Source organism: Pseudophryne corroboree, chromosome 1 (genome assembly GCF_028390025.1).
Source record: "Pseudophryne corroboree isolate aPseCor3 chromosome 1, aPseCor3.hap2, whole genome shotgun sequence".
Lineage (NCBI taxonomy): Eukaryota > Metazoa > Chordata > Amphibia > Anura > Myobatrachidae > Pseudophryne > Pseudophryne corroboree.
In genome coordinates this window covers 453,458,674-453,678,132 of record NC_086444.1, presented here as the reverse complement: position 1 = coordinate 453,678,132, position 219,459 = coordinate 453,458,674, and the positions used below count along the sequence as shown (strand labels likewise).

General features: G+C 48.1%; 2 protein-coding genes across 5 annotated transcripts; both read right to left on the bottom strand.

Moving 5' to 3' along the window:
- Window positions 1–21,960: 21,960 nt before the first annotated feature.
- On the bottom strand, window positions 21,961–55,236 carry FITM1 (fat storage inducing transmembrane protein 1). Its single transcript, XM_063913638.1, has 2 exons — window positions 54,290–55,236; window positions 21,961–22,842 (listed from the first exon to the last, which is right to left on the bottom strand). Exons 1-2 carry the CDS (start codon window positions 54,481–54,483, stop codon window positions 22,224–22,226), a joined length of 813 nt encoding a protein of 270 aa, XP_063769708.1. The 5' UTR covers window positions 54,484–55,236; the 3' UTR covers window positions 21,961–22,223.
- An 87-nt stretch (window positions 55,237–55,323) lies between these two features.
- On the bottom strand, window positions 55,324–198,540 carry DCAF11 (DDB1 and CUL4 associated factor 11). 4 transcript variants are annotated; one of them, XM_063913636.1, is made up of 15 exons: window positions 198,419–198,540; window positions 167,937–168,079; window positions 166,235–166,362; window positions 164,591–164,736; window positions 134,725–134,780; window positions 134,483–134,583; window positions 119,182–119,328; window positions 97,456–97,510; window positions 90,663–90,731; window positions 88,487–88,544; window positions 85,440–85,625; window positions 79,335–79,488; window positions 79,086–79,238; window positions 77,122–77,228; window positions 55,324–55,776 (listed from the first exon to the last, which is right to left on the bottom strand). In XM_063913636.1, exons 2-15 carry the CDS (start codon window positions 167,972–167,974, stop codon window positions 55,660–55,662), a joined length of 1,515 nt encoding a protein of 504 aa, XP_063769706.1. In that variant the 5' UTR covers window positions 167,975–168,079; window positions 198,419–198,540; the 3' UTR covers window positions 55,324–55,659. The 4 variants fall into 4 exon arrangements, with proteins under 4 accessions (XP_063769706.1, XP_063769704.1, XP_063769705.1 ...); XM_063913634.1 differs by having other exon boundaries at window positions 167,914–168,079; window positions 198,419–198,537; XM_063913635.1 differs by having other exon boundaries at window positions 164,591–164,709; window positions 167,914–168,079; window positions 198,419–198,535.
- Window positions 198,541–219,459: the final 20,919 nt, after the last annotated feature.

The following is a 219,459-nucleotide window of genomic DNA, read 5'->3' as shown; positions in this document are numbered from 1 at the left end:
AGGACTGCGGAAAAATGTTGCGGCGGACATTTTTCGTAGTCCTGCGCATGCGCTGTAGACTCTGGCACTGTGCCAGAGTCTAGAGCGCTAGCAGTGGCATGACGGCTACGGGAGAGGAGGGGGCCCACACACGGAGTCTGACACGGGTTCCCTCCTCTCTAGAGACGCCCCTGGTGGGTACGCATGGCAGCTGATCAGGAAAACTCTCCCAATCATTCATCTTGTGTGTCCTCAGCGTAACCCCCCTTTCAGCTCCTGTGAGCACTGTACAAACGGTGCAGACTATAGCACAGTGTGCACGGCGCTCCTACGTGCTTTTATGGAATCGGTTGGTCGAAGCTTTAATTAAACACACATAAGATTCGGCCATCTGATCCTGGGAAAAGTTTGTCGGCGGTAACGGGGTGGCTAATAAAAGCCAGATGTGTAGCAACCGTTTTGGAGAAGTGTAACCGAATGTGACTTCAATCCCATGCAGTCAAAATGGCTCTGGTCATCAGTTCCATCAGCCGGCCTGAGCAGCAGTAGGGTTACTCACAAGGTCGATTAAGAACCGATGTGTGTCCAATAGTTGTGTCTTAGTACTCATGCAGCGGGTCTGAGATGCATCCATTGTCCATCTCAATAAAAACCGGACAGATGCGACATTTGCATATTTTCGCACAGCTGCTGCATAAAAATTTGCAGCTGAATGCATGTCTGTACATCTCAGAATATGCCCTTAACATGGATGGATGGTTTTGCGTGAATTTAGAGTGGATGTGGCTTTTAGTGTGGGTCCTGCTTTGTATGTGAATTGGTATCCAGATGGGTCACACTTTTTGTATGATTTAGTGTGGATACAGTAAGATCTGGGTGTGTTTCTGTGAATTTAGGATGGATCCAGATAGGTGTGTGTGTGTCATTTCATTGTGGTTCCATCTATATATTTTTGTGTGTGGATTTAGGGTCTGATTCAGACCTGATCGGTGCTACACATATTTGCACAGCAGCGATAAGGTCTGAACTGCGCATGTGCATGCGCCGGCGCATGGCAGACAGCCGACGGCTGTTGTAGCCCTTTGATCGGCTCTGCCTGAGTGACAGGCAGAGGCGGTCGCTGGGCGGGAGGTGACGGGCTGGCGGTGTTTAGCCGCCGTTTAGAGGCGCGGTCTGGGCAATGCAGGCGTGCCCAGACCGTAGGGGGGCGTGCCGCGGCAGCTGCGTGACGTAACACGCAGTCGCTGCAACCCGGGCAACGACGAGTAGCTTCCTGCCAGCACGCAGGAGCTGCACTGGCTGGGAGCTTCTCCTGAAGTACAAAAGCATTGCTGCTGTGCGATGCTTTTCTACTTGTGCGACGGGGCAGGGACTGACATGCGGGGCGGGCTAGCCCTGTGCTGGGTGTCCCCCCACATGTCAGTGTGACTGATCGTAGATGTGCTAAATTTAGTACATCTACGATCAGGTCTGAATTAGCCCCTTAGTGCATTATACCTCCCAACTTAGGTGGGACGAGAGACCCATCCACATCTCAGATGCGGATGGGATGTGATCAATTTTCCCCAATTCGCATTGCGGTAATTGAATATATCACAAGGATGTATCAATGATCGCATGCACAGACAGAGCTTGTGAGAAAGCTCTGACCCTGCAAATCCCTACAGTACAATTATCACTGAATTTTTGGAAAAAATACAGTGATAATGTGTCTGCACATGCAGCGCCGTGCTCCTCCTGCCTGTCTTACCCAGCCCCCGTCTACTGCCCAAGTGCCCCTGGACGGGATGCATTATACCTGTAAAGATAACTTACATGCACCAAAGCGATGCTGATCGGTGTATTCCTCAATGACCGGCGAATCAGCTTATGTGTGTAGTCAGGTGGGATGTAGTAAAAGTCCTGGCCGCCACATTACTGCATCTCAGCTGACTGCATACATCCGCTGCTCACACTGTGAGGAGGTCATCAATAATCCCCCTCTAGTGCACGTAAGTTATCTTTTATTTATTTCTCTTACGTCCTAGAGAATGCTGGGGACTCCAAAAGGACCATGGGGTATAGACGGGATCCGCAGGAGACATGGGCACACTATAAGACTTTGAATGGGTGTGAACTGGCTCCTCCCTCTATGCCCCTCCTCCAGACTTCAGTTAGATTCTGTGCCCAGAGAGACTGGACACACACTAGGGGAGCTCTCCTGAGTTTCTCTGAAAAGACTTAGGTTTTTTATTTTCAGAGAGACCTGCTGGCTGCAGGCTCCCTGCTTCGTGGGAGTGAGGAGAGGGAAGTCAGACCTACTTCTTCTGAGTTAAAGGCTCTGCTTCTTAGGCTACTGGACACCATTAGCTCCAGAGGGTTCGATCACTTGGTGCGCCTAGCTGCTTGTTCCCGGAGCCGCGCCGTCATCCCCCTCACAGAAGCCAGAAGAAAGAAGCCGGGTGAGTATAAAGAAGAAAGAAGACTTCAGTGACGGCAGAAGACTTCAGTAACGGAGGTACAGCGCAGCCGTCACGCTGCGCCCATGCTCCCACTCATACACCAACGGCACTCACAGGGTGCAGGGCGCAGGGGGGGCGCCCTGGGCAGCAGGTTACTGAGGTTTTTAAAACTGTCAAAAGAGCATATTTTCAGTGCCTAGGCACTAAATATAAGACCCCCGCCAGTATAAATATTTGAATTTGAGCGGGACTACAGCGCGCCGGGAGGGGGTGTGGCTTAGCCCTCACAGCTTACCAGTGCCATTTTTTCTCTTCACAGAGAGGGGGGGGGGGGGGGCACAGTCATTTGGTGCTATTTAAACAGCGCAGTGATCATATATTATTTTTTCAGTAGTATATGGGCGCTGGGGTGTGAGCTGGTATACTCCCTCTGTGTTCTCTCTAACAGGCTTCCCTGTGGGTCTGTCCCCTATTGCCAGTGTGAGAGTGTGTGTGTCGGTACGGTGTGTCGACATGTCTGAGGCTGAGTGCTCCTCCCCGGAGGAAGTTACTGGGGGCGCAGAGAAGGATTTGGGAGTAACTCTGTCGGCACCGCCGACTGCTGATTGGGTGAATATGTTGAGTACATTGAATGCAAATGTGGCGTTATTGTCTAAGAGGCTGGATAAATCTGATTCTCAGACACAAACGTGGAGAAAATCCATGGAGGACGCCTTATCCCAGGTACAGGCCCCCTCAGGGTCACAAAAACGTTAATTTACCCAAATAGCTGATACGGATACCGACACGGACTCTGACTCCAGTGTCGACTATAGTGAGGCCAGTTTACATCCAAAATTGGTTAAGAGTATTCAGTACATGATTGTGGCTATTAAAGATGTTTTACATATTTCTGAAGTACCTGCTGTTCCTGATACAAGGGTATGTTTGTATAAGGGAAAGAAACCTGAGGTGACGTTTCCCCCCTCTCATGAACTGAACGCTCTTTGTGAAAAGGCCTGGGAATCGCCTGATAAAAGGTGGCAGATTCCCAAGAGAATTCTTATGGCATATCCTTTCCCCTCTGACGACAGGGAAAAGTGGGAGTCATCTCCCAATGTGGACAAGGCTCTGTCCCGGCTGTCCAAGAAGGTGGCGCTTCCGTCTTCCGACACTGCTGCCCTCAAGGATCCTGCGGATCGTAAGCAGGAACGACATTAAAGGCCATTTATGACACTACGGGTGCACTCCTCAAACCTGCCGTGGCGTCGGCTTGGGTGAGTAGTGCTATTGCTAAGTGGGCTGATAATTTGGCATCTGACATGGATACCCTGGATAAGGATAACATTCTTTTGACTCTCGGTTATATCAGGGACGCTGCAGCTTACCTAAAGGATGCGGCGAGGGATATTGGCCTCTTGGGATCAAGGGCCAATGCCATGGCAGTCTCTGCCAGGAGATCGCTGTGGATTCATCAATGGAATGCTGATGCCGACTCCAAGAAAGCTATGGAAGCTCTCCCTTATAAAGGTAGTGTCTTGTTTGGTGACGGCCTCGCTGACCTGGTGTCCTACCGCTACAGCGGGTAAGTCATCTTTTCTTCCTTATGTTCCGGCACAACAGAAAAAGGCCCCCTATTATCAGATGCAGTCCTTTCGGCCTAATAAATACAAAAAAGTAAGAGGCTCGTCCTTCCTTGCTACAAAAGACAGAGGAAGGGGAAAAAGGTTGCCTGCTGTGTCAGGCTCCCAGGACCAAAAGTCCTCCCCAGCCTCTGCCAAGTCCACCGCATGACGTTGGGGCTCCCCTACGGGAGTCCATGCCGGTGGGGGCGCGTCTCCGACTCTTCAGTCAGGTCTGGTTTCACTCGGGCCTAGATCCTTGGGTGTTAGACATAGTGTCCCAAGGGTACAAACTGGAGTTTCAGGAGGTGTCCCCCCCCCCCCCCCCCCCCCCACCGATTTTTCAAATCAGCCTTGCCAGTTTCTATCCCAGAAAGGGAAGTAGTGAGTGCTGCGATACAAAAGCTGTGTCAACAGAGTGTCATTGTCCCGGTACCCCCGTCTCAACGGGGAGAAGGGTTTTATTCGAGCCTCTTTGTCGTACCAAAGCCGGACGGCTCGGTCAGGGTGGTCTTCAGTATGCCGGCGGTCGGGCTCCCGGCGACCAGCATTCTGGCGCCGGGAGCCCGACAGCCGGCATACCGACACTTATTCTCCCTCGTGGGGGTCCACGACCCCCCTGGAGGGAGAATAAAATAGTGTGGCGCGCCACCGTGCCCGTAGCGTGGCGAGCGCAGCGAGCCCGCAAGGGGCTCATTTGCGCTCGCCACACTGTCGGTAAGCCGGCGGTCGGGCTCCCGGCGCCGGTATGCTGGTCGCCGGGAGCCCGACCGCCGGCATATCGTAGTGAACCCCTCGGTCAGACCGATCCTGAACCTAAATTCCCTCAATCTGTATTTGAAAACTTTCAAGTTCAAGATGGAATCTCTTCGAGCGGTGATCTCCAGTCTTTAAAGGGGGGATTTTATGGCGTCAGTCGACATAAAAGATGCCTACTTACACATCCCGATATATCCTCCACATCAGGCTTTCCTGAGATTTGCGGTGCAGAATTCTCATTACCAATTTCAAACGTTGCCGTTTGGGCTTTCCACGGCCCGAGGGTCTTCACCAAGGTGATGGCGGAAATGATGGTACTCCTACGCAAGCAGGGTGTCACAATTATCCCGTACTTGGACGATCTCCTGATAAAGGGGAGATCGAAGGAGCAGTTGCTAAGAAATGTGGAACTCTCCCTGACGGTTCTGCAACATCATGGTTGGATTCTAAATTTGCCAAAGTCTCAGTTGATTCAGAAAACTCGGCTGCCATTCTTGGGCATGATCCTGGACACGGAACTGTCCGGCGGAAAAAGCTCTGGTAATCCAATGCATGGCCAAGGAGATTCTGAAACCGGCAAGAGTGTCGATTCATAAATGCACTCGAGTGCTAGGGAAGATGGTTGCGGCTTTCGAAGCTATTCCGTTTGGCAGGTTTCATGCCCGGGTGTTTCAGTGGGACCTGCTGGACAAATGGTTCGGGTCTCACCTGCACATGCACCGGAAAATAAGTCTATATTCCAGGACCAGAATTTCTCTCCTGTGGTGGCTGCAAAGTTCTCACCTTCTAGAGGGACGCAGGTTCGGGATCCAGGATTGGGTCCTGCTGACCACGGATGCAAGTCTCCGAGGCTGAGGAGCAGTCACGCAAGGAAGAAGTTTCCAGGGAAAATGGTCAATCCAGGAAACTTGTCTCCACATAAACGTTCTGGAGTTAAGAGCCATTTACAACGGCCTTCTGCAAGCGGAACACCTTCTTCGAGGTCTACCTGTCCGGATTCAGTTAGACAACGTAACCGCGGTGGCGTACGTAAACCGCCAGGGCGGAACAAAGAGCAGAGCGGCGATGGCGGAGGCTACAAGAGTTCTCCGCTGTGCGGAAAAACACGTGAGCGCTCTGTCAGCAGTCTTCCTTCCGGGCGTGGACAACTGGGAAGCACACTTCCTCAGCAGACACGATCTCCATCCAGGAGAGTGGGCTCTTCGTCAAGAGGTATTTGCAGAAGTGACAAGGCATTGGGGAATTCCTCAAATAGACATGATGGCGTCTCGCCTCAACAAGAAGCTTCCGAGGTATTGTTCCAGGTCAAGGGACCCCCAAGCCAGTGCAGTGGACGCCCTGGTAACTCCGTGGGTGTTTCAGTCGGTATATGTGTTCCCTCCACTTCCTCTCATTCCAAAAGTGTTGAGGATCATAAGAAGAACGCGGATTCCGGCAGTACTCGTCGTTCCAGATTGGCCACGGAGGGCCTGGTATCCGGATCTTCAGGAATTGCTCATAGAAGATCTGTGGCCGCTTCCTCTCAGTGAGGACCTGTTACTGCAGGGGCCGTGCGTATTTCAAGACTTACCGCGGCTGCGTTTTACGGCGTGGAGGTTGAACGCCAAATCCTAGCTCGAAAGGGTATTCCCGGGGAAGACATCCCCACTCTCCTTAAGGTTAGAAAGGAGGTCACGGCGAAGCATTATCACCGTATTTGGAGAAAATATGTGTCGTGGTGTGAAGCCAAGAAAGCTCCTACGGAGGAGTTTCAGCTGGGTCTTTTCCTCCATTTTTTGCAGGCAGGCGTGGATGCAGGCCTGAAATTGGGTTCCATCAAAGTGCAGATTTCGGCTTTATCTATTTTCTTTCAAAAAGAATTGGCCGCCCTTCCTGATGTTCAGACTTTCGTGAAGGGAGTGCTGCATATCCATCTTCCGTTTGTGCCACCCGTGGCACTGTGGGATCTTGACGTGGTGTTACAATTTCTTATGACTCATTGGTTTGAACCTTTGAGAAAGGTTGAGTTGAAATTTCGCACTTGGAAGGTGGTCATACTTTTGGCCTTGGCGTCCGCAAGATGGGTGTCGGAATTGGCGGCTTTGTCTCACAAGAGCCCATATTTGATTTTCCATGAGGCTAGAGCGGGATTGGGGACTCGTCAACAATTTCTGCCGAAGGTGGTGTCTTCATTTCACATAAATCAACCTATTGTGGTGCCGTGACGGTGCCAAAGTCTCTCGATGTCGTAAGAGCTTTGAAAATTTATGTCGCCAGAACGGCTCTTATTAGGAAAACGGAGGCTCTGTTTGTCCTGTACGCTTCCAACAAGATTGGAAATCCTGCTTCCAAGCAGACTATTGCATGCTGGATTTGTAATACGATTCGGCACGCTCATTCTACGGCTGGATTACCGTTGCCGAAGTCAGAGAAGGCCCATTCTACTAGGAAGGTGGCCTCATCTTGGGCGGCTGTCCGAGGGGTCTCGGCACTTCAACTTTGCCGAGCAGCTACGTGGTCGGGTTCAAACTCTTTTGTTAAGTTCTATAAGTTTGATACCCTGGCTGATGAGGACCTCATGTTTGCTCAATCGGTGCTGCAGAGTCGTCCGCACTCTCCCGCCTGGTCTGGAGCTTTGGTATAGACCCCATGGTCCTTTTGGAGTCCCCAGCATCCTCTAGGACGTAAGAGAAAATAGGATTTTAATACCTACCGGTAAATCCTTTTCTCCTAGTCTGTAGAGGATGCTGGGTGCCCATCCCAGTGCGGACTGTTACTTGCAGTTGTATTGTTAGTTGTTGTTTCGGTTACACAAAGTTTGTGTATCAGTTATGTTCAGCTTGTTGCTGTTTTTCGTTCATACTGTTATCTGGTATTCTTGCTGATCCAGTTGTACGGTGTGTTTTGTGGTGTGAGCTGGTATGTGTCTCACCCTTAGTGTAACAAAAATGCTTTTCCTAGAAATGTCCATCTCCCTGGGCACAGTTCCTATAACTGAGGTCTGGAGGAGGGGCATAGAGGGAGGAGCCAGTTCACACCCATTCAAAGTCTTATAATCCTTTTGGAGTCCCCAGCATCCGGACTAGGAGAAAAGGATTTACCGGTAGGTATTAAAATCCTATTTTTCTATTATACACCTATGTGGTCAGCCTGTGGTCTATTTAGATACACAGGGCCTAATTCAGATTTGAGCATAGATGTGCTAAATGTATTTAGCACATCTACGATCATTAGCCCTCATTCCGAGTTGTTCGCTCGCTAGCCGCTTTTCGCAGCAGCGCACACGCTAAGCCGCCGCCCTCTGGGAGTGAATCTTAGCTTAGCTGAATTGCGAACGAAGTATTCGCAATATTGCGAAAATATTTTTCTTTGCAGTTTCTGAGTAGCTCGAGACTTACTCTTCCAGTGCGATCAGTTCAGTCAGTTTCGTTCCTGGTTTGACGTCACAAACACACCCAGCGTTCGCCCAGACACTCCCCCGTTTTCTCCAGCCACTCCCGCGTTTTTCCCAGAAACGGCAGCGTTTTTTCACACACACCCATAAAACGGTCAGTTTCCGCCCAGAAACACCCACTTCCTGTCAATCACACTCCGATCACCAGAACGAAGAAAAAACCTCGTAATGCCGTGAGTAAAATACCAAACTTCTTAGCAAATTTACTTGACGCAGCCGCAGTGCGAACATTGCGCATGCGCAGTTAGCGGAAAATCGCACCGATGCAAAGAAAAGTAACGAGCGAACAACTCGGAATGAGGGACATTTTCTCAGACATGTGGGAGGACGCCCAGCACAGGGCTAGTCCGCCCCGCATGTCTGGCTCTGCCTCCCCCCCTCCCCCCCAAACTGGTGCAAAAGCATCGCTTGGTGGAGATGCTTTTACACCCGGCGAGTAGCTACCTTCCTGCGCAGCTCCTGCGCTCTGGCAGGGAGTTACCCGCCGCATCCCGGGTCGCAGCGTCTGCGTGTGATGTCATGCAGCCACCGTGGTCCGCCCCCACATCAGTCCGGACATGCCTGCGTGTCCGGACCACGTTTCGACAACGGCGTTCTAACGATGTTGGCACGCCCCCTCCCACCGTGCGACCGCCTCTGCCTATCAATCAGGCAGAGGCAATCGCAGCCCAGAGTAGCTTTCAGCATGCGCGAGTGCACTCCACAAAGGAATTCAGACTGCGATCGCTGCCACTGCAGCAATCCAGTCTGAATTACCCCCACAGGCTGATCACAGACACCAGCTCTATGCGTCTGCTCTGACTGTCAGATGAGAGGCAGGGTAGAACAGCAATCAGGAAACCGGAGGGGATCCTGCATAAAGCAATCTCAAGTTAGCATTATTATAACTAGATTTTTTTTTTTATTGTAGATTTGTCCAGATCACATTTCCCATTACAAGTATGGCAAATGCGATCTGATTACTAAAAAAAAAAACATATGATAAGGACTTGATAGAGAATTTTAGGAATTCTCCACTAATTGCCCTTTAGTACATTTAGGTGATACTAAAATAATGTTAAAAGGGTATAAGAGCACCCTTTTCCACATTATATTAGTAAAAATAATGTTGAAAAAAATGTGCCTACCATCACATGGGGTTTTTAGCTTGATTAATATGGTGCACAAAGTAACAACAGATTACTGTTCAGTTACTCACTAAAAACAATTAAAATGAGAAAATGATGTTTACCTGCCATCCTCAGGTACAGTTATGTGGCTTTGGACACGGTTGTACCCCCATTTGACCATGTTGCTTCTGATTAGCGGCCAGCAGGACTCCATTGACGTCAGCAGAAGAGGAGAAAGGTGAGGGACAGGGGTATAGACAGAACTTTGTGGATCCCATAGCAACATTTGAAGGGGCCCCTTTCCCAATGCTTTTAGCGAGACACCTCTCCACAGCAGTTGTTAACGTTATGCCCCATAGTAGTGCCCTATTTCATTTTCTGAACTATAGTAGTGTCACCTAGTTCACGTTATGTCAGATTGTAGTGCTGCCAGTACACATTATGCAACACAGTACTCTCACATTATGACAAACAATGTCCCAAGTTCATGTTATGCTACATTATAATGCCCCCAGTTCACATTATGCCACACCATAGTGCCTCCACTCAGGGCCGGACTGGCCATCTGGCACTTCTGGCACATGCCAGAAGGGCCGATGGCCAGGTGGGCCGGTCTGGCAGCTGCAACCCCTCCCTCTTGACACTCCCACCTCCTCGCTGCGGCCACTGTGCTCCGCGGAAAAGTCCTCTCCGCTCTCGTCCCACCTTCCCAGAATGCCGATGGGGGTGCGACGTCATCGCGCACAGCATTCTGGGAGCAGCCGCGGTGATGGGAAAAGGCCGGGGAGCAGCAGCAGCAGCCGCCCCAGCATGGCGTGTACTACACGCAAGGACCATGTCTGCTGCCTGCCTGAGCCCCTGAGGAGGAGTCCCGCCACCATGCAGATCCCGGCCCCAGCAGCAGCACACACATAGCCAGCTGCAGCATCAGCACTGCAGGGAGAGTGCTGTCCCCTGGCCAAGGTGAGTGCGAGTGTATACATGCACTGGCTGATTCCTCCCTCTGTCTCTCTATCTCTCTGTCCTCACACCCCCCCCCCCCCCAACCTCTCTCTCTCTCTCTCTCTCTCTCTCTCTCTCTTGTCCTCACCTCTCTCTTTTTTGTTCTCACCCCCCTCTCTCTCTTGTCCTCACCTCACTCTTTTGATCTCACCCCCCTCTCTTGTTCTCACTTCTATCTCTTTTGTCCTAACCCTCTCTCTGTCTCTTCACCTCTCTTTTCCTCACCCCTCTCTCCCATCCACATCCCTCTCTCCCATCCACATCCCTCTCTTTTTTGTCCTCACCCCCTCTCTTTCTTTTGTCCACACCCCCTCTCTCTTTCTTTTGTCCTCACCCCCTCTTTTTTGTCCTCACCCCCTCTCTTTCTTTTGTCCACACCCCCTCTCTCTTTCTTTTGTCCACACCCCCTCTCTCTTTCTTTTGTCCTCACCCCCTCTTTTTTGTCCCCACCCCCTCTCTTTTTGTACACCCCCCCACTCTCTTTGTTTTGGCCTCACCCCCTCTTTTTTGTCCACACCCCCTCTCTTTCTTTTGACCTCACTCCCTCTTTTGCCCTCACTTCTCTATCTCTTGTTTTCACCCCCCTTTTGCCTCACCCCTCTCTCTTTCTATCGTCATAGCACAGAGCATTCTGGGAGCGGCTATGGGGGAGAGAAGTCCTAGGAGCAGCAGCACGGCGTCCGCCCACAATCACCCAGTTTACAGCCTGCCTGAGCCCCTGGCCCTGAGGAGGAGACACGCCACCCATGCAGTCCTGGAACCCGGCCACAGCAGCACCACAGCACATGGTCAGCTGCAACATCAGCACTACAGGGAGAGCGCTGCCTCCCACCAAGGTGAGTTACCCATGCCATGGCTGTCTGTCTCTCATTCTCTCTCTATTGTTCTCACCCTCTCTCTCTCTCTCTCTGTCTTGTCCCCACCTCTCACCCCATCCCTCTCTCTTGTCCTCACCTCTCTATCCCGTCCTTTGTCTCCTGCCCTCACCTCTCACTTTCATCCTCACCTGTCTTTCTCTTGCCCTCACCCCTCACTCTCTCTCAAGTCCCGACCTCTCTCTCTGTCTGCACCTTTCTCACACTGTCTTTTGTCATCACCTTTCTCTCTCTATCTCGTCTTCACCTCCCTCCCTCTCTTTCTTGTCCTTGCCTCTCTCTCTTTCTTGTCCACACCTCTCTCACGCGCTCTCTCTCGTTCTCACCTCTTTGACTCTCTTCTGTCCTCACCTCTCTCTCTCTCGTCCCCACCTCTCTTTTGCACTCCCCTCTCCCTCTCTCTCATGCCCTCACCTCTCTCTCAGGCCTTGACCTCTCTCCTACTTGTCCTCACCTCTCTCTCTCGTCCTCACCTCTCGCTCTCTCTCTTGTCCTCACCCCTCTCTCTCTCGTCCTCTTGTTCCCACCTATCTCTCTCTTGTCCCCACCTCTCTCTCTCTTGTCCTCACCTCTCTCTCTCTCGTTCTCTGTTTGGCTTTAAAATATAGATTGCCTTGCTCTAGATGGGCGTACAGTGAGGAGCTAAACTGGACAGACCTGTGCGCTCAGTCCTTCTCTGCAGCTCCCACAGCCTTCTCCTCCGCACCACCTTTGAGGCCCAAATCCTCCTCCGCCCCGCGCCGACCACAGCCTCCTCATCCACCACAGCATCCTCTGCTAAATAGGTAATCTTACCCTGCTGCCTTTCTCTCTCTCTAGTCCCTACTGTATGCCCTTGCTGTCCCTCTCTCTATCACTCTCCCTGTCCCTATGTCCTTGCTATCACTCTCCCTGTCCCTCCGTCACTCTCCCTGTCCCTATGTCCTTGCTGTCACTTTCCCTGTCCCTCTGTCACTCTCCCTGTCCCTATGTCCTTGCTGTCACTTTCCCTGTCCCTCTGTCACTCTCCCTGTCCCTATGTCCTTGCTGTCACTTTCCCTGTCCCTCTGTCACTCTCCCTGTCCCTATGTTCTTGCTGTCACTTTCCCTGTCCCTCTGTCACTCTCCCTGTCCCTATGTCCCTGCTGTCACTTTCCCTGTCCCTCTGTCACTCTCCCTGTCCCTATGTCCCTGCTGTCACTTTCCCTGTCCCTCTGTCACTCTCCCTGTCCCTATGTCCCTGCTGTCACTTTCCCTGTCACTCTCCATGTCCCTGCTGTTACTCTTCCTGAATTTTGTCTCATTCCATGTGGCATAATGTGAATTTCGGCTCATTCTGTGTGCTACAATGTGAATTTCAGCTCAATCTGTGTGCTATAATGCAAATTTCGGCTCATTCCGTGTGCTGTAATTTGAATTTCTCTTACGTCCTAGAGGAATGCTGGGGACTCTGTAAGGACCATGGGGATAGACGGGCTCCACAGGAGACATGGGCACTTTAAGAAAGAACTTTAGGTATGGGTGTGCACTGGCTCCTCCCTCAATGCCCCTCCTCCAGACCTCAGTTTACTACTGTGCCCAGAGGAGACTGGGTGCATTACAGGGTGCTCTCCTGAGTTTCCTGAAAGAAAGTATATTTGTTAGTTTTTTTTATTTTCAGGGAGCCTGCTGGCAACAGACTCCCTGCATCGAGGGACTGAGGAGAGAGAAACAGACCTGCTTTAATGTTAGGCTCTGTTTCTTAGGCTACTGGACACCATTAGCTCCAGAGGGATCGGTACGCAGGTCTCACCCTCGCCGTCCGTCCCAGAGCTGCACCGCCGTCCTCCTCGCAGAGCCGGAATATAGAAGCCGGGTGAGTATGAGAAGAAAGAAGACTTCAGAGGCGGCAGAAGACTTCAGATCTTCACTGAGGTAACGCACAGCAATAAAGCTGTGCGCCATTGCTCCCACACAGCACACACAAACGGCAGTCACTGTAAGGGTGCAGGGAGCAGGGGGGGCACCCTGGGCAGCAATAAAACCTCTTTTTCTGGCAAATGTGTATATATACAGCTGGGCACTGTAAATATATAAAGAGCCCCAGCCAGGTTTTTCGATATTTGAGCGGGACAGAAGCCCGCCGCCGAGGGGGTGGGGCTTCTTCCTCAGCACTCACCAGCGCCATTTTCTCCACAGCACAGCGCTGAGAGAAAGCTCCCCGGACTCTCCCCTGCTTATCCACGGTGAAAGAGGGTTTTAAAGAGGACAGGGGGGGCACATAATTGGCGCAAAATACAGATTACAGCGCTATCTGGGTAAACATATTGTGTGTTTTTTCCTGGGTCATTGGCGCTGGGTGTGTGCTGGCATACTCTCTCTCTGTCTCTCCAAAGGGCCTTGTGGGGGAACTGTCTTCAGATAAGAGGATTCCCTGTGTGTGTGGTGTGTCGGTACGCATGTGTCGACATGTCTGAGGTAGAAGGCTCTCCTAGGGAGGAGGTGGAGCAAATGAATGTGGTGTCTCCGTCGACAATGCCGACACCTGACTGGATGGATATGTGGAATGTTTTAAGTGCTAATGTGAATTTATTGCACAAAAGATTAGACAAAGCTGAGGCTAGGGAACAGCCAGTGAGTCAACCCATGTCTCCTGTGGAGCCCGTCTATCCCCATGGTCCTTACAGAGTCCCCAGCATCCTCTAGGACGTAAGAGAAATTCAAATTACAGCACACGGAATGAGCCGAAATTTGCATTATAGCACACAGATTGAGCTGAAATTCACATTGTAGCACACAGAATGAGCCGAAATTCACATTATGCCACATGGGACCTTCGCGGTCTCAAAAGCGCCCACTATCCCAAATAGTAGACACTGATACCGACACGGATTCTGACTCCAGTGTCGACTACGATGATGCAAAGTTACAGCCAAAATTGGCTAAATGTATTCGATATATGATTATTGCAATAAAAGATGTTTTGCATATCACAGAGGAAGCCCCTGTCCCTGACACGAGGGTACACATGTATAAGGGAAAGAAACCTGAGGTAACCTTTCCCCCTTCTCATGAGCTGAACGAGTTGTGTGAAAAAGCGTGGGAATCTCCAGACAAAAAACTGCAGATTCCTAAAAGGATTCTTATGGCGTATCCTTTCCCGGCAAAGGACAGGATACGGTGGGAATCTTCCCCTAGGGTGGACAAAGCTTTGACACGCTTATCCAAAAAGGTAGCGCTGCCATCCCAAGATACGGCTACCCTAAGGGATCCTGCGGATCGCAAGCAGGAGGTTATTTTGAAGTCCATTTACACACATTCTGGTATAAAAGATGCTGTCTTATATATGAGAGAAGCTCAAAGAGACATTGGTTTACTCAGTTCTAGAGTCAACGCTATGTCGATTTCTGCTAGACGAGTCCTATGGGCCCGGCAATGGACAGGTGATGCCGACTCAAAGCGGCATATGGAGGTTTTACCTTACAAGGGTGAGGAATTGTTTGGGGAAGGTCTCTCGGACCTGGTCTCCACAGCTACAGCTGGTAAATCCAATTTTTTGCCTTATATTCCCTCACAGCCTAAGAAAGCGCCACATTATCAAATGCAGTCCTTTCGGTCACAGAGAAACAAGAAAGTACGAGGTGCGTCCTTTCTTGCCAGAGGTAAGGGCAGAGGGAAAAAGCTGCACAACACAGCTAGTTCCCAGGAACAGAAGTCCTCCCCGGCCTCTACAAAATCCACCGCATGACGCTGGGGCTCCGCTAAGGGAGTCCGCCCCAGTGGGGGGCATGTCTTCGACTTTTCAGCCACATCTGGGTTCACTCACAGGTGGATCCCTGGGCAATAGAAATTGTTTCTCAGGGTTAAAAGCTGGAATTCGAAGAGATGCCTCCTCGCCGGTTTTTCAAATCGGCCCTGCCGGCTTCTCCCCCAGAAAGGGAGTTAGTGTTAAATGCAATTCACAAATTGTATCTTCAACAGGTGGTGGTCAAGGTACCCCTACTTCAACAAGAGAGGGGATATTCCTCAACCCTGTTTGTAGTCCCGAAACTGGATGGTTCGCTCAGACCCATTTTAAATTTAAAATCCCTGAACCTATACTTGAAAAGGTTCAAGTTCAAAATGGAATCGCTCAGTGCGGTCATCGCCAGCCTGGAGGGGGGGGGGATTTTATGGTATCCCTGGACATAAAGGATGCATACCTTCATGTTCCCATATATCCACCTCATCAGGCGTTACTGAGATTTGCGGTACAGGATTGTCATTACCAATTTCAGACGTTGCCGTTTGGGCTTTCCACGGCCCCGAGGATTTTCACCAAGGTAATGGCGGAAATGATGGTGCTCCTGCGCAAGCAGGGGGTCACAATTATCCCATACTTGGACGATCTCCTCATAAAAGCGAGATCAAGAGAGCAGTTGCTGAGCAGCGTGTCACTTTCACTGAAAGTGTTACAGCAACACGGCTGGATTCTCAATATCTCGAAGTCGCAGTTGGTTCCTACGACTCGTCTGACCTTCTTGGGCATGATTCTGGATACGGACCAGAAAAGGGTTTATCTTCCGATAGAAAAGGCTCAGAAACTCATGACCCTGGTCAGGAACCTATTGAAGCCAAAACAGGTGTCAGTGCATTACTGCACTCGAGTCCTGGGAAAGATGGTGGCATCGTACAAGGCCATTCCCTTCGGCAAATTCCATGCGAGGACCTTCCAATGGGACCTACTGGACAAGTGGTCCGGGTCACATCATCTACAGATTCATCAGTTGATCGCCCTGTCCCCCAGGGCCAGGGTATCTCTCCTGTGGTGGCTACAGAGTGCTTACCTTCTATAGGGCCGCAGATTCGGCATTCAGGACTGGGTTCTGGTGACCACGGACGCGAGCCTCCGAGGTTGGGGAGCAGTCACACAGGGAAGAAACTTCCAAGGACTTTGGACAAGTGAAGAGACTTGTCTTCACATCAACGTCCTGGAGCTGTGGGCCATATACAACGCCCTTCGTCAAGCGGAGACCTTACTTCGCGACCTACCGGTTCTGATTCAGTCAGACAACATCACCGCAGTGGCTCATGTAAACCGCCAAGGCGGCACAAGGAGCAGAGTGGCAATGGCGGAAGCCACCAGGATTCTTCGCTGGGTGAAAAATCATGTAAGCGCACTGTCAGCAGTGTTCATTCCGGGAGTGGACAACTGGGAAGCAGACTTCCTCAGCAGGCACGACCTGCATCCAGGAGAGTGGGGACTTCATCAGGAAGTCTTCGCACAGATTGCAAGTCAGTGGGGACTACCCCAGATAGACATGATGGCGTCCCGCCTCAACAAAAAGCTACAGAGGTATTGTGCCAGGTCAAGAGACCCTCAGGCGGTAGCGGTGGACGCCCTAGTGACACCGTGGGTGTTCCAGTCGGTTTATGTGTTTCCTCCTCTTCCTCTCATCCCAAAGGTGTTGAGAATAATAAGAAAAAGAGGAGTACAGACAATTCTCATTGTTCCAGATTGGCCGCGAAGGGCCTGGTATCCGGATCTGCAGGAGATGCTCACAGAAGATCCGTGGCCTCTTCCTCAAGGGCAGGACCAGTTGCAACAGGGGCCCTGTCTGTTCCAAGACTTACCATGGCTGCGTTTGACGGCATGGCGGTTGAACGCCGGATCCTAGCGGAAAAGGGCATTCCGGATTAGGTCATTCCTACTCTGATAAAGGCTAGGAAGGACGTGACGGCTAAACATTATCACCGTATATGGCGAAAGTATGTTTCTTGGTGTGAGGCCAGGAATGCTCCTACGGAAGAATTCCATCTGGGCCGTTTCCATCACTTCCTACAGACTGGAGTGAATTTGGGCCTAAAATTAGGCTCCATTAAGGTTCGGATTTCGGCCTTATCCATTTTCTTTCAAAAGGAATTAGCTTCTCTCCCAGAAGTACAGACTTTTGTGAAGGGAGTGCTGCATATTCAGCCTCCTTTTGTACCTCCGGTAGCGCCTTGGGACCTTAATGTGGTGTTGAGTTTCCTTAAGTCGCACTGGTTTGAACCACTTGAAACGGTGGAGTTAAAATATCTCACTTGGAAGGTGGTCATATTTGTTAGCCTTGGCTTCGGCTAGGCGAGTGTCGGAATTGGCGGCTTTGTCTCATAAAAGCCCCTATCTTGTTTTCCATATGGATAGAGCGGAATTGCGGACCCGTCCTCAATTTTTGCCTAAGGCGGTGTCATCTTTTCATATGTACCAACCTATTGTGGTGCCTGTGGCTACGCGAGACTTGGAGGATTCCGAGTCCCTTGATGTGGTCAGGGCTTTGAAAATTTACGTGGCCAGAACGGCTAGAGTCAGAAAAACAGAAGCACTGTTTGTCCTGTATGCAGCCAACAAGGTTGGCGCTCCTGCTTCAAAGCAGACTATTGCTCGCTGGATCTGTAACTCGATTCAGCAGGCTCATTCTACGGCTGGATTGCCGTTACCAAAATCGGTCAAGGCCCATTCCACTAGGAAGGTGGGCTCTTCTTAGGCGGCTGCCCGAGGGGTCTCGGCACTACAGCTGTGCCGAGCGGCTACTTGGTCGGGTTCAAACACCTTTGCAAAATTCTATAAGTTTGATACCCTGGCTGAGGAGGACCTCCTGTTTGCTCAATCCGTGCTGCAGAGTCATCCGCACTCTCCCGCCCGTTTGGGAGCTTTGGTATAATCCCCATGGTCCTTACGGAGTCCCCAGCATCCTCTAGGACGTAAGAGAAAATAAGATTTTAAACCTACCGGTAAATCTTTTTCTCGTAGTCCGTAGAGGATGCTGGGCGCCCGTCCCAAGTGCGGACTACTTCTGCAAGACTTGTATATAGTTTTGCTTAATAAAGGGTTATGTTATAGTTTCATCGGTCTCGGACTGATGCTATGTTGTTTTCATACTGTTGACTGGTTAGTATATCACAAGTTATACGGTGTGAATGGTGTGGGCTGGTGTGAATCTTGCCCTTGGATTAACAAAAATCCTTTCCTCGTACTGTCCGTCTCCTCTGGGCACAGTTTCTCTAGCTGAGGTCTGGAGGAGGGGCATAGAGGCAGGAGCCAGTGCACACCCATACCTAAAGTTCTTTCTTAAAGTGCCCATGTCTCCTGCGGAGCCCGTCTATCCCCATGGTCCTTACGGAGTCCCCAGCATCCTCTACGGACTACGAGAAAAAGATTTACCGGTAGGTTTAAAATCTTATTTTTGGCTCGCACTGTGTGCTATAATGTGAATTTCGGCTCATTCTGTGTGCTATAATGTGAATTTCGGCTCATACCGGGTGCTATAATGTGAATTTTGGTTCATAACGGGTGCTATAATGTGAATTTCGTCTCATACCTTGTGGTATAATGTGAATATTGGCTCATACTGTGTGGTATAATGTGAAAGAGGCACCAGTACTAGATAGTATAAGGGTCCTACTATTGTGGTGCATAATTTGAATAGGGGGTATATGGTGTGGTAAACTACACTGAAGGACACGCCCCTTTTGAGTGACCACGCCCCCTTTTCCGGAGCACGAGCGCCCTTAATTACAACCTTCACTTTTCCATACCCCCACTTAAAAATTTCCACTTCAACCACTGGTTGTGTGTATTTTAATAGAGAATGATGTACCCTTGTATGTTGTTATAATATTAATTATATTTGTAAGAGCATAGACTAAGAAGTAGGAGGAGTCAGGAATAGTAAGGGGAGGAGTCGCCAAGGTGGGCCTGTGTGCTTCAAAAATGCCATGGCCCATTTTTAGTCCTAGTCCGCCCCTGCCTCCACTTATATTGTAGGCCCCAAGGCAAAGGTTTGAAAGGACCCCTATGTATCTACTACTGGTGAAAAATGAACATGTAACTGTGGCAGGGAAGGTGGGCCCCTCTCAGCTCTGTGCCACGTAGCAGCTGCTCTCCCTGCACCTATGGTAGCTATGCCATTGGGGAGGGGTGAAAAGGTAAGAAGCGGAAAAAGGTAGAATCAGGAGAAGGGGCAGGACGAGAGGAGAATTGTGAGAAGCATATGAAAAAGTCGGTAGTGGGGGCAAATGGTAGAAGACTGTCGGGAATACATACAGTATAATAAATACTGAAATACATGCATCATTTTTAAATCTATCTCTTTCTATCTCTTTTTTTTTCCAGTTTAAGGTAACATGCTGTCACAGAGATGGACCAGACAAGGACCATAGATGGTCACGGTTTGTGGTGAAACACCTACCAGTGAAAAAGTTGGTAGTAGGGGCAAATGGTAGAAGACTGTCGGGAATACATATAATAAGAGACAGACTGGGACAGATAGGAAAGAGATAGACACCAACACAGATGGGAGAGCTTAGAGGCTGGCACAGAAGAGGGAAGGAGAGAGACTGCACAGTTGAAGGTCAGGGAGGCTTGCACAGATGGGAAAGTGTAGAGTCTGGTGCAGGCCGGGAATGTTGGAGAAATTGGTGCAGGAGGGAGAGGCATACCCCGACAGAGTAAGGGCAGAAGCTTGCACAAATAAGGGATGGGCAGAGATGTTGGCACAGACAGGGGAAGCGCAGAAAGGTTGGCAGGTGCAGTTTAAGAGAGGAGAGGACCCGTGTGCAGGCTGTTTATGGACCCCCTCCTCTCTGGCAGTGCTATAGACTGGCTTTGTGCCAGAGTCTACTGCACATGCGCAAGTCTTTGGTACCAACTTGTTCCAGGGGGGCATCTCTACTGCACCGGCCGCATTTTTCTTTATCTTGTACAGTCCGAGGAAGGACGGACAAATTGGCACAGATGGCGAAGTGGACAAAGAATGCCACTGTCATGAGAAAGTAGTAGAAAAATGACAGGAAGATGTAGACATACTTACCATACTTACTTTGTCTTGATTGAATTATATTACTGAAATACATGCATCATTTTTAAATCTATACTTACAAGTGAATTAAAGCCTATGGAATCTTTGTGGTAGGTTTTTTTTTTTTTATCAGCCAAAGTTAACATGATTGCTGTCACAGAGATGGATCAGAGAAGGACCATAGCTTGTCACTGTTTGTGGTGAAACACCTCAAAACAAAAACACCATTAAAGCAGCATTCAATTTCCACAGTCTCATAATGTACAGTATTACGCAGAGGCTTTGCAAAGTCTCTCTCAGCTATAATTTCACTGTAATATCCCCCCTCCCCCTACTTTTCCTGCTTCTGCCATCATATGAAAGCATCCAAGAGCCTGTATCTGAGTACTAGACTGAATATGGGCCTGATTCAGAGATAGATGCAGCTGCTGTATGAAAATATGCTAATGCTGCATGAGGCGTCTTCTGTTAATAGATGCTGCTTGTGTGTTCTGCTGCTGCGTCCGGAGATCGGATCACCACTTCTCTGGAATTCCCTAACTCTCCCCCTCAGACTCTCCACAAAACTTCAAACGGGCTCTCAAGACCCACTTCTTCACCAAACCCAGCCAAATCTCATCCTAACCTCTGTTCCACGATCTCTATGTACCCCGTCTGTGTCACCCCTGTCTGTCTACCCCTCCCCTTTAGAATGTAAGCTCTCACGAGCAGGGCCCTCTTCCCTCATGTGCTTATCATTTGTCTTACTTTAATAATCTTCAACTCCACCAAATCCAGCAGTCTTCTGCCACCTGATACTTATTCCAGTGTCATCTGCTGATGTAACTATGTTTATTTACCCTGTACTTGTCCTATACTGTCATCAACTGTAAGTTGCTGTTTTCCTGTTTGATTATTTATGTACTCTGTAATTGGGCGCTGCGGAACCCTTGTGGCGCCATATAAATAAAGGATAATAATAATAATCACTCTGTGTGAACGTCGGCCATCTGAGTAACCGTCAGGTTACATAGGAGGGCCAGGGGAATTTACGCTGCAGAGGCCAGTAAATCGGAGTCAGAAGACGCAGACACTGTCCTCAGCACTCCCACAAAATGTTTTGGGAAAAGCTTCCTGTCGGCGCCCCCTCCCCAACGTCAGATGGCAGCAGTCTGCCAATCAGGCTGCAGTGTTCGGGGCACTTAATCTGACGTCACAGGACTTATTCTGCATAGGCACAGTACAGGTTCAGCTATCATCGGACATGTACGTCAACTATCGGTTTGCATACATCTTTGAATTAGCCCCTTTGACTGGCAACCATAATTATATTCCCACCAGAGATATTTTGTAAAGGAGATAATGACTCGTATGAGCATAGCTAAGAAACAATGGAGGTTATTCAGTACGTATTGCAGAAAAAAGCAGAATCTGCAATCCTTTCTTTCGCATGCTGGGGGCCGCTCATCGCAGGGCAAGGCCGCCCAGCATGCAGATTGGCCTGCCCAGAGGCTGTGACCTCAACCGCAGTATAATTGCGGTCGCAGCAACCGTGGAAGACCCCCTGCAGCTAGGCTGCATATACAGCAGGGCCGGGGCCATTTTTTACATCGGAGCAGCTGCATGCCCCCGTAATGCTCCATCGCCACCCCGCCCACCTCTGCCTGTCATTCAGGCAGAGGTGTTCGCAGCCAATGCATTCAGATTGCATTGGCTGGTCGCGCACAAGCAGGACGGGACCTACGCGTGCGCATTGGCACCGAGAACGGGGTTATTACGGTCGTAGTGATGCGACCAGAATAACCCCCAATATCTGCAGATTTTGCTATTAAAAGAAAAACATCCATGTGGGATTGCTGTTTTCAACATTTCTGTGATCTTTTCCTGCCATGTACAGTACTCGTAATTTCTTTGTTTTGTTATTAAGAATATCTCGTCAACCACTATGACTCGTGGGATGAACTCTTGTCTTGATGTGGTTAACTATATATCAAAGTGACACTGGTTTTTGCATAAAATTATTTATTATGAATACAGATATAGATATATAGATACAGATACCAGGTGGGGATGCGATACCATTATTTGTGGGAATGGAGAAGATAATTGCATTATTTTGAATTTGGTTAGCATGTGTATATGATAGAGTCCAGGTACTGCTTAAAAATGAATAGTAAATATTGCATTTGTCATTAGTTTTCATGAGGAAAATCTCAGCTGGTCATGGACCAGGAGTGGGGAAATGCCATGTAAAATGTCAGTTCTTTCTCAATCCAGCTTATTTCTGGTTGCTGTCACTCTAGGAAACATTCCATAACCAGGTGGTCCAGGTGAATAGCATTTACGGTACCAGCCGCGATAGGTAAGGTGCCAGCACAGGGTCCCCGTTGCTGCACCAATCACACTCTGTGTATAGCTAGGGGCATAAAGTGCGGTGCACAACAAAAGCATATTGTACAGTCCCAGAAGACTGGCATTCAGCAAGAATACTAAATGCAGGGCAGTGCCAGCTGGGTAGCCCCTTCGCAGATAGCGTACAAACACAGATAGCTCTTCTGCCAGAGATAAGCTGCATAAGGTGAGGGTAAAAGTTTGGGGAGAAATATGATAACCCTGCCATTGGTGCCCTTCTGCTTGACAGCTTTGTCTATTTTCCAGACGAGGTAGAAGCAGTGTGCCCGGTGGCATTGGCTGGTGACAGGAACCAGTAAGATCCTCCAATAGCTTGAAAAGGTAGGGAAAACCTTGGCACAGAGCTGTACTTACTCCCAGCCTTGTCAGATGCATAAGACAGAGTAGTGGACGACCAGTAGGTACCAAAGACACCAGCAAAACAAATCCACAGAGGAGCAGAAACGTCCAACCGCAGGAGCAATGCACGAACTTCCTGTGGAGAGAAGGGAGTTAGAGTGTATGCTGCTTGGGATAAGAGGGACAGATATGTACAAGCTCTTGGAGGGATGAAAGTGCAAACATGCAGGGACCTAGAGGATAGAATTGCTTGATCTATGCAAGAAACATTCTTTCCTAAATATCTTGAAAGGGACAGTAGCCTGTGACAAAACAACTGTAAAGTGTCTTTATCTTAAAAGGGAGCTGCAGAGTTTAATATGATACACAAAAGTTCATTCCTGATTTGGATATATAGCATTGTGGGGCCTATTTGTCAATTAATATTTTCTGAGTATATCCATACCTCTCAACATGACCCTCTCCAGGAGGGACAGAATGCTCTGCTCCTGGACTTCCCTCTTAATTTATGATTGCCATCACCTGTGCTGAAACACCTTTCTTATCCATTCACCTGTTCAAAACAGGTGATGGCAATCATAAATGAAGAGAAAAGTCCAGAATTAGAACATTCTGTCCCTCCTGGAGAGGGTCATGTTGGGAGGTATGGTATATTCCGTAAATATTCATTGATAAATAGGCCCCCTTAAGTAAATAATAAGTATTCCCTAAATGTATCCCCCATTTTTCATCTCAAAAGCAGCACTTACAAGCAAATTAGTAGAATTTTTTTTAAATCTTGCCTAAAGTTATATAACATTAACATCTAACCATCAGCGTGACCTTTCACCTGGAACAAACTCCAAACTTAACTTTTCTATTGCCATCACCTGGGCTAAGTTAAATAATTGGTGCTTAAAAACACCAACGTTGTCAATGGATTAATTAACCCCAGGTACTATTTGCTGTTTTCACCACTGTGCTGGTTTGCTCCTTTACGATGTACTGTGTTTTTTGTTTTGTTTTTGGGGGGAAGGGGGGTGTTTGTTGCTACAGTTCACTTTTTTAAACTATAAATTAAAAATTAAGTCCAGGTAAGCAGAAAGTTGAGTAGCATGCTGTACAATATAGGGGCTGTAATGTTAGTCTTAATAGTTCTGTCCCTCCTGGAGAGGGTCATGTTGGGAGGCATGGACTGTTTATTTTTTAGCATTACTATAATTTCTCTACATCTACCAAATGAAAACAGTTGAAGGTTAACCCAGAGTTTCCCAAACTCTGCCATTACAGTCCGGTTTTAAAGTTGGGTACACACTAGACCAGGCCTGGCCATCCTGTGGCTCTCCAGCTGTTGTGAAACTACAAGTCCCAACATGCCTTGCCACAGTTTTGCTATGAGGTAATGCTAAAACTGTGGCAGGGTATGCTGGGATGTGTAGTTTTACAGCAGCTGGAGAGCCACAGGTTGGCCAGGCCTGCACTAGACGATGTGCAAATGACACAATGTTCATCCCAATTTCCCTTCATCCCCAGAACAAACTATATAGGGGCTAATTCAGATGTGGTTGGAGTAGCTATCACTGCTGCTTCCTGTATGGTAAAGCAGTAGGAGGCATCTATTACAAGCAGACGCCTCCTGCTGCAGTAGTGATCCAACCTGAATCTTAGGACACAGGCATCGGATCATTCACTCACCATGGGGAGGCGTACAACACCCTTGGGAATGCGCAAGCCACTCATTGCAGAGACCAAGAAATCTCAGTGAATCCACAGAGTTCCTTGGCTTCCTCCCTCCCCTTAAATGGCAGAGACACACCTCTGTTTTGGGAAACGGAGATGGTCGCCGTCCCCTCCCAGCCACCCAAATGGCAGCAAACTGGCAATCACTGATAATCAGTACTTTGCGACACACACAAAAAACTTCAACCACATCTGAATAACCCCTGCATACACACTGTGCCCTAATCTATTCCCTACCACATGTATTTGCAACAAATTAACATATATTCATGACCTTTAAAAAAAAAAACTCAATATGCTAGCTATAAACATTACAGAAACATGGCTCACACAATCAGACAATGCCTCCCCTTCAGCACTGTCACATGGTGGGCTCCACTTCACACCAAACACACTGGCCTGGTAACAGTGAAGGAGGTGGGGTTGGAATATTACTGTCTAAATCTTACACACACACAGGTTTACCACCTGTTCCTTCGCTCGCATTTACATCATTTGAAGTACATTCTGTTAGGACTTTCACCATTTCTATCGCCCACCTGGGCAACCTACAAAGGTTCTGGAAGATTTTTCTGCTTGGCTCGCTCGATTTTTATCCTCTGACATCTCCACCATCATTATGGGCGATTTCAATATCTCTATTGACAGTCCACAGTCTCTCTATGCCTCCAAACTAACCTCCTCTCCTGGCCTCTCCCAATCAACTGACTCCCCTACTCATCAGGAGAGCCATTGCCTTGATCTTGTATTCACCAGACTATGCTCTGTTTATGAACTCACTAATACCCCTTTTACACTCACAAAAATATCCTGGGATATTGCACATGAACACGCATCATCCCGGGATTTTGCTCAGTGTGAAAGGGTACAGGGACAATTTCCCGGGACGAGCATCCCGGGATTTCATCCCAGGTCTCGACCAGGGTTGAATCCGGGACCGTCCCGGGAAGCTGTGTAGTGTGAAAGGGCCCATCCCGGGATTCACTACCCGGGACTGTTAAAAGGCCTCGGATTGGAGCTTTCTTGGGCTCAGAAAAGATGATGTCATCTTTCAGAGCCCAGGGGAGCGTCCTGGAAGCGTGGGAGCAAGGCAGCATGGCGACCTGGACAGACCAGGAGTTGAGAGAGCTGCTCAGCATTAGGGGAGAGGAGGAAATAATGAGGCAGATCACAGGCACAGTGAAAGATGCAGTCATTTATAAAAACATATCCAAGATGCTTAAAGCCAGAGGAATTATCCGTACACAACAGCAAGTTTTAAACACAATGAAGACTCTGAAAAAGCAGTTCTTGAAGGTGCATAACAACAACCGTAAAAAGTGCGGGGTTGGCCATTTCTAATGACATACACATGCATTTGCAGGGATATACCGGGATCAGTGTAAATGGGGCTGTCCCGGGTCGATCCCAGGTCTTAGTGTCCCGGGAGTGACCTGGCTGTGTGAGTGTAAAAGGGGTATAACACATCTTTCCCTGCTCTCCTCCATTACTTCAAACTCAATGTCCCTGAAGTCTGCCAAGCCTCCTCTAACCCGCAGAAATATTAACACTATTGATTTTCAACAACTATCTACCTCACTGCAACCACTGCTCTCACCGATTTCTACATTCACCTCTCCTGAGACTGTTGTATCACACCTTAACCAAACTCTAGAAACAGCACTCGATGAAGTGGCTCTGGCTGCCCATCACATTCCACATAGACTTAGATGTCAAATGTGGCACTCTAAATACACAAGACACCTACAAAAATGCTCACGTAAAGTAGAACGCCAATAGCGTCTCGTAGTTCATGTGACTTCCTCACCTATAAGACCATGTACCACTCTTATCGTAATGCTCTGCACAGTGCCAAAGAAACATATTTCGAGTCTCTCATCTCTGCTCAAGCCTCTAACCCCAAGCGACTTTTTAATACATTTAAATCACTTCTTGTCCCTCCCTCACCCAATCCACCAGCCACACAGTGCGCAAGATCTTGCTTCCTATTTCAAGGACAAGATTGATAAGATCCAAAATGAAATGGTATGCTCTTCCACAGCCACTGACCTACTCAATTCTCTTCCTGAACCCTCTAACACCTTCTCTTCCTTTGATCCCACAAATGAAGATGAAGTATCTGCACTCTTCTCATCTACCTACTCTACCTATCCCCTTGACTCTATTCCCTCACAAATTAGTAAAGCTCTGTCTGTTGTGCTCATCCCAACCTTAACTAAAATCTGTAATCTCTCTCTGTCTACTGGTATCTTTCCTTCTCTGTACAAGCATGCAGTGATTACTCCCATTCTGAAAAACAAAATTCTGACCCTAACGCTCTCTCAAACTACCGTCCCATCTCTCAGCTCCCATGTCTCTCCAAGCTACTTGAGAGACTTGCCTACACTCGCCTCACACACTTTCTTAACTCACACAGCTTTCTGGACCCATTTAAGTCAGGATTTCGTGCCCAACACTCCACAGAGACAGCATTGACTAAGGTAGTGAATGATTTGGTCACTGTTAAATCTAAAGGACATTACTCACTACTTATTCTCCTTGACCTCTCTGCTGCTTTTGACACTGTTGACCACTCTCTTCTCATACAAACACTACAATCCCTAGGTCTTCAGGACACAGCCCTTTCTTGGTTCTTATCCTACTTATCTAATCGCTCCTTCAGTGTTCGTTTCTCTGATTCCACCTCCTCTTCGCTACCTCTCTCAGTTGGAGTACCACAAGGCTCAGTCTTAGGTCCTCTGCTTTTCTCTATCTATACTACATCTTTTGGCAAACTAATCAACTCTTTCGGATTTCAGTATCATCCGTATGCAGATGATACTATGCAGATGATACTCAAATCTACCTTTCCTCCCCAGATTTGTCACCATCTGTATTGGGCCGTGTCACTGAATGCCTTTCTGCCATTTCATCTTAGATGACATCTCGCCACCTTAAACTTAATATTTCCAAAACAGAATTAATTATATTTCCACCGGCCAATAGTAGTTACCAACCTGATATCTCTATCACTGTTGATAACTCAGCAATCATCCGTACCCCACAAGATCGCTGCCTAGGTGTCATTCTTGACTCTGAACTGTCCTTTGTTCCCCACATTCAATCTGTCTCAAGATCATGTTACATACATCTAAGAAACATATCCAAAATATGACCATATCTTACACAAGACACAGCATAAACTCTCATTATCGCATTGATTATTGTAATAGCCTCCTGACTGGTCTTCCCAAACATAGGTTCTCACCACTACAATCCATTTTGAATGCAGCTGCAAGGCTACAATAATCTTCCTCGCTAGACGTTCATCGTCTGCAGATCCGCTCTGTCCCTCCATTGGTTACCGGTATTCTACCGTATTAAATATAAAATACTTTTACTTACATACAAGGTTATTAACCAAACTACACCAACATACATCTCTTCACTCATCTCAAAATATCTCCCTACCCAACCTCTCCGCTCTGCACAAGATCTGCGTCTCTCATCCACACATATTTCTTGTTCACACTCAAAATTACAGGACTTTATCCAGGCTTCAACCACTCTGTGGAATGCCCTCCCACACACAAAAAGACTCACCTCTAGTCTCCAAACCTTTAAACGTTCCCTGAAAACTCAGCTCTTCAGACAAGCCTATAAAATTCCAGACCCACCCACATAACCTTCAGTGCTTCCCTATCTAATAACATCCTCTCTGTACAGTACATAAAAACTCACATATCTGGTCTTTCTTTACTCTCACACCCTCCTGACACTTAGCCAACCTTGCTGGGTGATCATATCATACAACCCATTAAGGACCTAGCAATCTGGTGGACCATTATGCAATAGGTAGCATCTATCCTTGTGTATCAATGCCTACTTCCCTATAGATTGTAAACTTGAGAGCAGGGCCCTCCTACCTCTATGTCTGTTTGGTTTTACCCAGTTTTGTTCTATTACTGTTGTTCTAATTGTAAAGCGCAACGGAATATGCTGCACTATATAAGAAACTGTTAATAAATAAATGTATACGCACAGACTTTCACCCTAGGAATCATTTTTGTTGGGAGCCAATTAACCTACCAGTAAATTTTTGGATTGGTGGAGGAGACTGGAGTACCCAGAGGAAATCCCAGGCAAGCACAGGAAGAATATTCAAACTCCACACAGTTAAGACCATGGTGGGAATCTAACCCATGACCTCAGTGCTGCGAGGCATTAATGCTAACCATTACACCGATGCCCGATTGGGTGTAATCACTTGACAATTTGAACAAAATCTTTAAGGATATCTTCAGAAAGATGTAATGAATGACGCATGGGACCACACGATACAGTGTACACACTAGATCACAGGTTCTCAAACTCGGTCCTCAGGACCCCACACAGTGCATGTTTTGCAGGTCTCCTCACAGAATCACAAGTGAAATCATTTGCTCCACCTGTGGACCTTTTAAAATGTGTCAGTGAATAATTAATACACCTGTGCACTTGCTGGGTTACCTGCAAAACATGCACTGTGTGGGGTCCTGAGGACCAAGTTTGAGAACCACTGCACTAGATGATGTGAACTGATTGTCGTTCCAATTTGTCTCAAAATGACAAATCGTCCAATATATCGTCTAGTGTCCAAAGCTTAAGGATATCCATGTTTGAGTCCAGGTGCTTAAATTAACTTGACTGAGGTACTAATTAAGTCATCTGTGCTCAAGTCTAGATATCCTTAAAACCTGGACTGTAATGTCAGAGTTTAGGACACTGTACCCCAAATGGTGCATTGAGGACCTGCTATTCTCTTGTAGTGCTCTATCACACAAGCAATTTATAGTGCCCAGGTTTCCACCCAACACACAATGATTTCTGAAGTAATGAAATGCTTATATATTGTGTCATTAAAGTGAATGGAGAAAATTGTTCTCCTGTCACTCTAGAAAAGTGGTATTTTGGCCATATTCTGCATGCCGTCATTCAACAGCTGACACACTTCTCCATTCATAGCTGTATCACAATTTTCTGGACAGAAAACAGCAGAATTATTAAATGCCCATATGATATTGGATTAGCTCTGAAATTGTTTATTAAAAAGTTCAGTTTTTAACATCTGTTTCCACAGTGTACAACCTAGAGGACATATTGTTAGAGCATACACTATGAGGAGATGCTGTCAAAAAGTCACTATGAAACGGCAATATTGTGGATGCTGGGGGTTATTCAGAGTTGGTCGCAGATTTTGCTATTTTAGCAAAATCTGCGACCACTAAAATCACATGGTGGGGGCCGCCCAGCACATGGCAAGGCTGCCCAGCATGGGTTGTGCCGGCCCATGATGTGATCACAATTCAATTGTGATCACATTGCAAAAACCTCAAATAGAGGTTGACGCCTGCCTACGCCGCATGGCTGTGTCGGCAGGGGCACTGCCACCATGTTTCCGATCACAGGAAACGTAGGCAATGTCATCCGCCGGCCCCGAAAACTGCCATGACATGCCTGCATTTCCCGCTACATTCCCCGCAAAGCCGGGTAGCCGCCCATCGCCTGTAAATGATTCAAACGCATCCTTCTGGGATCATGCTAGCACGCTCAATGTGGCCATTTCACGAGTGCAGATTGCTGAAAAACATCTGTTTGCGATTTTCGCCTGTCAGCGACATGGTCTGAATAAGGCCCACTATTCAGAAATGCTTTCGTTTCTATGGCAGGCATTCCCAATGTCGGTTCTCAAGGCACACTTCAGTTATTTTGGATTTAATCATATGTGCTGAAACCCTGATATCACTCTACCCGGCAGACTTAGTGTGCCTTGAGGACTGAGGGGCAGATGTATGAACTGTTTTACTGGGTAAAAACGGTAACTGCGCACGCTAATTGCTGCAGTTACCGTACCTCCTGATGTATGATTGTGGATTGTGGTATTTTTTTCGTGCTGTGCTATGGGCCCTTCCCCTTTTTGCCATCGCCACCCTCTTGCCGCCGCCGGCGGGACTTACCTAATGTATGAATGGCTTTTCTGGATCTGCGCTTCGTCTTCTGCAGTCTTCGACTTCGCCGTTTGTTTGCATGCGGTGCGGCTCCCTAATCTCGGTTTTTCTTCCGGCGGCCATGTTTTTTTGTAATCTTTTTAATAAAGTTATTTGTATCACGTGACCGCTGTGGGAAATATAATGTGTAGATGGCATCCCTGCACTCAATACGCATGAGCCAGGACAGAGACGCGAGAAGAGCTGGGACACACCACCGGTGCATGCACATGAGATCTGTGGGGTGGAGAAAAAAACGGAGCTCCTAGATCACCAGAGGGCTGCAACATCGAACGCCGTTAACGGGTGGTCTTCAGTATGCCGAATGTCGCCCGTTAACGGCTCAAGGTAGCATAATACATTTGGACGATACTGGTGCCGGGTTCACAGCGATAATGCGGTGAAGCGGGACCTAGGATTTAACCATCGAAAAGGGAACTTTAATACATCTACCCCTTAGTTTGGGAATGTGTGTTGCATGGTGACATGAGCACATATTTGCATCTCACATGTAAAGCCATGGTGCCCATATGGCAGTGTTCCTTCTGGAGGGAAAAATTGGATGGATTTAAACCACCAGCTTTAAATGTGTCCTTGAAATGGGGATGGTATCAGGACCCCGGCACTTGGGATGCCAGTGGTCAGAATACCAACGGCGGCATCCCGACACATACTAGGTAACTACGCTGGTGCTTTACCCTAATCTTCCCCGGCAGCACACAAAATGGAAAGCTGCTCAATCAGATTGTAATGTCACTCAGGTGCTAAAAGGGAGGGGTAATTCTGTGTAGGAAAAAACTGTGTTCCCTAATGCACACCGAGTGAGCCAAATCTTAACCCCCCTTCTTAGTGCCTAACCCTCCCTCTTCACAGCCTAACCCTAACCTTCCCCCCGCCGCCTAAACCGAACCTCTCTGTCCCCCACCCACAGCCTAATCCTTTGAAGATCTACTATGTGACCTGAAAAACATGAACTGTTGGAGGTCCTTAAGGAACGAGTTTGGTAACCACTGCTCTAGAAAGACAACACTGTGATATGGTAATCACCCAGTAATTTGATTTTACCTATATTTTCACCCAAATAGTATAAATCTATTATTTAATAATCAATTGAGCTAATGAGAAGCTGTACTAAAAATACAATTAAGTGATTATACAAACCCACACTAGTGGTATCCACCACAAATATACACAGAAGCCGACAGGCTATATAGGAAACTTTTTATTAATCTTCCGTAATCTCCTATTTTTTTTATTTACTATTCCTACATATTTTAGATTAGATTATTATAAAAAGGAGAGTTATGGTAGACTTACCATTGTTAACTCTTTCTGCGAGGTACATTGAGTTCCACAGGGCAACATCGGGGTGTAGAGTGGATCTGGATCCAGAGGCACCAACAGGCAAAGCTTAAGCTGTACCAGGATGCATAGGGGCCTCCTCTATAACCCCACCTCCAGGCACTGAGAGCTCAGTTTTGATAACCAGTCCAATGCAGGAGCAGGCAAGAGAGAAGGCAGATGTTAGTCACATAAGAACACATTCTCACGACAGGAGAAGGTAACCAGTGGCTAATGCCATACAAACCCAAAGAAGCTAGGTGTGTCAGGGTTGGCGCCCTGTGGAACCCAACGTACCTCGCAGAAAGAGAGTTCACAATGGTAAGTCTACCATAACTCTCCTTTTCTGCAGCAGGTTACATTGTTTTCCACAGAGAAACATCAGAAATTTCCTAAAGCAGTTCCTCAAGTGAGGGGATGCGCCTTAGCGGATGTGAGAATCCGGCGTCCAAAGAAAGCATCCTGGGAGGCAAAGGTATCAAAGGCACAGAACCTAAGAAACGTGATCACAGAGGACCACGTAGCTGCCATGCACAATTGTTCTGCCGATGCGCGACGGCGGACTGCCCAAGAAGGTCCAACAGACTGGGTAGAATGGGCCGTAATCGAAGCTGGAGCTAGAAGACCAGCTTGTTCGTAAGCATGTGCAATCACCTTTCTAATCCATCTGGCCAACGCTTGCTTATTTGCAGGCCAGCCACATTTGTGGAATCCAAACAGGACAAAGAGGGCATCAAACCATCTAATGCCCACATAGACACAGAGAGACCTAACCACATCCAAAGACTGTATTTTAGCCAAGTCCGAAGAGATAAAGGCCAGGACCACAATCTCTTGGTTCAGGTGAAAAGATGCACTGTAGCGGGTATAAGAACTCGGCATCCAAAGGAAGCATATTGGGAGGCAGAAGTATCAAAGGCATAGATCCTGATGAACTTACACCCTGAGTGAAAGTATGAACGTCAGGAATAGACATAATTTTTCTCTGAAACCACACCAACAAGGCAGATATATGCACCTTGAGGGGAGGCCAGACGAAGGCCCGAAATCTAGGCCTTGTTGCAGAAAAGCCAAAAGCCTAGAAGTACTGAACGAATAGGCATCAATTCTTAGCAGCACACCATGTGAAGTAAGAGTTCCAGACGCTGTAATAAATCCATGCAGAAGCCGGTGTGTGGGCCTTCATCATAGTTTGAATAACTGCCTCGGAGAATCCCTTGGCCCTCAGGAGTGAAGCTTGCAAGAGCCACGCCGTCCAAGCCAGTCTGGCCAGGTCTGGATAGACATAAGGGTCCTGAACGAGGCGGTCTGGGCGTTGAGGAAGTAGAAGATGACGTAGTCGTCACCTTGGTCATCAATACTCCCGCCTCAGAGTACGCTTCTTGAATGTAATAAGAAGTGGTGGTAATATGAGACAGGTATTGTCTGGCAATTTCAGAGATATCCTCGGGCAGCTCTTCCTCTAACGCCTGAACCCACGCCTCAATACTTTTTGCAGCCCTAGAGGCAGCTATAGTGGGTCTATAAATAGCCCCTGTGAGGGAATATACAGATTTCAGGCATCCCTCAACACGCTTATCTGTCGGCTCCCTCAGTGAGGGGACAGTGATGACAGGCAGAGTTGATGACACCACTAGGTGGGTGACATGAGAATCCACCGGTGGCAGAGTTTCCCATTTGTTACACAATTCTGCAGGGAGAGGGTAGCGAGCCAAGGCCCGTTTAGGAATAGGGAAATTCTGCCCTGGATTAGACCAGGGTTCCCGTCTGATGTCCACTAGATGATCAGAATGGGGTAATACAGTTTTAACCACCTTCTGCTTTTTAAACTTATCAGTTTTGTTTGCGACAGTAGTGAAATCCTCCTCATCTGTGATTTGCAAGATATGTTTAAGAGCAACCACCAGGGCAGGGACATCTCTCAATAAGGGAGATTCCTCATCAGTAACACAAGATTCTGTGTCCGACAGGACCGTATGCTCCCTCTCCTCTTTAGATGAGACATCAGAGAAGTTTGTAGACTGCAAGGAGGAAGCAGCCCGCTTAGAGGGACCAGGGGCACGGGAGTGACCTGAGGTAGATTTCTGTCTAACCAGGGACTGGTTTAGTTGTTGCAGTTGGTTAGACAAATTTTCCACCAAGGCGGATTAACCATGGGCACAATTTGTGGGGGTAATGGCAATGGCAGTCCCATAGGGGGCGCCAAGCACTCCACTAGAGTGCCCAGCAGGGTAGTGAATGCTGCCCATGGAGGCTCCTGACTAATGGCAGAGGCTGCGGACTGACTGGGAGGTGCATGACACGCAGTACAGAGACCTTCATGCAATAATTCCCCCTCTGATAAATCCGCGGAGCATGCTCTACATGATGCAGGAGTCATTGCACAATGTAAACAATTGGACTTACACAGTACGATTATATAGCCGGACAAATACAATAACCTGTGAAAAAAAAAAACAGCAGGGTATAATGTGACTGTAACAAAGGAGTAATATACTTATATATGTATATAGATAAACTCTATTGTTTGACCCAAAAGCACCTAGCCCAGGGTACAGAATATAGTGACAGTTATATCTGGGAAACACTGAAAAGTGAAACCACACAGCAGATACAGGCACACAGTCACAAGCAATGCAGAAAGTATTGTAACAATAAAGCTGCACTGGACTTATATATATATATATATATATATATATATATATCACAGCGCGGTCTCAGACCGGAGGATATAGCAGAATACTCGTACAATGGGGGTCATTCTGACCCAATCACATTTCATGTGCGCGATCCGGCCAACGCAGATGTGGCCGGACCGAACAGGGGCGGGCCGCAGTAGCTGCGTGACATCACACGCAGCCGCTGCGGGACGAGGAGTGAATAGCGGGGCGGGATAGCACTGTGCTGGGCGTCCCCCCGCATGTCACTGTGAATGATCGTAGCTGTGCTAAATTTAGCACAGCTACGATCATCTCGGAATAACCCCCAATATACTCTGCAATGTACACCTTTTCTCAACTAACGTCTCTAAGACATGTAGGATACTCAAGTGAATGTAAAGGCTCTGCGCTGTACACAGGCGGCTTTACATGGGAGACCTTGCCCAGCAATCCCAGAGACCTGCTGCTGCTATGCTGTTAAAATGGTGCCCAGAGTCTCTGTGAGGGAATGAGGGAGAGTGAGGCAGCTCCACGGCAGGAAATCTGTAAGGAGACGGTGCCCTGGGCCGGGGCTACAGGTAAAGCGCCACCTCCCTAGGTACTACAGAACCCCATTAAACTGGTGTTAATACACCTGACCTGTGTTCCTGTGCCCTGGTCTAGTGGGGTCCCTGCCCAGTGACGGTGTCCACGCCAGTGCCACATTCCATCTCCCCAGACCGCGGACGGATCATGGTTTAATGGTGGGTCCCGCCTAGGAGACCCTCTTACCTCCTCCCGTAGCAGCCACACGATCCGGGAGAGCAGTCTGCGACCGTGCCTAAATCGGGACGCCTCCGCCGCAGGTACCCGGGAACCAGGCCAACGGGAGTGTGCAGCGCCGCTTGGGAGGTGATGGAGATGCAGCACTGAATGTCACACTGACATACAGTGCTGCCAGCTCAAATAGCAAAGTCAATTTCTTGCAGATGAAAAGCTTTCAGGGCTGCACAACGCAGCCCCCCTGTTCAGTGATCTGCCACTGCAGGCACCAACTCAAAAACTGAGCTCTCAGTGCCTGCAGGCAGGGTTATAGAGGAGGTCCCTATGCATCCTGGGACAGCTAAAACTTTGCCTGTTGGTGCATATGGATCCAGATCCACTCTACACCCCGATGTTTTCCTGTGGAACCAATGTAACCTGCTGCAGAAAAGGAGATTTATGGTAGACTTACCATAGTTAAATCTCTTTCTGCGAGGTACACTGGATTCCACAGAGAATAACATCGGGGTGTAGAGTTGGATCTTGATCCGAGGCACCAACAGGCTAAAGCTTTGACTGTTCCCAGGATTCATTGCACCGCCTCCTCTATATCCCCGCCTCCAGGCACTGGAGCTCAGTTTCGTTAACCAGTCCAATACAGTAGCAGGCAAAAGAGACGGTAGATGTTAGTCACATAGACTAATGCCGTACAAACCCAAAGAAACTAAGTGCGTCAGGGTGGGCGCCCTGTGGAATCCAGTGTACCTCACAGAAAGAGATTTAACTATGGTAAGTCTACCATAAATCTCCTTTTCTGCAGCGGGGTACACTGGTATTCCACAGGGAATAACATCGGGATGTCCTAAAGCAGTTCCTGCACTGTAGCGGGTACAAGAACTCGGCATCCAAAGGACGCATCTTGGGAGAAGAAGTATCAAAGGCATAGAACCTGATGAACTTGTTCACCGAGGGTGGTCCTCGGTGAACAAGTTCATCAGGTTCTATGCCTTTGATACTTCTGCCTCCCAAGATGCGCCATGCACAATTGTTCAGCGGCAAAATGCTCTGAGTGAAAGTATGAACGTCAGGAACAGACGTAGGAATAGTTTGAATAACCGCCTCGGAGAATACCTTGGCCCTCAGGTGTGAAGCTTCAAGAGCCACACCGTCCAAGCCAGTCTGGCCAGGTCCGAATAGACACAAGGGCCCTGAACGAGGAGGTCTGGGTGTTGATGAAGTAGAAGATGGCGCTCTATCGACAAACCCTGCAGGTCTGGGAACCAATGCCGTCTGGGCCATGCTTGAGCAACTAGAAGTAGTATTCCTCTTTCTTGCTTGAACTTCCGTAGAACCCTGGGCAGGAGTGACACTGGAGGGAACACGTAGGGCAGCCGAAAGTTCCATGGAATTCCCAGTGCGTCCACGAATGCTGCTTGAGGATCCCTTGATCCGAAGACCGGAACCTTGTGATTGTATGGAGATGCCATCAGGTCTACATCTGGTAGGCTCCACTTGTCCACTAGGAGTTGAAAGACTTCCGGATGAAGACTCCACTCTCTGGCGTGAATGTCCTGACGACTGAGGAAATACGCTTCCCGGTTGAGGACTCCGGGGATAAACAATACCGATATTACTGGCAGATGGCGTTCCGCCCAACGTAGGATTTTTGATACTTCCAGCATTGCCATGCAGCTTTGAGTGCCGCCTTGATGATTTATGTACGCCACTGTGGTGACGTTGTCTGATTGTACTTGAACAGGCCTGTTCTGTACTAGAAGCAGGGCCAGTGTCAACGCATTGAACACTGCCTGCAATTCCAGAATGTTTAATCGGGAGGAAAGATTCCTCCCTGGTCCACCGACCCTAGAGAGAGTGTTGCTCCAACACCGCACCCCAACCCCGCAGACTGGCATCCGTTGTCAGGAGGACCCAGTTGGAGATCCAGAAGGGACGGCCCCTGCTCAACTGTTGGTCCTGTAGCCACAAGCTCAGTGACAGACGAACCTCCGTAGTCAAGGAGATCATTTGAGACCTGATCCGATGAGGCAGTTCGTCCCACTTGGAAAGGATTAACCTCTGCAGAGGGCAGGAATTAAATTGAGCGTACTCTACCATGTCGAAAGCCGACACCATGAGGCGTAGTACTCGCATCGCCGAGTGTACTGACACCCTTGGGCGAGAGAGGAAATATCTGATCCTGTCCTGAAGTTTCAGGACTTTCTCTGGAGACAGAAACAATCGTTGGCTGTATGTGTCCAGTAGTGTACCCAGGTGCACCATGCTCCGAGCAGGGACCAGCAAGAACTTTTTTCCAGTTGATGAGCCACCCGTGCGCTAGTAGAAATTGGACCGTCAATTCCAGATGACTGAGGAGAACCTCTTGGGAGTTAGCCAGGATCAGCAAGTCGTCCACATACGGCAATGCGCAGGCACGTCGTACGGGTACAAAGCAGATCGTTGCTGGGCGATGGATTTATCCATTCGCACAGCCGATCACAAGAAGATTGACAGGAAGAAGGTGTTTATGGGTGTCAACTGACCGTTTTCATGGAGTGGTTGGAAAAATGCAGGCATGTCCAAGCGTTTGCAGGGCGGGTGTCTGATGTCAGTTCCAGGAACAGACAGGCTGAAGTGATCGCAGCGGCTAAGTTCAGACCTACTCAGAAACTGCACAAACTATTTTTGTAGTGCTCGGCTGCACAGGCGTTCGCACACTTGCAAAGCTAAAATACACTCCTCAGTGGGCAGCGACTATGCGTTTGCACGGCTACAAAATGTAGCTAGCGAGCGATCAACTCGGAATTACCCCGTGTTAGTTAAGAACAAGTGTACTGCTATCTGAATATTTGGTACAAGTATTCTGTGATATACATCCAGTATCTACTGTGCATTGTTATATCTATACTTATACATAGTAATATGTAAATTACTAGTCCAGTGCAGTCTTATTGATTATATGTAATAACATCTGCATTGTACATGTGACTGAGTGTGCCTGTAGCTGTTGTGTGGGATTCCATTCTCCTGTTTCACATATCGCTATCACTATATTCTGTACCATGAGGGGCTAGGTGCGTCAGGGTCCCACATATATAATAAGAATTTACTCACCGGTAATTCTATTTCTCGTAGTCCGTAGTGGATGCTGGGAACTCCGTAAGGACCATGGGGAATAGCGGGCTCCGAAGGAGGCTGGGCACTCTAGAAAGATTTATGACTACCTGGTGTGCACTGGCTCCTCCCACTATGACCCTCCTCCAAGCCTCAGTTAGGACACTGTGCCCGGACGAGCAGACATAATAAGGAAGGATTTAGAATCCCGGGTAAGACTCTTACCAGCCACACCAATCACACCGTACAACTCGTGATACTATATCCAGTTTGACAGTATGAAAACAACTGAGCCTCTCAACAGATGGCTCAACCATAACCCTTTAGTTAACAATAACTATTTACAAGTATTGCAGACAATCCGCACTTGGGATGGGCGCCCAGCATCCACTACGGACTACGAGAAATAGAATTACCGGTGAGTAAATTCTTATTTTCTCTAACGTCCTAGTGGATGCTGGGAACTCCGTAAGGACCATGGGGATTATACCAAAGCTCCCAAACGGGCGGGAGAGTGCGGATGACTCTGTAGCACCGAATGAGAGAACTCCAGGTCCTCCTCAGCCAGGGTATCAAATTTGTAGAATTTTGCAAACGTGTTTGCCCCTGACCAAGTAGCTGCTCGGCAAAGTTGTAAAGCCGAGACCCCTCGGGCAGCCGCCCAAGATGAGCCCACCTTCCTTGTGGAATGGGCATTTACAGATTTTGGCTGTGGTATGCCTGCCACAGAATGTGCAAGCTGAATTGTACTACAAATCCAGCGAGCAATAGACTGCTTAGAAGCAGGAGTACCCAGCTTGTTGGGTGCATACAGGATAAACAGGGAGTCAGATTTTCTGACTCCAGCCGTCCTGGAAACATATATTTTCAGGGCCCTGACAACGTCTAGCAACTTGGAGTCCTCCAATTCACTAGTAGCCGCCGGCACCACAATAGGCTGGTTCAGGTGAAACGCTGACACCACCTTAGGGAGAAATTGGGGACGAGTCCTCAACTCTGCCCTATCCATATGGAAAATCAGATAAGGGCTTTTACATGATAAAGCCGCCAATTCTGACACTCGCCTGGCTGAAGCCAAGGCTAATAACATGACCACTTTCCACGTGAGATATTTCAGATCCACGGTTTTTAGTGGCTCAAACCAATGTGATTTTAAGAAACTCAACATCACGTTGAGATCCCAAGGTGCCACTGGAGGCACAAACGGGGGCTGAATATGCAGCACTCCTTTTACAAACGTCTGAACTTCAGGTACTGAAGCTAGTTCTTTTTGAAAGAAAATCGACAGAGCCGAGATCTGTACTTTAATGGAGCCTAGTTTTAGGCCCATATCCAGTCCTGCTTGCAGGAAATGCAGAAATCGACCTAGTTGAAATTCCTCTGTTGGGGCCTTATTGGCCTCGCACAATGCAACATATTTTCGCCATATGCGGTGATAATGCGTTGCCGTAACATCTTTCCTGGCCTTAATAAGCGTAGGAATGACTTCTTCCGGAATACCCTTTTCCTTTAGGATCCGGTGTTCAACCGCCATGCCGTCAAACGCAGCCGCGGTAAGTCTTGGAACAGACAGGGCCCCTGCAGTATCAGGTCCTGTCTGAGCGGTAGAGGCCACGGGTCCTCTGAGAGCATCTCTTGAAGTTCCGGGTACCACGCTCGTCTTGGCCAATCCGGAACCACGAGAATTGTGCTTACTCCTCGCTTTCTTATTATTCTCAATACCTTTGGAATGAGAGGCAGAGGAGGGAACACATAAACCGACTGGTACACCCACGGTGTCACTAGAGCGTCCACAGCTATCGCCTGAGGGTCCCTTGACCTGGCGCAATATCTTTTTAACTTTTTGTTGAGACGGGACGCCATCATGTCCACCTGTGGTTTTTCCCAACGGTTTACCAGCATCTGGAAGACTTCTGGGTGAAGTCCCCACTCCCCCGGGTGGAGGTCGTGTCTGCTGAGGAAGTCTGCTTCCCAGTTGTCCACTCCCGGAATGAACACTGCTGACAGTGCTAGTACATGATTCTCCGCCCATCGGAGAATTTTTGTGGCTTCTGCCATCGCCATCCTGCTTCTTGTGCCGCCCTGTCGATTTACATGGGCGACTGCCGTGATGTTGTCTGACTGGATCAGCACCGGCTGGTGTAGGAGCAGGGCTTTTGCTCGACTTAGGGCATTGTAGATGGCCCTTAGTTCCAGAATATTTATGTGAAGGGAAGTCTCCTGACTCGACCATAGTCCTTGGAAGTTTCTTCCCTGTATGACTGCCCCCCAGCCTCGAAGGCTGGCATCCGTGGTCACCAGGACCCAGTCCTGTATTCCGAACCTGCGGCCCTCTAGAAGATGGGCACTCTGCAGCCACCACAGTAGAGACACCCTGGTTCTTGGAGACAGGGTTATTAAGCGATGCATCTGAAGATGCGATCTGGACCACTGGTCCAACAGGTCCCACTGAAAGATTCTGGCATGGAACCTGCCGAAGGGAATTGCTTCGTAAGAAGCTACCATCTTTCCCAGGACCCTTGTGCAGCGATGCACTGATACCTGTTTTGGTTTCAGGTTGTCTCTGACTAGAGATGACAACTCCCTGGCTTTCTCCTCCGGGAGAAACACTTTCTTCTGGACTGTATCCAGAATCATACCCAGGAACAGTAGCCGTGTCGTCGGAACCAGCTGTGACTTTGGGATATTCAGAATCCAGCCGTGCTGGTGCAGCACCTCCTGAGATAGTGCTACTCCCACCAACAACTGTTCCTTGGACCTCGCTTTTATTAGGAGATCGTCCAAGTACGGGATAATTAAAACTCCCTTTCTTCGAAGGAGTATCATCATTTCTGCCATAACCTTGGTAAATACCCTCGGTGCCGTGGACAGTCCAAATGGCAGCGTCTGGAATTGGTAATGGCAATCCTGTACCACAAATCTGAGGTACTCCTGGTGAGGATGGTAAATGGGGACATGCAAGTAAGCATCCTTGATGTCCAGGGATACCATGTAATCTCCCTCGTCCAGGCTTGCAATAACCGCCCTGAGCGATTCCATCTTGAACTTGAATTTCTTTATGTACGTGTTCAAGGATTTCAAATTTAGAATGGGTCTCACCGAACCGTCCGGTTTCGGTACCACAAATAGTGTGGAATAATAACCCCGGCCTTGTTGAAGTGGGGGTACCTTGATTATCACCTGCTGGGAATACAGCTTGTGAATTGCCGCTAGCACCGCCTCCCTGTCTGAGGGAGCAATCGGCAAGGCAGATTTTAGGAACCGGTGGGGTGGGGACGCCTCGAATTCCAGCTTGTACCCCTGAGATACTATTTGCAGAATCCAGGGATCCACCTGTGAGCGAACCCACTGATCGCTGAAATTTTTGAGGCGACCCCCCACCGTACCTGGCTCCGCCTGTGGAGCCCCACCGTCATGCGGCGGACTTGGAAGAAGAAGCGGGGGAGGACTTTTGCTCCTGGGAACCTGCTGTTTGTTGCAGCCTTTTTCCCCTACCTCTGCCTCTGGACAGAAAGGACCCGCCTTTTCCACGCCTGTTTTTCTGGGTCCGAAAGGATTGAACCTGATAAAACGGCGCCTTCTTAGGCTGTGAGGGGACATGGGGTAAAAATGCTGACTTCCCAGACGTTGCTGTGGAAACTAGGTCCGAGAGACCATCCCCAAATAATTCCTCACCCTTATATGGTAACACTTCCATGTGCTTTTTTGAATCTGCATCTCCTGTCCACTGGCGAGTCCATAAGCCTCTCCTAGCTGAAATGGACAATGCACTTACTTTAGATGCCAGTCGGCAGATTTCCCTTTGTGCATCTCTCATATATAAGACTGAGTCTTTTATATGGTCTATGGTTAACAGGATCGTGTCTCTGTCTAATGTGTCAATATTTTCTGACAGTTTATCTGACCACGCAGCGGCAGCACTGCACATCCAAGCTGACGCAATAGCTGGCCTAAGTATAATGCCTGTGTGTTTATATACAGACTTCAGGATCGCCTCCTGCTTTCTATCAGCAGGTTCCTTGAGGGCGGCCGTATCCGGAGACGGTAGTGCCACCTTTTTAGACAAACGTGTGAGCGCTTTATCCACTCTAGGGGGTGTTTCCCAACGTGACCTATCCTCTGGCGGGAAAGGGAACGCCATTAGTACCTTCTTAGGAATTACCAATTTTTTATCAGGGAAAGCACACGCTTCTTCACACCCTTCATTTAATTCATCTGATGGGGGAAAAACTACGGGTAGTTTTTTCTCTCCAAACATAATACCCTTTTTAGTGGTACCTGTAGTTATATCAGAAATGTGTAACATCTCTTTCATTGCCTCAATCATGCAGTGAATGGCCTTAGTGGGCATCAGGTTAGACTCATCGTCGTCGACACTGGTGTCAGTATCAGTGTCGACATCTGGGTCTGCTTGAGGTAGCGGGCGTTTTAGAGCCCCCGACGACCCATGCGACGCCTGGGCAGGCACGAGCTGAGAAGTCGGCTGTCCCACATTTGGCATGTCGTCGATTTTCTTATATAAGGAGTCTATACGTGCACTCATTACTTTCCATAAGCCCATCCACTCAGGTGTCTGCCCCGCAGGGGGTGACATCCCTTCTAAAGGCATCTGCTCCGCCTCCACATCATTATCCTCATCAAACATGTCGACACAGCCGTACCGACACACCGCACACACACAAGGAATGCTCCGAATGAGGACAGGACCCACAAAAGCCCTTTGGGGGGACAGAGTGAGAGTATGCCAGCACACACCAGAGCGCTATATAATGCAGGGACTAACTGAGTTATGTCCCCTATAGCTGCTTTTTATATTATATATATATATATATTGCGCCTAAATTTAGTGCCCCCCCTCTCTGTTTTTACCCTGTTCTGTAGTGTAGACTGCAGGGGAGAGCCAGGGAGCTTCCTTCCAGCGGATCTGTGAAGGAGAAATGGCGCCAGTGTGTCTGATGGAGATAGCTCCGCCCCTTTTCCGTGGCCTATTCTCCCGCTTTTTTCTGGATTCTGGCAGGGGTATTTACCACATATATAGCCTCTGGGGCTATATATTGTGGTATTTTTGCCAGCCAAGGTGTTTTTATTGCTGCTCAGGGCGCCCCCCCCAAGCGCCCTGCACCCTCAGTGACCGGAGTGTGAAGTGTGCATGAGGAGCAATGGCGCACAGCTGCAGTGCTGTGCGCTACCTTGGTGAAGACTGATGTCTTCTGCCGCCGATTTTCCGGACCTCTTCTTGCTTCTGGCTCTGTAAGGGGGGCGGCGGCGCGGCTCCGGGACCGAACACCAAGGACTGGGCCTGCGGTCGATCCCTCTGGAGCTAATGGTGTCCAGTAGCCTAAGAAGCCCAATCCGGCTGCAAGCAGGCGAGTTCGCTTCTTCTCCCCTTAGTCCCTCGCTGCAGTGAGCCTGTTGCCAGCAGGTCTCACTGTAAAATAAAAAACCTAAACTATACTTTCTTTCTAAGGGCTCAGGAGAGCCCCTAGTGTGCATCCAACCTCGGCCGGGCACGAAATCTAACTGAGGCTTGGAGGAGGGTCATAGTGGGAGGAGCCAGTGCACACCAGGTAGTCATAAATCTTTCTAGAGTGCCCAGCCTCCTTCGGAGCCCGCTATTCCCCATGGTCCTTACGGAGTTCCCAGCATCCACTAGGACGTTAGAGAAATACGGCTTTACAGAGGAGACAGAGCCCTGCAGATACGGAGATCAGCCCAGCTAGTAGTCAAGATGGCGCCAAAATCTCAGTCAAGGAGTGTGAAATGCAGCTCCAGGGCGGGAACACCAGCAGTAGATGGCACCCGGAGCTGGGGGAGGGGTTACAGGTCAGCGTCTTATCCCCTATGCTGGGGAAAGGGGGGGGGGGGGGGGTGCTTTCTCCTGGTTCACTACCCGCCCCTCTTGGCCCCCCAAAGGCTTTCTCTCTCCTCTTGCTCTTACACAGATACGCTGGGCAGCCATCTTCTAAGGCAGGCATTCACAATCTCGGTCCTTAAGGCACACAAACAATCCAGGTTTTAGTGATATCCATGCTTGAACACAGGTTGACTTAAGTAAGTTATATTCATTTACCCATCTGTGCTGAAGCTTGGATATCACTAGAACCCACACTGTTTGTGTGCTTTGAGGACCAAGGTTGGGAATGTCTGCTCTAAGGCCCTCATTCCGAGTTGATCGCTCACTAGATGTTTTTAGCAGCCATGCAAACGCATAGTCGCCACCCACGGGGGAGTGTATTTTCGCTTTGCAAGTGTGCGAACGCCTGTGCAGCCGAGCTCTGCAAAAACATTTTGTGCAGTTTCAGAGTAGGACTGAACTTACTCAGCCCTTGCAATCACTTCAGTCTTTTTGGTGCCAGAATTGACGTCACACACCCACCCTCCAAACACCCGGACACGCCTGCGTTTTCCCTACCACTCCCAGAAAACGATCAGTTGACACCCATAAACGCCCTTTTTCTGTCAATCTTCTTGCGATCGGCATAGCTCAGCAATAATCCGCATTGTAGTCGTACGACGCGCATGCGCATTGCGGTGCATACGCATGCGCAGTAGAGACCTGATCGCAGCGAAAATCGGCAGCGTGCAATCAATTTGGAATGACCCCCTAAGGAAAAGGCTGCTAGCACAGAGAAACACCACTCCTGCCTCCCCTATACCTCTCACCTCCTGGCGCAAGGCTTTAAAGTCTGTCCTCCTGTCTCACCAACCTAGTGCTGACACGCTTTTTAAATAAAAATTTTTCTCTTAATCACTTTTTTGTTTTTACTCTTTGTGACTGCTGCTGTTCCTACATTAGCTCTTTCTGTGCCACCTAGGTACTTATTTCCTGATATTTTTGTTTAGTGATGTGCTATTGTTAATATTGTTATATAGATTAGACTGTTCTGAGACATTAGTGTTTGTGATAGGTGACACATTGTTTATAGTTGTGAAGTTATTATTAAAGTGATACAATGCTTGCAGCAGTTTCAGTCTACCAGGCCTCAGACCACCACCAAAGCCAATAGCTGCTTTCATGGTACTACTCACCAATCGAATGCTGTATTCCACAATACCCAAAAGAAAGTTGAAAAGTTGCAGTAACAATAGCTCCAAATCTGCTGTTAGAACTCCAATTCCAGATTTATGTTACTATGGCACGGGTACCCAAGCTCAGTCCTCAAAGTTTTAAGGCTATCCATGCTTGAGCACAGGAGAATTATTTGGTTCCTCAGTCATCTTGATTTAAACATCTGTGCTCAGCCATGGCTTATAACCTGGACTGTTAGGGTGCCTTGAGGACCATGTTTGTGAACCACTGTACTATGGTGTTTTTGTGTGTTCTGATAGAAAGAAAACGTACATACTGTATACATAAAATACTGGACACAGAATACAGGTAGCAGTTATAGCAAAAGGCCCCAGCTTATACAGTAACTTATGCTGTAGAAAACTTTGTGGTCTATTTACTAAGCCTTGGATGGAGATAACGTGGATGAGGATAAAGTACCAGCTAATCACTAACTCACTTTTCAAACACAGCATGTAACATGGCAGTTAGGAGCTGATTGGTTGCCACTTTTATCTCTATCCAACGCTTAAGCTTGGCATACACTATACCAGTGGTTCTGGTGCCCTAATTGGGGTTCCCGGTCACTTTACTAAGAAAACAACAACAAAAAAACTCCAAAAACTCATTACAACCTTTTTCCATGTCTAAATCTCTCTGCACATGTTACATCTGCCTCACCTGCAGTGCAACATGATTTTGCCCATTAGTGTGCGGTTTTGGTTTGCTAACAAACCTGAATAACCCCCTAATCCACAAATTAACCTTGCATGTAGAAGTTACCGATTGCAGTGTAAAATTCATTGCTTTCTATGATCTAACGGGATGCAGTTAAGTTACTGTCAGTCGGGATCCCGGCGGTCAGGAGATCGAAGCTGGAGTCCCGACAGCCAGTGAAATGCCGCTGGTCGGAATCTCAACCAAAGCCCCAAATTCCCACTCTGGTAGTGGTCCACGCCACCACTCAAGGGGTAATATAATAGTGTGGCAAGTGGACACGATGCAACGGTATAGCAGTCTTTGTACCATCTTTATACTGCATGATGTTAATACTAACCTTCAGGTTACTCAGGATGTCTGGTGAAATGACGCTGCTGGGGCAAGTTAGGCTGTGTCAGAAGATGCAGCCACTGGCCTTGGCATACTCAGAAACTGGTGCCAATATGCCCCCGTTTTGTGAAACGATCCCCACGTCAATAATGTTGCAGAGTTTGGGGCACCATGAGTGACATTGCATCCTCAGATCTGCACATGCGCAGTGCGCCTTCTACGCAGATCAAATCCCATCAGAGATTTACATCAACATCTAATGTTAGAGGATCTATAACATGGGTCTTCAACCTCGGCCCCCCAGCTGCTGTGAAACTACACATCCCAGCATGCCCTTCCTCAGTTTTGGCATGCCTTAATAGCAAAACTGTGGCAGGGCATGCTGGGATGTGTAGTTCAACCTCGGCCCTCCAGCTGCTGTGAAACTACACATCCCAGCATGCCCTTCCTCAGTTTTGGCATGCCTTAATAGCAAAACTATGGCAGGGCATGCTGGGATGTGTAGTTCCACAGCAGCTGGAGGGCTGAGGTTGAAGACCCATGATATATAAAGTAAGATCATGGAAGCCAGCTCATACATTGTTCTGTAAAACATTGGTAAAATGCTAATTGTATTGAAGAATTTGGTGATGACTGCAAACTCCTTGGAAGAATGAGGGACAAGGCAATCTTATTGCTGAACATTTTCATATGTATAAAAAAATAAGAATTTACTCACCGGTAATTCTATTTCTCGTAGTCCGTAGTGGATGCTGGGAACTCCGTAAGGACCATGGGGAATAGCGGGCTCCGAAGGAGGCTGGGCACTCTAGAAAGATCTTAGACTACCTGGTGTGCACTGGCTCCTCCCACTATGACCCTCCTCCAAGCCTCAGTTAGGTACTGTGCCCGGACGAGCGTACACAATAAGGAAGGATTTTGAATCCCGGGTAAGACTCATACCAGCCACACCAATCACACCGTACAACTCGTGATATGAAACACAGTTAACAGTATGAAACAATAGAGCCTCTCAACAGATGGCTCAACAATAACCCGATTTAGTTAACAATAACTATGTACAAGTATTGCAGATAAACCGCACTTGGGATGGGCGCCCAGCATCCACTACGGACTACGAGAAATAGAATTACCGGTAAGTAAATTCTTATTTTCTCTGACGTCCTAGTGGATGCTGGGAACTCCGTAAGGACCATGGGGATTATACCAAAGCTCCCAAACGGGCGGGAGAGTGCGGATGACTCTGCAGCACCGAATGAGAGAACTCCAGGTCCTCCTCAGCCAGGGTATCAAATTTATAGAATTTTGCAAAGGTGTTTGCCCCTGACCAAGTAGCAGCTCGGCAAAGTTGTAAAGCCGAGACCCCTCGGGCAGCCGCCCAAGATGAGCCCACCTTCCTTGTGGAATGGGCATTGACAGATTTTGGCTGTGGCAGGCCTGCCACAGTATGTGCAAGCTGAATTGTACTACAAATCCAACGAGCAATAGTCTGCTTAGAAGCAGGAGCACCCAGCTTGTTGGGTGCATACAGGATAAACAGCGAGTCAGATTTTCTGACTCCAGCCGTCCTGGAAACATATATTTTCAGGGCCCTGACAACGTCTAGCAACTTGGAGTCCTCCAAATCCTTAGTAGCCGCAGGCACCACAATAGGCTGGTTCAGGTGAAACGCTGACACCACCTTAGGGAGAAACTGGGGACGAGTCCTCAATTCTGCCCTATCCATATGGAAAATCAGATAAGGGCTTTTACATGATAAAGCCGCCAACTCTGACACTCGCCTGGCTGAAGCCAAGGCCAATAACATGACCACTTTCCACGTGAGATATTTCAGATCCACGGTTTTTAGTGGCTCAAACCAATGTGATTTTAAGAAACTCAACATCACGTTGAGATCCCAAGGTGCCACAGGAGGCACAAATGGGGGCTGAATATGCAGCACTCCTTTCACAAATGTCTGAACTTCAGGTACTGAAGCTAGTTCTTTTTGAAAGAAAATTGACAGAGCCGAGATCTGTACCTTAATGGAGCCCAGTTTTAGGCCCATATTCACTCCTGCTTGCAGGAAATGCAGAAATCGACCTAGTTGAAATTCCTCTGTTGGGGCCTTTTTGGCCTCGCACCATGCAACATATTTCCGCCATATGCGGTGATAATGCTTTGCCGTAACATCTTTCCTGGCTTTAATAAGCGTAGGAATGACTTCCTCCGGAATGCCCTTTTCCTTCAGGATCCGGCGTTCAACCGCCATGCCGTCAAACGCAGCCGCGGTAAGTCTTGGAACAGACAGGGGCCCTGCTGCAGCAGGTCTTGTCTGAGCGGCAGAGACCACGGGTCCTCTGAGATCATCTCTTGAAGTTCCGGGTACCACGCTCTTCTCGGCCAATCCGGAACCACGAGAATTGTGCTTACTCCTCGCTTTCTTATTATTCTCAATACCTTTGGTATGAGAGGTAGAGGAGGGAACACATAAACTGACCGGTACACCCACGGTGTCACTAGAGCGTCCACAGCTATCGCCTGAGGGTCTCTTGACCTGGCGCAATACTTCTCTAGTTTTTTGTTTAGGCGGGACGCCATCATGTCCACCTGTGGACGACCCCATTGATTTACAATCATTTGGAAGACTTCTGGATGAAGTCCCCACTCTCCCGGGTGGAGGTCGTGCCTGCTGAGAAAGTCTGCTTCCCAGTTGTCCACTCCCGGGATGAACACTGCTGACAGTGCTAGTACATGATTCTCCGCCCATCAGAGAATTTTTGTGGCTTCTGCCATCGCCGTCCTGCTTCTTGTGCCGCCCTGTCGATTCACATGGGCGACTGCCGTGATGTTGTCTGACTGGATCAGCACCGGCTGGTGTAGGAGCAGGGATTTTGCTTGACTTAGGGCATTGTAAATGGCCCTTAGTTCCAGAATATTTATGTGGAGGGCAGTCTCCTGACTTGACCATAGTCCTTGGAAATTTCTTCCCTTTGTGACTGCCCCCCAGCCTCGTAGGCTGGCATCCGTGGTCACCAGGACCCAGTCCTGTATGCCGAATCTGCGGCCCTCCAGAAGATGAGCACTGTGCAGCCACCACAGAAGAGACACCCTGGTTCGTGGAGACAGGGTTATTAAACGATGCATCTGAAGATGCGATCCGGACCACGTGTCCAACAGGTCCCACTGAAAAATTCTGGCATGGAACCTGCCGAGTGGAATTGCTTCGTAAGAAGCTACCATCTTTCCCAGGACCCGCGTGCAGTGATGCACCGATACCTGTTTTGGTTTTAGGAGGTCTCTGACTAGAGAAGACAACTCCCTGGCTTTCTCCTCCGGGAGAAACACTTTTTTCTGGGCCGTGTCCAGAATCACTCCCAGGAACATTAGACGTGTCGTGGGGACCAGCTGTGACTTTGGGATATTCAGAATCCAACCGTGCTGGCTCAGCACTTCCTGAGATAGTGCTACTCCCACTAACAACTGTTCCTTGGATCGTGCCTTTATTAGGAGATCGTCCAAGTATGGGATAATTAAAACTCCCTTTTTTCGAAGGAGTATCATCATTTCCGCCATAACCTTGGTAAATACCCTCGGTGCCGTGGAGAGTCCAAACGGCAGCGTCTGGAATTGGTAATGGCAATCCTGTACCACAAATCTGAGGTACTCCTGGTGAGAATTGTAAATGGGGACATGCAGGTAAGCATCCTTGATGTCCAGGGATACCATGTAATCCCCCTCGTCCAGGCTTGCAATAACCGCCCTGAGCGATTCCATCTTGAACTTGAATTTTTTTATGTATGTGTTCAAGGATTTCAAATTTAAAATGGGTCTCACCGAACCGTCCGGTTTCGGCACCACAAAAAGTGTGGAATAGTAACCCAGGCCTTGTTGAAGTAGGGGTACCTTGATTATCACTTGCTGGGAATACAGCTTGTGAATCGCTGCTAGCAACGCCTCCCTGTCTGAGGGAGCAATCGGCAAGGCGGATTTTAGGAAACGGCGGGGTGGAGTCACCTCGAATTCCAGCCTGTATCCCTGAGATACTATTTGAAGGATCCAGGAATCCACCTGTGAGCGAGCCCACTGATTGCTGAAATTCCTGAGGCGGGCCCCCACCGTACCTGGCTCCGCCTGTGAAGCCCCACCGTCATGCGGCGGACTTGGAAGAGGAAGTGGGGGAGGACTTTTGTTCCTGGGAACCTGCTGTTTGCTGCAGCCTTTTTCCCCTGCCTCTGCCTCTTGACAGAAAAGACCCTCCTTTTCCCCGCTTGTTTTTCTGGGACCGAAAGGACTGAACCTGATAAAATGGCGCCTTCTTAGGCTGTGAGGGGACATGGGGTAAAAATGCTGACTTCCCAGACGTTGCTGTGGAAACTAGGTCGGAGAGACCATCCCCAAATAATTACTCCCCCTTATAAGGCAAAACTTCCATGTGCCTTTTGGAATCTGCATCTCCAGTCCACTGGCGAGTCAATAAGCATCTCCTAGCAGAGATGGATAATGCACTTACTTTAGATGCCAGCCGGCAGATTTCCCTCTGTGCATCTCTCATGTATAAGACTGAGTCTTTGATATGGTCAATTGTTAGCAGGATCGTGTCTCTGTCTAACGTGTCAATATTTTCTGACAGTTTATCTGACCACGCAGCGGCAGCACTGCACATCCATGCTGACGCAATAGCTGGTCTGAGTATAATGCCTGAGTGTGTATATACAGACTTCAGGATCGCCTCCTGCTTTCTATCAGCAGGTTCCTTAAGGGCGGCCGTATCCTGGGACGGTAAGGCCACCTTTTTAGACAAACGTGTGAGCGCTTTATCCACCCTCGGGGGTGTTTCCCAACGTAACCTATCCTCTGGCGGGAAAGGGAACGCCATTAGTAGCTTCTTAGGAATTACCAATTTCTTATCAGGGGAAGCCCACGCTTCTTCACACACTTCATTTAATTCATCTGACGGGGGAAAAACTACAGGTAGTTTTTTCTCCCCAAACATAATACCCTTTTTTATGGTACCTGGATGTAAATCAGAAATATTTAACACCTCTTTCATTGCCTCAATCATGCAGTGAATGGCCTTAACGGGCATTAAATTTGACTCATCGTCGTCGACACTGGTGTCAGTATCCGTGTCGACATCTACTTGTGCGCCCTGAGATAGCGGGCGTTTCAGAGCCCCTGATGACTTTTGAGACACCTGGACAGGCACGAGCTGAAGACTCGGCTGTCCCACAGTCGGCATGTCGTCAAATTTTTTATGTAAGGAGTCTATACGTGCACTCATTTCCTGCCATAATACCATCCACTCAGGTGTCTGACCCCCAGGGGGTGACATCCCTGCTAAAGGCATCTGCTCCTCCTCCACATCATTATCCTCCTCAAACATGTGGACACAGCCGTACCGACACACTCCACACACACAGGGAATGCTCAAACAGAGGACAGGACCCACAAAAGCCCTTTGGGGGGACAGAGTAAGAGTATGCCAGCACACACCAGAGCGCTATATATATATATACAGGGACTAACTGAGTTATGTCCCTAATAGCTGCTTTTCAATATAATATACTGTATACAGTGCCAATTTTAATGCCCCCCCTCTCTTTTCCCTCTTACTGTACTGTAGAATTGCAGGGAAGAGCCAGGGAGCTTCCTTCCAGCCGAGCTGTGAGGGAAAAATGGCGCCAGTGTGCTGAGGAGATAGGCTCCGCCCCTTTTTCGTGGCGTATTCTCCCGCTTTTTATGGGATTCTGGCAGGGGTATTTACCTCATATATAGCCCCAGGGGCTATATATTGAGGTATTTTAGCCAGCCAAGGTGTTTTTATTGCTGCCTCAGGGCGCCCCCCCCCAGCGCCCTGCACCCTCAGTGACCGGAGTGTGAAGTGTGTATGAGGAGCAATGGCGCACAGCTGCAGTGCTGTGCGCTACCTTGGTGAAGACAGGATGTCTTCATGCCGCCGATTTTCCGGACCATCTTCTTGCTTCTGGCTCTGTAAGGGGGACGGCGGCGCGGCTCCGGGACCGAACATCAAGGCTGGGCCTGCGGTCGATCCCTCTGGAGCTAATGGTGTCCAGTAGCCTAAGAAGCCCAATCCGGCTGCAAGCAGGCGAGTTCGCTTCTTCTCCCCTTAGTCCCTCGCTGCAGTGAGCCTGTTGCCAGCAGGTCTCACTGAAAATAACAAATTCTAAGACTATAACTTTCTAAGAGCTCAGGAGAGCCCCTAGTGTGCATCCAACCTCGGCCGGGCACGAAATCTAACTGAGGCTTGGAGGAGGGTCATAGTGGGAGGAGCCAGTGCACACCAGGTAGTCTAAGATCTTTCTAGAGTGCCCAGCCTCCTTCGGAGCCCGCTATTCCCCATGGTCCTTACGGAGTTCCCAGCATCCACTAGGACGTCAGAGAAAAATCTCTTAGAAAGTAACGATGCATCCAGACCTGATCACCGTGATCAGCTCTGGTAGGATCCTTGTAGTAGTATGCATCCTGTGCCTATCAATTGCACTCAGGCAGAGAAGGACATTTCTACCTTGCCGATGTAAAACACACAAGTGCAGCTTGTAATAAAGGCAATCCTGATTTTCCCTCATTCTCGTGAATAACGAGACAAACATGTTTAATGAAAGGACTGACTTTAAAGTAGTATGACTGTTACTTTTGCGGTGCAGATAACAATTTTGCAGATTTCCCGCCTTCCCACACAGGTGGGTGCACTTTGTGGTGAAATGTTCTGAGAGCGGACAAGACAAGCATCTGGATTTGTGCTGCTTGTGAAATATGCTTCAGAAATTTGTGCACAGCAGAACACAGTTCAAACCAAGTACCTAAAATATAACCTAAAGATAGCCTATCTTCTATAGCCAGTAACAGGATACACAGGAAGCATGAATAACTGTACATTGGATGAGAGGATATAGCTGGGGTAACTAGGTTACCATTACACTAGCAAATATAGAAAAGTGCTTAGCATATTTACACAGTAGTAGTAAGGAAAATGTATCAATAGGGTTACTCCAAGCAACAATATACAATCTGGCAGGACGAGAGGAGCTCCGGAATAGTACAGAGGTAAAGGTGCTGTGGTCCGTAGAATATTGATCACCTAGTTTAGGAATGAAGAAAATATCTGTTTGCTATGAGCTACAGCACCTTGTACCAGTTTCATGAATGTCCCTGTCTACGTTTCTGTGGAATATGCCTAGAGACAGTGTTTGGCAAGAAAATCCAGAATGCCAGCTGATAGTATAAATAACATGGCATGTTCTGAAGCAGACAACCAGGTCAGAGTGTTGCCAGACAAAAAAACATAAATACATTGAACTAAAAATCAGCAGATAGGTAAAATATTGATGGCATCATCAGAAATGTACTGTATCAACTAGCAGAATATGGAACAATTAAAGGAAAACCACACCATTCAAAAAGTGAGCTCCAGTATAAGGTAGTTACCATAAGAAACACAAGAGACAATTGTAATTGCATGTTTTTACAAGTGCAGATTTCAGAGAGTTAGCCGATACATTTAAAGCAGTAAATGTTTATTAAGGCAAAAGCAGGTTGGTTTGCCTTAGTAAAAGTTGCCGATTTAAAGCTTACTGCCAACTCGTTAAAATCTAGAAAACTTTAAAACACCTGCTACCTATTACATTTGGCCCATAGGATGACATACATGTAATGTAGAGTAAGAAACAAATGCATGCTGGGTAACAGAATATGAAATAATAGCTATCCTGGCGGTCATAATGTGCTATCACATTTCATGGATCAGAATCAATATACTAGTTACAATTTACTTAGCTATATATTATAAACAGGCACAATCCAATTCAACCTTGGTTCTGCGCCCACTGTTACATAATGTTCCATACCAAAACAAAGTCTACTATTGCCAGCCCAGCTCACATCTTTCTGTGTTCCTAATATACTTACACGTTGAAGAAGTTATTGGCGTTGGAGAAAATGCTCTGGGGGTTATTTAGTCCCTGCAGGAAGGGGGTCAGACTGACCATGGCTGCCAGCCACAAGTGATATCCTCGTCTCATACACATACTGCCTACTATACGGGCACAGATCTCCGAGCAGGCACACACTGGGGCAGACACACAGTTGCTGAGAGTATCCATGTCAGGATGGGGACAGAAAGTTTGATAGATGAGGATGATGATGAACTCAGGGTAAGATCGACAGATTAGATCAGGAGAAATGTAAGGTGCAATAATAAAGAGTTATAAGAAAAAGAAATATGTGAAATATGAGAGAGGAGAGTGAGATTGTAGCATAGAACCGACGGGCTGAAAAGACTTGTAAGACAGATTCATAGCACAGCTCACTCACAGGAGACATGAAGCAACAGGCACATAGCACACAATCAGAGAAACTGCTCCACAACAGCTGTTATCCTGCCCTTCACCCCCTCCCCAGGAAGGACGGCTCAGGTCCCATCCCCCTATCAGCTGCTGAGTGCCTCACATATGACACTGGGACCCTGTCCATGTTCCTCTGTGTGGGACCATGTGCAGGTATGATGACACTTTTTGGAAAGTACCCATTGTGCCACTTGCTGCAATTAAGTTTTCATGATCCCTGTCACACATACGGTCATGACAACATCCTCTCGCGAGAGCCCATGACAAGTGAACACTATATAAGCCCCCCCCCGACACACACACACAAGTGTATGTTACAACAAACATATATGCTAACTATAGGACAGTAACATATTTTGTAACTGGTTGTGGACAGTGATTGGATATTGGCGTTCTGAAGACACAACTCAAAATCTCATGTAACCAAAAAGAGCAACAAATGTTATTTAAAGGGATACAGGCTGTGCGGGAATTCCAGCGAGTATGCCAGTATTTGGAAAGTGGCAATCATTTACGAGGCAAAACCATGACAAGCTAAAGACACTGCACACAGAGATTGTAGTCAGAAAAAAAAAAAAAAAAGAGAAAAACACAAAATATTTGAGACATGTTTATTATAGAAGTGGGAATCAGGAACACAACACCACCACCATGGAAGTGTCCTCTGTTCAGCATATGTCAAAACAGGTGTCGCTGCTGTGTTCCAAACGAACCCTACACCAAAACTGTGACATCCGTTATAAAGAGCTCGCCCACTTGGCCAACTAACCTCAGTAGGGTCAGTAGTCCACTCATTGTTTTACCAGTCCCTAAATAAAAATTCTCCCATACAATCACATTTATCCGGCCACACATATAAAGCATATATAATTTTATGAGCTGTCCGTCTGCCTTCAGTCTCATAGCAAGCCAGTCAGTGGTCAGTGCAAGAGTCTACCAGGAACATGAACTGCTAGCAGGGCTGCCTTCAGACTCTAGGGGTGCTTTATGCAGATCCTCTTCATAAATCTCTGACTGACGGTGTTCCCAGACACGAACAGTTCCATCCCACTAAAGTAATAGTAAAACAAGAACAGAGGAGAGAATAAGGTGTAGGTACATGAAATATATAATAATGACCCAAAATAGGTCAGTCTTAATATACAAACGGTAACATACTGCAGTATTTGGCTAGAGAATACTTCCGTGCTCCTGACAAATGGCTATTTGTAGCATAATGTAGCCAATCCCTGCATCCACAGTAAAATGAATGGTGCAGGTCTCACAGTAATAAGTGGATGCGGTATGAGAACAGCACCAATACAACTGTCTTCACACAAATAGGGCTGACATACAATATAAATGTACAAGTTACATAGCTTAGTTATTATACCGCTACAAAAATATCACTTTTATAATAGTGCTAGTAGATGGCATCTACTGGGTCAGCAACGCCGCCCCCTCCCCATCCCAGTCCATTTCTGCGAGTGCCGGTCTGTCCCGTCCCACTACACGCACAAACGTGGTGATGTAACGTCTATAACCCTTCAGTTTTATATAATAGACTAGGCTAACTGAAATGTAATGTGAACTGTTGTTAAGTTGTTACTATACAGTGGGGTAAATTTACTAAGATGGAGTTCTATTTACGATGGGATGTTCCCCATAGCAACCAATCAGATTCTACTTCTGATTTATCTAGCCCCTTTTAGAAGAAAATACCTGGAAACTGATTGGGTGCTATGGGCAATATCCCATCTAAAATAGAACTTCCATCTTAGTAAATTTACCACAGAGTGTGTGGCTGCCCTGCCTGTCGTCCTCAATCACAAGGTAAAGGTCGTTAAATTGCATAATTACTTGTGGTCATATTATACTTATACAGGTTGAGTATTCCTTATCCAAAATGCTTGGGACCAGAAGTATTTTGGCTATTGTATTTTTCCATATTTTGGAATAATTGCATACCATAATGAGATATCATAGCGATGGGACCCAGGTCTAAGCACAGAATGCATTTATGTTTGATATACACCTTATACACACAGACTGAAGGTCATTTAATACAATATTTTTAATAACTTTGTGCATTAAACAAAGTTTGTGTACATTGAGCCATCAGAAAACAAAGGTTTCACTATCTCACTCTCACTCAAAAAAGTCTGTATTTCGGAATATTTGGATATGGGATACTTAACCTGTACAGACATAGTAACATAGTTTATGAGGTTGAAAAAATAAGAATTTACTTACCGATAATTCTATTTCTCGTAGTCCGTAGTGGATGCTGGGGACTCCGTCAGGACCATGGGGAATAGCGGCTCCGCAGGAGACAGGGCACAAAAATAAAGCTTTAGGATTAGGTGGTGTGTACTGGCTCCTCCCCCTATGACCCTCCTCCAAGCCTCAGTTAGGATACTGTGCCCGGACGAGCGTACACAATAAGGAAGGATATTGAATCCCGGGTAAGACTCATACCAGCCACACCAATCACACCATATAACTTGTGATCTGAACCCAGTTAACAGTATGACAAACGTAGGAGCCTCTGAACAGACGGCTCACAACAATAACAACCCAAATTTGTTTGTAACAATAACTATGTACAAGTATTGCAGACAATCCGCACTTGGGATGGGCGCCAGCATCCACTACGGACTACGAGAAATAGAATTATCGGTAAGTAAATTCTTATTTTCTCTAACGTCCTAAGTGGATGCTGGGGACTCCGTCAGGACCATGGGGATTATACCAAAGCTCCCAAACGGGCGGGAGAGTGCGGATGACTCTGCAGCACCGAATGAGAGAACTCCAGGTCCTCCTCAGCCAGGGTATCAAATTTGTAGAATTTTGCAAACGTGTTTGCCCCTGACCAAGTAGCAGCTCGGCAGAGTTGTAATGCCGAGACCCCCCGGGCAGCCGCCCAGGATGAGCCCACTTTCCTTGTGGAATGGGCCTTGACAGATTTAGGTTGTGGCAAGCCTGCCACAGAATGTGCAAGTTGAATTGTGCTATTTTCAAATCCAACGAGCAATCGTCTGCTTAGAAGCAGGAGCACCCATCTTGTTGGGTGCATACAATATAAACAGTGAGTCAGACTTTCTGACTCCCGCCGTTCTTGAAATATATATTTTCAATGCCCGGACCACGTCCAACAACTTGGAATCCTCCAAATCGTTAGTAGCCGCAGGCACCACAATAGGCTGGTTCAGGTGAAACGCTGACACCACCTTAGGCAGAAAATGAGGACGCGTCCGCAGTTCTGCCCTGTCCGTATGGAAAATCAGATATGGGCTCTTATATGATAAAGCCGCCAATTCTGATACTCTCCTGGCTGAAGCCAGGGCCAGTAGCATGGTTACTTTCCATGTAAGATACTTCAACTCCACCGATTTGAGCGGCTCAAACCAATGGGATTTGAGAAAATCCAAGACTACATTAAGATCCCACGGTGCCACTGGGGGCACAACCGGGGGCTGTATATGTAGTACTCCTTTTACAAAAGTCTGGACTTCAGGAACTGAAGCCAATTCTTTCTGGAAGAAAATCGACAGGGCCGAAATTTGAACCTTAATGGACCCCAATTTGAGGCCCATAGACAATCCTGTTTGCAGGAAATGTAGGAATCGACCCAGTTGAAATTCCTCCGTGGGGGCCTTCCTGGCCTCACACCACGCAACATATTTCCTCCAAATGCGGTGATAATGTTGTGCAGTCACCTCCTTCCTGGCTTTTACCAGTGTAGGAATGACCTCTTCCGGAATGCCTTTTTCCCTTAGAATTCGGCGTTCAACCGCCATGCCGTCAAACGCAGCCGCGGTAAGTCTTGGAATAGACACGGTCCCTGCTGAAGCAGGTCCCGTCTTAGAGGTAGAGGCCACGGATCCTCCGTGAGCATCTCTTGAAGTTCCGGGTACCAAGTTCTTCTTGGCCAATCCGGAGCCACTAGTATCGTTCTTACTCCCTTTTGCCGTATAATTCTCAGTACTTTTGGTATGAGAGGCAGAGGAGGGAACACATACACTGACTGGAACACCCACGGTGTTACCAGAGCGTCCACAGCTATTGCCTGAGGGTCTCTTGACCTGGCGCAATACCTGTCCAGTTTTTTGTTGAGGCGGGACGCCATCATATCCACCATTGGTTTTTCCCAACGGTTCACAATCATGTGGAAGACTTCTGGATGAAGTCCCCACTCTCCCGGGTGTAGATCGTGTCTGCTGAGGAAGTCTGCTTCCCAGTTGTCCACTCCCGGAATGAATACTGCTGACAGTGCTATCACATGATCTTCCGCCCAGCGAAGAATCCTTGCAGCTTCTGCCATTGCTGTCCTGCTTCTTGTGCCGCCCTGTCTGTTTACGTGGGCGACTGCCGTGATGTTGTCCGACTGGATCAACACCGGCTGACCCTGAAGCAGGGGTTTTGCCAGACTTAGAGCATTGTAAATCGCTCTTAGCTCCAGTATATTTATGTGAAGAGACATCTCCAGGCTTGACCATACTCCCTGGAAGTTTCTTCCCTGTGTGACCGCTCCCCAGCCTCTCAGACTGGCATCCGTGGTCACCAGGACCCAGTCCTGTATGCCGAATCTGCGGCCCTCTAACAGATGAGCACTCTGCAACCACCACAGAAGAGACACCCTTGTCCGTGGCGATAAGGTTATCCGCTGATGCATCTGCAGATGCGATCCGGACCATTTGTCCAGCAGATCCCACTGAAAAGTTCGTGCGTGGAATCTGCCGAATGGAATCGCTTCGTAAGAAGCCACCATCTTTCCCAGGACTCTTGTGCATTGATGCACAGACACTTTCCCTGGTTTTAGGAGGTTCCTGACAAGTTCGGATAACTCCCTGGCTTTCTCCTCCGGAAGAAACACCTTTTTCTGAACCGTGTCCAGAATCATTCCCAGGAACAGCAGACGTGTCGTCGGGGTCAACTGAGATTTTGGAAAATTCAGAATCCACCCGTGTTGTTGCAGCACTAGTCGGGTTAGTGCTACTCCGTCCTCCAGCTGTTCTCTGGACCTTGCCCTTATCAGGAGATCGTCCAAGTAAGGGATAATTAATACGCCTCTTCTTCGCAGAAGAATCATCATTTCGGCCATTACCTTGGTAAAGACCCGAGGTGCCGTGGACAATCCAAACAGCAGCGTCTGAAACTGATAATGACAGTTTTGCACCACGAACCTGAGGTACCCTTGATGTGAAGGGCAAATTGGGACATGCAGGTAAGCATCCTTTATGTCCAGGGACACCATAAAGTCCCCTTCTTCCAGATTCGCTATCACTGCTCTGAGTGACTCCATCTTGAACTTGAATTTTTGTATGTACAGGTTCAAAGATTTCAGATTTAGAATAGGTCTTACCGAGCCGTCCGGCTTCGGTACCACAAATAGCGTGGAGTAATACCCCTTTCCCTGTTGTAGGAGGGGTACCTTGACTATCACCTGCTGAGAAAACAGCTTGTGAATGGCTTCCAATACCGTCGCCCTGTCTGAGGGAGACGTTGGCAAAGCAGACTTTAGGAACCTGCGAGGGGGAGACTTCTCGAATTCCAACCTGTAACCCTGAGATACTACCTGCAGGATCCAGGGGTCCACCTGTGAGCAAGCCCACTGTGCGCTGAAATTCTTGAGTCGACCCCCCACCGCTCCTGAGTCCGCTTGTAAGGCCCCAGCGTCATGCTGAGGGCTTTGCAGAACCCGCGGAGGGCTTCTGTTCCTGGGCAGGGGCTGCTTGCTGCCCTCTCTTACCCCTTCCTCTGCCCCGAGGCAGATATGACTGTCCTTTTGACCGCTTGTTCTTATAGGACCGAAAGGACTGCGGCTGAAAAGACGGTGTCTTTTTCTGTTGGGAGGGGGTCTGAGGTAAAAAGGTGGATTTTCCGGCCGTTGCCGTGGCCACCAGATCCGATAGACCGACGCCAAATAATTCCTCCCCTTTATACGGCAATACTTCCATATGTCGTTTGGAATCCGCATCACCTGACCACTGTCGTGTCCATAAACTCCTTCTGGCAGATATGGACATCGCATTTACTCTCGATGCCAGAGTGCAAATATCTCTCTGAGCATCTCGCATATAAAGGAAAGCATCCTTTAATTGCTCTATAGTCAATAAAATACTGTCCCTATCCAGGGTATCAATATTTTCAGTCAGGGAATCCAACCAGACGACCCCAGCACTGCACATCCAGGCTGAGGCGATGGCTGGTCGCAGTATAACACCAGTATGTGTGTATATACTTTTTAGGGTAGTTTCCAGTCTCCTATCAGCTGGATCCCTGAGGGCGGCCGTATCAGGAGACGGTAACGCCACTTGTTTTGATAAGCGTGTGAGCGCCTTATCCACCCTAGGGGGTGTTTCCCAGCGCGCCCTAACCTCTGGCGGGAAAGGGTATAATGCTAATAACTTTTTTGAAATTAGCACTTTTCTATCTGGGTTAACCCACGCTTCATCACATACATCATTTAATTCCTCTGATTCAGGAAAAACTACAGGTAGTTTTTTCACCCCCCACATAATACCCCTTTTTGTGGTACTTGCAGTATCAGAGATATGCAAAGCCTCCTTCATTGCCGTGATCATATAACGTGTGGCCCTACTTGAAAATACGTTTGTTTCATCACCGTCGACACTAGATTCAGTGTCTGTGTCTGGGTCTGTGTCGACCGACTGAGGTAAAGGGCGCTTTACAGCCCCTGACGGTGTCTGAGACGCCTGGGCAGGTACTAACTGGTTTGCCGGCCGTCTCATGTCGTCAACTGATTTTTGTAATGTGCTGACATTATCACGTAATTCCATAAACAAAGCCATCCATTCCGGTGTCGACTCCCTGGGGGGTGACATCACCATTATCGGCAATTGCTCTGCCTCCACACCAACATCGTCCTCATACATGTCGACACACACGTACCGACACACAGCAGACACACAGGGAATGCTCTTATCGAAGACAGGACCCCATTAGCCCTTTGGGGAGACAGAGGGAGAGTTTGCCAGCACACACCCAAGCGCTATAATATATAAGGGAACAACCTTATATAAGTGTTGTTCCTTATAGCAGCTTAAATATATCAAAATATCGCCAAAAAATGCCCCCCCTCTCTGTTTTACCCTGTTTCTGTAGTGCAGTGCAGGGGAGAGTCCTGGGAGCCTTCCTCACAGCGGAGCTGAGCAGGAAAATGGCGCTGTGTGCTGAGGAGAATAAGCCCCGCCCCCTATTTCGGCGGGCTTTTCTCCCGGAGTTTTAGATATCTGGCATGGGTTAAATACATACATATAGCCTCAATGGCTATATGTGATGTATTCTTTTGCCATAAAGGTATTAAATATTGCTGCCCAGGGCGCCCCCAGCAGCGCCCTGCACCCTCCGTGACCGCTTGGTGTGAAGTGTGTGACAACAATGGCGCACAGCTGCAGTGCTGTGCGCTACCTTCATGAAGACTGAAGAGCCTTCTGCCGCCTGTTTCCGGACCTTCAATCTTCAGCATCTGTAAGGGGGGTCGGCGGCGCGGCTCCGGGACGAACCCCAGGGTGAGACCTGTGTTCCGACTCCCTCTGGAGCTAATGGTGTCCAGTAGCCTAAGAATCCAATCCATCCTGCACGCAAGTGAGTTGAAATTCTCTCCCCTAAGTCCCTCGATGCAGTGAGCCTGTTGCCAGCAGGACTCACTGAAAATAAAAAACCTAAAAACTTTTTCTAAGCAGCTCTTTAGGAGAGCCACCTAGATTGCACCCTGCTCAGACGGGCACAAAAACCTAACTCAGGCTTGGAGGAGGGTCATAGGGGGAGGAGCCAGTACACACCACCTAATCCTAAAGCTTTATTTTTGTGCCCTGTCTCCTGCGGAGCCGCTATTCCCCATGGTCCTGACGGAGTCCCCAGCATCCACTTAGGAAGTTAGAGAAAAGACCATTAGTCCATCGAGTTCAACCTACCTGTCTTAGTACTCCCCTACTCTGTATTATTTTCATGACTAGTTTTAACTGTTTGATAAAGTCTGCCGTTGTGTTGTATTTCCTCATTTTATTATAACTATGGTACGTGATCTATCCACCATAACCCTGTATATATCCCTATCCATTAGGAATTTATCTAGCCCATTCTTAAAAGTATTGACCGAGTCTGCCATTACTATTGCCATCACTACCTCTCTCAGGCAGGGAATTCCAAACCCGTATTGTCCTTACTGTGAAAAAACCTTTCCGCCTCTGTGTGGAATCTCCTCTCTTCTAACCTAAGTGGGTGTCCACGTGTATTCTGTGCTGGTCTTACCAAAAACAGATCCCCCGCAAGCTCTGTGTATTGTCCCCTTAAATATTTATAAATAATGTTGATCATGTCCCCTCTCAATCTCCTCTTTTTCAGTGTGAACATGTCAAGCCTTGCAAGTCTTTCCTGGTATTCCAGCATCTCCATCCCGTTAAATTGTGCGCAGTATTCCAGAATGGGCCTCACTAGGGCTTTATATAATGGGAGTACAACACTCTCATCCCTTGCATCAATACCCCTCTTTATGCATGCTAGTACCTTGTTTGCCTTTTTTGGTGCGATCCTACATTGGGTGCTGCTGCTAAGTTTGTTAGATATGTGAACACCTAAATCTTTTTCCAGTAAGGAGTCCCCTAACACCACCCCATTTAGTATGTAGGTGTTATTTTTGTTCTTGCTACCAAGATGCAACCAACAGTAATATATATACTTGGAGATGTCACTTTTCAATTCAGACTATACCAATGAGGCTATTAGCCTCTGTTTGCTTTGGACGTGTAGCTGATCTAGTGACTACACATTCCACATTCCATCCTTGTGTTGCCTGTCATTTTGGGCAAATGGACTCAAGAGAAGTAAATTATATTTTATTTTAAAAAAATTATGCAAAAAACATGATTAATTTCCTTTCACTGCCACTTCACCTATCCTCTTTGTGGATAAAATATTGACACATTGCCCCAATAAATAACTTCAGTTTAATGCAATATGTGGAAATAATTCAATTATACATACTGTGGCAAAAAAAAGGATTTTGGTACTTACCAGGTAAATCCTTTTCTTTGAATCCATAGGGGGCACTGGAGTACTCTTGGGATATGGACGGCCTCCGCAGGAACAGGGCACGGAATATTCAAATTCAGTAACACTCCTCCCCTCCATACTCCCAGAGTACCTCAGTGTTTTTTACTGAGTCGAGCAGGAGCGAGAGAGGTTGACAATGGAGAATTACCTATAACATAACGGACAACCATAAAGTTGACACATAACGTAACGGACAACGAAACAGTTGACACCATAACCGATAGAACTAGAAAATTTGAACCAGTCGGTGAAAATGGGTTACCAAAAGATCCCCTGAGCTTACTACAAACCAGGTAAAACTGCTCTGGGTGGGCGTCCAGTGCCCCCTATGGATTCAAAGAAAAGGATTTACCTGGTAAGTACCAAAATCCTATTTTCTTTTTCATCTACGAAGGGTTACTGGAGTACTCTTGGGACGTACCAAAGCTTCCCCCGTGGGCGGGAGAGCTGTTTGACACCTGTAACACCAGGCGGCCAAAGCTAGATGCTGATGCCGCAAAACGTATCAAACTTGTAAAAGCGCACAAACGTGTGCACTGAAGATCATGTAGCCGCACGGCAAAACTGCGTCGTAGAAGCTCCACGACCAGCTGCCCATGAAGTTCCCACAGAACGCGTGGAATGAGCTGTTACTGATGTATGCAGCTGTAACCTAGCATTAAGGTAAGCCTGACGTATAGTCAGTGTTATCCATCTGGATAAGGTCTGCTTAAAAGCTGGCCAACCCATCTTGGCAGCATCACAGAGAACAAACAACGTATCAGGCTGTAGACGTGCGGGATACATAAACGCGTAATGCGCGTACCACATCCAGAGTTCCAGAATGTGCTGTTAACACAGGAACTACTATTGGTTGATTGATGTGAAAAGATGACACTACCGGTGGTAAGAAAGCGGGATTCGTCCGAAGTTCCGCTCCGTCATCATGAAACACCAAAGACGGTGGCTTGCATGACAAGGAACCCAAATCTGAAACACGCCTTGCCGAAGCTAAGGCTAGAAGAAAAATAGTTTTCCAAGTGAGAAACTTTATATCCACTTGCTGTAAGGGTTCAAAATATGAAGACTGGAAGAAATCTAAAACCAGATTCAAGTCCCATGGCGCCGCAGGTGGAATGAATGGAGGCTGTACTCTGAGGACATCTTGTAGAAAAGAGTGTACCGACGGCAAAAGAGCCAATCGTCTTTGAAAATAAATTGACAACGCAGATACCTGCACCGTCAGTGTAGATAAACGCAGTCCTCCATCTAACCCCGTCCGTAGAAATAACAAAAGACGGGATAACTTGAATGTTGATGTCGGAAACTTCCGAGCTTCACACCAACCTATATAGGTACGCCAAATTCTGTAATAATGAGCTGCCGTAACCGGCTTCCTAGCTCGTAACCTGGTTGGTATAACAGATACTGTAACGCCCTCTCTTCTGAAGAGGGCGGTCTCAACAGCCACCCTGTCAAACGCAGCCGCGCTAAATCGGGGTAAAAGAACGGACCCTGTTGGAACAGGTCTGGACGTAGTAGGAGCGGCCAAGAATAGACCGCGGAGATCCGAGAACCAAGCTCTCCGAGACCAATGAGGCACCACTAGTATGACTGTGACGGACTCTCTTTTGATCCGTTTTAGCAACCGAGAGAGCAGCGGAAACGGTGGAACCAGATACACGAGGCTGTACGGCCATGCATTGTGAGAGCATCCACCGCCACTGCCCTTGGATCTCTCGTTCTGGACACATACTGGGGCGTTTGGTAATTGTGGCGAGATGCCATCAGGTCCACCTGAGGGTAACCCCACCTGTGGACCAACATTTGAAACACCTCTGGATTTAATGCCCATTCTCCCGGATGAAAATCCCGACGGGTGAGATAATCCGCCTCCCAGTTGTCCACTCCCGGAATGAACCCTGCCGACAATATCACCTGGTGGTATTCTGGCCAATTGAGGATTCGAGCTACTTCCCGCAGTGCCATGCGGCTTCTTGTTCCTCCTTGGTTGTTGATGTATGCGACTGCCGTCGCGTTGTCTGACTGCACTTGGACAGTCCGAGAGGGAAGCATGTGTACTCGTAGTGCATTGTAAATTGCGCAGAGTTCCAGGACCTTTATAGACAGCAATCTGTCGTGATCCACCCAGAGACCCTGTCGTTGAACCACAGCTCCCCAACCTCTGAGACTCACGTTCGCCGTTAGAATTATTCAATTCCAGCCGCCGCCTGCGGGTATTGTGTACCTTGAGCCCCAGAGTAGAGACACCCTCGCCCTTGGCGACAACCGCACCCTGTGGTGAATCTGCAGATGCGAGGCCGACCACTGTGCGAGCACATGCTGTTGAAATGGACGCGAGTGAAATCTTCCGAACTGAAGCGCTTCGAAAGCCACCACCATTGCTCCTAATAGGCGAATGCACAAATGTACCGAGACTGTGCGTGGCTTGAGCACTAATTGTACCAGATGTGAAGAATCTGTACTTTCTGATGTAGTAGGTAAAGTCTTGATTTACCGTATCGAGAATCATACCTAGGAATTGAAGTCGTTGAGACGGAATTAGATGCGATTTCTTGAATTGACACTCCAACCGTGGTGTACGTTAGCAGCGCAAGTTGGAGGAGCATCTGTGGAGACGGAGCTTTTATGAGCAGATCGTCTAAGTACGGAACGATTGTCACTGCCCGGAATCTGAGATGGGCTATCAGCCCAGACATCACTTTGGTGAATACCCGAGGCGCTGACGAGAGGCCAAACGGTAGAGCCTGTTAATGGTTGAGGCGTATTGAAAAACGCAAGAACCTCTGATGAGGCGCCAATCGAAACGTGTAAGTACGCAACCGTGAGATCAAGCGCAATCATGCAATCTTATTGCTACAAATCTGCAATTACTGACCGCAGAAATTCCATCTTCAATCAGTAGAAAGTGACTTACTGATTGAGACTGTGACGGAGCCCTCCGGCTTCGGTACCCCAAACAGACGGGAATAATAACCCTGACCTTGTTGGTGTACCAGGGCCGGAATTAAAAACTGCTGAATCCAGCAGAGACTAAATGGCAATCTGCCAAAACGCCTTCTTGTCGTCCGACAGAGGCAGTCCTGTCTTGAAAAAGCGCAGTGGCGGGAGACAGCTTTCTTTTAACACTAAATTGCGGATACCTCCATCAGTGGATGCCTGGAATCCCGGCAATTGTAACGTCTGAAGGCGCGCTCCCACAATTGGTGACTTTAGCGCCCTGGCGTTACAAGGCGTGGCTGTTTCTCTACCACAGCCTTGAAAGGACTGAAGTCGAAAGGCTTTGAACGCCGGACCAGAGTATTACCGTCTTGGTACCGGTGGAGGCAATGGCAGGAAACTAGACTTTCCCCCCCCGCCTTGGCCTGAGAAATGCATTTGTCCAATTTAGGACCAAACAACATCTGTGCCACCGGTCTTTGACCTCTGACTCCGCTGGCCAAGAACGCAGCTAGAGTACTTGTCGCGCTGTAACGAGCGACGATGAAAAGCGAGAAGCGAGCTAACAGCCGGCAGCCGAAGCTGTACATAGACACTCAGCAACTTCTCAGATTTGATTAACGATAAGTATAACGTGATCGTCATTGTTCCCATACAAAGAGCGCCTTAGTGACCCAAATCTATCTTACGTCCGAAGGGTCTTTATAAGGTTTGACACAGACGAATCCACCAATTGCGGATTCTCAAATGTAGATGTCACTGTGTGGAAACGGGTAAGTAGAAGGTAGAGAACCGGTTATTCGGTTAGTTTGCGTTTCTACTAACATCTTATTAAGATATCCTAAATAAGAACTCCATTGGAGATCTGTCGTTTAGTAAATACGACTTATTATATGTTAGAGGCTCCTTAGTCTCTGTAAACTTCAGAGACTGACGCACTGGTCATTATCAATGTGTCAAAAACTGCACTATATGACTGCTGATCTAATTTGCCCTCCTCACCCGTATTTAGCGCCGTGAGGTTTGGCATAGAATTGTCAGACTGCAACATAGCAGAAACTGTTAAATTATAAGACCAATTAAATTAATACCCGTTACCTAAAGTGAAGTTGGACCTTTGCAACGGCTGAGACTCCTCCGTTAGATTTGGCGGTCTCATCCGAGACTCCGATCTTGCCGCTCGTGTCGAGCGGCGGCCACGTAACAGAGGAATGACACCGGGTTCCGGAGTGGAAACCTACAAAACATACTGAACATGTGGTAGATTCATGTACAGACATTGCAGTAAAACATCATTTTAGCCTTTGCTGGTGCCGTACTCATTAAGCAAACAGACAACACAATAAACAAAGACAGACACTTCCACGACTCAGTAAAATCGTTACTAAGGTGTGTAATATATATATATATATATATATATATATATATATATATATGGCCACAGTGCAGTGCACGTGGCCAGTACTATATGAAACCTGATAGGCAATTCCCCCTTACACCCCTGCGCCTCCGGTGGAGTAGAGATGTAGTACAGGAACGTTCTGGAATCATAGGAAACACAGGAAACATGTTAAAAAAGGCCCACATTCCATGCTTACAGTTAGAATCACAGGGCAGGTTACAATACATGACTTTATAACCTGTACCTGACATTGCCTTTAATATAGGCTTAACAGCCTATTAATATACCCCATGCAGCATAATATACCCCATGCAGCACCCTATACCCCATGCAGCATAGCATTATGTAATATGCAGGCAGCCATGCAGCCTATGCTTTCTCCTTGTTTTTCAGCTGCGCTGCCTGTGTGCAGACCTCTCCCCCTCCCCCTGTGCTCCGTGTAGTGCTGTGTCCTGTCCGGAGGAAGTGCAGGGAGCGCGATATAAGGAGAGCGGCCGTGGAAGTGCGACCGGCGGGTGTGCACGGAGTGCGGCAGGCCGGCGCGGCTCTTGGCGGCGCTAGGCGGAGCGGGTGTGCACGGAGTGCGGCGGCCCGGAGCGGCTCTTGGCGGCGGGGCTGAGCAGCGGCGGGCGCTGAGCCTGGACAGCGCGGCTGGCGCGGGCGGCCGGGAGTAGCGGCGGGTGCGGGCGGTACAACACGGACCCCACACAGCGGGGCGGCAGCGTGCGCTGACCGCCCAGTCCCCCCAGCATACCTTGTCCTCAGAATCTGAAGTGTAGGGAGGGCTGCGACGGGGCTTCTTCCTGCAAGCTCCGTCCAGCTCTTGCAGCAGTTCATGGCTGTGACGGGGCTTCTATCTGTAAGCTCCGTCCTGCAGCAGGTAGTGAGCTGCGTGTGGCTGTGAGGGTGCTCTTTGTGAGGACCGACACACCATGCGCTGCTCCGTGCAGCGGCACAATCCCGGACCCATGTTTTTAGTAGAAACTGGGAAGGGATGTGTCTTAAGTTGTAAAAATAAAAATAAAATAAAAAAAATATTCACTAAGTGTGGCAGCGCCACACCAGCCCTGTTGCTCCGACGAGCACAGAAAAAACACTGAGGTACTCTGGGAGTATGGAGGGGAGGAGTGTTACTGAATTTGAATATTCAGTGCCCTGTTCCTGCGGAGGCCGTCCATATCCCAAGAGTACTCCAGTGACCCCTAGTGGATAAAAAAGAAATAAAGGTTATGAAAAATATGCCCTTAAACTGTTGAGCTTTCTGATTGGTCAAATAACAGTTGGTTCCACCCTACTTCGTACTATACAGTATAATTGTGTCTGTTTGTTCATTATGCAACTATGAAATATTGTAGTTTCTTCAAACCCCAATGTACAGCGCTGCAGACCCTTTTTGCCAATTTAGAAATACTCTAATCACACGGCTACATGCCAAAATAGCTGCAGCAACATTGATTTGCACAGTTAAAAACAGTGATAATTAACAATATGGATTAAAAGTGGTTCTCGAACATAATTAAATATTTGCCACAGATCCGAGTGCCAACATGAAAGCGATTTATTGTTTATTGGCCAGGGATCTTAATTTCATACACTGCACATTGGGCCTGATACAGGTACTTTGCGCCGGACATGTGGGTCTGCAAAGTTGGTCGCACTACAGCATCAGAATGCCAGTGATTGACAGTCTGATGCAGTTTGGTGGCGGGGAGGAGGCGGTGATGGCCTAGGTTTCTCAAAAATAAGATTTTACTCACCGGTAAATCTATTTCTCGTAGTCCGTAGTGGATGCTGGGCCTCCGTAAGGACCATGGGGAATAGCGGCTCCGCAGGAGATTGGGCACAACTAAAGAAAGCTTTAGGACTACCTGGTGTGCACTGGCTCCTCCCCCTATGACCCTCCTCCAGACGTCAGTTAGGATACTGTGCCTGGAAGAGCTGACACAATAAGGAAGGATTTTGAATCCCGGGTAAGACTCATACCAGCCACACCAATCACACCGTACAACTCGTGATATTATACCCAGTTAACAGTATGACAACAACGGAGCCTCTGCACAGATGGCTCTCAATAATAACCCTTTAGTTAACAATAACTATGTACAAGTATTGCAGACAATCCGCACTTGGGATGGGCGCCCAGCATCCACTACGGACTACGAGAAATAGATTTACCGGTGAGTAAAATCTTATTTTCTCTGACGTCCTAAGTGGATGCTGGGACTCCGTAAGGACCATGGGGATTATACCAAAGCTCCCAAACGGGCGGGAGAGTGCGGATGACTCTGCAGCACCGAATGAGCGAACTCCAGGTCCTCCTCAGCCAGGGTGTCAAACTTGTAAAATCTTGCAAATGTGTTTGACCCCGACCAAGTAGCAGCTCGGCAAAGTTGTAAAGCCGAGACCCCTCGGGCAGCCGCCCAAGAAGAGCCCACCTTCCTCGTGGAATGGGCTTTTACTGATCTAGGATGCGGCAGTCCCGCCGCAGAATGTGCAAGCTGAATTGTGCTACATATCCAGCGAGCAATAGTCTGCTTTGAATCAGGAGCACCCATCTTGTTTGGTGCGTAGAGGATAAACAGCGAGTCAGTTTTCCTGACTCCAGCCGTTCTGGAAACATAAATTTTCAGGGCCCTGACTACATCCAGCAACTTGGAATCCTCCAAGTCCCGAGTAGCCGCAGGCACCACAATAGGTTGGTTCAAACGAAACGCTGAAACCACCTTAGGCAGAAATTGGGGACGAGTCCTCAATTCCGCCCTATCCATATGGAAAATCAGATAAGGGCTTTTACATGACAAAGCCGCCAACTCTGACACACGCCTGGCCGAAGCCAGGGCCAATAGCATGACCACTTTCCACGTGAGATATTTTAACTCCACGTTGAGATCCCAAGGTGCCACTGGAGGCACAAAAGGAGGCTGAATATGCAGCACTCCTTTAACAAAAGTCTGAACTTCCGGCAGGGAAGCCAGTTCTTTTTGGAAGAAAATCGACAGAGCCGAAATCTGGACCTTAATGGACCCCAATTTGAGGCCCATACCCCTGACTGTAGGAAGTGCAGGAATCGATCCAGTTGAAATTCCTCCGTTGGGGCCTTCCTGGCCTCACACCAAGCAACATATTTTCGCCATATGCGGTGATAATGTTTTGCGGTCACGTCCTTCCTGGCTTTGATCAGCGTAGGAATGACTTCCTCCGGAATGCCCTTTTCCTTCAGGATCCGGTGTTCAACCGCCATGCCGTCAAACGCAGCCGCGGTAAGTCTTGGAACAGACAAGGCCCCTGCTGCAGCAGGTCTTGTCTGAGCGGTAGAGGCCATGGGTCCTCTGAGATAATTTCTTGAAGTTCTGGGTACCAAGCTCTTCTTGGCCAATCCGGAACAATGAGTATAGTTCTTACTCTTCTCCTTCTTATTATCCTCAGCACCCTTGGTATGAGAGGAAGAGGAGGAAACACATAAACCGACCGGTACAACCACGGTGTCACTAGAGCGTCCACCGCTATCGCCTGAGGGTCCCTTGACCTGGCGCAATAGTTTTCTAGCTTTTTGTTGAGGCGGGACGCCATCATGCCCACCTGTGGCCATTCCCATCGGTTTGTAATCAGCCGGAAGACTTCTGGATGAAGTCCCCACTCTCCCGGGTGGAGGTCATGTCTGCCGAGGAAGTCTGCTTCCCAGTTGTCCACTCCCGGAATAAACACTGCCGACAGTGCTAACAAGTGATTTCCCATCGGAGAATCCTCGTGGCTTCTGCCATCGCCATCCTGCTTCTCGTGCCGCCCTGTCGGTTTACATGGGCAACCGCCGTGATGTTGTCTGACTGAATCAGTACTGGCTGACTTTGAAGCAGGGGTCTTGCCTGACTTAGGGCATTGTAATTGGCTCTTAGTTCCAGAATATTTGTGTAGGGACATTTCCTGGCTTGACCATAGTCCCTGGAAATTTCTTCCCTGTGTGACTGCTCCCCAGCCTCGAAGGCTGGCGTCCGTGGTTACCAGGACCTAGTCCTGTATGCCGAATCTGCGGCCCTCCAGAAGATGAGCACTCTGCAGCCACCACAGTAGAGACACCCTGGTCCTTGCAGACAGGGTTATCCTCTGATGCATCTGAAGATGCGATCCGGACCACTTGTCCAACAGATCCCACTGAAAGATTAATGCATGGAACCTTCCGAACGGAATTGCTTCGTAAGAAGCTACCATCTTTCACAGGACTCGCGTGCAGTGGTGCACAGACACCTGTTTTGGTCTTAGGAGGTCTCTGACTAGCGATGACAACTCCTTGTCCTTCTCCTCCGGGAGAAACACCCTTTTCTGTTCCGTGTCCAGAACCATCCCCAGGAACAATAGACGTGTTGCAGGAACCAGCTGCGACCTTGGAATATTCAGGATCCAGCCGTGCTGTTGTAGCACCTGCCGAGCAAGTGCTACTCCGATCAACAACTGTTCCTTGGACCTCGCCTTTATCAGGAGATCGTCCAAGTACGGAATAATTATAACTCCCTTTTTTCGCAGGAGTATCATCATCTCGGCCATTACCTTGGTAAACACCCTCGGTGCCGTGGATAGACCAAACGGCAGCGTCTGGAATTGGTAATGACAGTCCTGTACCACAAATCTGAGGTACTCCTGGTGAGGAGAGTAAATGGGGACATGCAGGTAAGCATCCTTGATGTCCAGTGATACCATGTAATCCCCTTCCTCCAGGCTTGATATAACCGCCCTGAGCGATTCCATCTTGAACTTGAACCGTTTTATATACGTGTTCAAAGATTTTAAATTAAAAATGGGTCTCACCGAACCGTACGGTTTCGGTACCACAAACATTGTGGAATAGTAACCCCTCCCTTGTTGAAGGAGGGGTACCTTGACTATCACCTGCTGCGAATACAGCTTGTGAATTGCCTCTATCACAGCCTCCCTGTCCAAGGGAGACGTTGGCAAGGCAGATTTTAGGAAACGGCGAGGGGGAGACGTCTCGAATTCCAGCTTGTATCCCTGAGACACTACTTGTAGAATCCAGGGATCCACCTGTGAGCAAGCCCACTGATCGCTGAAGCACTTGAGACGGGCCCCCACCGCACCTGGCTCCGCCAGTGGAGCCCCAGCGTCATGCTGTGGACTTAGCGGAAGCGAGGGAGGACTTTTGTTCCTGGGAACTGGCTGTATTTTGCAGCTTTTTCCCTCTACCTCTGGGCAGAAAGGACGCGCCTTTAACCCGCTTGCCTTTCTGGGGCCGAAAGGACTGTACCTGATAATACGGTGCTTTCTTTTGCTGTGAGGGGACATGGGGTAAAAATGCTGATTTTCCAGCTGTCGCTGTGGAAACTAGGTCCGAGAGACCATCCCCAAATAACTCCTCACCCTTGTAAGGCAAAACTTCCATGTGCCTTTTAGAATCTGCATCCCCTGTCCACTGCCGGGTCCATAAACCCCTTCTGGCAGAAATGGACAGTGCATTTATTCTAGATGCCAGCCGGCAAATATCCCTCTGTGCATCTCTCATATACAGAACCGCGTCTTTTATATGCTCTATGGTTAGCAATATAGTGTCCCTGTCTAAGGTATCAATATTTTCTGACAGGGAATCTGACCACGCAGCTGCAGCACTGCACATCCATGCTGAAGCAATAGCTGGTCGCAGTATAATGCCTGAGTGTGTATAAACAGACTTCAGGATAGCCTCCTGCTTTCTATTGGCAGGTTCCTTGAGGGCGGCCGTGTCCGGAGACGGCAGTGCCACCTTCTTTGATAGTCGTGTGAGCGCTTTATCCACCGTAGGGGGTGTCTCCCAGCGTAACCTGTCCTCTGGCGGGAAAGGGTACGCTATTAGTAACTTTTTAGAAATTACCAGTTTCTTATCAGGGGAAGCCCACGCTTCTTCACACACTTCATTTAATTTATCAGATGGGGGAATAACCACTGGTAGGTTTTTCTCCCCAAACATTATACCCTTTTTTGTGGTACCTGGGGTAACATCAGAAATGTGCAAGACATTTTTCATTGCCGCAATCATATAACGGGTGGCTCTATTGGAATGTACAGTAGTCTTCTCGTCGTCGACACTGGAGTCGGTATCCGTGTCGACGTCTGTGTCTGCCATCTGAGGTAGCGGGCGTTTTAGAGCCCCTGATGGCTTTTGAGACGCATGGGCAGGCACGAGCTGAGAAGCCGGCTGTCCCACATCTGTTATGTCGTCAAATCTCTTATGTAAAGAGTCGACACTGTCACGTAATTCCTTCCACATTACCATCCATTCAGGTGTCGGCCCCACAGGGGGTGACATCACATTTATCGGCACCGGCTCCGCCTCCACATAAGCCTCCTCATCAAACATGTCGACACAGCCGTACCGACACACCGCACACACACAGGAAATGCTCTGACTGAGGACAGGACCCCACAAAAGCCCTTTGGGGAGACAGAGGGAGAGTATGCCAGCACACACCAGAGCGCTATATAACACAGGGATTAACACTATAACTGAGTGATATTTCCCCTATAGCTGCTTATATATATGTAATACTGCGCCTAAATTTAGTGCCCCCCCTCTCTTTTTAACCCTTTGAGCCTGAAAACTACAGGGGAGAGCCTGGGGAGCTGTCTTCCAGCTGCACTGTGAAGAGAAAATGGCGCCAGTGTGCTAAGGGAGATAGCCCCGCCCCTATTTCAACTGACTTTCTCCCGCTTTTACTGGATCTCTGGCAGGGGTATTTTTACACCTATATAGCCTTCCTGACTATATATGGTGTAGATTTGCCAGCCAAGGTATATTATATTGCTGCTCAGGGCGCCCCCCCCTCCCCCCCCCCCCCAGCACCCATCAGTGACCGGAGTGTGTGGTGTGCATGAGGAGCAATGGCGCACAGCTGCAGTGCTGTGCGCTACCTTGTTGAAGACCGAAGTCTACTGCCGCCGATTTTCCGGACCAACTTCTTGCTTCTGGCTCTGTAAGGGGGACGGCGGCGCGGCTCCGGGACCGGACGATCGAGGTCGGGCCCTGTGTTCGATCCCTCTGGAGCTAATGGTGTCCAGTAGCCTAAGAAGCCCAAGCTAGCTGCAAGCAGGTAGGTTTGCTTCTTCTCCCCTTAGTCCCTCGTAGCAGTGAGCCTGTTGCCAGCAGATCTCACTGAAAATAAAAAACCTAAACTATTACTTTCTTTCTAGGAGCTCAGGAGAGCCTCCTAGTGTGCATCCAGCTCGGCCGCGCACAAGATTCTAACTGACGTCTGGAGGAGGGTCATAGGGGGAGGAGCCAGTGCACACCAGGTAGTCCTAAAGCTTTCTTTAGTTGTGCCCAGTCTCCTGCGGAGCCGCTATTCCCCATGGTCCTTACGGAGTCCCAGCATCCACTTAGGACGTCAGAGAAATGGAGGCGAGTAGTCGCTGTGGCAGGGAGGAACGATGCCAGGATCTCCGTCCAAGGACTTAGATTTCCTGGCCCCTTTGTTGTTGCTGCGGTGTTCGGCTTGAATTAACCCATGTGGGGTCGATGGTGTCACAGGTGATCTGATACTGCATCCTAGGATGCTCCCTGCTGCATTACTAGATTAGTGCTTTTACTGCTGCTTCCATGTAAGCAGCAGTAATAACAGATCCAACCACATCTGAATCAGGCCCATTGAGCAGCTCATTGCTTTTACTATGTATGGAAGGGTTGGGTTTGATATGCCAGCGCTCAGGATGCCAGTGGTGAAAATACCAACTGTGGCATCGCGATGTTGAGAATCCTAACAGGGACAAAGTTTACCTTTCCCCAATGCCACCCCTATCCCTAACCCCGCCTCCCAAACCTAACCCTCCGCGGGGGTGCCTAACCCCCCTCCCCTTCCCCGCAGCCTAAACCTAACCCCCTCCCCACAGCCTAGCCCTAATACTCCCCCACCAGCATAAACCTAACTTCCCAAGGCGCGGCTTACCTGTCCGGCGGGCCAGCAAATACTAGATCGGGATTCTGCCGGTCGGTATTCCGAGTTCCTAGTCGGGATGCCGGCGCTCTGAGCAGTGTCCTGACCAGATCTCGTATGGAAATAATGTCACAGTACTAGAATTTTGTGGGCCTCTTGCTAAATTTTGACGGGCCTCTCCCAAAGCTTCTAGGGAATCCTCTCTGCAGCGTTCCCCCAGAGTGGGCATGTCTAGTGCTGCCCATGGGGCATGCTCTTACTGCCGCCTAACATTTTTAATACAAGCATTGAATCTGAATAATGCTTTTAGTTGATTCATATAGTTTATTATACCCCGAAGGGACTAACTAACTCACGGGCCCCCTTCCCAGCACGCACCAACCTCCCCCTCAGCATTAACTATCCCCTTCACCATAAAACAATGGACCATTTTGGCACCCAGTGGCCTCTCCGAGCAGGCAATGTCCCCCTCCGTACTCACCTCTCCCCACCCAGCATCACTGACCCCCTCGCAGCGTCAGCACCAGCACACTTACCTTCTTTTGTTTGGTCTTGTCTCCAGTTGCACACACAATCTAATGGTCAGTGACAATGTCCTGTTTGTGGTATGTGGATGAAGGGGAACCGAGCTCAACTAAGCAAAGTATTCTTCACACTGTAGTGGCGCGGAGTGTGTAATGGCGTAATGACGTCACAATTGCTTGCCGAGACAGGGAGGCAAAACTGCTCAGTTCCCACATTGGCCCCCTTACCCTGATGCTGTCACTGATCACACAGTCCCAGCAGGCAGATGTGTTCTATTTCGGCAGTGTGACTGGGTGCAGGGTAGGTGCACCCCAGAGGTGGTATAGGTTGCACAGCAACCGCACCTCCTGCACCCACAGATAGATACGCCTTTGACAGTACTGCAGACCTATGCAGTCAGCACTAAAATGAATGGCCACATTTCCACTATGAGGGACACATAAAGGGATGGGGATGAGAATTTTTAATTTGGCTGGCAAACACCTTTAATAAAGGTTTTGGGCCTTTTCAGTTATATTTTCTACATCAAGTATATTTCCTAACACTTTGCGGATCACTCACAGAGCTGCTCACAAGCCTGTTATCACATGGGTGCCAGTTCACGTCCCGTACACATGCTTTGTGGTTTGTCAGTTTCTTCACTATCTCACCAGTTAGCAAGTCATATACTGAGAAATAAAAAAAAAGAAAGACAAGTTATTGTCACCATAATATCTATTGAATTGTATAATTACATTTTATCTGGTTTCCTCATACAAACATAGAAATAATAATAATATTAAATTTATGTTCCTAAAAACATTCATATAAATTCACTTAGAGGAGGTGGTCTTTTTTATTATATATATATATATATATATATTCAAGTGTTAGGAGTCATGTGGCATATAAGTAAAGGAACACCTGATCCCAAATAATGTGATATCAGTTAGTACCTGGAAACAAATAGGTGTTCACTGTGAATGTGTGTGTAAGCTTAGGGGTGTATTCAATACCTGTCGGATCCTTTCCGACGGAAAGGATCTGACAGGTCAGCATTCAATGAGCGGACAAATCCGACTGTCGGATTTGTCCGCTCCCGACAGCTGCTCATCACCCGTTCACGCTCCGTCCCCACTCATCTCCTCAACCGTCCATGCTCCGTCCCGACAGCCGGTCCTAGCCCGTCCACGCTCCGTCCCCGCACATGGTCCCTGTCTCCTCCTACCTGTCCCTTCTCCCCCGTCTTATCTCCCCGGTTCCGAAAATCTCAATCCGACTTTAAAAAAAGTCGGACTGACATCGTCGGAACCGGGACCAAAACCTGTAGGTTTGGCTGTGTCCCTGACAATACACACGTGGATTACGACAATCCATGTAGTTCCCGACAAGATGGCGGTTTACGACAGGTATTGAATACACCCCTTAGTGTCATTTGTGTATTAGTAAATAGGTCACTACTGTAACTAAAAAATGCGCCCTGTTACTGAACTACCCAGTTAAGGCTCTCAGCAGACCGCTTGATGAACTGTTGCTGCGTGTCTGTACTGCGGTATGCTTTCAGACCGAAAGAGATTGGAAATTACCAGACTCCATCAATTATGATGCTATGCTTGCTCAAGTTTGGCACATTGCATTGATGGAATATACTAGCAGAATGGTAACAGAATTCCAATTCGGTCAGCAAAGCATGATACGCCTTTCATCCAAGATCCATGGTACTTCTTAATGCTGTTGGTTTTGTTTGCTTTGTACTTTAGCTTCTTTTTGGGCTCCTGTCTAACAGGCCCCTTTGAGCCCTAGTGAACATTTCCCCCTCTTTTCTTCCACCTCCACCCACCTCCATTTAAATGTTATTAGAAAACCCCAAAACACTGTTTTATTGCAGATACTTTCTAACATGATGTTATTTTATTTTATTTATTTTTTACTGATGTGTGTTTTTGTGACTACTATTCTAAGAGTCTTGATGTATTGATTTCAAACCTGTGATTTGTTTTTACTTTCTAGAATGTGTTGGATTTTTTTTTTGTTCTCTTGTTTTTGTTATAAAATTAAGAGATTCCCAAAAAATAAAAAGCAACCTGTTTCCTTCCTCCGTACTGGAAACTCGATGAGAGTAACAGCTGACTTCTCAGTGTGTATACCAGAAACATAGATCCTGATCATTACAGATCAAATGCACTGCATGGTTACTGTATGGAGACTTTAAGAGAACAATGTGAGCTGTAATCACTGAGAGTAGACTACATGCCGCAGAGGGAAGGGAGCCACACCACGATGCAGATTGAGGTTGCAGGCTGGTGATGGGTACTCAAGCTGGCACTAGAAGTTTTATTATGTTTACAATTTGGGGCAAATTTATGCTGGTCATTAGCAAAGATGGTGCTTGTGCTCCTACCTGCCATCATAAATCACCATTCCCCTAAAAGCATTTGCTTGAAGCAAAAACTATTATAAAATTATTGGCTCCTAAGTTCTGGCCTTGGCTTCCACCTTTTTGAGAAAGTTTTCTATGCCTGATACAACATAGCCAGTTTACTTACTTACGACTCGACCAGTGGAGCAGCCACTGTACACATACTGCTGGCCAGTGCTGTACGCAGGGGAAAAACGACTCCTGATCAAAGTGTGCAGCACTCCGTGGCCACGGTAAGTCATCAGAGACGTGTCTCCAGGAAGGCATTTTTTCCTGAGAGCTGTGAAGTGTATAAGGAAATAAAAGTTTGGTCTTAAAACAAAGGAGAGTTTTTCAGTTCAAGGAGGTCGTCAGCTTTAAAAGGGTGTTGTCTGACCTTTCTTGGGCACCTGTTGCCATCGGTAATCCCAGTTCTGTTGGGTCACAGCTCTGCGAGAGGCTTCAAGGCCCTCTGGTCCTGAAAATCTCCTAATATCCCAGAGTTTAATACTCTGATCTTTAGAGTTAGAAATCAGATATCTGGCATCTCCCTGGGAAAGAAGGAAAGAAAGAAAAAAATTGTCAGAAAAAAAGAAAATAATCTGGCAGAAGGAGGGCAATTGGATTAAAAGAAAAAGACAGCTGGCAAAGGATATGGAAAGAGTACAGGTGATGCTGGCAGAGGAAGACAGGCGCATGGATAAACAAAGAAAATGTGTCAATGGCATCAAAATTGTTGAAAATGAAATAAAGATCAAAATAAATATTTATCAAAAATAAGATTTTACTCACCGGTAAATCTATTTCTCGTAGTCCGTAGTGGATGCTGGGAACTCCGTAAGGACCATGGGGAATAGCGGGCTCCGAAGGAGGCTGGGCACTCTAGAAAGATTTATGACTACCTGGTGTGCACTGGCTCCTCCCACTATGACCCTCCTCCAAGCCTCAGTTAGGACACTGTGCCCGGACGAGCTGACATAATAAGGAAGGATTTTGAATCCCGGGTAAGACTCATACCAGCCACACCAATCACACCGTACAACTCGTGATACTATATCCAGTTTGACAGTATGAAAACAACTGAGCCTCTCAACAGATGGCTCAACAATAACCCTTTAGTTAGCAATAACTATTTACAAGTATTGCAGACAATCCGCACTTGGGATGGGCGCCCAGCATCCACTACGGACTACGAGAAATAGATTTACCGGTGAGTAAAATCTTATTTTCTCTGACGTCCTAGTGGATGCTGGGAACTCCGTAAGGACCATGGGGATTATACCAAAGCTCCCAAACGGGCGGGAGTGCGCGGATGACTCTGCAGCACCGAATGAGAGAACTCAAGGTCCTCCTCAGCCAGGGTATCAAATTTGTAGAATTTTGCAAACGTGTTTGCCCCTGACCAAGTAACAGCTCGGCAAAGTTGTAAAGCCGAGACCCCTCGGGCAGCCGCCCAAGATGAGCCCACCTTCCCTGTGGAATGGGCTTTCACTGATTTAGGATGCGGCAGTCCAGCCGCAGAATGCTCCTGCTGAATCGTGTCACAGATCCAGCGAGCGATAGTCTGCTTAGAAGCAGGAGCACCCAGCCTGTTGGGTGCATACAGGATAAATAGCGAGTCAATTTTCCTGACTCTAGCCGTCCTGGAAACATAATTTTTCAAGGCCCTGACTACGTCCAGTAACTTGGAATCCTCCAAGTCCCTAGCAGCCGCAGGCACCACAATAGGTTGGTTCTAGTGAAAAACTGATCCCACCTTAAGGAGAAACTGGGGACGAGTCCTCAATTCTGCCCTATCCATATGGAAAATCAGATAAGGACTTTTATATGACAAAGCCGCCAATTCTGATACACGCCTGGCCGAAACCAAGGCCAATAACATGACCACTTTCAACGTGAGATATTTTAGATCCACGGTTTTTAGTGGTTCAAACCAATGTGATTTTAAGAAACTCAACACCACGTTGAGATCCCAAGGTGCCACTGGAGGCACAACTGGGGGCTGAATATGCAGCACTCCTTTTACAATGTCTGAACTTCAGGTACTGAAGCTAATTTTTTCTGGAAGAAAATCGACAGAGCCGAGATCTGTATCTTAATGGAGCCTAATTTTAGGCCCATAGACACTCCTGCTTGTAGGAAATGCAGAAATTGACCTAGTTGAAATTCCTCTGTTGGGGCCTTTTTGGCCTCACACCAAGCAACATATTTCCGCCATATGCGGTGATAATGTTTTACAGTAACATCTTTCCTGGCTTGAATCAGCGTAGGAATGACTTCCTCCGGAATGCCCTTTTCCTTTAGGATCCGGCGTTCAACCGCCATGCCATCAAAACGTAGCCGCGGTAAGTCTTGGAACAGACAGGGCCCCTGCTGCAGCAGGTCCTGTCTGAGCGGCAGAGGCCATGGGTCCTCTGATATATAGTTTTTTGAAGTTCTGGGTACCAAGCTCTTCTTGGCCAATCCGGAACCACGAGTATCGTTCTTACTCCTCGCCTTCTTATTATTCTCAGTACCTTTGGTATGAGAGGCAGAGGGGGGAACACATAAACCGACTGGTACACCCACGGTGTTACCAGAGCGTCCACAGCTATCGCCTGAAGGTCCCTTGACCTGGCGCAATATCTTTTATAGCTTTTTGTTGAGGCGGGACGCCTTCATGTCCACCTGTGGCCTTTCCCAATGGTGTACAATCCTTTGGAAGACTTCTGGATGAAGTCCCCACACTCTCGGGTGGAAGTCGTGTCTGCTGAGAAGATCTGCTTCCCAGTTGTCCACTCCGGGAATGAACACTGCTGACAGTGCTAACACATGATTTTCCGCCCATCGGAGAATCCTTGTGGCTTCTGCCATCGCCATCCTGCTTCTTGTGCCGCCCTGTTGGTTTACATGGGCGACTGCCGTGATGTTGCCTGATTGGATCAGGACCGGCTGGTATTGAAGCAGAGGCCTTGCCTGACTCAGGGCATTGTAAATGGCCCTCTGTTCCAGAATATTTATGTAGGGAAGTCACCTGACTTGACCAAAGTCCCTGGAAGGTTCTTCCCTGTGTGACTGCCCCCCAGCCTCAAAGGCTGGCATCCATGGTCACTAGCACCTAGTCCTGTATGTCGAACCTGCGGCCCTCTTGAAGATGGGCACTCTGCAGCCACTACAGTAGAGATACCCTGGTCCTTGGAGACAGGGTTATCAGCCTAATGCATCTGAAGATGCGACCCGGACCACTTGTCTAACAGGTCCCCCTGAAAAGTTCTTGCATGGAACCTGCCGAATGGGATTGCTTCGTAGGAAGCTATCATTTTTCCCAGGACTCGCGTGCAATGATGCACCGATAACTGTTATGGCTTCAGGAGGTCTCTGACTAGAGATGACAGCTCCTTGGCTTTCTCCTCCTGGAGAAACACTTATTTCTGGTCTGTGTCCAGAACTATCCCCAGGAACAGTAGACGCGTCGTAGGAACCAGCTGTGACTCTGGACTGTTTAGAATCCAACCGTGCTGTTGTAGCACTTTCCAAAATAGTGCTACCCCGACTAGCAACTGCTCCTTGGACCTCGCCCTTATAAGGAGATTGTCCAAGTACGGGATAATTAAAAACTCCCCTTTTCGAAGGAGTAACCTCATTCCGGCCATTACCATGGTAACACCCTCGGTGCCATGTACAGTCCAAACGGCAGAGTCTGGACTTGGTAATGGTAATTCTGTACCACAATCTGAGGTACTCCTGGCGAGGATAGTAAATAGGGACATGCAGGTAAGCATCCTTGATGTCCCGGGATACCATGTAATCCCCCTCGTCCAGGCTTGCAATAACCGCCCTGAGCGATTCCATCTTGAACTTGAATTTTTTATGTATGTGTTCAAGGATTTTAAATATAAAAAAGGGTCACACCGAACCATGCGGTTTCGGTACCCCAAAACCGTGTGGAATAGTAACCCCGTCCTTGTTGGAGTAGGGGCACCTTAAGTATTACCTGCTGGGAATACAGCTTATTAATTGCCTCCAGCACAGCCTCCCTGCCTGAGGGAGTTGTCGGCAAGGCATATTTGAGGAAACGGCGGGGGGAAGACATATCGAATTCCAGCTTGTACCCCTGACATACTACTTGAATGAAACAGGGATCCACCTGTGAGCGAGCCCACTGATCGCTGAAATTTTTGAGACGGTCCCCCACCGTACCTGGCTACACCTGTGGAGCCCCCGCGTCATGCTGTGGACTCAGAGGAAGCGAGAGAAGAATTATGATTCTGGGAACAGGCTGACTGGTGCAGCTTTTTCCCTCTTCCCTTGTCTCTGTACAGAAAGGAAGCGCCTTTGACCCGCTTGCTTTTCTGAAGCCGAAAGGACTGTACCTGATAATACAGTGCTTTCTTAGTCTGTGAGGAAAATTGAGGTAAAAATATTTCTTCCCAGCTGTTGCTGCGGATACGAGGTCCCAGAGACCATCCCCAAATAATTCCTCACCCTTATAAGGCAGAATCTCTATGCGCCTTTTAAGGGCAGCATCACCTGTCCAGTGACAGGTCTCTAATACCCTCCTGACAGAATGGACATTACATTCATTTTGGATGCCAGCCGGCAAAATATCCCTCTGTGCATCCCTCATATATAAGACGACGTCTTTAATATGTTCTCATGTTAGCAAACTAGTATGTTTGACAGAGTCACCGACCACGCTGCAGCAGCACGCTCTGCAGGTTTCAGTCTAGTACCTGAGTGTGTAAATACAGACTTCAGGATAGCCTCCTGTTTTTTATCAACAGGTACCTTCAAAGTGGCCGTTCCTAAAACGGCAGTGCCAAACCTATTTTGACAACCGTGTGAGCGCCTTATCCACCCTAGGGGATATCTCCCAGCGTAACTTATCCTCTGGCGGGAAAAGGTACGCCATCAGTAACTTTTTAGAAATTACCAGTTTCTTATCAGGGGGAACCCACGCTTTTCACACACTTCATTCATTCATCTGATGGGGGAACAAAACACTGCCTGCTTTTTCTCCCCAACGTAAAAACCCATTTTTAGAGGTTAATGTCAGAAATGTGTAACACATTTTTTATTGCCGGGATCAAGTCATGGATGTTCCTAGTGGATTGTGTATATGTCTCAACCTTGTCGACACTGAAGTCAGACTCCGTGTCGTCATCTGTGACTGCCATCTGAATGAGCGGGCGTTTTTGAGCCCCTGATGGCATTTGAGACGCCTGGGCAGGCACGGGCTGAGAAGCCGGCTGTCCCACAGCTGTTACGTCATCCACCCTTTTATGTAAGGAGTTGACACTGTCGGTTAATACCTTTTACCTAACCATCCACTCTGGTGTCGGCCCCACAGGGGGCGACATCACATTTATCGGCATCTGCTCCGTCACTATATAAGCCTCCTCCTCAAACATGTCGACACACCGCACACACACAGGGAATGCTCTGACTGAGGACAGGACCCACAAAGCCCTTTGGGGAGACAGAGAGAGAGTATGCCAGCACACACCAGAGCGCTATATAATGTGGGGATTAACACTATAACTGAGTGAATTTTCCCCCATAGCTGCTTGTATATACAATATTGCGCCTAAATTTAGTGCCCCCCCCTCTCTTTTTAACCATTTGAGCCTGAAACTACAGGGGAGAGCCTGGGGAGCTTTCTTCCAGTTGCACTGTGAAGAGAAAATGGCGCCAGTGTGTCTGAGGGAGATAGCTCCGCCCCTTTTTCGCGGCCTATTCTCCCGCTTTTTCCAGGATTCTGGCAGGGGTATTTACCACATATATAGCCTCTGGGGCTATATATTGTGGTATTTTTGCCAGCCAAGGTGTTTTTATTGCAGCTCAGGGCACCCCCCCCCCAGCGCCCTGCACCCTCAGTGACCGGAGTGTGAAGTGTGCATGAGGAGCAATGGCGCACAGCTGCAGTGCTGTGCACTACCTTGGTGAAGACTGATGTCTTCTGCCGCCGTTTTTCCGGACCTCTTCTTGCTTCTGACTCTGTAAGGGAGACGGCGGCGCGGCTCCGGGACCGAACACCAAGGACTGGGCCTGCGGTCGATCCCTCTGGAGCTAATGGTGTCCAGTAGCCTAAGAAGCCCAATCCGGCTGCAAGCAGGCGAGTTCGCTTCTTCTCCCCTTAGTCCCTCGCTGCAGTGAGCCTGTTGCCAGCAGGTCTCACTGAAAATAAAAAACCTAATTCTATACTTTCTTTCTAGAGGCTCAGGAGAGCCCCTAGTGTGCATCCAACCTCGGCCGGGCACAAGATCTAACTGAGGCTTGGAGGAGGGTCATAGTGGGAGGAGCCAGTGCACACCAGGTAGTCATAAATCTTTCTAGAGTGCCCAGCCTCCTTCGGAGCCCGCTATTCCCCATGGTCCTTACGGAGTTCCCAGCATCCACTAGGACGTCAGAGAAATAAAGGATATATAGAATATGAAATCAGACAGACAGATCATATTAAATGTGATAACCAGGGTAGAAAAGCAATACATGGCAACATAACAATTTAGTGCCTTGTTTTCACCTTGCTGTCAATGAATGTGATACCATCTTGATGACCAGCTAACAATCCCACTGGTTTAGGATCATCCTCGCGCATTGTACGACGGTCCCACACTTTACACAGAGCATCATCGCCACCAGAATACAAGATGTGGCAGCTGTCATCAGCAAATGAGACGGCATTCACATCATCCTCATGAGAGGAAATCTGAGAGAGAGGAGAGATGGGTGAAATGACACAAAAAAAAAACAAAAAACAGTTTTACAATATAATGGTTTAGTGCAAACATAAATTATAATTAATGCAGTTTATTTTCAGCTTATTTTGTCTGAAAGACAAGGGAAAGTTACCAATACAATGAGAGTCTTGCAGATCTGCCATTGGTGTGACAGGAGGGTTATGATGGAAAAAGGAGATTTATGTTCTTATCTGGTTAACTCCTTTTCTTTGAGTTTCATAAGGGACACAGGGATTAAGCTGGGAATAGGCTGTGCAGAAGCACCAAACAGTTATGACTTCCCAGCAGCCCATGCTCCTTCTCTCCTATACCCAGCCAGGCCAGTTAAGTTACACGAAACAAATTTTCCCCAGCACCACAAGAGGCATTAGCAATAAGGTTTGAAAAACTACATGGTAGTAGATAATTCAGAGACCTTAGTTACATATATTTGCAAAGATATGGTAAGCCTCCAGGTCAAACGTCAAGGCTTCTCTGAATACTGGAGGTCCCTACACTGCATGATAATTGTCTACTGTAAGGCTACATGATAATAGCACATACAAAAATATATCTAAATTGAGAGCTATCTTGCCAGGAGTCACCCCTAGGTCCTCCTGATGGAACTATAGGAACCAGTATGCTTTCCAAATGCATGTCCCATCTATGCCTGTCTAAACTGAAGTTAAAAAGCTACTCAGCCAAATTAGTAATGCCTTTCAGGTGCTGAAAGGGAGGGGTTGTTCTAATCTAGAAGGATACACAAAACAGATTTTCCCCAGCACACCAAGAGGCATTAGCAATAACATTTGAAAAACTACATGGTAGTAGATAATTCCAAGACCTCAGATACATATATTTGCAAAGATATGGTAAGCCTCCAGGCCAAACGTCAAGGTAATGGTCCACTCAGACTGCAAACCACTGGTGACTGAGCTGGAGAGGAACATGTTCAGCCTCTGAACCAAAAAGCGGTTGGCATCTTGGAGGACGCTCTTGCCGAGGAAGAACTCTGGAACCTGGAGAAAGACTGGCCCTTGGCATTTCCTTGCAGATGAAAGGAGTGAAAGGGGCCGCCGCCGAAGGAATAAATACTGTTTTGTACGTTGCCACCATGGCTATTATCTTGTCCACTTCAGGATCAAAGATAATGTTCCCAGAATAAGGAATAGCCTCAAGGGCCTTCTTAGAGTCTGTGTTGGCATGCCAGAAATGAAGCCAGAGTGCACTCCTAGCCGTGACAAAGGAAGCGGACACCTTGGAGATAGGAGGACGCCTCCTCGATATGCGCCACTAGGGATAACTGGTTCCTGTGGGTACCAGAGGAGAGGCTCGCTTCGAGCACGTCCGCCCAATTGCCAATGGCCTTAGCCACCCAAGCAGATGCCAGAGACAGTCATGTGACAGCATCTGCATGGAAATAAATAACTTAAAAAGAAGGCTTCCAACTGTCGGATCCTTAAGAGAAGCCGAATTACGGATAGGAAGGGTAACTAGGTAGGCAATATATGCGTGTAAACCGGGGAGGAGACTCCCATATGGTACATTCATTGGCAGGTAATGGATAAAAAGCTGCAATGCGCTTGGAGACCTGAAAGCACCAGTTAGGAATGGCCCAAGCCTCTGCTTAAGGTTCTGCAAGATGTGCAGACTTAAGGAATTCCACCAAAATCCATTTCTGATGTTTGAAAATCGGAGCTTTGGACTTAGGGACTTGCTCTACATCCTCAAAGTATCAATTAACCACTACATCAACCGGAGACAGGGATTCCTCCTAGACAGAGGAGCTTTCAATATCAGAAGTAATCGGATACAGTCTCCTCATGGTCTGGGGAAACTTCTGAGTCTGTTGCATAACCAGGTAGAGCTTTCCCTTCTGGATGTTTTGGGCCTGTAAACACGAGGCGGACACTGCGCTAAACCGTGGGAGAAGGAACTCATCCATGGTATTTCCAAAGTGGTTGGTTGCAGATTAAACTGCATAATAAATGGGTGCGGGGTTGTCAGATGATCAACCAACTTCAACATTACCTGTGACAGAGAGGCAGTCCAAGCTGGCTCCAGGTTGGAACCTGTGGATGGGACCTCTCACTGTGTATCTTTGCAGCATTGGATACAGAGACCATCCTGGACCGGATCCTGGGGGGAAAGACCAGCAGAACAAGTTCTGCATGTACGCAATGTACTCTGGAGACTAGCTGCAGCAATGGCTGTGCAATAAAATTACTGCTCAGCATCTCTGTGAGGGAGGGGAGAGGAGGAGGAAAAACCCGGTGGCCGTTACCTGTGTGCCTTGGTGGCCTTGCATGGGTGCGGAAGAGCCGGATGCCCGCTGTCAGCGCTGCTGTTGGTCTCCTGCAACGGAGGTAGAAGACGCCTTACCTGTCCCCCGTGGTGTCCAGCTGCGGTCCTCAGGTCGCTGTGGGCCCGGCCAAAATCACTGACCCGCTCACTAGCAATGCGCCCACCGATGCCTTGGGTTGGTGGAGCAGCAGTGCAGACGTCCAATAGTGCTGCCCACTCAAAACTAAAAGCAAAAGAAATAACGAATGTGGCTGCTTAACAGCAGCCTGTTATAACGATGCCCGCTCCAAACAAAAAACTGGCCTGCTGGTGGGCAGGGTATAAGGGAGAAAGAGCATGGGCTGCTGGGTAGTCAAAACTTTAACTGTTTAGTGCCCAGTCTCTGCACAGCCTATACTAAGTGTAATCCCTATGTTCCCTAAGGAGAGAAGGAGAAATGCTATTTAAGTTTAGTTGTCCTTTATCAGACAATGCAGCAAAACAGGAGAAGAGTGATGTTAAGTGTCAAGAAGAATTCGTAGAAAAGGGGACACAAGGGTGACTTTACCTTCAGTGTTCGACGGTTTTGTTCTCTGTCGTACACATACACACACCCATCATTGGCTCTGTAAAAATAATGACCGTGATCAGAACTGCTTAACACTGAATACACCACCACTCAATTTTGGAACCTTCAACCCATACTTAGAAATGAACATTATCAAATAATAATCCTGAAAACAGGAAGCATACTGTGCATTTGAAACATAAAAACTTCCATTATTAGCACTTTAGGTTAATAATCTGAGTACTTTACATAGGCTAATACAATGAAATGCCGAAAGTCATGAGACAGGTGCCTAGTATCATGTAGGACCCCCTCTAGCCTGGTGAAATGCAGCAACTTGGCGTGGTATCGATTCCACAAGTGAACGGAAGACTACTGGAGAGATGCTGACATAAGCCATCTGGATAGCTTCCCAAAGATCTCTGATATTTGTAGGTGTAGGATATTTGGTACAAATGGACCTCTCCACCACAATCCATAAATGCTCGATTTAGTACATGTCGGGCAAACATGGAGGCCACACCATTCGCTGGAACGCTCCTCAAACCAATTCTAGACAACATGGGACTGATGACACACTGCACTATTATGCTAGGATATTCCATCTTCGTGGGGTATATGAAGTCTCTGAAGGGCTGCCAATGGTCACCAAGCACTGCAATGTAGCAGTTACCAGTCAATGATGTGTTCAGGCGGACCAGTGGACCCAACCCATGCCACGTGAACATACCCCACATCATTATGGAACCACTGCAATCCTGCAATTTTGACAACTGGGGTCCATGCGCCTCACCCAAACCCCACCATCAGCCTGAAACTGGAAATGTGACTCTTCGGACAGTGCCACGTTGCCAGACCTTCAGGTCCAATTAGCGATGCCCTTGCCCAGGTGAGGCGCTGTGTCTGGTGTCATAGTGTTAACAGGGACACTCTGGTGAGTCTTCTGCTCCTATATCCCATGGAAGCTAAAGACGCTGCACTGATCTGTTGGATATGTGTCTGGTACCTCCTGCATTGAATGTGGATGAGATTTGAGCCAGTGTAGCTCGTCTGTTACCATGGACAATTATGGCCAGCTGCCGCTGGTCACGATCATTAAGCACCCGTGGCCAGCAATGCCCTCCATGAGGTATTCCTGGTACACATGTGACACCGTAGATTGAAGTACATTGGATGTCCACACAACTTTGTAAATTAAATGTCCCATTCGCCAGGCATGTCTTGCCATGAACAGCCTAGCTGGTATTTAAACGGACTCATAAGATGTCATTACAACTGATGCAGGTCTGGCGCCACCTACCATTACCTTTATATACTGCTATTCCATGGCTTTTGGCACTTCTGTGTAATTGTAGTAATGAGGCAATTTAAAGATTTAGGCCATTATAAAACCATGCATGTTTCTTTTTAATTAGCTTCTTGTCACATTCTGGCTGTTTTCTGTGCTACAATCAAGAGTGCCCAAAAATATGAAATAGTTCTGGAAATCCCGTTTGCAGCAAAACTTTTCCAAGGTGTGTGCTTAAAGCACCAAATCACTGATAGTGCCCGTATTTGAAGCAGAAATACTGTAATGTCACTGCGCTTGGATCTGATGCAGGGCAGAAACCTGAGCCTAATACAAGCGTTGGAGTTCATGTGACACCTCCAAACAGCACAGCACGTTTGCCCGACTGCCAGTTAGCATGATGGACATATTTCATTAGGATCACGTATGTAACTTTTGTTCCATTTGCCATATAATATGCATAGGAATACATCCTCTTCACGTTTTTATATGAAATACTATTTTCTTTAAAATAATAGCAACATCTACTTCAGTATGCTACCAAAAGAAGCTTGTACAACACTATGGGGGAGATTCAGAATCAGCTTCGGTCATATTGCAGGCTGTGTTTGATAAGTGACAGGAGCTGATTGGTTAGTACTACATCTCTCTCTCCAAGCTTTGATGAATTTCCCCCTCCATAAAATTGTGTACAATAGATTATTCACATGACATCATAGATAACTTTTGACAAACAGCATTTTTATATACAGCCCCACAAAGTGTGATTGTAACAAGTGGAGTGCGATTGCTTTTTGTAATTAGTGTTATTGCTACAGAATTTTGTGTGACTTTAATTCAACATAATAAATCTCCTGTGTGCCTCTATAATGTCAAATATTTACTTACCCACCGAGCACCTCCCGACCATCACACGAGACAGTGAGAGAGAAAACAGCAAATCGTCGGTCTGAAGGACTGTGGAAATTAGATAAACAGAGCGGGAAGATACACGGATATGCAAAAAGGAGCAGATAAATACAAACTGTTGTAATGTGGTGAGAAACGGAAAACTAAATATCTCACACTATGAAAACGTGCATGCAAAAAATAAGAATTTACTTACCGATAATTCTATTTCTCGTAGTCCGTAGTGGATGCTGGGGACTCCGTAAGGACCATGGGGAATAGCGGCTCCGCAGGAGACTGGGCACAAAAGTAAAGCTTTAGAACTACCTGGTGTGCAATGGCTCCTCCCCCTATGACCCTCCTCCAAGCCTCAGTTAGGATACTGTGCCCGGACGAGCGTACACAATAAGGAAGGATTTTGAATCCCGGGTAAGACTCATACCAGCCACACCAATCACACCATATAACTTGTGATCTAAACCCAGTTAACAGCATGATAACAGAGGAGCCTCTAGAAAAGATGGCTCACTACAGCAATAACCCGATTTTTTTGGTAACAATAACTATGTACCAGTATTGCAGACAATCCGCACTTGGGATGGGCGCCCAGCATCCACTACGGACTACGAGAAATAGAATTATCGGTAAGTAAATTCTTATTTTCTCTGACGTCCTAGTGGATGCTGGGGACTCCGTAAGGACCATGGGGATTATACCAAAGCTCCCAAACGGGCGGGAGAGTGCGGATGACTCTGCAGCACCAAATGAGAGAACTCCAGGTCCTCCTCAGCCAGGGTATCAAATTTGTAGAGTTTTACAAACGTATTTGCTCCTGACCAAGTAGCTGCTCGGCAAAGTTGTAAAGCCGAGACCCCTCGGGCAGCCGCCCAAGATGAGCCCACCTTCCTTGTGGAATGGGCTTTTACAGATTTTGTCTGTGGCAGGCCTGCCACAGAATGTGCAAGCTGAATTGTACTACAAATCCAACGAGCAATAGTCTGCTTAGAAGCAGGAGCATCCAGCTTGTTGGGTGCATACAGAATAAACAACGAGTCAGATTTTCTGACTCCAGCCGTCCTGGAAACCTATATTTCCAGGGCCCTGACAACGTCTAGCAACTTGGAGTCCTCCAAGTCCCTAGTAGCCGCAGGCACCACAATAGGTTGATTCAGGTGAAACGCTGAAACCACCTTAGGGAGAAACTGAGGACAAGTCCTCAATTCCGCCCTGTCCGAATGGAAAATCAGATGAGGGCTTTTACAGGATAAAACCGCCAATTCTGACACGCACCTGGCCCAGGCCAGGGCCAACAGCATGACCACTTTCCATGTGAGATATTTTAACTCCACATATTTAAGTGGTTCAAACCAATGTGACTTTTGGAACCCAAAAACTACATTTAGATCCCAAGGTGCCACTGGAGGCACAAAAGGAGGCTGTATATACAGTACCCCTTTCACAAACGTCTGAACTTCAGGGACTGAAGCTAGTTCTTTTTGGAAGAAAATTGACAGGGCCGAAATTTGAACCTTAATGGACCCCCATTTCAGGCCCATAGACACTCCTGTTTGCAGGAAATGTAGGAATCGACCTAGTTGAAAATTCCTCCGTCGGGGCCTTACTGGCCGCGCACCACGCAACATATTTTCGCCAAATGCGGTGATAATGTTTTGCGGTTATATCTTTCCTGGCTTTGATCAGGATAGGAATGACTTCATCCGGAATGCCTTTCTCCTTCAGGATCCGGCGTTCAACCGCCATGCCGTCAAACGCAGTCGCGGTAAGTCTTGGAACAGACAGGGTCCTTGCTGGAGCAGGTCCCTTCTTAGAGGTAGAGGCCACGGATCCTCCGTGAGCATCTCTTGAAGTTCCGGTTACCAAGTCCTTCTTGGCCAATCCGGAGCCCGAATATAGTGCTTACTCCTCTCCATCTTATAATTCTCAGTACCTTGGGTATGAGAGGCAGAGGAGGGAACACATACACTGACTGGTACACCCACTGTGTTACCAGAGCGTCTACAGCTATTGCCGGAGGGTCCCTTGACCCGGCGCAATACTTGTCGAGTTTTATAAACATGTGGAAGACTTCTGGGTGAAGTCCCCACTTGCTGACAGTGCTATCACATGATTTTTCGCCCAGCGAAGAATCCTTGCAGCTTCTGCCATTGCCCTCCTGCTTCTTGTGTCACCCTGTCTGTTTACGTGGGTGACTGCCGTGATGTTGTCCGAATGGATCAACTCCGGGTGACCTTGAAGCAGAGGTCTTGCTGAGCTTAGAGCATTGTAAATGGCCCTTAGCTTCAGGATATTTATGTGAAGTGATGTCTCCAGGCTTGACCATAAGCTCTGGAAATTCCTTCCCTGTGTGACTGCTCCCCAGCCTCGCAGGCTGGCATCCGTGGTCACCAGGACCCAGTCCTGAATGTCGAATCTGCGGCCCTCTAGAAGATGAGCACTCTGCAACCACCACAGGAGAGACACCCTTGTGCTTGGTGACAGGGTTATCCGCTGATGCATCTGAAGATGCGACCCGGACCATTTGTCCAGCAGGTCCCACTGGAAAGTTCTTGCGTGGAATCTGCCGAATGGGATTGCTTCGTAGGAAGCCACCATTTTTCCCAGAACCCTTTCATTGATGTACTGAGACTTGGCTCGGTTATAGGAGGTTCCCGACTAGCTCGGATAACTCCCTGACCTTCTCCTCCGGGAGAAACCTTTTTCTGGACTGTGTCCAGGATCATCCCTAGGAACAGACGACGAGTCGTCGGAATCAGCTGCGATTTTGGAATATTGAGAATCCAATCGTGCTGCCGCAACACTACCTGAGATAGTGCTACACCGACCTCCAACTGTTCCCTGGATCTTACCCTTATCAGGGAATCGTCCAAGTAAGGGATAACTAAAATTCCCTTCCTTCGAAGGAGTATCATCATTTCGGCCATTACCTTGGTAAAGACCCGGGGTGCCGTGGACCATCCATACGGCAGCGTCTGAAACTGATAGTGACAGTTCTGTACCATAAACCTGAGGTACCCTTGGTGAGAAGGGTAAATTGGGACATGAAGGTAAGCATCCTTGATGTCCCGAGACATCATGTAGTCCCCTTCTTCCAGGTTCGCAATCACTGCTCTGAGTGACTCAATCTTGAATTTGAACCTCCGTATGTAAGTGTTCAAGATTTTAGATTTAGAATCGGTCTCACCGAGCCGTCCGGCTTCGGTACCACAACAGTGTGGAATAATACCCCGTTCCCTGTTGCAGGAGGGGTACCTTGATTATCACCTGCTGGGAATACAGCTTGTGAATGGCTTCCAAAACTGCCTCCCTGTCAGAAGGAGACATCGGTAAAGCCGACTTTAGGAAACGGCGAGGGGGAGACGTCTCGAATTCCAATTTGTACCCCTGAGATATCACCTGAAGGATCCAGGGGTCTACTTGCGAGTGAGCCCACTGCGCGCTGAAATTCATTGAGACGGGCCCCCACCGTGCCTGATTCTGCTTGTAAAGCCCCAGCGTCATACTGAGGGCTTGGCAGAGGCGGGAGAGGGCTTCTGTTCCTGGGAACTGGCTGATTTCTGCAGCCTTTTTCCTCTCCCTCTGTCACGGGGCAGAAATGAGGAACCTTTTGCCCGCTTGCCCCGAAAAGACTGCGCCTGATAATACGGCGTCTTCTTATGTTGAGAGGCGACCTGGGGTACAAACGTGGATTTCCCAGCTGTTGCCGTGGCCACCAGGTCTGAAAGACCGACCCCAAATAACTCCTCCCCTTAATAAGGCAATACTTCCAAATGCCGTTTGGAATCCGCATCACCTGACCACTGTCGTGTCCATAACCCTCTACTGGCAGAAATGGACAACGCACTTAGACTTGATGCCAGTCGGCAAATATTCCGCTGTGCATCACGCCTATATAGAAATGCATCTTTTAAATGCTCTATAGGCAATAATATACTGTCCCTATCTAGGGTATCAATATTTTCAGTCAGGGAATCCGACCACGCCAACCCAGCACTGCACATCCAGGCTGAGGCGATTGCTGGTCGCAGTATAACACCAGTATGTGTGTAAATACATTTTAGGATACCCTCCTGCTTTCTATCAGCAGGATCCTTAAGGGCGGCCATCTCAGGAGAGGGTAGAGCCCTTGTTCTTACAAGCGTGTGAGCGCTTTACCCACCCTAGGGGGTGTTTCCCAACGCACCCTAACCTCTGGCGGGAAAGGATATAATGCTAATAACATTTTAGAAATTATCAGTTGTTATCGGGGGAAACCCATGTATCATCACACACCTCATTTAATTTCTCAGATTCAGGAAAACTACAGGTAGTTTTTCCTCACCGAACATAATACCCCTTTTTGGTGGTACTCGTATTATCAGAAATGTGTAAAACATTTTTCATTGCCTCAATCATGTAACGTGTGGCCCTACTGGAAGTCACATTTGTCTCTTCACCGTCGACACTGGAGTCAGTATCCGTGTCGGCGTCTATATCTGCCATCTGAGGTAACGGGCGCTTTAGAGCCCCTGAAGGCCTATGAGACGTCTGGACAGGCACAAGCTGAGTAGCCGGCTGTCTCATGTCAACCACTGTCTTTTATACAGAGCTGACACTGTCACGTAATTCCTTCCAACAGTTCATCCACTCAGGTGTCGACCCCCTAGGGGGTGACATCACTATTACAGGCAATCTGCTCCGTCTCCACATCATTTTTCTCCTCATACATGTCGACACAAACGTACCGACACACAGCACACACACAGGGAATGCTCTGATAGAGGACAGGACCCCACTAGCCCTTTGGGGAGACAGAGGGAGAGTTTGCCAGCACACACCAGAGCGCTATATATATACAGGGATAACCTTATATAAGTGTTTTTCCCCTTATAGCTGCTGTATTTTTAATACTGCGCGTAATTAGTGCCCCCCTCTCTTTTTTAACCCTTTCTGTAGTGTAGTGACTGCAGGGGAGAGCCAGGGAGCTTCCCTCCAACGGAGCTGTGAGGGAAAATGGCGCCAGTGTGCTGAGGAGATAAGGCCGCCGAGAAGGGGGCGGAGCCTATCTCCCGTTTTTCTGTGTATTCTGGCAGGGGTTAAATTCATCCATATAGCCCAGGAGCTATATGTGATGCATTTTTTGCCATCCAAGGTGTTTTTATTGCGTCTCAGGGCGCCCCCCCCCAGCGCCCTGCACCCTCAGTGACCGGAGTGTGAAGTGTGCTGAGAGCAATGGCGCACAGCTGCAGTGCTGTGCGGTGCGCTACCTTGTTGAAGACAGGACGTCTTCTGCCGCCGATTTTCCGGACCTCTTCTGTCTTCTGGCTCTGTAAGGGGGCCGGCGGCGCGGCTCTGGGACCTATCCATAACTGGGCCTGTGATCGGTCCCTCTGGAGCTAATGTCCAGTAGCCTAAGAAGCCCAATCCACTCTGCACGCAGGTGAGTTCGCTTCTTCTCCCCTTAGTCCCTCGATGCAGTGAGCCTGTTGCCAGCAGGTCTCACTGAACATAAAAAAACTAAAACTAAACTTTTCACTAAGCAGCTCAGGAGAGCAACCTAGTGTGCACCCTTCTCGTTCGGGCACAAAAATCTAACTGAGGCTTGGAGGAGGGTCATAGGGGGAGGAGCCAGTGCACACCAGGTAGTTCTAAAGCTTTACTTTTGTGCCCAGTCTCCTGCGGAGCCGCTATTCCCCATGGTCCTTACGGAGTCCCCAGCATCCACTAGGACGTCAGAGAAATATACAAGATAGATGAAAAGAATGTAAAACTATTAAAGATAAAGGGTTCGGTATGATTTACCGACGGGTGGGATGCCGGCTGTCAGTACACCGACAACGGCATCCTGGCCACCAATATGCCTGAAGCGGGGCGAGCACAAATAGTCCCTTTGCGGGCTCAGTGGCTCACTGAAGTTTCTATTCCCACTCTATGGGTGTCGTGGACACCCACGAGTGGGAATAGCCCCTGTGCACTGGAATTCTGGCAAAATAGCTGCATCCCAAGATAAACAATAGCTGTGATGGTGCAGCATGGTCAACCAGAAGATATCGTAAACGACCTGCGGCAGCATGCAAATGGGGCGTACACACTGGATCTGTGTGCCTTCCTACCTCTATGTCTGTCCGTTTTCACCCAGTTTTGTTCTATTACTGTTGTTCTAATTGTAAAGCGCAACGGAATATGCTGAGCTATATAAGAAACTTAATAAATAAATAAATCTGGACAATATATTGTTTCGATTTGGCCAGAAAGGATATATCGTACTGAGATCATTCAGGTGTGTATCCGGGCTAATAACAAGAGAAAATGATACATCATAAAAAGTGGCAGAAAAAACAAAAACACAGAACACTTTATTGTGATTAACTGGTTAAAATGATGGCATACCTGACACACCTCACATCATTATCAAATACACCCTTTGCGTCTATTGTTTAGAAATAGTGGCAAAATATATTTTTATGGCAAAACAAACAGGGGTGGATGCAGAGTTGGAATTAGTTTGTGTATGGTAAAATCTGTAATATGTTTTGTACACACCTTGGAAAAGGACCACACTCTTAGGGGTTAGGGCTTAGGAGGGTTAGGCTGCGGCAAGGGAGGGTCAAGGGGCCATTGGGATGCTGGGGTCGATAGTCTGACTACCGACATCCTGACTACCGTCACTTCCAACCCAACCTGTTTTATTAACCTTTGCTATGTTATAGCGCAAACTACATGAAATATGCGTTCACCTCAGCTCTATAGACGGATTCAATAAATACACTGTTATAAAAGAGTCTGAAAACAGTACCTGAGGTCCAGTGCGGTGTGCGATTCTGCATCACCATATATGTTGCAAACGTGAACTGCAATGACATGAAAAGTTGCATCATGACATACCATTCCAAGCAAGTAACAAACATATAAAGTAAAACACAACCAATGTACTAAGCAAAATTAAGTGATATGTAAGTTGTACACCAGGGTTACTGTGCCACGGCCTTGTGTGCATAATGGTGAAATGCTTTGTAGGGGTGGTACTGAGGGTTACGCAGTTACGGTACCTCTTTTGGTCTAATGTTTAATTCTCATAACAAGTTCTAGAAACAGGAAGACATCAATAAAACCGTTTCAGAAAAGAATAAAAAAAAGTATCTGCACATTTATCCAGGGCGTGGAACTTCATATAAATCTCTTATCAGCATGTAACTTTAGGAGAGTACCAGCAATTATTATTTTTTTAATATTAAAAAAAGCACTTTAAAAAGTGTTCTATAGCACAACACCCAGCTAGCTACTTCTCATGGTAATAGATACAGCTTATTCATATATCCTTTACTAGGGTTTTCCCTTCAGCGCTGTAGAATTTAAATGTGTTAATTATTTTTAAAGAGACTCTAAACCTTTACCTGAGTAAGAGTTATACTTACAGATGTAATGCTTTACAGATGATCAGCAATTACAGCTCTACCAATATGAATAACAATCAGCTCCTAACTGCCATGTCACAGGCTGGGTTTGAAAAATGACAGATAGGAGCTGGTTGGTTGGTACTATAGCACCGTGAAATTTATCACTTTTCAAGCTTAGTACATCTTACCCGCTATCGCTAAACTGAGTGTAGATTAATTGATCGACAATGTTTAGGTCCACAGTCATTAGGTGAATGGTTGACATGCATTAGGTCGACAGATAAAAAAAGGTTGACCGATGAAATGTCAGCAGTACAAAAGGTTGACAGGCTCAAATGGTCGACATGGAAATGGTCGACAAACATTGTCGATGCATAATTTTTGGGTTATTTTATGCGGAATCTTGGATTTTTACTGTTATCTGACCAACATCAGTAGAAACTTTGGCCCTCATTCAGAGTTGATCGCTAGCTGCCGTTGTTCGCAGCACAGCGATCAGGCTAAAAATCTGCATTTCTGTGCATGCGTACGGGCCGCAGTACGCACGCGCAAAGTACTTTCACACAAAACTATGCAGTTTTACACAAGGGCGAGCGACGCTTTTCTGTCGCTCTGTTGATCGGTGAGTGTTTGACAGGAAGTGGGTGTTTCTGGGTGGTAACTGACCGTTTTCCGGGAGTGTGCTAAAAAACGCAGGCGTGTCAGGTAAAAACGCAGGCATGCCTGGGGAAACGGGGGAGTGGCTGCCCGAATGCAGGGCGTGTTTGTGACGTCAAAGCAGGAACTAAACTGACTGAAGTGATCGCAAGGTAGGAGTAGGTCTGCAGCTATTCTGAAACTGCTTGAAAACGTTCACGAGCAGTTCTGCTAACCTTTCGTTTGCACTTCTGCTAAGCTACGATACACTCCCAGAGGGCGGCGGCCTAGCGTTTGCACTGCTGCTAAAAGCAGCTAGCGAGCGATCAACTCGGAATGATGGCCTTTGGGGGTAATTCTGAGTTGATCGCAGCAGCAAGTTTGTTAGCAATTGGGCAAAACCATGTGCACTGCAGGGGGGGGGCAGATATAACATGTGCAGAGAGAGTTAGATTTGGGTGGGTTATTTTGTTTCTATGCAGGGTAAATACTGGCTGCTTTATTTTTACACTGCAATTTAGATTTCAGTTTGAACACACTCCTCCCAAATCTAACTCTCTCTGCACGTTATATCTGCCCCCCCCCCCCCCCCCCATGTAGTGCACATGGTTTTGCCCAACTGTTAACAAATGTGCTGCTGCGATCAACTCAGAATTGGGCCCTTTGTCCCTCGCAGGCTCGCTTCACTCGCCACAGGCTACTAGTCCCAAAAGATGTTCACATGGATAGTAAATCAACCAGATGCTGAAAAAACATGTGTAAACGATTTAAAACATATGTCAACCATTTTCATGTTGGCCTAATGCATGTCTACTACAGGTTGAGTATCCCATATCCAAATATTCTGAAATACGGAATTTTCCGAAATACGGACTTTTTTGAGTGAGCGTGAAATAGTGAAACCTTTGTTTTTTGATGGCTCAATGTACACAAACTTTGTTTAATACACAAAGTTATTAAAAATATTGTATTAAATGACCTTCAGGCTGTGTGTATAAGGTGTATATGAAACATAAATGAATTGTGTGAATATACACACACTTTGTTTAATGCACAACGTTATAAAAAATATTGGCTAAAATGACCTTCAGGCTATGTGTATAAGGTGTATATGTAATATAAATGCATTCTGTGCTTATATTTAGGTCCCATCACCATGATTTCTCCTTCATCCACTAGGGGCCACTGGAGCGTAGTTACAATGGGGAATAGTAGGCAGTAATTGGGAGCTGGCACTTTAAAAAAAAATTCTAACCCTGTGGCTAGCTCCTCCCCTACTATCTCCCCTCCAAGCCAGTCTTAGTTTAGTGCCCAAGGGAGCTGGTTCACTTGGGTTTAGCTGAAGAAATTTTTTCTTTTTTCTTTATTATTTTATTTTTCTTCACACACACGCACAGACTGGCAGCTCTGCCACTGCCAGTCTGCACCGTGGGAGCTGCCGGCGGGGTCCCATCGCAGCTGCGTGCGGCTCGGGATGGGCCCCGGCTGAGGGAGACACTGAGCTCTCCTGAGTTGGCGGACACCGCTGCGTGCGGCGCGTGTCGGGACCACTCCATCCAGCAGAAGATTCCGGCAGCACGGCAGCGGTGAGTATCTGACGGCCGGACACCGCTGCGTGCGGCGTGTGTCGGGGCCACCCTCCACCACTGAAAGGTGTGTATATCCCCCCCACCCAGACTGTTGGGATGAAGGGGTGACAAGGGGGTTCTGAAGAATTGATTTTATCATTGGTGACTACAACAGTGACTGAGCACCCTTACAGCACCCTAACAACCCCCCCCCCCCCCCCTCGGATTATTATTATTCATTTTTTATTTAATAAAAAAAAAAAAGTAACAGCGCTGTGCCGCGCTCCCGCCCGCCAGCCGCCCGCTCTCCTCACTGCTCGGATCCCCGCCAGCGCGGCTCACAGAGCCGCTACAGGGATCCGACATAAGCATTGCAGTTTTAAATTTGGCGCCGTCAAGGAGGGGGGCGGGGCTTAATCCCGCTCTGCGCGCCCGGAAGTACAGCGCGCCGGGGACCCGTTCTTTTCCTGTCAGCAGCGCGGGACGGAGGCCACGCGACCACAGCAAAAGTAGTTACAGTGGGGAAGGGGGGCACTCGGGGGCACTACAGGTACAATATTTGTTTATTGCAGCCTGTCACTGCACACAGTATCGTGCAGGACAGATCGGCTGCTGTGGCTGAATTCTTTTCCCTGCTTCCCTCCCCTCCCTCCCATTCTGCCTATTGCTGTCTTCCTGTGGGGGAAGGGTATCAAGTTTAGGTGCTGCCATGGCCACTAAAGGCTCCAAGGCAGCTCAAAAGCAGGGTCAGGTTTTAGGTGAGGAGTCACAGCAATCAGCTCAGCCCTCCTCAGAACCCCAGAGCGCCCCGACATGGACGACACAACTCACAGAGGTGATGTCCCTGCTGACTGGGGAACTTAAAGCCTCTCGGAAAGATAGAGAGGCGGCCCAGTTCCGACAGCTTGTCCCGGTACCGGCGCCAGAACCTGCATGGGCAGTCTCATTGGCAAAGTCAGTGGAAGGGCTTTCCAGGGCTGTAATACCTTCCCAAGCCCCGTCCTTTAGTCCCCCCCAACAGGCTGCAAAAAAGAGATTGCTAGCCTCGGTGTTACAGGACTTTGACGATGATATGCCTCAATTAGATGAGGCGGGGGTAGATGTACAGGATATACAGGATGTGGATATCCAGGATACTGACGATCAGGTATATGGGGACTCTGAACCAGTAGCTCAGGGTATAGAGGCTCTTATTACTGCTATTCGCTCAGTGTTACAGGTGGAGGAGACGGAAGACATCTTACGCCCTTCAAGGTTTGGCACCGACCAATACCTGCCGGTGACTTTTCCAGTTTCGGAGGAGCTGGATGCTCTTATAACAACAGCCTGGAAGCATCCAGACGCGAAATTTCAGGTATCAAGAAAAATGTTGTCTTCCTATCCTTTTCCCGCAGATAGCAGAACGCGCTATGAGAACTCTCCGATCGTGGATCCTTCGGTGTCTCATCTGTCCAAAAAGACGGTCCTGCCTGTTCCGGGGGCAACTTCTCTTAAGGAGGCGTCAGATAGGAAGTTGGAGTCTACCTTAAAGAATATTTACTCTGCGGCAGGGGTTTTGCAGCGCCCGGCGCAGGTAGGTTGTTGGGTCAACAAGGCAATCGAAGCTTGGGCGGAACAATTGTCCTCTGGAATTCGTGACGAATTACCGGCGGATCAATTGATAGACTTGGCAGAACACATCCGTGAATCAGCCCTTTATCTTTGCGAAGCGTCCAAGGACATAGGTGTTCTTGGAGCTAGAATTTCCGCTTTAACAATTGCGGCCCGCAGAGCGCTATGGCTCCGGCATTGGCATGCGGATACGGAATCCAAAAGGGCGGCAGAGGCGTTACCCTTTACGGGTGAGGTTCTGTTTGGTAAGGATCTGGATGCCTGGATCTCTACGGCCACGGGGGGTAGGTCGTCTTATCTTCCTTCTGCTGCTCCAGCCGCTCACAGACCATATAGGGGTCCCTCTTTTCGATCCTTTCGTGCCCCTTCCAGGTTTCGAGGACAGGCCAGGGGTGGAGCTTCTACCTTCCGTGGCCATAGAGGTAGAGGCGGCGGCAGGGGTAGAGGTTCCGCAGCCTCAGCCCAGTCAGACGTTAAGTCTTCTGGCACTGCCACCGCATGACGGGCCTTCCTCCCACCTGGGAGATCACAGGGTGGGAGCTCGTTTGTGGGATTTCAAGGAGGTCTGGATACAGTCCTGCCCAGATGCTTGGGTCCGGGATCTCATCACTTGCGGTTACAAGCTCGTATTTCAGGAACAACCACCCCAGCGGTTCTTTACCACGGGTTTGCCAGTTTCCGACAACCGGGGAGTTGCCTTACAGACCGCGGTCCAGAAGCTTCTGTCTGCAAGGGTTGTGATCCCTGTTCCCTCGCATCATCGAAAACAGGGCTATTACTCAAGCCTGTTTCTAGTACCGAAGCCGGACGGCTCAGTCAGACCAATCCTGAACTTGAAAGATCTCAATCCGTATTTGAAGGTGTTCAAGTTCAAGATGGAGTCCCTCCAGTCTGTTATTGCGGGGTTGGAAAAAGACGAGTTTCTGGCATCCTTAGACATCAAGGACGCATACTTACATGTTCCCATTTGGCCTCCTCACCAGGCCTTTCTCCGGTTCGCAATACAGGACGCTCATTTACAGTTCCAGGCCCTTCCTTTCGGTCTCTCTTCTGCCCCCAGAGTGTTCACAAAGATCATGGCGGTCATGATGGCCCTGCTTCGGAAGCAGGGTGTGACAATTGTTCCCTATCTGGACGATCTGCTAATAAAAGCAAGCTCAGCAGAACGGTTACTTCAGAATATCCGGATGACACAGGACCTTCTGATCCGACACGGGTGGGTCCTGAATTTTCCGAAGTCTCACTTATGCCCCGCACAACGGCTGTTGTTTCTGGGAATGATTCTCGACACAGTCCATCAGAGGGTTTTCCTTCCGCGGGACAAGATACTTTCTCTGCAGACACTGGTAAGACTGGTCCTTCAACACCGTCGGGTGTCAGTATATCTGTGCATTCGCCTGCTGGGAAAGATGGTAGCAGCGTTCGAGGCTCTTCCGTACGGTCGCTTCCACTCTCGACCGTTTCAGCTATGTCTTCTAAATCAATGGTCAGGATCTCATCTGTTCCTTCATCAGCGGGTGACGCTATCTCCAAAGGCACGGTCATCACTGCTCTGGTGGCTCCAATCGACCCATCTGTTGGAAGGAAGACGGTTCGGCATATGGGATTGGACTCTCCTCACCACGGACGCCAGTCTGCGAGGCTGGGGAGCAGTGACCCTGGGACATCAGTTTCAGGGGCGCTGGTCAATCCTCGAATCCGCTCTCCACATAAACATCCTCGAACTAAGGGCGGTGTACAACGCCCTGCTGCAGGCACATCACCTCCTGCGAGGTCGAGCGGTCAGAGTTCAGTCCGACAACGCCACGACGGTAGCATACATCAACCGTCAGGGCGGCACTCGCAGCCGCGCAGCGATGAGGGAAGTCACCAACATCCTTCTCTGGGCGGAGAAGTATGCCCTGTCCTTCTCGGCAATATTCATTCCGGGAGTGGACAATTGGGAAGCCGACTATCTAAGCCGGCAGGACATGCACCCGGGAGAATGGTCACTACATCCCCAGGTGTTTTGGCAACTGGTCCGCCGGTGGGGAAAACCACAGATCGATCTCATGGCGTCCCGCCTGAACCATCAGTTGCCTCTTTACTACTGCCTCTTTACTACTCTCGGACGAGGGACCCGGCGGCGGCGGGCGTGGATGCTCTCACGGCTCCTTGGAATTTCCAGTTTGTTTACCTCTTTCCTCCGTTCCCGCTGTTGCCGAAGGTTCTGCAACGCATCAAGAGAGAAGACGCTCTGGTTCTCCTAGTGGCTCCAGATTGGCCACGCAGGGTTTGGTACTCCGCTCTACATCTGTTGTCGGTGGCCGAGCCTTGGACCCTACCACTACGAGACGACCTTCTACAACAGGGTCCTTTTTGTTATCCAGACTTACGCAGGCTACGTTTGACGGCGTGGCTGTTGAGAAAGCCATCTTGACAAGGAAGGGGATTCCTCGTACAGTTATACCTACTATGCTTCGGGCTAGAAAGTCGGTTACATCTTCTCACTACTACCGCATTTGGAAGGCTTATGTAGCATGGTGTGAACGTCGAGAATATTCTCCTTCCGTGTATAGCTTAGCCCGTCTTCTCCGTTTTTTGCAGGCGGGTTTTTCAGCAGGCCTAAGACTGGGCTCACTAAAAGTGCAGGTCTCTGCTCTTTCGGTTTACTTCCAGAAACGGTTAGCCTTGCTGCCTGAGGTTCAGACCTTCTTTCAGGGGGTTCTTCGAATACAGCCTCCCTTCCGTCCTCCGACAGCGCCATGGGACCTCAGTCTGGTCCTGTCCTTTCTGCAGTCTTCATTGTTTGAGCCCCTGGAATCAGTAGAGATAAAATATCTCACCTGGAAGGTGGTTCTGCTCCTGGCGCTGGCTTCAGCTAGACGAGTGTCAGAACTAGGGGCTCTCTCTTGCAGGTCTCCTTACCTGGTGTTTCATGCGGATAGGGCCGAGCTTCGTACTCGTATGTCCTTTCTACCAAAAGTGGTGTCTGATTTTCACATCAATCAGCCGCTTGTAGTACCGGCCCTTTCAGGGGACTCTCCGGATGTGAGATCATTGGACGTTGTAAGAGCGCTCAAGATCTATGTGGATAGGACTTCGGCTATTCGGAAGTCTGATTCCTTATTTGTGCTGTACGACGCTGCCCGCCGTGGTTGGCCGGCCTCTAAGCAGACCTTGTCTCGATGGATTCGACTGACCATCAGTGGCGGCTTCTCGGGAACCTCCATCTTCCATTTCAGCACACTCCACACGCTCTGTGGGACCTTCTTGGGCGGCTGCCCGGGGGGTCTCTATGACTACTTTATGTCGGGCGGCTACTTGGTCCGGCCGTCATACGTTTGTCAAATTCTACAAGTTTGACACTTTTGCGGCCTCTGCATCTCACTTTGGCCGAGCGGTTTTACAGGACTCTCAGCGCTCTCCCACCCGTTCTGGGAGCTCTGGGACGTCCCCATTGTAACTACGCTCCAGTGGCCCCTAGTGGATGAAGGAGAAATCAGGATTTTGGTACTTACCGATAAATCCCTTTCTCCGATTCCACAGGGGCCACTGGACGCCCGCCCAGCGCTGTTCCTCCTTGTTGTTTTTTGCTTAACGGTTTGCGGTTCAATTAATGACCGCTTGTTGAGTTCAGGTTATCCTGTTTATTATTAGGTTCGATTCCAGGGTTAGTTTGGGTTATCCTGGTTGACTAGACGTCAATAACCTCCTCTACCTTATGGTTTTCTCTATTACAGCTCTCCTTGGGCACAGTTTTACGTAGACTGGCTTGGAGGGGAGATAGTAGGGGAGGAGCTAGCCACAGGGTTAGAATTTTTTTTTAAAGTGCCAGCTCCCAATTACTGCCTACTATTCCCCATTGTAACTACGCTCCAGTGGCCCCTGTGGAATCGGAGAAAGGGATTTATCGGTAAGTACCTAAATCCTGATATCTCATTATGGTATGCAATTATTCCAAAATACGGAAAAATCCCATATCCAAAATACCTCTGGTCCCAAGCATTTTGGATAAGGGATACTCAATCTGTATATGGTTTCGACCTATACATTGTCGCTCTATCATGCGGATACTCACTAAACTAACAAAACTACACTTTTCTTATGTAACTAGCCATTAACTATTACTTTTTTCATTGCTGCTCCTTCAGTCACATTTTCTTTCTTTTTGTCATGTTTCATGGGGAAGGGCACGTGTGGGTTTTTCATGGGCTGTTTCCTTTCTCCTTGGGATTGGGTGGGTAACAGAGCACAGCTGAGACTGTGCTAGGTCTTCTTATGGGCAGAAGACGTTTCTCTGCTATAGTAATAATCAGCCCACGATGGCTAGCTCTGGGTAGGGTGGGGTGTGAATGATCATGCTATAAAATGGGAGCGCAAATTGGTGATCACAGACTTAAAAAATCTATCCGTTAAGCCTAAACAGAAAAAAAAATAAGCACCCTGCCCACTAATACCTTTTATCATGATCCAAAGAAAACAAACGGTGAAACATTGTACAGAACAAAAGCAAATGCTGTCTCTTTGGTATGCAGTCATTATGTTGATATTCAAAGTGTCTGACAACAGCGGTAATGCTGACATTCACAATGTGAATATGAATGTAATGTCAACATTGGGAAAGTCAACAGGCCCAATGTCACCAGTCCATGTTAGTGTTAGGGTTCAAATATGCTAGAAATGCTATATTCGGACAATGTCGTCATTGTGAATGATGACATTTACATCGATATAACGTCAATCTCGACATTCTAAACTGCTCATGCTCTGTGGCCAAGCATATACATCTCAGTCACATTTTTTTGATTATTAACGAAGGAGAGAGAGACGACACATACACACTGGGGACAATGCAATTGTTTCTACCACCTGATTTCTGCTTGCAGCCTCCTGAGGTGGTGAGCAGATATGGGTAAAACGTTCTGGTTTTGGGTGCCCAAACTGTTCGTGAGTGCAAACCAAAACTTTAGAAGGGTTAGCCTCTTTATGGGGCTAAACCCGTATTATTTGGGTGCGACAAGCATGAAAAACACAAGTAATTAAATATCGCCCTGTCTGTTTAGAGGATATGGCGCAATCATGAGCGCAGAAACAATTGAATCACACCCATTATGCATCTCCATTGGGAGATGTTCTGAAGCAATGCCAATTTTTTTTTTATAATAACAATACTACTACTACTACTACTACTAAAAATAATAAAAATGTAGTTGTGTAGAATTAAAAGAGAACTGTAGTTGAACAGTAAATATGAATCAACAGCTCAGCTCCCCTTACCAAAACTAACATCGACAAGGTGCATTGGTTTGATGGAAATATTGGTATTATGAGCCAGAGCCTTCAAAGCCCATCTGGTGACTGCGAGACTGGAATACAATAATAAAGTCTCCTCCAATGGTATCGAGATGGAATATAGACCGTGTATAGACAACAGGGGTCAAAAGGCCGACATGGATAAAAAGGGTGTAAAAATAAGAATTTACTCACCGGTAATTCTATTTCTCGTAGTCCGTAGTGGATGCTGGGAACTCCGTAAGGACCATTTGGAATAGCGGGCTCCGAAGGAGGCTGGGCACTCTAGAAAGATTTATGACTACCTGGTGTGCACTGGCTCCTCCCACTATGACCCTCCTCCAAGCCTCAGTTAGGACACTGTGCCCGGACGAGCTGACATAATAAGGAAGGATTTAGAATCCCGGGTAAGACTCTTACCAGCCACACCAATCACACCGTACAACTCGTGATACTATATCCAGTTTGACAGTATGAAAACAACTGAGCCTCTCAACAGATGGCTCAACAATAACCCTTTAGTTAACAATAACTATTTACAAGTATTGCAGACAATCCGCACTTGGGATGGGCGCCCAGCATCCACTACGGACTACGAGAAATAGAATTACCGGTGAGTAAATTCTTATTTTCTCTGACGTCCTAGTGGATGCTGGGAACTCCGTAAGGACCATGGGGATTATACCAAAGCTCCCAAACGGGCGGGAGAGTGCGGATGACTCTGTAGCACCGAATGAGAGAACTCCAGGTCCTCCTCAGCCAGGGTATCAAATTTGTAGAATTTTGCAAACGTGTTTGCCCCTGACCAAGTAGCTGCTCGGCAAAGTTGCAAAGCCGAGACCCCTCGGGCAGCCGCCCAAGATGAGCCCACCTTCCTTGTGGAATGGGCATTTACAGATTTTGGCTGTGGTATGCCTGCCACAGAATGTGCAAGCTGAATTGCACTACAAATCCAGCGAGCAATAGACTGCTTAGAAGCAGGAGCACCCAGCTTGTTGGGTGCATACAGGATAAACAGCGAGTCAGAGTTTCTGACTCCAGCCGTCCTGGAAACATATATTTTCAGGGCCCTGACAACGTCTAGCAACTTGGAGTCCTCCAATTCACTAGTAGCCGCCGGCATCACAATAGGCTGGTTCAGGTGAAACGCTGACACCACCTTAGGGAGAAATTGGGGACGAGTCCTCAATTCTGCCCTATCCATATGGAAGATCAGATAAGGGCTTTTACATGATAAAGCCGCCAATTCTGACACTCGCCTGGCTGAAGCCAAGGCCAATAACATGACCACTTTCCACGTGAGATATTTTAGATCCACGGTTTTTAGTGGCTCAAACCAATGTGATTTTAAGAAAACTCAACACCACGTTGAGATCCCAAGGTGCCACAGGGGGCACAAACGGGGGCTGAATATGCAGCACTCCTTTCACAATGTCTGAACTTCAGGTACTGAAGCTAGTTCTTTTTGAAAGAAAATCGACAGAGCCGAGATCTGTACTTTAATGGAGCCTAGATTTAGGCCCATATTCACTCCTGCTTGCAGGAAATGTAGAAATCGACCTAGTGGAAATTCCTCTGTTGGGGCCTTTTTGGCCTCACACCATGCAACATATTTCCGCCATATGCGGTGATAATGCTTTGCCGTAACATCTTTCCTGGCTTTAATAAGCGTAGGAATGACTTCTTCCGGAATACCCTTTTCCTTCAGGATCCGGCGTTCAATCGCCATGCCGTCAAACGCAGCCGCGGTAAGTCTTGGAACAGACAGGGCCCCTGCTGAAGCAGGTCCTGTCTGAGCGGCAGAGGCCATGGGTCCTCTGATATCATTTTCTGAAGTTCCGGGTACCAAGCCCTTCTTGGCCAATCCGGAACCACGAGTATCGTTCTTACTCCTCGCCATCTTATTATTCTCAGTACCTTTGGTATGAGAGGCAGAGGAGGGAACACATAAACCGACTGGTACACCCACGGTGTCACTAGAGCGTCCACAGCTATCGCCTGAGGGTCCCTTGACCTGGCGCAATATCTCTTTAGCTTTTTGTTGAGGCGGGACGCCATCATGTCCACCTGTGGCCTTTCCCAACGGTTTACCAACAGCAGGAAGACTTCTGGATGAAGTCCCCACTCTCCCGGGTGTAGGTCGTGTCTGCTGAGGAAGTCTGCTTCCCAGTTGTCCACTCCCGGAATGAACACTGCTGACAGTGCTAGTACGTGATTTTCCACCCATCGGAGAATCCTTGTGGCTTCTGCCATTGCCATCCTGCTTCTTGTGCCGCCCTGTCGGGTCACATGGGCGACTGCCGTGATGTTGTCTGACTGTATCAGTACCGGCTGGTTTTGAAGCAGGGGTCTTGCCTGACTTAGGGCATTGTAAATGGCCCTCAGTTCCAGAATTTATATGTAGGGAAGTCTCCTGACTTGACCATAGGCCCTGGAAGTTTCTTCCCTGTGTGACTGCTCCCCAGCCTCGAAGGCTGGCATCCGTGGTCACCAGGACCCAGTCCTGTATGCCGAAACTGCGGCCCTCTAGAAGATGAGCACCCTGCAGCCACCACAGTAGAGACACCCTGGTCCTTGGAGACAGGGTTATCATTTGATGCATTTGAAGATGCGATCCTGACCACTTATCTAAGAGGTCCCACTGGAAGGTCCTCGCATGGAACCTGCCGAATGGAATTGCTTCGTATGAAGCCACCATTTTTCCCAGGACTCGTGTGCAACGATGCACCGATACCCTTTTTGGTTTTAGGAGGTCTCTGACTAGAGATGACAGCTCCTTGGCTTTCTCCTGCGGGAGAAACACTTTTTTCTGTTCTGTGTCCAAAATCATCCCCAGGAACAGTAAGCGAGTGGAAGGAACCAGCTGTGACTTTGGAATGTTCAGAATCCAGCCATGCTGTTGTAGCACCTCCTGAGATAGTGCTACTCCGACCAGTAACTGCTCCCTGGACCTTGCCTTTATAAGGAGATCGTCCAAGTATGGGATAAATAAAAACTCCCTTTTTTTTTGAAGGAGTATCATCATTTCTGCCATTACCTTGGTAAACACCCTCGGTGCCGTGGACAGTCCAAACGGTAGTGTCTGGAATTGGTAATGGCAATCCTGTACCACAATCTGAGGTACTCCTGGTGAGGAAGGTAAATAGGGACATGCAGGTAAGCATCCTTGATGTCCAGGGATACCATGTAATCCCCCTCGTCCAGGCTTGCAATAACCGCCCTGAGCGATTCCATCTTGAACTTTGTTATGTAAGTGTTCAAGGATTTCCATTTTAAAATGGGTCTCATCGAACCGGCTGGTTTCGGTACCACAAACAGTGTGGAATAGTAACCCCGTCCTTGTTGAAGTAGGGGCACCTTGACTATCACCTGCTGGGAATACAGCTTGTGAATTGCCTCTAGCACAGCCTCCCTGCCTGAGGGAGTTGTCGGCAAGGCAGATTTGAGTAAACGGCGGGGGGGAGACGCCTCGACTTCCAGCTTGTACCCCTGAGATACTACTTGAAGGATCCAGGGATCCACCTGTGAGCGAGCCCACTGATCGCTGAAATTTTTGAGGCGGCCCCCCACCGTACCTGGCTACGCCTGTGGAGCCCCCGCGTCATGCGGTGGACTCAGAGGAAGCAGGGGAAGAATTTTGATTCTGGGAACTGGCTGCTGGTGCAGCTTTTTCCCTCTTCCCTCGTTTGACCCGCCTGCTTTTTTGAAGCCGAAAGGACTGTACCTGATAATACAGTGCTTTTCTTAGGCTGTGAGGAAACCTGAGGTAAAATATTTTCATCCCAGCTGTTGCTGTGGATACGAGGTCCCAGAGACCATCCCCAACCAATTCCTCACCCTTATAAGGCTCCATGTGCCTTTTAAAGTCAGCATCACCTGTCCAGTGTCGGGTCTCCAATACCCTCCTGACAGAATGGACATTGCAATAATTCAGGATGCCAGCCGGCAAAATATTCCTCTGTGCATCCCTCATATATAAGACGACGTCTTATGTTCGCAAAATAGTATCCCTGTTTGAAAGGGGTACAGACCACGCTGCAGCAGTCTGCAGGTCTCAGTCTAGTACCTGAGTGTGTAAATACAGACTTCAGGATAGCCTCCTGCTATTTATCAGCAGGTACCTTCAAAGTGGCCGTATCCTAAGACGGCAGTGCCACCTTGACAAACGTGTGAGCGCCTTATCCACCCTAGGGGATATCTCCCAGCGTAACTTATCCTCTGGCGGGAAAGGGTACTCCATCAGTAACTTGTTAGAAATTACCAGTTTCTTATCGGGGAAACCCACGCTTTTTCACACTTCATTCACTCATTTGATGGGGGAACAAAACACTGCCTGCTTTTTCTCCCCACACATAAAACCCTTTGTTTTTAGTGGTACTTGGGTTAATGTCAGAAATGTGTAACACATTTTATATTGCCGGGATCATGTAACGGATGTTCCTAGTGGATTGTGTATATGTCTCAACCTCGTCGACACTGGAGTCAGACTCCGTGTCGACATCTGTGTCTGCCATCTGAGGGAGCGTTGATGGCCTTTGAGACGTCTGGGCAGGCGCGGGCTGAGAAGCCGGCTGTCCCATAGCTGTTAAGTCATCCAGCCTTTTATGTAAGGAGTTGACACTGTCGGTTAATACCTTCCACCTATCCATCCACTCTGGTGTCGGCCCACAGGGGCGACATCTCATTTATCGGCATCTGCTCCGCCTCCACATAAGTCTCCTCATCAAACATGTCGACACAGCCGTACCGACACACCGCACACACACAAGGAATGCTCCAATGAGGACAGGACCCACAAAAGCCTTTTGGGGGGACAGAGTGAGAGTATGCCAGCACACACCAGAGCGCTATATAAAGCAGGGACTAACTGAGTTATGTCCCCTATAGCTGCTTTTATATAATTTATACTGCGCCTAAATTTAGTGCCCCCCTCTCTGTTTTTACCCTGTTCTGTAGTGTAGACTGCAGGGGAGCCAGGGAGCTTCCTTCCAGCGGATCTGTGAAGGAGAAATGGCGCCAGTGTGCTGAGGAAGATAGCTCCGCCCCTTTTCCGCTGACTATTCTCCCGCTTTTTTCTGGATTCTGGCAGGGGTATTTTCCACATATATAGCCTCTGGGGCTATATATTGTGGTATTTTTGCCAGCCAAGGTGTTATTATTGCTTCTCAGGGCGCCCCCCCCCCAGCGCCCTGCACCCTCAGTGACCGGAGTGTGAAGTGTGTATGAGGAGCAATGGCGCACAGCTGCAGTGCTGTGCGCTACCTTGGTGAAGACTGATGTCTTCTGCCGCCGATTTTCCGGACCTCTTCTTGCTTCTGGCTCTGTAAGGGGGACGGCGGCGCGGCTCCGGGACCGAACACCAAGGACTGGGCCTGCGGTCGATCCCTCTGGAGCTAATGGTGTCCAGTAGCCTAAGAAGCCCAATCCGGCTGCAAGCAGGCGAGTTCGCTTCTTCTCCCCTTAGTCCCTCGCTGCAGTGAGCCTGTTGCCAGCAGGTCTCACTGAAAATAAAAAACCTAAATCTATACTTTCTTTCTAAGGGCTCAGGAGAGCCCCTAGTGTGCATCCAACCTCGGCCGGGCACAAGATCTAACTGAGGCTTGGAGGAGGGTCATAGTGGGAGGAGCCAGTGCACACCAGGTAGTCATAAATCTTTCTAGAGTGCCCAGCCTCCTTCGGAGCCCGCTATTCCCCATGGTCCTTACGGAGTTCCCAGCATCCACTAGGACGTCAGAGAAATATTTTTTCAAGATTTTTAGGGTTAGGTTAAAAATAAGATTTTACTCACCGGTAAATCTATTTCTCGTAGTCCGTAGTGGATGCTGGGACTCCGTAAGGACCATGGGGATTAGCGGCTCCGCAGGAGACTGGGCACAACTAAAGAAAGCTTTAGGACTACCTGGTGTGCACTGGCTCCTCCCACTAAGACCCTCCTCCAGACCTCAGTTAGGATACTGTGCCCGGAAGAGCTGACACAATAAGGAAGGATTTTGAATCCCGGGTAAGACTCATACCAGCCACACCAATCACACCGTATAACTCGTGATACTATTAACAGTATGAAATATAACTGAGCCTCTCAACAGATGGCTCAACAATAACCCTTTAGTTAGGCAATAACTATAAACAAGTATTGCAGACAATCCGCACTTGGGATGGGCGCCCAGCATCCACTACGGACTACGAGAAATAGATTTACCGGTGAGTAAAATCTTATTTTCTCTGACGTCCTAAGTGGATGCTGGGACTCCGTAAGGACCATGGGGATTATACCAAAGCTCCCAAACGGGCGGGAGAGTGCGGATGACTCTGCAGCACCGAATGAGCAAACTCTAGGTCCTCCTCAGCCAGGGTATCAAACTTGTAGACTGTTGCAAAAATGTTTGAACCCGACCCAAGTAACAGCTCGGCAAAGTTGTAAAGCCGAGACCCCTCGGGCAGCCGCCCAAGAAGAGCCCACTTTCCTCGTGGAATGGGCTTTTACAGCTTTAGGGTGCGGCAGTCCAGCCGCAGCATGTGCAAGTTGAATCGTGCTACAGATCCAGCGAGCAATAGTCTGCTTAGAAGCAGGAGCACCCAGCTTGTTGGGTGCATACAGGATAAATAGCGAGTCAGTTTTCCTGACTCCAGCCGTCCTGGAAACATATACTTTTCAGGGCCCTGACTACGTCCAGTAACTTGGAATCCTCCAAGACCCAAGTAGCCGCAGGCACCACAATAGGTTGGTTCACATGAAAAACTGATACCACCTTAGGAAGGAATTGGGAACGAGTCCTCAATTCCGCCTTATCCATATAAAATACAGATAAGGGCTTTTGTATGACCAAGCCGCCAATTCTGATACACGCCTGGCCGACGCCAAGGCCCACAGCATGACCACTTTCCACGTGAGGTATTGTAGCTCCACAGATTTAAGTGGCTCAACCCAATGCGACTTCAGGAAATCCAACACCACGTTGAGATCCCACGGTGCCACTTGAGGCACAAACGGGGGCTGACTATGCAGCACTCCCTTAACAAAAGTCCGGACTTCAGGCAGTGAAGCCAGTTCTATTTTGGAAGAAAATCGATAGAGCCGAAATCTGGACCTTCATGGAACCCAATTTTAGGCCCATAGTCACCTCTGACTGTAGGAAGTGCAGAAATCGACCTAGCTGAAATTTCTCCTTTGGGGCCTTCCTGGCCTCACAGCACGCAACATATTTCCGCCATATGCGGTGATAATGGTTTGCGTTCACTTCTTTTCTAGCTTTAAATAGCGTAGGGATAACTTCCTCCGGAATGCCCTTTTCCTTCAGGATCCGGCGTTCAACCGCCATGCCGTCAAACGCAGCCGCGGTACGTCTTGGAACAGACAGGCCCCCTGCTGCAGCAGGTCCTGTCTGAGCGGCAGAGGCCATGGGTCCTCTGAGATCATTTCTTGGAGTTCTGGTTACCAAGCTCTTCTTGGCCAACCCGGAACAATGAGTATAGTTCTTACTCCTCTCCTTCTTATTATTCTCATTACCCTGGGTAAGAGAGGCAGAGAAGGGAACACATACACCGACTGGTACACCCACGGTGTTACCAGAGCGTCCACAGCTATCGCCTGAGGGTCCCTTGACCTGGCGCAATATCTTTGTAGCTTTTTGTTGAGGCGGGACGCCATCATGTCCACCTGTGGCCTTTCCCAACGGTGTACAATCATTTGGAAGACTTCTGGATGAAGTCCCCACTCTCCCGGGTGGAGGTCGTGTCTTCTGAGAAAGTCTGCTTCTCAGTTGTCCACTCCGGGAATGAACACTGCTGACAGTGCTAACACATGATTTTCCGCCCATCGGAGAATCCCCATGGCTTCTGCCATCGCCATCCTGCTTCTTGTGCCGCCCTGTCGGTTTACATGAGCGACCGCCGTGATGTTGTCTGACTGGATCAGCACCGGCCGGTGTTGAAGCAGGGGTCTAGCCTGACTTAGGGCATTGTAAATGGCCCTTAGTTCCAGAATATTTATGTGTAGGGAAGTCTCCTGACTTTTCCATAGCCTTGGAAGTTTCTTCCCTGTGTGACTGCCCCCCAGCCTCGAAGGCTGGCATCCGTGGTCACCAGGACCCAGTCCTGTATGCCGAATCTGCGGCCCCCTAGAAGATGAGCACTCTGCAGCCACCACAACAGCGACACCCTGGCCCTTGGAGACAGGGTTATCCGCCGATGCATCTGAAGATGCGACCCGGACCACTTGTCCAACAGATCCCACTGGAAAATCCCTGCATGGGACCTGGCGAATGGAATTTCTTCGTAAGAAGCTACCATTTTTCCCAGGGCTCGCGTGCATTGATGCACCGACACCTGTATTTGTATTAGGAGGTCTCTGTCTAGAGACGACAACTCCTTGGACTTCTCCCCCGGGAGAAACCCTTTTTATCCTGTTCTGTGTCCAGAACCATACCCAGGAACAGTAGACGCGTCGTAGGAACCAGCTGCGACTTTGGAATATTCAGAATCCAGCCGTGCTGTTGTAGCACTTCCCGAGATAGTGCTACTCCGATGAACAGCTGCTCCCTGGACCTCACCTTTATAAGGAGATCGTCCCAGTACGGGATATTTCGGCCATTACCTTGGTAAATACCTCGGTGCCGGGGACAGACCAACGGCAACGTCTAGAATTGGTAATGACAATCCTGTACCACAATTTTGAGGTACTCCTGGTGAAGAGGGTAAATAGGGACATGCAGGTAAGCATCCTTGATGTCCAGTGATACCATGAAATTCTCCAGGCTTGCAATAATCGCCCTGAGCGATTCCATTTTGAACTTGAACCTTCGTATATAAGTGTTCAAGGCTTTCAATTTTAGAATGGGTCTCACCGAACCGTCTGGTTTTGGTACCACAACATTTTGGAATAGTAACCCCGGCCTTGTTGAAGGAGGGGTACCTTGATTTCACCTGCTGGAAGTACAGCTTGTGAATTGCCGCCAGTACTACCTTTCTCCGAGGGCAGCAGGCAAGGCTGATGTGAGGTAACGGCGAGGGGGAGTCGCCTCGAACTCCAGCCTGTATCCCTGTGATACTATTTGCAGAACCTAGGGATCCACCTGTGGGCAAGCCCACTGGTCCCTGAAGTTCCCGAGACGCGCCCCTACCGCACCTGTCTCCACCTGTGGAGCCCCAGCGTCATGCGGTGGACTCAGAGGAAGCGGGGGAAGATTTTTGATCCTGGGAACTGGCTGCTGGTGCAGCTTTTTCCTTCTTCCCTTGTCTCTGTGCAGAAAGGAAGCGCCTTTGACCCGCTTGCTTTTCTGAAGCCGAAAGGACTGTACCTGAAAATACGGTGCTTTCTTAGACTGTTAGGAAACCTGGAGGTAAACATTTTTCTTCCCAGCTGTTGCTGTGGATACGGGGTCCCAGAGACCATCCCCAAACAATTACTCACCCTTATAAGGCAGAATCTCCATGTGCCTTTTACAGGCAGCATCACCTGTCCACTGCCGGGTTTCTAATACCCTCCTGGCAGAATGGACATTGCATTAATTCTGGATGCCAGCCAGCAAATATCCCTCTGTGCATCCTTCATATATAAGACAACGTCTTTAATATGCTCTATGTTAGCAATATATTATCCCTGTCTAGGGTATTAATATTATCTGACAGGGTATCAGACCACGCTGCAGCAGCACTATTTATGCTGAGGCAATTGCAGGTCTCAGTATAGAACCTGAGTGTGTATATACAGACTTCAGGATAGCCTCCTGCTTTTTATCAGCAGGCTCCTTCAAGGTGGCCGTATCCTAAGACGGCAGTGCCACCTTTTTTGACAAACGTGTGAGCGCCTTATCCACCCTAGGGGATATCTCCCAACGTGACCTATCCTCTGGCGGGAAAGGGTACGCCATCAGTAACTTTTTAGAAATTACCAGTTTCTTATCGGGGGAACCCACGCTTCTTTACACACTTCATTCATTCATCTGATGGGGGAACAAAACACTGGCTGCTTTTTCTCCCCAAAAATAAAACCCCTTTTATGTGGTACTTGGGTTCATGTCAGAAATGCGTAACACATTTTTCATTGCCGAGATCATGTAACGGATGTTCCTAGTGGATTGTGTATATGTCTCAACCTCGTCGACACTGGAGTCAGACTCTGTGTCGACATCTGTGTCTGCCATCTGAGGTAACGGGCGTTTTTTTGAGCCCCTGATGGCCTTTGAGACGCCTGGGCAGGCGCGGGCTGAGAAGCCGGCTGTCCCACAGCTGTTAAGTCATCCAGCCTTTTATGTAAGGAGTTGACATTGTCGGTTAATACCTTCCACCTTATCCATCCACTCTGGTGTCGGCCCCACAGGGGGCGACATCCCATTTATCGGCCTCTGCTCCGCCTCCACGTAACCTTCCTCATCCAACATGTCGACACAGCCGTACCGACACACCACACACACACAGGGAATGCTCTGACTGAGGACAGGACCCCACAAAGTCCTTTGGGGAGACAGAGAGAGAGTATGCCAGCACACACCAGAGCGCTATATAATGCAGGGATTAACACTATAACTGAGTGTTTGTATACATATATTGCGCCTAAATTTAGTGCCCCCCCTCTCTTTTTAACCCTTTGAGCCTGAAAACTACAGGGGAGAGCCTGGGGAGCTGTCTTCCAGCTGCACTGTGAAGAGAAAATGGCGCCAGTGTGCTGAGGGAGAAGCCCCGCCCCTTTTTCGGCTGACTTTTCTCCCGCTTTTTTATGGATTCTGGCAGGGGTAATTTATCACATATATAGCCCTGGGACTATATATCGTGATGATTTGCCAGCCAAGGTGTCTTATATTGCCCTCAGGGCGCCCCCCCCCCCAGCGCCCTGCACCCATCAGTGACCGGAGTGTGAGGTGTACATGAGGAGCAATGGCGCACAGCTGCAGTGCTGTGCGCTACCTTGGTGAAGACCGAAGTCTTCTGCCGCCGATTTTCCGGACTCTTCATGCTTCTGGCTCTGTAAGGGGGATGGCGGCGCGGCTCCGGGAACGAACACCAAGGTCGGGTCCTGTGGTCGATCCCTCTGGAGCTAATGGTGTCCAGTAGCCTAAGAAGCCCAAGCTACCACCAGTTAGGTAGGTTCGCTTCTTCTCCCCTTAGTCCCTCGCTGCAGTGAGTCTGTTGCCAGCAGATCTCACTGTAAAATAAAAAAACTAAATATACTTTCTTTCTAGGAGCTCAGGAGAGCCCCTAGTGTGCATCCAGCTCAGCCGGGCACAAGAATCTAACTGAGGTCTGGAGGAGGGTCTTAGTGGGAGGAGCCAGTGCACACCAGGTAGTCCTAAAGCTTTCTTTAGTTGTGCCCAGTCTCCTGCGGAGCCGCTAATCCCCATGGTCCTTACGGAGTCCCAGCATCCATTTAGGACGTCAGAGAAATTAGGATTAGGGTTAAAATATCAAAAACATGTGTCAACTGTTGACCATTTGCCAGTTGACCTATTGACTGTCAACCGTATGGTGTCTATTTAGTCACTGTCAATCTATTAATCCGCATCCCCTCCAATGTCCCCTTGATGAAAAATGGAGCCAGGAATGCAAATATTACGAATATTTAGATACTCCTCTAGTATCTGATCATATTAAAGGACCAGCCAATCAACTGGACAGGATGGAAGGAAGGAAAGGATGGAATCAGAAGAAGGATGGAATTATTTTAAAGCTGTACCTACATCTCTGACTTTTGCAGACAGGCTCTGCTACTCCCTTCTGAGATTCCAGTTAGTGAGCTTCATATATTAAGTGCTGAAGAACTACGCAGGATAACTACAGATAAAAAGACTGATGCATGTAAGTACTCCATTTAGGTAGAGATCGGTTCTTGTGCCTGCAAAATGCTAGGACTCAGCCAAGAAAGGTGTCAGTGCACTAGTAAAGGTAGTGTAGGGTCTGGTGATCCCGACTGCTCTACTGATTGCTGTGAATCTGGGTGACAATGTGTCTGTTACTACACAGAGAAAGGTAAAGGAGTAAAAATTATTAAATAATCAGATCCATCATTTTAGAAGAAAAAGGAAACGTAGCGTGTATACTGACTGTAGTCAGACCAGCTAGAGTACAAGAAGTGCCCCCCATCTGGAGTAAATGCAACATCTAGGACACTCCAGCCCACATCTCGAGCCTTCACGGTCCGGAACTTCTTGAAGGATCCATGTCGGCAGTCATAGAGACGAATATTTTGATCTGTGGTGAAAACGGAAAGAGAAAAATATAATGAGTGAGAGACAAGAATATATGCGGAAGTGGTGAGAAGAAAAAAAAAAAAGTGTACAGACAGGGCTGGTGCTAGGGTGTTCCCCACCCCCCTGCAAACTATAGTTTGCACCCTCCTATAAATATGTCCTTTTAAATATTTTGTAATGTAACGTACAATATGTTGTAATATAAGTGATAAGGGGTAGAGTAGTGTGTGCAGGGTTACGTTATAAGAACACAGTATTGGCTGCAGAGCGATGGGGGTAAGGAAACAGTAGTGAGTGCAGGCAGGGTTAGGGGGGTAAGGGCACAGTAGTGAGTGCAGGGTTAGGGGAGTAAGGGTACAGTGGTGTGTGCAGGATTAGGGGTGGTAAGAGTACAGTAGTCAGTGCAGGTTTGCGGGGAGGGGTAAGGATACAGTAGTGTGTGTAGGGTTACGTTATAAGAACACAGTATTGGGTGCAGGGCTAGGGGGTAAGGATACAGTAGCGAGTGCAGGCAGGGTTAGGGGGGTAAGGGCACAGTAGTGAGTGCAGGGTTAGGGGAGTAAGGGTACAGTGGTGTGTGCAGGATTAGGGGTAGTAAGAGTACAGTAGTTAGTGCAGGGTTGGGGGGGGGGTAAGGGTACAGTAGTGTGTGTAGGGTTAGGTTATAAGGGTGTAGGATTTGGGGGCAAGTATTGGGTGTAGGATTTGGGGGCAAGCATACAGTAGTAGGTTTACGGTTAGGGTCAATGGGTACAGTATATAGTTCAGGGTTCGAGGTAAGGGCACAATAGTGGGAGTAGTGGGTGCAAGATTAGTAAGAACATAGTATTGGGTTGTAAGGCTAGTTATGTGACAATAGTATGTATATGCAATTCTGAGGCGTTCACAGGACCTGGCAAGAATGCACAGGACATGGCAGAATATTGGGGTGCGGTGTAGAGAAGGCAGCTGTAGGGCATTATTGGCTGATAATGTAGACAGGCAGGGCATCCATCAGTAATTGTGCAGCCGAGTACAGACAATACTCTGCACCAATCATATAACCTACAGTATCTACTATACTCTTGCAAACAATGAACACATTTGCCACAACACTAGGTTCTTCTTTCTTATTAAGTATAGCACATTACAAATACCATGCGGAAACAAAAACATAAGTAAAAATATACTCAAAATCATAAACAGGCAAAATAGAACAAACAATGCTTCTAATACTAAAAACATACACAAAGAATTATAATCATTATTATTATTAAAAATAATAAAAATAAAAATAACAACAATAGCTATTTGCGCTGTCCTACGGCTCCTTGCACGGCACTATAGGAGACATCTCTCCACACAGAGTGGGAATCAGTGGAGAACAGGAGCTGGGCGCACTGCCAGACGCTACTGCATGTCTATCAGGGTCGGTTCTAGACCAAGCAGAGCCCAAGATGAAAAATCTCTTTGGCGGCCCCCTTAAAAAAAAAAAAAGTTTATACTGTTTTTTTAGTATACTAAATTCAAATACCAGACTGGATTGATGCCCCTCTGTGTGTCGTAAATAGACCACCAAAGGCTGCATCTCCACGTCACTTCCAAGAGACTCCGCTTGACAATCCAATATAACACACACAACACAGACGTGGGATGCCACTAATATTACCAATTACCAGTTACAATGCTGCACCAATTGCAGAGGCATTCCAAAATGTAACTTACAAAAAACAAAACCAAGACTGACAATCAATCTGCAGAGATATGTACACTCTACATTTCTTTTTCATCCACTAGGGATCACTGGAGTACTCTTGGGATATGGACGGCTTCCGCAGGAACAAGGCACGGAATATTCAAATTTAGAACTCTCCTCCCCTCCATATCCCAGAGTACCTCAGTGTTTTTTCTGTGCTCATAGTAGCAACAAGGCTGGTGTGGAGTTATCCACACTTCTTTTGAATATTTTTATTTTTGAATTTTTTTTCTTCTTCTCATTTTTACCTTTTTTACAAACAGCACATCCCTTCCCAGTTTCTGTAAAAACGTGGGTCCGGGATAGTGCCGCTGCACGGAGCAGCGCATGGCGTGTCGGTCCTCACAAAGAGCACCCTCACAGCCATACGCAGCTCACTCACTGACTGCTGCTACAGCTGGACGGAGCTTACAGATAGAAGCCCCGTCACAGCCATCGCTTCTGGAGTCAGGTATGCTGGGGGGACGGGGCGGTCAGCGCACGCTGCCGCCCCGCTGTGTGGGGACAAGGTTCAGAGCCGGCGCCGCTGCGCCCGCCTCTCCTAACTGGCCGCCCCGGCAACCGCTTCTATCAGCGCCGCGCTCCTCCGCCGCTAAGACCCGCCGGCCGCCGCACACACCCGCCGGCCGCCGCTGCAGGACCGCTCTCCATTACAGCGCTCCCCGGCTCCCTGTACCCGATCGCGGATACCCGCTCCCCGGTAACTTCCGCTCAGACAGCGGTACACGGGCCACAGGGGAGGGAGCAGAAGGGGGGGAAGGGTACATGACATTAGCGGAGGGCTGCAAAAGGGGGGGTGACAGCATTAATGACATAGGCTGTTAAGCCTATATTAACGGGTTTGCTGCACTTACATATATCCTGCGCTGTGAGGCATGGTGGCCATTTTTACCATGCTACCTGTCTTCCTGTTGTGATTCCAGAACGTTCCTGTACTACATCTCTACTCCACCGGAAGGCGCAGGGGTGTTAGTGGGAATTTGGGATCAGGTTTCATGTAGTAGTGGCCACGTGCACTGCTCTTGGCCAGATTATATATATATATATATATATATATATATATATATATATATATATATATATATATAGAGAGAGACACCTTAGTACTATTTTACTGAGTCGTGCAGGTGTCTGTCTTTGTATCTTGTGTTGTCTGTCTGCATAATGAGCAAGGCACCAGCAAAACCAAAAAAGCAGTTTCCCTGCCATGTCTGTAAGAGTGTGTTACCGGATGGATCTACCACTTGTACAGTATGTTTTGTGGATTCAGCTACGAATACAATTTCTGCTCCGGTTTCAAAGCCGGTTTCATCCCCGGACCCGCCATGGGCTATGCTAGCGGATGTCATGGCAGGATTGCAATCAGAATTGGCCGCCGCTCGACAGGAGCGGGAAGCGGCAAGATCTGAGTCTAGGGTGAGACCGCTAGAACTACCGGAGGGGTCTCAGCCTTGCCAAAAGTCCAAGTCCATTTTGGGTAGTAGGGATACATTTAATTTGTCTTATGATTTACCAGTTTCTGCTATGTTGAATTCTGACGATTCTATGCCAGACCTCAGTGCGCCGGATGAAGGTGAGGAGGGCGAAGTAGACCAGCAGTCAGATAGTGAAGATTTTGACAGCCCAGGCATTGATAATCTCATCAGAGCGGTGCGTCAGTCTCTGAAGTTTACAGAAACTGAGGAGCCTCTGACAAATGATTACGTCGTCTTTGCTAAACGACAGAGGACTCCGATGTGTTTTCCTGTTTCGGAATCTCTTAATAAGATATTGCTGGAAACACGAAAGAATCCGGATAAACGGTTTTCTATACCTCGCAGATTTAAGTCTAGTTACCCGTTTCCAGAGTCTGTGACAGCTACATGGGAGAATCCGCCATTGGTGGATTCGTCTGTGTCTAAACTTACGAAGAAATTAACCATACCAGTACCAACGGCTACTACGCTTAAAGACCCTTCAGAACGTAAAATAGAAGCTATGCTAAAATCCATGTATATAGCAGCAGGAGTGTTGCTTAGACCTGGGTTGGTTGGCATTTGGGTAACTAAGGCGCTGATGGTATGGATAACAGAACTCAAGTCTGCCCTACATGACGATCACCTTATACGTCTCGCTGATCAAATCTGGGAAGCTGCTGATTATCTATGTACAGCTTCTACTGACGTCTGTCAGCTCACTTCTCGCCTTTCATCGTTGCTAGTTACAGCACGACGAGCACTCTGGCTGCGCTCTTGGCAAGCGGAGGCGTTGGTCAAAAGAGGTATAGAGGCGTTACCTTACGGTGGCGAGAAGTTGTTTGGTCCTGAATTGGACAAATGGATTGCTGAGGCCACGGGGAGTAAGTCTGTTTTCTTACCATTGCCTCCAACGGTACCTAGACGGAAATACTCGGGCCCGGCGTTCAAATCCTTTCGGCCTCAGCCCTTTCGAGGCCGTGGTAGAGGACCAGCCACGCCCGGTAGACAAAGTCGAGGGCGTGGTTTCCAACAAACCAACGCCAGTCGTCAAGACGCTAAGGTCACCGACAAGCCAGTGGCATAACGGACTCCCAGCCCATCTTGGATCTCCAATTGTGGGAGCACGCCTTCAGACGTTCCATTTGGTGTGGTTCCAGACGTCCACAGATGGGTGGATCCGCAATTTAGTGTTAAAAGGTTACAAAATAGAGTTCGACTGTCTCCCGCCACTGCGGTTTTTCAAGACAGGACTGCCTGTGTCGGACGACAAGAGGGCGGTTCTGCAAATTGCCATTCAGTCTCTGCTGGAGTCAGCAGTTGTGATTCCGGTCCCTGTACACCAATAAGGTCAGAGTTATTATTCCAGTCTGTTTGTGGTACCAAAGCCGGATGGCTCCGTCAGGCCAATATTGAACTTGAAGGGCCTCAATCAGTACGTCAATTACTACAGATTCAAGATGGAATCTCTGCGGTCAGTAATTGCAGGTTTAGAGCCACATGAATTCATGATTGCGCTGGATCTCAAGGATGCGTACTTACACATTCCGATTTGGCCACCTCATCAGAGGTTCTTGCGGTTTGCAATATGGCAGAACCATTACCAGTTTCAGGCTCTACCGTTTGGCCTCTCGTCAGCGCCTCGGGTATTCACCAAAGTGATGTCTGTGATGATAGCTCATCTCAAATCCCTGGGAGTGATAATAGTTCCGTACTTGGACGATCTGCTCATCAAAGCTCCGTCTCAACAGATGCTCCTCCAACATGCGTTGCTAACGTACGATGTACTAGTTCAGCACGGTTGGATTGTCAACTTCAAGAAATCACATCTGATTCCGTCTCAACGACTGCAATTCCTAGGTATGATCCTCGATACGGTAAATCAAAGAATTTACCTACCAGAACAGAAAGTACAGATCATTCGTCATCTGGTACAATTAGTGCTCAAGCCACGCACAGTCTCGGTACATTTGTGCATTCGCCTCTTAGGCACCATGGTGGCGGCTTTCGAATCGCTTCAGTTCGGAAGATTTCACTCACGTCCTTTTCAACTGGATGTGCTCGCACAGTGGTCGGGCTCGCATCTGCAGATTCACCACAGGGTGAGGTTGTCGCCACGGGCCAGAGTCTCTCTACTCTGGTGGCTCAAAGTACACAATCTAACCGCAGGGAAACGGTTCGGCGCCTGGAATTGGATAATTCTAACGACGGACGCGAGTCTCAGGGGTTGGGGAGCTGTAGTTCAAAATTGTCAGCTCCAGGGTCTCTGGGCGGATCACGAAAGATTGCTGTCTATAAATGTCCTGGAACTCCGCGCAATTTACAATGCGCTACGACAAGCAGTGCACATGCTTCGGTCTCAGACTGTCCAGGTGCAGTCGGACAATGCGACGGTGGTCGCATACATCAACAAACAAGGAGGAACGAGAAGCCGCATGGCAATGCGGAAAGTAGCTCGAATCCTCAATTGGGCCGAGCATCACCAAGTGATATTGTCGGCAGTGTTCATTCCGGGAGTGGACAACTGGGAGGCGGATTATCTCAGCCGTCGGGATTTTCATCCAGGAGAATGGGCATTAAATCCAGAAGTGTTTCACATGTTGGTCCAGAGGTGGGGTTACCCTCAAGTGGACCTGATGGCATCTCGCCACAATCACCAAACGCCCCAGTATGTGTCCAGAACGAGAGATCCAAAGGCAGTGGCGGTGGATGCTCTCACAATCGCGTGGCCGTACAGCCTCGTGTACCTGTTTCCACCGTTTCCGCTGCTCCCTCTGTTGCTAAAACGTATCAAAAGAGAGTCCGCCACAGTCATACTAGTGGCGCCTCATTGGCCTCGGAGAGCTTGGTTCTCGGATCTCCGCGGTCTATTCGCAGACGATCCTTGGCCGCTCCCACTACGTCCGGACCTGTTACAACAGGGTCCATTCCTTTACCCCGATTTAGCGCGGCTGCGTTTGACGGGGTGGCTGTTGAGACCGCCCTCTTAAGAAGAGAGGGCATTCCAGAATCGGTTATACCAACCATGTTACGTGCTAGGAAGCCAGTTATGGCAGCTCATTATTACAGAATTTGGCGGGCCTATATAGATTGGTGTGAAGATCGGAGGTTTCCGACATCATCTTTCAAGTTATCCCGTCTTTTGTTATTTCTACAGACGGGGTTAGATGGAGGACTGCGTTTATCTACACTAAAGGTGCAGGTATCTGCTTTGTCAATTTACTTTCAAAGACGATTAGCTCTATTGCCGTCTGTACACACTTTTCTGCAATGTGTCCTCAGAGTACAGCCTCCATTCATTCCACCTACAGCGCCATGGGACTTGAATCTAGTTTTAGATTTCTTACAGTCTTCATATTTTGAACCCTTGCAACAAGTGGATATTAAGTTTCTCACTTGGAAAAAAAATTTCTACTAGCCTTAGCTTCGGCAAGGCGTGTTTCAGATTTGGGTGCCTTGTCATGCAAGCCACCGTATTTGGTGTTTCATGATGACAGAGTGGAACTTCGGACGAATCCCGCTTTCCTACCAAAGGTAGTGTCATCTTTTCACATCAATCAACCAATAGTAGTTCCTGTGTTGACAGGAAATTCTGGAACCTTGGATGTGGTACGCGCATTACGCTTTTATGTATCCCGAACGTCTACAGTTCGTAAGACGGATACGTTGTTTGTTCTCTATGATGCTGCCAAGATGGGTTGGCCAGCTTCTAAGCAGACCTTATCCAGATGGATTAAACTGACCATACGTCAGGCTTACCTTCATGCTAGGTTACAGCAGCCTACATCAGTAACAGCTCATTTGACACGTTCTGTGGGAACTTCGTGGGCAGCTGGTCGTGGGGCTTCTACGACGCAGCTTTGCCGTGCGGCTACATGGTCATCAGTGCACACGTTTGTGCGCTTTTACAAGTTTGATACGTTTGCGGCATCAGCATCTAGCTTTGGCCGCCTAGTGTTACAGGTGCCAAACTGCTCTCCCGCCCACGGGAGAAGCTTTGGTACGTCCCAAGAATACTCCAGTGACCCCTAGTGGATGAAAAAGAAAATAGGATTTTGGTACTTACCAGGTAAATCCTTTTCTTTGAATCCATAGGGGGCACTGGACGCCCACCCAGAGCAGTTTTACCTGGTTTGTGGTAAGTTCAGGGGATCTTCTGGTAACACATTCTCACAGACTGGTTCAAGTTTCAAGTTCTATCAGTTATAGTGCCAACTGTTTAGTTGTCAGTCACGTTATGTGTCAACTTTATTGTTGTCCGTTATGTTATATGTAATTCTCCATTGTCAACATCTCTATCGCTCCTGTTCGGCTCAGTAAAAAACACTTAGGTACACTGGGATATGGAGGGGAGGAGAGTTCTAAATTTGAATATTCAGTGCCTTGTTCCTGTGGAAGCCATCCATATCCCAAGAGTACTCCAGTGCCCCCTATGGATTCAAAGAAAAGGATTTACCTGGTGAGTACCAAAATCCTATTTTTACTATGTTACAGAATGAAAATAATTTTACTTCATGTTTTGTCCCCCCACCCCACATAATACTTTTGCTATTTTCTAATAGAAAACTTATTAGGAAAAATAAGAATTTACTTACCGATAATTCTATTTCTCGTAGTCCGTAGTGGATGCTGGGGACTCCGTAAGGACCATGGGGAATAGCGGCTCCGCAGGAGACTGGGCACAAAAGTAAAGCTTTAGAACTACCTGGTGTGCACTGGCTCCTCCCCCTATGACCCTCCTCCAAGCCTCAGTTAGGATACTGTGCCCGGACGAGCGTACACAATAAGGAAGGATTTTGAATCCCGGGTAAGACTCATACCAGCCACACCAATCACACCGTACAACTCGTGATCTAAACCCAGTTAACAGCATGATAACAGAGGAGCCTCTAGAAAAGATGGCTCACTACAGCAATAACCCGATTTTTTTGGTAACAATAACTATGTACCAGTATTGCAGACAATCCGCACTTGGGATGGGCGCCCAGCATCCACTACGGACTACGAGAAATAGAATTATCGGTAAGTAAATTCTTATTTTCTCTAACGACCTAAGTGGATGCCGGGGACTCCGTAAGGACCATGGGGATTATACCAAAGCTCCCAAACGGGCGGGAGAGTGCGGATGACTCTGCAGCACCAAATGAGAGAACTCCAGGTCCTCCTCAGCCAGGGTATCAATTTTGTAGAATTTTACAAACGTATTTGCTCCTGACCAAGTAGCTGCTCGGCAAAGTTGTAAAGCCGAGACCCCTCGGGCAGCCGCCCAAGATGAGCCCATCTTCCTTGTGGAGTGGGCATTTACAGATTTTTGGCTGTGGCAGGCCTGCCACAGAATGTGCAAGCTGAATTGTACTACAAATCCAACGAGCAATAGTCTGCTTAGAAGCAGGAGCACCCAGCTTGTTGGGTGCATACAGGATAAACAGCGAGTCAGATTTTCTGACTCCAGCCGTCCTGGAAACATATATTTTCAGGGCCCTGACAACGTCTAGCAACTTGGGAGTCCTCCAAGTCCCTAGTAGCCGCAGGCACCACAATAGGTTGGTTCAGGTGAAACGCTGAAACCACCTTAGGGAGAAACTGAGGACGAGTCCTCAATTCCGCCCTGTCCGAATGGAAAATCAGATAAGGGCTTTTACAGGATAAAGCCGCCAATTCTGACACGCGCCTGGCCCAGGCCAGGGCCAACAGCATGACCACTTTCCATGTGAGATATTTTAACTCCACAGATTTAAGTGGTTCAAACCAATGTGACTTTTGGAACCCAAAAACTACATTGAGATCCCAAGGTGCCACTGGAGGCACAAAAGGAGGCTGTATATGCAGTACCCCTTTTACAACGTCTGAACTTCAGGGACTGAAGCTAGTTCTTTTTGGAAGAAAATTGACAGGGCCGAAATTTGAACCTTAATGGACCCCAATTTCAGGCCCACAGACACTCCTGTTTGCAGGAAATGTAGGAATCGACCCAGTTGAATTTCCTCCGTCGGGCCTTACTGGCCTCGCACCACGCAACATATTTTCGCCAAATGCGGTGATAATGTTTTGCAGTTACATCCTTCCTGGCTTTGATCAGGATAGGGATGACTTCATCCGGAATGCCTTTTTTCCTTCAGGATCCGGCGTTCAACCGCCATGCCGTCAAACGCAGCCGCGGTAAGTCTTGGAACAGACAGGGTCCTTGCTGGAGCAGGTCCCTTCTTAGAGGTAGAGGCCACGGATCCTCCGTGAGCATCTCTTGAAGTTCCGGTTACCAAGTCCTTCTTGGCCAATCCGGAGCCACGAATATAGTGCTTACTCCTCTCCATCTTATCAATCTCAGTACCTTGGGTATGAGAGGCAGATGAGGGAACACATACACTGACTGGTACACCCACGGTGTTACCAGAGCGTCTACAGCTATTGCCTGAGGGTCCCTTGACCTGGCGCAATACCTGTCGAGTTTTTCCCAACGGTTTATAATCATGTGGACGACTTCTGGGTGAAGTCCCCACTCTCCCGGGTGGAGGTCGTGTCTGCTGAGGAAGTCTGCTTCCCAGTTGTCCACTCCCGGAATTGCTGACAGTGCTATCACATGATTTTCCGCCCAGCGAAGAATCCTTGCAGCTTCTGCCATTGCCCTCCTGCTTCTTGTGCCACCCTGTCTGTTTACGTGGGTGACTGCCGTGATGTTGTCTGACTGGATCAACACCGGCTGACCTTGAAGCAGAGGACTTGCTAAGCTTAGAGCATTGTAAATGGCCCTTAGCTTCAGGATATTTATGTGAAGTGATGTCTCCAGGCTTGACCATAAGCCCTGGAAATTCCTTCCCTGTGTGACTGCTCCCCAGCCTCGCAGGCTGGCATCCGTGGTCACCAGGACCCAGTCCTGAATGCCGAATCTGCGGCCCTCTAGAAGATGAGCACTCTGCAACCAACACAGGAGGGACACCCTTGTTCTTGGTGACAGGGTTATCCGCTGATGCATCTGAAGATGCGACCCGGACCATTTGTCCAGCAGGTCCCACTGGAAAGTTCTTGCGTGGAATCTGCCGAATGGGATTGCTTCGTAGGAAGCCACCATTTTACCCAGAACCCTTGTGCATTGATGCACTGAGACTTGGCTCGGTTTTAGGAGGTTCCTGACTAGCTCGGATAACTCCCTGGTTTTCTACTCCGGGAGAAACACCTTTTTCTGGACTGTGTTCAGGATCATCCCTAGGAACAGAAGACGAGTCGTCGGAACCAGCTGCGATTTTGGAATATTGAGAATCCAATCGTGCTGCCGCAACACTACCTGAGATAGTGCTACACCGACCTCCAACTGTTCCCTGGATCTTACCCTTATCAGGGAATCGTCCAAGTAAGGGATAACTAAAATTCCCTTCCTTCGAAGGAATATCATCATTTCGGCCATTACCTTGGTAAAGACCCGGGGTGCCGTGGACCATCCATACGGCAGCGTCTGAACTGATAGTGACAGTTCTGTACCATAAACCTGAGGTACCCTTGGTGAGAAGGGTAAATTTGGACATGAAGGTAAGCATCCTTGATGTCCAGAGACATCATGTAGTCCCCTTCTTCCAGGTTCGCAATCACTGCTCTGAGTGACTCAATCTTGAATTTGAACCTCTGTATGTAAGTGTTCAAAGATTTTAGATTTAGAATCGGTCTCACCGAGCCGTCCGGCTTCGGTACCACAACAGTGTGGAATAATACCCCGTTCCCTGTTGCAGGAGGGGTACCTTGATTATCACCTGCTGGGAATACAGCTTGTGAATGGCTTCCAAAACTGTCTCCCTGTCAGAAGGAGACATCGGTAAAGCCGACTTTAGGAAACGGCGAGGGGGAGACGTCTCGAATTCCAATTTGTACCCCTGAGATATCACCTGAAGGATCCAGGGGTCTACTTGCGAGTGAGCCCACTGCGCGCTGAAATTCATTGAGACGGGCCCCCCACCGTGCCTGATTCTGCTTGTAAAGCCCCAGCGTCATACTGAGGGCTTGGCAGAGGCGGGAGAGGGTTTCTGTTCCTGGGAACTGGCTGATTTCTGCAGCCTTTTTCCTCTCCCTCTGTCACGGGGCAGAAATGAGGAACCTTTTTGCCCGCTTGTCCACGAAAAGACTGCGCCTGATAATACGGCGTCTTCTCATGTTGAGAGGCGACCTGGGGTACAAACGTGGATTTCCCAGCTGTTGCCGTGGCCACCAGGTCTGAAAGACCGACCCCAAATAACTCCTCCCCTTAATAAGGCAATACTTCCAAATGCCGTTTGAAATCCGCATCACCTGACCACTGTCGTGTCCATAACCCTCTACTGGTAGAAATGGACAACGCACTTAGACTTGATGCCAGTCGGCAAATATTCCGCTGTGCATCACGCATATATAGAAATGCATCTTTTAAATGCTCTATAGGCAATAATATACTGTCCCTATCTAGGGTATCAATATTTTCAGTCAGGGAATCCGACCACGCCAACCCAGCACTGCACATCCAGGCTGAGGCGATTGCTGGTCGCAGTATAACACCAGTATGTGTGTAAATACCTTTTAGGATGCCCTCCTGCTTTCTATCAGCAGGATCCTTAAGGGCGGCCATCTCAGGAGAGGGTAGAGCCCTTGTTCTTACAAGCGTGTGAGCGCTTTATCCACCCTAGGGGGTGTTTCCCAACGCACCCTAACCTCTGGCGGGAAAGGATATAATGCCAATAACATTTTAGAAATTATCAGTTGTTATCGGGGGAAAACCACGCATCATCACACACCTCATTTAATTTCTCAGATTCAGGAAAACTACAGGTAGTTTTTCCTCACCGAACATAATACCCCTTTTTGGTGGTACTCGTATTATCAGAAATGTGTAAAACATTTTTCATTGCCTCAATCATGTAACGTGTGGCCCTACTGGAAGTCACATTTGTCTCTTCACCGTCGACACTGGAGTCAGTATCCGTGTCGGCGTCTATATCTGCCATCTGAGGTAACGGGCGCTTTAGAGCCCCTGACGGCCTATGAGACGTCTGGACAGGCACAAGCTGAGTAGCCAGCTGTCTCATGTCAACCACTGTCTTTTATACAGAGCTGACACTGTCACGTAATTCCTTCCAACAGTTCATCCACTCAGGTGTCGACCCCCTAGGGGGTGACATCACTATTACAGGCAATCTGCTCCGTCTCCACATCATTTTTCTCCTCATACATGTCGACACAAACGTACCGACATACAGCACACACACAGGGAATGCTCTGATAGAGGACAGGACCCCACTAGCCCTTTGGGGAGACAGAGGGAGAGTTTGCCAGCACACACCAGAGCGCTATATATATACAGGGATAACCTTATATAAGTGTTTTTCCCCTTATAGCTGCTGTATCTTTAATACTGCGCGTAATTAGTGCCCCCCCTCTCTTTTTTAACCCTTTCTGTAGTGTAGTGACTGCAGGGGAGAGCCAGGGAGCTTCCCTCCAACGGAGCTGTGAGGGAAAATGGCGCCAGTGTGCTGAGGAGATAGGCTCCGCCACCTTATCGGCGGCCTTATCTCCCGTTTTTCGATGTATTCTGGCAGGGGTTAAATGCATCCATATAGCCCAGGAGCTATATGTGATGCATTTTTTGCCATCCAAGGTGTTTTTATTGCGTCTCAGGGCGCCCCCCCCCAGCGCCCTGCACCCTCAGTGACCGGAGTGTGAAGTGTGCTGAGAGCAATGGCGCACAGCTGCAGTGCTGTGCGCTACCTTGTTGAAGACAGGACGTCTTCTGCCGCCGATTTTCCGGACCTCTTCTGTCTTCTGGCTCTGTAAGGGGGCCGGCGGCGCGGCTCTGGGACCCATCCATGGCTGGGCCTGTGATCGTCCCTCTGGAGCTAATGTCCAGTAGCCTAAGAAGCCCAATCCACTCTGCACGCAGGTGAGTTCGCTTCTTCTCCCCTTAGTCCCTCGATGCAGTGAGCCTGTTGCCAGCAGGTCTCACTGAAAATAAAAAACCTAAAACTAAACTTTTCACTAAGCAGCTCAGGAGAGCCACCTAGTGTGCACCCTTCTCGTTCGGGCACAAAAATCTAACTGAGGCTTGGAGGAGGGTCATAGGGGGAGGAGCCAGTGCACACCAGGTAGTTCTAAAGCTTTACTTTTGTGCCCAGTCTCCTGCGGAGCCGCTATTCCCCATGGTCCTTACGGAGTCCCCAGCATCCACTTAGGACGTTAGAGAAAAAGCTGTAGTGAAATAATGCATGTACTCAGTCACAGTCCTGCACACAGGCCTGGTACTGGTGGGAAGCTGGATGTAGAGGTGGAATACATATGAAATGCCGGCTGTCGGTATGCCAGCAGTCACATGACCAACCGCGGCATCCCCACAGTGATGACCCCGACATCGGAGGGGGAAAGTATTTCTATCCACCCCCACCCTTACCCTCGGGAGGTGGCAGCTAAGGCTAACGCCCCCCCCCCCCCCCCCCCTAGTGTCTAACCCTAACCCCCCAAAGTGCCTAGAACTAACACCCCCCTCATCCTGTCCCTAACTTTCGGGATGTCGGCTGTCTGTCATAAGGCGCCGGTCTCCTGGGTGGTGTCGGGATTCCGGCGTTGGTCACATCTGTGATGAGGTGTGTGCAGGTCACTCTGTCCAGTGGTTCTGATGCACATTGTACACGGTGGGCACTACAGTCTTGATCCAGCCAGTAGGAAAGTGCTAATATTATCCTAGCGCTCTCTAATGTAACCAGCCCAGGTAATGTAACCAGCTCAGGATAATCAGTGCGGGTAGATACCCAGTCTACGACTTAAGCGCCGATGTCCGATACATAAAGCTCCATCCAGGCTCACAAGAAGCCTGTCTTACAGAGCTCAGCCTGGCACAGCGGAGCAGGGATGGTGCCTCTCCAACCTGATGCCATCCTGCATTGCCTACCCCGCTTACCACATTGCGCAAGCCCTGCGTACAAAAGTTAGTAAATTACAGGAACAGCTAAAGGGGTTTTGTGCCAATATTTATTTTTATATAGGGAGTGTGGGACATTTCTGAAAACAACAAAGAAGAACCATATAATGACGGTCTATGCATATATTTACAGCAATATTTCAGCTGTTGTCCTCTGCACTTTCCACCTGTCCTGCCGAAGAGTTACTGGGCTTACTATTCATGAATTCCTACATGGCTACCCGACAGTAACGACAAATCACCTGCGTCATGTTCCTGCACTGATCATGGTGGTAGCAGTTTGAATACAAGGACAACCTACAAGTAATTCGGTCTGGCTGGTAAGAGAATGAGAAAAGATCAGCTAAAACTGCTAAAGATAGTCTTTAAGAAGTAAGAGTAGTTATGGAATGTTATATATAAAAGCCACACACTTTACACATAAAAATATATCATGGGTGAGTGGAGTGCACCAGTCTACTTCGGGTCGATTTAACATTATTAACCACTTGCCTGGCATGGTCGCATCAGATGAGACCATGTCTGCAAGTGCTTTATCTGACCTGGTCGCACAGCATCATTAACAATCCCCTTCCTCATCTGAACGTGTACAGACGACGGAGGGCCTCGTTAATGACAGCCATGCTGCCATCATTCCCCTCGCCATCGCTGCCTGTCCCGGCCGCATCGGCAAGTGTGCATGAACTTGCCGATGCCGGCCCCTCCGCCGGGTCCATGCCGCCGCCAATATCGGCATTGGCGGGGATCGGGTAGTGTGTATGGGGCTTAATGCATATCGGCCAACACAATGATGATCTATCATCTGGATACATGACAATTCATGACAGATACCCATATGCCAGTTGTAGTGGGTAGGCTGTATCTGCATGACTATTGTTTTGCCCTCTAAGAAACAGCCTGCGCTCTCCATAGACTATATGTGGAGAAGAATTATTTGCAGCAATATGAAATACTGAAGGGGTAAAAGACAGCATTCATTGGCAGATGATCACACATTTGAGAATAGATACATTTATTAATAGAGAAGAAAACCCGGGCTAACCCTGGCAGGCAGACATGAAGGTGGATCCATCTGGTGAATACACTCCACAGAAAGCCTTCTGAGAGTATGAATCTGTGGCAAACACATGGTTTGGCAGAAAGCTGCAACATAACAAACACAAAATATTAGTCATCACCCCCAAGTCTTTTTGAAACACAAAAAAATCATGGCCATTTACTGTATTCTAAGAGGACGCAATACCTATTATACAAACTATGTAATAGTGATTTAATAATACTCACTGAGATGTCACACGGCAGCGTTCTCCATGGGAGAAACCGCACCCTCCTCGCTCTCTCTGTATCCAACAAAATCAATGAGAGAGAGAGCAACAGTCAAAAATCAAGAATGAAAACTAAGTACTATGCTGGGAAGTCAATTAGATGTGAAGGGGCGAATCAGCCGTTGATGCGGTGTGTCAACGCTTGCAACGGCAGCCCGATCCGCTGCCTTCGCCTGGCTGGCCAAATTCCGGATTCGCCTAAAAAAGTTTGCTGCCTATGGGGCAGTGAGTACTTTTTAGCGCGATCCCCGCACTGTAAAGTGCAGCATTGTTGGGCGGATTCGCCAGGCGAATCCTCCCGAAACTTAAACTGAATTCCCCCCTGTATGTTCTTCTACTGTTAACTTAATAATGGGACATATGCTCAGATGTTGAGGTATATTTACTAAAGTGCGGGTTTACAGAAGTGAAGAAGTTGCCCATAGCAAGCAATCAGATTGTATATATCATTTATCTAGCACCTTCTAGAACAGGGGTGGGGAATCTCCGGTCTGTGGACCTTTTACGGCCCAGAAAAGCATTTGGTCTGGCCCGGGGGCCCCGCCAGGGCAGCCACAGAGTGCAAAGCTATCCGCCACATGCAACTTTATTTGAGATGTAGTTTTCTCACACTGCACTGTATACAGAGTACAGTGTGAGAAAACAACATCTTCTATGATGCAGTGCACGGCAGACTGCTCCGGGCAGTGATGTTAGACAGCTTTGGAGAGAGATCTCAGTGGGGTCTGCTCTGCTGGCTGCGGGTGGGAGAAACAGCTGCACTGCGGTGTGGAGTGGACCTAGGGGCTGGACCAGTGGTGTGCACTGCAGGAATCTGGATGGGACCTGTCCTGCAGTGGTGGTGGTATGTATATTTGGAGCATTATTGTAACTGGCACTATACTGGGGCATTATGTGTAACTGGCACTACTGCGGACTTTATGTGTAACTGGCACTATACTGGGGAATTGTGTATCTGGCACTACTGGAAACATGTGTAACAGGTACTACTGTGGGCATTGCTGGGGGCAGTATGTGTAAGCAGTTATTACTGTGGGCATTATGTGTAAGGAGCATCAATGTGGGCATTATGTGTAAGGCCACGCCTACTTTCCTAGGAGAACGCTGCACATTGGGGGGGGAGTTGCACTTTAAAAATGGCCCGCGAGTGATGTAGAAAAAAATCCAAATGGCCCTTGGCAGAAGAAAAGCTCCTCACTCCTATTCTAGAAGATGATAGCTATAATCTGAAACACTGGGTCATGTCCATATATGAAGCGATAATGATAGCAAAAGTGTTTGAAATGTCATAACTTTATTTAAAAAGGACAACAATGTCGTGGAACAAACCTATTTCATGAATGTGTTTTGATGTGGCTGTATCTTAATAGAGAGTATTGAATTTGTACACTGGCTTGTTGATCAAGATTCCTCTTGCAAAAAATAAGAATTTACTTACCGATAATTCTATTTCTCGGAGTCCGTAGTGGATGCTGGGGTTCCTGAAAGGACCATGGGGAATAGCGGCTCCGCAGGAGACAGGGCACAAAAAAGTAAAGCTTTACTAGGTCAGGTGGTGTGCACTGGCTCCTCCCCCTATGACCCTCCTCCAGACTCCAGTCAGGTACTGTGCCCGGACGAGCATACACAATAAGGGAGGCATTTTGAATCCCGGGTAAGACTCATACCAGCCACACCAATCACACCGTACAACTTGTGATCTAAACCCAGTTAACAGTATGACAACAGAAAGGGCCTCTTAAAGATGGCTCCTTAACAATAACCCGAATTAGTTAACAATAACTATGTACAAGTATTGCAGATAATCCGCACTTGGGATGGGCGCCCAGCATCCACTACGGACTCCGAGAAATAGAATTATCGGTAAGTAAATTCTTATTTTCTCTATCGTCCTAAGTGGATGCTGGGGTTCCTGAAAGGACCATGGGGATTATACCAAAGCTCCCAAACGGGCGGGAGAGTGCGGATGACTCTGCAGCACCGAATGAGAGAACTCCAGGTCCTCCTTTGCCAGGGTATCAAATTTGTAAAATTTTACAAACGTGTTCTCCCCCGACCACGTAGCTGCTCGGCAGAGTTGTAATGCCGAGACCCCTCGGGCAGCCGCCCAAGATGAGCCCACCTTCCTTGTGGAGTGGGCTTTTACAGTTTTAGGCTGTGGCAGGCCTGCCACAGAATGTGCAAGTTGAATTGTGTTACAAATCCAACGAGCAATCGACTGCTTAGAAGCAGGTGCGCCCAACTTGTTGGGTGCATACAATATAAACAGCGAGTCAGATTTTCTGACTCCAGCCGTCCTTGCAATGTATATTTTTAAGGCTCTGACAACGTCCAACAACTTGGAGTCCTCCAAGTCGCTAGTGGCCGCAGGCACCACAATAGGTTGGTTCAGATGAAATGCTGATACCACTTTAGGGAGAAAATGCGGACGAGTCCGCAGTTCTGCCCTATCCGAATGGAAGATTAGATAAGGACTTTTATAAGATAAAGCCGCCAATTCAGATACTCTCCTGGCAGAGGCCAGGGCTAGTAACCTAGTCACTTTCAATGTGAGATATTTCAAATCCACCTTTTTCAATGGTTCAAACCAATGGGATTTGAGGAAATCTAAAACTACATTTAGATCCCACGGTGCCACCGGAGGCACCACAGGAGGCTGTATATGCAGTACTCCCTTGACAAAAGTCTGGACCTCAGGGACAGAGGCCAATTCTTTTTGGAAGAATATTGACAGGGCCGAAATTTGAACCTTAATGGATCCCAATTTGAGACCCATAGATAATCCTGATTGCAGGAAATGTAGGAAACGACCCAGTTGGAATTCCTCCGTCGGAACCCTCCGATCCTCGCACCACGCTACATATTTTCGCCAAATGCGGTGATAATGTTTCACGGTGACTTCCTTCCGTGCCTTAATCAAGGTAGGAATGACTTCTTCTGGAATGCCTTTCCCTTTTAGGATCTGGCGTTCAACCGCCATGCCGTCAAACGCAGCCGCGGTAAGTCTTGAAAAAGACAGGGACCCTGCTGTAGCAGGTCCCTTCTCAGAGGTAGAGGCCACGGTTCGTCCGTGAGCATCTCTTGAAGTTCCGGATACCAAGTCCTTCTCGGCCAATCCGGAACCACTAGTATTGTTCTTACTCTTCTTTGCCGTATGATCTTCAATACCTTTGGTATGAGCGGCAGAGGAGGAAACACATACACTGACTGGTACACCCAAGGAGTTACCAGTGCGTCCACAGCTATTGCCTGTGGATCTCTTGACCTGGCGCAATATTTGTCCAGTTTCTTGTTGAGGCGAGACGCCATCATGTCTACAATTGGTCTTTCCCAACGGTCTATTAACATGTTGAAGACTTCTGGATGTAGACCCCACTCTCCCGGATGAAGATCGTGTCTGCTGAGGAAGTCTGCTTCCCAGTTGTCCACGCCCGGGATGAACACTGCTGACAGTGCTATCACGTGATTCTCCGCCCAGCGAAGAATCTTGGCAGCTTCTGCCATTGCACTCCTGCTTCTTGTGCCGCCCTGCCTGTTTACATGGGCGACCGCCGTGATGTTGTCCGACTGAATCAACACCGGCTTTCCTTGCAGGAGAAGTTCCGCCTGGCTTAGAGCATTGTAGATTGCTCTTAGTTCCAGAATGTTTATGTGAAGAGACTTTTCCAGACTCGTCCATACTCCCTGGAAGTTTCTTCCTTGTGTGACTGCTCCCCAGCCTCTCAGGCTGGCGTCCGTGGTCACCAGGATCCAATCCTGAATGCCGAATCTGCGGCCTTCTAATAGGTGAGCCTTCTGCAACCACCACAGAAGTGACACCCTTGTCTTTGGTGACAGGGTTATTCGCAGGTGCATCTGCAGATGCGACCCTGACCATTTGCTTTTCCTGGTTTTAGGAGGTTCCTGACCAGATCGGATAACTCCTTGGCTTTTTCCTCTGGAAGGAAAACCTTTTTCTGAACCGTGTCCAGAATCATTCCTAGGAACAGCAGACGAGTTGTCGGGATTAAATGGGATTTTGGAATATTCAGAATCCACCCGTGTTGTCTTAGCACCTCTTGAGATAGTGCTAAAGCTGTCTCCAGCTGTTCTCTGGACCTTGCCCTTATTAGGAGATCGTCCAAGTATGGGATAACTAATACGCCTTTTCTTCGAAGAAGAATCATCATCTCGGCCATTACCTTGGTAAAGACCCGAGGCGCCGTGGACAATCCGAACGGCAGCGTCTGAAACTGATAGTGACAGTTTTGAACAATGAACCTGAGGTACCCCTGGTGTGCGGGGTAAATCGGAACGTGTAGATACGCATCCTTGATGTCCAAGGATACCATAAAGTCCCCTTCTTCCAGGTTCGCTATCACTGCTCTGAGTGACTCCATCTTGAACTTGAACTTTTTTATGTAGAGGTTCAAGGACTTCAGATTTAGAATAGGCCTTACCGAGCCATCCGGCTTCGGTACCACAAATAGAGTGGAATAATACCCCTTTCCTTGTTGTAATAGGGGTACTTTGACTATCACCTGCTGAGCGTACAGCTTGTGAATGGCTTCCAACACCCTCTCCCTTTCGGAAGAGACGGTTGGTAAGGCAGACTTCAGGAAACGATGAGGAGGATCCGTCTCTAATTCCAACCTGTACCCCTGAGATATTATCTGCAGGATCCAGGGGTCTACCTGCGAGTGAGCCCACTGCGCGCTGTAATTTTTGAGACGGCCCCCCACTGTCCCCGAGTCCGCTTGAGAGGCCCCAGCGTCATGCTGAGGTTTTTGCAGGAGCCGGGGAGGGCTTCTGTTCCTGGGAAGGAGCTGCCTGTTGGTGTCTCTTCCCTCTTCCTCTGCCTCGTGGCAGGTACGACAAGCCCTTTGCTCTCTTATTTTTGTAGGAGCGAAAAGGCTGCGGTTGAAAGGTCGGTGCCTTTCTCTGTTGGGGAGTGACTTGAGGTAAAAAAGTGGATTTCCCGGCAGTAGCCGTGGCCACCAAGTCTGATAGACCAACTCCAAATAACTCCTCCCCTTTATACGGCAAAACCTCCATGTGACGTTTTGAATCCGCATCGCCTGTCCACTGTCGTGTCCATAAGGCTCTTCTGGCTGAAATGGACATAGCACTCACCCGAGATGCCAGTGTGCAAATATCCCTCTGTGCATCACGCATATAGATAAATGCATCCTTTATTTGTTCTAACGACAGTAAAACATTGTCCCTATCTAGGGTATCAATATTTTCAATCAGGGATTCTGACCAAACTACTCCAGCACTGCACATCCAGGCAGTTGCTATAGCTGGTCGTAGTATAACACCTGCATGTGTGTATATATTCTTTTGAATAACTTCCATCTTTCTATCTGATGGATCCTTAAGTGCGGCCGTCTCAGGAGAGGGTAACGCCACTTGTTTGGATAAGCGTGTGAGCGCCTTGTCCACCTTAGGGGGTGTTTCCCAGCGCGCCCTAACCTCTGGCGGGAAAGGGTATAATGCCAATAACTTTTTTGAAATTATCAACTTTTTATCAGGAGCAACCCACGCTTCATCACACACGTCATTTAATTCTTCTGATTCAGGAAAAACTGTTTGTAGTTTTTTCACACCATACATAATACCCTGTTTTACGGTATCTGTAGTATCAGCTAAATGTAACGTCTCCTTCATTGCCAAAATCATATAACGTGTGGCCCTACTGGAAAATACGTTTGAATTTCTACCGTCGTCACTGGAATCAGTGCCCGTGTCTGGGTCTGTGTCGACCGACTGAGGCAAAGGGCGTTTTACAGCCCCTGACGGTGTTTGAGGCGCCTGGACAGGCATTAATTGATTGTCCGGCCGCCTCATGTCCTCAACTGACTGTTTAAGGGAAGATAAACCATCACGTAATTCCACAAATAAAGGCATCCATTCTGGTGTCGACCCCCTGGGGGGTGACATCTGCATATTTGGCAATTGCTCCGCCTCCACACCAATATCGTCCTCATACATGTCGACACCACGTACCGACACACACCGCAAACTCACAGGGAATGCTCTAATGAAGACAGGACCCACTAGCCCTTTTGGGGAGACAGAGGGAGAGTCTGCCAGCACACACCACAAAGCGCTATATATACAAGGGATATCCTTATATTAAGTGCTCCCTTATAGCTGCTTTAATATATATATATATAGCCATTAATGTGCCCCCCCTCTCTGTTTTACCCTGTTTCTGTAGTGCAGTGCAGGGGAGAGACCTGGGAGCCGTTCTGACCAGCGGAGCTGTGACAGAAAATGGCGCCGTGTGCTGAGGAGATAGGCCCCGCCCCTTTTTCGGCGGGTTCTTCTCCCGCTATTTTTCCAGTCAGGCAGGGGTTAAATATCTCCATATAGCCCCTATGGGCTATATGTGAGGTATTTTTAGCCTTGTATAAGGTTTATATTTGCCTCTCAGAGCGCCCCCCCCCAGCGCTCTGCACCCTCAGTGACTGCCCAGTGAAGTGTGCTGAGAGGAAAATGGCGCACAGCTGCAGTGCTGTGCGCTACCTTATGAAGACTGAGGAGTCTTCAGCCGCCGGTTTCCGGACCTCTTCACGCTTCAGCATCTGCAAGGGGGTCGGCGGCGCGGCTCCGGGACCGGACTCCACGGCTGGGCCTGTGTTCGATCCCTCTGGAGCTAATGGTGTCCAGTAGCCAAGCAGCAAATCCACTCTGCATGCAGGTGAGTTTACTACTTTCCCCCTAAGTCCCACGTTGCAGTGATCCTGTTGCCAGCAGGACTCACTGTAAAGAAAAAAACCTAAACTAAACTTTCTCTAAGCAGCTCTTTAGGAGAGCCACCTAGATTGCACCCTTCTCGTTCGGGCACAAAATCTAACTGGAGTCTGGAGGAGGGTCATAGGGGGAGGAGCCAGTGCACACCACCTGACCTAGTAAAGCTTTACTTTTTTGTGCCCTGTCTCCTGCGGAGCCGCTATTCCCCATGGTCCTTTCAGGAACCCCAGCATCCACTTAGGACGATAGAGAAATTAATTTCTATCCTAAAATACCATTTGACCATTGTATTAACAGGTAAATGTAAAACATCCATAGAAGGCATTTTGCATTTTAAAAATATACATACATTCTCTATAGTAGAGTACATACAATATAATTTATGTGAAAAATTGAATTTTGGTTACCTACCGGTAAATCCTTTTCTCGTAGTCCGTAAAGGATGCTGGGTTCCACATTAGTACCATGGGGTATAGACGGTTCCACCAGGAGCCACTGGCACTTTAAGAGTTTGAGAGTGTGGGCTGGCTCTTCCCTCTATGCCCCTCCTACCAGACTCGGTCTAGAAACTGTGCCCGAGGAGACGGACATCTTTGACAGAAGGATTTAACACAGATAGTGGCGAGATTCATACCAGCTCACACATACAAGGCACATCAAGGTAACTTAGCTTGAACACTCAGCAACCGCTGAAATATTACTTACCAAGTAACAATGCAGTACTCCACTAAAACGAAGTTGTACAGAGCCAAATAACGATAGCAGGAAAACGAAGCGCCGGGCGGGCGCCCAGCATCCTCTACGGACTACAAGAAAAGAATTTATCGGTAGGTAACCAAAATCCTATTTTCTCTTACGTCCTAGAGGATGCTGGGGTCCACATTAGTACCACGGGGATGTACCAAAGCTCCCAGAATGGGAAGGAGAGCGCGGAGGCTCCTGCAGAACTGACTGACTGTACTTCAGATCATCAGAGGCCAAAGTATCGAACTTGTAGAACTTTGCAAACGTGTTCGACCCAGACCAAGTTGCAGCTCGGCAAAGTTGTAAAGCAGACACCCCCCCAGGAAGACCCCACCTTACGAGTAGAGTGGGCCTTGACAGTCGTAGGACACGGCAATCCTGCCATAGAATACGCATGCTGGATAGTGAACCTGATCCAGCGAGAGATCGTCTGCTTAGAAGCAGGACACCCAATTTTCTTGGGATCATACAGGACAAACAGAGAGTACGATTTACTGTAACGAGCAGTCCTCTTCACACAGATTTTCAGAGCCCTTACAACATCCAAGGACTTTGATGAAATTGAGGAGACAGTAGCCACTGGCACCACAATAGGTTGGTTGATATGAAATGCCGACACAACCTTCGGAAGAAACTGCTGACGTGTCTGGAGCTCAGATCTATCTTCGTGGAATATCAAGTATGGGCTTTTACAGGACAAAGCCCCCAACTCCGACACACGTCTAGCAGAAGCTAAGGCCAACAACGTGACAGCCTTCCATGTAATAAATTTGACCTCAACCTCCTGTAGAGGCTCGAACCAGTCCGATTGGAGGAACTGCAACACCACGTTAAGGTCCCAAGGCGCCGTAGGCAGTACAAAGAGAGGTTGGATGTGCAGAACTCCCTTCAAAAAGGTCTGAACCTCAGGGAGGGCAGCCAACTGTTTCTGGAAGAAAATGGATAGGGCCGAAATCTGAACCTTCACAGATCCCAACCTCAGGCCCATATCCACACCTGCTTGTAGGAAGAGGAGAAACCGTCTAAGTTGAAACTCCACCGCAGGAAATGTCTTGGACTCACACCAAGATACATATTTTTTCCAAATTCTATAGTAATGTTTAGACGTTACTCCTTTCTTAGCCTGTATCAAGGTAGTAATAACCTTGTTCGTAATGCCCTTTCGAGCTAGTATCAGGCGTTCAACCTCCATGCCGTCAAACGTAGGCGCGGTAAGTCTTGATAGGCGAACGGCCCCTGCTGCAGCAGGTCTTCCCGAAGAGGAAGAGGCCTCGGCTCTTCTTGCAGTAGATCCAGAAGATCCGCGTACCAAGCCCTTCTTGGCCAGTCTGGAGCAATGAGGATCGCTTGAACCCTTGTTCTCCTTATGAGCTTTAGAACTCTTGGGATGAGTGGAAGTGGAGGAAATACGTAAACCGACTGGAACACCCACGGAGTCACTAGGGCGTCCACCGCCACTGCTTGCGGGTTCCTCGACCTGGAACAATACCGCCAAAGCTTCTTGTTGAGATGAGAGGCCATCATGTCGATTTGGGGTATGCCCCAAAGATCTGTTATCTCCTTGAACACCTCCAGATGGAGACCCCACTCCCCTGGATGGAGATCGTGTCTGCTGAGGAAGTCCGCGTCCCAGTTGTCTACTCCCGGAATGAAGATTGCTGACAGCGCCAACGCTTGTTTTTCTGCTCAGAGGATGATTCTTGTTACCTCTGACATTGCAGCTCCGCTCTTCGTTCCGCCCTGTCGGTTTATGTAAGACACCGTTGTCACATTGTCCGACTGCACTTGAACGGCCCGATTTCTCAGAAGATGGGCCGCTTGAAGTTCCAGAATGTTTATCGGCAGGCCGGCTTCCAGATTTGACCACCTTCCTTGGAAGGTTTTCCCTTGGGTGACTGCGCCCCAGCCCCGGAGACTTGCATCCGTGGTTAGAAAGATCCAGTCCTGAATCCCGAACCTGCGGCCCTCCAGAAGGTGAGGCAGTTACAGCCACCAGAGGAGTGAAATCCTGGCCTTTGGTGACAGACGTATTCTCTGGTGTATGTGCAGATGGGATCCCGACCACTTGTCCAGGAGATCCAGTTGGAATGACCGAGCGTGAAAACTCCCTGACTGTAGGGCCTCGTAAGAGGCCACCATCTTTCCCAGAAGGCGAATGCACTGATGAACAGACACCGGGGTTGGCTTCAGGACATCCCGGACCATTGTTTGTATCACCAACGCTTTTTCCTCTGGAAGAAACACCCTCTGCACTTCCGTGTCGAGGATCATTCCCAGAAAGGACAACCTCCTGGTTGTTTTCAAATGTGATTTTGGAAGATTCAGGATCCAGCCAAGTTCCCTGAGAAGCTGGGTCGTGAGAGCTATGGCCTGTAATAGCTTCTCCTTGGACGATGCTTTTATCAGCAGATCGTCCAGATATGGAATTATGTTCACCCCGTCTGCGGAGGAGAATCATCATTTCCGCCATCACCTTGGTGAATACCCTCGGTGCAGTGGAGAGGCCGAATGGCAGGGCCTGGAACTGAAAATGACAGTCCAACAGTGCGAATCGAAGATAAGCTTGATGCGGCAGCCAAATCAGAATGTGGAGGTACGCATCCTTGATATCCAGGGATTCCCCCTCTTCCAGACCTGATATCACAGCCCTCAGAGACTCCATTTTGAACTTGAACTCCCTCAGAAAGGGGTTTAGTGATTTTAAGTTCAGAATGGGCCTTATCGAACCATCCGGTTTCGGTACCACGAAAAGGTTCGAATAGTAACCTTTGTTTTGCATATGAGGTGGTACTGGCACAACCTGTGCCTCCACCAACTTCTGGACAGCTTCTTGCAGGACAGTCCTGTCCGCCAGCAGAGCTGGCAAGCCTGATTTAAAAAATCGGTGAGGAGAGAGATTTTGAAATTCTAGCCTGTACCCCTGAGACACAATATCTTGCACCCAGGGGTCCAGGCCAGATGACACCCAGACGTGACTAAAATGCCTGAGTCTCGCTCCCACCGGCCCCACCTCCGGGGCGTGCAGTCCACCGTCATGCGGAGGACTTTGGTGTACCTGAAGCAGGTTTCTATTCCTGGGAACCTGCAGCCACAGGTTTCTTGGACTTGGGACGAACTCCCCGAGAGAAGGTGTTGGACGGCTTGGCCTTTCTGGGCTTGGGAAACCGAAAGGGCTGTGATGTAGCTGAAGAAAAGGGTTTCTTCGGAGCAGGTGTAGCTGAGGGAAGAAAGGATGACTTACCAGCCGTAGAGATCCACGCATCTAACGCTTTCCCAAAGAGAGCCTGACCTGTGTAGGGTAGGGTAGGGTCCCCACACTTCTGCATTGGCAGACCACTGGCGCAACCACAGTCCTCGACGAGCTGATACAGACATGGAAGAAATTCCAGCAGCCATGGAACCCAGGTGTTTCATGGATTCCACCAGAAATCCTGCCGAATCCTGAATGTTATGTAAAAACAATTCAACATAACATTTCTCCATAGTATCCAAGTCCTCAAGTAACGTGCCTGACCACTTTACTATAGCTTTAACAATCCAAGCATTGGCAATAGTGGGATGTAGTATTGCCCCAGAAGCTGTGTACATGGATTTGAGCGTATTATCAATTTTACGATCAGCCGGCTCTTTCAAGGAGGTAGATCCTGGAACAGGTAAAACCACCTTTTTTGAGAATCTGGATACTGACGCGTCAACAATAGGCGGGTTTTCCCATTTTTTCCTATCCTCTACCGGGAAAGGAAACGCTACCAGATCGAACCCTTTTAGGTATCTGGAAATTTTTATCCGGGTTTTCCCACGCTTTTTCAAAAAATAGCATTTAATTCCTTTGACGCAGGGAAGGTTAGGGAGGCTTTCTTATTTTCAATGAACTAAGCCTCCTCAACCTGCTCGGGTGTTGTATCAGCAATATTCAACACATCCCTAATAGCCTCTATCATCAACTGCACCCCTTTTGCAAGAGATGCTGCCCCCCGCAACACATCCCCATCACCGTCTGTAGTATCAGAATCGGTATCATCCTGCATGATCTGTGCAAGAGCACGTTTATGTGAATATACAGCGGGGAGCCCTGATGTACCAGAACTGGGCCAGACTGCCATAGAGTTCTGTAAAGCCTGAGTTGCAGATTCACTTTGTGCAACCCTATTTGAAATCTTTTAATATAAAGGGAGACCCCCTATCAGCGCTGACTGTGCACCTCAATAGGTTACACAGTCGTTTTGCAGCCTCCCACCCCCCCTTCTATACCCCCCTGATACCGTGAGAGATAGCTGGAGTTTCTTTGGACGGACTTGCTCTTCCTGGACAGCGCTGTGCAGGCAGGAAAATGGCGCTGAATGCTGCTGGGTCCGCTCTGAGGAGAAGCTCCACCCCCAAAATGGCGCTGTCTTCCCGCTCTTCCTAGGATTATACTGGCCTGAAGTAAAATGCCTGCTGAGATCCCGGGACCCCGACAGGCTGTGTGACCAGTGTAGGGTGTAGGCGCTGGCTCAGGGCGCCCCTCACAGCACCGCACTATGTACCGCTGAGCCTCCGGAGCGCAGTTAATACTGCGCTCCTACCCTGATGCCGCCATCTTCACACCGACCCCCAGCTTGCTAGGGAAGTCGGTGACTCACTCGCCACTGATCTTCAGCTCTGTAAGGGGGTGGCGGCATGCTGCTGGGGTGAGCGATACCCTGTGGCGGGGAACGATCTATCCCCTCAGGAGCTCAGTGTCCTGTCAGTGGAAATAGTGGCTCAGACCCCGCAGGGCGGACACCACTCCCCACCTTAGTCCCACGAAGCAGGGAGGCTGTTGCCAGCAGCCTCCCTGTAAAATAATAAACTAAAAAAAATAAGAATTTACTCACCGGTAATTTTATTTCTCGTAGTCCGTAGTGGATGCTGGGGACTCCGTAAGGACCATGGGGAATAGACGGCTCCGCAGGAGACTGGGCACATCTAAAGAAAGATTTAGGTCTATCTGGTGTGCACTGGCTCCTCCCCCTATGACCCTCCTTCAAGCCTCAGTTAGGACACTGTGCCCGGAAGAGCTGACACAATAAGGAAGGATTTTGAATCCCGAATAAGACTCATACCAGCCACACCAATCGCACCGTATAACTCGTGATAGGAACCCCGGTTAACAGTATGATAACAACGGAGCCTCTGAACAGATGGCTCGCAATAACAACCCGATTTGTGTAACAATAACTATTTACAAGTATTGCAGACAATCCGCACTTGGGATGGGCGCCCAGCATCCACTACGGACTACGAGAAATAGAATTACCGGTGAGTAAATTCTTATTTTCTCTGACGTCCTAGTGGATGCTGGGGACTCCGTAAGGACCACGGGGATTATACCAAAGCTCCCAAACGGGCGGGAGAGTGCGGATGACTCTGCAACACCGAATGAGAGAACTCCAGGTCCTCCTCAGCCAGGGTATCAAATTTGTAGAATTTTACAAACGTGTTTGCCCCTGACCAAGTAGCAGCTCGGCAAAGTTGTAAAGCCGAGACCCCTCGGGCAGCCGCCCAAGATGAGCCCACCTTCCTTGTGGAATGGGCTTTTACAGATTTAGGCTGCGGTAGTCCCACCGCAGAATGCGCCAGCTGAATAGTGCTACAAATCCAGCACGCGATAGTCTGCTTAGAAGCAGGAGCACCCAGTTTGTTGGGTGCATACAGGATAAACAGCGAGTCAGTTTTCCTGACTCCAGCCGTCCTGGAAACATACATTTTCAGGGCCCTGACTACGTCCAGTAACTTGGAATCCTCCAAGTTCCTAGTAGCCGCAGGCACCACAATAGGCTGGTTCAAGTGAAACGCTGATACCACCTTCGGGAGAAACTGAGGACGAGTCCTCAACTCTGCCCTATCCATATGGAAAATCAGATAAGGGCTTTTATAGGACAAAGCCGCCAATTCTGACACACGCCTGGCCGAAGCCAGGGCCAACAGCATGACCACTTTCCACGTGAGATATTTCAAATCCACAGTCTTAAGTGGTTCAAACCAATGTGATTTCAGGAACTCCAAAACCACATTGAGATCCCAAGGTGCCACTGGGGGCACAAAAGGAGGCTGAATATGCAGAACTCCTTTGACAAAAGTCTGAACTTCAGGCAGTGAAGCCAGTTCTTTCTGGAAGAAAATCGACAGGGCCGAAATCTGGACTTTAATGGACCCCAATTTGAGGCCCAACGTCACCCCTGCTTGCAGGAAATGCAGGAATCGACCCAGTTGAAATTCCTCCGTTGGGGCCTTCCTGGCCTCACACCAAGCAACATATTTCCGCCAAATGCGGTGATAATGTTTTGCGGTGACATCCTTCCTGGCTTTGATCAGGGTAGGGATGACTTCCTCCGGAATGCCCTTTTCCTTCAGGATCCGGTGTTCAACCGCCATGCCGTCAAACGTAGCCGCGGTAAGTCTTGGAACAGACAGGGCCCCTGCTGCAGCAGGTCCTGTCTGAGCGGCAGAGGCCAAGGGTCCTCTGAAAGCATCTCTTGAAGTTCCGGGTACCAAGCTCTTCTTGGCCAATCCGGAACCACGAGTATAGTTTTCACTCCTCGCCTTCGTATTATTCTCAGTACCTTGAGAATGAGAGGCAGAGGAGGAAACACATAAACCGACTGGTACACCCACGGTGTTACTAGAGCGTCCACAGCGATCGCCTGAGGGTCCCTTGACCTGGCGCAATATCTTTTTAGCTTTTTGTTGAGGCGGGACGCCATCATGTCCACCTGTGGTCTTTCCCACCGGTTTACCCGCATTTGGAAAACTTCTGGATGAAGTCCCCATTCTCCCGGGTGGAGGTCGTGCCTGCTGAGGAAGTCTGCTTCCCAGTTGTCCACTCCCGGAATGAACACTGCTGTCAGTGCTAACACATGATTTTCCGCCCATCGGAGAATCCTTGTGGCTTCTGCCATTGCCCTCCTGCTTCTTGTGCCGCCCTGTCTGTTTACATGGGCGACCGCCGTGATGTTGTCTGATTGGATCAGTACCGGCTGGTTCTGAAGCAGGGGCCTTGCTTGGCTTAGGGCATTGTAAATGGCCCTTAGCTCTAGAATATTTATGTGAAGCGAAATCTCCTGATTTGACCACAGTCCTTGGAAATTTCTTCCCTGTGTGACTGCGCCCCAGCCCCGAAGGCTGGCATCCGTGGTCACCAGGACCCAGTCCTGTATTCCGAATCTGCGGCCCTCTAGTAGATGAGCCCTCTGCAGCCACCACAGCAGCGATACCCTGGTCCTTGCCGACAGGGTTATCCGCTGTTGCATCTGGAGATGGGACCCGGACCATTTGTCCAACAGGTCCCACTGGAAAGTCCTTGCGTGGAACCTTCCGAATGGAATTGCTTCGTACGAAGCTACCATTTTTCCCAGGACTCGTGTGCATTGATGTACCGACACCTGTCCCGGTTTTAGGAGGTCTCTGACTAGAGATGACAACTCCTCGGCTTTTTCCACTGGAAGAAACACTTTTTTCTGGTCTGTGTCCAGAATCATTCCCAGGAACAAAAGACGTGTTGTCGGGACCAGCTGTGACTTTGGAATATTGAGAATCCAGCCGTGCTGTTGTAGCACCTGCCGAGCAAGTGCTACTCCGATCAACAACTGTTCCTTGGACCTCGCCTTTATCAGGAGATCGCCCAAGTACGGGATAATTAAAACTCCCTTCTTGCGAAGGAGTATCATCATCTCGGCCATTACCTTGGTAAAGACCCTCGGTGCCGTGGATAACCCAAACGGCAGCGTCTGGAACTGATAATGACAGTCCTGTACCACAAATCTGAGGTACTCCTGGTGAGGAGGGTAAATGGGGACATGCAGGTACGCATCCTTGATGTCCAGGGAGACCATGTAATCCCCCTCGTCCAGGCTCGCAATAACCGCCCTGAGCGATTCCATCTTGAACTTGAACCTTTTGATATAAGTGTTCAAGGATTTTAGATTTAAGATGGGTCTCACCGAACCGTCCGGTTTCGGTACCACAAACATTGTGGAATAGTAACCCTTCCCTTGCTGAAGGAGGGGTACCTTGACAATCACTTGCTGTGAATACAGTTTTTTGATAGCCACCAACACTGCCTCCCTGGCAGAGGGAGTTGCTGGTAAAGCAGATTTTAGAAAACGGCGCGGGGGGGGGGGGGGGGGGGGGACGTCTCGAATTCCAGCCTGTACCCCTGAGATACTACTTGAAGGGCCCAGGGATCCACCTGTGAGAGAGCCCACTGTGTGCTGAAATTTCTGAGACGGGCCCCCACCGTACCCGGATCCGCCTGTGAAGCCCCAGCGTCATGCTGTGGACTTACCGGACGCGGGGGAGGACTTTTGCTCTTGGGAACTGGCTGTATGCTGCAGCTTTTTCCCTCTACCTTTGCCTCTCGGCAGAAAGGATGCGCCTCGAGCCCTCTTGTGTTTATGGGGCCGAAAGGACTGTACTTGATAATACGGTGCCTTCTTTTGCTGTGGGGTAGCCTGTGGCAAAAAATAGGATTTTGGTACTTACCAGGAAAATCCTTTTCTTTGAATCCATAGGGGGCACTGGAGTACTCTTGGGATATGGACGGCTTAGCAGAAACAAAGGCACTGAATATTTAAATTTAGAACTCTCCACCCCTCCATATCCCAGAGTACCTCAGTGTACGACCTCAGTGTTTTTTACTGAGCGAACAGGAACTATAGAGAGGTTGACAATGGAGAATTCCTATAACATAACGGACAACAACAAAGTTGACACATAACGTTACTGACAACTAAACAGTTGACACCATAACCGATAGAACTTTATAATTTGAACCAATCGGTGAAAATGTGTTACCATAAGCTCCTCTGAGCTTAATACAACCCAGGTAAAACTGCTCTGGGTGGGCGTCCAGTGCCCCCTATGGATTCAAAGAAAAGGATTTACCTGGTAAGTACCAAAATCCTATTTTCTTTTTCATCCACTAGGGGTCACTGGAGTACTCTTGGGATGTACCAAAGCTTCCCTCGTGGGCGGGAGAGCTGTTTGACACCTGTAACAGTAGGCGGCCAAAGCTAGATGCTGATGCCGCAAACGTTTCAAACTTGTAAACGCGCACAAACGTGTGCACTGAAGACCATGCAGCCGCGTCATAGAAGCTCCACGACCAGCTGGTCATGACGTTCCCACAGAACCTGTGGAATGAGCTATTACTGACGTAGGCGACTGTAACTTAGCCTTAATGTAAGCCTGACGTGTAGTCAGTTTAATCCAATTGGATAATGTCTGCTGAGAAGCTGGCTAACCCCACTTGGCAGCATCATAGAGAACAAACAACGTATCCGTATTACGAACTGTAGACGTTCGGGACATATAAACGCGTAATGCGCGTACCACATTCAGAATTCTAGACTGTGCTGTCAACACAGGAACCACTATTGGTTTATTGATGTGAAAAATGACACTAGCTTTGGTAAGAAATCGGAATTCGTCCGAAGTTCCGCTCTGTCATCAGGAAACCCAAATACGGTGGCTTGCAATACAAGGCCCCCAAATTTGAAAAACGCCTTGCCGAAGCTAAGGCTAGAAGAAAAAACGTTTTCCAAGTGAGAAACTTAATTCCCACTTGTTGTAAGGGTTCAAAACATGAAAACTGTAAGAAATCTGAACCCAGCTTCAAGTCGCATGGCGCTGTAGGTGGGATAAAAGGAGGCTGCACTCTGAAGACACCCCGTAGAAAGGTGTGTACCGACGGCAATAGAGCCAATCGTCGTTGAAAATAAATTGACAACACAGATACCTGCACCCTCAGTGTAGATAAACGCAGTTCTCCATCCCACACCGTCTGTAAAATAACAGAATACGGGTAACTTAAAAGATGATGTCGGAAACTTCCGAGCTTCACACCAACCTATATAGACACGCCAAATTCTGTAATAATGAGCTGCCGTAACCGGCTTCCTAGCTCGTAACATGGTTGGTAATACTGTAATGCCCTCTTTCTTTCCTTAAGAGGACTTAACAACCACCCCGTCAACCGCAGCCGCGGTAAATAGGGGTAAAAGAACAGTCCCTGTTGTAACAGGTTGGACGTAGTATGAGCGGCCAAGGATCGTGTGCGAGTATTCCTTGGAGATGCAAGAAGCAAGCTCTCCGAAACCCATGAGATATCACTAGTATGACTGTGACGAACTGTCTTATGATCCGTTTTAGCAACGGAGAGAGCAGCGGAAAACGGTGGACCCAGATACACGAGGCTGTACGACCACGCGAATGTGAGAGCCTCCACCGCCACTGCCCTTGTGATCTGTCGTTCTGTACACATACTGAGCGTTTGTAATTGTGGCGAGATGCCATCCTGTCCACCTGAGGGTAACCCCACCTGTGGACCAACATGTGAAACACCTCTGGATTTAATGCCCAGTCTCCTGGATGAAAAACCCCAACGGCTGAGATCATCTGTCTAACAGATGTCCACTCCCGGAATGAACCCAGTCAACAATATCACCTTGTGGTATCCTGGGCAATTGAGGAATCGAGCTACTTCCCGCATTGCCATGCGGCTTCTCGTTCCTCCCTGTTTGTTGGGCCTGCGACTGCCGTCGCGTTGTGTGACTGCACTTGGACAGTCTGAGTTCGAAGCATGTAGTGCATAGTAAATTGCACGGAGTTCCAGGACATTATAGACAGCAATCAGTCGTGATCCGTTTAGAAACCCTGTTTGAAACTACAACTCCCCAACCTTTGAGACTCTCGCCCAGAGTAGAGACACCCTCGCCCCCCTGTGGGAACCGCGAGTGAAAACCTCCGACCTGAAGCGCCTCGAAAGGCCATCATTGTTTCTAATAGACGAATACACCAATGTACCGATAGTGTTTTTGAGCACTAATTTGTACCAGACGGCGTATAATTTGTACTTTCTGGTGTAGTAGGTAAATCTTTGAGTTACCGTATGTGTAATCATACCTAGGAATTGAAATCGTTGAGACGGAATTGAAATCGTTGAACTTGACACTGCAACCGTGGTGTATGTTAGCAGCGCAAGTAGGAGGAGCATTTGTTGAAACAGAGCTCTTATGAGTAGATCGTCTTAGAATGGAACGATTGTCACTGCCAGGGATCTGAGATGAGGTATTATCACAAACATCACTTTGGTGAATACCGGAGGCACTGACAAGAGGGCAACCGGTAGAACCTGAAACGGTTAATGGTAGTGGCGTATTGCAAACCGCAACAACCTGTGATGAGGTGACCAAACCGGAATGGGTAAATACGCATTCTGGAGATCAAGCGACCGAGGCAGTCTTGTCTTTTAAGGAAATAAGACCTGCTGAAACCCGCAGAGACTGAATGGCAACCTGGCAAAATGCCTTATTTTGAGTGGATGGCTGGAAACCCGGCCAATGTAACGTGTAAAGGCGCGTTTCCACAATTGGAAATGCGAGATAGGCTGAGAGCCCGTCAAGCCACTGGCTTGTTGTGACTTTAGCGCCCTGGCGTTACAAGGCGTGACTGCTTTTTGTACCACAGTCTTGAAAAGACTGAAGTCTAAAGGCTTTAACCGCCGGACCCGAGTATTTCTAATATCGGAGGAGGCAATTTTGTCAAATTTAGGACCAAACAACTTCTGGTCTTGTAATGCTGAACTAGCGACGATGAGAAACGAGAAGCAAGGTAACAGGCGGCAGCAGACGCTGTACAGAGATACTCAGCAGCTTCTCATGATGATAAATATAACGTGATCGTCATTGTTTCCATACATAGAGCGCCCTAGTGACCGAAATGTATCTTGGGTCTTTATAAGGTTTGGCACCGACGAATTCCCCAATGGAGAATTCTCCAATGTAGAAGTCACTGTGTGGAAACGGGTAAATAGTCTTAAATCTTAGTAAGATATCCTAAGTAAGAAACCCCTTAAAGATCCGTCGTTTAGCAAATACGACGGATGAAATGTTAGAGGCTCCTTATTCTCTGTAAATTACAGAGACTGACTCACTGGTCATTAGCAATGTATGGTTGTCAAAACCTCCCTATCTGACTGTCTAATGTGCCCTCCTCACTCGTATTTAGCGCTGTGAGGTTTGACATAGAATTGTCAGGTCTGCAACATAGAAGAAATGTGTAAATTATAAGATCAGTTAAATTAACACCCTCCGTAAAAATTGGCGGAGTAATCTTACCGCTCCTGTCGAGCAGCGTCAATTTGAATTGCCAATGCTTAACATAGGATCTGGGATCCTGAAAACCTACAAAACATAGTGAACATGTGGTAGATTTATGTCTAGACAATGTTTAAAAGTATTTTTAGTCTGCGCTGGAGCCTTACTCCTTATGCAGACAGACAACACCATAGGCAACGGACAGACACTTGCACGACTTAGTAAAATTATTATCTTAAGGTGTGTAATATATATCTATTTATTTATGGCTGAAATGCAGTTCACATGGCCAGCCTATGTGAAACCTGAACCAAAATTCCCACTAACACCCCTGCGCCTCCGGTGGCGTAGAGATGTAGGGCAGGAATGTTCCGGAATTACAAACTGGAAACAACAGGAAGCATGTTTAAAATGGCCCCCATGCCATGCTGACCCTGATAATCACAGAACAAGTTACAATTGCTTCAGTGTTAATATAGCCTATTATACAGTGATAATCACAGGCAGAGTACAACACATGCTCTAGTGTGAATATATATAGGCTCAATAGCCTATTATACAGTGATAATCACAGACATTAATATAGGCTCAATAGCCTATTATACAGTGAAACTTACAGGACAGGTTACAATACATGCCTCCAGTGTTAATATAGACTCAATATCACAGGTGTTAATATAGGCTCAATAGCCTATTATACAGTGAAAATCACAGGGCATGTTACAATACATGCCTCCAGTGTTAATATAGGCTCAATAGCCTATTATACAGTGAAAATCACCGTCATTAATATAGGCTCAATAGCCTATTATACAGTGATAAACCCCGTCATTAATATAGGCTCAATAGCCTATATCAGTAATATAGGCTCAATAGCCTATTATACAGTGTAAATCACAGGTCATAATCACAGGCAGGCCACCATACACATCCAATATTAATATATATAGTTTATATACATAAACTGTGCCTGCTGTTTATATATGTCCTTTACATACCCTTGCCGCTGTAATCCGCCAGATTCCCCCCCCCCCCCCTTCCCCCCGTACTCCCTGTAACGCTGTGTCTCAGCGGGGAGCCCGGGAAGACTTGCAGGGAGGCCTTCTTGCCGAGCAGCGGAGGTCGCCTGAGCGGCACGTTGTCACCCTCTCAGCGCTGGCAACTGACGGAGCGTCTGCGGGTGGACGGTGATGGGCGGCCGGACGGAGCGGCTGGGGCGGCCGGAAGGAGCGGCTGGGGCGGCCGGACGGAGCGGCTGGGGCGGCCGGACGGAGCGTGTGGCGGGCGGATGTATGAGCGGCGGGAGCGGCATTACAATACTGACCCACACAGCGGGGCGGCAGCCTGCGCTGACCGCCCCGTTTCCCCAGCCTACCTTGTTGTAGAGAGGCTGCGCTCTGTATCTTCCGGTCATGGCTGCGATGGAGCTTCTATGTGTAAGCTCCGTCCAGCTCTCCAGGTCATGGCTGCGACGGGGCTTCTATGTGTAAGCTCCGTCCAGCTGTTGCAGGAGCAGTGGGCTGCCTGTGGCTGTGAGGGTGCTCTTTGTGAGGACCGACACGCCATGCGCTGCCCGTGCAGCGGCACTATCCCGGACCCATGTTTTTCCAGAAACTGGGAAGGGATGTGCTTTTGTAAAAAGTTAAAAGTAAAAATGAAAAATTAATAAAATCTTCCACAAAGTGTGGGAACTTCCCACAAGCCATTGTTAGTGCTGTTAGCACAGAAAAAACACTGAGGTCGTACACTGAGGTACTCTGGGATATGGAGGGGTGGAGAGTTCTAAATTTAAATATTCAGTGCCTTTGTTTCTGCTAAACCGTCCATATCCCAAGAGTACTCCAGTGACCCCTAGTGGATGAAAAAAGAAATGTCGATTTCCCAGCCGTAGCTGTGGAAACTAGGTCTGAAAGACCATCCCCAAACAGTTCCACCCCCTTATAAGGCAAAACTTCCATGTGCCTTTTTGAATCGGCATCACCTGACCACTGCCGAGTCCATAACCCCCTTCTGGCGGCAATGGACATTGCGCTTATTTTTGATGCCAGCCGGCAAATATCCCTCTGTGCATCACGCATGTATAAGACAGCGTCCTTTATATGCTCTACTGTCAGCAAAATAGTGTCCCTATCCAGGGTATCAATATTATCCGACAGGGAATCTGACCACGCAGCAGCAGCACTGCACATCCATGCTGATGCAATCGCTGGTCGCAATATAATGCCCGTGTGTGTATATATAGCTTTTAGGGTAGCCTCCTGCTTTCTATCAGCAGGATCCTTTAGGGCGGCCGTATCCGGAGACGGTAGTGCCACCTGTTTTGATAAACGTGTAAGCGCTTTATCTACCCTAGGGGACGTTTCCCAACGTGACCTATCCTCTGGCGGGAAAGGGTACGCTGCCAATAACCGTTTAGAAATTATCAATTTCTTATCGGGGGAAGTCCAGGCTTCCTCACACACCTCATTTAATTCCTCAGATGCAGGAAAAACTACTGGTAGTTTTTTCTCACCGAACATAATACCCTTTTTTGTGGTACCTGGGGTACTATCAGAAATGTGTAATACATTTTTCATTGCCTCAATCATGTAACAGGTGGCCTTATTGGAGGGTACACTAGTCTCATCGTCGTCGACACTGGAGTCGGTATCCGTGTCGACATCTGTGTCTGCCATCTGAGGTAGCGTGTGTTTTAAAGCCCCTGATGACATTTGAGACGCTGGAACAGTCACAAGCTGAGTAGCCGGCTGTCCTATGTCGTCAAACCTTTTATGTAAGGAGCTGACACTGTCACGTAATTCCTTCCATAAGTCCATCCACACAGGTGTCGACCCCTCAGGGGGTGACAACACATTTACAGGCATTTGCTCTGCCTCCACATAATTGTCCTCATCATACATGTCGACACAGCGGTACCGACACACAGCACACACACAGGGAATGCTCTGACAGAGGACAGGACCCCACAAAGCCCTTTGGGGAGACAGAGGGAGAGTATGCCAGCACACACCAGAGCGCTATATACCACAGGGATATCACCTATAAAGAGTGTTTTCCCTTATAGCTGCATATATATATATATATTATACTGCGCCTAAAATTGTGCCCCCCCTCTCTTTTTTACCCTTTCTGTAGTGCAGGACTGCAGGGGAGAGCCAGGGAGCGATCCTTCCAGCGGAGCTGTGAGGGAAAATGGCGCCAGTGTGCTGAGGGAGATGGCTCCGCCCCTTTTTCGGCGGGCTTTCTCCCGCTTTTTGTGTTATTCTGGCAGGGGTAATTTACACCTATATAGCCTCTGGGGCTATATATGGTGTCAGTTTTGCCAGCCAAGGTGTTAATATTGCTGCTCAGGGCGCCCCTCCCCCCAGCGCCCTGCACCCATCAGTGACCGAAGTGTGTGGTGTGCATGAGGAGCAATGGCGCACAGCTGCAGTGCTGTGCGCTACCTTGGAGAAGACAGAAGTCTTGTTGCAAGGGTTCAAAATATGAAGACTGTAAGAAATCTAAAACTAGATTCAAGTCCCATGGCGCTGTAGGTGGAATGAATGGAGGCTGTACTCTGAGGACACATTGCAGAAAAGTGTGTACTGACGGCAATAGAGCTAATCGTCTTTGAAAATAAATTGACAACGCAGATACCTGCACCTTTAGTGTAGATAAACGCAGTCCTCCATCTAACCCCGTCTGTAGAAATAACAAAAGACGGGATAACTTGAAAGATGATGTCGGAAACTTCCGAGCTTCACACCAACCTATATAGGCACGCCAAATTCTGTAATAATGAGCTGCCGTAACTGGCTTCCTAGCTCGTAACATGGTTGGTATAACCGATTCTGGAATGCCCTCTCTTCTTTAGAGTGCGGTCTCAATAGCCACCCCGTCAAACGCAGCCGCGCTAAATCGGGGTAAAGGAACGGACCCTGTTGTAACAAGTCCGGACGTAGGGGGAGCGGCCAAGGGTCGTCTGCGAGTAGTCCGCGGAGATCCGAGAACCAAGCTCTCCGAGGCCAATGAGGCGCCACTAGTATGACTGTGACAGACTCTCTTTTGATCTGTTTTAGCACCAGAGGGAGCAGCGGAAACGGTGGAAACAGATACACTAGGCTGTACGGCCAAGCGATTGTGAGAGCATCAACCGCCACTGCCTTTGGATCTCTCGTTCTGGACACATACTGGTGCGTTTGGTGATTGTGGCGAGACGCCATCAGGTCCACTTGAGGGTAACCCCACCTCTGGACCAACATGTGAAACACTTCTGGATTTAATGCCCATTCTCCTGGATGAAAATCCTGACGGCTGAGATAATCCGCCTCCCAGTTGTCCACTCCCGGAATGAATACTGCCGACAATATCACCTGGTGGTATTCTGCCCAATTGAGGATTCGAGCTACTTCCCGCATTGCCATGCGGCTTCTCGTTCCTCCTTGTTTGTTGATGTATGCGACTGCGGTCGCGTTGTCTGACTGCACCTGGACAGTCTGAGACCGAAGCATGTGTACTGCTTGTCAGGACATTTATAGACAGCAATCTTTCGTGATCCGCCCAGAGACCCTGGAGCTGACCCTGGAGCTGACAATTTTGAACTACAGCTCCCCAACCTCTGAGACTCGCGTCCGTCGTTAGAATTATCCAATTCCAGCCGCCGAACAGTTTCCCTGCGGTTAAATTGTGTACCTTGAGCCACCAGAGTAGAGACACCCTTGCCCGTGGCGACAACCTCACCCTGTGGTGAATCTGCAGATGCGAGCCCGACCACTGTGCGAGCACATCCAGTTGAAATGGACGTGAGTGAAATCTTCCGAACTGAAGCGCTTCGAAAGCCGTCACCATTGTTCCTAAGAGGCGAATGCACAAATGTACAGAGACTGTGCGTGGCTTGAGCAGTAATTGTACCAGATGATGAATAATCTGTACTTTCTGTTGTGGTAGGTAAATTCTTTGATTTACCGTATCGAGAATCATACCTAGGAATTGAAGTCGTTGAGACGGAATTAGATGTGATTTCTTGAAGTTGACAATCCAACCGTGGTGAACCAGTACATTGTACGTTAGCAACGCATGTTGGAGGAGCATCTGTTGAGACGGAGCTTTGATGAGCAGATCGTCTAAGTACGGAACTATTGTCACTCCCAGGAATCTGAGATGAGCTATCATCACAGACATCACTTTGGTGAATACCCGAGTCGCTGACGAAAGGCCAAACGGGAGAGCCTGAAACTGGTAATGGTTCTGGCGTATTGCAAAACGCAAGAACCTCTGATGAGGTTGCCAAATCGGAATGTGTAAGTACGCATCCTTGAGATCTAGTGCAATCATGAATTCCTTTGGCTATAAACCTGCAATTACTGACCGCAGAGATTCCATCTTGAATCTGTAGTAAGTGACGTACTGATTGAGACCCTTTAAGTTCAATATTGGCCTGACTGAGCCATCCGGCTTCGGTACCACAAACAGACTGGAATAATAACCCTGACTTTGTTGTTGTACCGGGACCTGAATCAAAACTGCTGAATCCAGTAGGGACTGAATGTCAATTTGCAGAACCGCCCTCTTGTCGTCCGAGAGAGGTAGTCCTGTCTTGAAAAACCGCAGTGGCGGAAGACAGTCGAACTCTATTTTGTAACCTCTTAACACTAAATTGCGGATCCACCCATCTGTGGATGTCTGGAACCACGCCAAATGGAACGTCTGAAGACGTGCTCCCACAATTGGAGATCCGAGATGGGCTGGTAGCCAGTCATGCCACTGGCTTGTCGGTGACCTTAGCGTCTTGACGACTTGTGTTGGTTTGTTGGAAACCACGTCCTCGACCCCGTCTACCAGGCGTGGCTGTTCCTCTGCCACGCCCGCAAAAGGGCTGAGGTCTAAAGGATTTGAACGCAGGTCCAGAGTATCTCCGTCTTGTTACCGTTGGAGGCTATGGTAAGAAAACAGACTTTCCTCCCGTGGCCTCAGAAATCCATTTGTCCAATTCAGGACCAAACAACTTCTCGCCACCGTAAGGTAACGCCTCTATACCTCTTTTGACCTCTGCCTCCGCTTGCCAAGAGCGCAGCCAGAGAGCTCGTCGCACTGTAACCAGTGACTATGAAATGCGAGAAGTGAGCTGACAGACGTCAGTAGAAGCTGTACATAGATACTCCGCAGCCTCACACATTTGATCAGCAAGACGTATAAGGTGATCGTCATGTAGGGCAGACTTGAGTTCTGTTATCCATACTATGAGCGCCTTAGTGACCCAAATGCCAACCAACCCAGGTCTCAGCAGCACTCCTGCTTCTATATACATGGACTTTAGCATAGTTTCTATTTTGCGGTCTGAAGGGTCTTTAAGCGTAGTAGCAGTTGGCACTGGTATGGTTAATTTCTTTGTAAGTTTCGACACCGACGAATCTACCATTGGTGGATTCTCCCATGTACATGTCACAGAGTCTGGAAACGGGTAACTAGACTTAAATCTGCGAGGTATAGAAAACCGTTTATCTGGATTCTGTCGTGTTTCTACAAACATCTTATTAAGAGACTCCGAAACAGGAAAACACATTGGAGATCTCTGTCGTTTAGTAAATACGACTTCATCATTTGTCAGAGGCTCCTCAGTTTCTGTAAACTTCAGAGACTGACGCACCGCTCTGATGAGATTATCAATGCCTGGGCTGTTAAAATCATCACTATCTGACTCCACTTCGCCCTCCTCACCCTCATCTTGTGCCGTGAGGTCTGGCATGGAATCGTCAGAATGCAACATAGCCGAAACAGGTAAATCATAAGACATATGAAATTTATCCCGTCTATCCAAAATGGATTTGGACCTTTCGCAAGGCTGAGATGCCTCCGGTAGTTCTAGCGGTCTCACCCTAGACTCAGATCTTGCCGCTTCCCGCTCTTGTCGAGTGGCGGTCAATTCGGATTGCAACCCAGCCAGTACATTGGCTAGCATTTCCCATGGAGGGTCCGGGGAGGAAACTGACTTTAAAACCGGAGCAGAAATCGTATTCGTAACTGAATCCACAAAACATACTTTACATGTGGTAGATCCATCCGGTAACACACTGCTACAGACCTTGCAGTGAACCGCTTTTTAATTTTTGCTGGTGCCTTACTCATTATGGAGACAGACAATACAATATACAAAGACAGATAATTGCACGACTCAGTAAAATAGTACTAAGGTGTGTGTGATATATATATCTGGCCAAGTGCAGTACTGGAACGTTCTGGAATCACAACAGGAAGACACAGGAAGCATGGTTAAAATGGCCCCCATGCCATGCTTACAGTATAATCACAGTACAGGTCATAATCTTTTAAACTGATATATAACCTTGTATCAAAAATCCTATGTATATTATCCATGCAGCCTAGCATACTGCTGCTGCTTGTCCCCCCTCCTGCAGCTGCTTGTAGCTTATAATGGTGCTGTGACCCCCCCCCCCCCCCCCCCCCCCGTATGCTCCGTTGAGCATGTAAGAAGTCCGGGCGCGGGTAGAGGCAAACAAGCGGCCAGGGCGGGCAGCGGTAGTGTGGGGCCGGCCAGCGGTAGTGCGGGGCGGACAGCGGTAGTGTGGGGCGGCCAGCGGGAGCCGGGTAGCAGGATGCGCCGAAGAACAGATAGCGGGAGGCGGGGAGCGCGGTCCCTTGAAGCGGCTTTGAGCAGCGGCGGCGGCCGGAGCAGCGGCGGCGGGCGGAGGCAGTATGCTGCAAGAAACATTGTCCCCACACCGCAGGGCGGCAGCGTGAGCTGACCGCCCCGTCCCCCAACATACCTGGACTCCTGTGGTGAGGCTCCGACGGGGCTTCTCTGTAAGCACCAGCCAGCCTTTCTGCAGGATGTCTGCTCTGGCTGTGAGGGTGCTCTTTTGGTGAGGACCGACACGCCACAGCTGCTTGTAGCAGCTTCCACTATCCCTGACCCGGGCCTTTTGGAAGGGGGGAAAGGGATGTGGTATGAAAAAAATAAAAAAAATATTAACAAAAAAATAAAAATATTCAAAATAATTGTGGACTAAGCCACACAAGCCTGTTGCTACTTGAGCACAGAAAAAACACTGAGGTACTCTGGGATATGGAGGGGTGGAGTGTTCTAAATTTAAATATTCAGTGCCCTGTTCCTGTGGAAGTCGTCCATATCCCAAGAGTACTCCAGTGACCCCTAGTGGATGAAAAAGAAATAAACTTTACTAGAGAAACTCTGGAGAGCTCCTCTAGCTGTGACCAGCTCCTCCGGGCACATTTTCTAAACTGAGTCTGGTAGAAGGGGCATATAGGGAGAAGCCAGCCCACACTCTCAAACTCTTAAAGTGCCAATGGCTCCTGGTGGACCAGGCTATACCCCATGGTACTAATGTGGAACCCAGCATCCTCTAGGACGTAAGAGAAATTATGTGCTTTATTCATTTAGAGGGCCTGGCACTGTATGCAGGCAGTGAGGCCTTTCCTGCACCGACCACAAAGTCACTGGTCTGATGTATTTCAATTGCAAAACGAGAATAACTATGCATCATGCCCTTTGAACAAGCAAAGGAAATTATTTTCATATTTGAACGTTAGATACACTTTCTGGTTATTGCATCCTCACAAGTAATTAATGTTTAATTTGTCAAAAAGACATTCTACCTTTTAATTAAATGGACATATTCTTGAACCTTCCATGCCATGTGTTTGACAACAGGACCGGATCCAGAACAAAATGGGGGGGGGGGGGAAGGGGAGGACACCACGACAGTGGAATGGGCGTTGGTGAGTGCATCTGGGAATGGGGTATGACCTCAAAGGGAATGCCGTACCTGTATGACAGACAGAGGGTGATGCCTTGGGGAGGGTGACAGGTGAGAGGGTGATGGGAAGATAATGACACAGGGGGAGGCAGAGGGTAAGGCAGTGGGTGATGGGGAGAGACAGTGGGAGACGTAGAAAGGTGGGTGACAGAGAGAGGCAGAGGGTGGCAGTGGGCAATGCCAGGGAATGGGTGACAGGGGAAGGAAGTGTGTGATGCCATGGGGAGGGTTCGGGTGATGAAGAGGATGACGGTGAAAGGCAATGGGTGACAGAAGAGAGAGGTGACAGAGAAAGTTAGTGGGAGACGGAGAGGCAGTGGGTTAGGGGGAAAGGCAGTGGGTGACTGGAGAGGCAGTTGGTAACATGGAGCTAGTGGGTAACAGAGTGAGGCAGGGGTGACCGGGAGATAGTGGATGACTGAGGAGGCAATGGGTGACATGGAGGCAGTTGGTGACAGAGAGGCAGAGGGTGACAGGGACATAGTGGGTGACTTTGGAGACAGTGGGTAACATGGAGGCAGTTGGTGACAGGGAGATAGTTGGTGACTGGGGAGGCAGTGGGTGAGAGAGAGGCAGGGGGGACACTGAGATAGTGTGTGACCGGGGGGGCAGTGGGTGACAGAGAGGCAAGGGTCACGGGGTGATAGTGGGTGAAATGGAAGCAGTGGGAGACATTGAGCCATGCACCACAGAGCTCCCTGATGTGCCCAGGCAGCTGTCACGGATGGTTTCCCCGCTGCATGTGATCAGGCTGCTGCAATCTGGGTCTAAAGGTGGGTACACACTGTTAGATATATCTGCCAATCAAGCAGATATATGTATGGACGGATCGGGTATTGTTCAGCATACACACTGCCCGATCCGTTGGGGAATGACGTCTTGAACTGGGTGGGAGTCCCAGTTCAGCTGTCAATCACCGCCGCCTGCCGCAGAATGTGTACGGGCGGTCGGCCAACCGCCCGTACACACACAGCGACGCGCCAATATATCGGTAGATATATTAGCCGTCGGCTGTGCTGCAGGGCCAAAGCGATACGTCTGTGAACGACGGAGATCACAGACATATCGCCCGTACACACTGGCCGACAGACCCGCGATATTGAAGAGAACGGGCGATATATCGGCCAGTGTGTACCCACCTTTAGTACTCCGTGCATGGCGGAAGCGGGAGGTGCAGGTTGTGGCTGGGGGCAGGTGCAGGTGGCAGTTGCAGCCAGGGGCTGGCTGCTGCTGCCGAAGTCTGGTGATGAGGGCCGACCATCTGCCCACTGCCATTTGGTCTCAAGCCTCCTGCTGGCAAAAAAATATATATATGCCCAAAAATGACAGGGGGGTAGGGGGGTTGCACATGCATGGGTGCTGCCCCCCTCCCCTAAGACCGCCAGTGTTTGATAATATAAAACATCCATGAACTGTGGCTATACTGTGTTATAAAGTGTGTGGCTTTTACCTCCAGTAGCTGGCGTGTAATGCTCTTTTCCTTGCGTGTTCCTATTCTTCCTGTAGCTAGCAGAACCTGGGTTCTTATCTGGCTCTGATCCAGTACAGCAGTGTCCGGGGTTGGATCAACTATATGAGATGGTAATAAAACATTCTCTGAGAAAATTAAAAGACTACATCAGGAAATAGTTAAATAGCAAAACAATTCTAATAAATATAAAAAGAAAGTCCACAAAGAACGAAAATCATACTGTTCAAACTCCCTTGCTCATCAGCTAGCAGACCACATATGTCGCAAAACCCTTGCCAACCAGCACTTAACCAACATTCAATACCTATGCCGAACGATAAGAACTGCTGACATCTCAACATTTGTAATATTCAGTGAATGGCTGAGCATGACATTTTCCTGAAGTGACCACTGATCAGGCGCTGAATGGAGTTCTGAGGTTTAGCTAGCTGGGGCATTTGGAAATTATAGTATAACTTTAGTTCTACCTGCAGTTCTTTAATATATAACTGGAAAACATTTTTTTTTCTTGGTTATAGTTCACTAACATTTGCTTACTGGGGGTCATTCCGAACTGTTCGCTCGCTAGCTGCTTTTAGCAGCATTGCACACGCTAGGCCGCCGCCCTCTGGGAGTGTATCTTAGCTTAGCAGAATTGCTAACGAAAGATTAGCAGAATTGCTACTAAATAATTCTTTGCAGTTTCTGAGTAGCTCCGGACCTACTCACAGATTGCGATCAGCTCAGTCCGTTTAGTTCCTGGTTTGACGTCACAAACACGCCCTGCGTACGGCCAGCCACTCCCCCGTTTCTCCAGACACTCCCGCGTTCTTCCCTGACACGCTTGCGTTTTTTTGCAAACGCTGGGAAAACGCTGAGTTGCCTCCCAGAAACACCCCTTTCCTGTCAATCATTTACCGAACAGCAGTCGACTGAAAAGCGCCGCAGAATACACAGCAAATCTGCTAAGTTTTTAGTTAAATAACTAAGCGCATGCGCCCTGCGTGCCTTGCGCATGCGCAGTTTGCAACAAATCGCAGCATAGCGAAAATCGGCAACGAGCGAACAACTCGAAATGACCCCCACTGTCACAAACATCCAATGTTTCCTATTTTAATGTCTCCATTATTTGTTTCTAGATGCTCAAACTCCTTCCTCCCCTCAAGCCCCATTATTACTTTGTCAGCTATTAGACATTTGTGCTAAGATTAGCCACCAATCAGGAGTATGAAGTACATGTATACAGTTTATAATTTTATAGTATCTTTTTAATGCCCCCCCTCCATAAATCATAAATTCAATTACTAAGTCCGTATTATAAGCTACATACCTTAATTTGTCACTCTACGCTGCCAGATAGTCTCTCTATCCTAATGTTACCGCACTGCAATCTACTTATATCATAATAGAATCACCAAATAAACACACAAACAAATAAAAATACAGTACAAAACAAGATGTGGTTTTCTCGATATCAAAACCCTTATTTGATTTGGTCATCTCTGGAGACAGACACAATTAGATGTTTAGTGACCTATTGATAAACATAGCATAACTGAGTCTGTTTCTGATCTCTCATTGGACAGGGCTATAAAGACCGCTCACTTTGTGGTTTTAAATGTGGTTTATGGGCATGTTACTTACCAGGGGGATTGTAGCGGTCCCCCAAGCAGCCCTCCCAAGCACTGTCATTGTCATCATCAGAATCAGATAGGGACTGTACCAGGTGCAAGCTTTCGGGCCCCCCTCCCTGCACTAGCCGTACTTGCCCCCTGTGGGAGGGACAGAGAGCACATCATTTATCAGCAGAAACATCCCACACACATCTAATAGATACTTCTCTAAGGGTTTGGGAGACATTTAATGGGCAGTCCAAAGTGAAAAAGCTGATAACTAATAAGTCATCTGAAAGTAAGTCTAGGTGTGTTTTATTGTTTAACAGCATAAAGGTAAAGCCGTGTCAGATGATAAGCATGGAATGGGAAAGCAACCAATGGCAAAGTCTTTTAGTTGCCTCTATCAAATGAGAGCACAGGACAGAGTTGAGTGAAGTTTGTCCTTGTGCAATGTATGTGTATACACCGTAGATGAGCCTGCATACGTCAGCACACTGTATCTATGGCAACTCTAGTTTTATCAATAAATAGGAATGTTTTAAAATAAATACCTAATAAATCCAATATGTAAATGTATCGTTTAACACATTCACAATATTTATGTACATATGCTCATCCCTTTGTAAGAGAATTCACATTTATATGCACAGTTACATATAGGTTTTTACAGGTTATATTGTCACCAACCAATTTCAACTGTGAAAGGATGCTTATAGAGTACTTACAATGGAAGTCTGAGAACCTTACCTAAAATACCCCTAGTTCTAATAATTACTTGTCGCACGTGTCATTTAACGACATAAGGCACTTACATAAATGCAATGGGGAAGGTAAATTATTTCTGTCTCTCTGCGGTGTTTAGAAAGACGTCAAAGCTGCACTGGCTATCTCCTTTTAAATATATTCATCCGTCAGCTAGTGTAGCTTCTATATCAAGTTGTAACAAGAAACAAATATTAATCCAAAACTATGGGGTCTATTTACTAAAACTTGGCTGGAGATATAGTGCATGGAGAACACAGCCTGTGGCACGTCAGTTAGGAGCTGATTGGTTGGTACTTTATCTCCATGCACGACCCCTATATCCCATAAAATGCTAAATTGGCCACATTTCCTTATTTTTCAACAGATGTCCAAAAGCAGAAATGTTTCTATAACTTTTTTACTTGTGGAACGGACCTGACTGATACATGTTAGAGGAAAACACCCAAGTTGTTAATGATCCAGTATGCTAAGCTACCTACTGAACTAAAATTCACAGTATAAAGATGACAAGGGAATAGGTCCATACTGTGTTCAAATGCCTGGATTCTGTATAAACCATAAATGGCGCAAATTAGAAAAATAGATGTAACCTAGAAGTTATCTATGACTGTACAGTAAATATTAACATATCGAAGAGAGTAACCACAGCTCTATAATTAATAAATGAGGATTGTGTGAAATGCTGATGAAGTTAGGGATTAATACTGCGGTATTCTGTGCCAAGATGTACAGCTCAGCCCTCATTACAGCAGCAGCTTTGTTAAGTGAAGTGGGTGGGGACAAGGAGAGAACCCAGTTGCCGTACACCTGGCTGTGACAGCCTACTGTGCATTTTACAGTCTCTCAGACTATGAGGAAATAATGGATGCCATGTTGGTTAGTGAGGAAATATTACGTTTTGTTTGTGTGCAGGGTGTTAGGTGGCATGTGGGGTGCTGTTACCTGCGCAGGAGATACGCCAATACCTGCGCCAGGTCAACGTTCTCCTCATCATCATCATCATGGAGACCACGAGATCCTGAATTGTTGTTGAAGCCTCCTGGAGAATCTCCTGAAGCTCCTCCTCCGCCCGCACTACTGCTACTGCGTGTTCCCATCCTCCATCCCCCTGCACAGCATACATCAGAAAATATTATATGCATATGGAATAAGTGTACAAAGTAAAACACTTATAAAACCTGAAAATGGATATTAATAGAAAACTACAATTAGCAGGTATCTACCTATAGTGTCTTGTGTAAAAGTATCTCCAATACAAGTAACACAGTAACAGCTTGCAAATACAGTAGTGCCTAGAACAGTGGTTCTCAAACTGTGTGCCGTGGCACCCTGGGGTGTCTCAGGACACTTGCAGGGGTGCCCCGGGTTGGTGGTCAAGGACCAATTCAAATTATTTATGGTCAATGTATTAGGCAAAACCAGTGTTAGTGGCTGTCAGTCTTAAAATATGTGGAAAACAGAAGTGAATCCTGTCCCTCATCAATAACTGACCTTAAGAATGACATATAAACACAGTTACATAGTTAGTGAGGTTGAAAAGAGGCAAAATGCCCATCGGGTTCAACCTATATTTTGTGTTAAACTGTTCCTATTATAACGCACCTGCTGAAGTAATGGTTTAGTACCAATTGACAACTATGATTCATACCACTCCCAGATATTAATGACACTATGTTAAATGCTATAACTCTGGATACTTTTTCCAGTTAGAAATTTGTCCACTCCATTTTTAAATGCATTTACCGAGTCTGCCATTATTACCTTCTCCGGCAGGAAGTTCCAAATCTTTATTGTCCTTACCGTGAAGAACAGTTTCCTACGCTGTGTATGGAATTTTCTCTCCTCTAGCCTCAGCGAGTGCCCACGTGTCCTATACGGAGTTCTTTTAATAAACAAATCCCCTGCTAATTTACTTAACACAATTTAATGAATTTCTTATTTCTTTCTAAATTTCTTAATAAGAAACATTTGGCCTAGGGGTGCCGTGAAAATAATTCTGATATTCTAGGGCGCCATGATTCAAAAATGTTTGGGAACCAATGGCCTAGAATGTTGTGCTAAGCAGACAACTGCAGCTAGCTTGTCTCATATAAATTCTATCACTTCCAGAAAATACAGATAGTGGCAGTAACATATACATACCTACTTGTAACGGTCGTGTGATTTTGTAGTCGTGTTCACCCCGTCCCTCGCATACCATTTGATGCTACTGTAATTTTGATCTGCTATGTACTTATGCTATGGTTAATCGCTGTGTATTGTATTTATGCTCTGTAATTATGTTTTATGTTTATCCCTTGTACAGCACTGTGGACACTTTGTGACACCTTATAAATAAGCGGAGTACACTGGGATTCCACAGGGAATAACATCAGGGATGTCCGAAAGTAGTTCCTCATGGGAGGGGACGCACTGTAGCGGGCACAAGAACCCGGCGTCCAAAGGAAGCATCCTGGGAGCGATCAAAGGCATAGAACCTGATGAACGTGTTCACAGTAGACCACGCAGCCGCCTTGCACAATTGTTCAGCGGACGCACCACGGCGGGTCGCCCGAGAAGGTCCAACAGACAGAGTAGAATGGGCCTAGATAGCAGCAGGAGCTGGGAGACCAGCCTGCAGATAAGCTTGTGCAATCACCATTCTAATCCATCTGGCCAAGGTTTGCTTGTTTGCAGGCCAGCCACGTTTGTGAAAACCAAACAGTACGAAGAGGGAATATGACCTCCTGATAGAGGCAGTCCTCTCCACATATATATAGAGCCCGTACCACATCCAAAGGCCGCTCTTTGGAGGACAAACCAGAAGAGATAAAGGCCGGAACCACAATCTCTTGGCTAAGGTGGAAAGAAGACACCACCTTAGGTAAATAACCAGGGTGAGTTCGAAGAACTGCCAGGTCACGTTGAAATATCAGAAAGGGTGGACGACAGGACAAGGTGTCTAGATCCGACACCCTCCTAGCAAAGGCAATAGCCAACAGAAACAGGACCTTGAGTGTAAGCCATTTGAGGTCCACAGACTCAAGAGGTTCAAATGGAGACTCTTGCAGGGCGTTAAGAACGACAGATCCCATGGAGCCACAGGAGGGACATAGGGAGGTTGTATCCGCAAAACACCCTGAGTGAAGGTATGAACGTCAGGAATAGATGCAATCTTCCTCTGAAACCACACCGACAAGGCAGAAATATGAACCTTGAGGGAGGCCAGACGAAGGCCTAAGTCCAGGCCTTGTTGCAGGAAAAGCCAGAAGCCATGAAGTTCTGAACTTATAGACATCGTAGTTCTTAACAGCACTTCAGGTGAAGTAAGAGTTCCAGACCCTGTAGTAAATCTGAGCCGAAGCTGGTTTACGGGCCCTCAGCATAGTTTGGATGACCTCCTCAGAGAATCCTTTGGCCCCCAGGACTGATGGTTCAAGAGCCATGCCGTCAAAGCCAGTCTGGCCAGGTCTGGGTGTTGAGGAAGAAGTAGAGGACATTCCATCGATAGACCCTGCAGGTCTGAGAACCAATGTCGTCTGGGCCACGCCGGAGTGACCAGAAGCAGGACGACTCCTTCTTGCTTGAACTTCCGCAGTACCCTGGGCAGGAGGGACACCGGATTGAACACGTATGGCAGCTGAAATTCCCTTAGAATTGCTAGTGCGTCCACGAACGATGCTTGTGGATCCCTTGTCCTTGATCCGAAGACTGGAACCTTGTAATTGTGTCGAGATGAGGGGCCGTGGTTAGTCCAAACGGCAGAGCCCTGAATTGATAATGGAGGTTGCCAATAGCAAACCGCAGATATTGCTGATGTGAAATTGCAATAGGTATAGGCAGGTAAGCATCCTTTATATCCAGGGATACCATGCAGTCCCCAGGTTCCATGGCCAGTACAATGGAGCGCAGTGTTTCCTATACGGAAATTGGAAACTCTCACAAATTTGTTCAGTGACTTGAGACTGAGAATAGGCCGGAAAGACCCATTGGGTTTCGGAACTAGAAACAGGGTAGAGTAGTAGCCCCTTCCTTTTTGATAGGCACTGGCACCACCACTTCTGTCTCCAGGAGGGATTGCACAACCAAGTGTAGAGCTTGCGCCTTCAACGGGTCCGATGGGATGACCGTTGTGCAGAACTGGCGAGTGGGACGTATCTTGAAGGAGACCGTGCACCCGTGAGAGACAACTTCCTGCACCCCACGTCTGGTGTGGTCCTTATCCAGACCTGGGTGAACTGCAGAAGTCGGCCTCCCACCCTGGGGTCCCCCATGGGGAGGCCCGTCCCGTCATGCTGCAGGCTTGTCCTGTTTGGAAGCAGGCTGATGGGAAGCTCAGGATCGTTTAGATTTGGGCTTACTGGTCTTGGAAGCACGAGGCTGTCTCGATTACACCTGACCCTTCGATTTACCTGAAGTCCGAAAGGAACGAAAAGTAGTACTTTTGGCTTTCAGAGCAGAAGGAGTAGTATTAGGAAGGCATGCAGTCTTCGCAGAGGCTAAGTCAGTCACGACCTTGTTTAGATCTTCTCCAAAAAGGATGTTTCCCTTAAAAGGGAGCACCTCCAGAGTCTACTTGTAATCCAGGTCCACCTTCCAGGACCGCAACCAGAGAATGGGGGGGGGGGGGAGACAAAATAAATGTAGTGGCCGCTTTGTACGCCATGATGCCCGCCTCAGAGGACGCCTCCTGAATATAGTGGTAGGCGTTGGTAATGTGAGACAGACACTGTCTGAAATATCCGAAGATAGCTCATCCTCCAATACCTTGACCCATGCTTCGATACCTTTTGCAGCCCAGGAGGCCGCAATAGTCGGTCTATGTATCGCCCCATTTAGGGAAAAAATACACTTCAGGCATCCCTCCACACACTTATCTGTCGGTTCCTTCAAGGAGGTGACAGTGGTGACAGGCAGAGAAGAGGACACATAGGCCCTCATTCCGAGTTGTTCGCTCGTTCTTTTTCATCGCATCGCAGTGAAAATCCGCTTAGTACGCATGCGCAAAGTTCGCACTGCGACTGCGCCAAGTAACTTTACTATGAAGAAAGTATTTTTACTCACGGCTTTTTCTTCGCTCCGGCGATCGTAATGTGATTGACAGGAAATGGGTGTTACTGGGCGGAAACACGGCGTTTCAGGGGCGTGTGGCTGAAAACGCTACCGTTTCCGGAAAAAACGCAGGAGTGGCCGGGGAAACGGTGGGAGTGCCTGGGCGAACGCTGGGTGTGTTTGTGACGTCAACCAGGAACGACAAGCACTGAAATGATCGCACAGGCAGAGTAAGTCTGGAGCTACTCAGAAACTGCTAAGTAGTTAGTAATCGCAATATTGCGAATACATCGGTCGCAATTTTAAGAAGCTAAGATTCACTCCCAGTAGGCGGCGGCTTAGCGTGTGTAACTCTGCTAAATTCGCCTTGCGACCGATCAACTCGGAATGAGGGCCATAGTATTTACATAGTAACATATACATAGTAACATAGTATTTGAGGTTGAATAGAGGCAAATTGCCCATAGTTTTCAACCTGTTTTAAATTGTGATGATTCTACATACTTGCTAAATAATGTTTTATGACTAGTTAGCTACTATAACTCATGTTACCCCCGGATTAACCACGTTGATATTTGAAGTATTATAACCTTGGATAGCTTTTTCATTAAAAAATGTATCCATTCCTTTTTTAAATCCAATTACAGAGTCCGCCATTACCACCTTCCCTGGCAGGGAATTCCACATCCTGATTGCCCTAACAGTGAAGAACCCTTTCCTCCGTTGCGTTCAGAACTTTCTCTCCTCCAGTCGCAGCGAGTGCCCACGTGTCCTAAACTGTGTTCTTTTAATAAATAATTCCTCTGATAACTCTTTGTGATGTCCCTTTACATATTTGAAGATATTAATAATATCTCCTCTTAGGCGCCTCTTTTCTAGTGTATACATATTCAGCCTAGTAAGTCTTTCCTTATAGTCCAGTCCTTCTAGGCCTTTAATCAATTTAGTAGCTCGCCTTTGAACACTTTCGAGTTCACTGATGTCTTTTTTATACAATGGTGCCCAAAACTGAACACAATATTCCAGGTGCGGACGTACCAATGCCTTATACAGCGGCATGATTACATCCGAGTCCCTTGTCTCAATTCCCCTTTTTATGCACGCTAGCACCTTACTTGCCTTCTTTACTGCGTTTTGACATTGTGTACGGTTATTAAGCCTATTATCAATGAATACCCCCAAATATTTTTTCAACTCTGTTTCCCCTAGGCGTTCCCCATTTAATATGTAGGATGCAAGTTTGTTTTTAGTCCCAAAATGCATAACCTTGCATTTGTCTGTATTGAACCTCATTTTCCATTTAGACGCCCAGAGTTCAAGTTTAGATAGATCATTCTGCAAGGACTCCACATCTAATTGTGAACTAATTACCTTACACAGTTTAGTATCATCTGCAAAGATTGACACTGTGCTTTCCAGGCCTATTTCTAGGTCATTGATAAATATGTTGAACAGTAGTGGTCCGAGTATGGACCCTTGTGGTATCCCGCTGACTACTGGGGACCAGGTTGAGGACTTCCCGTTGACCACTACTCGCTGTACCCTGCTATCCAACCAGCTGCTTATCCATGTGCAAATAGTTTTTCCTAGGCCACTCTCCTTTAATTTGATCATCAGTCTCCTGTGAGGAACTGTATCGAAGGCCTTTGCAAAATCTAGGAAGACGACATCTACTGCTTTTCCTTGATCAATATTATTGCTCACTTTCTCGTAGAAGCTAATTAAGTTAGTCTGACCTGTCCCTCACAAACCCATGCTGGTTCTTGCTAATAATCCTAGCGGACTTTAGATACTCCTGTATGACGTCCCTTAGAATTCCTTCCAATATTTTCCCCACTATAGATGTTAAACTAACTGGTCTGTAGTTTCCCGGAAGATTTTTGGATCCCTTTTTAAATAATGGCACTACCTCAGCTATACGCCAATCCTTCGGTACCATGCCTGATCTAATTGAACTATTAAAAATCAAGTATAGGGGTCATGCTAGTTGTGAACTAAGCTCCATAAGAACCCTCGAATGAAGTCCATCAGGACCAGGTGATTTATTAATCTTAATTTTGCTTAGTCTCTCCCGGACTACTACTTCGCTTAAACAAGTATCTAACCATGAATCATTACTGTCACAATTGTTATGCTCTACTCCCACCATCAGTTCTTCACTGGTGAATACTGATGAAAAGAATTTGTTCAGTATTTCCGCTTTTATTTCGTCATCATTTATCAATTCTCCTAATTCATCTTTTAATGGACCTATATTCACCTTTTAACGTTTATGTATTTAAAAAACTTTTTAGGATTGGTTTTACGCTCTATAGCGATTTGCAATTTCCATTTTAGCTACTCTTATTGCTTTTTTGCATTTCTTATTACACTCCTTGTAATACTTGAAAGACTCCTCCTTTCCATTAGATTTAAATGCTTTGAAAGCCCGCTTTTTTTTTATCCATTTCTGCCTTAACCTTCTTGTTAAGCCACATCGGTTTGAGTTTAATACTCCTGTGTTTACTGCCCATGGGAATAAAGTTATGAATATTGCTATCCAGCAACCCTTTTAAAACATCCCACATTTCCGAAGTATTCTTGTTATTAAACAGAACCTCCCACTCTATGTCGTTAAGTGCACATCTAAGCATACTGAAATTAGCCTTCCTAAAGATAAAAGTTTTGGTGGAACCCCTGTAGCTATGTTTCCTGAAAATGATGTCGAAAGTGATCATATAGTGATCACTGTTACCCAAAGTCTCCCCAACTTTAGTGTTTGATATAATGTCCACAGTAATTACTAGATCCAGGGTAGTTTTAGCCCTAGTTGGGTCCTCAACTAATTGAGACAAGTAGTGATCCCTAATCATATTTAAGAACCTGCTGCCCCTCGCATTAGCACATGAATCGTTACTCCAGTTTATATCCGGGTAATTAAAATCCCCAATGACAAGGATGTCCCCCAATCCCACAGCAGTTTTGATTTGCTGCAGTAGTTGTTCTTCCTCATGTATGCTAATATCCGGCTGTTTGTAGCACGTGCCTATGACTAGTTTTTTTGCATCAATTCCCCCACTTGAGATTTCTACCCATAGTGACTCCACATTATCGCCAGTCTCCTCATAGATTAGGTATGGTTTAAGTGATGGTTTAACATAAAGACATACACCATGAGAGTCTACCGGAGGTGGACTTTCCCACTTGGTACTCAACTCCGTAGGGATAGGATAGTGAGCTAGAATCTTCTTAGAGAGGGAGAATTTCTTCCCTGGTGAAGCCCATGCCTCCTGACGTATGTCAATTAAACTGTCAGAGTTAGGGAAAACAACTTTAACCACCTTCAGACGCTTTAATTTATCAGTCTTCTTTAACACAGTAGTGGGATCTGCTTCATCATCAATCTGGAGAACCATTTTGATAGCTTCCACTAAGTCAGGGACATCAACCTGAGTTACAGGCTCCCCGTCAGAGGCCACTGCGTCAGAGTCAGTCAGATCAGTATAAGCCCCATCCTCATCCGAAGTATCCAAAACATGAGTGGATTGGGAGAAGGAAACCACACGCTTGGAGTGCCCCTTGGCCAAAGAGGGCTGAGGTGTAGGCTTCTGTTTAACCAAAGATTTATTCAAAATCTGTATATGGGCAGACAGTGTCCGCCCAAGGCGGATTTGCTACAGGGACAATTTGTGGCTGTAATGGCACAGGTAGTCACACAGGGGGCGTAAGACGTGTTACCAATGTATTTAACATACAGGAGAGGGCCGCCCAGGAGCCCAGCCCAGCTCGATTGGCCACAGGAGCTACAGGTGGAGTGGGAGAGGTATGGGACCCAGCACCCACGTCCCCAGCAGCAGTTTCCGCCCCTGGTAAATCCGCAGGATCAGCACTGCCTGAGGCAGGAGTTTCCACGGAATTCCGGCCCTTTGTGGCAGACATTATGAGGAATGTAGCCGTGTGGCATAGAGTACAATATAGCCAGACAATAAGAATACCGTATACCAATCCCCTGATTTAGGTGCTAATAAAAGCAGGACACAAACAGAATTAAGTCGGTATGGGGTGACTGAAATACACAGAAAAATACACTGAGCTGTATAGACTGTGAAGCACTATATAATATAATAATATATATATATATATATATATATATATATATATATATATATAATGTAGACCCTGACGCACTTATCCTCTCAGGGCACAGAATACAGTGATAGCAAGGATGTGATACACTAAATGAAAACACACAACAGCTGTAGGCACCCTCAGTCACAAATACAATGCAGATATAAAGTGCACCACGATAATACTGCACTGGACAGGCAAATTACATATGACAATAGATATGTATATGCAGGGGGATATAACAATGCACAGTAATACTGGATGTATCGCACAGAATAATTGTACCACCCATTCTGTTATAATTACACTTGTTCTTAACTAACGCTGTCTAAACGACATGTAGAATACTCAAGTGACTGTAAAAGCACAGCGCTGTGACAGGCGGCTTTACAGAGGAGACATCAGTCCAGCAATCCCGTTGAGAGCAGCCCTTGCTATAGAAATGGCGCCAGATCTCTACAGGGAGTGAGGGAGAAAGTGAAAGCAGCTCCAGGGCGGGAACACCTGCGGAAGATGGCGCCCGGAGCTGGGGGAGGGACTACAGGTCAGCGCCTTATCCCCGCACGCTGGACTTCACCACCGGTACTATATGGAGCCTTTATCAAACGGTTTTTAAAGAAAACCGACCTGCACTCCGGCTGCCCTGGTGGATATAGTGGGGTCCCTGAGCCATACAGTGTCCATGCCAGTCGATCGCGATTTAGCCTGGCGGTTCCCACCTGGGGGACCCTCTTACCTCCTCCCCGTGTCCTGCAGCCACGCGATCCTGGAGATGTGCAGCGGCGGTGTGCCAGAATACCGCTGCTTCTGCGCTGTAAGCACCCGGGAACCAGGCCGCGGGAGTATACAGTGCCGCAGTGGGGAGGTGATGGAGCTGCAGCACAGTATGTCCCCAGGACATAAAAAGTGCTGCGGCCCATGAAGTATCTTCAATAAAGCTTTATTCTTCTTTTCTTCAGGGCTGTCTAACGCAGCCCCCCCCCCCCCCCCCCCCCCCTCCGTAAAGTCACCAACTTTAAAACGGAGCTCCTGTGCACGGAGGCTGGTTTATAGAGGAGGCGGTGCGGTGCATCCTGGGAACAGTCAAAGCTTTTAGCCTGTTGGTGCCTCGGATCAATATACAACTCTACACTCCGATGTTATTCCCTGTGGAATCCCAGTGTACCCCGCTGCAGAAAAGATAATAATAACAACCAGAAGTTCAAACACAAAGATTCTGATGTAACCGCATCACCATATTGGAACTTCAAGAGAATTCGGGAACATTGGTCCAGTATAAGACCAAGACTTAAATCACCACCTTAACCCAAAGTTTCCTCCTGCATGCCACAGACCCTGACCCATCCCTTACTCTCTAAACTGCACAGATTGGGATGACACAGGACTTTATTCAGACATGGATGCAGATCGCTGCATACACAGCCTGATCTGCGTCCGTCTCCTCACATGCTGAAGGCTGACCAAAATGTGTAGCGTCACCTCATGATGCATCTGCAATTAAACTGTGGACGCATCTAATTAAGGCTGACCCCTGGCAGCGCAGGCTGGCAGTGCTTTCAGGCGGTCCATCAACATTTTTTTTAATCGGAGCAACTGTGTGTAATGTCACGCAGCCCCCCGAAAACGCTCCCGGTACGCCCCCGTTTGGCCTGACACGCCCACCCAATGCTGCGTTGCTGCCCTGCAAATGCCCGCCGCTGTCAATCCCATTGCGGCCGCATTATTCCGGGATGAAGACGCAATGTGTAAGGTTGTGCAGGCGCGATGCAGCCGCTGCGAGTGCACAGTCTGCTGATGCGCAGTTTGTCGATGCAGGCAAACTTCGCTGTGGACTGCTAGTGCGGCAGAGTCTGAATAAGGCCCATAGTACACTCTGCCAAAATGGCGATCCACATCCTTCCCACAACACAAGAGATTTTTTCTTCCTGGATTTCCATTGCACCTTCGAGGCCATCATAAATGAAAAAGCACAGTGGTTCTGACACTTGGGGGGAATGTAATAGGGTGTCCGAATCAGAAAGTGAGAGATTTTGTGAGAGTTTGACTGGTTTTTTTTTGTTTGTCTTTTTAAGAGGCAATCATTTACATGGCAAAATCAACCTGGGTTTGCCATGTAAATGATTGCCTCTTTAAAAAAACCCAGGAGAACTCTCACAAAACCTCTCACTTTCTGATTTTCACACCCTATTACAGCGGTTTCCAAACTTTTTTGAATCACGGCACCCTAGAGTATCAGAATTTCTTTCACGGCACCCCTAAGCCAATAGTTTCTTATTGAAAAATTCAGAAATAAATATTAAATTAAGTAAATTGTCTTTATATGTCATCCTTAGGGTCACTTATGTGGTGAGGGACAAGATTTGCTTCTGACTGTCAATATATTTTATGATTGGCAGCCACCAACACTGGTTTTGCTTTTTACATTGACCATGCATAATTTGAATTGGTTCTGGACCACCAACCCGAGGCACCCCTGCAAGTGTCCCGAGGCACCCTTGGGTGCCACGGCACATAGTTTGGGAACCACTGCCGTATTACATTCCCCCTTTGGACTTCAGGACCCCAAACAGCTCACATTTTACAGGTCACCTAGCAGGTGCATGGGTGTTTTCATTACTCACTGACATATTTTAAAGATTCACAGGTGGATCTAATTATTTTACATGTTATTTTGTGAGGAGACCTGGAAAAATTAACTGTTTGGGGTCCTGAGGACAGAGTTTGAGAACATATTCTTCAAGGACAACAATGGCTGGAGAACAAGGAATTTTTTTGTTACTGATGTCGCAATTCGCAAAATTAAAATATAACTCTTCATTTTCTTTAATACATTTCTTATATATATATTTTTTATTTTACATTGAGGCAGCTATTGTTTTGCATTTAAAGGTGCGGCACACAATATGGAGAAAACTCAGCAATTGTGTATTTCAGTGGTTGCCAAACTTTTTTGAGTCACGGAGCCTAGAGTATCAGAATTATTTTTATGGCACCTATAGGCCAAAAGTTTCTTATTGAGAAATTCAGAAAAATATTAAATTAAATAAGTTGTGTTTATATGTTATCCTTAGGCGGGAATTCAATTGTTTAATCACGCCCGATCTCCCGTCTAAAGTGACGGGAGATCACGGGCGATATTCAATTGTCCCCACTTATTGCGCCCATTAGAGATGGGTCTAGGTGCGCAAAGCACCTAAACCAGACTAAACTAATGGGCACGTGCATGAAAATATCCATTTCGCTACCACCTCCAGGGGTAGCGAGCTAAAATTAACTTCTCGGTCCATCGGCAGCAACAGTTGAATAGCTGCTAGTAAGCGCTCGCGGATGCCGGGACCCTCGTATAAGATTTGAATTCGGCCCTAAGGGTCAGTTATGTGGTGAGGGACAGGACTCGCTTCTGTTTGTCCAAATTATGTTATGATTGGAAGCCACAAGCACTGGTTTTGTCTATTACATTGACCATAAATAATTTGAATTGGTCCAGGACCACCAACCTAGGGCACCCCTTGGTCCCAAGGCACACAGTTTAAGAACCATTGATGTATTTGCTCTATCACAAACCTCCGATTTCTAGATGCAGCAGAAACATGGTGCTGAAGAAGTCCTAAATATGATATATTCAACATTCAGTATTCCCAATTTATTCTAGACAGGGTGACCATCTTAAGGCCCCACATCAGCAATCAATTGGGGCAATTTGATGTTTTGCAGATGATTGTGTAAATAAATCTGCAATGTATGGGGTTCACAGATTGCAGATTCCAACCAAAAGTCAATTGTGATTGTTAAAACAGGATGTCCAACATGCTGGATTTCACAGATCAATTGGGATGTAGATTGATAGTGTATGGTAACAATCAGCTGATTTGCAGACCGTTTCTACTGAGTATTTCAAGATTGGCAGATCTGTATTTGCTGAAAATTATCTGCAAATCACTGAAAAATATCTGTACTGTATGGGCAGAGATTGGTGGATTGGGGAATCTTTAAATCTGGGGAAAAAAAATATCAGAATCTGTTTTTTTTTTTAAATTATTGATCTATGGGGGCCTTTAGTAAAAACTATAATCACAGAACAAGGTAGTCTACATACTGTACATCAGGTCTGGTTTGCGTTAAAGGGTAGCTTTATAATTATATGCACTACCATAGCATTTCCCTCAGCCATAGCAAAAAACACAACTGACAGGTGAAATTAATAACATTCATTATCTTGTTACACTGGCACCTGTAAAGGGGTGGGATATATTAGGCAGCAATTGAACACTCAGTACTTGAAGTTGATGTGTTGGAAGCAGGAAAAATGGGCAAGCATAAGGATCTGAGTGACTTTGGCAAAGGCCAAATTGTGATGGCAAGACAGCTGGGTCAAATCATCTCCAAAACGGCAGGTACTGTGGGGTGTCCTAGTATGCAGTGGTTGAGGTCAATCTAAAGTGGTCCAAGGAAGGGCAACCGATGAAACAGCGACAGATCATGGCCATCTAAAGCTCACTGATGTGTGGGTAGTGAAGGCTATCCCAGAAGTGCTACTGTATCACAAATTGCTGAAAAAATTAATAGAAAGGTGTCGAAACACACTGTCCAGCTCAGCTTGCTGCATAGGCACAGACCAGTCAGAGTGCCATGCCATAGGTATAGGCTGCAGGAAGAGAGGCATTGGGGAAAAGTAAGTATACTTGCCCAGTCTGAATTCTCCCCATCGGGATGCCACTGTCGTTATTCTGACCTCCGACATCCCGACTGCCGGCATATCAGACCCAACCCATTAATATAGTCATTCTCTCACTTCCAAAAATAGAAGTTCTTGGACATTTACTAGATATCATTTGTTTACAAAATGTACACTTCCCCAGCAGCTGCTATTGTCTGCAGCCGCCGGGTAGGGGGTCCTGCCGTACTGATTGATCAATGGTGATCGGCAGGGCACGGAAAACACTGGGGGAGGGTGCAGGGAAGCAGAGGGACCTTACGGTCCTACCTACTCTGGGTTGTTGTTTTTTGCTGTTTGTTGTTCCTATGATGTCAGTTTACATTGTATTGTACTTGTGATATTACACTTTTACTATATTCCTTGTACAGTGCTGCAGACATTTCGTGGGGCCTTAAAATGAAGACATGCTTCTGATGAAGGATCTAGGAGGATCCGAAACGCGTTAAGTACGGTGTGGTTCGTGAGTCCAGGACGGTTTTGCTGTGGTGATCTCCGGTGATTGACACCTTTACCCGGGCTGTGTCAAATCCCTTTTCCATCTTGGGAACACCTGAGATTTTCCCTTCAGACCAGAGAGAACTCTTATGTGGAGTGATGTATTATATGCTTTTATTCATCTTTTAAATTGGGAGTGCGGTGTTGTAAATAAAAACTATCCTTTTTAGATAAAATAAGAATTTACTCACCGGTAATTCTATTTCTCGTAGTCCGTAGTGGATGCTGGGAACTCCGTAAGGACCATGGGGAATAGCGGGCTCCGAAGGAGGCTGGGCACTCTAGAAAGATCTTAGACTACCTGGTGTGCACTGGCTCCTCCCACTATGACCCTCCTCCAAGCCTCAGTTAGGTACTGTGCCCGGACGAGCGTACACAATAAGGAAGGATTTTGAATCCCGGGTAAGACTCATACCAGCCACACCAATCACACCGTACAACTCGTGATATGAAACACAGTTAACAGTATGAAACAATAGAGCCTCTCAACAGATGGCTCAACAATAACCCGATTTAGTTAACCATAACTATGTACAAGTATTGCAGATAAACCGCACTTGGGATGGGCGCCCAGCATCCACTACGGACTACGAGAAATAGAATTACCGGTGAGTAAATTCTTATTTTCTCTAACGTCCTAGTGGATGCTGGGAACTCCGTAAGGACCATGGGGATTATACCAAAGCTCCCAAACGGGCGGGAGAGTGCGGATGACTCTGCAGCACTGAATGAGAGAACTCCAGGTCCTCCTCAGCCAGGGTATCAAATTTGTAGAATTTTTGCAAACGTGTTTGCCCCTGACCAAGTAGCTGCTCGGCAAAGTTGTAAAGCCGAGACCTCTCGGGCAGCCGCCCAAGATGAGCCCACCTTCCTTGTGGAATGGGCATTGACAGATTTTGGCTGTGGCAGGCCTGCCACAGTATGTGCAAGCTGAATTGTACTACAAATCCAACGAGCAATAGTCTGCTTAGAAGCAGGAGCACCCAGCTTGTTAGGTGCATATAGGATAAACAGCGAGTCAGATTTTCTGACTCTAGCCGTTCTGGAAACATATATTTTCAGTGCCCTGACAACGTCTAGCAACTTGGAGTCCTCCAAGTCCCTAGTAGCCTAGGCACCACAATAGGCTGGTTCAGGTGAAACGCTGACACCACCTTTGGGAGAAACTGGGGACGAGTCCTCAATTCTGCCCTATCCATATGGAAAATCAAATAAGGGCTTTTACAAGACAAAGCCGCCAACTTTGATACTCGCCTGGCAGAAGCCAAGGCCAATAACATAACCACCTTCCACGTGAGATATTTCAGATCCACGGTTTTTAGTGGTTCAAACCAATGTGATTTTAAGAAACTCAACACCACGTTGAGATCCCAAGGTGCCACAGGAGGCACAAACGGGGGCTGACTCTGCAGCACTCCTTTTATAAATGTCTGAACTTCAGGTACTGAAGCTAGTTCTTTTTGAAAGAAAATCGACAGAGCCGAGATCTGTACCTTAATGGAACCCAATTTAAGGCCCATAGTCACTCCTGCTTGCAGGAAATGCAGAAATCGACCTAGTTGAAATTCCTCTGTTGGGGCCCTTTCGGCCTCACACCATGCAACATATTTTCGCCATATGCGGTGATAATGAGTTGCTGTAACCTCTTTCCTGGCTTTAGTAAGCGTAGGAATGACTTCCTCCGGAATGCCCTTTTCCTTCAGGATCCGGCGTTCAACCGCCATGCCGACAAACGCAGCTGCGGTAAGTCTTGGAACAGACAGGGCCCCTGCTGCCGCAGGTCCTGTCTGAGTGGCAGAGGCCATGGGTCCTCTGATATAAATTCATGAAGTTCTGGGTACCAAGCTCTTCTTGGCCATCCACAAGTATCGTTCTTACTCCTCGCCTTCTTATTATTCTCAGTACCTTTGGTATGAGAGGCAGAGGGGAGAACACATAAACCGACTGGTACACCCACGGTGTTACCAGAGCGTCCATAGCTATCGCCTGAGGGTCCCTTGACCCGGTGCAATATCTTTTATAGCTTTTTGTTGAGGCGGGACGCCGTCATGTCCACCTGTGGCCTTTCCCAATGGTGTACAATCCTATTGGAAGACTTCTGGAGGAAGTCCCCTTTCTCCCGGGTGGAGGTCGTGTCTGTTGAGAAGATCTGCTTCCCAGTTGTCCACTCCGGGAATGAACACTGCTGACAGTGCTAACACATGATTTTCCGCCTATCGGAGAATCCTTGTGGCTTCTGCCATCGCCATCCTGCTTCTTGTGCCGCCCTGTTGGTTTACATGGGCGACTGCCGTGATGTTGTCTGATTGGATCAGTACCGGCTGGTTTTGAAGCAGAGGCCTTGCCGGCCTCAGGGCATTGTAAATGGCCCTCAGGTCCAGAATATTTATGTGTAGGGAAATAACCTGACTTGACCAAAGTCCCTGGAAATGTCTTCCCTGTGTGACTGCCTCCCAGCCTCAAAGGCTGGAATCCATGGTCACTAGGACCTAGTCCTGTATGCCGAACCTGCGGCCCTCTTGAAGATGGGCACTCTGCAGCCACCACAGTAGAGATACCCTGGTCCTTGGAGACAGGGTTATCAGCCTATGCATCGGAAGATGCGATCCGGACCACTTGTCCAACAGGTCCCTCTGAAAAGTTCTTGTATGGAACCTGCCTAATGGGATTGCTTCGTAGGAAGCTACCATTTTTTCCCAGGACTCGCGTGCAATGATGCACCGCTACCTATTTTGGCTTCAGGAGGTCTCTGACTAGAGATGACAACTCCTTGGCTTTCTCCTCCGGGAGAAACACTATTTCTGGTTTATGTCCAGAACTATCCCCAGGAACAGTAGACGTGTCATAGGAACCAGCTGTGACTTTGGACTGTTTAGAATCCAACCATGCTGTTGTAGCACTTTCCAAAATAGTGCTACCCCGACTACCAACTGCTCCTTGGACTTCGCCCTTATAACGAGATTGTCCAAGTACGGGATAATTACAACTCCCTTTTTTTTGAAGGAGTATCAACATTTCGGCCATTACCTTGATAAAACACCCTCGGTGCCATGTACAGTCCAAACGGCAGTGTCTGGACTTGGTAATGGTAATCCTGTACCACAAATCTGAGGTACTCCTGGCGAGGATGGTAAATGGGGACATGCAGGTAAGCATCCTTGATGTCCCAGGATACCATGTAATCCCCCTCGTCCAGGCTTGGAATAACCGCCCTGAGCGATTCCCTCTTGAACTTGAATTTTTGTGTTCAAGGATTTTAAATATAAAATGGGTGACACCGAACCATGCGGTTTCGGTACCCCAACCCGTGTGGAATAGTAACCCCGTCCTTGTTGAAGTAGGGGCACCTTGAGTATTACCTGCTGGGAATACCGCTTATTAATTGCCTCTAGCACAGCCTCCCTGCCTGAGGGAGTTGTCAGCAAGGCATATTTTAGGAAACGGCTGGGGGGGAGACATCTCGAATTCCAGCTTATACCCCTGAAATACTACTTGAAAGAAACAGGGATCCACCTGTGAGCGAGCCCACTAATTGCTGAAATTTTTGAGACGGCCCCCCACCGTACCTGGCTACACCTGTGGAGCACCCGCGTCATGGTGTGGCCTCACAGGAGGCGGGGGAAGAATCTTGATTCTGGGAACAGGCTGACTGGTGCAGCTTTTTTCCCTCTACCCTTGTCTCTGTACAGAAAGGAAGCGCCATTTGACCCGATTGCTTTTCTGAAGCCGAAAGGACTGTACCTTTGTCTGTGAGGAAACCTGAGGTAAAATTATTTCTTCCCAGCAGTTGCTGTGGATACGAGGTCCCAGAGACCATCCCCAAATAATTCCTCACCCTTATAAGGCTCTCTATGCGCTTTTTAAGTCAGCATCACCTGTCCAGTGACAGGTCTCTAATACCCTCCTGACAGAATGGACATTACATTTATTTTGGATGCCAGCCGGCAAAATATCCCTCTGTGCATCCCCCATATATAAGACGACGTCTTTAATATGTTTTTATGTTTGCCAACTAGTATCCCTGTTTGACAGGGTCACCGACCACGCTGCAGCAGCACTATCTGCAGGTCTCAGTCTAGTACCTGAGTGTGTAAATACAGACTTCAGGATAGCCTCCTGTTTTTTATCAACAGGTACCTATTAAAGTGGCCGTATCCTAAGACGGCAGTGCCACCTTTTTTGACAAACGTGTGAGCGCCTTATCCACCCTAGGGGATATCTCCCAGCGTAACTTATCCACCTGGCGGGAAAGGGTACGCCATCAGTAACTTTTTATAAATTACCAGTTTCTTAACGGGGGAAACCACGCTTTCACACACTTCATTTATTCATCTGATGGGGGAACAAAACACTGCCTGTTTTTTCTCCCCAAACCTAAAACCCATTTTTAGAGGTGCTTGGGTTAAAGTCAGAAATGTATAACACATTTTTTATTGCCGGGATCACGTCACGGATGTTCCTAGTGGATTGTGTATATGTCTCCACCTTGTCGACACTGGAGTCAGACTCCGTGTCGACATCTGTGTCTGCCATCTGAGAGAGCGGGCGTTTTTGAGCCCCTGATGGCCTTTGAGACGCCTGGGCAGGCGCGGGCTGCGAAGCCGGCTGTCCCACAGCTGTTACGTCATCCACCCTTTTATGTAAGGAGTTGACACTGTCGGTTAATACCTTTCACCTATCCATCCACTCTGGTGTCGGCCCCACAGGGGGCGACATCACATATATCGGCCTCTGTTCTGTCACCATATAAGCCTCCTCATTCAACATGTCGACACAGCCGTACCGACACACCGCAGACACACAGGGAATGCTCTAAACGAGGACAGGACCCACAAAAGCCCTTTGGGGGGACAGAGTAAGAGTATGCCAGCACACACCAGAGCGCTATATATATACAGGGACTAACTGAGTTATGTCCCTAATAGCTTTTATATACAGTATACAGTGCCAATTTTAATGCCCCCCCTCTCTTTTCCCTCTTACTGTGCAGGGAAGAGCCAGGGAGCTTCCCTCCAGCCGAGCTGTGAGGGAAAAAATGGCGCCAGTGTGCTGAGGAGATAGGCTCCGCCCCTTTTTCGCGGCCTATTCTCCCGTTTTTTATGGAATTCTGGCAGGGGTATTTACCTCATATATAGCCCCTGGGGCCATATATTGAGGTATTTTAGCCAGCCAAGGTGTTTTTATTGCTGCCTCAGGGCGCCCCCCCCAGCGCCCTGCACCCTCAGTGACCGGAGTGTGAAGTGTGTGAGAGGAGCAATGGCGCACAGCTGCAGTGCTGTGCGCTACCTTGGTGAAGACAGAGTCTTCATGCCGCCGATTTTCCGGACCATCTTCTTGCTTCTGGCTCTGTAAGGGGGACGGCGGCGCGGCTCCGGGACCGAACATCAAGGCTGGGCCTGCGGTCGATCCCTCTGGAGCTAATGGTGTCCAGTAGCCTAAGAAGCCCAATCCGGCTGCAAGCAGGCGAGTTCGCTTCTTCTCCCCTTAGTCCCTCGCTGCAGTGAGCCTGTTGCCAGCAGGTCTCACTGAAAATAACAAATTCTAAGACTATAACTTTCTAAGAGCTCAGGAGAGCCCCTAGTGTGCATCCAACCTCGGCCGGGCACGAAATCTAACTGAGGCTTGGAGGAGGGTCATAGTGGGAGGAGCCAGTGCACACCAGGTAGTCTAAGATCTTTCTAGAGTGCCCAGCCTCCTTCGGAGCCCGCTATTCCCCATGGTCCTTACGGAGTTCCCAGCATCCACTAGGACGTTAGAGAAAAGGTATTGCACTATGAACTTTTTTCTGTGTATCCACCATATTTCGTTTTAAAACGGTGGACGCAGGTTTTTGTCTTGTTTTATCAGGTTTTTGTGAAAACCAGGGAAACATTCACAAACCGGCCACCCTGATCTGGGAAATTATCTGAGGATGGATTGATGATATGCTCTTAAAACACTTAAATATTGTGAGTGCATTGGTTTATTAACGAAGTAATACTCCTTTATTTGCGATACTGCACGATCATCTGTCTTCTGTGCCTCCGATACACTCTGCCTCAAACTGAGCTTTGGTGCAGAGTGGGCACAGTCTTTTCTTGTTTTGTCAGATTAATGATTATAAGAAGAAATCAAAACGTTGTATGGACTGCCTTCCTTCATGTAGGAACTGACTCACGTTGAGGATTACTTTAAGGGTGATTATCCATATTACTCTTTATGGTTCAGATCTAGCGCCATTGTATTTTTGTTACATATTCTTTTTGCCTTAAAATGAAGAGCTAATAACAATAATGTACAGATAGGAGGCATCATATCAGAACCCTTTGGTCTGATGCAGGATACTTATCATGGATGCCTCCTATCTCCTGACCTAATCATGATCTTTAAGGTGAGGGACCAGTACAAAAAGACAATGACGCCACTATTTTTGTCTGATACACACTTATTAATGTCAGCATTGTCAGGTATACATGCATTTGTCTCAAGTTCTGGACTTTGAAAGTACTTGATATTTCCTTATGATCCATAGACTATTCCTTCTCATCTAGTGCTCCTTGGTGTGGACCAACTATGTCAAGTACGCATATTACAGCCAGAAGGCAAATACATTAGCTGTAAGATCTTTAATATCTGCTATTTCAGGGTGCATTAATGTAAATTAATATTACATTATACCTCCAGTATTGTATGTGCTCCACTACTCCCCAGATTTGATGCTCAAATCCACAGACAGGGTAAAGGTCTAGTGTCAGTCAATGACCACTATAACAAATACGACTGGTCGAATGTGGGAGAGTAGTCACTGTTCCTCGTATGTATTTATATTATGGTATCCCAACTCCAGCACCTTGCCTCGTGTGTGATAGGATGAAAGTTGTTTATCTTGTCTCCCGTTAATCTACAATAATGCTATCACTAACACCTAAATTATTTAAATTCTAGGACAGCTATATATCCAGATATAAATGTGGCTAGCTATCCATTGGCCTGTTTATAGCACAACTCCAGAATGAGCTGGCTTATTATATTGAACAGTAGAAGAAATGTAAGGGGGGTACACACAGAGAGATCCGTGTTTTAAAATCTAAGCAATCTGCGTAGACTGCTTAGATTTTAAGCACGGATCTGTCGTGTGTATGCCCCTTAATTGATCATCTGTTGGGATCCCGGCGGTCAGGATACCGATGCCGGAGCTGAAATACCGGCAGTTGGAATCCTGACCGCCGGCTGGTTACCCCTCTTAGGGGTTGGTCCACGCCATCACCCTGAGGGGAATAGAATGGCCACTGGGCCCGAAGCGTGGCGAGCGCAGCAAGCGTGCATGGGGACACGGGCTCGCCGCCAGGATCCCGGCTATCGGGGTCCCGGCGTCTGTCTTCTGACTGCTGGAATCCCATACTGATCCCCAAGAAACATATGGTATACTATACACTATGCAGCCAAAAGTTATTGGATTCCCAGGTCACTAGACCCGGGTTTAGCCATTTCCACTGACAAAAATCTCACTGGACCCGGGTTGAGCCATTTCCACTGACAAAAATCTCACTGGACCCGGGTTGAGCCATTTCCACTGACAAAAATCTCACTGGACCCGGGTTGAGCCATTTCCACTGACAAAAATCCGGGTTGATGTGCATTCACGTGCAATAACTTGGGATTTTAATATAAGTGATGTATTTGTCAGACTTGTAGTTATACACATTTGATTATATTTTTAATAATTATACAAGACCTCTTCGTTATGTATACTCGTGTTATTTAGAAGCAGTTTCTTAAAAATGTTTAAGAAAAAAAACAACAACTGTTGATGCAAAGAATCATACATAATTGAAACAGTTGACAAATGTTCCGTATTTTTATGAACAATCTAAAGGTGGGTACAAACTGATAGATATACCTGCCGATCAATTGATCGGCAGATATATCTATGGACGGATCAGGCAGTGTGCTGTGCATACACACTGCCCAATCCGGCGGGGACTGACGTCATGAACTGGGCGGGCATGTACACACGTCCACCCAGTTCAGCTGTCAATCACCGCCGGCTGCCGCAGCATGTGTACACAAGCGACGCGCCAATATATCGGTAGATATATTGGCCGTCGGCTGTGCCGCGGCACCGACGCGATATGTCTGTGAACTACGGAGTTCACAGACATATCGCCCGTACACACTGGCCGACGGACCCGCGGTATATCGGCCGTTCAAGAGAACAGACGATATATCGGCCAGTGTGTACCCACCTTAAGGCTGGGTACACACTTGCCGATGCACATCAGATTCCTAGCAAACGATATCATTCATACACACTGATATTGTTTATTATATCGTCAGTGACGGCACCCGGCCACAACCAGTCTGTACACTATCTTTAGATTTCAAGGTAAAAGCCAAAGCGCACATGGTTAACGATATAGTGACTGCACACTGGACTATGTGAACAACATATCGTCCGATCGGATGATATATCGGGTGCATATCGCCAAGTGTGTACCAGCCTAAAGCTTTGAAGATTTGCCACTGGGTATATTTGTACTGTTAATATTCCAGTACTATTGGTTTTATTTTAGTAGTTTATTTGCAGTTATTAGAATATATTGTATCTATGCTGTCAATGTTGACATTGCCTGACTTTAGGTATTATAAATGCAATATAATACCACGTTCACACTGCCTTGAAAAATCTGGGTTATTGCACGTGAACGCGCAGTAATCCGGGTTTATGTGCAGTGTGAACGAGGGTCCTGACAAATTCCCGGCTCGTCTGACCCGGTATTTCAACCCGGGAATAAAGAAGGGTTATTCCCGGGTCAATACCGGGTTAGGCGCAAGTGTGAACGGTGTTAAGTGTTCCCGGGTCGATGCGACCCGGGACACTTCAACACTATTGGAGCTGGCGGTGCTTGTAGATCATCTGATCTCCAAGCACCGCCCCCGCATGTAACCCGGTGACGTCATCGACACGGCATATTGCTGTGTCGGGGCCGCCAGTCTGAACGGGGTCTCAAGCGGCTTGCACCTGAGAAGGTCTCGTGCACGAGTCCTGGGTGCAACCCCGCCATTGTCAGTCTGAACATGGTATAACTGTATTATGATCATATGCATGGGTCATGGGATGTATGATATGTGCAATCTTACATGTGCAGTATTTACCATCCTGATAAGTTCTCCTGAAATTGTGTTCAAATGTTGGTAAGTAAGCAATGAGTTGAATTAACCAAAATCTGTAGTGTTATCAAAATGTATAGATGAAGTTATATATATTGGTGGCAGTTTTGCAAGGGTTCCATTATGACTAGTCTTTGCATGGCTTTCCTCCCAGAGTCCAACTAATGCTTTCTAGCTAAAAGGTCTTATATATTATTATTATTATTATTATTATTATTATTACTACTATTTATATGGCACCAGAGTGTCTGTAGCACCAGGGGAAACAATATCACACAGTGATATTTCTATACAACTAAGGGGCATATTTATTATTGGGTTCTAGACCCAATAATTAACATTCATACTGCTGCTCATGTGTCAATATGAGATTACGGATTGCCCAACTATATTAATAATGCACACCGGGCCAGGAGCTCCAAAAGAAGCCCCATTCCAGCATTGCATAAAGCTGAGCACACATTTCATGGTTTGTTTTTTTGTTTTTTAGACCATTTGCCCGATTCCGACAGATCAGAACGACAAATTGTTAAAATCATCCTAGTGTGTACCCACTATATTGCTGACAATGTGCCCTTCCACGGGTCATCAGTGAAATCGCCCGTCAGACCTGCATGCAGCTCAATCTAGCGATATTGCTAATGAGAGCATTGCTGCTGAATAGCCCTTACTAGGATACCCACGGTCCACATCCACCCCCTGCTGGCATTGGCAAGTGTGTATGCTCTTGCTGACGCCGGGTCCCCTGCAATGTCATGCTGGTACATATTGTCTAATGTGTACCCAGCTTAAGAGAGGAACTGACCGCTAATGCGATCACTTCTCTTCTTAAGCTGGGTACACATAAGACAATATATTGTTCTGGCGCGGATTGGAACGATATCATCCATATTATCTAGTGTGTATGCCCAATTGCGCGCTTCTGTGGGTTGCTCCCTGGGTGTCCAGTTGGGCATGTTGCATACCCAATGGAACGATCCTGACAATGTTTCCATGAATTCTAAATGCGGCCATGAACAATATATCGCACATGATAATAAGAATTTACTTACCGATAATTCTATTTCTCGGAGTCCGTAGTGGATGCTGGGGTTCCTGAAAGGACCATGGGGAATAGCGGCTCCGCAGGAGACAGGGCACAAAAGTAAAGCTTTTACAGGTCAGGTGGTGTGTACTGGCTCCTCCCCCTATGACCCTCCTCCAGACTCCAGTTAGGTACTGTGCCCGGACGAGCGTACACAATAAGGGAGGATTTTGAATCCCGGGTAAGACTCATACCAGCCACACCAATCACACCGTACAACTTGTGATCTAAACCCAGTTAACAGTATGATAACAGAGGAGCCTCTGAAAGATGGCTTCCTAAACAATAACCCGAATTAGTTAACAATAACTATGTACAAGTATTGCAGATAATCCGCACTTGGGATGGGCGCCCAGCATCCACTACGGACTCCGAGAAATAGAATTATCGGTAAGTAAATTCTTATTTTCTCTATCGTCCTAAGTGGATGCTGGGGTTCCTGAAAGGACCATGGGGATTATACCAAAGCTCCCAAACGGGCGGGAGAGTGCGGATGACTCTGCAGCACCGAATGAGAGAACTCCAGGTCCTCCTTTGCCAGGGTATCAAATTTGTAAAAATTTACAAACGTGTTCTCCCCTGACCACGTAGCTGCTCGGCAGAGTTGTAATGCCGAGACCCCTCGGGCAGCCGCCCAAGATGAGCCCACCTTCCTTGCGGAATGGGCCTTAACAGATTTAGGCTGTGGCAGGCCTGCCACAGAATGTACAAGTTGAATTTTGTTACAAATCCAACGAGCAATCGACTGCTTAGAAGCAGGTGCACCCAACTTGTTGGGTGCATACAGTATAAACAGCGAGTCAGATTTTCTGACTCCAGCCGTCCTTTAAATGTATATTTTTAAGGCTCTGACAACGTCCAACAACTTGGAGTCCTTCAAGTCGTCTGTAGCCGCAGGCACTACAATAGGCTGGTTCAGGTGAAACGCTGATACCACCTTAGGGAGAAAATGCGGACGCGTCCGCAGCTCTGCCCTATGTCGAATGGAAAATTAAATAAGGGCTTTTATAAGACAAAGCCGCCAGTTCAGATACTCTCCCGGCCGAAGCCAGGGCCAGTAACATAGTCACTTTCCATGTGAGATATTTCAAATCCACATTCTTTAGTGGTTCAAACCAATTGGATTTGAGGAAATCTAAAACTACATTTAGATCCCACGGTGCCACCTTAGGCACCACAGGAGGCTGTATATGCAGTACTCCTTTGATAAAAATCTGGACCTCAGGGACTGAGGCCAATTCTTTGTGGAAGAATATTGATAGGGCCGAAATTTGAACCTTAATAGATCCCAATTTGAGACCCATAGACAATCCTGATTGCAGGAAATGTAGGAAAACGACCCAGTTGAAATTCCTCCATCGGAGCACTCCGCTGCTCGCACCACGCAACATATTTTCGCCAAATACGGCGATAATGCTTCGCGGTGACTTCCTTCCTTGCCTTTATCAAGGTAGGAATGACTTCTTCTGGAATGCCTTTTCCTTTTAGGATCTGGCATTCAAACGCCATGCCGTCAAACGCAGCCGCGGTAAGTCTTGAAAAAGACAAGGACCCTGCTGAAGCAGGTCCCTTCTCAGAAGTAGAGGCCACGGATCGTCCGTGACCATCTCTTGAAGTTCCGGGTACCAAGTCCTTCTTGGCCAATCCGGAGCCACTAGTCTTACTCCTCTTTGCCGTATAATCCTCAATACCTTTGGTATGAGAGGCAGAGGAGGAAACACATATACGGACTGGTACACCCAAGGTGTTACCAACGCGTCCACAGCTATTGCCTGCGGATCTCTTGACCTGGCGCAATAACTGTCCAGTGTCTTGTTGAGGCGAGACGCCATCATGTCCACCATTGGTTTTACCCAACGGTTTAATAGCATGTGGAAAACTTCTGGATGAAGTACCCACTCTCCCGGGTGAAGGTCGTGTCTGCTGAGGAAGTCTGCTTCCCAGTTGTCCACGCCCGGGATGAATACTGCTGACAATGCTATCACGTGATTCTCCGCCCAGCGAAGGATCCTGGCAGCTTCTGCCATTCTGTTTCTTGTGCCGCCCTGTCTGTTTACATGGGCGACTGCCGTGATGTTGTCCGACTGGATCAACACCGGTCTTCCTTGAAGCAGAGGTTCCGCCTGGCTTAGAGCATTGTAGATTGCTCTTAGTTCCAGAATGCTTATGTGAAGAGACTTTTTCAGGCTCGACCACACTCCCTGGAAATTTCTTCCCTGTGTGACTGCTCCCCAGCCTCTCAGGCTGGCATCCGTGGTCACCAGGATCCAATCCTGCATGCCGAATCTGCGGCCCTCCAATAGATGAGCCTCCTGCAACCACCACAGAAGGGATACCCTTGTCCTCGGCGACAGGGTTATCCGCAGGTGCATCTGAAGATGCGACCCTGACCATTTGTCCAACAGATCCCTTTGCATGGAATCTGCCGAAAGGGATTGCTTCGTAAGAAGCTACCATTTTTTCCCAGGACTCTTGTGCATTGATGTACAGACACCTTTCCTGGTTTTAGGAGGTTCCTGACCAGGTCAGATAACTCCTTGGCTTTTTCTTCGGGAAGAAAAACCTTTTTCTGAACTGTGTCCAGAATCATCCCCAGGAACAGCAGACGAGTTGTCGGCATTAATTGGGATTTTGGAATATTCAGAATCCATCCGTGCTGCTTTAGCACCTCTTGAGATAGTGCTAAACCCATCTCTAGCTGTTCTCTGGACCTTGTCCTTATTAGGAGATCGTCCAAGTATGGGATAATTAATACGCCTTTTCTTCGAAGAAGAAATATTATCTCGGCCATTACCTTTGTAAAGACCCGAGGTGCCGTGGACAAACCAAACGGCAGCGTCTGAAACTGATAGTGACAGTTTTGTACAACGAACCTGAGGTACCCCTGGTGTGAGGGGTAATTGGAACGTGGAGATACGCATCCTTGATGTCCAAGGATACCATAAAGTCCCCTTCTTCCAGGTTCGCTATCACTGCTCTGAGTGACTCCATCTTGAACTTGAACTTCTTTATGTACAGGTTCAAGGACTTCAGATTTAGAATAGGCCTTACCGAGCCATCCGGCTTCGGTACCACAAAAAGAGTGGAATAATACCCCTTCCCTTGTTGTAGAAGAGGTACCTTGACTATCACCTGCTGAGAATACAGCTTGTGAATGGCTTCCAAAACCGTCTCCCTTTCTGAGGGGGACGTTGGTAAAGCCGACTTCAGGAAACGGCGAGGTGGCTCTGTCTCTAATTTCAACCTGTACCCCTGAGATATTATCTGCAGGATCCAGGGATTTACCTGCGAGTGAGCCCACTGCGCGCTGTAATTTTTGAGACGACCGCCTACCGCCCCCAAGTCCGCTTGCGAAGCCCCAGCGTCATGCTGAGGCTTTTGTAGAAGCCGGGGAGGGCTTCTGTTCCTGGGAAGGAGCTGCCTGTTGCTGTCTCTTCCCTCGTCCTCTGCCTCGTGGCAGATATGAATAGCCCTTTGCTCTCTTATTTTTAAAGGAACGAAAAGGCTGCGGTTGAAAAGTCGGTGCCTTTTTCTGTTGGGGAGTGACTTGAGGTAGAAAGGTGGATTTCCCGGCCGTAGCCGTGGCCACCAAATCCGATAGACCGACCCCAAATAACTCCTCTACGCATCGCCTGTCCACTGTCGTGTCCATAAAGCTCTTCTGGCCGAAATGGACATAGCACTTACCCGTGATGCCAGTGTGCAGATATCTCTCTGTGCATCACGCATATAAAGAAATGCATCCTTTATTTGTTCTAACGACAGTAAAATATTGTCCCCGTCCAGGGTATCAATATTTTCGATCAGGGACTCTGACCAAACTACCCCAGCACTGCACATCCAGGCAGTCGCAATAGCTGGTCGTAGTATAACACCTGCATGTGTGTATATACCTTTTTGGATATTTTCCATCCTCCTATCTGATGGATCTTTAAGTGCGGCCGTCTCAGGAGAGGGTAACGCCACTTGTTTTGATAAGCGTGTTAGCGCTTTGTCCACCCTAGGAGGTGTTTCCCAGCGCTCCCTAACCTCTGGCGGGAAAGGGTATAAAGCCAATAACTTCTTTGAAATTAGCAGTTTTTTATCGGGGCACCCCACGCTTCATCACACACGTCATTTAATTCTTCTGATTCGGTAAAAACTACTGGTAGTTTTTTCACACCCCACATAATACCCTGTTTAGTGGTACCTGTAGTATCAGCTAAATGTAACATCTCCTTTATTGCCAAAATCATATAACGTGTGGCCCTACTGGAAAATACGGTTGATTCGTCACCTTCACCACCGGAATCAGTGCCTGTGTCTGGGTCTGTGTCGACCGACTGAGGCAAGGGGCGTTTTACAGCCCCTGACGGTGTTTGAGGCGCCTGGACAGGCACTAATTGAGTGTCCGGCCGCCTCATGTCGGCAAACGACTGCTTAAGCGAGTTGACGCTATCCCGTAATTCCACAAATAAAGGCATCCATTCTGGTGTCGACCCCCTAGGAGGTGACATCCTCATATTTGGCAATTGCTCCGCCTCCACACCAATAACGTCCTCATACATGTCGACACACACGTACCGACACACAGCAGACACACAGGGAATGCTCTATACGAAGACAGGACCCACTAGCCCTTTGGGGAGACAGAGGGAGAGTCTGCCAGCACACACCAAAAAGCGCTATATATGACAGGGATAGCCTTATGATTAAGTGCTCCCTTATAGCTGCTTTTATATTGATATATTGCCATTTATTTTGCCCCCCCTCTCTGTTATACCCTGTTTCTGTAGTGCAGTGCAGGGGAGAGACCTGGGAGCCTTCCTGACCAGCGGAGCTGTGACAGAAAATGGCGCCGTGTGCTGAGGAGATAGGCCCCGCCCCTTTTCCGGCGGGCTCGTCTCCCGCTATTTAGTACATTTAGGCAGGGGTAAATATCTCCATATAGCCTCTGGGGCTATATGTGAGGTATTTTTAGCCTTTTTAAAGGTTTTCATTTGCCTCCCAGGGCGCCCCCCTCCCAGCGCCCTGCACCCTCAGTGACTGCCGTGTGAAGTGTGCTGAGAGGAAAATGGCGCACAGCTGCAGTGCTGTGCGCTACCTTAAGAAGACTGCAGGAGTCTTCAGCCGCCGATTCTGGACCTCTTCTTGCTTCAGCATCTGTGAGGGGGCCGGCGGCGTGGCTCCGGTGACCATCCAGGCTGTACCTGTGATCGTCCCTCTGGAGCTTCATGTCCAGTAGCCAAGAAGCCAATCCATCCTGCACGCAGGTGAGTTCACTTCTTCTCCCCTCTGTCCCTCGTTGCAGTGATCCTGTTGCCAGCAGGAATCACTGTAAAATAAAAAACCTAAGCTAAACTCTCTAAGCAGCTCTTTATGAGAGCCACCTAGAATTGCACCCTTCTCGGCCGGGCACAAAAATCTAACTGGAGTCTGGAGGAGGGTCATAGGGGGAGGAGCCAGTACACACCACCTGACCTGTAAAAGCTTTACTTTTGTGCCCTGTCTCCTGCGGAGCCGCTATTCCCCATGGTCCTTTCAGGAACCCCAGCATCCACTTAGGACGATAGAGAAATATATCGTTCACTGTGCACGGCTGACTGATATCGCTATATCGATCATGCATTCGGCTCATCATAACGAACCACGTGGCGCTACTGCCCATGTGTAGTCTGCAGACCATGCATGCGAGGGCAGTCATTGTGGGGGAAAGATCCTACAGATCCCTCCCCTGGTACATAACCTATAGCCTACAATGGGAATGGCTGACCCCATGAAAAAATGTTATTAACGATAGGGGCCTAGCTCTGGAATGTTTTGCATAATGGCCCTCATTCCGAGTTGTTCGCTCGTTCTTTTTCATCGCATCGCAGTGAAAATCCGCTTAGTACGCATGCGCAAAGTTCGCACTGCGACTGCGCCAAGTAACTTTACTATGATGAAAGTATTTTTACTCACGGCTTTTTCATCGCTCCGGCGATCGTAATGTGATTGACAGGAAATGGGTGTTACTGGGCGGAAACACGGCGTTTCAGGGGCGTGTGGCTGAAAACGCTACCGTTTCCGGAAAAAACGCAGGAGTGGCCGGAGAAACGGTGGGAGTGCCTGGGCGAACGCTGGGTGTGTTTGTGACGTCAACCAGGAACGACAAGCACTGAACTGATCGCACAGGCAGAGTAAGTCTGAAGCTACTCTGAAACTGCTAAGTAGTTAGTAATCGCAATATTGCGAATACATCGGTCGCAATTTTAAGAGGCTAAGATTCACTCCCAGTAGGCGGCGGCTTAGCGTGTGTAACTCTGCTAAATTCACCTTGCGACCGATCAACTCGGAATGAGGGCCAATATACACAATACAGTGTAACCAGCAATCATTAGTATACGCCGTTTATGTTCGGATCTACTACGTAAAGAGTTTAATAAACATTATAAAATAAACTTTACTGGGACCACTGCCCACGTTATACAGTAGACTGGGTAGCCTATAGGTAGGCATTGGTTATACTGTAAATCAGACCGTAGTGTAACACTAACCGCATCTGCACTGCCGGCAACAGAACAGCCTCCGGCGCTGCCCATTGTGTAAGCAGCACATTGTAATGATTGTATGACTCTGCTATACCACATGATTACACTAGCATGCTCGGGGAGAGTTACACAGCACACCGTACATACACGTAACGCGCTGCTTATGTGTCAGCCCGACTTGATGACATTGCATAACTGTTATGACGGAGGCGGTTGGGGACGCACACACAATACTGACAATATATTCAGCCAAGCCGGTGCGGCGCCCCATGGCCGCACCTCCCGCCTACCCCCTACACACTGTGAGCGTACACCGATCCCGCCACCATGACACACGCACATAAATATACATACACTGGCTGTTTACATCGCTGCCCAGGCGTCTCTCTCCGCTGCTTCCGCTTCCCAGGCTCAGCATGTGACTGCTCTCTGGTTGGTCCACAGGTCGACGGAGTCCAGCAGCCGCGCCACTGATTGGTCTGTGCTTCCGCTTTCCCTGCGCTGTGGAGGTGGTGCAGTGTGTTGATTGGCTGGCTGGGTTACCCCGGAGACATGGTCCGAGAAGAAGAAAACATGTGATTAACATAACAGTCCTACCCCTATGCTGCTGGCGCTGCTGTTGGCTGTCCTGCAGTAGTGGTCCAGTGACGTGCGGTGAGGTAAATGGCTGGGGCGGCACTGGCTTCCATCAGATCCAGATTTACATACACATATATGAACCCAATAGTGAAGGCATTCCCAAATCCCAACCATGGTCCTCACACTAAGGTGTCTATTCATGAAGCAGTGAAAAGTGTGGAGAAGTGAGCCAGTGGAGAAGTTGCCCATGGCAACCAATCAGCTGCTCTCTATGATTTTCTAGTCTGCAAATTATAAATGTTACTTCAGTGCAGATTGGTTCTTCTCCACAGGCTCACTTCTCCAAAGTTTTCACTGCTTCATGAATAGACCCCTGTAATTAGTAGCTCAGTTATTTTGATCTAACCATCTGTGCTGCAGCCTGGATATCACTAAAACCTGCACTGTTGGTGTGCCTTGAGGACCGTGGTTGGGAACAGTGGCGGATCCAGGGGGGGGGGGCACTCGGGCCCGTGCCCCCCCTGTCCGTTCTCCGTCGTCCGTCCCCGCTGCCGCCGCCGCACAGGGAAATGACGGGCGCCCGCTGAGATTGTGTTACCAGCGGGCGCCCGTCTCCCTGCACAGCGGCAGCCGGAGGCAGGAGCTCAGTACTGAGCTCCGGCCTGCGGCGCTGTCACTGTGTGCGGCGTGCGCTATGGGAGAGACGTCAGTCATGACGTCTCTCTCATAGTGCTGAGGAGAGGACGCCAGGAGGATGTCTGGAAGCGGGAACGGGGATCGGTAAGTATGTCGTTTTTTATCTTTCTTAGTGCAGCGGGGGCACCTACTGGGGGCAATTTACGGGGGACATTACTACTGGGGAGGGGGCAGCAGCAAGGGGCATTACTGCTGGGGGCATTATTACTGGGGGGCATTACTACTGGGGGGAGTCATCTATTGGGGCATTACTACTGGGGGCATTACTACTGGGGGGGAGTCATCTATTGGGGCATTACTACTGGGGGCAGCTACTGGGGGATATTTTTACTGGGGGGCATCTACTGGGGGCAAACTGCTGGGGAACATTATTACTGGGGGGCAAACTACTGGGGGACATTATTACTGGGGCCAACTACAAGGGGGCAAACTACTGGGGGTAAGCTACAAGGGGGCACACTACAAAGGGCTAACTACTGGGGGCATACTGCAGGAGGGCATTACTACTGGCGGCGTAACTACAGGGGCATTACTACTGGCGGCGTAACTACAGGGGCGTAACTACAGGGGCATTACTACTGGCGGCGTAACTACAGGGGCATTACTACTGGTGGCGTAACTACTTGGGGGCTAAACTACAGGGAGGCCAAACTACTGGGCGATAACTACAGGGGCCAAACTACTGGGGGCTAAACTACAAGGGGGGCATAACTACAATGGGGCAAACTACAGGGGGGCATTACTATTGGTGGCTAAACTACAAGCAGGCAAACTACTGGGGGCATTACTACTGGGAGGCTAAACTAAAGGGGGGGTAAACTACTGGGGTCATAACTGCAGGGGCATTACCACTGGGGGCATAACTACTAGGGTGCTAAATGACTGGGGGTATTACTACAGACAACATTACTACTGGGGGCAATACGGGCATTGCATAAGGGGCACCACTACTATGGGGTCTATATAAGGGGCACTACCAGTACAATGGACATTGCATAATGAGCGCTACAACTGTGGGCATTGTATAAGAAGCGCTACTGTGGTGGGCATTATGTGTATTACGGGGTGCTACTACTGTGGGCATTATTACGCTGCCCCTCACACACTGCCCCCTGTACCCAGCACCACACACATTGCCCCCTGCACCTTGACCTTCACACGCTGCCCCCTGTCCCTCAAACGCTGCCCTCTGCACACTGCACCATGCACCGAAGCCGCACGCAAATGTACTTGCCGCTTCCATGGTGCCCCCCCTATCATTTTCTTCTGGATCCGCCCCTGGTTGGGAATGCCTGCAATAGTGGAAGAGCTCCCTCAGAGTCAGTGAGGAGCCGCTGTGTTCACCCAGGTTACAATTTGCCTGCTTTGTTTTCACTGTGCAGATAAATTCCAAACAAAACTGCTGACATTACATTATTCTGCTAGTCCGCTTTGATGGTTGTCACATTCTACTCCACTAAAGGTGGGTACACACTAATAGATATATCTGCAGATCAATTGATGGATCGAGCAGTGTGTTCAGCATACACACTGCCCGATCCGTCGGGGACTGACGTCATGAACTGGGCGGGCGTGTACACACGCCCGCCCAGTTCAGCTGTCAATCACCGGCGGCCACCGCAGCGTGTGTACGGGCGGTCGGTCGACCGCACTGTACACACACAGCGACGCGCCAATATATCGGTAGATACATTGGCCGTCGGCTGTGCTGCGCGGCAGACGCGATACGTCTGTGAACGACGGAGTTCACAGACGTATCGGCCGTAAACACTAGTCGACGATCCCGCGATATATCGGCCGTTCAAGAGAACGGCCGATATATCGACCAGTGTGTATGGGCCTTAAGTCATATCAACAGAACATAAAATAGATATATAGCTCTATGAAATGTATTACTTTATAAATAAAAGATAGAGACATTGCATGGATTTGTCATAGACTAATAGTACTGTACACCATTTTACTAAGCATGTTGTGTATGTATTACACTTAATGGAACATTAGGGATGGACATCGCATCGCAATGGTTCATAACCATCGATGCTTTTGTTGTGTCGCATCGCGATGGTTCACAACCATCAATGTTTTTGTTGTGATGGCAGTATTTTTACCAGTCTTTGGCAACGTTCTGATGTTTGCCACCATCGAATGGTAAACATTTGATGGTGTTCCGATGGTTCTGCGTCCCGTCCCGCCTCTGTCGGGCCACGCACCAGAAGGGTTTGTGCATGCGCAGTCACGCTTGAGAGATTTGCGCATGCGCAAACAGGAGGCTTTTTTTGCGCATGTGCAATCAGTTTAATATTTTTTTCTATTAAATTCTTTTGATGCGATGGTCAGTTACCATCACATAGAAAGATTCGATGGCGGAAGCCCAGCCATCATTTGATGGTGGGCTTCCGATGTCCATTCCTATGGAACATTTGGAGAGTCTGTCTGTCACGTAACTATCCAGCTGGTGCTGCTGTATGGCCAGAAGTAAAATCTCAGAATGATTTACTGAATTTAAAAGCTTGACTAGCAATGTATATAAAAAGCTTGACTTGTCTCTGAAGTTTACTATAAATAATTTTCTCTGACGTCCTAGTGGATGCTGGGGACTCCGTCAGGACCATGGGGATTAGCGCCTCCGCAGGAGACAGGGCACAAAAATAAAGCTTTAGGATCAGGTGGTGTGCACTGGCTCCTCCCCCTATGACCCTCCTCCAAGCCTCAGTTAGGTTTTTGTGCCCGTCCGAGCAGGGTGCAATCTAGGTGGCTCTCCTAAAGAGCTGCTTAGAAAAAGTTTTTATTTTACAGTGAGTCCTGCTGGCAACAGGCTCACTGCAACGAGGGACTTAGGGGAGAAGAAGTGAACTCACCTGCGTGCAGGATGGATTGGCTTCTTAGGCTACCGGACACCATTAGCTCCAGAGGGATCGAACACAGGCCCAGCCATGGAGTCCGGTCCCGGAGCCGCGCCGCCGACCCCCTTGCAGATGCCGAAAAGTGAAGAGGTCCAGAAACCGGCGGCAGAAGACTTTTCAGTCTTCATGAGGTAGCGCACAGCACTGCAGCTGTGCGCCATTGTTGTCACACACTTCACACCAGCGGTCACGGAGGGTGCAGGGCGCTGCGGGGGGCGCCCTGGGCAGCAATGAGAATACCTTGTTCTGGCTAAAAAAATACATCACATATAGCCCCTGGGGCTATATGGATGTATTTAACCCCTGCCAGGTCTCACAAACACCGGAGAAGAGCCCGCCGAAATAGGGGGCGGGGCCTATCTCCTCAGCACACAGCGCCATTTTCCTGCTCAGCTCCGCTGCGAGGAAGGCTCCCAGGACTCTCCCCTGCACTGCACTACAGAAACAGGGTAAAACAGAGAGGGGGGGGGCACTTTTTTGGCGTTTTTTGATATATTAAGCTGCTATAAGGGAGACAACACTTCTATAGGGTTGTTCCTATATATTTATAGCGCTTGGGTGTGTGCTGGCAAACTCTCCCTCTGTCTCCCCAAAGGGCTAGTGGGGTCCTGTCTTCGATAAGAGCATTCCCTGTGTGTCTGCTGTGTGTCGGTACGTGTGTGTCGACATGTATGAGGACGATGTTGGTGTGGAGGCGGAGCAATTGCCGGTAATGGTGATGTCACCCCCTAGGGAGTCGACACCGGAATGGATGGCTTTGTTTATGGAATTACGTGATAATGTCAGCACATTACAAAAATCAGTTGACGACATGAGACGGCCGGCAAACCAGTTAGTACCTGTACAGGCGTCTCAGACACCGTCAGGGGCTGTAAAACGCCCTTTACCTCAGTCGGTCGACACAGACCCAGACACGGACACCGAATCTAGTGTCGACGGTGAAGAAACAAACGTATTTTCCAGTAGGGCCACACGTTATATGATCACGGCAATGAAGGAGGCTTTGCATATCTCTGATACTGCATGTACCACAAAAAGGGGTATTATGTGGGGTCTAAAAAAACTACCTGTAGTTTTTCCTGAATCAGACGAATTGAATGAAGTGTGTGATGAAGCGTGGGTTAACCCCGATAGAAAACTGCTAATTTCAAAGAATTTATTGGCATTATATCCTTTCCCGCCAGAGGTTAGGGCGCGCTGGGAAACACCCCATAGGGTGGATAAGGCGCTCACACGCTTATCAAAACAAGTGGCGTTACCGTCTCCTGAAACGGCCGCCCTCAAGGATCCAGCGGATAGGAGGCTGGAAACTACCCTGAAAAGTATATACACTCATACTGGTGTTATACTGCGACCAGCCATCGCCTCTGCATGGATGTGCAGTGCTGGGGTGGTTTGGTCGGATTCCCTGACTGAAAATATTGATACCCTAGATAGGGACAGTATTTTATTGACTTTAGAGCAATTAAAGGATGCTTTTCTTTATATGCGAGATGCTCAGAGGGATATTTGCACTCTGGCATCGAGAGTAAGTGCGATGTCCATATCTGCCAGAAGAAGTTTATGGACGCGACAATGGTCAGGTGATGCGGATTCCAAACGGCATATGGAAGTATTGCCGTATAAGGGGGAGGAATTATTTGGGGTCGGTCTATCGGATTTGGTGGCCACGGCAACAGCCGGGAAATCCACCTTTTTACCTCAGGTCCCCTCCCAACAGAAAAAGACACCGTCTTTTCAGCCGCAGTCCTTTCGTTCCTATAGGTACAAGCGGGCGAAAGGACAGTCATATTTGCCCCGAGGCAAATGAAAGGGTAAGAGAGTGCACCAAGCAGCTTCTTCCCAGGAGCAGAAGCCCCCCCCCGGCTTCTGCAAAGCCCTCAGCATGACGTTGGGGCTTTACAAGCGGACTCAGGGGCGGTGGGGGGTCGACTCAAGAATTTCAGCGCACAGTGGGCTCACTCACAGGTGGACCCCTGGATCCTGCAGATAGTATCTCAGGGTTACAGGTTGGAATTCGAGAAGTCTCCCCCTCGCCGGTTCCTAAAGTCTGCTCTGCCAACGTCTCCCTCAGACAGGGCGACGGTATTGGAAGCCATTCACAAGCTGTATTGTCAGCAGGTGATAGTCAAGGTACCCCTCCTACAACAGGGAAAGAGGTATTATTCCACACTATTTGTGGTACCGAAGCCGGACGGCTCGGTAAGACCTATTCTAAATCTGAAATCTTTGAACCTGTACATACAAAAATTCAAGTTCAAGATGGAGTCACTCAGAGCAGTGATAGCGAATCTGGAAGAAGGGGACTTTATGGTGTCCCTGGACATCAAGGATGCTTACCTGCATGTCCCAATTTGCCCTTCACATCAAGGGTACCTCAGGTTCGTGGTGCAAAACTGTCATTATCAGTTTCAGACGCTGCCGTTTGGATTGTCCACGGCACCTCGGGTCTTTACCAAGGTAATGGCCGAAATGATGTTTCTTCTGCGAAGAAAAGGCGTATTAATTATCCCTTACTTAGACGATCTCCTGATAAGGGCAAGGTCCAGGGAACAGCTGGGGGACGTAGTAGCACTAACCCAAGTAGTGCTGCAACAGCACGGGTGGATTCTGAATTTTCCAAAATCTCAATTGACCCCGACGACACGTCTGCTGTTCCTGGGAATGATTCTGGACACGGTTCAGAAAAAGGTGTTTCTTCCGGAGGAGAAAGCCAGGGAGTTATCCGAACTTGTCAGGAACCTCCTAAAACCAGGGAAAGTGTCTGTGCATCAATGCACAAGAGTCCTGGGAAAGATGGTGGCTTCTTACGAAGCGATTCCATTCGGCAGATTCCACGCACAAACTTTTCAGTGGGATCTGCTGGACAAATGGTCAGGATCGACTCTGCAGATGCATCAGCGGATAACCTTATCGCCACGGACAAGGGTGTCTCTTCTGTGGTGGTTGCAGAGTGCTCATCTGTTAGAGGGCCGCAGATTCGGCATACAGGACTGGGTCCTGGTGACCACGGATGCCAGTCTGAGAGGCTGGGGAGCGGTCACACAGGGAAGAAACTTCCAGGGAGTATGGTCAAGCCTGGAGATGTCTCTTCACATAAATATACTGGAGCTAAGAGCGATTTACAATGCTCTAAGCCTGGCAAAACCCCTGCTTCAGGGTCAGCCGGTGTTGATCCAGTCGGACAACATCACGGCAGTCGCCCACGTAAACAGACAGGGCGGCACAAGAAGCAGGAGAGCAATGGCAGAAGCTGCAAGGATTCTTCGCTGGGCGGAAGATCATGTGATAGCACTGTCAGCAGTGTTCATTCCGGGAGTGGACAACTGGGAAGCAGACTTCCTCAGCAGACACGATCTACACCCGGGAGAGTGGGGACTTCATCCAGAAGTCTTCCACATGATTGTGAACCGTTGGGAAAAACCAAAGGTGGATATGATGGCGTCTCGCCTCAACAAAAAACTGGACAGGTATTGCGCCAGGTCAAGAGACCCTCAGGCAATAGCTGTGGACGCTCTGGTAACACCGTGGGTGTTCCAGTCAGTGTATGTGTTTCCTCCTCTGCCTCTCATACCAAAAGTACTGAGAATTATACGGCAAAGGGGAGTAAGAACGATACTCGTGGCTCCGGATTGGCCAAGAAGAACTTGGTACCCGGAACTTCAGGAGATGCTCACGGAAGATCCGTGGCCTCTACCTCTAAGACGGGACCTGCTTCAGCAGGGACCGTGTCTATTCCAAGACTTACCGCGGCTGCGTTTGACGGCATGGCGGTTGAACGCCGAATTCTAAGGGAAAAAGGCATTCCGGAAGAGGTCATTCCTACACTGGTAAAAGCCAGGAAGGAGGTGACGGCACAACATTATCACCGCATTTGGAGAAAATATGTTGCGTGGTGTGAGGCCAGGAAGGCCCCCACGGAGGAATTTCAATTGGGTCGATTCCTACATTCCTGCAAACAGGATTGTCTATGGGCCTCAAATTGGGGTCCATTAAGGTTCAAATTTCGGCCCTGTCGATTTTCTTCCAGAAAGAATTGGCTTCAGTTCCTGAAGTCCAGACTTTTGTAAAAGGAGTACTACATATACAGCCCCCGGTTGTGCCCCCAGTGGCTCCGTGGGACCTTAATGTAGTTTTGGATTTTCTCAAATCCCATTGGTTTGAGCCACTCAAATCGGTGGATTTGAAATATCTTACATGGAAAGTAACCATGCTACTGGCCCTGGCTTCAGCCAGGAGAGTGTCAGAATTGGCGGCTTTATCGTATAAAAGCCCATATCTGATTTTCCATTCGGACAGGGCAGAACTGCGGACGCGTCCTCAGTTTCTGCCTAAGGTGGTGTCAGCGTTTCACCTGAACCAGCCTATTGTGGTGCCTGCGGCTACTAGCGATTTGGAGGATTCCAAGTTGCTGGACGTTGTCAGGGCATTGAAAATATATATTTCAAGGACGGCTGGAGTCAGAAAATCTGACTCGCTGTTTATACTGTATGCACCCAACAAGTTGGGTGCTCCTGCTTCTAAGCAGACGATTGCTCGTTGGATTTGTAGCACAATTCAACTTGCACATTCTGTGGCAGGCCTGCCACAGCCTAAATCTGTCAAGGCCCATTCCACAAGGAAGGTGGGCTCATCCTGGGCGGCTGCCCGAGGGGTCTCGGCATTACAACTCTGCCGAGCAGCTACGTGGTCGGGGGAGAACACGTTTGTAAAATTCTACAAATTTGATACCCTGGCTAAAGAGGACCTGGAGTTCTCTCATTCGGTGCTGCAGAGTCATCCGCACTCTCCCGCCCGTTTGGGAGCTTTGGTATAATCCCCATGGTCCTGACGGAGTCCCCAGCATCCACTAGGACGTCAGAGAAAATAAGATTTTACTTACCGATAAATCTATTTCTCGTAGTCCGTAGTGGATGCTGGGCGCCCATCCCAAGTGCGGATTGTCTGCAATACTTGTACATAGTTATTGTTACAAAAAAATCGGGTTGTTATTGTTGTGAGCCGTCTGTTCAGAGGCTCCTACGTTTGTCATACTGTTAACTGGGTTCAGATCACAAGTTGTACGGTGTGATTGGTGTGGCTGGTATGAGTCTTACCCGGGATTCAAAATCCTTCCTTATTGTGTACGCTCGTCCGGGCACAGTATCCTAACTGAGGCTTGGAGGAGGGTCATAGGGGGAGGAGCCAGTGCACACCACCTGATCCTAAAGCTTTATTTTTGTGCCCTGTCTCCTGCGGAGCCGCTAATCCCCATGGTCCTGACGGAGTCCCCAGCATCCACTACGGACTACGAGAAATAGATTTATCGGTAAGTAAAATCTTATTATTGTATTTATCAGGTGAGCAGTCTAAAGGGCCATATACACGGGAGAAATGTGTGCTGAGCGAACAGCTCAGCACACATCTCTCCCGCCGATCAGCACAGCGCGATGTGTGCTGAGCGTGCGGGAGCAGATGGGGAAGGGGGGGGGGGCGCTCATTTCACCCAGCGGGTGAAATGAGCGACGTGCTAGGCCAATCTAGCACCGGCGATAGCGATGCGCGGCTATCGCTGTGGGGGGTACACACGAGTGATCTGTGCGTGAAATCTAAGCAATCTAGTCAGATTGCTTAGATTTTAAGCATGGATCTTTCCATGAGTACCCCCCTTAACGCTATGCACACATTATGCGATCCCATAAAATACAATATCGTATGATATGATATTGTATAAGATATCATATCAGATCGGATCTTGTGTACACACTACAAACGATGTCTAGAAACAAAGGTGGTCATTCCGAGTTGATCGCTCGCTAGCAGTTTTTAGCAGCCGTGCAAACGCTATGCCGCCTCCCACTGGGAGTGTATTTCAGCTTAGCAATAGTGCGAATGAAAGGATCGCAGAGTGGCAGCAAAGTTTTTTTGTGCAGTTTTAGAGTAGCGCGATACCTACTCAGTACTTGCGATGACTTCAGACTGTTCAATTCCTGTTTTGACGTGACAAACATGGCCTGCGTTCGACCAGCCTCGCCTGCGTTTTTCCTGGCACGCCTGCGTTTTTTCGAACACTCCCTGAAAACGGTCAGTTGACACCCAGAAACGCCCACTTCATGTCAATCACTCTGCGGCCAGCAGTGCGACTGAAAAGCTCCGCTAGACCCTGTGTGACACTACATCGTTCGTTGTAATAGTACCTCGCGCGTGCGCATTGCGCCGCATTCGCAGAAGTGCCATTTTTTTCATCCTCGCTGCACAGCGAATGAATGCAGCTAGCGATCAACTCGGAATGACCCCCAAAGTCATCACTGGAGTTCAAAACCACACAATATCACCTCATCAAGACTGCATGCAGTCCGACGTACGAGGTCGCATCCGACCCGCAGGAGCGAGCATCGTACGTCGCGGATCATGCATACACATTATGCAGTATCATTTAGGACTGAACAATATCATACAGATCGTGACCGATATTGCATAGTGTGTATGGGCCATTACACATGCTCAACTGTTTCACATAAAACTACTGCAGTTACCTAAATTGTCAGACAAAAATAGATGTGACCTTTTTGCAGGCTATGCAAGAGAAGAGCACAGAGGTACCTACACACACCTTGGAAGCTGGAGAACGATTATTAGACAGCAATGGTGGTCATTCCGAGTTGTTCGCTCGCTAGCAGTTTTTAGCAGCCGTGCAAACGCTATGCCGCCTCCCACTGGGAGTGTATTTTACCTTAGCAGAAGTGCGAACGAAAGGATCGTAGAGCGGCTACAAAATAATTTTGTGCAGTTTCATAGTACCTTCAGACCTACTCCGCTCTTGCGATCACTTCAGACTGTTCAGTTCCGGTCTTGACGTCACAAACACGCCCTGCGTTCGGCCAGCCACGCCTGCGTTTTTCCTGGCACGCCTGCGTTTTTTTGAACACTCCATGAAAACGGTCAGTTGACACACAGAAACGCCCTCTTCCTGTCAATCACTCTGCGCCCAGCAATGTGACTGAAAAGCTTCGCTAGACCTTGTGTGCAACTACATAGTTTGTTGTAATAGTACGTCGCGTGTGCGCATTGCGCCGCATGACCAGAAGTGCCATTATTTTGCCTGATCGCTGCGCAGCGACCGAAAGCAGCTAGCGAACAACTCGGAATGACCACCAATGTAAATAGCCTCTGAACCCCCCAGTGAGCATACAACCCAGCAACTGCCGATCCTCTGACAGCTAGCAAGCAGTGTGATACCTATGCTAGTTTAAGAGAGAAGGGAAGAGGGAATATACAAAGTAAAGTTACTTTCTCTTACGTCCTAGAGGATGCTGGGGACTCCGTAAGGACCATGGGGTATAGACGGGCTCCGCAGGAGACATGGGCACTCTAAGACTTTAGATGGATGTGAACTGGCTCCTCCCTCTATGCCCCTCCTCCAGACCTCAGTTAGATCCTGTGCCCAGAGGAGACTGGATGCACTGCAGGGGAGCTCTACTGAGTTTCTCTGAAAAGACTTTTGTTAGTTTTTTTATTTTCAGGGAGCACTTCTGGCAACAGGCTCCCTGCTTCGTGGGACTGAGGGGAGAGAAGCAGACCTACTTTACTGATAGGCTCTGCTTCTTAGGCTACTGGACACCATTAGCTCAAGAGGGTCAGAACACAGGTGTCGTCCTCGCTGTTCGTCCCGGAGCCGCGCCGCCGTCCTCCTCACAGAGCCGGAAGATAGAAGCCGGGTAAGTATATGAAGTAAGAAGACAACAAAGGCGGCAGAAGACTTCAGTTCTTCAGAGAGGTACCTTGAAGCGGTCGCGCTGCGCGCCATTGCTCCCACACACACACAGGCACAGCAAGGGTGCAGGGTGCAGGGGGGGGCGCCCTGGGCAGCAATAATGACCTCAAATAACACTTGCACCATTGTTAGATACTGCGGAGGCAGTATATTATAAAACCCCCGCCAGTATAAAAAAATGAACGGAACCGAAGCCCGCCGTCGAGGGGACGGGGCTTGATCCTCCAGCACTAACCAGCGCCATTTTCTCCACAGCATGCTGCAGAGAAGCTGCTCCCAGACTCTCCCCTGCTGAAGTAACAGGGGACAAAAAAACGAGGGGGGGGGGGCACATTTATTTGGCGCAAATCATATATATAAAAAAGCGCTGTATAGGCTGGGACTGTGTTTTCAGTGTCTAGTGCGCTGGGTGTGTGCTGGCATACTCTCTCTCTGTCTCTCCAAAGGGCCTTATTGGGGGCTGTCCCCATATTCATATATCCCAGTGTGTGTGGGGGTGTCAGAACCTGTGTGTCGACATGTCTGAAGCGGAAGGCTCGTCTAGGGAGGATGCAGAGCAGATGGTGGTGGTGTCTCCGTCGGCACAGCCGACACCTGATTGGTTGGACATGTGGAATGTGTTAAATGCTAATGTGACTTTATTACATAAGAGATTGGACAAAGCAGAGTCCAAGGACAAAGAAGTGAGTCAATCCATGGCTTTGACTGTGTCACAAGACCCTTCAGGGTCCTATAAACGTCCCTTTTCCCAGGTAGCAGACACTGATACCGACACGGATTCTGACTCCAGTGTCGACTATGATGATGCGAGGTTACACCCAAGAGTGGCCAAGAGTATTCAATATATGATTATTGCAATAAAAGATGTTTCTGCTGCGGGGTACACTGGGCTCCACAAGTCTGGACAATGGGGGTGTAGAGTAGGATCTTGATCCGAGGCACCAACAGGTTCAAAGCTTTGACTGTTCCCAGAATGCACAGCGCCGCCTCCTACATCACCCCGCCTCCCAGCACAGGAGCTCAGTTTGTCAGTTGGTGCTGCAGTAAGCAGGCACTTAACAGAGGGGCTGCTCCAAGCAGCCCTGAAAAAAACTTTTTATGAGGTAAAAAGTGAAGACTTCAAGGGCAGCAGCGGTGGTAAATGTCTTGTGACATTCACTGCTGCAGCTCCAGCTCTCCCCAGCGGCGCTGTACACTCCCGAGCCCTGGTTGCCGGGTACCTACAGCGGAGGCTCCGGTTTACTTCACGTTAGGCACACACGGCTGGGGCTCTCCAGGATCGCGTGGCCGCGCTTCGGGAGGTGGTAAGTGGGTCCCGCTCGCGGGACCCGGTCATTATCGTGATCCGGCGTGGTCAGTGGGAGGCGGGCCGCGCGTGCTGGCGGTGGACACTGTGGCAGTACAGGCGATCCCACTAGATCACCAGGGCATGGGCGCAGGTCAGGTTTTCTCTTAAAACCTTTTAAAAAGACAGGTATAAAGTCCTGTTATTGATCAGGATAACACTTAAAATATATAATATAATAGTACCCACTGGGTATAGTCACTTATACATCCACTCTCCTTTGGGACATATGCAGATTTACACGGCTAGGACAGTCTCCAAATAGCAATCACTGTAGCAGCAGATAATTACCGGTTTCCACAGATGAGATGTTAAATGGCATCAGCTTTAGGAAGGGTCCATTGCTAGCTGTTGGTGTGGATCCGGTTCTTTATCCTTGGGGAATAAATCCCAGTGATAGGAGCAAAGTCCAAACGAATGCCGAGAGTGTCAGAGTCCCAATGTGTCGTGGAGTAGTGCCCAGGTGGGGTATAGAGCTCAACGCGTTTCGCTGGCAACAAGGTGATCCAGCTTCCTCAGGAGCAAGCTGGATCACCTTGTTGCCAGCGAAACGCGTTGAGCTCTATACCCCACCTGGGCACTACTCCACGACACATTGGGACTCTGACACTCTCGGCATTCGTTTGGACTTTGCTCCTATCACTGGGATTTATTCCCCAAGGATAAAGAACCGGATCCACACCAACAGCTAGCAATGGACCCTTCCTAAAGCTGATGCCATTTAACATCTCATCTGTGGAAACCGGTAATTATCTGCTGCTACAGTAATTGCTATTTGGAGACTGTCCTAGCCGTGTAAATCTGCATATGTCCCAAAGGAGAGTGGATGTATAAGTGACTATACCCAGTGGGTACTATTATATTATATATTTTAAGTGTTATCCTGATCAATAACAGGACTTTATACCTGTCTTTTTAAATGATTTAATAAATTGACATTTTATTCAGCAAACCGTCCTTATATAATTCTTACAGCCAGCGCTGGTACCTGTGTTTTTTTATTCTATTATATTCTGGGATCTGACCATCCCTATACCAGCTGCTGCTGGCTGCGCACTTACATATTTCTCACTTTTCTCTTAAAACCGATTTTGATATCGCCTACAGTACCCGGTGGTTTTGCCAGCAAGGGGGATAAGGCTTAGACCTGAAGCCCCTCCCCCAGCCCCAGGGCGCCATTTCCAGCAAGTGTTCCCGCCCTGGAGCTGCATCTCTGTCTTTCCTCACTCCCTGTCAGTGTCTGCGGCGCCATTACTCCTCAGCTCACTGTTCCTGGGACTGCTTGGGCAAATCCTCCTATGTAAAGCCGCCTGGTTGTCAGCGCTGTGCCTTTACATGACACTTAAGTATACTACCAGCCTTTTTAGTCAGTGTTGGTTAAGAAAGAGTGCATTTAGTCAGGGGTTTATAGTACAATTACCCTGTGATATACATCCAGTATCTTACTGTGTAGTGTTATATCTATTGACTATATAGCTGTGTAAGCTAGTCCAGTGCAGTATTATTGTCTGTAATAACCTCTGCATTGTACAAACTGTGACTATTTGTGTGTGCATTGATAGCTGAGTGGTGTCCATCTCGTGTCTTTTACTCAACTTGCTATCCTTATATTCTATAACCTGAGGGTGCTTGGTGCGTCAGGTGTTATTTAATATAGGATTTTCACAAAGATATACTGTATTACGTATTTTTCTCTGTGATTTAGTCACCATATCTCTCCTTTATCTCTGCTGGTGCTGACTACACTGCGCAGGGGTTTGGGTTTAGGGATATAGTGCTGCTAATAATTGTACTGTGTTACCTCATACTGCAAGTTATATCATGTCTGCTTCTGAGGGCAGAGCCGGCCTTAGCTATAGGCAGGCTAGGCATTTGCCTAGGGCATCCAAGCATGTCTAGGGGCATCCAAGCATGTCCCTGCAGTATCTCATGCTGGGAGGGACAGTCTACAAACTAACTGTTACTTTCCAAATGTATTCAATCAGTACTTGTATACACTGCTGTTTACATTTGTCAAAAAAAATGCACACTCTCCCTTAAAGTTCTTAAAACTCCCTCCGACATGCTTGAATGCCCCTGACTTGTGAGAACTCAGACAGACAGCAGAAGCCCAGTAACTGCAATTCCTGGACCTGTGACATTTTCACTGACTATATAAGGTTATTACTAAATGGCTCCTTATGATAACACATGTGTATTTTGGAAGACTGCTTCACAGAAACCTGACATCACCTATACTGCTTGTGCACATGGGGGAGGGGGACCCTGCCATCCTGTGTGTCCCTTATCCCTGTGCAAACCCCAGGTGTCTGCAGAGACATAACATGGGCAGTGTTCTCCCCACACTTTATTTCCTAGTCAGTCCATGCTGTAAAATTCCTCTTCCATTATGGCATACCCTGTGAGGTCACATCCCTTGTATGGGTGCCCCTTTAACGGGTGTGAGCGCAAGCACTCACCCATCCTGCCACCCCCATCTCACAAAATGCAGTCATGGATCCAGGGAGCTGCATGGGCGCACACACTGACTGCAAGCACACCAGCAAGCAAAAGTAAGTTATATAAAAAAGCTACTAGTGCTACTAATGTGTGGCATATGTGTAAGGTGCATTACTGTGTGGCATTATGTGTATTATGGGCATCACTGTGTGCCATTATGTAGGGTTGATCTGGCCCACAGTGTACACCCCCCCCAGTGGGCCCCACTGCCTAAGTGTGGCGGGTCAGATGCAGAAGCAGCGGCGGTGCTAGGGGGCACCAGACAAAATTTTGCCTAGGGCATCAAATTGGCTAGGGCCGGCTCTGTCTGAGGGTAACGGTTCTGGGGCGGAACACACTGCTGGTGTTGCTGAAGCCACAGGCACATATGGGGAGAATATAGCAGCTGTGGGCTCTGGTTCTGGGGGCTCCTTGCCCCCCAGTGGGACTGAGGCAACGGAGGCACATACTGACCCTCCGTGGGGCGCTTTTTCCACGCTTCTGCATACGCTAGTTCATAAACTAACACCGCCTATGGGACCCCCAATGCCGGTACAGCCGTATGTGGTCCCTGCAGCTAACCCGCCGTGGGCGGACGATTTATCCGCTCAATTAAAGAAGTTGAACCAGTCCCTAAAAAGTCTGACCAACGCTCGCCTAAGTCCAAGAGGTCTTGTAAGCGAGCGCTTGTCTCCTCACAATCCACTGCTGTCACTGACACCTTGTCTGATGAAGACAGCACATACACTGACCCCACAGGTTCTGACTCAGATACGGCTGATGGGGAGGGTAGTTCACATGTGGATGTTCCTGATCTTTTGGAGGCTATTAAGTTAATTCTGCAGATTACGGATGATCCCGAGCCATCCGTTCCTCCTAAGAAACCAGATAGGTTCAAGCGTCAGAAGTAGAGATGAGCGGGTTCGGTTTCTCTGAAACCGAACCCGCACGAACTTCATGTTTTTTTCACGGGTCCGAGCAGACTCGGATCCTCCCGCCTTGCTCGGTTAACCCGAGCGCGCCCGAACGTCATCATGACGCTGTCGGATTCTCGCGAGACTCGGATTCTATATAAGGAGCCGCGCGTCGCCGCCATTTTCACACGTGCATTGAGATTGATAGGGAGAGGACGTGGCTGGCGTCCTCTCCATTAGAAATTAGATTAGAAGAGAGAGAGAGATTGTGCAGAGTCAGACAGAGTTTACCACAGTGACCAGTGCAGTTGTTGTTAGTTAACTTTTATTTATTTTAATATAATATATCCGTTCTCTGCTATATCCGTTCTCTGCCTGAAAAAAAACGATACACAGCAGCAGCCAGTCACACAGTGTGACTCAGTCTGTGTGCACTCAGCTCAGCCCAGTGTGCTGCACATCAATGTATAAAAGGCAAAGCTTATAATAATTGTGGGGGAGACTGGGGAGCACTGCAGGTTGTTATAGCAGGAGCCCCCAGGAGTACATAATATTATATTAATTTAAAATTAAACAGTGCACACTTTTGCTGCAGGAGTGCCACTGCCAGTGTGACTAGTGGTGACCAGTGCCTGACCACCAGTATAGTAGTATATTGTTGTATGTATTGTATACTATCTCTTTATCAACCAGTCTATATTAGCAGCAGACACAGTACAGTGCGGTAGTTCACGGCTGTGGCTACCTCTGTGTCGGCAGTCGGAACTCGGCAGGCAGTCCGTCCATCCATAATTGTATTACAATATATACCACCTAACCGTGGTATTTTTTTTTCTTTCTTTATACCGTCGTCATAGTGTCATACTAGTTGTTACGAGTATACTACTATCTCTTTATCAACCAGTGTACAGTGCGGTAGTTCACGGCTGTGGCTACCTCTGTGTCGGCAGTCGGCAGGCAGTCCGTCCATCCATAATTGTATTATTATTATAATATATACCACCTAACCGTGGTTTTTTTTTCATTCTTTATACCGTCGTCATAGTGTCATACTAGTTGTTACGAGTATACTACTATCTCTTTATCAACCAGTGTACAGTGCGGTAGTTCACGGCTGTGGCTACCTCTGTGTCGGCAGTCGGCAGGCAGTCCGTCCATCCATAATTGTATTATTATTATAATATATACCACCTAACCGTGGTTTTTTTTTCATTCTTTATACCGTCGTCATAGTGTCATACTAGTTGTTACGAGTATACTACTATCTCTTTATCAACCAGTGTACAGTGCGGTAGTTCACGGCTGTGGCTACCTCTGTGTCGGCAGTCGGCAGGCAGTCCGTCCATCCATAATTGTATTATTATTATAATATATACCACCTAACCGTGGTTTTTTTTTCATTCTTTATACCGTCGTCATAGTGTCATACTAGTTGTTACGAGTATACTACTATCTCTTTATCAACCAGTGTACAGTGCGGTAGTTCACGGCTGTGGCTACCTCTGTGTCGGCAGTCGGCAGGCAGTCCGTCCATCCATAATTGTATTATTATTATAATATATACCACCTAACTGTGGTATTTTTTTTTCTTTCTTTATACCGTCGTCATAGTGTCATACTAGTTGTTACGAGTATACTACTATCTCTTTATCAACCAGTGTACAGTGCGGTAGTTCACGGCTGTGGCTACCTCTGTGTCGGCAGTCGGCAGGCAGTCCGTCCATCCATAATTGTATTATTATTATAATATATACCACCTAACCGTGGTTTTTTTTTCATTCTTTATACCGTCGTCATAGTGTCATACTAGTTGTTACGAGTATACTACTATCTCTTTATCAACCAGTGTACAGTGCGGTAGTTCACGGCTGTGGCTACCTCTGTGTCGGCAGTCGGCAGGCAGTCCGTCCATCCATAATTGTATTATTATTATAATATATACCACCTAACCGTGGTTTTTTTATACCACCTAACCGTGGCAGTCCGTCCATAATTGTATACTAGTATCCAATCCATCCATCTCCATTGTTTACCTGAGGTGCCTTTTAGTTCTGCCTATAAAATATGGAGAACAAAAAAGTTGAGGTTCCAAAATTAGGGAAAGATCAAGATCCACTTCCACCTCGTGCTGAAGCTGCTGCCACTAGTCATGGCCGAGACGATGAAATGCCAGCAACGTCGTCTGCCAAGGCCGATGCCCAATGTCATAGTACAGAGCATGTCAAATCCAAAACACCAAATATCAGAAAAAAAAGGACTCCAAAACCTAAAATAAAATTGTCGGAGGAGAAGCGTAAACTTGCCAATATGCCATTTACCACACGGAGTGGCAAGGAACGGCTGAGGCCCTGGCCTATGTTCATGGCTAGTGGTTCAGCTTCACATGAGGATGGAAGCACTCAGCCTCTCGCTAGAAAACTGAAAAGACTCAAGCTGGCAAAAGCACCGCAAAGAACTGTGCGTTCTTTGAAATCCCAAATCCACAAGGAGAGTCCAATTGTGTCGTTTGCGATGCCTGACCTTCCCAACACTGGACGTGAAGAGCATGCGCCTTCCACTATTTGCATGCCCCCTGCAAGTGCTGGAAGGAGCACCCGCAGTCCAGTTCCTGATAGTCAGATTGAAGATGTCAGTGTTGAAGTACACCAGGATGAGGAGGATATGGGTGTTGCTGGCGCTGGGGAGGAAATTGACCAGGAGGATTCTGATGGTGAGGTGGTTTGTTTAAGTCAGGCACCCGGGGAGACACCTGTTGTCCGTGGGAGGAATATGGCCGTTGACATGCCAGGTGAAAATACCAAAAAAATCAGCTCTTCGGTGTGGAGGTATTTCACCAGAAATGCGGACAACAGGTGTCAAGCCGTGTGTTCCCTTTGTCAAGCTGTAATAAGTAGGGGTAAGGACGTTAACCACCTCGGAACATCCTCCCTTATACGTCACCTGCAGCGCATTCATAATAAGTCAGTGACAAGTTCAAAAACTTTGGGTGACAGCGGAAGCAGTCCACTGACCAGTAAATCCCTTCCTCTTGTAACCAAGCTCACGCAAACCACCCCACCAACTCCCTCAGTGTCAATTTCCTCCTTCCCCAGGAATGCCAATAGTCCTGCAGGCCATGTCACTGGCAAGTCTGACGAGTCCTCTCCTGCCTGGGATTCCTCCGATGCATCCTTGCGTGTAACGCCTACTGCTGCTGGCGCTGCTGTTGTTGCCGCTGGGAGTCGATGGTCATCCCAGAGGGGAAGTCTTAAGCCCACTTGTACTACTTCCAGTAAGCAATTGACTGTTCAACAGTCCTTTGCGAGGAAGATGAAATATCACAGCAGTCATCCTACTGCAAAGCGGATAACTGAGTCCTTGACAACTATGTTGGTGTTAGACGTGCGTCCGGTATCCGCCGTTAGTTCACAGGGAACTAGACAATTTATTGAGGCAGTGTGCCCCCGTTACCAAATACCATCTAGGTTCCACTTCTCTAGGCAGGCGATACCGAGAATGTACACGGACGTCAGAAAAAGACTCACCAGTGTCCTAAAAAATGCAGTTGTACCCAATGTCCACTTAACCACGGACATGTGGACAAGTGGAGCAGGGCAGGGTCAGGACTATATGACTGTGACAGCCCACTGGGTAGATGTATGGACTCCCGCCGCAAGAACAGCAGCGGCGGCACCAGTAGCAGCATCTCGCAAACGCCAACTCTTTCCTAGGCAGGCTACGCTTTGTATCACCGCTTTCCAGAATACGCACACAGCTGAAAACCTCTTACGGCAACTGAGGAAGATCATCGCGGAATGGCTTACCCCAATTGGACTCTCCTGTGGATTTGTGGCATCGGACAACGCCAGCAATATTGTGTGTGCATTAAATATGGGCAAATTCCAGCACGTCCCATGTTTTGCACATACCTTGAATTTGGTGGTGCAGAATTTTTTAAAAAACGACAGGGGCGTGCAAGAGATGCTGTCGGTGGCCAGAAAAATTGCGGGACACTTTCGGCGTACAGGCACCACGTACAGAAGACTGGAGCACCACCAAAAACTACTGAACCTGCCCTGCCATCATCTGAAGCAAGAAGTGGTAACGAGGTGGAATTCAACCCTCTATATGCTTCAGAGGTTGGAGGAGCAGCAAAAGGCCATTCAAGCCTATACAATTGAGCACGATATAGGAGATGGAATGCACCTGTCTCAAGTGCAGTGGAGAATGATTTCAACGTTGTGCAAGGTTCTGATGCCCTTTGAACTTGCCACACGTGAAGTCAGTTCAGACACTGCCAGCCTGAGTCAGGTCATTCCCCTCATCAGGCTTTTGCAGAAGAAGCTGGAGGCATTGAAGAAGGAGCTAACACGGAGCGATTCCGCTAGGCATGTGGGACTTGTGGATGCAGCCCTTAATTCGCTTAACAAGGATTCACGGGTGGTCAATCTGTTGAAATCAGAGCACTACATTTTGGCCACCGTGCTCGATCCTAGATTTAAAGCCTACCTTGGATCTCTCTTTCCGGCAGACACAGGTCTGCTGGGGTTGAAAGACCTGCTGGTGACAAAATTGTCAAGTCAAGCGGAACGCGACCTGTCAACATCTCCTCCTTCACATTCTCCCGCAACTGGGGGTGCGAGGAAAAGGCTCAGAATTCCGAGCCCACCCGCTGGCGGTGATGCAGGGCAGTCTGGAGCGACTGCTGATGCTGACATCTGGTCCGGACTGAAGGACCTGACAAC

Excerpts from the sequence above, each read along its gene's own strand:
- DCAF11 (XM_063913634.1), bottom strand. The coding sequence starts at position 198,482 with ATGCTGAGCCTGGGAAGCGGAAGCAGCGGAGAGAGACGCCTGGGCAGC. Across the intron at positions 97,511-119,181 it reads CTCTAGCTGGTCTGACTACA|TTCACGTTTGCAACATATAT; the intron begins GTCAGTATACAC and ends ATGTCATTGCAG. Across the intron at positions 77,229-79,085 it reads CTCCACTGGTCGAGTCGTAA|TATATGACTTGCTAACTGGT; the intron begins GTAAGTAAACTG and ends TTTATTTCTCAG.
- FITM1 (XM_063913638.1), bottom strand. The coding sequence starts at position 54,483 with ATGGATACTCTCAGCAACTGTGTGTCTGCCCCAGTGTGTGCCTGCTCG. Across the intron at positions 22,843-54,289 it reads GCCAATAACTTCTTCAACGT|GAAGTTCGTGCATTGCTCCT; the intron begins GTAAGTATATTA and ends TTCTCTCCACAG.